At 42.5% G+C, this 288,358-nt stretch overlaps 3 protein-coding genes and 2 long non-coding RNA genes across 9 annotated transcripts; 4 read left to right on the top strand and 1 right to left on the bottom strand.

Annotated features, from left to right (window-relative positions):
- The first annotated feature begins 26,009 nt into the window (after positions 1–26,009).
- Positions 26,010–30,896, top strand: LOC116961740. The gene is made up of 4 exons (XR_004407121.2): positions 26,010–26,126; positions 26,213–26,355; positions 28,002–28,138; positions 29,881–30,896. It is a non-coding gene; the product is annotated as an uncharacterized LOC116961740 (long non-coding RNA).
- An 18,299-nt stretch (positions 30,897–49,195) lies between these two features.
- Positions 49,196–64,306, top strand: SALL4 (spalt like transcription factor 4). 2 transcript variants are annotated; one of them, XM_042801256.1, is made up of 4 exons: positions 49,196–49,376; positions 57,576–60,110; positions 60,744–61,051; positions 62,153–64,306. In XM_042801256.1, the coding sequence occupies exons 1-4, from the start codon at positions 49,307–49,309 to the stop codon at positions 62,573–62,575; spliced, it is 3,336 nt and encodes a 1,111-aa protein (XP_042657190.1). In that variant the 5' UTR covers positions 49,196–49,306; the 3' UTR covers positions 62,576–64,306. The 2 variants fall into 2 exon arrangements, with proteins under 2 accessions (XP_042657190.1, XP_042657191.1); XM_042801257.1 differs by lacking the exon at positions 49,196–49,376 and adding an exon at positions 52,340–52,413.
- Positions 64,307–76,086: 11,780 nt separating this feature from the next.
- On the top strand, positions 76,087–140,983 carry ATP9A (ATPase phospholipid transporting 9A (putative)). 2 transcript variants are annotated; one of them, XM_042800995.1, is made up of 28 exons: positions 76,087–76,248; positions 87,180–87,324; positions 87,655–87,768; positions 91,284–91,392; positions 98,163–98,221; positions 99,087–99,138; positions 99,713–99,807; positions 101,010–101,090; positions 102,494–102,569; positions 105,716–105,792; positions 106,387–106,547; positions 107,306–107,448; positions 108,232–108,344; positions 111,115–111,327; positions 116,708–116,869; positions 123,153–123,245; positions 124,079–124,162; positions 125,066–125,236; positions 127,177–127,275; positions 127,573–127,662; positions 127,799–127,943; positions 128,444–128,508; positions 129,261–129,416; positions 130,805–130,869; positions 131,694–131,802; positions 133,099–133,156; positions 135,077–135,280; positions 136,300–140,983. In XM_042800995.1, exons 1-28 carry the CDS (start codon positions 76,181–76,183, stop codon positions 136,434–136,436), a joined length of 3,144 nt encoding a protein of 1,047 aa, XP_042656929.1. In that variant the 5' UTR covers positions 76,087–76,180; the 3' UTR covers positions 136,437–140,983. The 2 variants fall into 2 exon arrangements, with proteins under 2 accessions (XP_042656929.1, XP_042656930.1); XM_042800996.1 differs by lacking the exon at positions 76,087–76,248 and adding an exon at positions 85,094–85,320.
- Positions 140,984–153,510: 12,527 nt separating this feature from the next.
- Positions 153,511–155,488, bottom strand: LOC122154176. The gene is made up of 2 exons (XR_006166101.1): positions 155,395–155,488; positions 153,511–153,694 (listed from the first exon to the last, which is right to left on the bottom strand). It is a non-coding gene; the product is annotated as an uncharacterized LOC122154176 (long non-coding RNA).
- A 303-nt stretch (positions 155,489–155,791) lies between these two features.
- Positions 155,792–250,525, top strand: NFATC2 (nuclear factor of activated T cells 2). Of its 3 annotated transcripts, XM_042801178.1 has the most exons (11): positions 162,613–162,837; positions 171,138–172,164; positions 173,527–173,695; positions 190,699–190,901; positions 193,052–193,224; positions 203,692–203,832; positions 218,506–218,561; positions 219,493–219,619; positions 221,184–221,879; positions 246,023–246,110; positions 250,454–250,524. In XM_042801178.1, exons 1-10 carry the CDS (start codon positions 162,693–162,695, stop codon positions 246,064–246,066), a joined length of 2,781 nt encoding a protein of 926 aa, XP_042657112.1. In that variant the 5' UTR covers positions 162,613–162,692; the 3' UTR covers positions 246,067–246,110; positions 250,454–250,524. The 3 variants fall into 3 exon arrangements, with proteins under 3 accessions (XP_042657113.1, XP_042657112.1, XP_042657111.1); XM_042801179.1 differs by lacking the exons at positions 162,613–162,837; positions 246,023–246,110 and adding an exon at positions 155,792–155,854 and having other exon boundaries at positions 171,655–172,164; positions 250,454–250,525; XM_042801177.1 differs by lacking the exon at positions 246,023–246,110 and having other exon boundaries at positions 250,454–250,525.
- Positions 250,526–288,358: the final 37,833 nt, after the last annotated feature.

The raw sequence follows: 288,358 nt of genomic DNA, 5'->3' as shown, positions 1-288,358 counted from the left end.
TGTGAGTCCCATGATGTCAGAGATTACGTGTTCTTCCCAAATTAGAACATAATCATGCCTCCAATGTAAATTATTAATTTAAAAGTTGCTTTCCCTAAACATTATCTTTTATATCAACAGCAGCTCTTCATGTAAGATTTAACCCAGCAAGTAAATCTCTTACAAGGGGTAAAAACACAAGGACATGGAGACAACTAAGTAAAATTACTGTGATTTTTTTTTTTTCTGAATTTGAAACAAACACTGAAGTTTGTTCCCAGCCCTCCATCTGCCAAAGACACACAAGGCCTTTCATCTCCCACCACACAAAACCAAAAAGAAACAAGTTTCTGAAGCATCCTGGCAATCTTTATTTTAGCCATTAGCATTTTATGTTGATTTTGAGTTAAAACCCTGCCGAAGGCAAGTTGCACTCTCTGAGAGAGCATATCCACCTCCCTGGCAGGGTACAGGTAACTTCTTTTTTAGAAACCCAGTGTAACTCTGCTATAGGACTACCAAGGCAAAATTCCTGCTTTAATATTATGGGTACCCTCCAAAATGTTCTGTGCTCAGTCAGGGCTGAAGAAGTGCTCTTGTGTTTTAGTTTTATCAGGTTTGTTCCCTCTGTTTCAGCCAAGCATTTACATAGGGGTGTGCTCATATCTCAGGGTGGGAGGTGAGAGGGGTCTGAGAGATGTTACCCTTCCAGATGAAGAGAGAAGGAAGACAGCCTCAGCCAGGTACCCCGATTTGCTTTCCCTTCCCCTTGCAGCAGAGATGCTGGAGCTAAGCAGTTGTTGTCATTAAGCTGTAAAAGCAGGAGTCTGTGTGGGAAGGAAATGGGCACATAAAGCCATCCCCTACAAAAGGCGACATCCCTGAGATTATTCTGGTTTTAAGAGGCTTTTTAATTTGTAGATTGGTGGAAGGAAATGTGGCTTTTGTGCAAAGGTTCTGATAAATCTTTTCATGACAAGCGGCACTGAACATGTGGCGGGGGCAGGTTCGCTGCAGGTGTGAAAGCTGTCTGCCACGGGCTGAGCCGCACTGAGCTGTGTCACCTGGGAATATGATCTCTGCTGGAGAGAAGAGCAAAGCGTAGCTTAGCCTGCAAATAGCTTTGGCAAAACAGGATTTTTTTTAATATCATGGCCTATCTGAGAAATAGGCTTCTCTTTTCGTGACCCGTTAATAATGTTGGAGCAAGGTGGAATCAGGAGGTGAAGGTGAAAAATAACGAGTAGGTGTTATCCCAAGAAGCCTGTGTCAGTGTCTGTACAATTTCCACTTACGATGAGTTTGCTCCAACACTTACAGCCGTAATTCATTGCCACTGGTACGACACGGGCTGGTGGTGCGTCATCTCCAGTGGGAACCGTAGGAGACAGCACACCCTTCGGGAGCTGTAATATTTCCTAAAAACTTGGGGGACCATTACGCCCTACTAGTCTTTGAGAGTGGAGTTAAAGCATGCTGCTTTGTGGGGGGAGGGAATCCAACGGGCCAGTACAGTTTGTGTATAACCACCCTGGCATTCCTACGCATTGCCAAGCACCAGCGAGCCTTGAATTTACAAGGTCAGTCTGAGTTGCAAATTGTTCTAGACCTGCTTATGCACCTTTTGAATCTCCTGGCTTCACAGTTTTAGCCCTTAGGCTTCACTGCATGGAATTATTTCTTTTCAGGACAGTACGAAACTCTTGCTTGCATTTAGTGCATCAGCAAGAAGCAGCTTGACTTCATGTTCTGGGCAGTTTATAAAGGAAGTCTCACTGAAATTGCTGTTTATAGTAATAACCAAAAGGCACTTCCTTTCATGCTTCATTTTAAATGCAGCTCTGATGCTTGCTAATCGTAAAATGCAAACTGGTCCCTGCAGTTGAAAAAGTAATAAAGCACATAAACGATTCTGGGATTTTCTTGTTTCCATTAAAAATGCCCAATGTCCTGTATTTGCATGGTTGCTAACATGATTTAGGTCTGGCCTGCTAAGCTCTTTTCAGTATACTGTAGGTCTAATTGTACGATTTTTCCAAAGAGGAACACCAGCTTTTCCCCTTTCTATGGCACAGAAATGCTCCTGCTGTGAACCTGCAGCCAGGCTCAGCGTCCCAGCGGGGCTCGGGGGGGGCACTTCCAGCCCCACTTCCTTCGCCAGGCGGGGAGTGGGGGTCCCCAGGGCTTCCCCGGCTCACCTCAGGGCACTGCCTCTTCGTCATTTGCCAGCTTGCAGCCACACCTGCTCAAGGCCACTAAACTCTTTTATGAGAAAAATGCCTTAATACCTTCCAGTAAAAATCATTGCCGAGGTTCTCACCCCCTGTGCCTCCCTTTTCATTCCCCTCTGCATCTCCACTCCAAACCCAATTCCCCGCTAGCATGAATAATCCCATCTCTGGTTTTTATACATTTGGTATAAACATTTCCTGGAGCTCATAAACACCTTTGTCATTTATCAGTGCAGTGAAAGATGTTTATTGCCTAAATGCAAAAACTACGATGGGATTAGTGCTTTGGGAGGCTTGCTGCCTAATCCCATGTAGTGACGTTCCCCAAAAGAGGGCCAAATTTGGGGCCAGGTTTTCATTTTGAATACAGAGGCCCCCGCTTTTTAATTATGCATAGTGATGATTGCAACTTCCAGCATTAAACTGTGAGCACTGTCTGACCAAAGCTCATTTTACAGCAGTTCTGATATGTACCAAATTGAAGGAGGTAAAAGAAAAGGTTCGGGCTGGTGGGGGAGGAAGAGGAGATCTATAACTGGCATGTTAATAAAACTCCAGTTTGTCACTTCAGCAGCACACCCTGAGTGTAATAACTAAGCTTCCTTTCTATACCCCCTATGAGTTCCTTTGTATTGACAGATGCCATTTGTTCATTTACGATGTGATAATAAAAACCTTCAGTTTTACTGAATGTTGTTCTTTTCCTCCCCTGACACTGGGGCACCAAATGGTTTGTACTGCACTCAGCAGGCACTTTTCATTAAAGATTATGGCATGAAAATGAACTGTATTTGAAAACCATTTAGTAGCAAAAGTTCTGGTATTGAATAGGCTGCACAGAAACCTTCCCTATCTAGGAAGCGGCTTCCCCGGGTGCCTCCGCACACCCTAGCACACATTTGCACATGCTGAAATACGGGGTGTCTTTATGTTCAGACAGCGCTGCTGCAGTTGGGAGTCCAAGTGCTCAGATTCCTGTAGCAATGATTGCATGTTGGTATCAGTTTCCTGTGATTATTTATTTATTTATTTTTAATCACTCTCTGATTTCAAATGGCTCAAAAATCTTTCTTTTGGCTTACCTATACTTCTTTAAACTTCTGATTTCAACTGTTTCCAGAAGTTTTCACATGCACATACAAATTAAGCCAAAACAGTAAATTTGGATAGCTGAAAACTAGCATTTGAATTGATAATTAAGCTTTTATTCAGGAATGCTTGTAAAGATCAGCTCACACTATATTTTTAAGTACAAGTCAAAATTCATGCTAACAGCACCTGAAAATGTGACTTAATTTGCAAAGATATCGAATGCTTAGAATTCCCGTTGACCTGATAAAAATATAAATGCATAGCTTTGGGTTAGACTCACTTTTGAAAATTATGCCCATAAATTTGCAATGCTTTGTGCAAAATATAACACTATAAAATGAGTAAAAAAATACAACAGATAAGCAAATGAATTAACATCATTTTTTCAACACATTTTATTTTTTTATTTTTATCCTGGGGGATAAATAGTATTTCTCTCTCACTCTATAGAGGAGTCAGTTGTAGCTAGCTATTTGGTAGCTAGCTGTATGTTTTGCTGTGCGTAATAAATTTAAGTTTAGGATAACTAGTATTACATAGCAATAATATGTATAATATGTATTAATTATTCATAAGTAAGCCAAAAAATTATTATTAAAGCAAAATAACTTGGCCAAACTGTAACACAGCCACATACTGTATTCTTTAAATACTAACAGAGCGCTCTCAGCATTCTTCCCAAGGCAAAACTCTAGCAACACATCACAAACTCCTGCAGTATGACCATGCTAGTCTCTTTTTAAGTCATTATTATTTTAATCCTTCATATTTCATTGTATTTGGCAAAATATCTGTAAAAGAAGTGTTTACTAACCACAAAAAAAAAGGTAATAACTGTTATCATTCTTCCCTGATCATCCAGGATAGACTTTTATCACTAACATTATCACTTGTTGCCAAACAAGTACAGAGATGTTAGCCCGGAGGATGAAATAGTTTAATCATGGGGAAACAATTTGCAGTGCACAGATCTCAGCTGGTTCCCCTTTCATCTGCTCTCAGTTACTAAGCGACTTCTGAAAATCTGTTTTGTAGCTGTAATAAAATTCATTCTATGGTCTCGCACACACACACCAAATGGTTTGCCTAATTCAGAAGTGTTACAATCATCTGGAACAAAGAGAGAATTCATAAGTTTTGAGGAGGGGTATTTTGTTTTTTTAAATCACATAAACATTATATTTGTTGTCTAAAAAAAAAAAAAAAAATAGAAGAAAAGGGGGATTCTTGCTTCTGATTCCTTCTGAAAAAAATAACATAAAATTGTGGTTAAATTAGACAAATTGTTGCAAAGATAAATCAACTTCAAATTTAAAGTAGCATTAAAATCTCAATATTCAAAGTTCATAAACTGTCATAGTAACACAACATTTTTAAGTCTGTATCTACGCATGTCCCCAGTGTAATCTCCATATTAAATAAAAACAATTTTTAATCTACAGAAATTTTGAATAGCGACATTCCTAGAACTCCAGGAAGAGGAGGAATTTCTGGTAAAAGCCTCTGTGAAATTTGCACCCAATCTGAAGTCTGTGGGATTCTTCACAATTATTTTGACTCCGTATTTTTATCCTTGTGCTCTTGCAGCAAATGTAGTGCAAAGACATCTTCTGACTCAGAGAGGCAATATATTCTGTTATAACATTTGGACTTCAGATTAAAGTCCTTTGTTTGAAGCATGTAAGTAACTTCCTTACTTAAGTGCCTTGCTGAATTGGTAATAACCCAAGAACATCATGATAACTTCAGATGACCAGAAACTGCTTCTGTTGCATTAGAAATGAAGCTTCCTTTGGACTTCATGTGTTTGCAGCCCTGAAGTTAGCATAGTTATATCCATTTAACATGCAGTGTTGAACTCTATTTCTCTGTCTTCTCATGTGAAATTGAGAGAAAAATGCCACAAACTATTTTTATTTATTTTCTCTTTTATGTTATGCATCATTCAGATCTCAGCTTGTAACTCAACAGCCTGTGAATGAACTTCAGGCTTGGGGCATGGCTTACAACCCATAGAGTTTTGCTAAGTACATTGGAAATTTAGATAATGCAGATAAAATGAAGAAACAAAAAATGTGCTCATGGGTTGTGTATCAGCAGGTAGATTTGGTTTTGGTTTCATTGTTTCTTAATAGTTTTTACTGAAAGCCACCTACCCTGATTAGCTGTATTGAAACAGCTGTTTGGCAGGCTCTGTTACCTTTACTCACATTGAATACTACTTCATGTCAGAAGCAACCCTGTTGAATTAAAAGCCTTGTTTGTTTGTTTGTTTACTGAGAGAGTAAGTTGGGACTATTTATCTTTATATTTTTTATGAAAGTTTATGAAACCTATGCTTAACTGGCTGGTTACAATTAGCTTCCAAACTCAATTCAGGATATTATAGATGTAGGGTCCAGATTTATCTAGATTTACAAAAGCCACATGACCATATAACCCATATTATGTGTGTTCTCACTCTCTCTATAGTTATGTTTTTGATATTAGAAGGCAACAGGTATATTTATTCAACAGTCCCTCTTTCTTAGTATGCCCACAAACAATTACTTATCAGCATGTTTTTGCTAGAATATAAATAATTTCAACAAAGTTGGAAGTAACTATCAGCTTCTGATTTGCTGTCTAAGCATGCCTGTTTCTTAGACTTTGATTGGACTAGTAATATATAAAAATGTCTTTTGTAATACATCTTAAGAAAGTGATCTATAAAACTCTTTAAACCCCTGTACATTTGATTATAAGAAATGGAAATAAATGTCTAATGTTTTTCATATTATCTTATCTCTTCCCCTTGCACAAAAATGACTTTTGCTGAGCAACAGATAACATCTCTCTCTAAGCACAAAGCGGTGGGTTTAATTCAAAGTGTTCCTCACTCTTCTCAGGCTCAACTGCTTGTCAGTGTAACGTAGGCCGTTATTGTGGTCATGCAATAACCAAGAAGGGAAACTGCTTGGTTCACCCTGAAAAAGGAACTGGTAGAAACCTATCTACAACAAATCACAGATACAGCAATGCAGGTAGGGCTGGTGTACAAAGGGAAGCAAAGGGAACCTGCTAATTCTTGTGAGCAAAAGCAAGGAAGTTCAGTTAAGTCAGGCTGTCTCTCCACCGTCAGCATGTCAGATTGATGTAACTCACAGACGCAGCCCCTGAGAGAGATTTATTTTTTACTTCTTTACAAATGAGACATGTAATATTCAAATGCTCAAATTCCAGCCGGTGAGCAACGGTGTAGAAGTTAGCCCCAATGTATGGGGTGAGTTAAGTGAGGACGGAAGGTAGGAGGTTAGACTGGTGATGGTCAATGGCTGGTTGGTTTCTAAGAGTGTTCTTTTCTATGAGCTAAAGCAGTATGGCTGCCTTTACCCCCATCCCTCCTGTGGCTTTACTCTCTCTACTTACACTTTTGAAATCTCACACTGTGAACCTCCCAGTGTGATAATTTGGACAGTTTACAGCATGATATAGGGCAACTCCAGTCCTGAATTCACTCTTGCAGCTATAGTAAACAGGAACAGCCAAGTATTAACAGATAAGCAAGAAGGTATAATCTAGTTACCAGTCTACATGAGCTGCCATTAAAATCCATGATTTGTTCTCTGTCTATGAGTTGCTTATCGTGGCATAAGTCAGCACAGGTTCTGTAAGGGGCATGATAGGAGTGTGTATGGCAAGATGGGGGCCTCTTCTAGACTTCTGACAACAATTTGTCCATCAGATATAACATCGTAATGTAGTTTACACAGCTCACTAAGCACCACCATTAATGAAAATCTCACAAATACTAATTTAGACAGGAAAAGCTGTGCAGAGGGTAGTGTGTTGGCTGAGGACCCTAACAGCCCATGTTCAGGTCCTCCCTCAACTGCAAACCTCCTGGGCAATCTTGAGCAATTTAGCTGCTCTCTATTTGCCTCAGTTTCACCCTTTATACAGAGAAATGCACAGATTAAAATGTTTCCCAATGTCAGCATAATGTTGTGACATATCATATTCAGATACTCTGTAATGGGGACCATATAAATTCCATAGCTACTTTATCTGATCCAGCAGTCATGAGTCTGCCTGTCTGAAAGTTGCTGCTCTTGATAAGAAAACATTCCTGCTCTTGAAATTCCTTTTTCAGAAAAAAGTAAGGAAGGTCTCAGTCATGTTCTGGTGAGCAGGTGCTTGTGCTGGAGCAGATTAATAGTCACATGCCATGTCCTGGCCCAGTGCTGGCACTTTGTTGGGTGAATCTCTCTGTAAATGTGCATCATGGACCCTGGAGAAGGGGGCAGTCATTTGGCAGGCACCTTCTACCTCCTTTCCCCAATGCTAAGGTAGCCCTGGAGCCCAAAACTTTGTGTCATCTCTTTTTGACAAACTATGCAGGAATTTTAAGTTACTGTTCTCATGAGATTGGTTTGTTGCATTTTTTAAACAACAAAATATTGGAAATTAATTATTATCATCCCATTCAAAAATTAAACTTTTCATTTATTCGTAATATGCATAAAAGTTCTTAATTTTATCCATTTATGAATGAAGCCAGTTTGATTAAATTTTATCTATCCATAGCCATTTTGCACCAAGTTTTAGCCTGTTGCCATACCCTCTTAATATCTTTGTTCATTACGGGGTGACCGCTGACTCTTAACTCTAATATGGTGCTGTATTTATCTTCTGGTGTCAAACTAGCCAAAAGAGCTCCAGAACACACACATATATTACTCCATGTGCAAACAAAAAGAGGTTTCCAGGTTACAAATACCAATGGCAACACTGGAAGCATCTAAGCTAGGCAGACATCATGACAGTGTCCATGCAAATCCTTGGAGAAATGCCATTAATGCTACTTCTGTGAGCTCAGAGACTCAGCAGCTCTAATACTGTCTGTACACGTGAGCTTCTGATCCCATGGCAGCAGAGAGACTTGTAATTTTTGTGTGTTTGTTACCAAAGTCTCACCTTTCCTCTCTACCTTTTAATTTGATTTCATCTTCCTACAGTCAGTCTTACAGGGTTAATTTAAATAACGTGTTTATTACTTCAGCAGTTCACAAGAAACCCGATTTATCTAGTTCTGTTTATAGAGCATGTAATCATTAGAAGAAAATAACAACAAAGATCAAAACAGTTAATTCACCATCTGTATTTAAAACTGACCCCGAGTCTTTACTGTAACAGAAATACCACTGTGAACACTTCTGAAGCTTTTGGGACCTAAACTACAGTATTTTCCATTTTTAACAATATCCATAATTATCTTTTGTTATGGTGGTTTTTGCTGTGTACATATATTTATATTTTGTTGCTATGGTAGTTGCTTCTGGTTTTGAAAGGAAGGGATGTATTATCAGTCAACTGAAATCAGATTAATTGAGCTCCTTCTGATATAAAGATCTCAAATCAATACAGTGTTCACCTTGTAAAATGCACATTTTTATGTTTTTTTTTCATGCCTCCTGAGATCAGATGCATTAAAATCCATGTGGAACTAACTTTTCTTTTTCTTCTCACCCCCACACTTCCCCATATGTGGTTCTGATTTTCCCCTCAGGGTACCTATGGGAGGTCTGGAAAACTCTTGGGAGCTTTCAAAGAATGTTAATATGTATAACACTGCATTTTTAGTTTTAAATTAAACATGTAAAGATTTTTCTTTTTGAGGATAAACAAGTAAAGCTGCTAGTTAAAAACTATTTGTAAGAAAAAGTTCTCTCTTACTATAAAAAAGCTTAATAACATTTAATTGTATTTCATAGCATTTGGCACCTATAGTATTAAGCATTTACAGTTCCTTGTAAAATGTCTGGGCAACACTGACTTTTAATTCTTCTGAGTTTGTTTTTTTTTTTCCCCTCTTGATAACAAATTTCTACCTAATGGTCCAGTACAGCATTTGCTATTCAGTCCTTAAACATTTTGTTTGCCTAAGAGCAGAATCCGGTCCCTGGTATCTGTGCTGATCTTTACAAACCTCATCTCTTTGCTGTGATACTTACTGTGAGTACTGTGATTGCAATCACAACTGGGAGCAGAGCTTTCTGCTATAAGTAATTCTACAGATAACAAGCATAAGCATTTATAAGATCAAACTCTCCAGTTCAAGCACACATACCAGCACAAAGACACAAGCACCTTTGGATAGATGGCAATTCTGTGGTGGTGATCAACATGCATTAAGTTATTGGTTATAGCTGCACTCCCTCATTTTACCCTCACTTGAAAAGTTAGCTAGTCAGTGCTTCAGATAAAGACTGTGAAATTTGATCACTGGAACTAAAATGGATGGCTTAGCTGACTAATCTCCCCCATCCCGTTATCATCAGCTCCCAATCCCCTCCCCACACCAACTTCAAAATTGGGAAATAGCCCCAGACTTATGGGAATATGCTGCTGAGTTAAAGTAAACAATTCTCCAAGACTATATGGCCTCAACCACAGGCCACAGGTGGATGTGATGATGAGACCCAAAACAGGGAAAATTAACTTTTGCAGAGATTATAGCACATTTGTCTGTCGGATCAGCTTGTTAAAGTTGATAACTGATTGTGTTGTTAGTAATAGTATCTGAAAATACCTGATAATATAAAACTAACTTGTATAATCTGTCTTTATTCCAGCAAATTACCTCTGAAGACTAAATCCTCACAGACAAGGTATGCCATTTACAGTAAGATGTTTAGCATGTGCCAGGAGATTTAGATGTCTCTCATCAATGCAAGGCATCCGTCAGTGCAGCATATAGGCAGGGTATGAAGACATGTTTAAAGCAGCCCTTTGAATGAACTCCTGCAATGGAAATCAGGGGGGTTGTTTTGGTTTGCTTTTCCCCAAAAGAGTCTATTTCTCCATAAGAGCACATGAAGTTCATTTTCCTGCACGATGTTGCAGGATCAGTTATTGCTCCCCTCCCTATGGATACTCAGAGAAGCCAGACTTGAGGTGAGGAAGCAATCCCAGCCATATTTCTTTTGTGCTGGGTTTCTGAGCTTCACTGAAAGGGTTTGTGTGCTGGCTCCCATAATCTGGTACACTCATGTTTGTTCCAAAGCAAACTCTTCCCAGTTTTGCTAAATGCACCCAGGCTTGCTATCTTGTCAGTGCACATGTTTCATTAATGGAAGTTCCTTTACCGGGATCACTGAACAAGAAGAAATAGTAAGATTGTTACTGACATCACATGTCCCTGTTACATCCATAGACCTTACCATGCTTCATAAAAGGGGGAAACAGTTAATTGGTATTTTCTTTACAGCAGTTGTAAAGTACAACTAAACTCCTAGCTTAGTATGAGGTGTTTATTCCATATCGCCGGAGCACATAGGCACTCTCATTCCAGATTTCAACTGTACTTGGTGCTGGAAATAATTCTAGCAAAAAAGGTTCTTCCTTCTCCAGATTGTTACAATCTCGATGTGAGAAAAGAAAACAAAGTGGGACAGAAAGCAAATGGATTGGGTTAATAGTCTGAACTTCTGGAAGTTTCAGCAATATATGTTTATTATTAAGTCTTAACTGGACACCTTACTGGGCATGTTGAAAAAGTATCCCTCTCTACATTCTGTATTAATGCATTTCCAAAAGATATGAGCTGCTGCTAATTAAGCCAGTGTGACTACCTGAAGTGTTATACAGGAATGCTGTTTCTGCCAATTTGCCACTGGTCTGTCCGATCTGGGCTCCTGCTTCTGGCTGGGAGCAATGTCTGTGCTCTGGGCAATAGTGAAAATCTCCCACATAAAGGGGTAATGTTGTACATGGGACTAAGGACTGGGTTTTCATCTTCACAATGTGGCATAAGGACTGCTGTGAGAGTAAGTAAATTATGGTCTGTTTTCATCTATTGTTATTATTGTTGTTGTTATACATTATATATTTTTTTATATTTAATTTCAAATCAAATGTCCTCTATCCAAAAAGAGAGGTATTTCTGATCCTGCACTCCCCATCCCCCTTACACAACCAAGGACATATTTAAAACTTAAGGGCAAATGTTCCATAAAACACCGCCCAACCCTTTGCAAATTCCCTGCATAACTCTCACATGCATCCTCTAACTTTAGTCCATCCCTACTCCAAAGTTGTAATTTGCCCTCCAGTCCTTTTTTTTCTCTCTCTTTTTTTTTACAATCTTTGAGATGGCAATTAGCTCAAGAGATGCACTTAAAGTTTTGCTTCAATTACAGATCTCTCAGTTTCAAACTATATGCTCTGCTGTTTTATGCTAATTTAAATGTCCTTTTGCATGAAACATCAGTCTGAATTCTCTAATTGTTCCCTCCTTATCTGAGATTTGTCTCATGCTTTCCACCCATGGGTGTGGTGATCTACATCCCACATAGTCCCCACAGCTGACTCTTTTGCCTGGGCTGAGGTTTTGTTAAAGAAAATCCCTTGAGGCAGTATCACTAAAGCTAAAGAAAAAATTGCAGTATTCCTACTGACCATTAATACAGTCCTTTTCTCTCTGTAGATCTCACAAAGCTTAACAAAGAGGAATGAACGTTGTCATCTGCATTTTACAGGTACATAAACTGAGGCGAAGAGCAGAAAGTTACCTGTGATAGATCTGGACAAAACCAGATTTGATATGGAACAGTAAAGATTTGGAGTATTTGATGAGTTTTATGCTCCATTTTTCCTTAAATTATGTAAAAGGGTGATATAGCTGAGCTACATGGGTTATCATGATCTTCCTTTCTCCTACACATCCTTCAGTTTGTGTGGATTTTGCCTTAAATACATGCAGGTGATAACTTGAAGTAAATGTTACTCCTGCTGTCAACCTTGACACTAATGTCTTCAGTTTAACTCTATCAATGCTTCCCATCCCAGCCACCAAAGATATCCCTTCTTTCTTTCCATGAAAACACTTTGGTGCAGAACAGATTTAACTAGTGTGTTGGGGGATAAATACTAGGTTAAGGAGCCAGATATTGGGGTACCAAATGCTCTGAAGCAGTCACTGCATGAGATGCCCTTGAGGATTTCAAGGAAGCAGAGAGTGCCTGTCTTCATGCCAGCAATCCTGGCTGAAAAAAAAGATGTTGGATTTAATAGCTGCAAAGACAAAAAATTGTGTATGACACTTTCATTATTGGTCTTACTTCTCAACCCCCAAATTTCTGCTGCTGTATATTAAGCGTCCCCTTGTGAAGTTAAAGTAGCTCATAAAAGTGTTAAGTAAAAAGTCAAAACTTACATGGGAACTGTTACATTTTCTCTGTGTGGCCATAATGAGGTTATTTATGGTACATGTAGGAAAGATTAAAGGTTTTCATAATAAAGGAAAGCAAGAGCTCAAGAATTGGGTGCCTCCTAACAGCACTGACTCTCAAGACGGGATAAATCACCCAAGCAACCATTAAAACTTCAAGAAGATTGCTTGTAAACCTCCAAGCAATGCCAATAAAGCATATTCCTTGCCATATAGCAGTCCATATGGTGGAGCTCAGCAGTTTTTCAAAACTGAGGGCTATTCACAATTTAACCCTATTGTCTTTTTCCTTAGAGGGCATAGTGCCAATGAACCACTATCAAATCAATGCAATCTTTAAATGTGGGAGGGCAGGGAACATGGAGAGCAGACTCAGGAGACGTTAACTTACCAGGCAGTGAACTTCTCAAGAGCATGGAGATGGGTTGGATTCCTGTGCTTAAGAACTCAGTGCCATTTTTCATTACGCTGCTTCTTGGGGGTCTCCCATCATAACATAACGTTAGAGACACATTTTTATGGGCTCTCATGAAGTTAGGAAAATATTCCAAGACCCCTCAAGGTTCTGGTTCATTTGCATCTTAAAAAGTCAGGTCTGCCTGTCCCTTCCACTCTGAAAGGCCAAGGTAGTGAAAACTGCAATAAATCACAATGTAAGTTTGCGTGTGGCATAACATCAGCAACTGTATGGGACACAGCCAGAAATCCCTCCTCAAGTTTTACACCAGAGAAAAGTCCCAAACCAAGGATATTGTTTCTTTTCTTTTTTTTTTTTTTTTTTTTTTTTTTTAGCTTTTATTTTCTTTTTTTTCTTCCCTATTTCTTTCTTCAGGAAAACCTAACCTAGATTTAGAGATGTGACCCTACCTGCTAAGGCTGCACAAAGGTAAGTGCTGAGGAAAGTGATGTAGGAGTTAATATGGACCAGCACTGGCCTAAGAATAATTCAAAGAGATGGATAATATCTGGGCCAAATTCTGCAAGCCTTACCCAGTGGATTTCTCTTTTGTTTCATTTATTTTTCAGCCTTACACAAGAGAAGTTATTGAGTCCGATCTTCATGTTACTTCTTAAACTTGATTTAAGAGAGGAGAGCAAATTCATGAAGAGTCCTATTTCTGCAGATTTCAGGCTCCCCATGGCGACATTCAGTGAGCTTCTGGGGGAAATTCTGGTAATGGACTAATTTCCCACAACAACAGCTTGATTGTCACTGGGGGATTTCTAGTCTTATTATGTAGTAAATAACAATTATAATAAAGATAAGGAAAACCTGCCAGTATTCAAATAATTCAGATTTAAGCAAATGTTCAGATTTTGGGAAATATTTTTTTCTAGCCAATATTATAAGAAAATTTTTCTGGAAGAGAAAGGAAGTAAATCTAAATATCTTATAAATACATTAACATTAGTCACTTGTGTAAATCAATTGGACTAGTACATCTGCTGGTATAAGGTGTCATTCTATTAATTTTCATAGAGTTATTCTAAAGCTATGCTGGAGTAATTGTCTTATGCAGTTGAAGTCAGCGGACATCTTTGTCCAACAACTCTGGTGCATATGTGGACTGGAATTTAACAATAGAGGGAGATGGATCCAAAGTGCATGTCTGTACAGACTAGACTACTGCAGTAGTAGTAATGCAATCTCCAGATTTCAACTACCTGCAGACCTAACTTTAAAAAGTAATGAGCATTCAAGTCCCTGGGTAAAATTAAGGAAATCTTTAGGTGTTTAACACCTCTGAAAATTAAATTATAACATCATAGGCTGACCAACCCAAAATCCTGCATCTTCCTGGGGAGGAAAAGAAAGAAATATCAGTGCCAAACCTCTCGGGCCTCAGCATATATTTCTTGCAAAGTTAACCTGGGTACCAGGACCCACACTCAGACACGAGTGCTGGACTGTACCTGACCCAGCGATGCTAAAGGCTGTGGAGGATTGGCTGGGAATGAGCCTCCCAAGCAATCCGAGCCAAACTGGAACACGGAGGCAGGAGGGAGCCATAGCCATGAAACTCCAGCACATGCTCAGACATGGTGCTCCTGCCATGGTTTGCACTAATCTAGGAAATTCTAGTCCAACAGTTAGCATATAAATGGGGAGAGAGTTTCCTGTTTGGTGACACCAAATTGCGTTTCATGCCTAGCCAAAGTGTATCTTCTTTGACTGTGGGAATGTCAAAAGCACTGAAGAGTCAGACGTACAGTCAGACTAAAGCAAGGGAAGTGAATTGGGAACTAATATTTTAAAATTTTGTCAGATATGATGCAAGTCCACTAAGCACTCATTCTTATTTATTTCTGCTCCTTTACTCCTCAGAAATGTATATGTTGCCAGCACAGTGTCTGTATCGGAATTGTTTGGGTTTTTTTTAAGTGCCCTTCTGAATTAACCATCATATTTGCAGAGCAGAATCATTCAGCAATCCACTCAGAAATGCCCATGAGATTTGAAGTTAGCCTGGAAATCTTTCAAAGGACACCAAAGATAACTGCACTGGGTCTTCTATTGCATTTCCATTTTATGGCATCTTTTTATATTCTGTAGTAGGCTTTTCTGAATAAAAATGAGACAGCCTCTTAAGAGGCCTTTTTATTATTTGCATTTGGCAAAAGCAGCCTTAATGAGCTGTTAAGAGTCATTCCCCACTCCTATTGTTGGCAATGCATGGGAGCCTGTAAAGTGTTGAAAAGCCAAAAGACAATTTATGATCCCTGATGCTATCCCTTCCTGAGACAATTCTTCAGAAAGGAAGATATCTGGGGAGGAGGAAGTCCCATTATTTAAATGCCTGAGTAACTTTTACTGGAGTCATAACTGTGGAATTTGCTATTTTCATTTCAGAACCGTTTACGCTTTCTGTGTTCGCCTTAAAAACAGCAGTGTCATGCCTGCCCTGCATGCTCATTCCAATCTGCAACACTAGAGAATAGGAAGATGACTCAAGGAAAATTCCCCATTCATTCTCGGGATTTAATAAATAGCACCAAATTCCAAGCCGACACTAATCAACTTGTGAAACTCTTTTTTTTTTTTTTTTTGGTTTTCCCAAGTAACATGCATGCTTAGTATCTGGAGGCAGTGGTCCTTTTGTCAGCACTAGTCACATTAGCCTAGTCCACATAGATCTGGAAAATGTAAAGAAATTAAAATTTACTGACATATGGGATAAGAGAGTTATTCAGCATAGTGGGATAAAAAATGAAACAAAGAGTTTCACAAGTTTCTGCAGCAGAGGGATGTGTGCTTCTTGGCATTGTTTTCTCTTTGAAAATGGGCAGCAGCCAGTAAATGTCAGAGGTGTTTGTTAGTGACTGAGGGTGCTGAACACACAATCAAATATTTGTGACAAAGGCAAAGACCTTGGATGTTATCGTTGACACCCAGTCGTCTCAAGAAAAGAGCAAATATTGCATTCAAGGTATTGTCTCTTACTGTAAATGACAAAATGACATCTTCTACCAGGATCATGTGTATTGATCTGATTCAGCCCTTACCAACTGAAATACTGTAAATGGATGAGGGAGAGGTTTGTCTGTTTGACAGTAATTAAGTGATACTCTCACTGTCTGAACAAAGAGGTGACCCAATGAGGACTTTCACCAGTGCTCCTTACGCTAGTGTTCCCATTTTGAGAGAGCTGTAATCACTTCTACTATGAATAAAAACAAGGAAGGCAGTAAAACACTGAAAGATTAAGAACTCCCTTTAAGAAGTCAGTTTTTATACAGGAGATATTCTCTTTTAATAAAACCAAGCAGTGTTCTTCGTTGTGATATTTCCATTGCATGCCTGGCCATATAATCTCAGCACAACTCAGGTGTACAATGAGCATCCTGTATGGACACCCTGCACCCAGAATTGAAACCTATTTAAGAGGAGAGAAAAGTAATTCAAATGATTATTTAAAGTACCTGGTGAAGCTTGATACAGTGACTGTCCCCCCCCCCCCAAAAAAACACAATCCAACCAACAAATGTCTCCAAATGCTGTTGTGCCTTTGATAAGAAACTACCTGCTATGTTTCCTCATTCCAGGATACCTGCCTGTCACCCTGCAGAGTGAGTGGCAGTTAAAGAGAGAGCAGAAGAAACCCAAAGTGCTACAAAAGAGGATTTGTAGACACCACATGCTTTATTTGGATTTAGATGTATAGTTTAAAAGCTATTTTTTACTAAATAATCAAACGTGTAACTTAATTGCCTTCCTTTTTTTTTGATGTGTGCAAGAGTCGCTTATGTTCTAGTGTAACAGAATAATGTCCAAAAAAAAGCAATTTGGTCTTACTAAAAATGCCAGTGCAGGTACTACTTTTTAGCCCTATCTCCTAGGAAACATGATAAAGTATTAGATCCTGCAGTGATTTTTCCAGACAAATTTTCATTGATTCTAGCTTGCACCTGATCTCTAATTTATTCAGGCACAATCATATTTTTCTGTTTGACTCTGATTTTTGAAACCCCCTGAAACATCAGGATCTGACTCTGACCTCACATCCTGAAATGAGTAGAGCGACTTTAAGACTTATTCCTTCTTCCATTAATAGCAATATAAACACTGTATAATTTTGTCTTCCGTCGGGAAATATTGCCTTGCTGTTTTGTCCAAGCCCGAGTCCTTTGTCTGAAATGTAATCATCAGCAATTACCCATGTGCAGAGCATTTTGTCACAGTTACTTACTGCTCACAAGCCAGCCATACATAGTAAACAGATGTGGGGCCAGCCTCTGGCTGGTGTAAGCGGCTGTGAGAAGTGTGACAATAAAGCGATGCAAATCCACAACAGCTGGATTCTTGGCTCCTCACTTGGATTCTGATTATTTAAAAATGTTCTTTCCTTCTGTAATTTTATTTGCATAAAAACACAACACAATAATTTGATGACTGCTCACCCTCACGCTGTGCATAGAAGCAAAACAGCTTAATACTGAACTAAGCAATCAATTATTTCTTTTATTTTTTTCTGAAATCACACATCTTTCACTTTCTTTCCTATGCTGTGACTTACAAAAGTGACTTACAGTGCAGCTGGGTTATGCGGTAAAATGAGTAATTCATAGTTGTTAGAAGAAAAGGATTATTCTTCTGTCAACTCATGGAACAAAGCTTCCCAATAAATGTCGTATTCTGCAATGCACTGAGTGCTTTTGTCCAGTTGATAGCACAAATCATACTGTTCCCCAGTGCTCATCCACAGCAGTGTTCTTTAATGCTTAACTCAGTGACCTCACAAAAATAATTGGTGTGAAGCAAATTTACTTAGCCCTCTGCCTTTATTTGCAGACTGAATAGCTCAGAGAATTGTGCATATTGTTTATGGAAATGAAGAGGGAGAAAAGAAAACAGAATGTTACTCTCCAGATAAAGATGGGCCTATGCACAGAAGAAACACAGGAGCTTAGCATGATGTCCCTGCCTGCATTATAGACACCTAATGAGAGATGCTGATCGACTAATACAACTGCAAATCAGTTCAGGGACTGTGAAAACCCATTCCAGCCGCTGTGATTTCAAACAGTTAACATTTCTGACATTAATCTTAAATTAAAATTTCAGGTTTGACTAATAATTATCCCCCAGATAAAAATAGCAATGATTAATGAGCAGATTTCTGTTGCTTTACAAGTGAAAGAATAAGCCCAATTCTCATTTCTCTGTATAAATCTGTATAAAAAGCCCTATTTGAAATTTTGGGGATTTTCAGCATAAACTGGGTGCCAAACCAGTTCAGTCGGTGGTGCTGGCGCTGATGCAGTCAACAGCCCCAGACCTGGCAGCACCTTTCACACCGAGAGGAAAGCAGAGCAGGGGCTGAGGGACACATCTGACCACTGGTTATTTGTTTGCCTATATATTTATATGTATGTATATGTAAATCATGCCTGTAGGAAAAAAAAAAAAAAAACCAACAAAAAAACAAACAGAACAAACCAATACACAAGCCCTTAGTTTAAACCAGGGTGATAGACATAACAGAATAGTTTTGCTTGATGTGCATGTGATATAACCATACCACAAAAGCAGCTTACCAAACAGCTTGCAGAGATTAGCTAACAAGAACTAAGCTATTCTTTTCAGAAGGTGTTATTAGCATATTTTTCATCAATACTATACTTAACAGCTACTACATAGCAGGAAGTGGTATTTAACCTCTTGTTACAATGTAACGAGATTACTTTGTATGGTTATGTTACATTCCATTCATAAAGGCCCTCCTGTGTCCAGTTAATTAGATTCACTGTTTGGCAGCATTAACTGGAAGAAAATGCAACAAAATATATTTGGAATATTGAAATTTTAAGCTTCGTCTGGTTTGGTTTGTCTTTCTTAAAGGCTATACTGAGAGCTATATAAAACTTGATGTTGAGAGATAAATGGCATTAATTCAAATATTTAACCAGGTTCTGATGAATATGGGAGTTTAACCTCTTAAATCCCCAAAATTAAAAGGAAAGCTAATTCTCAAATTTATAGTTATCTGAAATAGATGAACATCACCTGTTTTTTTGATGCAAAACCAGGTGAAACAATTTTTCCTTGATTTGGCTATAAAACTGGCCTAGATGGGCTTCTTGCCATAAGACTTTTGCTTTTCAGTGAATTCAGGCTTGTTTTGGAAAATTACGGAAGTGTTATGGATCAGTTGATCTGGGTTTAGGGTCTGGAATAAAACTATAAAGCAGGTGAGTCTTGTGGGATGTTGTATTTCCATTTGGAACAACTTCTGTGGTCCTAATAATTTTCCCTTTTTTTTTTTTCTTTTTCTCTTTTTTTTTTTTTTTTATCTCCAAAGATTTCCTAGGTTGCAAGATGGGTGCTAGTAGTGCTATATGTTATTTGAAAGAGCCAACGTTAATTAACAAAAAATAATATGAGAGGAAATGTAAACTTGTAACAGCTATATCTAGTTTGGTAGAGGGTTACAGCAGCATCTCCCTTGCGTAGAAACTGTTCTGTGCTTCTACCAAAAATCTTGAAAAATAGTTAAAACAATCCTGCTTTTCCATCTTCTGTAAAAACATGGGTTTACCTTTGTGTAAAATAAAAAGGGTGTGAGAGGGAAGGAACTAATGAAATTCAGTAATCTAGTTTAACAATGCTACTATTTTGCTCTTTGGCTGTACAAATGAGCATGCCTGGCTGTAGTATTACAGCAGCAGCTTCTGTGCAGCAACACAAAAGACACATCAGATGTCTTTCTTTTTTTTTTTTTTTTTTTTCCTTCTACCCACCTTCCTAAGACGCATCAGCACAGCCCTTACCCTCTGCATTTTTTTAACCAAAGAAAAATCTACACGTGAACAGGGAAAATGTGTTTTCATGCCAAAGATTACAAAAAAAAAAAAAATAGGAAAAATTTGTGCTGGGATTATTTTTTTTTTTCTGCATGAGAAGATGAAAAGTGTATTTAAATTATATTGAACTGCCTTTTAAAAATATTCTGAAAGGGCTGACCTGCCATCCTGTGTTTTACAGGGTGCCTGGCTGGGTGGGAGAGTTACATGAACTAAAATCCCGAGGACAGCCAGAGAACAAAGTGCGATTAATGTTTTAGGAGCAAGCCGCCGTGGATTAAATCCACAAGCAACCTCACACCCCCCGCAAGGGTGAGCGGCGATCTGGCTGCACCCCTGAGTCCCGCCTTGCTTTCCCGGGAGGTGGGCTGGCATTTGCCGTGGGGGTGGCGGAGGCTGAGCGCCCCTCCCCGGCAGCCCCCCCCCCCGAGGGGACAGGCTCCCCACCCTTCCCGGGGGGAAGGCAAATCATCTCCCACCCCCGGCAGCTGCTCAGGGACCGCGGGGCGGCCGAGCCGCAGCATCCCCCTCCCCAGCCCGCGCCCCGGAGGGGCCCCCCCCGCCGCCAGCCCAGCGCAAGGAGCCTCCCGGCTGTGCTCCGCGGGCTGCTCCTGCGGGCAAAGGTCTTAAACCAGCCTTCACCCCAGCTGCCCGGCCCGGCCTCTTCGGTCCTCCTCGCCCGGGGGCGTGGGGGGGGGGGGGCGTGGGGGGGTGTAGAGGGAGCACCCAGGCAGGCCGCCTCCCCCCCCGGGTGCACCCAGCCCTCCAGGATTTCACCCTCCAGCCCTTGCAGTGCAGCAAATCTCGGCTTTGCCGCTGCTGCTGCTTCAGATAAATTCTTGAAAACGTTTTGTGTGTGTGTGTGTGTTTCCAGGCTGCAAAGTTAATTTAAAGGGACACTGTCAAGGTTAGCGAGCCCAGAATTTGATTTGACTGGCTCTGCGTGTTTCCTAATAACTGTTTGAAAACTCTGCATAGTTCTATATTTGCTTTTCTTTTTTCTGAAGACAAAAATACTTCTCCAGGGAAAATATAACAAAGCTGCAGGTGTGACTTCATGGGCAATCCTGCTAAAACTGCCTAGTGTTCATATGTAATAGAGGAAAAGCAAATCAGAATGAAAGCAAGCTTCTTTTTCAAGCTTTCCAATGGAATTATTAAAAAAAAAAAAAAAAAAAAAAACAAAACAAAACCTACAACAACAAAAAAAACTAAAAATAAAAAACACGAACCCAAAACCAAACCTAAAGCAAGAGAATGATTTGATAAATGCTGTACAACTCTTTAACTATTTGAAAGTTAAAAACTAAACATAAATAGCAAGTATTGGCAAGTATTTATCAGTGGATTATGGGGCACTTATTGACTCCTACAGTGGTTCCCACACTTCCCAGAGTCACACTTAAATAGTTTCCCCTCACATCTGCTCCTGCCCCTTCAGATATAACTGACAAATCCTCACATCCAAACTTCTCCACTGTAATTACAGTGAGCAGGATTTATCAATTATTCAGTCAATAACCTGTAAGATGCATATCATCTTATATCTGCAGAATCTTCCTTGTCCCCCCATTACTGTAACGTTGCTCAATGAAACAGAACATGGCAAAACTTTTGGGTTCTTTGTTTCTGGCTTTTGGGGGAGAATAAAATTAGGACACCTACCCATGTTTCAAGGGCAGCTAAGCCTCTTATATAAATTCTTGCATTGTAGAGACAAATTATCTAAATATGAACCCTGAAACTTGTTCCTAATTTCAAGAGGACTGTGCTTATTTTTTGCAAATATTCCCAGGAAAGCAAAGGAAGCTGTAATACAGGCACTTAAAGAAATATTTGCAATACTAGGGTCACCATCTACAGATGAATGAATAATTGAGGCATTTGGACTCCTCAGCATCTGAATATCAAACTTATATAGTCCCTCTCAAGTGCACTGAAACTGGTCACCTTATCATTACCACTGACTGAGAGATCAATGATTTAAGATACTGTGGAGTATGGATATCACTACCAAATTAAATGCCTTGCAGTACTTGACATAAAAAGCATAGTGCTCAAGAAATAACTTCCCAAGTTTCAGTGTATTCTTCATGTCTTTGTATACAGCCAGTGACTTAAAAATACCACTTGCATTGTTCCTGCTGGTAAGGATGGCAAGTATGACTTATACACTGTTTATCAAGATCAGACCCATAGTCTTTTCTTTTGCACTGAGATAAAATATTTTACCTCCATGGATGCAGAAGAGTACTGCAGAACTGTGGGGGGAAAAAAAACCCAAACAAACAAACAAAAAAACTGTGAATGAAAACTGTGAAACACAGTAAGATTAGTTGAAAAGATCAATTTCAACTGATTTATTATTTTTTTACTTTTGAGGATACTCAAACTAGATTTAACTATAGTTTTTTTCCCCCTCTTTTCAGTACACTTTTGTTTTTTTCCTCATTCCCCTTTCCACCGCCTACAGTAGATGAGAGAAAGCACTTTAAAGAAAAAAAAAAAAAAAAGTGTGTTTTTTTTTATAAAGGATAGTTGTTCAATTAACTTCTGAAAAGCTGCTTCAAATTGAATTTCTTTATTTTGCTTTTGACCTGTCACATATTTAGTCATTGATTTAGAATTACAGCCAAATCCCTTGGAATTATTTCTGCAAACCAAAGAAAGCAGAGCTCCCTAGCTGAATTTTTCTACATGTTTCTTACAGCTGCTACTAGACGTTTAGCTGCAGCTCTGCTGCGTGAAGATCTGAGCTCACTCCAGCAGAATTTACCACGCTGTTTCTCCTCATCTGCGGGTGAGCTCTGTGCCCCGGTCCCATCCCGGCCCCATCCCGGCGGTCCCATCCCGGCGGTCCCATCCCGGTCCCATCCCGGCGGTCCCATCCCGGCCCCATCCCGGTCCCATCCCGGCTCCATCCCGGCCCCATCCCGGCCCCATCCCGGCTCCATCCCGACGGTCCCATCCCGGCAGTCCCATCCCGGTCCCATCCCGGCCCTATCCCGGTCCCATCCCGGCTGTCCCATCCCGGCGGCCCCATCCCGGTCCCATCCCGGCGGCCCCATCCCGGCCCCATCCCGGCCCCATCCCGGTCCCATCCCGGCGGTCCCATCCCGGCCCCATCCCGGCTCCATCCCGACGGTCCCATCCCGGCAGTCCCATCCCGGTCCCATCCCGGCCCTATCCCGGTCCCATCCCGGCTGTCCCATCCCGGCGGTCCCATCCCGGCAGTCCCATCCCGGCGGTCCCATCCCGGCCCCATCCCGGTCCCATCCCGGCGGCCCCATCCCGGCCCCATCCCGGCGGTCCCATCCCGGCCCCATCCCGGCCCCATCCCGGTCCCATCCCGGCGGTCCCATCCCGGTCCCATCCCGGCTGTCCCATCCCGGCGGCCCCATCCCGGTCCCATCCCGGCCCCATCCCGGCCCCATCCCGGCGGTCCCACGGCGGCCCGGCGGCGGGAGCTGTCCAGCAAGGGCCGGGGCAGCGGCCGCCGGGCCCCGCGGCACCTCCCGGCCCGGAGCGGCTCCTCCACCCCCAAGAAGCGCCGCGGATGCCCCGGGCACCCGCAAACCGCTGCGCCCCTCTTTTACACCAGGCGAAAATCGGGGACCGTTTGTTTCCATCCCCTGTAAATTTTTATAGAGTTGCATCAACCTCCCAAAGCAAGGAGCCGTATGAGGGAGATGACGTGTGCTGAGTCACTCTCTGCTTTATGATCATAAACACACACGCAGGCACGTACGTTTACAGCCTCGGTGTTTGTGCTGAACAAACGTACTGCAGCCCATGATGCCCTTGGTTTGGCTGCGGAGTGAATGCCTCTCGCACCTTAAATTGCTCATGAAAAGGAGGGGCTCACCTGCACAAGCCACCACAGGAAATCGGTTCTCTCTACCTTTCTGTAAAACTGTGTAGTTATATTACAGTTTTTAAAGGCTTCATCATATCACGTATGTGAAATGAGTATGTGAAGAACCTATCTGATTGAGCATCTTTTTTCCCCCAAAGCTGTCCTAGGCTTCAGGATGCCTTCCATCTTACCTCCCACTGGTAAGCCGTTAAGCTTAAGACCAAAACACAACACATCTGCTCCACTTATTGTGTGAAAAGATAAGGGTTACCTACATATGAAGGATCAATTATTTGGCTATAATTCAGCAAAGTATGGAGGCACGCACCAAAATGTAAATGCACAAGTTCTCCTGGGATTACTTATATGCTTCAAGTTGGGCACATGCGTAAGCAGTTTGTTGAATCGGGGCCTAAAATGGCATGCTATTGCTCAATATAAATTATACTTTAAAGCTCATTCTAGAGCATCATGGTAAAATAAATCTTTATCTTAGCTACTTAGTACTAATGAAAAACAATATTATCAGTACTATTCCTATAGCAATTCACTTAAAGAGAAATGTTGTACAATTACAGAGAATGGCTAACCATGCTTCTTGATCAACCTGATAATTAATAGGAATAGAGAAAAAGCCCTGTATTTCTGAGTGCTGATCAGGCAGCAAAGGCACTCCAAACATCTGAAGAAAAAACAGTTTGTTAATTGCTGTCTAGACAGTTTATTGCTGCAATAAGATCAAAACACAGAATACTGAGGTTTGTGGTATGAATCATGCAGACTAAACAATTGTTTTATTGCATTTACAGAGCACTTGATTTATAATACAGTCAGCTTGGTAATAAAATTCCTCCATTGTATATCCTGAATAATTTCACCTCTTTTCACATCTCTCTGTTTTAATTCTATATCAAGATGTTTTTAAAATGTCCAGATGGAGAGGGATTACCATCATGTGTATATATAAAGTCACTTATCTCAAGTCTCTGCTATATCATCACTGAGCATACAGTGTTCAGCTGAGCCTTGATCAGCTGGTGGTATTGTGGATTCACTGAAGAACGGATTTATTGGGCTGCAGTCTGCAGTGAGTGCACTAGAGGGAAAGTAAGACTGTCCCATTGCAAAAGGTTTCATTCCACTTCACATTCAGCCAAAAGGGATCAATCATCAGGCAAGTAACTTTTTTAAAAAACTTTATTACTCTACAAAACTTTTTTTTTTTACTGAGAAGAAACATTCATCTGTCTGCTCTGTGGGTATCGCTGAGGTTGAAGGTTGAAGGGGGGGTTTTCTGAGAACCAAGAAACTTTTGGCATGATGGAAACTCCTCATCTTTATTAAGTGCTGAGCTGGGCTAAGGGAATAGTTGTATGAAATCTGAGTCTGTAAAGTGCCAGCTTTCCCTGGGAGCATAAAATGATGTTGCCTGTTTCTTTGTATAAGACAACTTTTTATTTTTTTCATTGCCTAATTTTGACAAATTATGATTATCCTAATATCCATAAAGAGTGAAGAGACAGTAGATCAGATTGTAGCTCTAGAGCAAAATCAAACCAGAGACCTAAATCTTGAGAATGCTAATTTCACAGATTACAGACTGCAATTCTGGTCCTGTTGAGTGCAGTGGAAGTGTTGCCGTTGTCTTCACTGGGTCACCACTGCACCTACAAATTTGGTGAACTCTTTCTTGATAAATCCGACAGTGCTGGGGTAAAGCAGGGTGATATTTCTCACTTTATAAACACCTGTTTACATAAGATTTTGAAGTCAAAGCTGTTTGGGTAAATTTAGATAAGTATCTCTGACTCGATATTGGGGGAAAAAATCCTTCTGCAGGTTAATCCCCTGATTAAGAAGATCTGTGCTGTCTCATTGTAATATCTTAACTTGAATGCCATCACTGTAGTCGTATTTCAAGTTAAGCTCTTTAAAAGGGCAGGCCTACCAGGCCTGACTGGTGAAATATGTCTGCAGTGGAGGTATCTTTGCATATATCCACACTTGGCTTCACCAGTAAAAGTTGATATTCCTGATGGTCAAATGAAATGGCCTCTAAAATAGCACTAGGTCTGTATCAAGATGGTTTAATGTACAAAGTTTCTGTATGGACTTTTCATTACCTTCTGGTACTAACTGCACTCCAGAGAAATGACAGAAAATACTCTGGTGCAAATTTTTACTCCTACTGTCCACCTTCATAGTGTGTGGAAATCAGTTCTGGCTTTCTGTCATTTCCCAGTATTACATTGCTTGTCTGCCTTGTAATTCCTCGTGCAGCTCTGCAGGCAGACCAGAGTGGCTTCATTTCAAGCTGCAACTGGGCCTCCAGCTTCCACCTAGGGCAGAACTAATCTTCCTGAATTTCCTTAGCAGAGAAAGAGCCAAATTTGCAGGGGAGAGATGTTCCCTGAGAAGTGCAGAGGCAGGAGTGTGTTGCAGAGGAAGAGCCAATGTGAGTAAAGGTGGGACTCTGGGTACCAACCCAGACAGTGTCTGTCTTGTGACTGATCCTACAAGCTTTGTGTTTCTGGAAGGCAGGAATCTCTGGAGCAAACTCCATGATGAGGAGCCTGTTGAAGGCTGGAGGGTCAGCTGATGTGCTTTCAAAAGAGACCCACAGGTTCCTGGAGACCCAGACAAACTCAGACACACAACCCGGTGAAGAAGGGAAAGACATTCAGGTACATACTATGTTCTCCAGAATACCACCTCCACAGACCTCTTATTCTTTCTTCTCTAAATGACAAAGAAACAAATTGAAACAGAGAACGATAAAGTACTTTTTTAAATAGCTGGTTTATTAAAAAACAAACAAACAAAAAAGTAGTGATAGTCTTAGACAAAAGCAAACACTAAAAGCCACCATGACAAGGCAGGACAAGACAGGCAGATGGGCTTCTAGCAGCATATACCAATGCTTTGTGAACAGAGCTGCTGAAAAGAACAAACAAGATGTAAACAGAATCCTGCCCACGGTGCTCTAGAGTCCATGCTCTACAGCAGAGGACCTACCTGGCCGCTCTTACCTGCCCCAATACAAATGGCCAAAATGCACTGAGTCAAGGTATTCTTATGAAGAACTTTAAGAGAAAATTGTGGGATTTTTTTTTTGACCATTTTTCAGCCTGGTTTTGGCTTACGGATCCCTGATGGCCTTGAGTGTGTTATTCTAGAGAACAACTTCCCCCACCTGCTCAGAGTGTGAACCCAGGCAGGAGGGTGGCACAGATGATGTGTCCTCTGGTCCAAAACTGCCCTCAGGACAAAAGAGCAGAGGAATTTACGGTGGGGAAAGGCAGAGCGAGACAAGGATTATGTCTAGGGAAAGGCACCAAAATGTTGGAGATACTGTGAGCAACAAATGTAGGTGCTGAAAGATGTTATGGACCAAAGACCCAGGGAGTTACAGCATGACAGCCTGTGTGTGACAGCCAGTGCTCGTCTGGCAAATCACCTTCTCTCCCATCACTGCAACACAAGCTGTTACAAGCACACATACTCGGGGGCAATCAGCCCTTCGTGCTTTCTTTTACATGGCTTTAAATGCTGTTAGAAGTATTTCTGTCGTTTATTGCTACTCAATAAAGTTTTATCTTGTGAAAGTCATGATTTATTTACTCCATCTTGCAGAACAGACATGTGCGCTCTCCCACATCAGCACCCCTTTACCAGATTCATAAAATGTGTTAACAATTCATTTAAAATTCATATACAAGCCAAGTACAGTTCCTTCACAAAGCTGCACCGAGTAATATAAAGCAGCACGCGTCCTGACATATGGCACACTGTCAACGTATGCTCTTAGGGTCTCCCTCGGCTGTAAGTACTTCAGCGTGCTTTTGTAATTGCTCTTGTGTCCAGCCAGTCAAACAGCATCTTCCCATTTTCCAATTATCACAGAGCTCTTGATAATTTTTCTCTCAGCTAGCAGGAAAATATAAATTGTGAGAATAGTTGGTTTAGAGACTGGTCAAGTGTTTACCTCTGGCCTTTCAGTTATCAACTGCCTGTTTAACATGGGGCTTTCACCTGCTCAGACAAGATGCAGCTTTTTGCCAGTCTATGTGTGAGTTACGCAAGCAGAAATGTAAGGTGAGAATCAAAATAAGGGTTTCTATCCCAGTGTGACCCTCTGGGAAACTCATCTTTGTCTGTGGCTCTTCCAACAATCTTTCTGAAAGGTGCAATCATTGTGTGGCTTCAGTGACCTTTTACTGATGACTGTGAAATATCTCTGGTTATTCGCTTTCCCTGATATATTCGGTTTTACTTCAGTGTATCTCCTCGCATCATACTTGCTCACAGCACTGATGTTTTCATCTTCCAGCACCAAAGGACCTCAGCTCTGGACCTGACCCAGGAACACCTCACCTGAAGGCTCTGCACAGCAAGATAGCCCACTTTCGACCTTGTCCAGGCAAAGAAGGCTTATGGGAACTCAATGACAGACCCTGTTATCCTCTGGTAACTCACAATATTTTCATAATCCCCAACCCAACAAGATATGAGGGATCTGTGATATCTCTGCAGCATGTTTTTTCCCTTCTATTCCTATTTTAGCAGGGCCATGCACCGGGAAAGACAGCCTGATGTTTGTGAGTTCCAGAGGGAAAACTACTGGCAATTTTGTGCTGACCTAAACAGTAATGATAAAATCTGGGGGTGTGGATGGGACCCCAGCATGTGCTTCAGGCCCTAACTGTCCTCCAGAAGAGCACCCAGCTGGGCGGCCCTGCTCTGTGTGAAGTTAGGAAGAGTCCTTGCTGCATTCCTCACAACATTGCTACACACATTTCTGCAATATTTAGCTTATTTGTGCAACATAATTAATGAAACATGTCTCATTGGCACCAGCATCCCTAGGGACCCTAAAGCAAATGGGAGCCTTTGAAGCCTTAAAGGGTCTTAAAAGCAGAAAATATTTACCACAAGTTTATTAAACCAAGCTTTACTTGTAATAAATTAGCAGCCTGTAGACATGCCCTTTTCTTGAGGAGCTGACATTAATCTTTTAGAAAAATATAGTAACAATTTACAATGTTCATAGCACCTTTCAATCTTTCCATTCTCAAGCTGCCGATGCACTTTGCTACCAAAACCTCTAAGTTTGAGAAGGTGTGCCTTCCCAAGTCAAGTCCTCTGCAGAAAACAGCAATGAGTCAAGGGACTCCTATCCATATGCAATTCTCAGAAATTCCATGAAAGCCTTACATAGCACTTGCAGGCGAATGTGAGCAAAACCCCACACATAACACCATCACGTTATTCCTTTTCCCAAAGCCACTGATCCATGACACTGGAGGTATTTTAAAGACATCGACCCAGAGTCTCAGTAATTGAGCTGGGGGTGGCTGATATGTCTGTTCTCTCCCTACATCTGCAGTTTAGGTTATGTGATCTTACTGTGCTGTTTCAAAACCACAAAACACTGACGGGGGGTTGTTTACGGATTTGCACATCCCTTACACTGCACCATTGTATGGTAAATTATATTGGAGTCTCTCCTGAGCTCATTAACAAAAGCCCATTGTTTGAGGGTGTTATATATCCCACGTGCTCTGCCCAGGAGTTATACTTGTATCATGAGAGTGTTGGCGAGTTCACATGAGAACTGTTTTCTAGTATTTCTGTTTGGATTTTTAATGACACTTGTGCAGGTGCACGGTTTAAAAAAAGGACTCTTTTCTCAGTCTACAGAGTTGTTCCAAAATTCAGCTGGAGCAGCAGCCATTCCCATCAATGCTTGATTTTTAACAGTGATCTTAAAATCTTATGTTGCATAACCTAATATTACTCAGGTTTATTTATTAAGGGTGTATTTGAGTATCTTTACATTAAATAGGGTATATGTGTGGGGGCAAACTTGTACAATGAGAGCTAAATAAAGTCCAAGGCAATTGCACTTGAGAATGTGTTCAGATATTAGTAAGTTCATCTTCTCAGTGTAAATGCTGTCTTAAGTTAATAAACAATTAAGTTTTATTGCATGATCAAGCCTTATGTGCCAGGCAGTATATTCCTCACTATGTTTGACACAACCTGATAACTACTGAGAAAGTCCAAAACCCGCAGACTGAGCTGTGGCATCTGTGACCATGGCTTCATGGCCGAAAGGGCTTAGAGTGTTCTTGCCCTGTTGCATCTTTCCCAGTTCCCATCCCGAGCTGACTTTCCATCCTTTGTTTTTGTGTATGTGTGTTTTTAAGCTGAATCAGTTCCCTGAACTGAATCACAGACTGATTTCACAACTAGATGGGACAGCACAGGAAGGACTGTGGTGCATGGAAGAAACAGCGTGGAGGGAGTCCTGGATTATTGGAAACCACAATTGCCTCAAAAGTCACCGTAACATGACTCCGCAGATAAGGTTAGTCATAGCCTGCAATGTGCAGCTGATGACTGACCCCATGGGAGAATCGCTTCCCAGCAGCATTGTGCAAGGGGCTGATACTCTGTCTTCCTAAATCCTGGAGGGCTGAAGCTTATTTGTACAACAAACAAGGCCCGGTTGGAGTTTACCATGCAGAATTGTCTCCCTCTAATATAATTCAGCTGTGTATGTATTTCATTGCAAAGAAAATATAGCTATGACTTCCACTAGGTTCCTTCATCAGTAGCCATTACATTGGTGCTAAATGTTCGTTTGACTTATACATGTTAAAAGAAGTGCATTGGGCAGGATTCTGAATAAATGCAAATCAGAGGTGAATCATCTAAAATATTTGGAGTCACAGGCAGAAGTGGGATCTGAGTCAAGCCACTTGTCCTAGTTTCTGTCACACAAACACTAACTCTTTATAAATCATTAATTTCCAGACTGTTTATTATCCAGGGGAAGTAACAAAACAGTAGTATCACATAACACATCCTAAGAATGCCTTGTTCATTTTAAGAGCAAATAAAACTAAATAGCACCAAGTTGTTAGTGATGCAGCCTACGAGACCAAGCAGAAACACAAAAAAGGGACCTTAATCAGGCTGAGGCCACAAAATAAACAGGGGAATGGGTAAAAAAAGAAAAAAAAAAAAAAAGGTTGGACAGAGTGTCTTCACATGGACTATCTTCACATAGGTATTCTTTGTTTACTGTCACATGGAAATTGCCTCTGCTCATTACATGGTGGGGCTTTCAGCAGGGACACCGCAGCAGTGCTATTAGAGCTTGAATGGTTTCCACAGCTGCTGCTGCCCTTCTCACAGGAATAATTTAACACCTATCCACAGGCAGAGAACAGAGCAGAGCCACCGTTTCAAAAAATAATCATCAAAATTAATTACTCCGCCAAGAAAGCAAACTTTTTGTTGTTTTTTTAGCACGGCCCCTCCTCTAATGTGTTTGTCATATGTCACCTAGGAGCTGCTTGTGATGAGGTAACAACATTAATTCCCATTTGAAGATGAGGCAGGGAAAGAGGCAGAGAAAGAGGCATAGGGATGTTTATCTTTGCTATAACTTCACTGGAGTTCATCTTTCCACACAGAACCAGCTTCAGGGACTCAGAGCAGATCTTGCCGTTGGGAGGGGAGGCCACATCCCACAGATGCTGCCAAGGCACAGAGATTCAATCATGCACCTTGTTCCAAAATATCATGACAGAGTTGCAAGCAGGAAGATGAAAGTTAGATAAAATAGTTGGAAATATTCTAATTTATTTTGTAGCCTTTCAGTGGGTAGTGCTGACAGCTGAGAAATGCAGTCAGTTATTCCTCACAGGTTTGCTAATATAGCAATGCCAGAAACCTGACTGCTTTGGTACTGTCAAGCCTCACCGGCACAAAAAGTATTGGCTTTTTGTCAATTTAGCTTACATGACTGCCCACTTTCACCAGTAAAAAGTCCTTTTCTGGCCAATATTTCAGAGTTTATATTGAGCTGGCTTTTTTGCTGGCCTTATTTGTCAGTGAAGTATTATACCTCTAAAAGTGACGTTAGCAAAACTGTAATCCAGGCCTCACACATTATTTTGGTCCATATGTTATTTATTTTAATCTCTTAAGGTTCCAAAATACTATATATTTACAGTTGCCCTTTAAAGTTATTGTTAGTTACAAAATATTAGAAACATAATTTCATCTATAAAATGCATAATTAAATTAATCTTTACCATACTTTTTTTACATCACACAGGAAATATTTTAGTCTGATGAATACCATGGACATATAATTAGTACTTTATACCATAAACTAGATTATAACTTATACTGTCCACCCTGGCTCCAAAAATCCTTGTAGATTTTAATTCAATTGCTGCACTTTATCTGGATGAAAGCATTTGAATTCAATTATTATTATTATTCAGTGTGGATTTCTGTTTTTATATAGGTTAGATGTGATAGTAGTTTTAAACAGAAGTTTAGTGGAAGTCTCAAATTAGGCATTTGCATCTATATTTAGACATCTACCAGATTTTAAATGCTGAACATCTGATTTTTCTAGCTGAGGTTTGCCTAAATTAGGGTTTAATGGGAATCAAGACTGGATGATAAATATAAAGGGAAACTCATTTTGAGGTATTTCTGAATTTGAGTGGGAATTGGTCCCCTGACCTGCTCAGACTCTTTTGAAAGTCCTCTTACATGTGCATCTGTACCTCTCAGTGCCTAAATACCTTTCAAAATCTGGCAGGACACTTTGGATAAATGCTTAATGTTAAACCCAATAAAATCTCCTTGTTCTCTTTAATTTGTTCTTTCCACTGCCTGAGAAACTTTTAGATATTTTTGGCACCGAGACGTTCCTCGAGGTAGGTCTGCCCTTTTTAATTTTAGCTGAAGATAGGTTAGATGTGGTTGCAATTTAAAGACATTTTAAAAATGGGATCCTGAAATTAGCCACGCACGTCTATATTTAGGCGTTTCGCAGATTTAAGCCCCGAACGCCCAGGCGGGGGGATTGATCTCCTGGGGTTCCTCGCTCCAGCCGAGGGCTCTGCCGGGCGCGCAGCCTCCGCAGGGGCTGCTGCAGGAAGCAGAGGCAGGCCATTTATTCTCCTATTACAGAGCCATTCCTGTGTTTATACCATCTTGTTTAGCTTACTCCTAATGCACATCCTAAGACGTACCTCTAATACACATCCGAAGACATGTTTATGAAAATTCTTTATAAGCAAAATATTTTACTTCCAATGAGTAAGTTCAGATACAGAACAGTCTCAGCGCTACAGGCTGGTTCAACTGCACCCTTGCTCTTTCCCTGTGCATCTTTTATTTAAAAATTCAGCCTTCAGCCCACCCACATTACCACAGCAAGACCCAGTAATTGTAACATATGGATTCTCAGCCAATCTTGTGCTGTTCTTGGTAACGTGTTTGCAAGAAGTAATTATTTTTCAGAAGATTAAATACTACTTAGAGCTGCAGAAGGTAAGTTGTTAGCTGGAGAATGAGCAACTGGGGTTTGGACTAATTTTTGAGTTTAATTCTTTAAATGTTTCTTCAGAGCAGATATCGTATCCCTTTATGAAGCACACACTCTCAAGGTGTGATCCTGCAGTGTCTGATAATTGGGAAATCCGTTACATCAAATGGGCTCGAATCAATGGCATCATTGACCTGGCTAAGCATCAGAACCATGCCTTGATCTTAAAAAGATCTTGAACATTTACAGAGCCCACTGACTCCATTTGTGGGTGCTCAGCACGTCTGAAAATCAGGCAAGAAGCTTTTAAAGATTAAACAATAGCCTGACTCTTGCAGGAAGTAAAATAATTTAAAATTTGCAGAGACACATAAAAAGGGGACATGACATTCAAGAGATATTTTATTATATTAGACAGCAAATTCATAGGAAATGCTTTTTCAGTGAAGTGATTTATTACACTGTGGGACTCATAGCCACCAAGACAAGGATTTTAAAAGTTTCATGCACAGACTGGATGACAGAACTATCTTTGTTTAACTGCTATTGCTAATGGCATTTCTGCAAGGGTGGTTTAACCTCAGGCTTCAGGGTCTAATCTATACTCTGATTTTCAGGTCAAGATGAAACCCAATGTGGTGGCTGATTATCTTGCATGGTCTTTTACATTATCGTCCCTGAGCATCAAATGATGTCCACTATCAAAAATGGTTATTTAATAAGATAGGCACCTTCCCCTCCCCCTTGTTTAGTCCCACATAGTCATTTCTGTTGTCCTAAAATCAAGTTTTGGCATTCAGACACCGCAGAAAAGGTACTGTGCAAATGCCCTGCAGAGAGATTCTGTCTCTAGAAGACAGACATAACGAGCTCTACAGGCACAGCAATAACCAGCTACTTAGATAAAAGTTTTCTTCCCTGAATGTTATGATTTGTCCCCAGTCTCACTCCACATGGACCTGATCCCCCATGCCCTAGTCTCAGATTCATCAGGATTCAGGTGGGTGCCACTTGCCATATTGCTGAACTCAGTCTTCTCCTGTATTATTTATGTTTATTCTTTCCCGAATTAAAAAAAAAAAAAAAAAAAAGTAAAAATATTTTGCATGCTTTTTAAACTCATAATGAATCAAAGGCAGTTTGGCAGGTCTGTTTTATGGCTAGAGGCCCACTGTGGATCTGCTCACTTAGTTAAACTCAATCTTGCTGAGGCACCTTTCTGTCTCCAAAGAATCTGTCACTTGGAGACAATCGATCACCGTGATGTCCCGTCCTTCCCCAGCACTAGAATGCATGTTTCATTTCATTTGCCCATTCCTTCACTTCCTGCCATCTATTTCCCTCTAGATTTCTTTTCCTTATTTTTAATACCTTTTCCAAGTTGTATCTCCACAATCTATTTACCCACTGTGATCATCAGACTAAAACCAGACAGGGACTGAAGCTCATGTTCCCAGCAAGCAGAAATCTGATTTCCTGTGCCTGTTTTATTCACATATCAATGATAATATATGGAAAACTGAACATGCACTGGGTGTGGATAAATAAATTTCACATGAAAGTGAGATAAATACAGCATTACGCCTCATAGGTATTCAGAGGGGGAAAAAAAACAAACCAAAACAAAACAAAAACTAACCAACACAAAAAACCTTGTTATTATCTTCAATTACCCCAAAAACTCCAAAATTACCTTAAAGTTATCTGAGATTTTAATATATATGTAAAATTATATATATATACACACACACACACAGAGGATATATATAAATACTGGAGATATATATATGCTGGAAATATATACATACATATATATGTATACACTGGAGATATATATATACTGGAAATGTTCTGTTTACTTTCTGGGGGTTTGTGACCTTAGGATGAACCCCACAGAGACCCCACATTTTCAAGCTTTTCTTTATTATCACATATTTTAAGATTACTTTACAGATCCACAGAAGAAAGGCTTCTCTTACAACCATTTGTTTCTCTAGGAACTTCAGTTCTAAATGAAACATCAAGTATCGTGGGAGTTAGTAACCTGAAACCGAACAGTTTGAATCAAGAAACTGCTTGATATGAACACTGAGTGCTCTGAATAGTAGTCATTCATTTTCAGAAGTGCCATCAACTGGTCATATAAGAGTAGGTTCCCAAAATTATGGAAGCTTGTATAAATATCACCTCAAACATTCACTAGTGAATTGAAACTTTTTTCCTGTTTTGTTCTGCACATGCATGGATGAAACTTCCCTCATATTTCACAGACAGCACATAATTACATGTAAGTCTTGATTAAATAAAATCAGTTTTTCTTGAATAAATGTTGAAAGTAAGGGGTAAGGTAGAAGAGAAGCTGGTGGGCCGCCAGCATTCTGGGGCCAGAGCCTCAGCTGTTGCCCATTCCACTGCTGCCCTTGGAGCCCATTTACACCCACCCCATCACACCCCCCAGCTCCTGGCTGCACCTGAGGAACCAGCCAAAGGTTTGGAGGCTGCATGTGGGACAAGGTGCTGTCCTCTGGCTATGGAATAATAGCACGAAGGAATAGCTGGACATCCTACTCCTTAGGATTTGTGAAGACTAAAGAGGTGAATTTATGGATTATTTTGTCCTTCCCCTCCTGTATTACAGTAGCATGCTTCGGCTAGACTGGGTGCTAGTGAGCTAGTAAATCAGCACGGTCAGGATTTTTCACTGGTGCAAATTCATTGCAGAGTCATAGCAGAAATTGGAGGGTGGGGACGCAACACTCCCCTGGGACAAGCAAACCTGGTGTTTGTGCTGTTACATGATCAAGCCCTTCCTTGTTTCATGAAATTTCAAGTCCTTCTTAAATCTGTATCTACATGAAGTCTTATTTTGGAGTCACTGCTTCCAATTAGCTGTCTGTAGATACCTAAATATTTGAAAAGCTGCTTAACCTTGGAGAATACCCACAGTGATTCCCTGCAAAGGGGACAAGGGGAGCAGGGCATTTTTAAAAGAAAAAAGTTATGCCTGTACTGTGCAACTCCATGATTTAAGGTAAATCCACTCTAGTCCAGGAAACTGTGTCCTGAGTTACTCATTCAGAGTATTTCTTCCGAGAGGCTGTTTGTTTGTGCATGGCTGCCCCAGGCTACTGCAGCAAAATTCCTCGTGCTGAAGCAACTCCATTCATGCAGGCAGGGCCTGAAATAACGCCCAGACAGGCAGCGTGCAGTGCAGCTCATCCGTGTTAGCCAGTAGCTGCAGATGTAAACCCTAAGTCATCTGAATTCAGTTCTCTTTATACACCACCCTAGTGATACAATTAACAATACAGAGAAATAAGCTGGAGGGAGAAATTCCCATCGTTTATACTTACACCAGGCAGCCAACAGACCTCCCCCTTTTCTGAAAGACTTACAGAACGCATTAATTGAGCTTCAGGGTGGCTGATAATTACGTAATTGCACACTAATTTCCCCTTTCCTAGAGGTGAAGTTACACTGGTGGCAAAAAAACCTGCACAGCCTTCTCAAAGGTAGAAATCACTCCTGAACAGGAGACCTGATCCTGTCCTGTCTGGGGCTGTTTTAGTTGGAACCTAATAAAAGGGAGAGATCTGGGTGGCACGGGTATTGTGGATGGCAGGAGGATGCAGCCCCACACACCTCCCCTCCTCAGTGGATGGACCCACAAGCATTTTTTGTGGCTGTGGTCTGAGGAAATGACCCAGCTGAGCTAGCAACTTTTTTTTTTTTTTTTTTTTAACTCGGTTATTTTTCAGCCAGTGCAGCATAAAAAGAACAAAAGAGAGGTGGGAGCAGAGGCTGGTTTAGCCATGATGCTGTTTAGTGCTGCTACTCAAATGTCATCGAACTAAACTGGGAGGCTTTGGCTCTGTGAACGTGAAAACCCTGTCTAAAGACTTGCTGCCACCATCCTTCCTCTTCCCATCTCTGGCTGGAAACAGGGATGACAGCAAGTGGGTATTTTGACTCATCCCAAACTGTAACTTCACTCTGAGAGAACACACCAGATCTCCTGATTGCAAGCGCTTGGGCTTTGTCATCTTCTGTGTTTAAACAGCCCTGAGTACACTGACTGCCCAAAATAAATAGCTGGGGGGGGGGGGAATGAGGGTGATAGACTGCTCCCTGATTATTGCAAGTGGTGATACCATTTGTGAGAGCAGCCTTAGAATTCAAAATTCAAGCTATTCTGCCTTTATTTCACCACTCCTCATACCGAGTTCAGACAACCACTCTTACAAAGCCTGTCTGGGAGAACCAGCATTTGCTGGTTTGTGTACGATGGGTGAGGATGTGCCACCTCGGCACCGAGTTCTTCCTCCATTATGTCATATGGAGGTAAAACCTTGCACCTTGATGACGCATGATCAAATCTTTCAACCCTCAGGCAATAACTTTATACCTTCTTTGACATGGCTATAGGGACGATAAATATACATGCATTTCTTAAGATTACTTCAGGTGGTCTCTGAAGGCCTGAGTTCTTCCTAATCTTTTGCTTTTCCCAAAATAATAAAAAAGATTTCTCAACCATCTTAAAACCTATCAGGAGGCCTATAGCTTCAGACTCATATTGAAAATGTTTGTAGGAAACAAGTCTGCAAATGTATTTAGTGTATGAAAAATGATTTTCTAAAAAGCATACATGATGTTCTATTTCACCTAATTCTCTGTATTGATTTCTGTGGCATCATCTTCTTCCTTCTCTTTTTCTTCTTTTAATGCATTCTATTTCTTCTGGACACACAAAACCCTGTTTCTTTTACAAAACAGAACAAAGAAGTTTTCTTTCCCAATCAGTAACTTCGTTTTCTTTTGTAATTGTAAAAAGAAACTCCTGAAAAATCAATATATTGTTGCCAAGTCATACACAATCAGGACTGGAGCAAGCTTAGTAAATAAAGGAAATTGCACTTTTTCCTCTCTTTGGTCACCCTTTAGTACATGCAAGGTGACTGCCAATCACTTCAGTGCTTTCCCCCCACCCTGTCTATTCTCCCCTCCTCCCCAAAAATTTAGAAGTTAATCTTGGAGATGAAAAGTTTGAAAAGAATTGTTCTTGGAGTCAAAATTCCTGATGTCCCAAATTACAGCAACCCCCACCCCGAAGTGATTGGCTCCTTAAAGTAATCTGACCCCTCTCAATTAACTAGCACAGAGATAAAGATTGCTCATGCTAAAGTTGTCACATAACACCAGGCTTAGAAATTGGAAAATCTCAAATAAAAGAAAGATACCTGTTCGGCTGTATCAATAGTTTCAACATATATCAATATTTGGATACAATTTACTCACTTGATGTGTAAAATTGAGTGAATTTATGCACCTAAACCTAACAAGAGCTTCTTGTCAAATAACCACTTTAATTAAAATGTGTAAGAGACCATTTACTAGGTGAAGCTTTGTGAGAGGTAGGATCTGTGTTGCTTTTATCAAGGCACAGCTGTCATCTGCAAAATATACACATGGAGTTTTGAAGCTCAGAAGTGAGCTGCCTACAAATTCAAGGGGGGCAGAAAAAGACGTTTTACCGACTTGATTTGCACCTGCAATTAAACAGACACACAGGCTAGGCTAATTTACACTGAAACTTAATTGCAAGCATAAATCTTGTGTATACAAATGACTTATAAATAAAACCTCTCCTAGATATCCATGATCTGTTACACAAAGGAGCCAAGACTCCCATATCTCCTTTTTTGTCATGGTTATAGGTCTCACTTTGGGACATGGAATTACTTTAATGCATTTGTCTTCTTCCCTGAAAATACCTAACTGTGGGATGTCAAAAAAATAAATCAGGATCCAATTTGTCCTGGAGTACCTTGAAACAGAGATGCTGTTAACAATTAATCAGCAAAAAGAATGTGGGGAAACACGGGCATGTGGGTTACAATTTATTAACTGTAATTCCAGCTTGTTTGAGCATCCTGTAAAGGTGCTTTGCTGCTCTTGAGTTGGGTGGAACGAGCCAGGATTGAAAGTTGTGAGGAATGGCTCAAGGGATTATAGATTTGCTGAGGCCATTTTCATCTTCTAAACAATATTTCACGTGTGGAAGGTACTTTGAGACTCCAGGGGTGAGCAGTGTACAACTGGACCAATGTTCTTATATGAGTGGCAAGTTTTTGAGGAAGCCCAAAGGAGAAGGTAATAAAAGGGAACATCCAAAAGAGAACAAAAAGCAACCCAAGTTGGGTGTTTTCCCTGAAAATACTTCTCACATAACAACTTATTTCCATATAAACTTGAATGTTTGGAGGATTTTGAGAAGTCTGGATAAGGATATCAAATGAGTCTGAGATGTAGAAGGCTCAAGAGACCTAAAGCCATTTCATGCCTGGACCAAAATGGAGCACCCTCTCAATAATGTTGATACTTACACTGAGGCTTATATTGAAATAGGACCAGATATTTTGAGGGTTGAATTTTAATTTCATTTTGTCACATGATTGGTCAGTTAAAAGGCTGCTAGATTTTTGTTTCTCTTCCACATAATATATTTTCTAGGTTTTTCCTACTCAAGTTATGAGCCTGCTGTTATTCTGATAAGCCTGTTTATGGTGTGACCTACTTAACCAGAGCTCTGGTGGCTGGAGGCTCACAGTAGTTCAGAGACTAAAGGCCACAAACAGGAAAAGATATCATATGAAAAAAAAAAAAGTTTTCAGGCTTTTGTCCTTTACATGCTGCAAGGTGTCAAGCACTGAACCAGTGCTGACACTATTGTTCAACCAACTGCTCTTTTCAAATGGAAATGTCTGCAAAAGCCATGTCAGCAAAAGGAATTCTTTGCTTAAACTGTGGCTCCTAGCTTATATCCTACAATAAAACCTGAGGCCCATTAGTCCATACTTAGGACTTGTTACTAGGTTTTAAAGCTCCTTTCAGGCACAGTTTTAGCCTAATCTGGCTGTATCACCAGCAGGGCGAGATTATGAAGCTGCAAGGTTATGTTGCCTTTGACTTGTGAATGTATGTCAAAAGTCTGGTTTATAGTTTCCGCCAGTGCAATTGTCTTTTTAACAATATCTTTCTGCAAAAAGCGCTGGAGTGACCCAGAACTAGCTTCATCCACACAGGAAACAGTATCAAGGATTTCCAAAGGTCTGTTGATTTTTCAGCTTTCATGCTCTGAAGATATATTTCCTTTGAAGTGTCTCAAATAGGGTAGTATCCAATTATATTTGTAATCCCAATCTAATTCAATCAGGGACTCCAATTATAGCTGATCTGTCTCTTAATCTAGTTAAAATCTGTAGAGTAGACTGCACCTTAGCTAACATAACTAAATTAAAATTCAAGCTGTTGAACACTTGTAACCAGAGATAGCCAAGTCACAGCCAGAACTAGCTGAAAGCTGGGAGGTTTGCAAGGGAAATGGGCTGATATTCATTTAATGTCCAAACCCTACATCAGTTCTCCTTGCAGCTAACTCTCTGCCAATCTTCTAATTAAAAAAGGCCTTAAAAAGTACGTTTGGGCTGAGCCAAATACAACTATTTTAGCTTTATCTAGTTGTTTTCTTCCTCTTGAACGCTTCATCCCAGCTCCCCCAGCAGTGGGCTCAGAAGCAGGAGTGCAGGGCCAATGCACAAGTGCATCACCTTGCAACTCCTTGGAGCAAGTGGCCTAGCAGCTGCTCCTCAGCATCTCACCTGCTCCCTGTGTGGCCACGGCACATCTGGAGCCCCCGGGCAGGTGCCCAGGTCTTGCACACATCCACCCTCACCTGCGCACCTCTACGAAAAAGCCTTACCCGAAGAGCTTCCGCGCAGTGCACGTTGAGGGACAGCAGGTAGGTGACTTGGCATACGTCGGTGAGGCACCATGGTTATTGTGCATCGTTTACACTGATACAGTGAACAATCAGACAGCAGTAAGGGTCTTGTAGGTATAAAACCAGACACATTGTAAAACTGCCGACAGGGGTCTTGCTGCATCAGTGTGACTTTAGAAAACACGTTACTCTAGTTAACTAACCGATGTTGAAACCAGCAGGTCTGAAAGCAGTTTGATCAGCCAGTGTGGATGGGGTTACAGTGAAACAACGGAGCTTCATAGGCAGGAATAGTTTAAGGTTGTGGGGTTTTGTTTTGGTTGTTTGGATTTTTTTTAATTTAGACCACAACTGGCTGGCTGAAGTGACCTTGGTCAACAAAACAGCAAAGATGTCCTGTTGTGTTTAATCATACTTGGGGACAGCTATTATATGTAATTAGTTCTGTCCCAACTGCCAGTTGCTCAGTTTCAATATATTTACCCACCAATTCCAGGCTCCCTCTTTCAATTTTAAGGGCTGTACTTAAGATGCCTTGATGAAGACTAAAGTCTGTTTCAATCATTTTGGGAGACAGTGTATGAACTAACACTCAACAATCATTTCCTTTGTTTGAAGAGAAAACTGAGTATCAGTAATGCCTCTTGCTGAAAGTAGTGTCTGACAGCAGGGACACCTTGAAGAAAATGTCAGTTTACCCCAGTTTGGCCTGAATTTTCTGATATGACATAAGACTTGATTAGAAAGCCACATGCATGCTCTTAAATACAGCAAAATAGCCATATGGCTATACACCATCCAGACTGAGTAAACACTCTGGGATTTATAGCATTATACATGTAGTTTGAATTTTTGGTGATGAATCTTCTTGGGTATAGAAATTCAAATGGAATTTTTTAGCTATCCAATCTAAGGAGAGACACTGAATAATATCAAAAGTGTAGTCTTAACTTCACTGGGCTCATTCTGCTGTGGCACTTCATCTCAGTGAAAAGCCAGACAAAATCCCTTTAATCCTTCTTTTAAAAGAATGGTATTGGAAATTTCATCCAAACTGGAGATACGAATTTAATTTAGAGTTTCTTGAAATAATTTTACTTGTGGCAAACAGAACATACTACTGTCTTTGAGTCTTGGTCAAGAATTGATCTGTAGGAAAGTTGGAACGAGAAGGAAGGGATGACTTTCTTCCAACCTTTACTCTCAGTACAAGATCTATAAATTGTGAAAACATGATACCACTCACAGTAAATTGTGCAGATGTTCAAGAGTGATCATGCTGTTATATCCCTTCCATTTACCCGCTCATTCCTGGCATAAAGAGTAGAGTACTAAGCCTGATCATTTTAAATATTTAAATAATCACTCTGAAACTAAACTAACACTTGACCCAAAAAAAAAAAAAAAGAGAGAAAAAAAAAAAAGTGCAATTCATAGTTTTTTGTTCTTTTTCTTTTGGGCTGACATTTGGATAATTTTGTGTTGACTTCATTTTATTCATGCTTTTAAGTGTTAATGTGTGGCTTGTTTTTTTTTTTTTTTTCCTATTGCCTTTCAACCATAACAGTTGAAGACAGGGGGCTTGGGGATTTTTCAGTTGATCATAATTTTTGCTATTTTTTAAACTAAAACCTGAGCTATCAAAGACCAGATGGGACCTCCAAAACCTGTTAGTGCTCTGAATCTCCACTAACAATTGGTTGTCAGTCCCTCATTAAGTATGGCATGAACCAAATTCACCCACATGGAAACTAGTCAAATTTAGGACTGGGATATAACTGATAAAAGTAATTGGAAAAACTGCTGTAGCAAAAGAAATGGAATCTGGTCTACAATGTGGAAAAAAAAAATCTTATTAATTACACTCGTAAAAGCAGAAAATGAGAGCTAATTTTACTAAGTAAAAGTCCCCTGCTAAGTGGTATTTTGACATCTGAAAATAATTCAGTTTCGATCTTGGTGCTTCACTGACATGAGCAAGGAAATTCATAATTCTCCCTCCTAGCTGTTGTTTCAAGCTGTCTCCACACAAGCGGTCACAGACTGCTCAAGCCCAGCTGGAAGATTTTCTTTGCGACTACCAGAAACGCAGACATGGAAAGAGACTTCTGGAACCAAGCTCAGTCCTTTGCTAGGACAGGTAACGTGTTCCATGTGCCTTTCATGAGCTGCTTTTTAAGCTAACATAATGGCACAATGTATCAATAAATTGATTATGAAGCAATACTACATGCAATTCAATCATTGTTATCTGAGATGGTAAGGATATAGGGGGAGGTTGTCCTAGTTTGTTACCTACTAAATTGTATTTAGCTTTGCCATCTGATTAAATATTTCACCATCACATTCAGATACAGTTTGGTATTCACTGAAGAAAATATATCTCATAATCAAAACCCATTAGCCTTGTTCTTAATTATGAAGGGGATTTGCCCCAGGCAAATGGCAGCACTGATGCACGGGAGGCAGGGGCTGCCAGCTCACAGCAGTTATTCTGAGACCCTTACACCACTGCTGGCCCTACATCCCCCCTGTAAAAAGGGATAATAATAAGTCATCTCCAAAGGCTCCATTACAATTTACTGATTAAAATAAAAGGTTTGTGTACCTTGTCTGGAAGGAAACGATCTCACAAGATTCCTGTTACTATCTGTGATGTATCATTAGGTCATGAAATTCAGTGAAGACAGCACCACAAAGACAAGCTACACTTACCTCTGATCTTATGTTTATTCAGAAGTACGTACGTGTTTGAAAATGAACAAATATTGCAGAGTAGAGGGAATGCAATTCACTTAACACGTAGTTAATTCATTCCTTAAAATACTTGGCTTGTATTCTTGGGCAAAGCTGGATCTTGTTCTCTAGGTTGCATCTGTCATCTAATACAAGATATTACAGGAGGACACTTCTCATGCTGTGAGAAATAGAGCTGATAATGTTTACTTTTGTGTAGATGAAACGCTTGGGCATTTTAACAAACATCCAGAGATTTGTTTGTTTACCTGCCCAGCCCACATGCCTCTCATTCCTCCTGGCCGGGAGCCAGTTGGTGGTTCTTTCAAAAAGTTACAATTCCTATGTTATTCCTTCCCTAGCTTGGTTTGAAAGTAAATTGCTTCCTGCATCTTCAGTCAGATGCATCTTTGGTAAAATGCATTTTAGATATAACAGCCCAGGACCCACGGGAATCAGCAATCCATTAGTTGTGTTAGGAATACCATTATGAAGGTAGTATTTCTATAGTGTTTATAAAATCTTAGAATTGGCAGCATTGTCAGCCTGAGTGCAAGAGACTGAGTTTACAAGAGGGACAGTAACTACAATTTTTCACTTGTTACACCACCACACTGTCTCTTTCTCCTTCGCCCTTCCATACTGTAATGGAGGTGTGAACTCCTCCTCCCCTCTTCAGTTTCACCATCAATGTCTCAATATTATTCCTATAACATAGTAATGCAAAATAATATCATCTCTTCACAGTAATCCCACCTGATGGTGCTGGAGTGAACAGTGGGCATGGGGCAATCAGATGACTATGCAGAGCCACAACCACTAAGGCAAGAGAGCTTGCTGCTATCAGAAAGTTTCAAACAAATATAAACAGATGCTCACTATTAACAGCTAGTTATTGATTAATAACAGTTTGGTTCTGCTGTTACACATGGACACTGTGTTTGTTTAGTGATGGGAGGAAAATATGAAGCTCTGTTAATACCTTTGTTGCAACTCTTTATTACTGCTTTACTTAATATTTTGGTTCTTAAATATTTAGGTCTGACTGTGCAAGGGAATTCATTGCCTATATCCCTTTAGGATATTCAAAAGAATTGGAATCAAAGATTGTAGCACAGTGATAAAAAACTGGAAGCAAGTTCAGGAGAGTTTCTAAATGTAACCTGAAGTTTATTCTTGATCGGGTGTGACCTTTAATTATATTGGCCTGCAAATACATATAAAGTAGGACCAATTCTCTAGAGAGGGTAGCTATATTTGTATTAACAATTCCCCCATGGAAGGTACTTAAGCTATATTGTGGCTATATTAACTGCAGCTGTCCTAAAAGCATCATTAGGTCAAGCAGCAAGTTGTTCCCTGAGTAGTGGGCTAATGAAGCCTGTTTCTAAAGGTTAGTGCTCCATCATTCCCCCACTCCTCAGCGTTTTCCCTGCTCAGCCCAGTATCTACAACCCATTTGGGTGGCTGTTGCCAGTGCATATGTGTGCAGATCTAGAGCAACAGTTTGGCTGATGGGCCAGCAGTGCGAGCTTGCTGGCTGCCGTGCGGGTAAGGTTGGAATCATAATTCTTTCTTTCAATAAGGACATTAATTAGGATCCTTCTTCCCTAACCAGATGCTGATCGTCACACAATTTGCATGAACTCATGTCTTTGAAATTTCTCCCCTACTATCAGGTTTGACTGAAGTGGTCGGCAGGTTCAAAAAAGGAAGCTGGCTGGCTGACTGGATGGATGGATTGACAGACAAGATAAAATGTAACCCTTATTTTCTTATAAAGTAGGAAAAAATAAGTCTCTTAATTACCATAGTTACAATGGTATGAAAACTGTTTAAAGAGAGTGTCTCCTGATTTTTGATTCAGAAGTCTAGTCCGGAGGAGTCATAAGTACTCACTTACATGCAATTTAACATACTTATTAACCACTTCTGAATTTGAATGTCTGGGTCTCTGCATTCAATCTTGATTAACTGGCCCAACAATGAACAGTAATTATCCCGATTTACATTGCCTACAGTGTTATGGTCAACTTCATATCAGCAAACTTGAGGCTTCCTAAACATGTTCCAACAGGGTAACGTTCAAGTCATCTTCCGTGTAGTGGAGATAAGAGAGCCTACACTGGGAGATTTATCTTGCAATGAGCTGCAGTAAGGAACAGGGGGAAGAATACAGGAGGAGAGTGAACTAATGTGCCTCAGAGTATAAGACTTTTCCCCTGCCCCCTTCAAGCTATAAAGATGTAGGTAGTATGTAGTGCAACTTAGGAAAAGACATTTTTATTTACATTTAGATTCTGAATATAGAAAAAAAGAAAACAAACCAAAACCAACCAACCAAAGTTTTAAATTTGTGTGTTCTTCCCAGCAATAAACTGAGCTCTCAGAGTAGAACAGCACAGGATTTAAGACAATGTCCTTTACCTTGGTGGGAGTTAGTAAGTGTGCATACAGAGATATACACATACACACGCATGTATATGTATATATAATATATATACATCTCACCACAAACGTCAGATTTTCCATAGTCATAATAATTTTGCAGTGTCATTCCTGAAGATGAGAATTTCCCAGGCTGGGCAGAGCTGTGGTTCCTGTCACTGGCAACAGTTTCTTGTGGCAATGAGTTCCACGTGCTCATAATGCACCGTGTTAAAAAAGCTTCCTTTTATCAGCTTCGAGCGTGGGGCAGAGCTGCAGTTGGAAGTATGCCTATCAAGAATGATGCTTCAGCTCTGTTGGTGGTAGAAGATTGTTCCTCTGGACTTTTCTTAAAAAAATAAATAAATGTCAAGCCAGAAAAGGAAGCCTGTTATTTTTCAAATCCAGAAGCTGTAATCATGCTAATCCATATGATCGTGCTAAAGCCAAGCAATATGCCTTTTGCATATGATGTAATCATTCAGCATAACCTATTTATAACCACCACTGGCTGGGAACACCTTCTCAGAAAAATATAATCAGGAGAGCTTTTCTTTGGTCACATTCTTCCCCTTCCTCCCTATATTTTTTCAGTCAGCTGTGCTCTTTCTCCTACTTTTGTTGTCTTCCCAGCTTTAAATACAGCAATGTTCCTTGCTTTTTTATTTTTCATTTTAAACTAACACTTTCCACATCTTCTATTATTTTACTGTGTTAGAGCCATACTGAGTGAAATCCCAGTCCTCTGAAATCAATACCAAAACTTCCATTGATTTCATATAATATATTCTTTTAAATTCAGTACAAATGCTCCACATGAGTCATCTATTTTAAATATGGATCTACTGTACAAGGCTGTCTGTCTCTCAGCTTGATACATAAAACAGCGTGTTTAATAAATTCTCTGGTGTGGGTTGGTAGCATTATGTGTAATAAATGAAAATCTGTTGGTTATACTGAGCATATCAAGTGTAAAAGGAGAAAATTCATCAATGTAAATATCTATCTGCAGATCAATTGGTATCAATCTTGTTTAACAGTCTATTTCCTCAGGACACACTTTGGAAACAAAGAGCATTTCAAACTGCTGGTTAAACAAACAAATATATAAAAGCTCTTTGGGCAACATGGGGGTGGAGTAATCACCAGAAAAAAATGGTCAGTCATTTTAAATACCTGTTAATATCTTCTATTTTATATTAGAAAATACAGAGTTTATCTTGAGGTAACATGTCCATTAAAGTGCATGAGGAACGGGGGTTTGTAAAACCATTATTTGTTGGCAGAGGAAAGGGCAAGGAAAGTGGCCTGAAAAACAAAATTTGTCCCCTGACCTCCATGTTCAGTAATTGTCCAAGAAGGAGGGTGATACCTTCTGCTTTGCAAGATTTTTTCTAAGGTTTGTATTATCCTTAGCTAAATAAACCCCCTTATGAGACACTATAAAAACAAAACAAAACCCCAAGAGGATATATAACTAATTAGATCATGATGCGCTGTTTACCTTGGTCTACAATGTTAAGAACTTTTCATCCTTTTCCATGCAAACTACAGCTCTTCCCTTCTCAGGCATCACAGGAAAAAAAAAAAATACTGACCAGTACCACGGATGGTTGGCATGACTGTACGCACAGGCACAAACTCTAGAATAGAATAAATGTACTACAAACCCCAGGGGGTTTGCAAGGTAAAAACGCTGGTAAAGCAACTTGTAAAAGGAGACCTGGGATGTTGTGCAATGTTCTGTGGCAATTGCGTGGCCTTATTAGGTACCATTGCTTCCTCCCTCCACCTTCCTGCTGTCTAGTAAGATTTGGGGTTTCCATTCTGCATTGCTCTTCTGACACCCCCACCCCCCATAATCTCGGATGGATGTTCATCTTCACAGCAGCCTTGCGGCTCGGGAAACGTCATCCTCAGTTCACAAGTGGGAAACTGAGGCACAGACCCTGGTGAATTGTTTGGTGATGAATACAATGGCAAGTGCATACTGACAGCTGAACCTACATCTTCTGAACCCTTACACAGTGCCCTGCTCCTCCAAATCAAAGAAATCATCTCTTCATCAACTCAATCTCTCTCTCCAATGTATTCTAGCAACCCATTGCATTTTTCATAGATTGATGCGGGAGAGGGGGATGTTCTACATAAAACCAAAAAGCAATCATGTCTCCCACAAAGATTTTGCAATCCACATCTTCCTATATTCAAGGATCCTCATGTTTTTGCGTATGCAAGGTCCGGCTGCCTTCAGCCGGGATCGGAGGGGTGGAGGTGACTCTGCTCTGGGACACCCGGGGGCTTTGCAGCACAGTGAATCCGAGCCTTGGCTGAGCCGGGTCCCGCAGTCACCCCCAGCCGCGGGGGCTCTGCCTCCAGCGCTGCCAAACGCAGGGGCCACCCAGCCGGGGCTTGGGGAGGAGGATTTCAACGGGGTGCATTTTCACCCAACAGCAGAAGAGGGGATTAAAAATTAAAATGATTCCACTAGGTACTTACACAGCCAATTTAGTACAGGAAAACACTTTCAAAGCATTGTTTTTTCACTTGCTTCAGGTCTTTCACATGAACCTTTTACATGTCAAACGTTTTTATTTGCTGTTAAAAATACTATTGGCTCAATTTTGTCGGCTTCCCAGAAAGTGAGACTTAAAAGAAGTCTTTAAACAAATGAACCAACGCCAAGCATAATTACGCGCCGTCTGGATCCGCTTTTAAAGCCCCTTAACTTGCGCACAACACCAGGAGACCCCGGGCTCGTCCATTCGGACAATCAGTGCTCTTTCCTTTTCTACTTTATCTAACGACAAAGGGAAGAATTAGCATTGTTCCGGGCTTCTGCTTGCTTTAGTCGGGGGGGGAGGAAAAAAAAAAAAAAAAAAAAAGGTTTAAACAAAAAAAAAAAAAAAGTGTCTTTAAAGCACAATATAAAAAGCGCAGGTGAGATAACAAAGGTATTGTCCCTTGCCAGCCTGGAAAGTCGTGCTGCTGGCTTGTTTGTTTACTCTCAAAGCTGGCTCCTGCCCCCCCCCCGCTGCCGGGGGGGCTCCGCCGCCTTTGTCGCCCGCTCGGGCGGGCCGGGCCGGGACTACATGGCCCAGCGTGCCCCGCTGCGCCCGGATCAATGGACCTTATTTGAATAATCTGTGAGCCCTTGGACTCAGGCCAATCAGCTGTCAGGGACCCATGATAAATCGCAATGCATTATTGATAATCATAATTACTCTGACATGCGCATTCCGCCCAATGGGGGTAATTTCCCAACTCTAGGAATTTGTTGTGAAGAGGAAAATAATTGCTACTATTTTGCTCCCGATGCTGGTGCACCATGTCGCGACGGAAGCAGGCGAAGCCCCAGCACATCAACTCCGAGGAGCAGCCCCCAGATGCTGCAAGTGGTGAGCGGGGGGGGGGGGGTGGGGGGGGGGAACGGGAACGCCGCGGGTCCCAACTTTCCTGATGCGCGGAGGCGGCGAGGGGCGCTTGCCGGAGGCGGGGGGGGGGGGGGGGGGGGCGGCTTTTTCCACCCTCGTGTTTCACCCCCCCCGCGGGTTCTACCAGGAACCCGACCCCCCCAGCTCCCCGTAGGCTTTTGGTGGGCATCTAAACCCCCGCGAAGCCCCGGCGCGGTGTTGTTCCGCGGGGCTGAGGGGAGCACCGGCCCGTTGTTATTTCCCCGGAGTGGGGGGGCTCGGTTTTGGGCCGCTCTGGGGCGCGGTGCTGCTCGAGGAGTCCCTCGTCCTGCCCAGCTGGCGGCCCCCCCAATGCCCCCCACCCACCCCCTGAGTCCCGCGGAGGCTGCGTCGTCCCCCGCGTGGGGGGCGCGGGGCTGCGGCCGGCCCCGCTGCCGCGGCGCCGGGGGTGCAGCCTCGTGGGAGGTGAACCCCAAAGCCGCCCTAAGGCGGAGGGGATTGAGGGGGGGGGGACGGGGCAGAGGAAGGAATTGCGAGCAGTCCTCGCAGGGGTAGGAAATAGCTCGAATTTAGTTTCCCCGATTTATTTAACACTTTCTCAGTAGTTAGATGAGGATTTTTTTTTTTTGGGGGGGGGGGTTAAAAACAACCAAACAAAAAATACCCCCCAAAAAATCGGACTATTTTTGTTGGAGATCACAATCGCCCTGGACCTTTTGTAGCTTGACCTCCAGCCATCTTTGATTTCCGACTTCCTAAAATAACTCCGGTGAGCTAATGTGGGGTGTGCGTGAGCGCTTTGTATTTGGGCGGGGGGGGCGGTGGGGGGGCGGATTTTGCTACCGCAAATCGCTGTCCCACCTTTTAGGGGAGCTCGCAGCCCTGTGCTTGGCTTAGGGAGAAGTAGAAATTTGTGGTCAAATGAGCCCAGCGCTCCCGGGAGGTTTGGTGGTGGTGGTGTGGGGTGTGCAGGGGAAGGCGTGGAGGGGGGGGGGGGGTCACTCGCTTGCCGGTGGCCCCCCCGGGAGCGGGGAAGGGCCGGGGCTGCTGGAGCATGCCCGGCTTTCCTCGACGGAGCAGCATCTTGCTGCGGGGGGGCTGGCGGCTCCGGTGCGGGCTCCCCCCCCCCCGCTATTAACGCCCCTGGGGCCGCGGAGCGGAGGACGCTCCCGCGCTGCCTGTCCTCCTCCGAAACGGGAGCGTAGCCGGGAGGACACGTCCCGCGTGGGAAAGGGGAGAGACTGGTAGTGGGCTGACCTGGGCTGCGTTTGTTAGGAGTTGTTGAGGTCGTTGTGCGCAAAACCGTTCTGTGTGTCCTCCAAGAACTTTCTGTGGGTTCTCTGCCTTCCTAAGGGGGACTGGTTTTGCGTGGGGTTTTTCCATCCCTATAACTGATCAGTACCAACGCACGTTGCAGGAGCTGCCGATTCCCAGCCCGCAGGCGGTTCGGGCTCTTAATTTTTTTCCTCCTCCCCCCTCTCTTCTTTGAGTCGAAATGTGCAATTGTTGGGTCCGGTTAATGGTGACTTAAGAAACAGCAAGCTGGCCAGAAGGCAATAAATCCCATGTTTAATGCATGACTGTTTTCCTTTGTGCATATGGTTAGGTTGGGGGATGGAGGTGATGTTTCCACATGTAAATCTCTGCCCACTGCTGGAAAGCCACCTCCGGCTCTGCGCTGAAACAAAAGGGTTAATAACTCCTGATGTGGCCCGCTCGGGGCGGGGGAGGTGTGCGGGGAGGGGAGGATCGCTACACACCGTGCTCTCCCGGGCAATGGCCAGCTGCTTTTTTTGTTGTTGTTGGGGCTTTTTTGTTGTTGTTGTTGTTGTTTCCCCCCCCCCCCGTCTCTTTTAACAACAAAACCCTGGATGGAAATCCCTCCGGGAGGCGGGGCACCCATCTCACAGCTCGGGGGGGACCTTGCGAAGCTCTCGCCCTGCTTGGGGTGGGGGGGTTCCCCTCAGATGGGGCCGTGTTTGGTGGGTCGTGGAGCGGGGGGGCCACGGCGGGTCCGGCCGGTGCAGGTCCCCGCAGGGAAGCCCCGTCCTGCGCCATCTCCCGTTTCTGCTTGCAGAAATAAAAATCGTGGCTGCGGCTCCGATGGCTCTTGTCGGCCGCACATCTCCAAAGTGGTCAAACTCCCCTCTCCAGGTGTGCCCGTACATAACAAGTGATGAGGGTGCATAACAAAATCGAAATACCGCAGGGATTGTCTGGGACGTTTATCGAGTATATACGTAATCGTAATAATAAAATCAAGCCCTTATCTCCTCTTTTGCAAGTGTTTTTTTTTGGTTTTTTTTTTTTGCAAAGCGATTTGGGACCCACTTCTGTGAACAATGCAGCGTGTTAAGAAACGGTTCTGCTAACCTGGTGATCAATTAACAGGTCAAAAAATCAGCAGGTGGTCACTGCAGAATAATACGACATACTGAAAATTAGCATTTTCACAAAGGGGTTGAAAATGCCCATTGTGCTAGATTGCTGCCATTAAAAATCTGATTCATTCTTAAAAATACAGTATCAAACTGCAACTTTTTCTCAGGGTAAGATTAGGTATTTCCTTTATTTAAATCCTCGCTTTGTGCTTTGAGATCTGCAGAAGTGAGGGGGGGGTGATGGTGTGTGCTTGACGAGCAAAGCCAAGTTTTGGGGTTGGTTTTCTTGATTTTTATTTTTATTTTAGGTTGCCCGAAGCTCCCGCCGGTGGGGAAGGCTGGCCTGGCCGGCCGGGAGCCGCGGGGTGGGGTGGGTGGGTGGGTGGGTGTAGTGTCCCCCGGCCTTGCCGTGGGCTGCGCAGCCGGGGTGTCGCGGAGGGTGAGAGGGTGCCTGGGAGCCGGGGAGGGGGGGGCTGGGGTAGGGTGGGGGGGGGGGGCGACGCCCGGCTTGTTTTTCCTTTTACGTAAGTGAAACATTATAGTGGTTGTAGTGATGAAGCCCTTTCGCTGGGCTCGGCGGCATGTGACGTTTTGACAGAGCTGCTGCTCTAACCTTTGCCTCCTCCTGCTTGCTGTGGGTGGTAAGTTGATGTCAGGCTTACAATTAGGACTCTCATGCAATTGACCTTGGCAGCGGGGTTTGTGCCGTTTAGCTCGGTCTTAAACACTGTACCAGTGTTAAGTGTGGTCCGGGGCCGCCGCCTTCCCAGCTGCGGGCCGCGCCGGCGGGAGCACCGGCCGCCGCCGCGCAGGTAGGGCCGAGGGCGGGTGGCCTCTGCCGCTTCTGGGGGGAAACCTCCGCTTTTGGGTGTTGCTGTTGCTTTATCCCGAAGCAGGCTCGAGAAGCACCCCTCGCTCCAAAGGAGCCATTCTACTGGGTGATGCCTGGGCTGCCGTTTAGCTCAGGTGGATGCTGGGCGGGGGGGGGGGGGGGGGGGGGGGAAGGCCCCGCCTGGCAGGGGCGGCTGGTTCCGCGGCCGGTTCCGCGGCGGCGGCGGGCAGAGCGGCGGGGCCGGGGCGGCAGCGCGGGCCGTGAGTGCCCTCCACCGACCGGCCGGGACGGGGAACCGGCCGCGGAACCGGCAGCGCGGGAAGGGGCGCAGGCAGCGCGCAGGCAGCGCGGAGCTCCCTCGGCCCACGCAGGCGGCTGCGCGGGGGGTGGGGGGGAGTGGGGGCCGACTCCCACGGCTGCAGCCGCCTTGCCCTCTGCCTGGAGCTTTTCTTGCGTGTTTTAACACTTTTTTTTTAATTATTTTTATTTTCTCTCTCCTCAGAAGCGTTTATTCACAATAGCTTATTCGGTCCTTGGCCGAATATTTCTCTCGAATAGGTGGATAATCGAAAGGGTGAATCAGTAGGTAGATAATAAAGAAACGAAAAACCTTGAGAGAGAACCCGAGCCCACGTGAAATCCTAATTGATAGGTGTAACACGCTTCTGGCTTGTTCTTAGGTAGAAAAACGCTGCTGATAAATTCAGTGTAGAAAACATCAAGGCCTTTGGAACATTTCTGTAAGTAATCAGTCATGTATTTTGCTTACTCAAGGAAGTGAATTTTATAGTAGTTACATTTAAAGGAAATGCCTTAGATGGTGTTTTATAGTTGGAGAAGAAGGGAAATTTTGGACAGTTTAAAGTTCTTGGAAGTCCTAGCTTCTCAGCTGGGAACAAGATAAAAAAAAATAATCTGGGAAGCACAATGCCCAAGAGCGAGAGCAACAGGGAGCTGGTGGCACAAGTTTTCACGTCTAGGACTGGGGTGGATACTTGTTAATCCTTCATGAGTTAATTTTAACTGGGGAAGTGCATGATTATGTTAATGTTAAAGTAAAAATAGTTGATGAAATGTAGTCTGTGGAAAAAGTAAATTCACCAAAGGTATTAAACTCTTGGGGGGGGGGGGGGGGAAGATTGAGCTCTGACTATTTCCTCCCAATTCAAGTGAAATATAATTCTATCACAGTTGGAGGGGGGAAAAAAAAAAGTAATTGCTCAGATGAGGGGTAGACCAGCAGCACCTTTTCTGAAATCACATCAGACAAGATGTATTTCACTCTTATACTGGTTCCCTTAAAAAAAAAAAAAATAATTCGAGCTGTGTGGATTTTATCAGCCTTCCTTGTCGATGACCGCCTTGTCCTACACAATAGTGGATTTTTTCCATCCATTTGCTAGTGATTCAATCTGACCCCCCTGCTGGGTTTACTGCATTCTTCTAACTTATTGGATAACTAGATGCTGAGAGATAACATTCCTGAAATTCGGGGGTGGGGAGATAAAAAAAACAGTAGAAGTCCTATCCCTGGGAAGCCTTTGGAGAGGGTTAAGTGAAGTGCACAAGCAATTGTTGTGGCAGGGCTCTGCTCCTCGGTAGATCCTCGTACAGTACGTGCAGGGAGGTTTCTTTGCAGAGAAACCCCACGATTTCAGACCGTTAAGTTCATGTCGGGGGTAACAGCTCCGGGGTGGAGGGCAGGGCAGCGTGGGGTGCGGGTAAATGGGGTGCTCTGATTGCAGGCGCTTGGTGCTTCTGCGAGGCTGGGGAGAGGATGTAGCTAGAAATCAAGATGAAGAGTTTCACAGAAGCTGTTGGGTGTTTTAAAGAAACAGTAAATTGCTCCTTTGTTATTCCAGCAGCTAAGCAACCAAGCGTCCTGCTTCTGCTGCTTGGATCTCACACCCTTTTTGAGATAGGGGAAGCTCTTATATTCACTTTTTCTAAGGCAGAAATGAAAATAAGGCATAACTCTTCCCTGTTTGTCTTTCAGCAAGTTGGCACAAGCTGGGAATTGAATTTATTTGGAGTCCTGAGCTAGTGCCTTACTGTCAGACAGGGGAACTCGAAACTAAACTATGTGACAGTGGCAGCGAGAGCTGGCAGGGCTGCGGCAAGGCTGCTGACCTGCCTGATGCTGCCAAACACGGGTACCTTCAGTTTACTGGAGTTTCTTTCTCTGAGGTGGCAGCTGGTGCTTAGGACCAGAAAAGTTACCTCTGGAGCTCCTCAGAATTATGAACATTTGGAGCATGGGCTGTGCTGGAGATTGGGAAAGGGGGCTTTGAATTTAGCGTCATCTTATCAGTGGAAGAAAAATTGAAGGAACTATCAATGGAAGGGAGATAAATGATCATATGCTTTGAAGCAGTTAAAGTTTGAGGACTTGTCTAGACATAGTTATCCTGGAATATCTCCTTGGGGGTGGCCAGCAGTCTTTCATGCAGACATTTCTACCCTGCTTGAAACGTTTTGCATGGCCGCTGCAGAGGTGCAGACTGCAGTGTGAAGTGCATGTGCTCACAGAGTAGAGACTGTGGAAGAAAGAGCTTTGGGCTTTCTGAAGTAAAACCTAAGGTTATTTAGCAACACAGGGAAACAGTATAGTTGGGCCTGGGAAATTAGGCTGTTAAAGCCCTAAATGCTAAAGGATTTGGAGAAGAGGTTTTGATGTTTTAGTCTATTTATTATGTGAAATATCTGTTGGATGGATGGAAATAGTTATGAAAGTAGTCACGTAAAGACCTCTTGAGTCAGAGTACAGAGTAGTTATGTAAGCTTCTTGTCTTTTTCAGCACCAGTGCTTTCTTTCCTATTATATCTACTCAGACTTGCAAAGATGAGTTTAAAAACATCCATTCTTGACCTCAGTTGACCCTATTTATTGACCAGGTTCTGAATCATATACTATTTGTACTTGTCTGCAGACTAGATTTCTTCATATATTTTTTTCGTAGAGTTAAATCAACTTTAGAGGCATCAAGTTAATGATATTTGGGGCGGGAAATGTATGCTAAAACTATGTTTATACTGTTGTTTCCTTCACTTGTGGAAGTTGTTTGGGCTGAAGGAGAAGAGTGGGGAAAAAAAAGGCACTCTCCTTGTTTAGGCATGAGGGATCCAAACAGTTTTGACCATAGCCGTGCCTGAAAACATCATGCCTCCCTGTTCAAGGACTTGTAACCGTGAAGTGTACGTGGTTAACAGAATTGCATACATCTAGATTGGGATTTTTTGCTCTGCAGACTACAGCATAACAGGCCTCCGATACTTGCGTTTTTTAATTGGTCTAGTTGTTTGTTTTTTCTTAAAAAACTTTAATGGGCATTATCACTTGAAATTAAACAGTTGAAGTTTGATTTGTTGAAGATACATGTAATACTCTTGTTAACCTAACAAATATCAGTGTTTGTAATATCCTCCCTTACAGAGCTTTTACACTACCCTGAAACAGTAAGTCAATGTACTTGAGTTGCTGCTTGGACATGCTTCCCCTCCACCCTGCCATGTACAGGATATACACATGTATCAGATGTGTGGTTCAGTTACACCTTTAAAATGAAAGCCGCAAATAGCTCCTGTGCTTGCAGAGTCTTCGGTTCCCCTTGTAAAATGGTGTGGGCTAGTAATGTGGAACCGGAGCCGAGCCCCACGATGAATTACTGGCAATGCAAGACCTGAATAGGAGAGATCTCCTAATACGCGTCCCCAGTTGTGGTCAAGGTCTGCAGTGTGCCCCGATGGGTGTGTGGGACGTGAAGTACTTGGTTACTGCACCCTTGGCGTGCATCAAAATTGGACCAATTAATGTGAGTTGCAGGACATTTCACCTGATGGGGGCTGGAATACATCTGCAGTCTTTCCTGCTTTCCCCTCAACTGGATGAGCCTTGAGTTTTGCCTCCTCAACACTCCTGCCTCCCATGCCCCGAATGCTTGCCCGCCTCGAGCTGGGTGCGAGTTTGTTTTTGAAGGATGGGTAGACTGAGCAAAAACATCCTGTTTTGGTTTAGAATTTCTCTTAACCTCTCTTCTTGTTCTGATATTTCCCTGAATTATACTTTTTTTTTTTTGGGTCCGCATGCACATTATGTTCAGTCTAATCTCTGGGGCGCTGGTGGAGGAAGGGCAGGAGTGGACTTGCAGACCAGCTTTGCTTTCCCTCCCCCTCCCTAAAAAGCGGGTGAGTTGCAGATGCAGCTAAACAGGGTGTTCTGAGCAGGTCTGAAAGAACTTTGCGTGTTTTGCAAGCAGGACTTGTTGCGTCGCTGTCTAATAATCATCAGTATCAATGTAGGCTCGTACATACGTGTGGGGTTCTGTAAGTTAATTGTCTTTTCTTTACAACTGTGAGTTTTTAGAGTTTTTTTTTTATGTGAGCATGCTTTTGAAGTATTTAACAGCTAATATTGGACTTTTGCTTTTGTCAGCCCTCTTCGGTAGTAATTAAATGGCGGACTGAATGTCATGTAATAGATCAGTGTACAATTAAGAACTGCTCTGAAGTTCCTGTGTTAACAACCTTATAAATTTCTGTGAGATGGTTAACTAAGGATTACAAACTGAAGTACAAACACAAAATAAGTTTGTGAAGTTTTGCTCAATGTTACAATGCCTTCTCTGTCTTCCTTGGGTCGTATTCCTTTTAAGTTACTTTGCAGGTGCTAGCTGCCTTGTTGCACTGTTTCTCTACCTGTAGAAAGGGATTTGCGATAAACTTCTTTCCCCCGAGCCTTGTGAGATTCCTCCAATATTATTGTTTTTATTGAAAACAGAACTAAGATGCAGATTTCTGCGGGGCTGCAAATGAATTAGCAGCAAAACAAAGAACAGCAGTTTAGATCAATCTGCAAACTTGGTTCTAGTGTCATGTCTTTTAACTTGCAATTCAGGTGAAATCAGTGATCTTAAGAAGGAAATACTTAGTTTAAATTAAGCTATTAATAATCTGACTTTCTCTTATTTTAAGGGAGTCCACAAGACGTCCCAGGTGACAGAGATGGTGAAATGAGTTCCAAAAGATGCCGCACGGAGGAAACTAAAATCTGTGAGAAATGCTGTGCAGAATTCTTCGATCTCTCTGAATTCCTTGAGCATAAGAAAAATTGCACTAAAAATCCACCTGTTCTAATCATGAATGACAGTGAGGGAACAGTACCCCCTGAAAGCTTCTCTGAATCTTCTCTAGGGAGCTTTCCAAGTGATCGAATGGATAGCAGGACACGCAAGGACATTCAGGCAAAGGGCTGCACTGGTTCTATGGAAAAGAGAGAAGGAAAAATGGATGCTGAGTCGGTAGGAGGAATGTACCTTAAAATAGAACCCCCCATCACGCCTGCGGCTCCTGGGCTAAGCTATCTACCAAAATCCAAAGTACCAAACACTAATGTGACTTTGCAGACGATACGCGGCACTAAAGTAGCTGTGAACCAGCGGACCTCTGATGCCATCTCTTCTTCAGCAGCCAGTTTTAATGCTATCCCCATGATCCTGGAGCAGCTCGTGTGTTTGCAGCAGCAGCAACTCCAGCAAATTCAGCTGACGGAGCAAATTCGCATTCAGATTGCCATGATGGCTCCCCATGCCCTGCATCCTTCTATAGCAGCTGCTACTGATCCACTAAAAGCTCTGGGCGCTCACATGTCTCAGCAGCTCTCGGCTGCTGTTGCTTTAATCGGACAAAAAGCTGGAAGCCAGAGCCTATCACTGGAATCCTTGAAGCAAGGAAAACTACCTCATTCTAACACTGGCGTTGCGGCTGCCACCTCGCTGGCTGCTGGGCTTTCCTCTTCCTTCCCCTTGAAGCCAGAGGCAAGCAGAAGTCTCCCCGGCTCCATTTCTCGGTTCCCAAATCCTTTGCTACCTCAGTCCTCCAACTCTGTCATCTTCCAAAATCCGCTTTCGGCCGTTTCTTCTGTAATAGATTCCTCAAAGAAGGGGAAGGGAAAACCTCCCAACATTAGTGTGTCTGAAAGCAAACCGAATGCAGAAGAGCCGTTCTTCAAACACAAGTGTAAATTCTGTGGCAAGGTCTTTGGCAATGACAGTGCCCTGCAGATTCATCTCCGCTCCCACACCGGTGAAAGACCCTACAAGTGTAACATTTGTGGTAACCGCTTTACAACCAAAGGAAACCTTAAAGTGCATTTTCAGCGTCACAAAGACAAATACCCCCACATAAAGATGAATCCTTACCCAGTTCCTGAGCACCTGGACAATGTTCCCACTAGCACTGGAATCCCATATGGGATGTCTGTGCCACTGGATGAGTCTAACCTAATTGTGGATAGCAAACCTCTCCTAACAACTCTGCCTACCTCTGCGGCCACCAGTGCACCTCAGACCGTCTCCAACTTAGCAGGCATTAAGGAGTCTCTGCCTGGTACGTTCTCGAGTGACCTGCAGTCGAGGCCTTCTCCAGAAAGTGAGGGTGGCTCTTCCTCCTCAGGGGTGGTCGGTCATGAATCGGGAACAGAGCAGAGCTTGAGTTCACCACAGCCTACCTGTAGTGTGAGCATCTTCCATGTAAGTGGGTCAAACGAGCAAGGCTCAGAAACATCGAAGCTTCAGCAACTGGTTGAAAATATAGACAAATCCACTGCTGACCCCAACGAGTGCCTGATCTGTCACAGAGTACTGAGCTGCCAGAGTTCGCTGAAAATGCATTATCGTACTCACACTGGAGAGAGGCCATTCAAGTGTAAAATCTGTGGCCGTGCCTTCTCCACTAAAGGGAACCTTAAAACTCATTATGGTGTCCACCGGGCCAATACTCCTTTAAAGATGCAACATTCATGTCCTATTTGCCAGAAGAAGTTTACAAATGCAGTTGTGTTGCAGCAGCATATTCGCATGCATATGGGGGGACAAATACCCAACACACCAATGCCAGAAAACACCTGTGACAATACTGATGTGGATCCTACTGCAGCTGAGAAGAACGGAGACACCAGTCGCCCAGATGAGACCGTGGAAAGCATAGAGATGGAAGAGGACCTGGACTCTCAGGATGGCCCTAGGAGTTCGTCAAAACCTCCTACTCCGTACGATGCACAATCAGAATCGCCAGCCACGGCAGCCACCTTCTCTGGTGTTGCAGCACTGGAGAATCAAATGAAGATTGTCAACTCTGCTTTGAACTTGCAGCGGCAAAGCAGCTTGAAGTCTAGTGACAATGGCTCAGCAGAAAGTGATGGTATGACAAATGATTCGTCTTCTGTGGCAGGAGATCCAGATTATCAGAACGGCAGGAGTCCTGCTGCCTCCGAGTCTGCATCGCTTCAGGCTCTGTCCCCAGCAAACAGCCAAGCTGAGAGCATAAGGTCAAAGTCGCCTAGCTTCAACAATCAAGAAGATACAGGCACAGGAAATAAATCGGAGGGTCCTGAGAACACTTCTGCAGAAATGGAAGGGGTCGTTGGTGCTTTGGATTTAACTTACGGCAATATTGGTCGAAAGGTTATTAAAGAAGAACCTGGGTTACACTTTACAAATGGAGAATATGGTGAGTAATGTGAAATGCTGGCAATAACTCAGCGTGGGGTAGTAGAACTGGAGAAAATCCATCTCCAAAAGGACCAATAGGAGTGAAAACCTCGTCTTTCCCCTCTTTGAGGATAGGGTCATATGCCCTGTAAAAGTTTTCCTGACTCAGGCTCAAAGGTCAACAAAATTCAAAGACTTAAGTGCTCTCACCTGCAAGGGGTAGCATAGAGGTCCTTAAAATAAATAGAAGCTGTGCACTTACTATCTTTCATGGCCTCACCTGGTACCTCCCTATAGCTCTCTAAAAGATATATGTTTGTGTTTCATGCAGAACTGCTTAACGCAAGAATGTGGCATTAAAACTCTGGATTATTTTGTGAGGTTTTTGAGCTCTTTAGCCCCGAGACTAATGTTGGTCTAAATTTGATCAGAAAGTGAGACTTTCTAACTTCGAAGCTCACCAATGAAAACAGGGATGAATTGATTCATTTTAGAACATCCTAGCAAGTTTAACAGCAGGCTTTGGAGGACTTTGCAGGCATGCTCTTCGGGCATATGCAGCTCCAAAGGCAGGGCCTCCGGTACCTTAGCCAGATTTAAGTTTCGAAGCAGAAAAAAATTGGGATAAACATTATCTTTGCTTTCTTTACAGGTCGAAGTAGTATTCCAGCTGCTTTTGTTAGAGCCCCATCAGCCCTCATAAAAATGGAGATGCCCAGTGAGCGTCCCATTAGCACTAGCCATTTCATTGGCCCACCAGCTCTCTCTTCTGGTGTTGCCCCTCTCCTTGTGCCACGACCGAAATTCTGCCGTCCTGCCAAACAGCACATCTGCACTACGTGTGGGAAGAACTTCTCCTCTGCCAGCGCCCTTCAGATTCATGAACGGACCCATACTGGTGAGAAGCCATTTGCCTGCACCATCTGTGGGAGAGCCTTTACAACAAAAGGAAACCTGAAGGTAAGTCATCTCTTATGTTATGATCTCCTTTGTCAAGGAAAGTCATACATGAGGGGAATATTATTGCTGATATTTGTCCTGCCTTTGGGGACAACTTTGATTTTCTTTTAGTTCCTCAGATGGTTATCTTTGAGTTTTGTCTCTCCTTCCTGGGTTTCTTCATACAACTTGCTAAACAGTGTACTGAGATGACTCACAGAAGTCTCTGCTACTGTCCTTGACTTTCCTTTTTGGATAGTAGGGAAAGTTTAGCCTTTACTAAGCAGATAGCTTTATTTTCATTTGGATTTGGATGTGTCAAGACATAAGCATTTCATAGACTGAATGCTACAAAGTGATGCCTACGGAATACATGCATTATACTGCACTGCTTGAATCACCATGCAGGACAAGGAGGGATAAAACTGAGAGAGGATAATCCTGAGATGGAGCAAAATACTAGGTGATCATGTCTAAGCGCTTGCTGAAGAAGTGCTGGAAGTCTGTCCTTATTGTTAGATTAATCCATTTGCCCTGTAAGGGACTTGCAGCTCCCTAACTCTGGCAGAGGCTTCTCACTTCCCATGAGAACCTCTTCAGGCTTTTCAGTCCTCTTGCATAAATGCTGATGGGGAGGTAAAATACTCCACAGTTTGTGAACAGTTGCTTGCTGGAATCGCTAGCAGTATGTTTGTGGTATGGCAGATTTTAGCTTATTTGTAACCTCTCTTCTAAATTCCTTGGTGAGGGTTTTTTTTTTTTTTGCATTATCTAGTATTTTTTTCAAGGTAGTCTTCACAGCAAATAACGTGGCTTTTATTTTTTTGTGGGGAAGATGGGCATTTTTGCCAACACCACTTGTAAGTGTAGAAACATAGTCCTGCAAGCACGTCATCAGTAAACTCTAGAGAGCCACAGTGATGTCAGGCAGTAGAATGACTGTATCTTACGCATGCCAGGAACAGAACAAAGACAAGAACTAGGCAGCTTAAATACTTACCTGAATGCAGATGGAGCATATGTGACTACCTTGCTTATAGCCAAGTTGCCCCAAAGATCTTGGGTATACCATAGAAGAGCTGCAGTATTAACAATTCTCTTTACTTTTTTCCCCTATGGAAGGTCCATGTAGGAACTCATATGTGGAATAACTCTGCCAGGCGGGGAAGGCGGCTTTCGATTGATAACCCCATGGCTCTGCTGGGGAACGATCCCAAGAAGGTATCTGAAATGTTTCCAAAGGATATTATGCCTCCTTCAGTGAATATTGACCCCACAGTATGGAATCAGTATGCAGCGGTACTGAGCAATGGCATAGCAATGAAGACTAATGAGATCTCGGTGATCCAGAGCGGTGGCTTACCTACCCTTCCAGTCACCATTGGGGGTGGTTCAGCAATAAATACTGCTACAGTCTCCAAAATAGATGGGACCCAGTCTGGGACTGGTTCTGATACGGAGAAGGCCAGTGGTGCTGCTGCAGACAACGTGCCAAAACACCAGTTCCCTCACTTCATGGAGGAGAACAAAATTGCTGTTAGTTAAAAACTCTAGTGAAGTTGACGTACAGAAAGAACAAATATATATATACACAAACATATATTTTTAAGAGATTCCACTTCAGCCTCCTATTTTCCTATTGACGTGCAAATGATTTTATGGTTGTCTTTGTAAGAGTTGCCCAGAGTACAATCATGATATTGCTTTGCAAATAGTAAATAATAAAGAATAGGATTTCCTTCTATTTGGAAAGATGCGGGTCTTGCAAAGTAGTTCTTACGTGTGACTTTAATGTGTACAGCCTTACAGAAGTTTCTACAACTTGAAATTCCAAAGGTTAGAATATTTACCTCTTTGTTTAGAGTGAAATACTTGGGGGTTTTGAATAGAGTGGAAACAACCTACTGTTGATGGAAAAGCTTCTATTTACTGATGAGAAATGAAAACTATTAATGCGGGTAAATATCCTAGAATGTCTGCCACCCTCTTAGAAATAGTTTTTCTGTTTGGATTTTTTTGGCTCTGTGTGGTTTCTGAATGTACTTTTTACTATAATGGCTATAAAAACGACAAAATTTTTTTTTTGATTACTTTTTTGCCTCAGAAGTTCTATGAAAAAAAAGTTGCTGTTTTTCTTTAATTACTGCTCCTAAGGAATTAATTCTCTGTATTGTTGACTGCTGCTTATTTAATACTACTATTAGGACAGTCCTTCAAGTATAGTGCCAAAACTCCTACTTCCAAAGATGTGCAGTTTTTCTTAGATGTTTTATTTCAATACCGAGAGCCCCAAACAAACATGGGTGGGTATGTATATACTTTTTTTTTTTTCCTCTCTTGAAAGGGAAGACTTGCCTTGAAGTCAGGTCTAAAAGCTCTGCAAGGAATCTCAGGTGACTGTTGCAATTAGGCATGGGAACTGGTTTCCTTAGCAAGAGGCTTTTTTATTTTTATTTTTTTCATTTGGGTAATTTAGAAGATCAGTCTGTGTAAACCTGTATTTAAATATGAAGTATTCATGCTTAGGTTAAATGTTTTGTGGGTTTTTGGATGGCATTCCTACTCTGGTCATTAAGTTTCTTGGTGGTCTGTGTACTTGCATTCTACCAAAATGGTAATTAATGATCCATGTGTATTGTATGAAGGTTGCTGGGATAGTCATCTGGATTCTAAGTTATCTACCTCATTTTTTCCTTTTGTAGTTGTAGTGTCTATTTTTCTATTAATGACCACTGTAATGAACTGAGATTCAAGCAGATGCTTCCATGCACTATCTGAAACCAAAACCTGATGTATTAGTGGAAGCACCCGAAGACTTACTGGACTGACCTTTCACTATTCCTCTAATGTCTGCTGGAACTGTGTGTGTAATGGGATCTAAACCAGACTGGAAGGTGAGCAATTGGTATGGAAGGACTGAACGGTGGAAAGACGTCTAGTTGTTGACTGCAGGAAATCTTCAAGTCCAGTCTCTGTTGTGGAAGGCCCCAAAAATGCAGATTACCAAAAGTTTGTGTAATGTTGTTGCACCTGATTCTTGCTTATGATCTCTGTATGCCGAGTTGTGCCTTTCCTGCTGGACTTGTAAGTAAGAACATACCAGTACCTGTTTACACTGTAAAATGGATATTGTTACATAGACCATGCAAAAGGCATCCCAATTGTCAAGTTTCTGCGTTGTGAATGTATGACTTCTAAGAACTCTGTAGTTTTGAGTATCTACTGATGCGTTTCTGTTGACATTTTGAGAATAAATTTTGGGATGGCTTTTTCACATTTAGTGCTTACATTTTTCTGGAAAAGCATTTGTCTCCTGAAGAGCAAGTTCAATGCTGTCTCACTCCAGTGACTTTTTAAATCCATGATCTGGGGTTGTGCTTTAGTTCATTACTTAAAACAACAGAACTAGGTAGCAGTGGAGGAGTCTACATCAGTTTCTTGGGAACAGCTGAGGTTTGATACACAGATTGGTACTTGCCAGGGATGTTGATTCTCACCCTAAAATAGAATTGGCAGTATTATGTGCAATAATTCTTGTACTGTGATCACCCCAGAAAGGGAAGGGAATACTAAGTTATCAAATTGTCAGTGCCTGAAGATGGTGGCTGCATAAAAAAAAAGGTAAATAACTTTCCCTAAAGAGCAAAGGAAAACAAGAGTTGTGAAAACAGCCTGATACAGTGGAAAACTGTTGAGATTCTGATACTCACAACCTGAACTAGCAAATGTATTTTGCACTTTGGAGATAACAGTGAAGGAACATGGTGCAGAACCAGTGTACTCTTAAGATGCACCCTTCCAATGTTGATGCTGCCCCATCATGGTGCCCCTTGCACAAGGCACATACTTGGGAGTGGAAAAAAAGGCAGAAAGGAAACACTTGCTCTCTAGGCTTTACCACAAACTCTGGAGGAATGAAAGAAGAAGGGGGGGGGGGGAGGGGGAAGCGCAGGATCAGGTGTGATGTGGCCCAGGGAGATGGGCAAAATAAACATAGGAGCAGAATGAAAACTAACAACATGTGGAGGATGTGTGGGAAGGTAGAAAGCATAGAACACTTAACTATTCTACAGAGAGCATGCAGGTCTTTAAGAGCAGCACTATAGTTCCAGAAGGCAAAATACTTAGTGCAAGAGAAAACATGACCCTTCTCTGCTCAGGGAAACCAAGGGATTATAATCTGAACCAGAATGGATGAGGAGTATAGCAGGAGATTCCTTGGTGGTGATAAGTAGAAACAAACTCTGCACTTATGCTACTGTGGATACTGTTCTCAACCACCGAGTTTATAACCTGCTTTGAGAGCAATGTTGCTCTGGGTGCCTGGATGGACTTGCTGCCAGAGCTGCTGCTTTGCCCCTTCAAACTTTGGGATAGATGTCTGGCTGGTTCCTTAACTGGTGGTGCTGGGCACCCCATGCAGGACATGCTGCCTGTGCAGGACTAACTGCAGCAGCACTATAAGCAATGTGGTGTGAAAGAAGTGTTGGGTTTACAGGAGAGGCGGATCACATCTAAAGACCTGCCCTAACTGGGAAATCTACTCTCCAGCATGGGCCAACTGTGATAAAGGGGTCTGGCTTCAAAAGAATCTGTAATAACAAGCCTGCTTTCCACTGATTGCTTGATACAAAGTGGTATCATGATGCCATGAAAATACATCATCAGCAGGAGGAAAAGGTTTTGCTAGCACAAAGCCAACAAAACGTGCTGTCCTGGGGCTTTGCACCTTGGTAGTATCTGTTGACGTCTCCTCATCCACACAGCTCCTGAGGTTTGGGGTCTCTCTCTCTCTCTTAAATGTAGACTCTGAGACTGTCCCACAAGGACTGAGCTCACATTACAGCTTTACCTTGAAAGGTGCCTTTTCATGACGATCTAGAAGAATGTAATTATGTATTTAGACCTCTGACTTTAACTGTATTGGTCAACAGGTTGGAAATTAAGGGGAGACGAGGAGGGAGGAGTTGTTTATTAAAGCATGAGCTCTGATCTGCAACTAAGATGTCAGGAAACTGCTAAGAAACCAGGACAGTATGAGGTTTTGGCAAATTGTTACAATATTTTGCAGCATAAGGTTGGTCAGGGGAGTCAGGTGGATACAGCTAGGGCCTTACTTGGCTGGGCAGACAGCAGTGAAAATGAAACGATGGGACTTGGCACAGAGTCTCTGCAAGGCTTTACTCTCCAGGCCATGGTGTCAAGCTCTGGCCGTGCCCAAAGCTGTATCTCACAGCTCAGTGACAAGGCAGCTCCAGGCTGGAGCGTAGCAGGATCCCTGGCTAAGCCACTGTGGGTAAGTCATGGATCTTACAAAACTTGGAGAACGAGTAGGACCTATATGACCACTGTCCGTCCCCATGGCAGAAAGCAGGCTGTGCCATAGGCATATTTATGCTGGAGGTAGCTGGGAGGGGAGACTGTTTCTGCAGAAAGCAGGACTGGGAATTAGCTGCTCTCCCATGTACAAGAGCTGAATCAACACCTGAAACTCAGTGGGGTAGAACTCACCACACTATCAGGTGTGTACAATTTACAGTAATGTTGCATCTTAACAATTAAAAAAGGCAGCTGATTCTCTTCTCTTCTCTATTCTGATGTAAATTAGGAACGAGTTTACCGAAGCTGAGAGCAGAACCGAGCATGGTATGTGTGCTGTCTCTGCTCGTTATCCTCTCTTCTTGCCTAAAGGACTCTCCTGTTCTTACTTGTTATTGCTTGCTTTGCTCATCGCATAGAAGATTTGCCCAGGCTGTTGTTTTTGTGTAAGTAGCACATTTACTTGCATGAGCTAAGGTAAAGGCTGGTTTACCTAAAATGTTACATTTGAACTAAGAAGTTGTATTTCTTTAACAAAAAAACAAACGAACAAGTACATTAGGTTTACCTTAATGTATTAGCTCTATTACCCTAAAGAAACATTTCTCTTGACCTACCCTTTCTGCTCAAAACCTTCTAAAAAGTCGATGGGAACACTGAGGAGTGAGTTTGTCTGAAAATCATGTAAATAATCAGCTTTCTGGGTTGAGTTCTGTGAGGCTGATTGCCTTTCCAACAGCTGGCAGCGGGGAGGTGGGAGCCTTCCTGGGGCTGCTGATAAATATAACATGGAGCAAAGTGTAAATGACCACTGAGCTTGGATCTGCCGAGGGGAAAGAACCTGGCTGAGGTGCTTGAGCTGATGCAATGGCAGAGAGAGGCTGAAACAAAGGAAAAAGGGATGGGTGTTGTGTTAATTTTTTATTTTTCCTGTTGAAAGCCATTGAGCTTACTGCAGGGTTTGCAGTACATTTGTAATCAGGAAAGATGTTGGCTTCTGTTTGAAAAATAACAGTTTAGGCAGAAAATCTTCTCAGTGTCTGTGTGACCCCATGAGGTTACTGCTACGGTGCTGAGGCTTTCTCAGTCTCTTTTTGTGTTGTGTGTTCAGATGAGAGGGCTCTTCTCTGCATGCTCTTCCCACAGCCTCCCCACTCACGCTCACCTGTGAATGCTCTACATTAGTGTTGTGTGGGTGAGCACTGGACTCGCGTATGTTTGACTTCAGCTCACATTCATCACTGACCTAGAAAAGTGCCTGTCATTGCAAAGCCACAGCAGGACAGGAAACATAACTCAGAAGCAGAGAAAAGAACTGGCAGTTGCACTCTCCTGCCTATTATAATTTTATCTATTTCATTATCATATCTTCCATTTTTTGCCCTTTGAGTTAATTGCTTATAAAGGGCAGTGGGTTTTGCAACAATTTGATTGCTGTTAATACAACTGATATTCAAAGCTCTCTGATTTATTGGAAAGCATGCTTTTTAATGCCCATTATAACTGAATCGTGCTGGACATCCCAGTCAATCCAAAGCAGCATCCCCTTCCTTTCAAACTTCTTTAATTAGCCTCTCTGATTGGCACATCTTGCAGTCCAGAGATTAACTTCTCCGGTTCAATTACTTCATGCAGAAAATGTCTTGATTCAGAATGAGAATAAGTGATTTCATTGTGTGCCTTATTTTCCAATTCTTGGTTTAGGCAAAATCCAGATGTTACTAAAGGTTTGTGTGAACGTATCTGTCTAAAGAAAACTTAAAAAAAAAAAAAAAAAAGTAAAATTCACAGTACCTAGTGTTATTTTTTTATATATATATATATATTTTTTTTTTTTTTTCGGTCAAACAGAATCTAACTATAAGGAGGAGAAGCAGAGGTACTGTCCATTAATGTCAACACAATACCTAGAACTGCTAGACCAAAAGGGAAGAAAAGGTTGAAATATAAAGACCACAACCTCAAGCAGCAATGGGCATCGGTGCAGGGTCAGGAATCCAAATCTGCTCTCGCAGTTTCTGAATGTCTTTAACAGGGGAGTGAGATGACAGCTTCTGTAGGCTTGGAAGCTACCTCTGCTGAAAATATGCTGTCAAACCGATGGTCGCTAAGGGAGTGCTGGAGCAGGAGGGAGAGCTGAAGAAGCTGAAGGCTGTGTTCCCCAGAGAGGCTGGCTTTGGTGGGCAGATACCGCACCTGAGCACTCGTGGTGGGTCAAGATGCCTCTGTGTTCCTTCTCACTCTGCTTAAGCAGGACATACTGAACAGCACAAACAAAGCCTTTTTCGAAACAGTTTGATAATTGTTGTGTAGAGATATTCCTATGGTTTTGCTTACATAAGATTAGCGGCAAATATGATTCATAAATAAGCATAGATAAGATACCATTTTTATTAATAATGATCTTGTCTATACTTCAGTCAGCTCATTTAAGCTTTCAAATAACAAAAAAATCCATCAAAAACCCAAGCAAAAAGAAAAACAAAACAAACTGTGAGCTGACCAAAAGTCAAAGTACCCAGTTTATGAAACCATGAGAATGTGAAGGCCAGGCACACAAAACATGGTGTGCTGTGAACAGAAAAGTGATGCAGGAGGAATATACAGGGTAAATAACTACTTGACAAATAACCTGATTTCTTAGAGTAGTAACACAGAGTCTGTCCTGAAACCTTTTATGAATATTATCTTCCTAGATCCTCAATACCTTTGCAGTCCTATGTACATGATGACAGAGGATGCTTTTAAATGAAGTTAACTGAACTGGCTTAACAGCCCTTTAGAGTCCTGTAGATCCACTTTATGAAGTTTGTTTTAGAAAAGATTTGTGCAGTCTAGATATTCAGAATAACAAACTTCTTTCTTATTTTTTCTTTTTTCTTTTTTTTTTTTTTTTTTTTTTGACACACTGGTTGTTTCCATGAAACCAGTTTGATTGCTTAAGTCCTTAAAGTTCAGCACACGTTCAGGTGATTTGCTGCTTTGGGATACCTAAATCTCTGTATGTATTAAAAGCACTCCAACGCTCTCAACTCATGATATCCAGATCTGGAAAAAAATCAGATTTCCTCATTACCTATTCTTCTGTTCCCCCATCAATTTTTTCAGACTCAACTGAAAAAATAATCACTTTAGATAGGGGTGGGTTTTTTGATAAAATTTGCAAATATAAAATGTGAAACAAATACCAATTCTCAGTTTATAGCTTTACATTTTTTATCACACCCCCAGGATGTGTAACACTAAAATCGGTATGGTGAGAATTCACAAAACAGCCACAGCTAATAACACAATAATTTCAAGAGCTAACAACAAAAAAATGTGAGTTTATTTATCTAGAAAGCTGCACCTTTTTCTTTCTTCATGTCTCATATTTGACATCTGTCCTAGATAAACAGTTTAACTATTATTGTTTTAAAAATTAGGTTCTGAAGTGTTGTTTTCTTCTTGATCTGCAACATGTAATTGTGCAAGGAAGAAAAAGATCATGTACAAATACTGCACTTCCTCAGATCAGCATGAGAAGTATCTGCTCTGAAACTTCATTATGAGAATGCCAAATGTTCTCTTGATAACAGAGCCTATGGCAGTATGAGCTTTATTGTAGTTTCCCCTAGCAAGTGTTGATGGATTTATGGAGGGCTTCATTAAATATAGGCTTAAAGGATATCCGCTATCGCCCACTTGTCAAAAGAAAAAATAATATCAAAGCCATCCGTGCAGATCAGAGATGCAGGTGTTAACAGTACATTATAATCTGGTAGTGTTTAACTTGCCAATTAATTGCAGTAGTCTTGTCTGAGTTCAGACATTTAAAAGATAAATTTTAAAGATAAATGCATCTTGTGTAAGCTTAGGGCACATGTACAATCATACCATATTGCTAATGATTCTTGCTTTGGCATCCCAATTCATGTTTGCAATTATTTTACTAAAATGTTCCTTCCTAGCAATGACTCTGCATGCATGTGGCTGCTAAACTGCTGGAATGGGCAGCTTTTCCATGTTTGCTCTTATTTTGAGGGATTGAATGTCATAGTTCGAGCCTGTTTCAATACTGCCTTGAGAACCAGCGATGTTCCACCGCACCAAACCCACCTCTCGTCAATTGTGGGAGTGAGTCAGTAGCATGGGGAAACAAGGAGGCTGCCTGCTGCACAGTTACTGCATGCCTGCAAGTTTTCAAGACCTTAGCAACCAAACTCGTACTCCTGTCTTCCCTACAAATAGTGCAGCTGCAAACACAGCTCTGAAACAAAGCTCAAAATACCATGTTCAACGGGCTACGTTTTCAGACAAAGAAGGTGTGCCCTGGTATTTGTAAAACATGCATTTATGAAATCTGATAATAACAGGTACAAAGAATAATGTCACAACTTGAGTTGCTTGTGGAATCATAAACATTTTGTGCAACCAGTTACACACCTACAATCTGAGCCACCTCCTTAGATGTCAGAATTATCTATAATTTGATACTCATATTTAGGGGAAAATAAATAAAGTAAGCAAAACCAAATGTAGTTCCAAAATTGAATTAATCTTCCTGCATATAAAAAGTCAAACAGAATATTATTATTCTGACTTTCTACAGTGTTCATCAGGCAAAACCACTAGAGTCCATAAAAACCTCAATTATTAATTTAGTAGCACAACTAAAACAGAAGAAAATTTATAGCATATTGTGCTAAATAGGTAATGAGTACAATTTGAAAGTGCATTGTCAAAACCACCATCCATTGTTTGAGTGGGAAACTGGCACTAGGACTTGCTCCTTGGAGGAATATAGGCACACCCCCAAAGTACAGTTCATTTATATGTTCTTTAATCAGTGGAGCTTAGAGACCTGGATGCACTGGAGGATCAGTGAAATGCATTGGAAGGCATCACCTGTGGGTGAGAAGCTGGTGTCACAGGCAGAGAGGAGGAGGCAAAGCTGTGGGGACAAGGAGGTGGTGGTGCTCCGGGACACCGAGGTGCAACAGAGAAGTGGGGGAGAAAGGCAAAAAAAGATAAGGCAGGAAGTCTTATTTCCAAAACACTGGGAACCACTGTGGTAAAGGCTCATTGACATAGAAATTTCTTGTTTGATTTAGGCACACCCTGCCAGCCAGTCATGTCCATAGGCTGTGCTTTGCCAGATGGATCTTCACGTGTCTTTGCAAACTTGACTGGCAGACCACAAGATACTCATGACTATTCAGTGCATAAAACATAATCCTACTTGCAAAACAAGCATGCTTCTGCTGCCTGCTCTGGGAAAAGATATTAAATCATTCCAATCAACAACCTGGTAGTTTTGTACAACCCTTTGCATTAAAAATGGGGGCTCAACCTTGGACTTGCCAATAAACAATTTCTGATTTTGAAATGGGATCTATAATGTGCAGCACTGAAAACACTGACAGCATTTGATAAACTCTCCCTACAGGACAGCCTCAGAGGAGGCCAAATGGTCCAGAATTGGTTCTATGACAAATCATTTGGTGGTAGGGAGTGGCGAAGGGAATAAAACTCTGCTTGCTGTGGTGTTAATCATCTGGGGAAAAAAAGTCCTGGGAGATAAAAAACATAGATAATGATTTAAAACGATGGAAAATAAATCAGCTCCTTTTAATTAGCAGTTGTGCAGTATGAATTCTGCAGCTCACAGGGGTCCTTTGTGAGCCTCAATTTCTGTGCTTACAAAAATCAAGCATCAGAAGAACAAGCTAGTGGCATCAGAAAAACCAAAATAGGTTTTATTTCACTTGATTTAACAAATCTAACTTAGTCTGAGGCTGGAGGGTTTCCCTTGGGCATTCCTTCTCAACAAGCAAATGAAAATCAAAGGCTTGGAAATCAGGAGAGCACGTACCCACTGTGAATGGTGAGATCACATATCAAATCTTTATAGCAAAGCTAATGCTGTGCAAGAAATACGTTAAGGAGTGGGTTTAGCCCATTGGGCTACAGCCTAGTCTAGATCTTTCACAGTCATTTTCTAACTAAAAATCAAAAGTGTTACAATACAAGGCAGAAAATTAGAGTGCCCATAAGGGAGGCTTTGAAAGTTTGTGTGAATCCTCAGATGCTGCGGGAGTAAGTCTGCAGGCTGCAACTTCACTGTCACTTGTTCTATCACCATTTGCCAAATTCATTATCCCTGATTATGCAGATACAAGTAAACCTGGCTGTGCATCCCTTTGCTCTTCTTTTAGGATTACTGGAACTGAGAGTTACCATATGACAGTCAGTTGTTTCTCCTCCCGTGTTTTTGTATGGTGGAGTTGGGCAATGTGCAGAAATTATGTGAAGGAAGTTTAGCTGCTCCATATAAAGGAGGGATGTCATTCATTTTTGTCTGAAACACAAATATATCAAGGGCCAAAATGTGGTGCTTAAAAGAATGTTGGCTGTTTTAAAAATCCAGTGCCACTTCCACCTCAAAGCAAATAACAATGACATTTGATAAGTTTTATTTTAATTACAGATTGACCCTCAAGGCTGGAGGCTAGGATTATCATTTCTGCCAGTTATAGCACTAGGCCGGTATTTTTGTGGCAATGGTGTTACCACTTGTGACAGTTTTGGTTGAGTACTATATTTTGTTTAGGTTCTTTAGTTGCTCCTTTTATTAAATTATCATTTGAATTTAGTTTTATCATATAATTTCTCTCATTTTTTAAAAAAATAAAATTCTGCAGTGGAATATAAGAAAAAATGGAGCAAATATGTTTCATCAGCTGAAATGTCTGTAGGAGGAGAAGGGATTTTTATATCTATTTCAGTTGTCCCCATGAGTGGATAAGAACAATAGAATGAGAAGTAAGAAATTAAAACACGGTATTACTAAACTGAAATACAGTCTAAAAGTCAGTTCTACAGTTTTTTTGTACTAAGAAGACTGCCCTAGTTAGAATGGCATTGAAAATATCTGCCGAAACATTCTCAGTCCTGGTGCCCGAAACTCGTGTAACTATTAATTATGTTGCTGAAATCTTCTCATTACAAAATGCCAGGATGACTCTGCTTCAACGGTAAAGAAAAAAAATTAAATGACAATTGCAGTTTTTGTGCTGGTGTAATCCATAGAGTAACCTGAGCCAGAATGCAGTGAGGGCAGGAAAGAAGAGAGAGCTACCCAGAAACTCTGATGTGACTTGCTCTTCTTTGTTTATCTTTTATTTTTTTACATATATTTTTTGGTTTTTTTTTTTTGATAGTCATTGTTTTTCACTGAGAAAGTATTAACTATTATTTAAGATTACCTTGACCTCATTTTAAGATATATGCAAACATCCCTCATCTGAAAAAAATAAGTCAGTTTGGTATATCCTACTTTTTAGTATGTTAAAACAAATAGTGATTTTAAACTTACACTTGTGCTTACCCACTCATTTTCTGTTCTTGGTCACTGTGATTGTGGTATTTTAGTTCTGCAGTTTAAACTGTGCAGGCAGGCGAGGTCTGGCAGCCCAGGATTGCAGGCGGACGTAGGGAGTAGCTACAACCAAATGAGACACCTGTTGTAAGTGGTCTAAATACAGCTGCATGTGCTGGTAGGCACAGTGAGTCTTTGCTTAGTGAATGTTTCCAAGTAGGTTATTTCTTGAATGAAGGATTTTGCAGACTGTTTGCAAAGGGATGAGAAATAAGCTGGCCGTGCACTAGAAAAAGGTTTGTATTTTGTGGTGACCAGGACTGCAGTGCTAGATGCTGAGATGGATGTGTAGATGTATTTCATACGATCTTTATCTGCGCTGGGCATTTCCTCCATCTGTATAGGTGCACCGGTGTAAATTTTGGTGGTTTCAAACAGGAAGAAGCTCCTCTGGCACAAATAACAGTCTACAGTGGGTTTGCTGCCCTCACTGGGGTGGCTATGCAGGTGGTGGGAGCAAATTTAGGCAATGCCCATGGTGGCAGGAGCACTCGTACAAAAGAGTAACCTTGTCCACACCCACGGGCACCTGCCCCAACAGCCACGGGTGCAGCTACTGCTCAGTGCAGGCAAGGCTTTGGTTACAGAAAATGTCCAACACCCCCGTTATGATGCTCCTCGAGGCAAATCCAGCTGAAGCAGCCCTGGGTCCAAGCCCATGCCCTACCAAGACTGCAGCATCCTCACTGGTGCTGCTTGGCTGTTCACAGGCTGCGCTTGGCATGCAGCTCCTAATGGGATTGGATTGAAATAAATAAATAAAGGAACTCTCCCAGACAGATGTTTTTTGTAAAAGAAGTCCTTTTGCAGAGCTGATTTAGAGCACAGCCGCAGAGAGGAAAGTGTTAGAGGGGAACAGCGAAGCGGGAAGAAGTGATTTGAAAGGAATGGGGGGGGTGGATCCCCATCGACCAGCTGTGACACTGTGATGCAGGGCCATTGCCTAACTAGTTACACAATCTGAAGCGATTTTGTTACTATTACTGACCGTTTTTCAATCACTTGGTGGTTTTTCTCCACTGACTTTAACCAAGCTTCTACAAGGCTATCAGCACAATTTCTGGTGGCTGATCAGATACCATTAACCCTGTTAGACTTCCCTATTTGTGGTTTTCTAGATGTAATTTAACATTCCACATTTTAAGAAGTAGGTGTTCTATGAATATTTGTCTTGACCAATGTTTTTCATGATAGTGTCACTAGGAAAGTGTATTTCATTTGGGTAGGACCACTGCAGTACCACTTTCTAATCCTCCTTATGAAATACATCTTTGCCACTAAGAATTTTGGTTTTCATGTTTGGGTACAAAATAAGGTCAACAGCATGAAAGGTACATGGGCTGCAGGTGAGCAGGGTGTGTGGTTCTTAAAGGATTTATTTGCTTTCCTGTTTATGGCAAAGAAGAACATGAAGGTACGGAGATAGCAGGAGGAGAATAAAGTGGAGGTAGAAGAGTTGGAGTGAACTGAGATGAGTGGATGGAGAAGATAGAACAGGTGTCAGAAACACATTGGGCAGAGTTTAGCTGGGACAGGAATATGAAGCAATTGGTGGAAAGACTGGTGGCATCTGGGAACCCTGACTACTAAAAAATGAAGTTTATCAGGCCAAGCACGTATCTCAGCTTCTGTAGCCCAGTGCTTTTTTTGAATTTGATTTGTATACTTAGTTTTAATGAAGATTTAGTCATTGTAAAGAATTTAGTGATTGTAAAGAAAAGCTTGAAGTCATAAACAGAACAGAAATACTGGTACAATTTGTGCCTAAACTTGCAGAGGAAGTCTGAATTAAGATCCAGAAACGAGCATTGCCAGGAGTGGGCGAAGGCCACTGAGCAAGAAGGGTGCAAGCAGCAGCGCTGTGAAGCACAGGCCTGTGATGTGGGTGCTGGGATGGTATAAAAAAGGGAAGATCGCACATCCACGCTGGCTGCAAAAGGCTGAGGATGCTCGGGATGTGGCGTGGGCCTTTCACCTGAGGTGAAACACGGGAGACCACGGGTGCGGAGGCGGTGGGCGTGGAAGGGACACGGTGCTGGTATGGCGGTGCTGAGCCGCCAGGAGTGACCCGAGTGGGAAATGAAGATGGGGTGCGTGGGGCAGGGGACGCCAAAGGCAGAGCAGGTGCCGGGGAGCAGAGAGCTGGGCTGGGCTGGGCTGCGCGGAGCGGGACCGAAGCGGGCCGGGAGCTCCGGGGCAGGCAGGCGGAGCACCGGGGCGCGGAGCGGGGCTGGAAGCGAGAAGCGAACCGGGCTGGGAGGGCGGAGCGCACCGGGGCGGGCGGAGCGGCCGCGGCACCTGCGTGCTGGGACCCGGCGGCGCCGAGCCCGGCCCCCTCGGCGGCGCCGGGCCGAGCCGCTGCGCTGCTTGGGAAGCGCATCCCGCCCCGCTCCGCCCCGGCAGCCGCGGCCATGACCGACAACATCCCGCTGCAGCCGGTCCGGCAGAAGAAGCGGATGGACAGCAAGCACCGCAGCGGGTGAGCCCCGCGCCTCGTCTAGCCGCCGGCTCTGGTGGGAGAGGGGGGCGGGCGGCGCGGCCCCCCCCCCCCCCCCCGGCCCCCTCGCCTCGGGGCGGGCGGCGGGACCCCCACCCGCGGGCCTTTGGGCGATGCCCCGGGCGGGCGGGGCGCGGAAACGCAGCGGAGGGCAGGCGGGAGCCGCGTCTCTCTGTGCTGCGCGGCCGCGGTCCGAGCCCGCAGGGAGGCGGAGGAGGAGGAGGGGGAGGCAGGCAGGCAGGCGCTGACAGGTTGTTCCTGACGCCATTGCCGTGGCACGCCCGGGCGGAGGGGCAGGATCCTGCCGGGCGGTGCTGCGCCGGGGCTGGGGCGAGCGGGGCCAGCCTTCAGCTCGCCGGCTGGCAGCCCCTTGCGTGGGCAGAAAAACGATCCCGGCCGGCCCTTCTCCTCATCGCCTTCTCCATTAGAGCCCTCCAGACAATGCGGTGCCTGGGCAGCAGCGAGCGCGGCTGGTGGCCGCAGCCGGGCCCGGCCCGAAGAGGGACAGCGAATGCCCGCGGGCGCGGCTGGAGCGGCCGGGCTGGCCGGGGCGGGGGCGGTTGTGTCGCCGGCTTCCCGGCCCCCCGGCTTCCCGGCCCCCCGGCTTCCCGGCCCCCCGGCTTCCCGGCCCGACCCCCCGGCCCGACCCCCGGGCCTGCCGGGCATCCCCGCTGTTGCGCGGGGCGGGGGAAATCACAGGCCGGAGGTGTGAGCGAGCGCTCGGCCTTTGCTGAGGAATAGCGTTGGGCCAGGCGTGGTGTTGGTAGAGCTGTAACAAAGGTCTCTGCCCAAACGCAGAGGGCTCTGTTTATCGGTTAAAGCAATACAATAGCCTTGGTGTGGGACGTTGCAATATTCTCGGAGTGGGATGTGTTCCTAAAGGAGATGCGTATATATATGTATTTATACTAGTATTCCCATGCAGGAAGTTAAACAAGAAAAAATGATCCTTCATTAGGAAATTGCACCTCTCTCCAGACAGGTTGGTTTGTAGGCATTGGGGTGTACAAGGTATCCAAGTTACCTGGCTGTCAGTTATTGCAGTGCTACATTTGTCCCTGGATAATTTGTTTTTTAAAATGGGGTGAGTGTTATTAGCAAAATAAACCAAAATAGCAAAGGAAACTGACTGTTTAAACAAGAGAAAATTGATACTTTTTCCTTTGTTATGTTTTTGGTTGATAGTTTTGATTGAGAGTCCTCTAACTTAAATTGTTCTACACAGTTTATTCATTATTAGAATTGTTCCTTATTATCAACATTGTTTCTAGTAATTGATGTAGCAATATTCATGCCAGTTGATACTGAGCTGAGATGTGTGTGATGCAGGACCCTGGGCAAGTTCCGCAAGGTGCAGCCGCCGTGGCATTAAATTTGGTGATGTAATTGAAAGGGATCAGGGAGAGGTGGAGGTCTAATAAATTTTTCTCAAAGCTTCTTAGATGATTTATTTTCCTGAAGTTCTCTAGTCTCCACCAAGACCCTCTTGGGTATTACACTGTGCTTAGTAGTGTCTAACAGAAATTGCCCTCATCTAACCTAAGCTATGGTTTGTTGGTTCTGGACTCCACCTGATTAGCAGAGATGATGTTTCCAGCGTTAGCAAGAAATTTGGGGACCATGAAGTTGTGAAGGAAGATTGCTTAGAATTTTACTCAGTAGCACTCTTAGTGACTGGTATTTCTGTTTGCTGTGGTAACTGTGTTTGGGGATGGGACTTATACTATATTAGGAGCTCGTTTTACTGGTAAGTAGCCTGCGATATATCAGTAATTTGATTGAATGATAGCGTGATAGCAAAACACTGAAGTTGAGCAAATCCAAATCAGTATTATAAACCAAAGAAGAAATGAGCCAGCAAGTCAGAGAAGGCTCCTGGTGTCACATCCAGGACAGAGTCTGGAGAATCCTAAGCCATAATCAAGACCTTTCTTCTGTTCCCTCTGAGAAAAACCCAAACAAAACCGTTCCGAGTTACATTTATTGATATATATCCAGGGATAAGCAGGTCTTGAAAGGCTTCACCTTAGCATAGCCCTGACTGCAATTTCTACTGTGGGGGTTTCCCCCCCCACCGGTGAGGGCAAGGTCTCAGACAGAGATTTTTTTTGTCAGTGTTGTGTGCTGGAGTGGGGAACAGATCATGTACGAAATGACTTCATAGAGATCTTCAGATATATTAACAAAAAAGTAGGAACTGCCTAATTCTTATGTAGGGCAGGTGCCGTCCAAGCAAGGCTCTCATTACAGCCTCAGCCTCTAGCATCCTTTGAAGAGAGGCCAGGGAGGAACTCGCACAGTAGCCTTGCAGAGACAGGTGATGGTACAGACAGCTGAGATCTGTGTCAAAGAGAAATCATGTACCTAATAAACCAGTGGGAGAAGTGGTTATCTGTTCCTGAACATAACTTTAATGTGGATCTTCCTTGCTGCAATCAAAGGATAAGCTCTTAAATTCTGCAGCTGTGTGCCTTGAGTTCAGCCATGTTCTTCCAAATGCTTTGCATCAGTCTGAAAGCCGCTGTGAGATATGTGCCAATTAGGAGGGAAGGATAGCAGGAACTGCAGCGGGACAGCTGGTGGGATGGCAAGTGAGCCTGAGCTTCCCAGGGGCTGAGCTCTGCCGGGAAGGGAGCGGCAAGTTCCTGAAGCACCCCAGATGCTCTCTTCAGAGCATGACACAAGTTTTTCCCTAAATAGCTTATGGTCTCAGTCCACAATCCTGCAAGGCATTTTTTGAAGCCAGCGAACTGCTGTGCTCATGCTCCCTCTGCAATGTAAAAAGGCCTTGATCCAGAAATAAGGGGGGAAGATTGAGAAATGAGATAGGGAAGGAGGAGCTTTGCAGTAGCATTTCACGCAGCCATTCCCTTGTACATGTGTGTGTACTCTGGCTGTATTTAAAATGGCAAATTCTGTTTCAAAGTCAACAGAGAGAGATTGGAGCTCCTGCCTTCCGTCTGCCTGCGTGCGGGTGTGCCAGGACGGGCGCGGAGCTGGGCTGGGTTCCCACCCAGGAGCCTGTTTGTGTGTCGGCACTTGGTGGGAGGGCAGGGGTGGGCTGCAGGGGTGGCAGTGCTCCTGGCCCCTGGAGCCACCCCGGCTGCGCTGGCTCACGGGGAATGCTTGAATCATGTGGAGGTGCGTGGAAAGGCTAGGTGGTTGTGCAGGCTCTGGGGTTTTTATCACTGGAAAATTCTTCGTATACTTCTAAAATAGTGAAATGTGGATGGTTGGTTTGTATATTAAAGGTGCCAAGGACTAAACAGCACAGCCTGTGAGAAACAGAAGCATCATATGAGAAATGTGCTTGTAGAAGTGGCTAAATATGTTGATGAACTTCAGCACTAATTTGACAAATACTACCCCAGTATTAGACAAATGTGACACTTTTCCGTTAGGTTTGTTTCACATGAAAAATGCTTGTGAAATAATTTTTTGTTTGCTCTTTCAGATACTTCTGCATCAAACATGCTGTGTTTATAAATAAAGCCTGCTTTCTGGTAATGGCTGTTAATCTGGCATCTGACAGTCAGTCAGTCTGTCATATTGCTGCTTCTTTTATCATCAGTAAGAATGGGGTTTTGTAAACAAATATAATCCCAAGTGAAGCACCCAATAGACCTGTTGGTCAACACCTTCCATTCATTTAGATCCCTGTGCAGGTTAAGGGCCACATCACTTATAAGATTCAAAATTTTGGATACAGTTCGCATTGAAAGAGATGCTTTGGAGTGGTCGTGATTCTGTTTGGGGATTTGTGAGTCTGTTTTTTATTATTATTTTTGCCAAGTTATAATTTAAAACGTGAACAACACAGTGCTGTATAAGTTTACCCATATAAGCTGTCTACATATATTTTTCATGTTCTTGTTGTAAGATAATTTTAAAAAGTTTATGGTATATAGTGACGTGCTGGTTTACTATACTTCAGGGGCTATTGCAATACTGTTCTTCAATGCTTCAGTTGCAAAACAAGGAGAAAGGTTTAGGAATGTGTATTCCTAAGCTTTTATAGAAAACTGCTCACATTTCTGTAACTTTGGGATTCCCATTTCTAGAAAGTGCATGCTAATTTTATTAGCATCTCTAAGCAGCAATGTAAGCTTTCCACTGTTTTTCTATACAGTCTTTTTTTCCGTTTTAAGGATGTAGTCTTCTGATTTCCTGATGGAAAGTATTTTATTATTCCTAATAATACCAATAGTTCTCTCCTGCCAGAAGCAGCCAAATTCCAGTGTCAGTGACCTTGCCCTGAGCAGAAAACTTCGGAGTAACGTGATGGCTTGAGAAGCCCCTTCCCTCATCATCCAGGTCTTTAAGCTTGACACCCAAAAATAGGGATGGTATCCAAAGAAACAGTAGATCACAGAACTATGCCATGCCTGTAAAATTATTTTGGGAAAGAACAAATAAGTTAGCTGGAAAAAGCTGACAGCCCCAGTCAAAGGCGCTTTTTATTTAATGAGCACCAGGATAATCTGCAAACATGTTTGTGTACTTGTTCAGATGTGTTCAGAGTACTTTGTTGCTGGTACCCAACTGAATGGATTTGATAGAATTTTTTTTTCAAGGTTAAGATTATTCAGTTTTCAGAGGAGAAAAGGAAAAGGAGACTGCCTAAAATGTTCCTTGTTAGGTTCACCACCCATCTTTCTGCATCGTTTTTCCCTTCTGCTCTCAGTATGAGTTGTGTTTTGTCACCCCAGTGTGTGGGCATCTGAAGTCAGGTATTTAGTGGCCTGGCCTAGGACTTTGCACTTAAGTGTGGCTGCCTCTCCCTGCAGTACAAGTCCTTGGCAGCTTTGGGAGCTTTTGCTTCGGCTCCTGCGAGTGTGCAGCAGCTGTGCAGTACGGGCGAGCGCTGGGCTTTCACCGGTGTCTCACCGTGTGTTGCGCCAACACACACTGGTGCAGTGATAAAAGCGGCTGTGGGGACTGGTGTTTACTCACATTGCAACATGGGCACATGTAAGACAGAAAGGGTTCAGGTAGTGAAACTGTCCTGTCTGTGCATGACCCCGGGTAGGTTAATGAAACTTGCCATTAGTGTAGTAAAACCTGATCTGCCATTGCAGCCACTCCTGTTTGTGTAAAGTGCTTTGTAAGGTTCACAGATGTCATATAGAGAATTTTAAAGTAGAACTAATGAGTTTAGTAATGTATTCTTCCTTAATGAAGTTTAAGACATCATTGAAAAGTTTTAAAAAAAAATAAAAATTATGGCAGTTGAGTATCTGGGGAGGGAGTGTGTGTGTGTGTGATAAACACATGCCTGTAAGAATAAGCATGTGGTTTTGTGCTTGAGAAGTGTCTGTATTCTTACCAAAAGCTCATTTTCTAACTTATTTCAACAAGTCATGGGATAGCACTTGGGCAATTACTGTGTGCAGAGCTAACATTCCGACTGGCCCAGGGTTTGGATTATGGGCATCTGCTCAGTGCCCACCTGGCAGCATGCTGGGCAGTTTGTGGGACAAGAAGAAAAAACACAGAGCAGGTAAGAGTTAAATGCCAGCACTGGGTTTGACTTTTTCATAAGAAAAATACTCTTTGGGGATCTTTGGATGTATATGGGACAAAAATCATTTGCTGATTGTCAGGGTTTTCAGCCGCTGGTTCAGGAGCCCCTTTCTGAGCGCTGATAAGCCTCCCCAGTTAAAGTATTGCAATGTGCAGCTCTGTTATTGCTGGTTGTAGTATTGTGTTTATTGGTTGGGCTTTTTTTTTTAATTAATTCCTTTATGTTACATAGAAACCTTGTGCTAAAAGGCTATGTAGGAGACTTAGTAGGAATGCTGGATATTCTTTACTTGAGCACTGATACTACTGATAATCGCCTTCAAAAACTTGCTAAGCAGGAAGCTTTTCTTTTGTTTGTCTAATTAGGTTTTTGGTTTGCTTTCCATGTAATTCAGGAGGTTACAAAAACTGTGATTTTAGCCAGGCAGGAATTTCACAAAACTGTTATTTTTACACAGCAGATTCTCCTATGCCCTTTCTTGCTTATACTTGGACCTGCATTATTTTTAGATTGATTCTCAAAACTTATAGTAACACAGCATTTGTAAATTAAAATTCTTACAGCAACATGTATCTTTGTGGTGGGAATGTTACAAGAGGTCATGGCTTTGATTGCAGAATGTGTGCTAAATTTGGGGTAATTTAACTTCTGTGCAATTAGTTTTGTGCTTGCCTTCTACTTTGCTGCCTTTGTAGGTGCTGTCAGTATTGGGGGTTGCTGTCTTATTTAGAGCCATGCCAGTGTAACCAATTTTGCAGTGCTAGGTGTTAGCATTCACAGACTAATGAATTCATGGTATTATTTGGGAAAGAAAAGACTAAAAGCAATGTAATTGTATGTAAACAGTTGGGCAGAGTGCACTCTTCTTAAGGTAAAACGTTCTGATTGGTTTGTGGGGTTCATTTGCCATTTTCTTATACATTCATGAAATAAAAATGCTAATAAGTCATTAAACTTACTAAAATGTCTGGAAATCTGCTTTGGAGATTTAGGTATTGGTTTGAAGATCTGCCCAGATATTTGGAGTTTTTTGGAGTGTATTGGTGAATTTTACTTTGTTAAAAAAAAAATTCCCAGTACAAGTGAAAAATATGTTATAGTACTACCCTCTTTGAGCCTTATCCTATTGTAAATATTATGATATATGTGTGTATGTATTTTTGCTGTTGAGTACAATCCCTATAAGAGGCCCAACCTAAAAAATAAACAAAGGTAACTGGTTTCAGATGTCTGATTGCAAGGACTGACCAACTCTGTAACTGGGAAGCGTGTTGTGATGAAATGAGGTGTGTGGACACCAGGTTTGCTCCCTTAGGCAAAGCCTCTTACTTGGGAGTTTTATCATAGAGGTCATTCAGAATTCACAGTCATTAAAACACAAAATCAAGGCTAATCTTGTGTGATTTTTCTCTATCATGAAAGAAGAAAAAACACTTTTTCCTCCCCCTTTGTAGAGCATATCTATTGTGATCCAAATGCCACCATTTTCACTATTTTCCTTTAAAATATGTTTGGGATATGAGTGACTGTTTGTCTTGGGTCTTCATCTGCAAACACAAAAGAAAACTGATAATAAAATGTACTTCTGCAGTGGAGTTTAGGAATTTGAGTGTTTAACACCAGTTTGCTGTTTGTCTCATGTTGGTAACTGCCTTTCAGATGTAGGTATTATACACAACCATGTGGGGAAGAAAGGTCTAGTTAATTCTTAACAAAGAAAAAAAAAGTTTGTAGATTTGACAAAAATTGATAGTTTCAGGGGCAAGTGTAACTTTTTGAAATGGGTTACATTTAAGGTACTTATGTTAATTATGGCTTTATGGTACTATCTAGGGAATAGTCAAAGGTGGAAGTCCACTGTCTTAGAAGTGTTACAGATGCAGAATAACAAGCAATGTCCCTGTGTAAAGGTAAGTAGAGATGGCAGTAGTGGTGCTGCAAGCCTGTAGGAAGTCAGATGTCTCCTGTATGTACTGGAACAGTAAAGCACCTCCAATTATTTTATTCCAGTAATTTGATCTAGGGGTTCATTACTATCAGGGTTTTGAACTGTTCTCATTACCTCCTGTGTTTATTTCTGTCAGATTTCCCTGCATTCTCCTAATTTTCTCTTCTTCAGCAAAGGAACAGTTTTCAGGTCAGAGCTGACAACTGCAAAGGCTTTACGTAAAGCTATGTGGCCAGTGATAAATGTGTGCAGTAGGATAGTTAATGAGTGGGGGACCTTACAAGTACTCTGGTTTTGTAATGAAGGGTCTGACTTACCTGGAGCTGGTAAGAGACTATTAGGTGCCATCCAAAACTTGTGATTTCATGTTCCTTCAGTACCAGTCTTGGGTGCTATGTAGTGCTCTGCTATCTTGTCAGTATTTCTGTCACAGAGCTTCTTTGAGCGAGAAAGCCTTCTTGTTTGGGTGGCATCTGTATGCTTATGTCTTAGGTTGTTCTTGAGTACAGACTAGAGAAAATCCACCTTTTCAGGGCTTATCTGTCACTCTTCATGAAACATAATAATGTCAAAGTCATTTGATTATGTAAAGATTCTCTTATCTAATTTTAAAAGCTTGTGAGAAATTATCTTGCAAGTCATCCTTGTGAAGTTAATGTCTATGCCTGCTCATGGAGCACTGAATCACATGGTGACACCTTTTCTTTCCTTCTGGAAGCAAAGTCAATTTTTACTTCTCTACTGAAAGAACTGACTTAACTGATAACAGTTCTTTCTGTTTATTTGCATCCAGCAGGATATAAAACATTAAAAAATGGTATCTTTGTAGGAAACCATGTTCTGTGTGGTGAGTTGTAAACTCTGTTCATCATGCCTTTATCTTCTGGCAAGACAGTGACTTAAATAGTTTTTTTTGGTCAGGTGTGTATTTAACCGAACTTCTGTGGCAGAATGCTGTGAATCAAGAGCAGATCTTCATGGTTGTTTCTGGAAATACATTTGTAAGAGTTCTGAAGCTTTTGGTTATCAATTTGGCTGATAATGGCTTTCCCAAATGTCAATGAAATTCAGTAGGTCTGGCTTAAAGGAACAAGGGGGATTGGGAAGAGATTGGCTTTCAGTAAGAAGCAGTGACAACAGAAAAATAACCCTTTTGGGGCTTGAGAAGGTACAATGCTGCAATTTTGAACAGAGAGGCGTTTTCTAGGTACAAGAAAGATCACTGGTAAGTCCTTGCATCTCACAATGTAACTGACACTCTCTTTGACTCATTGCCTCAAGTAAGGATTCGTTACATCTAGCAGTGCATGCTTTTATTCACTAAAATTCGTGTGAGAGCTTTTTGCTGGCCACAGCAGCCACGTTAAAGGCCCCGTGAGGTGCCGCAAGCTGGTGGCCGGTGGGTGGGCTCTGGCCTGTGGGAGGAAGGTCTGGTGTTACCATTACTTAACGAACTGCACGTTAATCCTCCACATTCTTCTAGAGAGCAAGTGTTTCCTGTTGCTTCATCCTGGGGTCTTTTGGTTGAGAAAAGCAACATCTAGCCTGAAGTTTGTAGGCCTTGCAACAGTTTCCAAAGCAGGTAATACAGTTTTGTTATGTATGACACCCAACTGTGTGCTGGAGAAGATTTTTAACTTGGGTAATTTCAAATATAGGCACCACATGCCATCGCTGGGATTTGTTTATTGACTCTGGTGAGTCCAGAGCTCCCCGACAGCAGTGGGAAGAGGTCGGGGCACAGCTGGGCCAGGGCTGCTGGAGGGACGCTCGGTGGGGTGGGGTGTACTGGTGGCTTAAACAGGCACTCAGGGCGCTGGCTTAGCTCTCCTCTCATAGCCTGGATATTAAATAGCTCCCCCGGAGAGAACAGAGAATCCTTTAGTAACTGTATTGGTTTTAGTGAAGTTGCTGTGGCTTTCCTGAATTCCCGTGTAACTTTTAGCAAAGGCCAGAAATGATGTTCACTAAATGGCTTTAATATATAAGCCTGAGTTGAAAATGTGAAAAGTCAGCATACCAACATGTTCATATTTTATTTTGAACAATTTTTAGAGAACTGGCATTACAAGATATAAAAAGTAATTGTTGAGCTGGATAATTGAATCATGGCAGTATTTAGTAGGGTAAGAACAGAGATACTGCTGGTAAAGTAGACAAAAATACAGGAAAAAAAAATAGAGCAGGGGTTATATTGGTCTAGTCTGATTCAAAATAGGATGAACTTAAATTCCTGCAGCTGTTTCTCTGACAGCTCAGGTTTGTGGCACTGGGTCCAGGTGTTCGTCTGGACTGCCCAAACTTGCAGCCTGTGCAGCGGTGCTGCCATGGGACAGTCACCTCAGGAGCTGAAAATATGAATTACAGCAGCTAAACTAACAAACTGAGGCTGTGTAGATGGATCTGAGGTGCATGTCCTCAGTTGATGAGAATGTGTTATTCATTAGTAGGTAATGTACCATTTGCCATTGAAGTAAACAGAGCTAATGACTGTAATAATGCATAAAAATAAAATCAGTAATTCTTTAGTATCTATTTTCAGATTCCTCTTAAGGTTTAGTTTTCAGAGGTTTATAGATTATTACTCCTTGGCAAGGCTGCTTTAAAGTGCAAAAATTCAAATATGCAAATATTAAACCCTTCTGTTAAAGGATAAATTTATGTGAAGTAGGGGTTACAGGGAAGATGAGGAGAATGTCTGTCTGTCTCCATCTCTTCTTTAGGACATATAAGATCACTTTACATATATGCATTCCTGTTTAAGTTCAGTTTGTAAATGGGAAAGTCCCCTTTTGTTTGAGGGAGTTTCCACATACCCACGAGGAAACAGAAGAAATAATGGAAAGCAGTTATTTCTGTTTTTTTAATGGGAGCTTCCTGGCATAAGACCTGCAATCCAGGATCAGTGCAAGGGGACCTTTCTTCCTGTACCCCATCCCTCCTTGCTTCCCAAACCCCTTCCATTCACAAGAGGCAGAAGCTGTCCCAGCAGCTGACTCAGTGGGAGGTGAGCTTGGTCCACGCTTCTCTGTGCATCATTTTCTTGAAAGCTAAACAAGGAGCCTCCCCAGCCCTCATTGCTGCAGACACCTTTCTAGCAGTGCTGCAGGCCTGCCCAGCTTTGAACACATGGTTGCGTGGTGTTTTAGTAACAGCTCCAACACTGTACAAGATGTTTGCTCATAGCTCGGCGGACTGTGAGGCAGGTCGGCAGTGGCCCTAGCAGGCAGAGTGTCTGGTAGAAAGTCAGGTTCTGGGTTTTAAGGTGCTTGTAATACAGTGGATAATTGACAGATGAGAGACGGTGAGTGACACATCAAGAAGTGATGCTCAACTGTTCTTCCTGACTGGTGGAGAGCTTCTGAGGGGTGTGTGTATGTGAGTCAGAGAAACATGTTAAAACTTAACTCATTAATTTAAAATAAAATGTTCATTCCATAGGTGTTGTGAATGCTTGAGATGCTGTGGCAGGAGAGACCCAAGGCCTCGTACTGTTTGGCTTGGCCATCCAGAGAAGAGAGACCAGAGGTACCCTCGGAATGTGATCAACAATCAGAAATACAACTTTTTTACATTTCTTCCTGGGGTAGGTGTGAAGAAAGTTGATTTTCATCATCCTGCACCAATGCGTTCCCCAATTTCAGTTGTTTTACAGTAAACAGGTGCAGAGCCTGGAGCCAGAGGAAATAATTACAGTTCAGGTTGCATTTGGTGAGCTTTCTGCAAAGGCAGCCTCAGAGCAGCAACAAACCAGGCATGGATCTATCCTGAGTGTCCAGGACTACTTTAAACTGCTCTGAGTTAGCATTTAGACAATAGAGGAGCATGCAAAAATGTTTCTGGTGGTTAGTTTGATATGTATAACTTCTGAACTCCATTAATCTCCTCCCTCCTATTTTCTTTTTTTCTTTTTCAGGTGTTGTTTAACCAGTTCAAATACTTCTTCAACCTTTATTTCTTGCTTTTGGCCTGCTCTCAGTTTGTTGTTGAAATGAGGCTTGGTGCACTTTACACATACTGGGTTCCTCTGGTAGGTAATTTAAGGTTGGTTTATTCAAGAAAAGTTTCATTTTGATGGAATTTCTTTTGCTGCCTTTTCTCTAGGGCATAAGTTTGCACCTTAAATCATTTTGTTAGCTCACTTCTTCAAGCCAGCTCCATACACATTGTAGCGTAGATGCCTGTTCTAGCCTTAAGCTTTATTTTGTAGAGGTTTGACAAGAGGTTTGATGTGAGAGGACTCTGCCCCCAACTTGTTCATCTGTAGGGTGTTAACAGGCACAGAGCTGTTGCCACTGGCTGCGGTGACTGCAGGGGCAGCGGGGCTTCATGAATAAATAACATCAGAAAATGAATAGAGACTGGAGCGACATGATGGTTGCTCGCAGCTGCACCTGGACATAGGGTGTGCTCATGGATGGTCTGCATGGGGTGTTGCACCCTCCCGGGGTGGTCACGCAGGGGCCAGAACTTGCAGGAACCCAGGCAAGCCTGGCAACTGCAGTGAATGACTGAAGGGCACCTTTCAAAAGTGACCTTAATGAGTGGCCATATGCGCAATGACGGCAAATTATGCTCCCCTGCCAAACAGTTTGACCTGTGGCCTTGGGATAGGTCAACAGGCTGCTTCATAGTTTAACCACATTGTAAAAATCAAATGAAAAAACTGAGAAACACCCCTCTACAAACCTCCCACATAGAAAAATAAATATATAGAGACATATTCACACACACTCATTCACACTTGCTCAAGGTGCAGATAGTCTTTCCTTCCTGTAAATTATTTGCCCTTTTCTTTTGATGGCCATGTGTTTCACCTGTGATCAAAGGAAATCGATAATAATCAGTTTTGAAGCAGAAACTCCAGTGCTGTCAAAGGACAGAAAGGAAGAATAGTTGCATAGAATGGGCTTCTTAAATCTCTAAAAGGCAGTGAATGAGCCAGTTATAACTCTTTAAATGCTTAAATATAGATACCTAGATATTTTTTTCTTTTATCCCAGTAAAACTATTATTTTTCTTTCTATGTGAATAACTTCTCTGCTGCACTTCAGCTCAATAGTATTGTAGAATAATTTTGGTTCAGAGGGACATCTGGTCCAACTGCTGAAAGCAGGGTTGTCTTTAAACTTAAGTTGGTTTAACTCATCTACCTGAATTTTTAAAATCTCCAAGGATGGACATCCTTTTTACTTTAAAGAAATGACACAAAACCAACTGAAAATTTATTTTAAAAGCACAGGGCTCTTCCTAAGACTCGTGCACTGATTTGAGACATGGTGGTGGCAAAAATTTGTGGCTCTATTGAGGGAGCTGAGGAGGGGCAATGGAAATTTTTTCTGCCTTTTAGGCTTTCAGTACAGTGCAGTCCTTGGTAAAAGCCAGAAAGAAGTGAAGGGGGCAGCTTTGGAACATTGCTACTAAAATGCTGTTTGTATTAAATCCTGGATCTCGCTGAACTCTCTCTCAAGTGTGTGCTGTACTGCATTTGCTGTATGAATCTAACACTAGTTTCACAAGGTCCTGTCCTATAAATAAAGTATATATGTGCATAGAGGATCTCTCTCTCTGGGTTTTGTATAGGCAGTTGTGACTTGTCTGTGCCAGGTGAGCAATTAGAATTTGGCATATGAGCTGCCAGAAAGCAGGATAAGAAAGGTCTTTGTTCATTACTGGCTGCTAATACAAGTGTTGGGGATGGAATGACATATGAGATGACACAGTGAGTTGGCACATGTGGGAATATTTTGGGGTGATTATTGGGAGACTCTTCAAACAGCTGAAACATAAGTTGAAAGTAACTGATGCTTTTTATTTTGGAAAGCAGGTAGGAATTTCTAGCTAAATTCACAAATGCCACTTGTAAACAGAAGAGAAATGTTCATTCTTTTCTTGATTTGTTGGTTATGGGAAAGAAATCTTCCATGGTGGTGCAAAACAGACAGTTGTGATCCTGAATGCTATGGGGTGAAATACGTCTCTGAAAATACTGTATTAATGGCTTCTTACTTTCAGTGGTTTTAAGTACAAGATTGAATGCAGGCATTTTTTTAAAAAAAGTAATTGCCCATCCTTGGGTCTCTTCACAGGTCTGTGTTTTTAAATACTGCAGAAACATACTACATTTCATTTCAAGACTGATATTTATTAGTCTAAATCATGCATTTAGACACAGATGTACATACTAGAATTAGGGACTACTTAGTTTTATTATAGGATTGTGAGAGCCAGCAGGTGAAGTGTACCTCAGTATTTTAAGAATTAAAGAAACTGCTCTCCTTCAGTCTTAGTAGATGTTAGGTCATTCTTTATAATTTTTCTTTGTTCAGAAAAAAAAAGTGAGAATTTGAATTGTTACTGTGTTGGGTGGTGTTAGCAATGCTCCACAGCACGACTTCTCCGAGGTGGTTGTGGAGTTCAGGTTCACAAGTTCTTTGTGCCCCCCCGATTAACAACTCATACACACAGTTTTTTGGTTGTGTGTACATAGCTGCTCTTTATAAAAATTAAGTTACTTAAAGTTAGAAATTGCAAGCCACTGACAAAATCTCCTGTTTGAGTAGGTTCGTATTTACAGATATTTTCAAGTGTTTTTCATGTAACCCTCAGTTTCTAAAATTACTCTGCCCCCTTATTAAAATAAAAAAGTTTATTACTGACAGAGATAATTTGTACATGGTTGCAATTTTCAAGAATACCGGTTGTAAAAAGTACATTTTTCTTCTGTAATGGATGAGGAACATTTTAACTGTTTAGTGAGTCTCAGCTGAATAGCACCCAATAAAAATATGACTTTGTGGTCCTAGCCCCATAAAGAATTGTTTTGCATTAATTTAATTATTTTTTTAATATAGTGAAGGATGTGATATGGGCATTTTCCTCATGACAAGAGGAAATTAAGTGGCTGCTCATATCCACAGAAAAGTATGACTGAAACCCTAATCAGACAAATGTGTAATTATATGATGAGTAGTTCACACTATATTTAGAGTGCTTGTTTGTGTAGGCCGAGTGTGTGTATACATACCCATGAATACACATGCATTATATATCTGGATAGATAAAAAAGGGGTTACCTAAATTTCTGTGTAGATTTTTATATAAAGAGTTCTCCCAGGTTAGGTGAGCTAACTTTGATGTCTCTGTGCTGGAAGGAGTGATGAGATTTCAGGGATCCGGTCTTACGCTGGACTTCTGTGTAACCCCTCTCAGCCTGAAGTATACCTGTGAAGTATAGATGAAATGTTATTTACACACTTCAGATAAACTTTACAAAGATTTGCTTGGGGAGGTACTGGCAGAGCATCACAGTAAAGCTGAGAAACAACCGTACTTTTTTAAGCAACAGGTCTGTTGTCAGTTTGCTATTGGGAGTTCTGCCCAGCAGAGCATAATATCACCATAATGATTGAGTGAGAGAAGATAGAATAAGGAAATGCAGATTGTTGTCATTGGTACTGATAAATATTGCTGTTATTAGAGGCAGATGTGATTTTTCCTGACCTTTTCATCCAGTCTGTTTTCTCCCTGCCATGCTCCTTTTAGGGATTTGTGCTTGCTGTTACCGTCATCCGAGAGGCCACGGAGGAGATCAGATGTTACATGCGCGACAAGGAAGTGAACTCGCAGATCTACAGCAAGCTCACAGCGAGAGGTCGGCTCAGTGGCTCCAGCGTGCCTGCAGCATCCCAGAGTGGCTGCGGCAGCGCCGGGGGTTGCAACTCAATCAAATGCTGCTGACAGTCGGAGAAGCAGAGTTCAAGGGATGGGGAGGGGGGTATGGGCTTGCAGGCACGTGGCTTCACGGCCACGCTGCCGCTGCAGAGGCCTCGGGGCTCCGGGTGGCTTCTCGTGGATGGCTTCTCACCAGGCTGCGGTGGATGCTGGGCTTTGCTGAGGGTCTCCTAGGGAGATGCACAGCTAACGCAAGGGGGGGGTGTGTTAATAGCCTTGGATAACTTCAGAGCATCATCTTGGCTGCTCAAGGCATGGGGAGCAGGCAGCCGGTGCGTTTACACACACAGGAGCCTGCCTGGTGGGCTGTGGAAGTTCAATGCAGCCAGTACCAGGCAGGGGTGGACTTCTGAGCAGCTGATGTGATATTTTTAAACTCTGCTTGCTCCTGCAGTGTAGGCCAAAACTTCTTTCCCAATCATTGCCCCTTCTTTGTGGATTGGCGTCACCGAGGGAGAGACAAATACAGCAGACAGCATAGTAGGAAGAAAACAAGAATAGAGCTGTAGTAGATGTGATATGTTGTTTGGGGTTTTCTGTTTGTTTGTTTTCCTTCCAATTTTGGTAATAGTGCACTTGTCTTCTCCCTGCATGTGTTTTTTGCTTGTTCACCCTGTTGCTAAGAGAGACAGATCTAAGAAGGATTCATATGAACTACCAACTCATATTCTTTAATGGAAACAGCAAATATGTGCTTCAAAAAGGGAGGAGGTTCCACATAGGCAGATAATTTGCAAAAGCACTTTACTAGAAGAATTAAATCTAGGTCTGTGAAATTGTTAGATGGTTATGCAGAGGCAGATCCAACTAATGAGAGCGAAGGTAGGCAGTGTTGTAGTGTCTGGGACTGGGAACTGTTTCAGCACAGGTACAGCAAATCATAGTTAAATAAAAGTACTCTGTATACTGAAGGAGCTTGTGAGTGTTAAATTTCAGGTGACTTGCTTGAGATGCTGACATGTTCCATCACTTTTTGAACAAGCAGTACTGGTTGAGTTTCATAGTTTTTTCTGAGTTGTACCAGACAGGGACTTACATCATGCAAGTCCTTTGCTAAAAGAGACTGTGTGATATGTTATCACATCTTTTGTGTATTTCTGTTAGCAGTGACTGATGTAGTTCCTTATATTGGCAATATCTTCTCTTGTTTTTTTTTTTTTTTTTTTTTTTTTTTTTTTTGTATACATCGTCTTTAGCCCCTTCCTCCAACTGTGAGGATCTTGGAGACCTTGTTTGTAAGTGAGCCCAGGCTGCAGCTCAGCTGTGTCTGATCCCTGGCTCTGGCCATTGTTTACAGCTGTGCCGTACTTAACAAAGACATTTAAATTATCGTTTGAAAAATCGAATGCTGCCTCACTATGGAGTTACTCCTAATACCATGACAATGATGGCGAGGCCAAAGTTTTGTTTTTAAAAAGCGAATGAACTGAATTTAAGCAACTTTTTTTTTTCCATTTCCAGTTTCTTTGTTACAAAAGTTTATAACCCTGAATTAAGATGCAGTGAACTAGGTGTAGTAAAAATATACTGCTTTCAACACTTGCACTTTTAAGAATAAGGCTGCTTTTTAAATGTAATTGCTCAAGGCTGTATATATTTCACATGCTGGGAATTATGAGGCAACTCCGAACTAGGGAGTTTGAGTTTCTGAATATTAAATCCCCTTTTAATAACGTGTTCTTACTACAACACTTAAAATGCTTGGCAACCAACAAAAGCCTCATCCAAGAGGGGTGTACTACATCTATTTGAAGATATAAAAGAGTTGCCTTCTGGATTCTATTCAGTGATCTATAAGGGGCCTGACCTCTCCTTTAGTTCTTTTCATATTGCTATTACGTTTCCCATGAATGATTTCCCTCCCCCCAGTCCTTTAACTTTTCTAATTTTGTGAAAGAAACCAAGGAGGATTGACAGCTGGGCACTAGCTGAAAATCTTAAGCCACTTTATTTAGCATGAATTTAGTGCAGAAACAGGAATGAGACTCTCTAGCAGTATAGTCTAGAGTAGGAAAACCACAGAAAATTACATGATTGTTTTGTAGTTTGGGGAGGAAAGTAATTTTCTATCTCTTACTGAATCTCAGTACTCAAGCTTTTCACGAGACCTGAACATCTACTTTTTCACTGATTAAAACCTTAACACCTCTGAAAATCACCTAGGAGCAGGGAAGTATCTTGTGAGGCCACCATGGCTGGAGAATAGAAGACTGTTGGGTTTGTTTTATTGTATCTGTTAGTATGGTTAGAAAACGTAAGTAAGCTTTCAAGGAAGCTCTTCATCAGGTTAGAAGTAGAAGCAGAAAATATCAAAAGAAATTGAGAACAGCTGATCTTAATGATTAATTTTCAGTGTAGCTGACAAAACTCCAGGTAGGACTTGCCTTGGACTGTTTACAGGCTGTTTCAGTTTTTTTGCGTGTGGTTTGTGGTGGTGGTGATGTTGTTTTGTTTTGTTTTTTGTTGAATAGCATGGTTCATGCTTCAGGATATTGGCACAGCCCTGTGCTGAAAAGAGGTGGTACAGAAGGGTACTGATGCACAAAAGCCTTCTGAAATGTTGCTATATAATTATTTTTTAAAACTTAACAATAGCTTCTCCTCTAAAGCCAGTGCTTTGCAGGAGGGGGATTAGGTGAGGCTCGACACTGAGCACTGCTGTCTTGAAGATTGGCTCTAATGGATCTAATGGAGCACTGTAGCTTTCTCCAAGCTATTTTTATTTCTCCCGAGTATTTGCACTAAGCTGCAGTTAAGGTGGCTGGAGAATTGTTTCTCCCGTCTCCAACTTTGGCCTCCCAGTGCAACCCCACGGATGTAAATACATACTGAGGTCTGAATGAAGTCAGTGAGACTTAAGCACGTGCTTATATGTGGTTTTGAATAGGGATAGACGTAAGCACAGATTTAAGTGCTTTCCCGAATGGGGATCCTCTTGTCCTCTTTGTGTGCGGTTCCCTGTGCAGAGCCGCGGCTGCAGCGCGGCCGGGCACAGCTCCTGCAGCCGGCCGGGACCGCTCCAGCTCAGCACAGCCCCCAGCGTGGTCCCCCACCCTGGGGAGGGGGGTGCGTATTTTGGATTTGCAGCTTTCTCCTGTACATGAAGCTTTTTTCATGCGCTGCTCTTGTTAAACTTTTTAAGAATCACTAAGCTGCTTGCTTGGTAGAGAAAAAGGAAAAATCCTCTTTGGTTCATATTTTATTTTGAATATAGTTGCTGAATTCCAGGGCCTAATCTTTTTGGAGGGCAGCATGAGGCAGAGTACGCAGTAGTGTATTTTGTCTGGTCCTTTATTTTACGTAACATCAAAAAAACTCCACCCTGAACCTCTTTTCTCTCTCTACCAGTATGATCCATTTATGTTCCAAAACGATGAAACAGGGAGACTTCTGGAAAGCAGGTTTTTTTTAATAGAAAGCTCTCCATTTAAAGGACAGTTGTTTGGATTGTAATAAAAAATAATCAAATTTCAATCCCCTATTCATAAACCTACAAGCCTCCTTGTGTTCCGAAGTCTGTGTGCTGACTTTCTGCTTGATAGAAAGCTAAAACTGTGCTTGCAAATTCTTGGTTTGTTTTTCTTCTCTCGCAGCCCCCTTCCCTGAGTAACACTGCATAATAGAGAGAAACTCCACAGAAAGCAATGGGAAGAGACCTCCTACTGAGGGGTGCTACTTAAGATACAGATCATTGGCATTTACCAGCCATATAAAAACAATATTTTCCCAAACCCTCTGAGTCTTGCTCCACAGTTTATACAGCATAAGGCTGCAAAAGCCAAAAGTTTGGTTCAGGCACATCCAAACAACCTTCTTTTTCCCAGATGCATTTAACTTGTTTTAATAAACCTCTGGCTTCGTCTTTAATTCCAAATTAAGTGTTTTATTCTGTACCTTAGTGAAGTTCTTTAGATATATTGTGAAGTCTTAAGTGCTCCTATGGTAGAAAAAGGCACCTCTTCTGTCTAATATGTTTAATACTTTAAATAACCTGCTTTGTAGTGTATCCATCATGCTGCAGATTTGGTGATAATTTTGAAGACTGTAGCTTAAGCTGGAACAAACTGCATTTTATTATGTTTACTTTTTTGTCTTTAAAAAAATAAATCAGGATACAGCAAAGAATAAACAAATGCCAATCAAATTTTAATAACAGATTTTTAAAAAATAAGTGATCAAGACTAGTTGCTTTTTAAAATTGTGTTAATCGCTGACTTGTATTCTGAGGAACTTTAGAAAATATAAACTGGAAGCATTTTAAGTGCTAAATAAACCTATGTGTATTTAAAGGAAGCACTTCAATATGCATTTATAAAAGCAGAAATTTATTATTACAAAAATACTTTAAAAGCAGAGCAATACTGGGAAGTGAAGCAGTTGTGTTATTAGCTAGTTTGTTAAACATGCATGAGAAAACATCTAATGTTTAGGAAGTAGTTTCCCCACAGAAAGAAAAAGGAATTACAGAATTCCCAAGATCAAAATAAAACTAATTCAAGTAAGTTGCTTTATAGGAGTCCTGAGTCAAAGGAAACATCTGGTCCTGCGCCTTCTTAGCAGGACATGTGGTACATACTGCAGAGATGTCATCCATGAGAGGCCAGGAGTATGGCTGGAAAAGCAGAATTAGCTTTGCTACCTAAAAAGGGCATCTCATTTATAAAGGAGTTCTAAAATTGTGTGTTGGTTAGAAAGGTCCTCTCCTTATTTTGCCTGAAAACAGCTGAGGTTGGGAGGGTTATTGAACAAGACAAATCTGCTTCAGCTGCTTTGATTTTTCTCAGATTGGAAAAATTTTAAAGCAGATGATACTGTTTTGAGAATAATGATCCAAAAAGCCTTTTATGTGCATAATGATAGGAAATCATCATGTTGTAGCTTTGTCCAGGTGTTAATTTTTCTTTGCCAGCATCAATTTACATCATCAAGAAAAGCACTACAAAAGTAAGTTCCCATTTCTGAGCCCTGCAAGTAGTGCTTTCTATACTGACAGTCACCAAATGAATCCTTTAAAAGCAATACATAAAATATGGTTAAACAAATCCATCTCTTCTTCCAAAAGCTTTTTTGCACCATGGTTTAGGAATTGCTGTGCCTATGTAGGGACAGCACACAGGGGTTTTTTTCCTCCTTTGCACAGGAGTATATTCAAAAGCACTTTTTGTTGTTTTGTGAATAACCGTATTAAAAGGGGAGGAAGAGATGTTATCTGTCAGACCCTTTTAGTGTCATAGTACCTAACTTTGTATAGCCCATACAGAGGACTGCCAGGGATGCTTTTTTGGATCCTCTTGGAGTGCGGCTTTTCTTTTCAAGCCGCTGCGTAATGGACTCTTAATCCCCGGTATGCTTCCTGCCCCGGCAGAGATGTCTTTAGCCCAGCGTTCATTCTGTTTACCCTTTTTTTAAAAACCCAAAATCTCACATGGCAAAACCCAGAATCCATGAAAGACCTATGAGATATTTGTGAAATGGGCCATGACTGCTTATAATTTGTAGGAATAATTACAGCATGTAAGGAAGTCTGCATTTATTAGCAGCAGTGATGAAGCATGTTGTTAAGCACACAGTGTGTCACCAAAGCAGCAGGCTGCCGGGAGCCCAGAATGGCTTTCATTGTTAATTTGGAGCAGAAACACTGAAGCATATCCTGAGAAGGATGCTAATGAAGGGACTGCCAGTAGTAAAATCCTAGTGACCTTTGTGCTTTGTGCTAATTTCTATTCCCCCACCCTTCCCCCTTCTCTTTTCCCCCTGAGCTGCTATCTGGCCAGTTAGCCCGTGAATTTCGAGGTACAGTAGGAGTGTTGTCCATGCCGGGGTGAGTTCCACGTGCCTCCCCCACTTCCACTCAAATCACAGCAGATTAAAGAGGCTTTTGTTGAAATATAACAGACAGACACATAGAGCCAGGGTTCAAATTAACTGCTTATAAATCACTAGTTAGTGCGAGAAGCCAAATCTAGAGCTAGCTAATGATTTGAAATTACTAGCCAATTGTTAAATTAATCCCCTGTTTTAAAGCAACTGGGAAATATTTGACAGCTGCAGAGAAATAAATATTTATGCGTTTTCTGTAGGACCCATTCTCTGCAGGGCTTGTTCGGGCTGTGCCCATTGAGAGTCAAAGGAGAGGTGGTAGAGCTGAGCCAGATACAAGAGCTGCGGCATGGAAGGAAATGAGCCTGGTTTTTAAGATGGGCCCATTGTACACACAGCTTCCAGGTCTTGGCATGAGAGTTCAGCTTTAAATTTTCAACCACCTAAGGAGGAGGAGTCTGGAGTTAATGGTTCCTTGCTGTAATTGTCCTATTTTGGCTCTGTTGCCTGCCTGATGCTGCCAGTAATTTTGAATTCCTGGGTGAAGCAGTACAAAAAAAGTTTAAGGACTTCTTTCAGAGTTGTCACTAGAGAGTGACCAGGGCGTTTCTGCATCCAGGGCTGAGGTCTGGAGCTGTTAGACGAGAGGCTTTCAGCCCTTTGCACAGATTGAAACCCATTGCTTTACCCGGTGGGAGGAGTGGACTTGGTTAGTCTTTACAGGGCAGCATTGCCTAATTCTTGTGATGAAAATGATACCCGTTTTCTCCAGAACAGTGAAGTGAAAGGAAGGGAGGTAAGGATCATTGCACAGCACCCACAAACCCTGTCCTGCCATTGCTCTAATGCACTGATATCTTTCCTTTGCAGGGACTGTGAAGGTGAAGAGCTCTAATATACAAGTAGGCGACCTCATCATTGTTGAAAAGGTTAGCCTTTATGTGTAACTTTACACAGAAGAGTAGTTTTTTTGTGAGACCATAGAAAATGAGATATTTTTAAAGCATATTTTTTCACAATAGGCTTAGAATGTCAAGTGTTGAACACTAGTTACAATATTTCATCACTTTCCAGGGTTCCTTCACCCTGCTGAAATAGCATCATCATCTTTACAAATGAGAGCAAATATGTGGATACGCACCTATAACCTAATTTCTCCACTTATAGTAAGCTAAAAAGCCTCCCTGATCCTATCTCTGACTGTTGGACTCAGGTTAAATACCTGATACAAATGCAACATCCAAATATTGCTTTGGGTGTCAACAACACAAGTATTGGGAGACACAGTGATCCATTTGTAGGCAGTGGTGTGTACAGGTATATTTTCCCCTTTATACAAATTTATGTGTAATTTTTTTATCCACTTATTTTTTTTTTTCACATACTCCGTGCAAGCAGCTATGACCTCTAAAACCATCAGCATGAAAATACAGAAGAGAAAAATGGTAGCTGTAGATTCCAGATACATGCTTTTTTCTAGCATAGGACTTCTTGAAAGGAAACCAGTATTACTTTAAAATTTCTTCGTTCTTCTAGAATTGCTCACTAGCCCTTTTGTAAACCCACCTGTTGGGTCTGGCCAGTGGGAGCTGGCACCAGTTATTATTCTGCATTTGGAATTCTGTAGGGAAGTGAGTTTAGGATTCAAAGCAAAAAGAATACCAAACTTCAGTTTGACAAAGAAATCATCTTTCTGCTCCATATCCCCTTTGCTTGTCACGGTGGAACTGTGGAAGGTGGCTGCACACGCGTGCAGGGGTGTATGCACAATAATAGCCTTTCTTCTCCTAACAGAACCAGCGGGTCCCTGCTGACATGATCTTCCTGAGGACGTCGGAGAAGAATGGTAAACATCTGGAACCAATTGTCAAAATAGCCATTAACCTTTCACTGGTTGTTTAGAGAAAATTATCTTTTGGAAATGTGAAAGAAATAGATAATAGTAAAATTTTAGAGAGACAGAGAATTCAGATGCTTTTATGGACTGCCACTTCTCGGGATGTTATACTCTTTTTGTTTGCAAATCAAAGAATGTAGGTTGTGGAATCCAGCGTAAATGAATCTGGTTGCATAACAGTTCGAGTTTTAGATGTAAATCATTCTACTTGCCGTTCAGGTTTGTTTTGTTAAGTTTGGGATAAGGAAATGTTTGATCAGAAGGATTAGAAAACAAAGACTAATGAGAACATTTCAAATGTCTTAAAGATACAGTGCAGAGTCTCACTGTATTCTGGACTAGGTAGAAGGAAATGAATGCGTGATGCAAGAATATCATTCTTTCTTTATTAACAAATGCTACTTGAAATTGGATACTGTTTCCAAAGAAAGAAGAGTGTCCTAGGTATGAAGCCATTTCATGAGTTACAGATGTACCTGAGACAGATCTGGAAAGAGCACTGACTGGTGTTGAAAATCTACAGGGTCTTGCTTCCTTCGCACTGACCAGCTGGATGGTGAGACAGACTGGAAGCTGCGGCTGCCTGTTACCTGTACTCAGAGGCTGCCAACTGCTTCGGTAAGCTGCTTTCATACAAAATACTGTACTTGGTAAACACGTGTATCTGTTTTACACATGTATCTGTTTTACCTGAAAAAATACTCAGCTACTTCAGTTAATGGGCTATTTTGAGAAGCAGGTTAATGCAGCGTTGTTCTGCACAGGGCTCGGTGCATGCTACAGATTATCTCTGGCAACAAAGAATATGAGGGTAGAGCAGCTCTTCGCAAGTCCCAAACAAGATTTCAGGTCAGGTGAATCCAGGTGTCTGTCATGGCAAAGCTGTGCCAGGAGGCACCGGGGTTGGCAGCTAGAGTTTGACCTTGCAGCAGCAGGTGGCTAATAGTAGGATGCTCCTATTTTCTTTTTCCTCTCCAGAGACCATTGCAATAACTTACTGCAGGATAGGTACCCTTGTTGGTGGTACTTCTCAGATGCTCCCTTTCATTCCTTGCACTACAATTCATACATTTTTGTGAAATGGCTTCAGAGGCCATTAAGTTTTCATTGCTTGCCTTTATGTAAGGATGAGTGTCACCATGGAAGTGCTACTGTATGATCTGAAATAAGCATATAATGTCCATCAGACGTGCTGTTTCCCAAAATGTCTAGCTCAAGTAGTTTGTGCATTGTGTTGGTTTGTTTTTTAAAAGAAAAAAAAAAGGGGGGGGGGGAATCAGAGTACCTGCTTTATTTATGTTCTATCTGTAAAATGTGCAAAAAGTTTATTTTATACAAAGGCTTTGAAGCAAGGCATTCTCTTCATGGAGTTCATGCATGTGTAGGGGTCAGCAGTGAAAACACTGCAGAATTGGCATATCTTGTTACCACAGAACTGTTCCTAGTGACACTGGCATCTTGAACTAAATACTGAGTGATAGTGTGTTCCTTGGTTGTCTTGGAAGACTTGTCCAAACCTTCTTTGCTATGAAGTAAGAAGTGTCTCAGGCTGTCTTATTATTCAGACTGAAATTTATTTTATGGGGCACCATCATCTAAGTAACTCCCAGGAGTCTCTCAGGTATCAGTTCAAGAGCTACTCTTCAGTGAAACTGGTACACCCGTTGTATTTTGTCTTAGGCAGTTGGGCTCCAGTAAGTAACACGATTTAGTAATTATCTTAACTTGATAAGTAACTCTTGCTCAAAATATTTTGGTAGAAACATTTGTACATTATTAAAATGTGGTTGTCTAACTGCCAGAACATGTCTGTTTTATAGGACCTACTGCAAATCCGATCCTATGTGTATGCAGAAGAACCCAATATTGATATACATAACTTTGTGGGGACCTTCACAAGGGTGAGTCTTGCTGACATATGCTTGAAATATATGGAGCATTTGCTATGCAAACCTGCTGAATGCTACCAGAATGACAGAGTTTTTCAGGAGAATTAGTGAAGTCTGTCTTGCCATTCTTTGTCTCTTCTTTCTTCTTTTTTTTCTTCCTTTTTTCTTTTTTTTTTTTTTTTTTTTTTTGTCTTCATAAAATCCATGAAATAAACCTGAAGCAAAAATACAGTTATTTAAGCCTTGACTTGGAGACAATGTCACAGGCTGTTTGGGATTAAGGACTTTACTCTGAAGGTATTAGATCTGAAAATTCAGACAGAGATTGGTAGTTACATATTCATGGTGCCTGTTCAGATGGAAATCTGGACAACTATGGACTCTGTAAGTTAAAAACCTTTAATTGTGAAAAGACAGAGGATCTTAGCTAGATCAGGCAAAAGCAGTCATAAATCTGAGCCAGTTGGTTTTTTGCCTTCAGTTGCATGCAGCCTATGTGAACTCAGTTGTATCTGCTCCCTGTTTCATAGGGCAGCAGCTCAGAACTACTATGAAATATCACCATGGAAAAAAAATATATATTTTGACTTGTTGGGAAGATGCATTGCCTACTTGGGACAAAAGGTTGTGTTTTTTTCCCCTCAGTGGGATTATGAACATTTTGAGAGATTCATCTGAGGACCCTTGGAGAGCTTTCAGAGGACAAATGGTTTTGTAACAAATAAGAGACAGTTACAGCTTTTTAGAAGTTGTCTGCTACTATTTTAGCTCAAAATTGTAGGTTTTGCCCTTTTATCTTTGTGTCATGGTTTAATCTGGTTTAATAGTGCAGGCCTGGAAGAAGAGTTTCAGTGGCTCAGGGAGACAGTTTTTGTATAAAACCTGGACTGATGTTAATTTACTTTCTCATGCAAAGGTACAGTTGTGTACCATTAATCTTTTGGTGCCTAAGAGGAATCATGCTTTTTTGTAACTGGTCTCTGGTGCATATCAGACAACTTTCCAGGTATCACTGAGCAGTCCAAACAGGTTCTCGGCGAGATCTTAGAGTAGCAGGAGAAATGCTATTAATCTGCGTGAGCCAAGTGAGGGAACATTTTCCTGTAGTCCCTGGAGAGCTGCTGAAAAAAATCCCTTTCTCATTTATGATTCCTGGAGGACTACTAGGCAGAGTTATCTTAACAGATTTCCCCTACCACCCCCCCCCCCCCCGCCCCCAAACCTTCTGCTCCACTGAAACAAAGTGCTCATGTTCTTAACCCAACCAGAGATTTACCCAGGTTTGTGAAAATGCTCTGTCTTATCAAGAAGTCCTCTACCAACGATTCCAGTGTCCCTCTCCAGACACCTCTGTGTAACTCTTTCACCCACTGGCCTTTCACACTACTGACAATTTGGTTTTTATCCTGTTGTAGGAGGACAGTGACCCTCCAGTGAATGAAAGTTTAAGCATAGAAAACACCCTATGGGCCAGCACAGTGATTGCATCAGGTAAGATGGAGGCATGTGTAATTTTTTTTTTTTTTTTTAAGGGAATATGTTAACAATTTTTAAAGGTCTTTTTGTAATGGAATAATAATCTATGTCAGTTGGAGAAATTAGCAGTTGGAATGAGGTTTCCCACTTGTCCTAACACCTCTGGGGAGCTGAGCTGACATCTAATTGCCTCTTGGACATTCCTAGATGAGAAAGAATTGGAGTGGCCTTTGGGCACTCCTTTAGCATCTAGGACCAGAATAGCACTTAATTGCTCTCCACATTGACATCCTAATGTGTAACAGAAATGGTGTCAAATAGATTCTGGTAACAGAAGCTAACATGAAAGATTTCCAGGTAAGTGCTTCCATTGACTTAGTCTTACACACTTTCAAAAAGGAAAAAAATAAATTCTTTGACAGATTTTGGTTTTATATATACAATAAGCTCCCAAGGTCTGAGATTAATCAATGCTCTCTTGTAGAGGCTTGTCAAAGTAAAAGCCTTGTTCCTCTCCTGTCCAATGCACTTGCAAGGTTTGTAGGGCAGTAGCTGGAGGAGAGTGAAATTCTGTTCTGGAATTGAAGTTGTTGAATGGAGAGACTTCACAGTGCAGTACTGTGAATTAATAATGGAATTAATAATAATGGAAAGAAACATGAACTTCTAAAGATTTTTTTTTGCTGAAGCATTTAAAAAATTTTCGTTTGCTCTTTTAAAGCAGAAAACAGTGAATAAATTTTATTCCTGTATGTTTCCATCTAGTCTTGCTCTGACTCATCTTTGAAATGTATTACAGTGTTGTCACAGTGCTGTAACCACGAGATCTTAATAAACTAGTTGCTCAAATACAATTTAATCAAGTAAATTATGTTTCTATACTAGTAATTGCATGCAGTAGGTAACCTACCATCCTCTCCTCTGACTGTAGACACCTGTAGTCAGCCTGACACCTTCAGATACCCATCAGGCTGCTTAATGCACGAGTCTCAGCTCATCACGCTTGGAACAAAACAGACAGGGAAATGGAAAGCCATTTTTCATGTGATTCTGTCCTGTATGGCTACTGTCCCCACAGCCCTCTTTGCTGGGGGCACTTTCTTGCCTCATGTATTGAAGCTTTAATTTGTACCAACTCTTGACCAGTGCAGATCTCACACTGCCATGGCTGAGCCTAACATGGGGTGGGGGGGTGGGTTACAGTGAATACTCCTACTGAAATCAGAGGGAAGTGCTGTCCTGCCCTCAGCACGCTCACAGTCAGTTCTTGCTGAGGGTAGAAGCTCTACCTCTGCTGTATGCTCAGCTGTGTGTAGTATACACGTGGGTGCGGACAATTTTCCCTGAAGGAGAGCACAGCACACACTCTGCTCCACCTGGTCACTACTCCAGTGCTGTTCAGAAGTCTTGGGTGGTCTTGGTGTCTGTATCAGGGTATGCAGCAGCCTCCTCTCTGCGCAAGTGAACTTACTTTTTGAAGCAAATCCTTATTTCTAAGGTATTTGTAGGTAGACATCTCTGAGTTCAGTCAATAGGAATAACATTTGCAAATATTTTCATCGTTTCAAATGGTTTATGCAGTGGAGTCTGTTTTGAATGGCCATAAAACAACTACAACTAGAAACACTATTAATACATATCAGTCTGCTTTCAAGCTGTTTTCTGGCCCTGGTGGGTTTTCCTTCTCATTTTGACTGACTTGATCAATATAATACGCAGTTTTGTTTCTCCTATGACAATAATAAATAGCATGCTGTAGGCTATTTCTGTTAGGAGAAAATGGGGATATTATTTTTCTTCCTCTAAGTGAAAGCTGTCAAATTGTGGTGATGCCATCTCACTAGGGCAGCCTTTGCTTGTAAGATGAAGCAGAGCTATGTGGGTTTCTCCATCTGCTGTAGTAAGAATGGGTCTGACTGACTGTTTGCAGTTGATTTGGAGTAGCTGTGCCATCTGCTGATTTAAATTGTGATGATCTTACCACCACCTGCCATCTGGCTCCAGTGATTTGTTGTTGTTCTTTGGCTTTTTTTTTTTTTTTTAAAGGAATGTTTCTCAGCATATTTTTAGAAACCACCTCTTTTGAATCAGTCTTATTTAAAAATAATTCACTTGCAGCTTGTTAAAACTTCGATTGTTAATGGGAGCAGGGGAATAGCAGAGTATAAAATGGCAATGTATTTGCAGCAGTGATTTTTTTTTTTTCTTTTCAGTGTTGTTTTTCTCCATTTTTACAGTCCCCTAAAATTTTCTAGTAAAAAATTAGACTTTGGCAATAACAGCTTTTAAACTCTTGATGGTAGATGGCTTTCTCTTTATGGCTTTTTGCAAAGTGTTTAAGAGAAATCTGTAGAAAACTGGTAATTTATGTTGCTAAACTGTATTATGTTTCTGTGAGAAGAAAAGGGAGAACTTTGTTGCTTTCAGCTCTTTAGCAACTGCAGGACATAGCATTAAAATACACTGATGGGCTCCCAGCAGCTCCATCTGTTACAGTAAGGTAGGAGTTGATATGATTTTGCCTTTTGGTGGGAACAGCAATTAGACAAATACTTAAAGTAAATTGTAGATTTTAGAATAAGGTAATTCTGTCTTTGAAAGCTGTTGGAAGTCATTGGTTTTACTCTGATTGTGGCAACCTTCACCAATAAAGAACTGTAGCCTGGAGCACAGATTTAATTTTGACACAATGAAGGACCACTATCTGGGGTAAGGCAAACTTACCCACACCTAAGTGGGATTCAAAGTGGAGGGAGGAAAACCAAGAAATCCTCCATCCTTAGCAACTTTTATTTAGAGTGGGGAGAGACAACTGACATCAAAAGGGGGTCAGGGAAAGTCAAGAGAGCAAAGCAGTTGAATTCTCTTTCCAGGCACCTTAGTTGATGCAGGCTGTGATGCTGCATCAAGTCCAACCTTATCGGCAGTGTGGTTGAAGACTTACTAACATTTTGTGGGATGTCTTCCGTTCAAAGTCTATGTTTTCATAGGTTTTATATTTCAGCTACTGGCTTTTAAAATTTCTGGTTGCTATTGCTTCTGAAATTAACCTGCTAAAAATTCTTTCCAACTGTCAAGCCTTTGGATCCAACAAGTGTTTTTATAGAGAAAACAAATGGAGGTTGTTTTGCTTCAGGTGATGTGTGCTCTGTCTTGTTTAGGTACTGTTGTGGGAGTCGTCCTCTACACCGGAAGGGAACTGCGCAGTGTGATGAATACTTCAAACCCAAGAAGTAAGGTATGGTGAGGAAAAAGCCTTACAATAAATAAAAAAGGGCAGAAATGTATTGTTTTTAAAAGAAAATCCTTCCAAATATGATATGTACACACTATAGGGATAACCTCATAGGAATAATAATTCATATCTTCGAGCCTACAGTTTAAGTTAGTTACCATAGAACCTATTCCTCTGGTTTTAGGGGTATCCTATTATACATGTATCTTCTCACTTTTTAAAGATTGATAAAACCATTGGTTTTTATGGTTATAGTGAGATAGTCCCGGTTAGAATAGGAAAGCTTATTTTGCTGCATTCTTCTATTACAGCAGAGCTAAGACATAGTGCAGGGATGTTTATACAGTCTGCAGCTTTTGGCAGCATGAATCCTCTCACACCTCTTCATGCATTGCTTAGCTTCCACATGATGGAAGTCTTATAAGATGGGAAGAGTATTGCTTATAAATTTATATATGTTTGTAGTGTTTTAAAAGAGAAGTAGTTGACTAGTGGGGAACGGCTTTTTGGATATGGCAGTTCATTAACTTTGTGAATATTACATTAAGCTAACATATTCATTTATGTGATTGAAAGGTCTGTCTTCTGTTTATTTAGATTGGTCTTTTTGATTTGGAAGTGAACTGTCTTACCAAGATCCTATTCGGGGCTCTCGTGGTGGTCTCACTTGTCATGGTGGCCCTTCAGCACTTTGCTGGCCGTTGGTATCTTCAGATCATAAGATTTCTTCTTCTGTTCTCAAACATCATTCCCATTAGGTAAGGTGATCGCTAAGTCTTTCCAGCATAGTACTGCTTGCGTTGTGTCCTCCTCCATGCTTCTAGTGTGAACAAGCACATAAACTATTACCTGTTCCTCATTTGACAATTAAGCAAATCCAGAAATAGAAAGCAAATTACTGTTCAAACATCAGAATTGCTTTGTTTTTTCTGCTGAATTTGTTCAACGTATTCACCTGCTCAGACTCCAACTCAGGCTGTTGGTTATTCATTTAAGGCCCCTTCTCTCAGTGTTTGGGCTATCTGGTTACTTTGCTAAGAGCAGAGCAAAAAATGGAAAAGGAGGGCTATTTATACAGCATACAGTGTAATAAGACCTGACTGCTTTTTAGAGGGGACTGAAACTTTAATTGTACTATATTAATAAGTAGATTGTTACTTTTGGTGTAGGTCTGGGATTCATTTCAGTTCCATTTTTAACCTGCTGTCTGCATATCAGTCACAGTGACCGTACTTATCTGTGTCTATTTTCCCCTCAAATGATGTCTGTTCTTCTCAACATAATTTTATCATCTATCTCTGAATTACAGTACCACTGCAGCAAGGCACAGTCCTTCTTCCCATTTGCCACCCAACCACTGACTCTGAATATATTTCTCCCAAAACACCCTCTGGCAGCTCAAATTCAGTGTGGAAGATGTGTCCTTTCATTGCACTGTGGCAGTTCACAATGATTTTCTTCCAAAGTTGAAGTGGTGATCTATTTTCTTTCTCTTTTTCCCCTTCCACCTGCATAGTTTACGTGTGAATCTGGACATGGGGAAAATTGTCTACAGCTGGGTGATCCGCAGAGATTCCAAAATCCCTGGGACTGTGGTCCGGTCCAGCACTATTCCTGAGCAGCTGGGGAGGATATCCTATTTGCTTACAGACAAAACAGGTATCTATGTAGAAAATAAAATTTTGAGTATGTTGTTTGGATTTTGTTACATTTTGACCATTTTGTTACATTTTGGCCAGCTTTAGAGTATAATGTAAGATTTCTTCGGACTAGAAATACGCATTTCCTGTCACTTTGACAATATGATTTAATCAGTTTTTGAAGAAAGATTCTGCATTTTTTTGTTCTGAAAGCACTATAAGTAAGATAGCACAGGAATATTATGCTACTTTGAAGAACACTTAAAGTGTGTTATTAAACCAAAAGCTGAGGGTAAAGGTAAAGTTAAAAGCAACTTTTTAGAGTTAATTTTCAAAGCCAGAGGAATATAGCTTACATGTGTAGGCAGAAATGTACCATCAGTCTGTCTGCTGCTGTCCTTACACTTTTAAAGTTGAGCTTGAATTCAGAAGACCTAAGCTGTAGTGAAAAGCTTGGTCTGACGTAAAATCCTGGTCCCGTTGAAACTGGTTCCAGTTTTCTTTGCTTCCAACAGGACCAGAATTATGCTTGCAGCTCTTGCTGGCATTGACTTTGAGGTGAATCTTATTCTTATTTACTAGCACAGTGATGTGCACCACTACTTCCTGGGTTGATCAGCCCTCAGGTTTGTTCATATTGTCTTTTTTGCTGGACTCAGCCTGTGCTGAGAGCCTGGTACAGTGACTGATTTAGCTTCTGGCCCAGTTTTTCTTGAATTTAGAGTACAGCAGGGATGAGAATATGTGCTGGGGAATAGGTGTGTTGGTTCCCACTCCATGTCTGGTGCTGCTTCTCTTACAGGAACTCTTACGCAGAACGAGATGGTCTTCAAACGACTTCACCTGGGAACGGTAGCTTATGGCCTGGACTCCATGGATGAAGTGCAGAGCCACATATTCAGTATATACACGCAGGTAGAATTAAATTGCATTACTTAACTCTTTGTTCACAAAACAGTTCTTCAGGTCACTGGGCTAATGGTGAATTAATATGGCAGTGATCTGCTTATTAACTATTACTTCTTGAAAAAGTCTGAAGATCATTGGAAGCTTAATACATTACTGTTATCATGATTGCTTATTACATTTGTAGATTGTTTCACATTCACCAGTCTTTTAACTGCCACAGCACATGCATGCATCTGCAAATATGAGTACATGTGCCTTTGAATTACTGAGGTCTAACTGGAAAATAGCAGAGTTTTCTTTAGATACTCACCATGTACAACTACCAGAGTATTTGCTTTGCTAAAAAATTGGCACTGGATAATGTTTAGTGGCTTAAGTTGCTGTTTGAAATGCTGTGTACTGGGACAATAATAAAGGAAGAGGAATCATCAATATTCAGTATGCAGTAAAAGAGAACGGTGTGTACCAGTATTGCTGCTTTAGACCTGATGGTTAGAAAAGAAAATGGTGAAAGTGGGATTCTTTCACTAATGCACCAGTGATCTTACACAGTGCGTGACTGACATCTGCTTAGAGAACTATCTACACTTAAGACAGCAAAGTCAACATGTATAGAACAGGAAAATCCTGTTTTGGGAAGTCTCTCCTTGCATTCCTCTTTCAGTATCACCGGATGAGCCAGAATCTAAAAAGACTTCATCTATATCCTCAGACTTTTATTTCAGTTTTGTATGATAACCGGGTAATGCCATGTAACTTCTCTGGGTTGGCAACTGTATTCCTTAGCATGTTACGATGGACAAGATGCTTATGAATTGAAACTTCATATAGGTACGTGCACTTTTTTCATAAAACAAGGGATGAGGTTTTACTTAAGAGTATTACTACCTTTAGGAAAAGTCAACTGTCAGTGGCTGATGTTTCAACCACCGCTCTGAGTGGTACTTACAAAAGATGTAAGAATCAGCACTAATTTTGTTATCATGGAAGCATTATTTTTAATTTTCTGTTAATAACCATTCTCTCAGCTGCAGCTAGAAATAACTTTTTTGTGACTTACTGACAATTAGATTTTTTTTCTTTTGTAAGATGTGATTCCAGAGATGCAATCTGCGGACATTAGTGATGGGTTACTACTCCCACGTTGTGCGTCAAGCATTTTAATTTCTCGATAGTTGTGGAATTGCTTCATTCATACAGAAACTGCAGAAGTTGTTTTCAAAGTGCCCTCTGCTTTTCCATAAGCATGCACACCCAATATAGTGAACAGGTTTTCCACATCACATTGGTTTTGCTTTGCTCTAGAGATTTTTAGATGAACTACATGTTCTGTACCCCCCCCAGTGTGAAACGTGAAGCCAGCATTCTTGCCTCGAAAAAGGCACCATGTACTGTAAATGGGATTTTTATTTTTGGATTTTGTTCATGGTTGTAAAGACACACAGCAGGTTTCTTTGACCTCAGTGATCTGTTTGTTGTCATAGCTCTTCCCTGGGCAGATTGTCAGGCTACAATGTGCTTTTAACTAAGCGTATGATAGTTAATAAATACTTGGTATTTTGAGTAATTGTCTTTTTCTCTGTGACGTGACTCAGGTAACTTGTAACTTCTCTAGCCATCTCTCTGTCTTTCCCTCCTCTGCTTTCACAACCACCTTAGCATCTGGTTCTTCTCTTGGTGTTGAGACCCTTAAATGACTGATCCGTACATAAAAAAAACAAAACAAAACAACCAAAATGAAACAACCCTAAAAAGCAAACCCAAAACCCAGACTTCAAATTTACTTGCCCTCATTTTGTACTCAGTCTCCAGAGAAAACTTGACTACTGATTAATTATTTGCCAAAGTATTCAATATTTGTCAGGAATGTTTGGGTGACTGACTAGTCTAGTATGTGGCTAGTGCTTTATGTCAATCTAAATGCTCTTCAGCTGAAGGTTTGCTGTTGTTTGATTTGATTAAAGCCAGTTTCAACATTGCTGATGAGCAGTAATACTAAATTTTAAGATCTTACGTGTCCTAGAGTGTGGAAAATAGCATGTGGAATTGCACTGGTAAAGGATATGTCTCATAAAATGTTTATAATTACCAAGTGAGATTCCTTATAATGAGAAGCATTTGCTGGCAATGATTCATTTTGAACTGTAGTTCTTATTCTTTACTCTTATTTTTACCATGTTGTGGCCTTTGACCTGGAAGTGAAACTTTTGTCCTCTTGACACTAAAGGTTAACAGAGCAGGAAACTAGTTCACTGTGTGTCCCTTCTTCAACCAGGATAATTTAGTAATTGTGCAATTATCTGAAGACTCCCATTCTGATACTAAAAATAGTATTAAAAATTAAATGAATATAATTAAGATTTTCTAGGTCCATACAAGTCATCTGTTTTCAGTTTTTGGCAATTATATTCTCTTGCACATGAAACCCAATTGACTCTAAATTTTCATGAGCCATTGGGCTTTGGTCTTTAACTAGTCAGTGTTCAGTGGATCTGCAGCAAAGGGTCTTTTTCTCAGCATACTGTTCCACAGACTTAGGTAAATCTTCTGGGGCACTTTACCAGTAACAATGATAAAGAAGTTGCATTATGCTGGGGTGTGTGCTTCCAATGATGGTCTGAGTTAAGGTGTGTGAAGGGTGCATCTCATTGCTGGGGACATAAAGAGTCCGCACAGCTGCTATGTATATGGTGTTCACTGGAGTAAAAACTTAAAGTTTAATCTTTTTTTTTTTTTTCCTGCAATAAGACTTTATTCTGCTTTCTTTTTTTATAAGCAATCTCAGGACCCACCTGCTGTGAAGGGCCTTACCTTAGCCACCAAGGTGCGTAAAACCATGAGCAGCCGAGTGCACGAGGCGGTGAAGGCAATCGCGCTGTGCCACAACGTGACACCAGTGTACGAGTCCAACGGGGTGACGGACCAGGCTGAAGCTGAGAGACATTATGAGGACTCTTGCAGGGTGTACCAGGCCTCCAGTCCTGATGAGGTCAGTATCCATTTGGGTGTATAAAAATATAAATATGACCTTGCTTGTTTCTGAAAAAAAAACATTATTCGGTAGAACTACTCCAGTTTAGTGAAGGGAATACTATTTCAATGCATTTATTGTACTGATAACCCATGAATAGACCATAAGTACTTTCTCAGATGATATACTTCAGCCAAATCTGCTTCTCTGCCTGAAGCTGCAGAGCTACATGGTGACTAGTATCTGGCTGCTGTATCAGCCTCTGCAATTCAAAGTTTTGCTCGTGTTTCTGCACCTTCTGCCCAGGCTATATTTTGTAATTCAATGCCATGAGTCCCTTTGGCTACATTTGGTAAATTCTAGGCAATCTTGTCTTGTTTGGGGGTGGACAATTTGTGGGAAGGGGCTAGAACACTCCCACAAGTCAGCTTGTCCCTGATCTGCCAGGTGCCCAAACTTCCAGACCAAGTGTGAAGTTGTAAATCATGCTGGGTAGCGCTGCTAACCCAGGACACATCCCTTCCCATGCGGCTGGGACAGACCCAGAGCCTGAGTTCGTTCTGCAGAGTGAGTGAAGTGCGCAGGAGTTTGTCTCGGAGCAAAGCTGTGCCCTGCCAGTTCTGCCAGGGCTACGCAGGGTGGTACAGTAGAGAGAAACTTTACAGCACTCCAGAGACTCACTGGAGACTTTTACTGAACACTTGAGAGATCAGGTTAAATACAGGACTTACAATTAAAGTGCTCTTTGCCACTCTGTGAAATTTGGAAAATCTAATTAGAGTGTTGTTTCCTTCTGTGACAAAGACAGGAGGAATAAAATGTGGTTTCATGTATTCGTTATGCTTCTTGAATACATCTTCTTTAGTGCATACAAAAGTAAACCAATTTGTTTTCTGTTAATTTGTACAATTACACTTGCTCTGTGCCACTGAAAGAGACTGAAGTTTGAAACTTCCCGTAAGAATTCTACTGACGGCATGAGATCATATCACCCATTTGATGACATTAGAAGGGTTCTTCCATTTACTGCCCCAAATAAAACAGATTTGCCTCTGATAATAAACTTTCCACCTTTGACATCAGAAAAGTAGCTGGTTTTCCTCATTGTTAGAGGTGAGAAATTGTTTGCATAGAAATAAATTTATTCGTTCGAAGCCCAGCTATATGAGGACTTCATTGCCTGTATTACTGAAAGACTGGCACACAGAGTTAGTTTCCGCATTTCATGTGCATTCAAAATATTCCCTATAGTGCTTTTCTTCCAAAGTACGCAATTACTTATTTTCATATAATGTGTTCTTGTCTGTACTATACAAAAGCTGCATCTTTGCTTTCCCCCCCACCCGCTTCTCCATTGATGTGCCTACAGTGACAACAAGCACTTGCTGCTCACTGGCTTTGGAGCTGGTGAGCAGAGTGCATGTGTATCCTCTCCTGCCACATAATCTAGGTTGGTGTTTTGCTTACCTGCTTTTCTCCTCTAAAGTGTTGCTCTTGCCTGTACAGACAGCTTACAGAAAGCAACTGCCTTTGGATTGAAATGCATTCTGAATGATTTCCAGATGGTAATTTTTGTGATCTGCATTTAAGTTGGGTTTTTGTTTTTCTTTTTTTTTTTTTTTTTTGTCCTAAAGTACTCACTGGCTATTTTTACACAGATCCACTGTTTATTGACATATATACTGTGGTATATAGTGAAGTCAGTGATTTTTCTTTTCCTTTTTTGCTTTATACTGTTCTGTCTTTAAAATATTTATGCAGCAATTTGTCTCAAATACCCAAGAGATTATTGTTTGTTTGTTTTACTATAGCATGATAACTAATCCTTCCAAGATTATTGTTTAAATTCTTTTTCCTTTCTTGTGGTATCTTAAGTAGAGAATTACAGCGGGTTCAGAAATCAGATATGCTTTACTGCACTGAGGAAATCTTGTCTGTAGGTCTTAGATACACAAATATTGTTTAGACATGCTCTGTGTATGTCATACTAGATGGTACAAAATGCAGGATCAGCACAAGTCAAGTCCTTGAGAAGAGAGCGATGCTGTTAAATAACATTCCCTGTAGGGGAATAGCTTTGGACTCCTGTTAAAGCCAGCCTTTGAAATCCTATATCAATAAAATATTGCCATGGCAGGGAAGGTCAGTTTATGAAATGAGTACAAAAACTTGTATTCTCTTTACTTTAACAGCAAGGGTAATTTCTACCAGTTGGCATAGGATTCATTTCCTGTAACAGAAAGCAGGATTTCCTAAATTTGTTTCCTGTGCATGCTGCCATTTAGAACTCTTGAAGTATCTTTATTCAGATATCGGTTACAGCCTTGGGGCTCTGCAAGCGTGTCAGTTGTAGCCATACAGTAACTAACAGGGGAAATGAAATAGATATAATCTGATCAGAGATAAGAGTGCCTGGGATTCCTGGGCAAACAGTCTTTAACCCTGACAACCCACTGCAGCTGCCAGGACATGAAAGGGTGCACCGATCAATTGGTTTCTGCCTGTTGTCTGTCTGCCTAGGCAACCCTAAATGGGACATTTGTAGAGCAACTCATGGCACAGAAGGATCAATTTGTCTCTTTAGAATGAAATTTATTAGTCGATATCCACTTCAGTGGTGGCTTGGGTAATTTAATTGTCGGAAAGAGCAAAGTCTGGGGGATAGCGTGCCGAGCTGCTGTAGCTGCTCTGCTTTGTAATGCTTCAGATCTGTAGCTGACTTGGCCTGGATGGAGCTGCAAACTCCTGGAGTGTGGTCAGGGACTTTATTGATTTCCCCTCATCAGTGAGCACGGGCTCTCTTGAAGGAGTTTGAGGGATTTCAAGCCTGCTCTTAAATCTTCTCGGTTTAAGCTGTAAATATATTTTTGTATCTTGAATGTTTCTCATCTTTTCGCCGTGACTGAGAGCGCCTCTAGTTATCTGTTTGCACTGCACAGAGTAAACTGCTTCTGTCTTGCACCAGGCTGGGAACGTGCTCCCCATCCCGGGGTGCCCAGAAGAGCCATCCCTCGGTGGCGTCTGCTGGCGCCGCAGCACTTCCCGGAGGCCGGGCCCATTGTGTTGTCTGTTGAATGGGGACGGTAATTTCAATGCTTTTAGTGCATCTGATAGAAACACTTCAAAATGATATCACTTTCTCTCTCAGTAATTATTCATTAAGTACTATAGAGACTGGGAAGTGGCATGTTCAAAGGGGTCAGCCCCACTTCCCCTCTGGTGCTGAATGCGGGGTACCTGGAGGGCCATTAAGGGCTGACAGAACCCATGCCTGCTCAGGAGCAGTGTGGAAAAGGGGAATTTCTTTCATTAATCTTCCCCTTCCACTGACATACCTTTTTGTGATCTCTGGGCCATCCGAAACGGCGGGTGTTGTGCAGTGCAATGCAGTTAGTTTGAAGCGTGCCATGTGTGTGACGCAGCACCTCTGACGTGCTGCTCATCCATTTGTTGCCCTGCGCAAGGCTTTCCTTTCGGAAGGTTTGAATGCTTCCTGACATAGAATTTAAATGAGACGCTGGCAGGGAAGGCGGGAGGAGGTGTCTGTGAAAGAAAGTAGTGAAGGAGATGCTTTAACAGGCTGAGCTGGGAGCAGAGATTTGTCTGTCCCTAGACATTTGCAGCTTACCAACATGGGCAAATCAACAGCCAGTGCTGCACATGCTGAATATCATGTAACATCATGCTGTGAAAAATTCTCTAATTATTTATTAACCAGAGTATTGGAAACACAGGCTCCATCTCTGCTTTGGGAGACTGTTAGGAGGATTATCTAGCTGCACACTTTAATGCACCAAGGATGGCTCGAAGAAACTTTTGAAAAAGATAAGCTTGAAAGAGCCTTTGATTTTTTGTAATCTTTGTGAATAAGCCTGAAGAAACTTGCTAATATTAAAACAAATATTGATTCAAATTGGTTTAAAGGTCTTTAAAGGCAAAGCCAACTCAACAATTTTTTTTTTTTTTTTTATCTGGCAATTTAAGACTACTTTATGAAAGGAAAAGTTTATTTTGGGTTGTCTTTTTATCCAAATTGTGGATGAAAGGGAGCTGAGTTCACAAAAGATCCTCCAGTTAGACTCAACTATATCAATTCATCTGGTAAAATCTTGACTCAATACAAGTATTTATAGGTTCCATTTTTATCTGTATCTTGTGTATGTGATTTCCCAAAATAAATTCCATTTTTGTCTAAGGTATTTGTGGTCACTTAAGGCAGTAAAGACAGAACCTGAAAGGCACAAGGGATAATTAACTTTCAAGTCAGCAGCAGCTATGTGCCCAGCAGACTCATGCCTTTGAAAATGTCACTGTAAAATACTTTCAGTATTTCATGTCTGGAGAAAGTATCCCTTGATCCTTTCTGGAGGCCAGTGATATATGGGCTCATGTCAGCTGCTGCTCCCATCCGTTACTGCCAAGACAGCTTCTAGAGTTAAATCCCCGTATCTCAGCAGGCTCAATCTTAAATGGATGTGTCAGCTGAGGTGGGGAATCTTGGGGGGACTGTCTGAGAAGCAAAATGAAGGTGTTGGTCTTCTGTCATGACTCTGGTTGTAATCTAGTGAAAGCTTGTAAAGAATTCAGTGTTGTAGGTCCTTAAACACTAGAAGCTGCAATCAAAATGATACCCATATAAGTTCAATTAAATGATTTCTGGTCTGTGCCTTGAAAAATATTGGGTTTTTGGGGTTTTTTTGTGTTGTTTTTTAAATGTTAGCAGAGAATCCTTTCTTCCCAAAGAAGTACCTGTGAGCCAGCCTTCAGCTGTCTTGCTGATCAGTACAGAGGTTGAAAGTTGTTGACGAATTGTTACTAGCAAATAAACAAAGCAGAGCTCACTTTGTTTATTTGTTTTTTGAATATGAATTTTTAATGTGCTCTGCATTAGTGTTCCTGGCTTTAATATTGTAAATCCAGAGTGAACGCTTCATTTTGAATTCTTGATTTCATAAATGAGAAGCTGGGAAATAGCACATTCAGAAAGTGTTTGTGAAGAGATTTACCGGCTGTGCCCAAGGGGAGGTTTGGGCAGCCCAGGCCCGGGCCGGGGGTACCTGTGCCTGCCCTTGCTGAAGGGTTGTCCTTCAGGATGTGGCAGCCGAAGGCTGGGAGCCGACCCCTCCTGCGGAGAGTCTGGGACAGCGTGGCAGCTGAATCAGACAGGAGCCAGGCTGCTCAAACCCCAGAAATACTTGGTAAGCTTCTAACTTCAGGAAAATCCCGCTAGAAAGAGCCATACAGGAGCACCTGCATATACGAACGGATCCATTCTAAAGCAACATTAATGACTAATGAAATTCTTTGCAGCCCCCACGCGCTATCCCTTCCCTTCTGGTGCTCCTCGGGGGAGGTATGGCACGATCTGGCCGCCCTCACCGTGGCCTTCTCCTCTCAGGTGGCCCTCGTGCAGTGGACTGAGAGCGTGGGCTTAACGCTGGTTGGCAGAGACCAGTCCTCCGTGCAGCTGAGGACACCGGGCGGCCACATCCTGAACTTCACCATCCTCCAGATCTTTCCCTTCACTTACGAGAGCAAGCGCATGGGGATAATCGTTCGGGTAAGTGGTTTAGGGTAAGCTGTCATGTCTTTGTGAATTTCCTGCTAACACAAGGTGAAACACACAAAACATTTGCTCTCAGCTGTGCTGCTCTTCCTGGCTGAGTTTTGCAGCCTCTTCTACCTCAGGCTGTAAGCTGGTTCTCTGTTTTGAGCTAATAGCATCTCACTGCTGGGTTTGTTTAGTGATACATCCTTTCCTTTGGTCATATTTGACAGGAAGTCCTGTAGTGCCCTGGGACATCTTCAGTTTATCGATCTTTGGTCCCTTGCTCAAAGCAATGAAGGAGCCCAAGCTGCAGGCACTCGGGGTGTGTGTCCTCCGCAGCTCCAGCTTCTTCCAGCTGCTCCTTCCCGCTCTCGTTTTTAATTTGATATGTCCTCTGGGGTGGGTTTCTGTGTAGTTTTGTGCACACAGAGTCAGGGGCAGTGTCAGGCCAGGCCGTTAGCCGGCACTGCCACCAGCTGTGGAGGTGACGAGGTGACTCCCCAGCAGTGCAGCCGGGCCTCAAGGATGGTGCTGGGAAGGAAGAGGCAGCTCGAGCATTTCCCAGCGACTGTGAGACCAGGGGCCCTGGGGATGTTGCGAAACATTGGGAGAGGATTTTTGCTACAAGTGTTCAAGGTGGAAGGAGGCAGGAGGGACTAGTGGAACATGAGAGCTAAAATCCGAGTGTTTTGGCTGTTTTGATAATCAGCAGAGGTGACATGCTATCTCTTAGGTAATGCTGTTGTTTCAGAAAATCTTGAAGCCAGCACTGCCAGCAAAAGAAAATGTCACAGTTACCCTGTCCCCTGGGACCCAAATTCTGTGTCATCTCCCACAGTGGCTGACACAGTGAGGAAGAAGAAGAGCTCAGTAGGGGCAGGACTGCTCTCTCCAGAGGAGCAGGCACTAGCATTCTCAGAGAAGCTTGAGCTGACTTTGAAGCCTCACTCTGTGTCCCTGGGGTTGTCTTTTCATCTGTCCAAAAGCTCCTGCCCTTCCTGTCCTGTCATGCTGGCAGAGCTGGAGGGGCCTATGTGATGGACTGGGGCTGTGAGTCGACCCAGGTCATGAGTGCTTTCCCTCCTCGGGGTCAGCCAGGAGCAAGAACCTGAGCAGGTTCACGGGTCCAGCTTACACTGCATCTCCAAAGCAGCTGTGGTGGTACAACGGAGTATGACAGCAAGTGAGAAGGAAGGAGGCGATCCTGGAATTATGCCACAAGAAATAATTTCAGGGTATTGTTAGTGGTTTTGTGGAAGCGGTCCCCAGATCTCTGCCAGGCATTGGAAGTCCTCTTGGACCTTGTGGAAGTACAGCACCACAGGAGGAAGTACTTGTAGCTGCAGGGAACTGTGGAGATTTGGGGTTTTTTGAGCTGTTTAACAGAGCCCACAGCCATGCTGAGAACACAGTGTCATAAGCAGAGTTTGGAAATAGCTGAGTTAAGGCAAAAGGGTGCATTTGTGCAAGTACCTTTATCAGCAGCAGCAGGCTACGTGCCCAGCTGAAATCATACGCATAACTTGCGGTTTTGTATAAAAATATAAGATCGGACTCTCAGAAAAAAAAATACTTTAAAAAGAAAGAAGAAAGTATGGGTGTTAAATACAGTTGAGATCAGTTGTCATCATTATCATAATTAGTTTTCAAGACAGTGCTAGAAAATAAGTGTTAGTAAGATAAACAAACCCAGCTATGGTAAGACGCTTCCATTTGCCTGTGAAGCAAATAAGGTGAAGCAGTCTGAGTATTTCTTTTGGAGATAATTAAAACATCGTTGTCATTTTTTACTGAGAGTACAGACAGGTAATTGGTGCCAGGAGTCTAAAACATGAATATGAAACCTGTAATCCAGGGCAAGATATGATTTGTTGTGTCATTTAATGGGATCTGCAGCTTTGTTACGTGGGGTGGGGAGAATAGGTAAGTTTGGTGGGTTCTTCTGGTTTCTTTGTTTACTTTGCGGTAAAATTGGGTTGCTGCATTCTTATTTTGGGGTATCTGAAAATAGGGTGTAAAAATATTTTCTGCCTTATGTATTTTAAGTTACAACAATAGGAGAAGTAGCCTTTGTTTTTGGCTAGAAGCAGTTGGGATCAGTATTGCACATACAGCCTCATTGATAGCAGATTAATTTGGTCTGCTTTATTGGCTGATGTTTGGTAGCTTCACAAATCTCAACTTCTCTGGACCCCTGGAAGAGCACTGCCCCTGTCAGAAACAGCACCGTGAAGTGATGATGTAAAATGGAGCAATGCAGTGGTTGTAGTCAACAACAACAGATATTACAGAGAACTTCAGTATTCCTGTTACCCAGAGATTTGGTGATAAAGATGGAACTGTAATATGTGCATATAATTATTTTCTCAAACCCAAGACAAGCTGTGTTTGATGCAGATTGAAAATCATTAAAGCTTATGCAAATGGCTGTATTTGTGTTATCTCTTACCTGAGTATCATAGAATGGTTTGAGTTGGAAGGGACCTTAAAGATCATCTAGTTCCACCTCCCCACCACAGGCAGGGACCCCTTCCCCCAGACCAGCTTGCCCCAAGCCCTGTCCAACCTGGCCTTGAACCCTTCCAGGGAGGGGGCAGCCACAGCTGCTCTGGGCACCCTGTGCCAGTGCCTCACCACCCTCACAGGAAAGAATTTCTTCCTCATATCTAATCTAAATCTGCCCTCTTTCAGTTTAAAGCCATTACCCCTTGTCCTATCACTACATGCCCTTCTAAAAAGTCCCTCTCCAGCTTTCTTGTAGGCTCCCTTTAGGTACTGGAAGGCTGCTGTAGGATTTGGACCTGGATCTCCTGTTGCTCAAGGAGCTGCTTTTAAGTTCTGGATCACACACCACAGTACGGTGTAGGGGGGACAAATTTGTATTACAAATTGTTCCAGGCTTTGCAATATTAAAAGATGCCCAGGGGCAGGAAAGTGAGTTGAAGTGGGCCGGTAGGCTGAGCTTGTACAAAGTAATCAGTGATAAATCCATGCATGTTGAGATCCAGCTGAATGCCAGTTGAATGTATGCAGTCATCAGTGTTCCCATGAATGTCTAGTGCTGCATTGGGATAGTTGCAAGTATAGCACATATCCTTTTAACTACAGCAAGTGTAAATTCTTCAGATTAATTATTTTTATAGTGAAAATTATGTGGAGACTTCAGGCATCCTTTTCAAGACCTAGAATAAAAATATTAGCAATAAAAGAGGGAGGACTAAACAGCCTTCCTCCCCATTGCTTACCGTAAGTGCAAACTTTTGATGAGATCCTCTTTTATCAGAGGTATAGAAAGTGAGCTAACCATTGCAGCCAGGGTATGCTTCACTAAATTGTGTTTATGTATGCTCAGCAGTGAAGAGGATGCCCTAAAATTTTCTCATCTAAGTGAGAGTCCTCTTTTTTTCATTTTTCCTCTTTAATTTGAAGCTTATTCCTGTTAAATTATCTGTTGTCTGCATTCTCCCCCATTAGGAAGAAAAGGATTTCTGTTTTGCATTTCTGTATTTAGCATATTACTGCTGCCAAAACCAGCACAACTCCCACTTGTGGTCAGTGGAAGCAACATCAGGCCCAGATCCTGACTATAAATACTGTTAATAGAAGCATTGGCCCCTCGCCGTTCTGTTTGTTAATTGAGTGTCTCTATTTTGCATCCACTGAGCTGCTGCTGAGCCACTAAAATCAGCTCCCTGTATACCGTAGGTGGAAGTAGGGTTTGAGAAGCAGATGCTGGCTGACTGGGTATTACTTTGCCATGTTCCTGTATACTCCAAAATAATATCTTCAAGCAGGGTTTTCATTTTAATTAAAAAAAACAAAAAAACAAAAAAACAAAAAAACCTCTTATTTTTTTCCTTATTTTTAAATAGGTAGTTGTCAAGTAAAATTTTCTCTTATTAAGCATACAAGTATGCTTGTGTAGGCACTCCATTTTGTTTTGATCCACGACTTGCAAGGTGTTTACCTCTTCAGTGTATCTTCTAAAACTGTGCTGCTTGTTTGAAACAATAAAAAAACAAAACAAAACAAACAGAAATAAAGGGTAAGTAGCATGTAGTACCCAGAAGACAATAGACAACGGTGAGCAGCTGGGGAGGGAGAAACTGCAGAAGGAACTCTACTTGGGATTGTAGTGAGTAGAACTCAAATGGTAATATTTTCTGCTCAACTATACGGACATTGCCCATTCTTATAAACTGCATTTTTTTTGGCTAGCGGGTGCCATTTCGATCGTCTTGCCAGGCTTCCTGTACAATGTGGGTATAGAGTTCCAGCAAGTGATTCATGCGTCCAGCCCAGTAATGCTGTTACTGAAGTCCTTGGCAGACGCCTGTGTCCCCTGCTGGTCCTGTCCACTCTGGCTCCAGTAAAAAGATCTCCTTCAACACGTAACTTTTAGTAAATAAAGTAGTAGTTAATACTGAGAACAAGTAGCAGATGTTGCCTTGTTTGGGATAATTTTGCAATATCTGCTTGTTTACTTGTGATCAACTGTCATTTCTGTAGCTGATTATTTCAGTTCTGAGAAGTCTTGTTATACCAAGGCATCCACTCTTTACCATGCTGTTTACTGTCTTATCTTTGTCTTGAAAGAAGGCCTGTTTTTTTGACCACAATATTTTCCATTCTTCTTTTTCTTTGCATTTTTTTCCCCTTACCCATGTGGAATGATCTTTGTTGTAAAGCAAAGATAGTGCTATTGTCATATCTGGAATTGAAAGAAGCCTTTGAACTGTGGCCAGAGTCAGACTACGGTGGAAAAAGATGCCTCTCCAAAACAATATAACTGGCAAAACTCTGTGTAGATTTATAGTGTGATCTTACCATAATATGAGAACGCACTAACCTCCTATTGAACTCGGTGAGAGGAAATGACTAATGCAAGGAGATAGCTGATACAGTATTTATATTGGACAAAAAATCTAAACTATCTTAAGCCAGTTCTGCAGCACGGGAAGTGAAGTCTTTATTCAGTTTCCTACAGAGATGTTGTTAGACACTTTTTAATCAAATAATTTAATAGATAAACCTGTACCTTTGGCTACTGCCAAAAGCCTTGTGTTTTATTTAAGCAGATTCTGGTTGTTTTGGTAGTGACACGCATTTTGCTTTGGGGATACGAGATGTGTGGGTGTCGGTACATGAAGGCTGGACATGTCAAGACACTGAAGACTGTGCTTAAGATTAATTATAAGAATCTTCCTTGTGAATATCTCTGTGAGCGTGGCAAAAATGTTCAGCAAAGGAACTTAGTTATCCTTGGCTACTTCTTAATTCCCCTAGCAAAGACACTTCTCTGTGTTTTTAGTATCCACATCAGGTGGTTTTTTTTTGTTTTTTTTTTTTTTTTTCCTATGAACGTGAACTCTGTGTCACAGGACATTAGGGTTTTTACCTACTGATTGCAACTCTACATGTGTGAGAACCTTCACCACTAGTTTCTGTAATGGTGGAACAGACTGACATATATATTAAATAATTTGAGAATGAAAAAGTGTCCACTGTGCTTTTCTTTAATTTTTTTCCTAGAGTACTTTTCCCTCTTCCTTCACAGCTGTCTATTTCCAGACCTTCATGGGCTTTTTGTTTTTGCGTGTTAAGTTTATTTTCTTCCTATCCCTGATGGCTGTCTTGGTTTACAGAGCAGTTTGTTCCTTACTCATTGTTTTGTCTCCTTTGAGGAAATTGCCAGAGTTTCCATTAGCTTGTAATACTAATAGCTGTGACCTCCTTAGGTATCTGCCTGGTTAGAAGGGATTTTTTAATTTGTGGTAATGTAAATATGCTTTGCTTACAGCCTACAAATTACTTGTATCAGATAAGGCAGGCAGCAACCTAACCTTTCTGTGGCAAGCATAAACCTTAATTATGCTTATGCCATATAATCTAACAGAGGAGGGTAAATTAAACTGACTTTTACTCTGTTAAGCTTTGTGCATCTGTTTTATTGTTTCAGGTAAGTATGAAGTAAATTTTCAAGGTGAGGGCGAGTTATTCTGAAGGCACACTCAGTTGGGATTGAGAGGTATCTGCATGGAGATGCCATGTAGCTGATTAGAAAGCCAATCGTTCTTGTCTAAAGCATTAATTCCTGCTGTGAGTAACTGAGTTGCAATTGAATAAGCATCTCCTTTTGGCCCTGACACAAAATGCTGAGCCAGATGGACCTTCAGCCTGACCCAGTGCAGACATTTTTGTGACTGTTGTGCAGAAAACTCATCACTTAGCTTGCTGAGGCCACTCCAAATATGCTAATATTGGCCCAACTTAGACTTCTGTTTCTTACCTGCAGGATGAATCAACAGGAGAGATCACCTTCTACATGAAGGGGGCTGATGTGGTGATGGCTGGAATCGTGCAATACAACGACTGGCTGGAAGAGGAGGTACAGGGCTGTTTCTCCTACATAGGGAGGGTTTTTCATGCGAGTGCTTTTCTCCTTCCAGGGCAACACATGATAAAGTTTGTCAGCATGGCAGAGTGGACATAACTGCTAAAACATCTGCAAGCCAGAATGTCACTGATCTTGGCAATTCATTGAATTAGTCTTCAGCCAAATATATATGCAGTAAGAAGGAAGTCAGGTGGCAAGTTCAACATACTTAGTGCAGAATAAGTCCTGTAAATAAAATGGATTTTGCCTAAAATTGGTTGCCACTCAAGACCACCAAATTTGTCCTGGTCTTGATCCTATGTTTGGATTTATTTTAGACTGAAGGGTCTAATTTCAAAACTACATTTGGCAGCTTTGTACTGTTAGTTGGGTTAGTAGCAATGTTAATTAAGAGTTCATAGCAGTAGCTTCAGTTACTGAATCTGTCCACCCCCAAGCCCTGGTGTTCAAAGAAATAATAATACCTTCGTCTTATTTTAAAGACTGGATGGCCAAAGATGTGAAGTCTACAAATCAAAGGCTTGTGCTCTTTTACTTAGAGACAGAGAAAACGAAGTCAGTGAGGTTGTTTTTGCCACACTGGTATAACAGAGAGGACATTTTTGTTTCTGATCACCGGGATAGATTACAAACCATTGCAGATCTCCCTTTTCCTCTTGGGTTTATCATGCACTTTATCAGAGGTTATAGACTCGCTGGGGTTGCTTAAATGGGACGGTTATTTTCTTAACCTGCTATCTTACGTTTCCATCTCTGCAATGCTGTGCATAAATCATCTTACTTGAGATACAGTTTATGGTTTACAATGTGATACTTCTTTCCAGTGTGGTAACATGGCTCGGGAAGGCCTGAGGGTTCTTGTTGTAGCCAAGAAGTCTCTGACAGAAGAGCAGTATCAAGACTTTGAAGTAAGTTTTTATTTGTTTTTTTTTTTTTCTTTGTTTTTAAACAAACAATCAGTGAAGTGATTCTCACAGACCTCTTGTGATAATGCTGCCTCTCATCTCTCTGCTCCTTCTACTAGAATTGTCATTCTTCAATGTCTGGCTGTTCTTTTAATCAAAGTTGCTTTTTAAGTGATATGTCTGAAACTGGATCCCAGCCAGGACCCTCCTTCAAAGGAGTTCCTGAATCCTGCCTTATAATCTCTTGTGGTTATAAATTCTGCAAATACTCATCATTTGTTAGACAAGTTGGGTGTTTGTGTGAGGAAATGTGTTGGCTTTTAATTTTCATTATTGCATTCCAACATCAAGGGGAACTACAAACAACCAGACTATACCCCAGCTGGGCTCATGGAAACAGAGGCTTCATGTGTGGTGTTTGTTAGATGGGTCTCTACACACAGCACTAACTTGCTTACCCCCAGGCAGGCAAAATGTGAAGGAGAACTGTTTATTTAAATGCAGAGATGAGATAGTGGAAATGCTTAGGATTCTCCTTTGCCCTCGTCTGTAGATGTATTAGTTGCAGAAACCGTGGTTAGACCTGTGGTGCGAGAGGGTCGCTTCCAGGCTTTCTGCAGGTGTGGCCTCAGCAGCGGCTGTGCTCGTGTCTGCACGAGGACACGCCATGCACACCGCTGCCCGGCTGGAATGGGACTGGGACAAAACAGCAAAACTCCCCAGAAACCTTTTCCACCTTATTCTGTAACGTGCACCTCGTGTCCACCAGCCGTGACATGTTGCATCCCTGAATGCTGGTTAACAGAGGGAGGTTTAACTGGTTAACCCCATTGCTGCTTAACCCTGCACTCCACAAAAGTGTGAGCTGGCTGGCTGAGTGGCTGTGGCTGTCTGCTCTGTCCTCAGGCACGCTATGTCCAGGCAAAGCTGAGTGTCCATGACCGCTCCCTGAAGGTAGCCACAGTCATCGAGAGCCTGGAAATGGAGATGGAGCTGCTGTGTCTCACTGGCGTGGAGGATCAGCTGCAGACGGACGTCAGACCCACTCTGGAGACACTGAGAAATGCTGGCATTAAGGTCTGCCTAACCTAATGTTACTCATAGCAGGAACACCCTGTAGAGTATGTGGCACTGCCCCACAGACAGTAAATTAAGCCAGTTTGGGGGCCCTGTCAAGGTAAATGTTTCACCAGGTGCCCTTTGTGGGTGAGAGCAGTGGGGCTGGCTGATGCATTTTAAACATCACTTTGAGAACAGAACAGGCTGGAAATAGTGAATATTAACTAAACACATGAAAGCGTGTCACTTCTGTGCTTTTCTTCCCCTAACGTGCTCTGGCTCCTCCTGCAGAGAAGCCGAGTGCATAGGCAGGAGGGTAGCTACAGGAGACTTTTGGGCAATTGTTTCCTTCAGACAGTTGCCTGAAACAAGACTGGTTTGGCTGTGTTTGGCACACCAACTGCTGTGGAGGCTGTGAATATACATGTTTTCAGTAGCCACTAGAGGGGGTCTGAGCCAAGAGAATCAGGGCCTGGACACTTTTTTTTTTTTTTTCCCCCCCCCCCCCCCCCGGCTTTCTGGGCTCCAGTGTCTTAAGACTGGGACACCTATGGCCTGAGCCATGCTCAGCGATGAGGGAGCTGGTGTGATGTCTGCTTAGTTTCTCTCTCTGAAAGCATGTAAGTCAGATCATGGACTTGAAAAGGTGTGGGGGGGGGTGTGTGTGGAGAGAAGACGACTAAACATTCAGATTTGAACAAGAAAAGTAGGTAAAAGGTTCTGGTTGTGGTTTCTCTGCTTTAAGTAGCAAAGTGAGCAAAAATCTTGAGTCGTGCTGTGAATCCAAAGCAGGGCCGTGTGTTTGGGATTTAGGTAGGAAGTGGAATTCAAAGCTTGGGACAAGCTTCCAGAAGTGCTTTCTGTTTGGAGCCATCCCTGTAAACAGCAGGAACTTCAGCAGAGAGCGAGATGAGTGGAATGAGACAGAGCTCCTTAGCAGCATTGCGGCTTTCTCCCCCTGCGGTGTAGTCTTGGCCAGTTATTCCAAAGCTGTTTCGTTTTTTCTCTTCACCTTGGCTGGAGTGGGTGTCAGGGTGTGGAGCGTGTCATCACACAGCAAGTGGCGGCACTTCTGAGCACTCCTTGCAATGGTATGTTCGTTAGGGTATTGCATGCAAGAAGTAAATCAAGAGTGAAGGCAGCCTTATAATTCATTACAGGGACCATCTTGTTAAGATCAAATCTCTTTCCAACCTCAGATTATTAAACAAATAAGTGAGTCTTTGTGTGTGTTTTGGTTTTTTGTTTTTTTGGGTTTTTTTAAAAGTTTGTTAAATATTCTTGGGCGGTGTCTTGAAAGAATAAAAACACCAGTGGAAAAAACAAAACAAACTCTGATATATTTACACTATTGAGGGAATTCCCTGCCAGATTATAACAGGGTATTGCTGCTGACATTGCTTTCTAATGCCCCTCCTCACCAGCACAAAATAAAAGGAGCAGTGTATATTTAAAAAAAAAAAAAATCTGAAAAAAAAAAAAAAAACCAAAAAAAAACCAACTAGCTTAGTCTGTTCCAGACGCACACATCAGCAGTGAGCTAACCCCAGTTGCATCATCCACATTTCAGGCAGGGCCATGAGGGATCTTTCTGCAGCAGGGCCGCTTATTTTAGTGTACAAGAAATAGCTGGGGTGGGACACATTAGCACACGCATACACATTCTTTAGCTTGTATTTTGTGGGTTTATCAGCAGAATCTTGAAATATTGCAGGTGGGAAAAATGTTATATATAGTTTGTAACCTCTTTTGCATTTCAGCCTCTTTAAAAGCTTTTCTTCCTTTCATCTATGAGAATATTCTCGTATGTTTTAAAATAGGCATTTTTTAGAAGAGGAATTTGTATATGTATTTTAACAGTCCTTTTATGTGCCTGAACTGGCAGGTGATACTTCTAGATGTCATGCAGACATGGTTGTTAAGTTTTGTATTTAATACATTAAATATTTGGATTTTAGGTGTGGATGCTGACAGGGGATAAGTTAGAGACAGCCACGTGTACAGCCAAGAATGCACATTTGGTGACACGGACACAGGACATCCATATATTCAGACTAGTGAGTAACACCCACGTACTCATCTCTCAAGACTTGTTTGGGACCCCAAATTCTGGCACAGGAGGAGTGCTGAGATCACAACTGTTTTCCAGCAGTTAACGCAGAATATTTTTATTCTTTTGACCCAGCTTTCTGTCCCCTGAATTTTTGTTTACTGCTTTGGTTTATCTGACTGTGATCTCTGAATAACTCAGTGTGCTGCCTGTCCATATTACTTTCACTCCCTCTGAGCCTTGCTTGTTTGTTTTTTCACCCCAGTGAAGCAAACCCTTCCTCAGTTGCCATCTTTTTCCCCAGGTGACTAACCGTGGGGAAGCCCATCTAGAGCTGAATGCCTTCCGCCGGAAACACGACTGTGCTCTTGTTATTTCTGGCGACTCGCTGGAGGTAGGCTTCAGGCACCTCAGGCTGTTCAGGAACAGCCCCAAAACACTGTGGCTGAATTTTGATTTTTTTTTTTTTTTTTTTTAAAGAAACTTTCGTAGCACAAACATCAGTGACGCTTCTGATCTCTGTAAATTAGGTGTGTCTGAAATACTATGAGTATGAGTTCATGGAGCTGGCTTGCCAGTGCCCTGCTGTCGTGTGCTGCAGATGCGCTCCAACACAGAAGGCCCAGATTGTGCGGTTGCTCCAGGAAAGGACTGGCAAACTCACCTGTGCAGTAGGTAAGGGACTAGTTAGAGAGGAGTCACCGTGTAGGATGGTGTCTTTACAATTTCTTCTTTTGAGTGAACAGTCCTGTGTCATTCATAACGCCTGGAAAATGGTGAGTTAGGAGACAGTGGTTTTGTGGGATGATTGAGAAGATGAAATTTTGCATATGGAAACTTCAATGACAAACTATTCATAAATATTTGGGGTGATATCTTTGCAAAACAGAGCTTGAACTTGATTGGGTAAAGTGCCATTGTTAATCTGTGAGCTTTATTTCAGCATTGTAGGTATAACGGTACACCTACAAGTCAGATAAAATGACCTGTGGGTCTATTAAAAACAAAACTTCTTAAGAATTTAAATTCATTATTTCTATTTAAAAACCTGCTTTTGTTGATAGGGTTAAATGTTTCTTCTAATATTGCAGTCTGGTGCAGATGCCTTTGGTGGGTTTGAAAGTTGCCCCTGTTGCTTAACTACCAGTGTTGTTTGTCTGTGCTCTGACCTGCAGGTGATGGAGGGAATGATGTTAGCATGATTCAGGAGGCTGACTGTGGTGTTGGAGTTGAAGGAAAGGTGAGATTACCTCCTGTTTAGTAAGACTTCCTATGGTAATTCAGGAGCTAGTTCGCAAATGACTCTTAAATGAATCCTCAGAAATTTGTGAAAGAAAGTGAGAAGCTTCCACAAGAATAACCATCAGACCAGTACCCTTATAATGAAAAATGATTTGGCTGTAAAGGAAACTACTGTTTAATAGAGTTCAAGTTCATTATTTGGTTCTTGGTGAATTCCCAGAATTTGGACCATCGTGGTTAGTTTTGGGGTTTTTAATCACATGTAGATGCTCAAAATGCTGGTTATAATTACTCTGATAACATATACCCTACATGTACAATTAATAGCTGTTTATATTAGTTTAGAAAGCAAACTCTGGGTTAGTGCTCTGCTTCCTGCATATGGAGCTGCTTGGAGCGACAAGGCTGGATTTGGCGGCAGTGGAAAGGCTCTGCTTGCAGTGAGCCAAAACATTAAAATTGAGTGAACTTTAGAGACTGAAAATTTCTGTTCAAAGCTGACTTGATATGAGTGTCACGTTAACATGCGTGTTGTGAATCATAATCCAGAGGGTTACTTAGAATTGGAGGCCAGGGTTCAAATGGGAATTCTCCTCATATTTTTGCTCTTTGCTTAAAAGCCACGGTGGAAGGCAGAAGTGCTGAGGTAATACTATCCCCCACCTAATGTATTGCAAATTTTCTTGGAAATTCTGTCAGTGATAACTAAATAACAATACAATATTTCTTTTTACTTGCTGTTTTACACAGGAAGGAAAACAGGCATCACTTGCAGCCGATTTCTCTATCACTCAGTTTAAACATCTGGGTCGTTTACTAATGGTGCATGGAAGGAACAGTTACAAACGGTCTGCAGCTCTCAGTCAGTTTGTAATCCACAGGAGCCTGTGCATCAGCACAATGCAGGTAAATGGACTGTCATGAGGGGTTTTCCAATGGAGAGGTGAAAAAGCCAAATGAAAAAGTAAAGGTTCTGTGTTTCATTTTGGCTGCAACTATCTCTTCTGAAAATTTTCATGAGTTGGAACTTGAGGTTGTTACTTTGATATGAAAACACATAAGAAAGTTCCTGGTATTGAACAAACTTCTCCAAAATTGCACAAGCAGTGTTCTACTGTGGAAAACACTGATTTCATGCAGCATGTTGTTGCTGTTGTTTAGTAATGCTAGGAAATACTGAAAATCTGAAGCAGGGCAATACTCTCGAGGCCTGTGCTGAGTAAGTACACATATTTTCAGGTGTTCTTTAACTTCAGTCTTACTATTTGAAGGCCTTACTTAAGCAGCTGAGGAGGACCTGGCTTGGACCCTGATGAGGTTACCAAAAGCTCGGTCTGGCGTGCTGTGGAGTGTTCGCAGGAGCCGTGCCGCAAAGGCTGCTGAAGCACGTATTAACCTTCCCGAGGACTCAGCAGCTTGCTGCAGCAACGTGGAGGCAGTCTGTTCCTCTCCATTTCAAAGGGAACCTTAGAAACAGATTTGGTATTTGCAAAATTTATGTTGCTCGTGTGTGCAGAGCCTCAGTGTAGCAAAAAAGCAATTGCCAGTTGGCAGGGAGAATTGAAAGAGATTTTAAGACCTCATGAGCCAAATTCCGTTCCTAGCTGTGGTGACTTGAGTGAAAGTTACAGTTAAGGACAGAGGTTACTCTTTGGAAGTTGCATTTCCACGCCATAGTGTACTGATATATTCCTTAAAAATACTAAGTACTTTCTGAGTAAAATACCTTATAGTTTTGAGAAGACTGGTTCTCTCTCCCCTTTTTAGAATAAACATGTTGGAGAGGAATGCCTAGAGACAAAAGGTTCAAACTAAGGGGACAGTTGAGCTTACTCAGTGGATAAAAACAAGAACAGAAAACAAACCTGTAACTTCTGATTAAAAAAAAAAAGAAAAATTAATCTTGAACTATTTGGAGTTTGTATTAGTGAGTGTAGTCTTTTGCATTGTGAAGGCATCACCCAGGCATAAGTAAGTATGCACCTGTCCTTCACAACATCTGGATGGCTTTGATCAAACTGGGCTTTAGAGGAAACTCTTCATGTACTTTTCTGTGGAATTACATTACAAAAAGTTTTCCAAGTCCAGCTCTCCAATGTTTGCTATTAAACATAGCTTTCATCCAAGGTTTGCGTAGGAATAAAAAGGGTTGATATTACATTCTTCTGCCTTCATTTCAGGAATTTGGAGAACCCACTGCAAGTACGTTCCAGTTTGAACAGAGTATACTTTTAAGCTGTTACTTGTACTGCAGTATCTTAACGCCTGAAAAGCTTATTTATTTTCTGTTCTAGGCTGTTTTCTCATCAGTATTTTACTTTGCTTCAGTTCCTCTCTACCAAGGCTTTCTCATCATTGGGTAAGAGCTCACTTTTTACTAATAGTGTGGAAAACCTGTGCATAGTGAATAGATTTGGGCTAATTAACCCACAAGGCATGTACATCTCCACTCTGCGTGTTTCGCAACACTGCTTTAGAAGACGGATGTGATCCTTGTCCCCTTTCTTCTCCTCTGCACTAAGCAGAAGCCAGTGAGGCAGTGCAGACACTTCTATAAACCTTTCCAAAAGGACAGTTTGTCACATTAAGAACATGAGAAGCAAGCCATCCTCCAGAACTGTTCCATTGATCCTGTTAAAAAGCAGAGGGACACTCATGCACTGGTGCCTGCACAGCAGTGAGAGCCAGTACCCAGCTCCTGACAGTGTCAGAAGGGGGGAGAGAAGCCAACCTCTTCAACAGGAGGAATCAGTTCCTATCTAAAATATATTGGGCTCACATTTGTAACACCATGACTTTAGACTTTTGAGTGCGTAATTAAAAAACAAACAGCAAATTAATATCCAGTGCCTTCTGATGCAAACAAGCATCAAGCCTAAACTGTAGAGCAAACTTTGAGGTGGGGACAGGTCTGTCCTTGGCTCCACTAATAACCCTGTAGCACCAGTTGCAATACTTGAACGAATCATCTGTTTATGAGTGTTTCAAATCAAAAGCCGTTCAAAAAGCAAATCCTGCAGGTTTTTCCCTACATGCACAACTCCAGTGTGTTCATTTGCAAAGTTTTACAATATGTACATCTTTTGGCACTTCAAGAATTCTTTATTTCCTTTCTGAAGACCAGCATTTCTGTTTGCTCATCTACACCTTTGATAATTTACTAGTCTTCTACCTTCTTCCCAGGTACTCCACAATTTACACGATGTTTCCAGTGTTTTCTCTAGTCCTGGACAAGGATGTTAAGTCTGAAGTTGCAATGTTGTACCCAGAGCTGTACAAAGATCTTCTTAAGGTGTGGGAGACTCTTGTTTGTCTGTTTTGGTTTAAGGCAAGATCCCTGTCGTGATTTGAAACTCTCTAAACGTGTAAAGTCAAATACATTATCAGTAGATACAGAACTTTATCGTGCTTTTTCAAGCAAAATTCTTTTAAAGGCAAATTTGAATTAACAGATACAACCAGATTTCCTGGCAGTTTGTTATTGAATGCTACATGAAATGCAATTTATTAAAAACGGCTGGGGAAATAGAAGTTACATTCTGTGGGAAATTCTAAGGATTTAATATTACTGATTTGTTCCAAAATAAAGGGGAAGGAGAAATTGTTGGGGATTTGGCACTCTTCTGAAGCCAGAAAAGGGGATGGGGGGAAGGGATATGCTCATTTGGTGGAGGGGAGGAGGTTATCACGTAGTTTCTTGAATAGAAATTTGCCTTGAGGATGATGTAAAGGGACATAAAGGTTTGGTTGATGTGCTGTTTTTGTAGCTCTAGCATGAAAGTCGGGTCCTTCTCCTTAGACAAACAAAACTTTATTTGATATTTACCATAGAAATATCAGGAAGGTAAATCTTGTCTTCAGTTCCTTTTTTTTTCTCTCTTTTTTTTTTTTCCCTGGAAAATTTTTTGAATAACTGGGGTATGCAGACTGGGACATCTTTCTTAATTGAAGGAAAGGGTGGACTGAGTCTTCAACAGATCCTTTCCCTCAAGGATTTCTGTTAAACAGATACTCTCAGAAGCAAAGCCTGTTTTTCCGACAGCCTGTATAAGTCTCCATCTGGTTTCACTTGTATGTTGTCTCTTATGTCATAAACCACTAATTCTCCAACCATCCTTAGGCCTGGTCTAAACATAGGGTTTTTTTGTACTGGTATAGCTGTGTTGGCTGGAGATGCTTTTTTAAAAAACTATCTGCCTTCAATATGATGGTGATTTGTGTGTGTGTGTGTGTAGAAATATAATATTAATATATTCATATACATGTGTATACACACATCTTATATTTCACAGCACAATGACTAAACTCATGAGACATCTTTGCATTGAATTAATTGTGTGTGCAGTAAGGACGAGTCTGTACTGTACTGTGCATGCAGTGAGCTTCCACAGTCCCAGGGCTACTTCGTGCATCATGAAAAAAATGAGAATAGAGAGACAGTACCTCAGGGCTGATTGATTTGTTTTATTTTCTCTCCAAATCACCTTCAAATTCTCTTATTAATTTCTGGGTTGATCTGTAAGTGAACATTCATAAAAGAAAACCCCAGTGGAGCTTTGTCTTTTTTGTTTTTCTTTTCCTCTCCTAGGGACGACCATTATCATACAAAACATTTTTGATATGGGTCTTAATAAGCATCTATCAAGGTAAGAAATCAACTTCTGCTTGTGCCTTCAGATGTTTTAATGAGTAAAGAATATATAATTTTTTGTGTTGCAGGAAGCTAAGTAAAGCATGAAGTAAATTCAGCAATGCATCCTTGGGATAATGAATAAATATTATTTTGTCTTGGAAAATGTTGGTAGCATTAGCAAAGGAAGAATTATATAAAACTAAGTACTGGCAGCAACTGGCCAACCCTGTTGTAGGCAGCGATGTAGAAGTTCAGAGTATTATACCTCTACCCGTTGGGACCATCCTTTTTAATTTTGTGCAAGTTCCTTTCAGTGCCTTAATTGCTCCATCTGTAAAGTAGAGCTTATGACTCTTCCCTTCTTTTGAAAAAGGTTTTCAAACCTGTAGGTTATACAGGCTATGAAGTCAACATGCAAAATATGGAATCTGTAGCTTTGTATATTTTATCTAAACTCTGTCTATTAGAAGTGTCAATAGTTCTGGTTACTTTGTAGCCATCTGTAATGAAGGATTAGAGTAGAGCTCTGGTTTTTCATCTTATCCCATGCACTCTAATTAGGCTTCTAAAACAGTTAAGCAAATGCCTTAATTACAATGCATCCATTTTCCAAAAGTGGATGTAGTTACTGGGTTGTATGCCTAAGAAGGTCTTTTCTTTCATTTTGTCTTTTTTTATCAAGTGACCCCAAATTCAAAATCTTTGTATAAGGATTAATCAGGGAACCATTGAAAACATGTAAATAACATGTAGCTTTAAAACTAAAATGGCAATATAATTCTGTGACAAAATTTCATGTTTTTCAAAACTCCTGTATCAACAAGTCAGAATAAATGTGCCAAAATAAGCAGATAATTCTTACTGATTTAATTGACATTATCATCCTCAGTAGGGAATGAATCCAAGAATATAAAAACTCTGTTAGCATTATCTTCTGAAATCTAATACAGTAGAACCCCACAACAGGGATAATGGTCTTCTGGTGCTGTATAAATATGATGGCAAAGCCAAGGCATTTATAGAAAATTCACAAGTGGTGGAAAGCTAAAGCCAGAGGGTGATGCATTGAGGGAAAGATTTCTTCTTGAGCTAAGACCTCTCTCTGGTTACAATATTTGGTTAAAGTGACTTCACTTCTAATGTGCTAAATAACTAGAAAACAGGAGGCCAAACAGTTGGGCTAGTTGCTAGCAGAGATGAGCCTGACCAAAAACTTGAGCAGTCTGAAATTTTGGAAAGTTCACAGCTGGATTTGAACTTTGTGGCTCAAGCTCTAGTCACTTGCCGGTTTTCCCTTCCGAAGCTAACCTAGTGTGATGGATGTTGGTGCGGATTACTCATGCTGCTAACATGAGTTATTTGTGCAGGTGGCCATGCGGGGTGTTGTGAGCATTCCCTGGCTAGCCAGAATAAGAGCACGAAACAATGCATCATTAACAGTGCTTTAATATGCACTCCTTTTAGGGGGAGAAATCTTGGCCGAAGTAGTGCAAACAGAAGCTAACTTGTATCCACTGAGCTTTTCAACACCTTGCTTCCATCCGGGCACTGAGGCAACTCAGTAGGTTTTAGAAGTGTTTGATATCTTTTAGCTTCTGAGTAGTGACCAACTGTTTTTCTGGGAGGACAGAGTTTCATGATGTTAGAAATCTCCAGTTGCCAAAATAGCGTGTATTAATTTCCAATCTCCACGTGTCTATGAATATGATAGACTGTTATAAAAGTCTGGGCACCTCTGCTGTAACTTTTCCCTGTCTTCTCATCAGTTCTGTCTCCTAAATAGTAACTGATTTGTTGTCAATACATTTATCAGGTTTCATGAAAAACAGTCTCAAGACATGACTATGTGTCACCCTTTCCAAGGCCTAGCAGTAGGTTTTAGAGCTTAGACTGATGTTTGAATAAAATACTCAAATACTCCATTCTCTTGCAGGTAGCATCATCATGTATGGAGCACTCCTCCTCTTTGAATCCGAATTTGTCCATATAGTTGCCATTTCCTTCACGTCCTTGATTCTCACGGAGTTACTGATGGTGGCTTTGACGATCCAAACATGGCACTGGCTCATGATAGTGGCTGAGCTGCTTAGTCTCTCCTGCTACATAGCTTCTCTGGTCTTCTTACATGAGTTTATTGGTAAGGTTAAGTGCCTTTTTTCCAATCAATTCATTTATAACCTCAGTAGTAACAGGGCTGTAAATAGCTGAGTTGAGCTTGAAGGCTGACGATGAAGCCAACAATAATTACAGTGGCAGTGGTTCTGACCAGAATAAGCTCAGATTGGTTTGAAGTCACTTGAGAGGTATTTTATGGTTCCTTCTCGTAGCAAAACGCTAGAAGAGGTAAAGGTGGTCAGTAGACTGTGTGCTGCCCAGTGAATCTCATCTGTACTTTCAGAGCTCCACCACGTATCAGCTGTCATATGTAACAGAGGTCTTCATTTCTCTATGGGAACTGAACTTGAGACAGCAGATTAAAACCTCTGTTGTTGGTTTGAAATATTTCATCTTTTAACTGGGTGAAGGAACTGCCTCCTAAAACTTACTGTATCTGCTTCATTGGAGCCCTTCTCTTGTGGGTTTGGTTGTTGGGTTTTTTTAGTTGCCTGAAACAGAGCTAATCCTTTTCCCTGGCTAAACAAAAAAGGGTGAGGAATTCCAGATTCCCCCAGTAGCTGTTTAGTTGCAAATATCAGATCCGTAGGGTTTGTTCCAGTGTTCATTCAGGAGCCACAAGATGTCACTGCTTCTTCCATAAAGCTCTTTGCTAACTCTGAAGACAGTGAGGATAACTTCCCAGTGGACTAGATCTGTATCTCTTGCATATGGATATACCAGCTCCATTTTGAACGATGCTTTGACTATTTTTGCATATATTGTGAGGTGGTATAACTGAGTCAAGAGATGCGTTTGCTGGACTACCAGCATCAGAGTGCAGCTCCCAGAGTCAGAGGACAAGTAGTCCATTTAAAGGAAGCTTAGTGTTGCCAGGAGACGGATAGCCCTATTTCAGATGGGGTATGTATGAGCTTTGAACTTGAATGTGGAGAAGGTGGGGCAGTTTAAGAAGCATTGGTAGATTGAATTGCTTTTCTGCAACTCTTTCCAGAACTTACTTCCCATCTTCTTTGATTTTGTGCTCTTTTCTTTATACAGATGTTTACTTCATTGCAACTTTGTCGTTCTTGTGGAAAGTCACCGTTATCACTCTGGTGAGCTGCCTTCCCCTCTATGTCCTGAAGTACCTGCGACGAAGGTTTTCTCCCCCAAGCTATTCAAAGCTCACATCCTAGGGCTGCTGTCCTTGCACACCAGAGACAATTATTGCACATGGCTGAGAGACAAAATCATGTAGTTGTTACTATAATGAATACGTCTGATATTTGCATAAGGATCATGTGGTAATCTCTTACATGCTGCTTTATTGAAAAAGACTTCACAACTGCCATGAGCAGAAGCCTAACGATAAAAGGGAGGTTTTTGAAGGTGGAGGTACTTGTTAGTTCATCCGGTTCTTGCCACTCTTGTTCAACTTAACTGGGGTCAAATGCACATAACTGTGACGATGATGGAGTTTTTCATGCATGGTTAAAAGTATCTGAAAGCTGCTAACTGACCTTGAAGTTCATATTTGACAAATTTAAGTTACTTTTTTAAGTATCTGAGCTGTTTCTTGCATTGCCTTATGTTGTTTTACATTATTTATCTTTTTGATTCAAGGAGTTACATTCTTTTTACATCTTGGAAATCTCTTAATGTAGGTGATGCACTATGCTGCTGACAGCTGATTCCTGATTTATGGCATGCTGTTTCCATAGTGGGGCTCCAGCGTGTCGGATCTACACACACTTGCAAATCTGAGCAAGTTTGAGATTTTCCTTCAGTTGAAATGTGGTCACACTAGTGATTTTGGAGGTATCCAGCCATTGATAAATACAGAGAAATGGTAGTCCAAAATGAACAAACTCAGTTTTGTTTAGCTTTTGTGCTTCCTGTTAAAAGGAGCTGGTGACATAATAGCTTTGCTCTGTATTTATTTGTATAGGAGAAAATTATCTAAACTAAAGCAAATCCTCTTTGGAAAACAAATTTGCAGTTGATCAGACTTGAAATGTGTCGACAACGTGAGAGGAGGCTCGTACTGTTCTGCAGACAATGTGGCAGACGTGTCTTGAATCCTTGGAGACTGAAAGGAGAGGTCACAGAGCTGCTACTCTGTACAGTTACACGAAATCTGTTTCCTGTTAGGGTGAAACTGTGAAGATGAGCTGCAAATAAGCTGAGGCACTCCTAGGTGGATGTTGTTCATGACATGCTCCCTGCGGAGAGGCAGTTTTTGAGAACCTTGCACATGCTTTGCTCTGAAAACCAAACTTGAATCACAGGAGGTGTTAGGCATTAGGCTCGTGCAGAGCAAATTTATGTATTTAGTTTTAATTTACAAAAATTAAACTCAGTGAGTTCTGTTTTTATAATAAGCAATGGCCCACGTTAAAATACCATGAGGAGAGCAGCACGTACTTGGGCTGCTCAGGAGGAGGACAGAGAATTACAGGAACCTTTTACAGATGGGTCCATGCCTCAAACATGGATGAGCTTTTAGTGGCAGCCATCCTCGTCTAATGGCTGTGTAGTCTGTGCTAAATTAGTTGCTTGCTGTCTCATTCCCACATCATAAAAACCACCGTCGGAGCTGGCACGGCTTGGCGCCGTTGCTGGTTGACTGCGTGGAGGGACCGGGAACGGCAGAGCCCGGAGCCTGAGCTCCCTCCTGCCCTCTCGGGGCAGCCCTGCCAGGTCAGGCCGGCCGCGCGGGTGTGAGGAGCAGAAGCTCCCTGGTCGTCTCTGTGCTGTACTGAACCTCTTTAGTGGACTGCCAGCTTCTGTGGCCATTGCTACAGGCGTCCCACTGTCGCAAGCAGCACAGCGCTGCATTAAAAGGTCTGCTGTGAAAATCAGTGGAAACTGGGAGTGTTGTTTTAAAAGAGCTGGAGTCTGTGTTCACCCATAGTGGTACGTCTTGAATTTTCAGATGTAAGAGCTGTGGCTCATGTGGCCAACGTGTGGTAATTGCTCTGGGGAATGTTTTGCACAACCTGACCTGCCTTCCTTGCTCTCAGCTCCTGTGAGTAAATATCAAAGAGAAGGGGAAGCAAGTTCCAGAAGATTTAGAGAAAAATTGGATGTGCTTCATAATGCATGTAGCTCAGAGTGAGAGGGAGGTGCAAGTCTGTGTGACCTTGATGTTATTTCATGGGGGGAAAGCCCACTTAAGTTTGAAAATTATGGTTCAAAATCCTTCAGGAATAACAACAGCAAACACTCTTTAATCTAACTCACTGGGGTTTATTTTGTGCCAGTCTTCTCATTAGGCTCTTGTCTGAAGTCCAGATATGTAGCAACTGCCTTCAGAAACAACCTAATGGCTAAGAAAAGTTAATTCTTAGTATTCACCTTTTCATGATATTTTGAAAAGTTGCCTTTTTCCTTGTGTGTTTTTTACTAAAAATAATAATAATACACATGTCTACTTATTTGAAATGCATGTTCATTTTGGGAAATGCCCTAGAAACCCAGAATTCTCAGTGATTTGTTTTGCGGAGGAAAAGCAGTGCCTGAACAGCCCATTTGTGGGGGAGTTGGGCTAACAGCCTTTTATGAATTATGAAACTTTGCCAAAAAGATACTTAATGTTGTCTTTATTGTGACTTGCTACAGCTCCTGGATAGTGTTGGCGGTGCAGGTGTTCTGGAGTCCCCAGTCAGCATTTGATTTAAGTAGATTCAAATACCAGAATCAAGAATTTCTTTTGGCCACTTCTTGTGACTGAGAAGTCAAGTCCCTTTTGTCCGTTGGCAAACACATCGCAGTACACATCCTTACAAAGCCCTGTCCCTATCTAGCGTGTATTAGTAGTTAAATGTCCTGCAAGAATAACAGTGCCATGCTACTGTATGTAAATATTTGAGACGTATATATGGTAGAATTCACTGTTTCCTGAAGTCAATCCAGTTTACACTGAGTGGACCATATTTGCAAAATATTAGCTTATACCAAGAAAGGGAGTGAACTGTGATTTTGGTTACATTTATTGAGTCATAACTTTAATAAGGAACACATATTTAGTGGAATTGATAGCAATCTATAGCTGTGTTTTGGGGTGCGAATTATGTTCCTTTGCAGCTAGCTTTTTTGCACAAGGTTGTAAATCCAGGAAGTAATTTCTGTCTGGGTATACACTACGGTTTTTTTTTAAAGCAATCAGAAAATTAAAACTGCCGTCTAACAAACAGCAGGAAAGAGAAACGATTGTTGTATTTTTCAAGTTTAGCACTTTATGTCTGCAATCTATTTCTCTTAAGTTATTTAAAAAATGTTTTTAAAAGCAAAGTTTAATACATATGTTCATACTTACTGTGCATTTGAATAAATGGATTCTCTGCTGGAAATTTAATTTAATCTTTTTCCTCTAGTATGCTCATAATTTGTGCATATTGGAAGTGAAGCATTGTTCTATGTAGAATCTTGTTTGTAGACTTACTTAGTGTTCTTCCTATTCTCTTTTTGTTCTGGTTTATGTACTGTAGCAGTTCATGTAACTTGTGTGCTTTGGGACTGCTCCAAGTGATGCCGTAGGGTAGCGATGTCTGTCTCACACTGTGCTCTCGCTTCCCGTGGCTGCTTTAGGGAAGCCAACGCTCCGTGCTGTGCTGCTGCGGTGGTTAGTTAACGTGGAGGTTTTGTGACATGCACTGTTCTCTTCTTGCACCTCTGCAGTAATTCCAGGTGTGTTGCAACCCTCTTCATTTTTTTTTTTTTAACTGTTTCCTTCATAGAGCTTGTCCTATTTATCTTTGCAAACATTTGTTTTGCTCAGCTCATAGTGCAGTTGAAATGCAACACTCTTTAGTCAACAGCAGCAGCTTAAATCTGTGCAGGGTCTCACCAGAGCTGGGCTGAGGAGTGATGAGTGACAGCCCTGGTGTTCCCTCTGTGTTGAGAACTACTTGCTGAGAGCTACAGCTGTGGCTGGACCAAACTGAGCAGCACCAAAGGTGTTTTTTTGTGGTCTAATAAATTATCACAATTAAACACTGTGAAAACCTCTCTCATCCTCTGCAGCTGCTGAGGAAAGTTTTGCGATAGTTGAGCTGAGTTTGTCAGGGAGCACCAGAGAGCTAGATTTGTGAATCCCTAAAGCTGGTCTTTTGACTTTATCTTTTGAAGAAAGCTGCTGCACCATCTGATGCACCATAAATCCTTGGTTTGTACAAGCAGTGCTCTAAACCAGCTATGTGAAGTACTATTGCATGCAGCTCACCATCATCAGGTCTTTGCACACAACTGTTTGGATGGCGTTTGACTCATCTCCACAGTTGCTGGGGCCAGTTCAGTGCCCACTGAAGTCTTCAGCATGAGCTGAATGGGCTCTTTTTAAATTTATTTATTACTACTAATTTCATAATTAATAAACTTTTTTATTTGCATGAAATCCTGGGTTCTACAGCTTTGCCAATATGGTCCATTACTACTGCCTACTACAACTTGTGTACTTATATGCCTTTGAGAACATTTTTAATTGTTAAAATTGTTAAAAAATAAATGTTAAGTTAATTTAATTTTTAATTGGGGAAATGGATTCTGGTGTCAAAATGATATTTACTGTGATGCCGATGTTTTGTACCTGTCATCTAGTTAAACAACGTGTAAATAATCTTGATTCAAGAGAAATATGAATGCAAATTATTTATTGTTTTGTGGAGTTACATGTTGCAGATGTGTAAGAACTTAAAAGGGAATGTTGTAAAACAAGGTGGAAAAATAAATTTTATGCAACTTCTTTACTTCATCCATATACACCATGTATGCTGCACCTGCGTTAGGCCTGGTGTGATGAGTTCAAGATGTGTTTTCACAGAATTGTAGGCATATAGGTTAAGCTGCACTGTGGCCCTTTAAGTTGTCTGTGTGGGAAATGGATATCCAAGAAATGGTCAGTACTTTATGCTGATCGGTGTAGACCTGCTTCATTAATTTCTTCGTTATAAACATTTTTCTAAGAATCTTAACAGGAAGGGGTTTGGGAGGGGGTGGGGTTGATTGTTGCTTGCTTTTTTTTTTAAAGTATTGGTGTAAGCTTTGGCTGCCCTTCACTTTATTAGTAACTTCCTGCAAGATTGCTTTCTGCAAGTCACCACTGCAGTCAGATGGTGTGGATCAGCTCCACAGGGCACGGGCAGGCTGCCGGCCCCGCCACCGTCCTGCCCCGCTCGGGCTGGCCCCGGCCGCTGGAACTTCGGCCCAGGCGGCTGCTTTGCTGCTGCCTCTCTGCAACCGGTTAGTCCCAGAGTGCCCAACTGTCCTGAGGATTTTTAAACAAGCCCTGTAATTTGTAAATTCGGTTTCAAGAGGCTTGGCTCATGCAGGAAGATTCTGGTCAAAGCGTCCTTGCAATTCTTGGTGCAACCCCAGTTAGGGAGAAGCTGGTGGTTCCTGCTGGTGCCCACTGCTGTAAATAGGAGAAAGTCTTTTCATTTGAAACATATATATGCTGCTCTTGGAAAAGCAATGATGCAATAGCATTCAGAACAGCTATTTTTGGAATGTTCTCATCACTTGAACATTAGATTAAGTAACTGGCTCAGCACAACAGCATTCCCGGGGCTGGGGCTGGCTGCCCCACTTCTGGGTCAGAAATGGGAGGGAGAGGCAGGAGCTTAACACTGAGTTTTCTCTGCAGGGGAAGCTTCAATAACATTGATTAAGAACACAGTATGACAGTTTTCTATGAAAAATGTAATAGAGCCATAACAACTCTCAAAAAAAAATTAAAAAATGGGCTTGGATAAAGTAGATCTATGACTTGGGAGACTATTTAAATAAAGCAGTGATAAACTATTCCTCAGATCATTAAACATATATTGAAGTTTTTCTTTTAGATTCTATCGGATGTAGATGCCAGCATCTTAAACCTTTTCCATTATTAACTTTTTTTGTATAAAATAGTTAATGCAAATATTAAATAAACAGTTTTTGTGATGTTTGCACACATCAAATGAATGCTGTAGACTCCAGAAATTACAGTAACAGACTTCACTCCCAAGTGTTACCAATTTCCCACTCTAAATGGGTTACATAAGCCCTAGTTAGTGGTTCTTTTAATTTATGGATGGTTTCTTTTTAATGGTGAAATGTGTAATTAAAAAAAGCTAGAAATAGTTTTTTCTAAACTCACTCTGGAAAGGGAAGGAGAATTTCTGCATTTTTTTTTTCACCCAAACATTGCATAATAGTAGAAATGTCAAAGATTTCCATGGGGTTTAATTTCATTCTTCATGTGGCTGTGGTCATACAAGAAGTTTGAACACTGCAGGGGTTGGCAGATTTTTGGAAGATCATGCATCCCAGGGTAAGTTTTCAGCCCAGGCTTTACCAAAGAATGCCAGTGGCCTTATTTTTCAAATTGTGGTTGTATTTTTTCTTTTTTTTTCTCCTGAAAAAAAGAATAGGTGCTGGCCGGTCATTGCATGTCTCACTACGGCCCTGAGCCTTACATTTTGCATGAAGACATACAGAAACTTCCCTTTACCTTAAATCATTGGAGAGAAGAAAACCTTGTTGATATGCCTTCTGTCTTTGCCTTCTGATGGCTCAGGTCGTGGTAGCTGTCCACCTACTCTGTCTCTTCTCCATTGCATTACCATGGCATTAAATACTGTCATGATAAATCTTCAGCAGGGGAAGGTAACTGCTCCTGCTCCAATTTTACAGGTAGGAGACGGGGGCAGAGAGAACCTGTGGTTTCCAGGCTGTACCCAAAGTCCATGACAGAACATGGAGTGCAGAACAATATTCTTAGTTCTACTATTAGACTTTCTCCCCACCTTAAACATTGGAGTGAATCCTCTAGGAAAGTTACTTATTACACAGAGTAATCAGATGTCTGGTTTTAAATTAGGAATGTGGTTTCGGGCTTCAAAAAAACCCTGTCCTTATTACATGGAGTATTGATAAACCCCAATCCAAAATTTTGTCAGGTTCTTCCATCTTAAACCTGGAACTGCAGATCCAAATTACATCTGTGCTAAATGTTTTGCAACTGCGTGTGAAAACAGTGAGTTGCAGGGAGTGTGAGCAGAAGCTGGCTGCAGAAGTCACTTTGCTGCACATGCAAAAAGGTAATGCAAGGAAAAACGTTGCTGAGTGTGACGGCAGTTACCAGCAGTACTTAATCCTGGTCCAGCATCTATTTAAGGTCAGTATCAAAACCGATGCTGTGGTTTCGTTGTGCCACGAGCGGACGTTTCCTGGCCTTAACACTCTCTGGGTGGTGTGGAGCTCTTTAGGTTACGTGGTGAATCTCTGAATTTTTGCTGCTTGTAATTACAGTTACAGATGATCAGCACCTTGCAGGATCTGGCCTTCAGAAGAATGTCCTTCCCTTTGCTGCTCTTCCTCCCTTTGTGGCCTAAGACCTAACTGTTACTGAGTGAGTGGGTTACAAAAAAGGGCTTTTAAATCATTGCATTCCCACTTTAAAGCCTCCCTCTCTTGGCTTGCTGTAATGGTGCACGTAAGAAGGAATACTGTGTGCTGTTCAGATTCTCTCACAGAAAGAAGTAGTAACAAGAACAATCTGTGCAAAAGAATTTAGCGCATTAAAGATGGGGGTAATAGTCATTCTCATTTGTCCTTTTATGTGAAACAGATTTTATTTTAAATGTACACTCCGAGTAGCTTAACCACATCCAGAAACTTGTTTACCAGAAAAAAGTAGAATTACCAACGATATAAATTAAGAGCATGAGTAGAGGTGAATTGATTGTATGGTGAGATTCCGCTTAGTCAGCTCAGAAGGACTCCTGGAGCACACACCTTGGTGGGCACGTGGGAAGCGTGTATCTCCTGTGCTTGAGATTTCATCACGCAGTGGATTCACTCATGTGTTACACATCTGCTGGGTTGTAGCTCTGCTGTAGGCGTTACATTTCTCTGCTGTTAGACATGGTTCTGTCTTGCACTGGCTCTTGTGTTTTTTAAGACATGTCACTTTGGATTCGTTTTCTACAGTGGCAGATTTCACTATCGTGCTACTTGTCAAAAAGTGATGCAAACTGGTATTGATCAGGATTCCTATTTAAAATGAGAACAAACCATTCATCAGTGGGACCATTATACGAAATGCCATGTAATGGTCCCAATGAAGCATGTTACCTGCTCCAGCAGCAATGGTGTCACTGCCACGGAAAGAAACGCTGCTCAGCGCTGAGCCTACGAGAAAGGCAAGGGATGCTGCCCGCAGAGACAGAACTCCTCTGCACCCGTTGTAAATTAGAGATTAAGGCTTTGAATAAAAGGCATGTTTATAACAACCAGGATTCCCTCTGTCAGACAGCATCTCCAATCCAACCAAGTGGTTTCCAGTGAATCACTGCATCCTACATCTGCCGTTGCTGTGATGGCCACCTTGGACCAGCACAGGCAGAGCCATCGCGGTTGCTCTGGACAGGAGGGTCCTGGCAAGCAGGGCACTGGTTTGGAACTGGGAGCTCGAATGGGTTGTGCTTACCGTGTTCTATTACCTTTGATCTTGTTCCAAGAGTCAAAGGATAGGACCTTTGAGGAGAGACCTCTGGACCGCAGCAGACAGTGAAGCAGCTCATCATCTCACTGCGAGGGCAGGGGCACTGCCAGGGGCCGCCCAGCCCCGGCAGCGTAGGAGCTTTGCCCTGGAGATGTTGCTGGAAATGTTTATTGCTCTCCAGCTGCACCTCTATTAGGTTCCATCCTGTTCTCCTTATGTTTGACAACCAACACACCACGAGCTGTAAAATTTCAGAGCCAGAGCCCTAGTGAAGAGCTGCCAGCATTTTAACCACTCCCTTGCCAAGGCATCCTTGGCATGAGCCTGCAATGTGAGCGAGGAGAGCTCTTGCTGTTGTTGCCCTGCTGGTGGTTAATGAGCCTGGGGAAACCCAAGCACCATCCTGCCTGGCCGGGGTTCACCTCCCGAGTGCCCCTGGGCAGCATCGTGGGTGTCAGCCCTTGCAGTGCTCCTGCCTGATTTCCATGTGTGTACATGCGTTGTCTTTGCATGTAGATGTAGTTACAGATCACTTGATTTACACATAAGATCCTTTTCTTAATTTAAATTTTAAACATAACTGGAGCAGTTACATCCTGCTGTTTATTAATGTAGTTTTAATTATTTAGTATGTCATCTTGGCTTCATTCCAGCCTGGAACAATTACTTTAAGCCAGATGACAAACAGAAAAGTGATTTTAACATTGAAGGTGAATAAAACTAAACAAGAGCAAGGAAATTTCTTGCCTGAAGTGTGAGCTGGAAATTAACACTGATTCTTCTCCTTACCTCTATTTGTGTCCAAGGTAAGTAAAATACCTGGAGAAGTGGAAGACCAGATTTAGACAGGATTTACTGTATTGTTGTCTGCTTTGAGCTACTCCAGAGAAGCATTTATCAATTATTATTTGAAGTGTGGCACAGGGACTTGGACATTCTTCACCCTGCCAGCTGGACTGTAAAACGAAAAAGAAATTTCTAAAAGACCAAGGTTAGATGTTATCAACCCCTCATCTACCTTGCTTTCTCCAGGCATGCCTCTTTCTAATCTTTGGTATCCTTTTATTTATTTGTCAGGGTGCATTGCTGCCTTTTAGCTGGATCCAGATAAATTAGCTAAAGTGACAGTTTACCTTTTAGGCTGAAACTAGTGCCAGAATTTCTCAGGCAACTGTCTATAGACTAAGGTTTGATTCAAAGCTGCCCCGTTTTGCTTCTAGGAAGTCTCAAGCCTCCTGCTGATCAGATTTTGATATCTGATCTTTCCTCTATACAAGGAGAAATGAGCCAGAGAACAAATTTTCCAAGTGAGATTGCTATTTGCAACACCAACCCATAAGGATAAAATCTTTCCCAAATCAGATGGAAAAAAAAATGCATTGTGCTGGATATAAATGAACAGGACACGCTCATCCACACCCTCACACAATCCTTGGGTTTTGTTCAAGTCCAAGCTGAATTCTTGTGAGTCCTTGTTACTGAAGCGTGGAACTAATTTTTACAGGTGCAGTGTTCACCATAAATAGTCTTCAACAGAAAGAAACGTCTTGTATTTCACATCTGAACGACAGCTATTTCCTTCAACAGCCTAGGTGTCTTTTGCGATCTTTCACCGTCAGGATACCATGCAGGGTGGTGATTTATATGGGTTCCCACTCTTCTTTCTTTCAGCTCCTGTTGCCATTCTAGCTCCAAAGAACATAATGCCACAAAGCCTTCAGTAAAAACAGAGCCTGGAGGAAATATCAGGTGTTAACATCCAATAAAAATCTAACACGCTTGAATGAACTGGGATTGCAAGGTACCTCTTGTATGGCCCAAGCAAGGACTGACCTAATGCAGCGGTTTTATGATGGTGGCAGGTAAGGACTAATTATAGACCCTGGACTCCATCATGAATTGACTTGTCAAGTTAGCTTACTGACCGAAGTACCTACAATTACATTGTGGGGGATTTCTACTCCTTTGTATAACTGAATGCAGTTGCTCCTGAAGAAACATAGTGAATAAATCTGAGGTGCTGAAAGAAATACGGCACTAGAAATTACGCTGTAGGGAACTTTTTATATGCTTTGGGGTAAATTAATGACCAGGTTTGGGTTCTTTAGAAAAAAAAAAAAAAAGAAAAGAAAAAAAAAACACAAACCAAACCCCAAACTTTGTGCACAAATACATACTTTCAAATATATTCTCTTTCAAACACCAACTATTTTAACAACAGTGTAAATCAGATTTTACAGACCACATATTTCAAGTATGAAGTTCATTAAATGTGTGAAATTCTAGATTAGCTGCCGGGTGTGGCCAGAGCCCCAGTAATGAATCGTAAATTGTGTTCAGGATATAATATCAGATTCCCTTGCCCTTGCGGTGATATTAAAGGGATAAAACCACCTTTTCAAAACAGTCATAGCCTTTCTTTATTATCTTTATTTAGTTTAACCATCATATGTATATAGAAAATGACTGCATCAGTGTTTCCATCCTGAACCTAATGTACAGGTGTCTAATTGGATTAGTTCATTGTTGTTGTTATTAATAATAAATGTCCTAATGTAATTAAAACTAATGCTATCTATTTATACATGCATTTTTGCCAGTGCTCTGATAGTGGGTGGTAGTCTGTCTTTAGGTAAAAGAATATCACTCTAAACTCCAATTCACTCTGAACTTGCATGTAAAAAATCACTTTATATAGTGAGAAAGCAGTGTGACTTTCATTTGGTGTGTTTTGGAGTTACCCACCAGCAGAGCTGTATTCTCCAGCTGAGCCAGGAGTTGATAGCTGTGGGTACTTGAGTCCAGGCAGTCTGTGACTATGGTGGGTTTCATGGTCATCTTCTTGATCCACGTTTGCTAAGTCCTTCCTGGACTAGCTTTCAACCAGGAATGCCTCTCCCTTTCCAAAAGCTTGGCAAACACCCACCCAGCCCCTCTGGAGAGGCACTTGCTGATGTGTGGTACTGGGAGAAATGGCCATGCTGAGAATTATGAAGCCACTGTTGCGTGGACATGTGTACCTAGGGGATGCTGAACCCAGCCACCTGAAAAGAACACCTGGGGAAAAGTGCTCCTAATTACCTGCAATCAGATGGATCTCTTCAAATTCCTGCATCGGTTCTCTACAGTAACTCCTTGGAAGGGGAAGGTGAATTGAATAGCTGAGAATAACGATTAATTCATGATACTGTACTCATTCCACAAACTATTCTGTGAGCTGGGAGCAATGCGCAAAAGTGACCAGCTATTTCCTTGTACTGTTGTGACAACTATAATTTCAGGGACAGGATCTCTGTTGTACCCTGTGTCGCTGCCCAGGGCAGGCAGGACGGGGTTCCCAGTGCTCTCCTGCCCCGGGGGGGCCCTGGGGGGAGCAGCCCAAGGGCTGAGCCTGCAGGCGCCTGTGAATCCGCGCTGCCCGGTCCTGGCCAGCACATGTAGTCTCTTCCTCTCTCTTTTCTCCTGTCCTATGCAATGGGAAAAAAGGTTCACAAGCCATTTCTAATCCTGATATAATCAATAATGGGAATTTCCCAGCTAGCAGCTTTTGATGGGGTTAAAAATCTAGGGTTAAAAAGTAGAAGAATTGGCATTTCTCATGTATGGCTGTTTGTTGGAGATTTGTTCCCAAAGCGTGGCCTGGTGGCTGCAGTTACAGTGATTTACTCTACAAGAAACAGGTAAATGGTGGCATGTTGTTTACTTGCCTTGCCCACATAGAGAAGTGCCTGTCCAACTCCCAGTGTGACTAATGTTCTTCCTAATTATTCCAGGGAGTAATTGTTCTACTTGTCTGTCTTTTTTTTTTTTTTTTTTTTTCATGAACCTTAGCTTAAAATCTTGGAAAACGAAACAAAAAAAACCCACCTATGGTTTTATAATCTTAAAGAGAAAATATCTTTGGCAAGAAACTAATGTATTTACAGACTCATCCAGAGTTCTTATTTGATTAATTAGTCTTTTAGTAAAAGGTTATAGTTCAATTTTATTCTCCATTCTTGTTTGCAAAAAGCCTCAGAGCTGTTAACACAGTCACTGGTGGTAGTATTTTGTAAGGCAGTGCCAATCTGGAGGGCTTAAGTGTTCCCTGAAAACAACGGCTGATGCTTGGGTAAAAGCATAGATCATGGTGTATAAACATCCCTCTTTGCACAAGTTTGCCAAATCAGAGTGCACTAAGCAAATTTCAAGTTTGGAGTAGATCTAGTGCCATTTACAATCTACTAAACAAATGTATTGCTTTTATTATGGAGCTGTCACATCTGAATCCTCCTTGCCAAGGTGACAATCCACCTGCACCTTCCCTGACCCCGGCTGTTCCTGGCTTCCCCCCATCCCACCGGGAGCAGACCCATACAGACATAAGGAACTAGATGTAAACTCTTGGATTTTCAGCTGAATGATCAGGTTTGACTTCTGAAAAAAGCCTCCTGGGAAGGCTGATGCCTTCTGTCATACCTAAGGGGTCACCTTGCCTCAGTTGCTCTCTCTCACGCAAATGAATTTCTGTGCCTCTAAAACTCCCCATTCGAGAATCAATGCGGGCTCTTGGCAAATTGGAGGGGCAGGGGTAGAGCTGAGCAGTGATTTCTGTCCCAGAGGTGAGATGGGACTTGTGGTGGCATACAGGGCTGTTTTGGGGGACTGGGCAGCCCCCAGCTGTGCAGCAGGCTGAGCCATTTAGCTTTTCCCTGACTGAAAAAAAAAAAAAAAAAAAAAGCAACCAAGCAGGTCGGGTTTTTCAGGATGCTGAGGCTCAGAATAGGTTTTCCTACAGCTGCAGGTGCAGATCTGGTAATTGTTTCACATGTAACCTGACATGAGGGTGTCGGACACTCCTATATACAAGCAGCTATGAACTTGTGCGACTGCTTTGCAAATGTACTTCACTGTCTGTCTGCAGTCCTACAGATTTCTAGGAGACAGACATGATAATAAGTAAAATGGGAAATTGCAGCCTCGGATGGTATCACATCAGGCCAGCTGAATTAATTACATCCTCCTGGTACCATAAGAGTACACTAATTCAAGAGCTGCCTGACTAAAGACAGTGAGAGTGGGGCTCTATTGTTCTATGAGTGAGTTGAAAGACATTTTTTTTTCCTTTACAGGAAATTTTCGGGGGGGGGGGCGGGGAAGGTGAGGGAAGAGAAAGAATGTTCTCTACCCTTTCTTCAACTTCTTTTTTATTTGTGGTTTTGTTTTATGAGGTTGCCTTTGTTGAGAAAAAAAGTAAAATAATGAAAAAAGAAAATCACTCTTATAAAAATAATTTTTAATGTTCACAAATGCAATCTGTTTACTAAAAGCCAGTTCTTAGGGAAAAAAACAAAAAACAAACAAAAAAACCCCCAAACCAAACAAAATCCCCCCTAACAAAACAAAAAAATACTTTAGCTCAAAAAATAGCCTTTCCGTTTATTGAGTTTTATTGCAAATACAGAAAATTGCAACCAATTTTCATTTTAGGTGAAAAACTCTTTCTCATTTGGAAAAAATGTTTTGATGGGAAAAATTCAAGCAGTCCTAGTTCCAATCTCGGAGAGTTGTAAGTGGGAGGATTCCCTGAGCCACGTGGAGCTCAATGACAAGATCAGACGCTCTGTTTGTAACTTCACTGAGTGAGCGAATATGTTACTCGGGCAAGTGCATTGTCAGAAAGAAGCTTGCTTGGGTAACATAGTCCTGATTCTCTGGGACTGTTATGAAAACAGAGGGAGGTGCCAGATTGTGTTACTTAAGCAGGCTGAGCTGCAGATGTTGAATTGTTCAGTCCTCGGTGGGCTCCCTTTGGGGGTCCTGGTTAGGTGCAGTGCAGACACAGCCGGAGTGTGTAAATCTGGTGTTTAGGGGCAGCTCTGCTTAATGTCTTAAACATGCCGAGGTTGTGCTGGGGAGTGCATTGTGTGTGATGGCAGATTTGGGGAGAACAGTATTTACTTTGGAAGGGCGAGGAGCTTTTGTCAAAAATACTTATTGTTGCTGTGAGCCTGAAATACCTTTTGCAAGTGGAAAACAGAGATGTCTCCGTGAAGTCTAATATGATAAACTCCAGGCAGCGGCCCCAATGGCCTGAGAGCACATCCTCAGGGAGCCTTGATGTCTTATCTCCTGGGGAGCATGAGAAATTTAGAGAAAGAAAAAAACAAAACAAAACAAACAAAAAAAAAAACAACAAAACAACCAAACAAACAAAACAACAAAACAACCACCTATTCCGTTTTTATTGCCAATTACTAGCACAGAGCCGGGGAGCACTCATTCTCCCATGGAAGAAGCAGCAGCCCTGCACGGTGGTGGAGCGATGCTGCAGGCAGCTGCGGGGGAAGCCAGGGACCCCCCCGGCTCTCCCCCGCCGCCCGTAGCTCTCCTCTCCAGGGCCGGGAGCTCCTTGCTCAGCCTCCTCGGCGGGGAGCCCGGCACTGGGCTGCTCAGGGAGAGAACGGTGGTTTCCAAACCTCCCCCCTGAGCCAGGGAGCAGGCCGGGGCCAGGAGGTGTCCTCTGTCCCCAAAAGCTGGGCATCCTCTTGGTAAATCCCAGAGGGTGCCACGGGCATGGGGGGGAGGTGGGTCGTTGGGGGGTAGGGATGCGATCCAGAATGTGCCCCTGAAAGGAAGAGGAAGTATTGTCCTAAAGAGGGAATAAATAGCTAAAAATATTAGCTATTAATAGCTCCTTACCTCCAAAAATAAAATCCCTTAGTGATACCAAAATAAGAAAGCAAAGGAAAGTCGGAGGTATTTGGCCTTCCTTTGAAAAAGGAAGCTAAAAATAACTATATATATATAAAAATCTCTCGTTTCTAGGGAAAGTCTCTGCCCCCGCATCCAGCTTGCACAGTTATATAAGACTTGAACTACATCCCCCTTCCCTCCGCGGCCGCTCACGACGCGCGGGGAGCCAGAGCCAGATGCAGGAAGGTTCCGTCAGGAAAGTTTAACTCAGCAGGGAAGCTGCAGCCAGCGGAGGACACGATTCTCTCGCTGAACTCTCTAAAAGCCTTGGAAATCTTACAGTTGTGTCATATGCTGGTTTGGGGAATGCTAGCAGTCCGGAGGCAGCCGCCAGCGCTCTTTCACTTCTTTATTTATTTTTTTTTATTTTTATTTTTTTTTTTCGCTTTGCACTGAGTTTAATTTGGGTAGCAGGATTCAGCATTTTTAAGTTGGAAAAAACTTGGTGGAAGAAGATATTTTAGGAAAACCCTGTCATGTGAACTAGCGGGAGCCGATCAAACCGAGCTATTAAAAGAAAGACATTGTATTTTTAAACGGTCCAGACTAGGGAAGCCAACCTGTGTGCCATAACCGCTGAGCTGTGCCTGCTCCCCCGATTATAGCTCAGCGTGGGAGGAGGCGAAGCTTTCCGTCGGGGTCGCCCATTCTCCGCTCGCTCCAGGATACCCTTTGGCAGGGCCGGGTGCCCTCGGCCCCCCCCGGGGGGGGGGGGTGTCCCCCAAACCCGGCTGCTCCCCCTCAGCCCCCCCTCCAGCTCACCCCTCCCCAGTGCTGTTTTGCTGCTCCCCCTCGTCTAAAGCCCCTTCCCCAGTTCCTCTCCTCTGCATTTCCCAGTGCGATTATAACGAGCGATGCTGGGGTGACCGGTCAGTGCCACAGCGAGGAGTTTGGAGGGTGAAACTCAGGAGAAATTAGTAATTTCGCTAATAATTAACAGTTGTCTTGCTCTCCACGCGAAGCGGCAGCCCCGGTTTCCTTTTAATTGTTTCGAAATCAAGTGGTTCCGACTGTTCTTCACCTGACGCGAATAGCGGGTCCAACCACGCACGCCGGTGGGCTGCGGCGTGACACGGCCGCGAAGGTGCCGCGGGGCCGGCCCCGTCCCGCGTGGGACAGCAGCGCCGGGGCTTCGGCAGGATCTCGCCCGTAAACAGCGTGGCTTCGAGGTGGCCCGCTGAGAGGGGCTGCTACAGGGCAAAGCAGCCGGGTCGAGTCTAAGTGTCAGGCGCGGCTTTTTCGGCGTTTCTCTGCCCGCCCGCGGCCGTGCGCGCCCGGGGCTCGGGTGGGGAAATCCCTGCGAGAGAGCGGCCGGAGAGCGATGCTGGGGGAGAGCGAAGGGGTCCCGGCGCTCAGGCTCTGCGGGGACGAGGAGAAAAAAAGGCTTCCCTGAAAGCCGGCGGGGGTGTGAGGGGGGTACTCACTGCGGGGGCTCCGGGGGAGGCTGGCGCGGCGCCGCGGGGGGAGCCGTGGGGCGCGGGGTTACCGGGACGGGGCTCCCCCGCACCTCGGGGGTCGGTGGAAGCCGGTTGCAAAACGGGCCAGCGGAGCTGGGGAAGGTATTTCCGCCTCGGCACGTCCAAAAATGACAAAGGCTAGGAAAGTGAGGTGCGCTGAGTTTCCCTGGCCTGCCTGCAGTTGCTAGCCTGCAGGACAACAAACTCGAGAAGCAGAAAGTTTGATTGTGATACCTCCTTCGAGTCGATTTTGGGAGTCAGGGAGTGAAAAATGGAAATGTCGTGCGGGTGCCAGCCAGCCCTCCGTGCAGCCCCGGGCCAAGTCCCTGTGCAGTGAGTCACGGGCGCTGCTGCCCGGGCTCCGGCTGACCCCGGCTCCCAACGCACTGCGCGACGCTCCGCGGGGCTGTGCACAAACACCGAGGGACTGCAGAGCTGCCACCGTCCCCGAGGAAGCGTTTTGTATAGGTGACCGCTGGAAATTATCGATGTAAGTTCAGTTGCGTGGAGGTACTGAGCCCAGCACGGTATCGGGAAGCAGATGCTCGTTAACGCACTACTAAGAGCTATATGTTGTGAGACAGCACACAGTTCATGACATCTTTGACTTTATTTTCCTGTTTTCTTTTGCTTTATTTTCCTGTTTATACATAGTATGTGTAAACACACACGGGTTGTCTTGGTTTCGGAGGCTTCCTTGGCTATTTCATTCTTGCTAAGCTCCACGTGTATCAATGGAAATCCATGGGGTTGCTCCTCTCTCTTCTAAATGGATCTAAAAATAGAAACAGAGAGAGGTCTGTGAAATGCCACTAAACAAAATAACGGATTTCTTTTTTTTTTCTTTTCGTTTTCTGTATGAAGAATTGAGCCAGTGGTAATTAGAAGCCAAAACCTGTGCCAGTATCAAGATGGGTATTAATAGGGTGCTGGCAAATTTAAAAGACATAAATATAATCTGGGGACTTCGGTTTTCTGGATGATTTATTCAAAGGTAAAAGCAGCAGCAGTCCGAGCTGGTGTCTGCTGGGAAGAAGGAAAACTTCTGCACAGAAGCCCTGTTGCTTTGAAAGGCTTTGCAGTTCCTGCAAGTTTTGTTTAAAAAGCACACACTGGGATTTTTAACATCATCCATATTTCTTTCTTTCTTGCTCTCTAACTTTCTGCTCAACAATTAAGTGCTTGTGCTGCAGACTGAGAAAGCCGCAGAGCTGCCTTGGCCCGGAGCTGGGAGACGTCATGGATTCCTGAGTGTGAAGTTTGCAGGAAAGCCCTCAGTTTGGGAGATGGAGGCGATCCAGGGGTTTCCATGGCACTGGGATAAACAGGAGGAAACAGTGAGGGAATCCCGTTATTTTACAGCATTCAAAGACTATAAACACTCGGAGCAGGGAAGGAAGTGGCCTTTCCCTCTCTAGTAACCCTCATCTCAGAGCAGAGAACTGACTTCACTTCAGGAACAAGCTCAGCCCAGTTCGGATCCCTCTTTGCACCTCCAAACTCTTACGGAGGAGGCGAGCAAGAGGGGTTCCCTCTGTCCGGGCGGCACCGGTTGAACATGGTTTAAAGAAGATTTTTGTAATTCCATTTTTTTTTCTTTTTTTTTTTTTTTTCCTGCTTTTTTTTTTTTTTTTTTTTTTTTTTTTAATTCCCGATGCAGAGAGAAACTGCCTGCAGGCTGGTACATTACCACCACATCATGAGGTCTATGGATCAAGGTAGGGTCCTACTCCCGCGCTGTGTGTCTGAGTGCCGTGTGTGTGCCCTCCCCTCACCCGGGGCTCTCCGTGGGTCACTCACTCCTGGGCCGGGTGGTTTATCCCGCCGGGTGTAGCTGGCTGGCAGCACAGGCTGGGGCGGCAGGAGGGGATTCACGGCGAGAAGGTCCCTCGGGGAAGGGACTGGACTGGCTTTAGATTTGGTTTTGAAGCGCTCCGCGAAGGCGATACAAATCTGTCTGGAGAAACCTCCTTTAAACTTCAGCCAGAGGGACTCTCCTCTTCCAAGCCATCACCCCAGGAGTCCCGCTGAGTAACCTCCCGGCCGCTTAACCCTTCCGCCGCCTGCCCAGGTCCGGGCTTCGGGGAGTCGCAGGCGGCTTCCCCGGGCCCAGCGGAGCCCGCGGCCGCGCTGGGCTGGGGCCGGAGGCTCCGCGGCCGCGCTGCCCTCGGGGGTGCCCGCGGTCACCCGTCGGGGTGGGCACCCCCGAGGGGCGGGCGGGCTGGGGCGAGCCGTGCGGCGGGCCTGGGGAGGCTCGGGGGGCTCGGGGTGGGGGCCGCGCTCCCCTCCGCCGCGGCCGCGGTGTGCCGGTGGAGGCAAGAGTTAAGCGCGGCGAGAGGAGGAGTCTGCCCCGCTGTCAGCGCCCAGTGCGCGCCCCCTGCGCGGCCGCTCCGCGCCGAGGGTCCGCTCCGACCCGACCCGTGTCGTGTGTGTCCCCCCCCCCCCCCCCTCCGCAGCGGAGATCTCCCCGCTTACCGCCCCGGCCCCACCGAGGTGCGGGGCGGCCGTCTAGGAAGGGCCGCCGCATCCTCCGTCGTCCCCCGCCGCGGCGAGCGAGGCTGTGGGCCCCGGGGAGGGCGCGGCCCTGCGTGGGGACGCTGAGGGGGCTGCAGGCACGGCAGCGGCTGTGCGATGCCGGCGTGGAGCCAGGGGAAGGGGCATCTCTCCGGCCGAAGTTAGCGGCCAGGGCGGGGGGGCTGCGGGCACAGCCGTGCCTGGAGCTCTCGGGGTCGGCGTGGCCACCAGCGGCGGATCCAGGCGGAGGATGCTCCGCGCGAGGAAACCCCTCGCCGCCCGCAGCCCGGCTCTTGTAAAGCACCCGTGGACCAGCGAGCCCGGCTGCTCCCCCCGGGCCCCGCAGCCCCCTGCCCAGGCGGCCTGCCCGCTCCCCCGGGGTGCTGGGCGCTGCACCCCGCGGGCCAGGCGGGATGCGCAGGTGAGTTGCAATTTTCACAGGGCTACCGCTCCGGGGAGCAGCGTGGAGGGGAGGGAGTGTGTGCGGGGGAGGCAGGAGGTGAAGGGAAGGGCTTTTCCCTCGACTCGCTCCATTTTAGCTTCCCCTCCCCGCCCCGGCGCTCGGCCGCTGAGTCAGAGCCGCCCCGGGCGCTGGCGGGGCCGGCGGAGGGGAGGGGAGGGGGTCTGCGGGCGACGGGGGGATGAGGCGGGTACCGCGGGGCTTCCTTTGAAGGGCCCACAGTAGCGGCTATTTGTTGTCTCCTGCCGTAGCAAGCTGCCCTGGCACCTGCCAAAACACACTCGTTAACACGCACACCCAAAGGGAATCATCCGAGAGCTCCAATTCTCGGACAAGCCAATGGAAAGACTCGGAGTGGCTTTACACCGCCTTAGGATCAGGCCATTGCCCCGCCGCGTGTATCCTTGGCTTTCTCCAGACAAAACTCCCTCTCTGCTGAGGGTTTCAGCTGCTCTTAGTCACTCTCCGGAGAAGTTATTTTTACTGCAGAGAGGAGCAGGAAAGGGAGAGATAGGAGACTTCTTGCTCTTCTCAGGTGAGGTCCTGTTCTCACCTGCTGTAGGATAGCAGTGGCTCAAAACACAAGGCAGCACTCAGGTGGCAGCTACCACATCCCCTTCCATTGCTGTGCAGCCCTGCTTCCCCCAAAGCAGATGCTCCCCAGAGCCTTGCAGTCACAGGCCAAAATGAAAGGCACTGATTTTTTTTTTTTTTGTTTTTGTTTTTTTTTAAAATTTTCCTCCCAATCAAATATTTGAGACCCCTGCAGCCAGATGAGCACTACAGTCAGCTGCATGATAGAGCCCAGAGATGCGGCAGAAAGAATATGCTCCTGGGCCCCAGCATGTATTTCTCCCTTATGCAAAAAGCTTCCTCCTGCCAGTGGCATTGGGGCAATGGGAGCAGACCCTGGCAACGACCCGCCTTTGTGTCATAAGTCTGCTCCCAAGCTTTCCACTGAAAGAGCTGCATGATACTGCTAGGGGTTAATAGCACATGGCACTTTTGAGATCAGTCTCTGGCTTTAGGAGGATTTCTGCAACCACAACAAAGTGCAAGAGTCTCATTAATGCAGGGTGTGTAAATGATGTGCTAGTAATTTTAGGCCCTAGTCCCCTTTTATGATTAGACTAGGCTTAGAATGAGGAATGAAGACTTTGCATAGCCTAACACCCTGCTAGCAAAAAGATGCTCCGGTAGCCTTGCTCCCTGAGCTGTGCTTCTGCAAGTATCAGCAAGACACTAGCCACGGCAGAGATTTTCATCAGGTGACCATGAGTCCCTGTGTCATCTTGTTGTCCCACATCTGTTACTGCTCCGTCACTCGAGGTAGCCCATTTCAATCTGTAAGCCTGCCCTAGGACACAGTTACGCCAGCTAACAGTCAGCAAATGATTTCAGAGTCTTTTGTACAGGGCAGGAATCGCATTCACAGATGGGACACTGATATAATTGGAGCACTGTTTTATAACATTCCAATAGATATTCTAACTGAAATGTTTCATCATTCATTTTTATGAAAATAGCCAAGGATAATAATATCCTAGAACTTCTTTTCCACTACTGGCTTAATCTATTTTTTTAAACTATGATATGTACATTCCTTTGGTTTGCACAGCAGACTTCAGAACTTAATGGGAACATGGAGATATGAGCAATTTTTCCATTGTCTTTTCTTGCCAAACCACTTTAAACCTAAAATTTGGGGGTAATATCTCTGACTCAACCTGACCCCAAAATTGAATGGTAGCGTGTGTGCATGTGTGACTCTCAAAGGAAGTACCAGAATATTTCTCCCCTCTCTCTCCTTTTTTTTTCTAATAGCACTCCCCACACTCCAGACCAAGCAACTAGTCACTCACAGTCTGAGCTCATTTTAAAGAGCTTGGATTAAGTCCATGTGCAAGTTTTAGTTGCCTGTTAAATTTCTAATGCCTGCCACATACACCATTAGAACACTTAGATTTTTAAGACAGCATTGACTCATATTTTCTTTAGGTTTTAGCTGCTAAAGAGACATGCAGCATTTTTAATCCACTTTTCTCTACCTCTTTTTTGCTTTAAAAACTTTAATATGAGGGTATTACATATTACAGATCCAGTGTAAATTACATGTCATGTGGACCACACAATAATTAGCACAGTTACTGTATTTCTGAGAAGATCATCTAAAACTTTCGTTAGCTTGGAGCATCATCCGATCACTTGCATTAGTGGTGTTATTGGTACAGAGAATACAATGGGATGGTATAAGTAGAAACTAAAAATAGTAAATGATAAATTACATTTGCAGTAAATTTAAACACCAAGAAATACGTGAAGTACTTTTTAAATCATAGTTTGTATTACACTAGAAACGACTCTTTTAAGCTTTGTTTTTGGATTCCCCATCTCCTAGTACCTAGGTAGTCCACTATTCACATACTTTTAAAGTTTATTAAAGCAAAGCCTTGCCAAAGGCAAGCACTGATCCAACTATGTGGAAAAGGACTTCTTCCATCCTCCAGTTCCCTGAAATGGCAGCACAATGCATTTCCAGTTCTGCTCTCTGTAGATCCTGCTGCAAGTATACGTGGCTGCAATTTTTGTTAATGCTGCCAAGGACAGACTTTGCTCAAGTTCTTGAAACACCTTTTTGGCTCATGAAAACAGCTTTACAGGAAAAAAAAAAAAAAAAAAAAAGAGTTAATGCGATCTCTAATGTGGGTGCTGTGAGCACAAGCGGCGTTATGATCAGCGGCCAGCGGTTGTGGCCTTTTGACAGTGGTAACAGGAGAAATAAATGGAGGATCCTTGTAGAAAGGAAGTGTTTCTGATATAAAAAAGATTGAGATTTAGGGAAACCAACTAACATTTCCGGTCTTTGGACGCTGTATTCCAGCCTTTCACTCCAGCCCTAATGGAAAACAAGCACTGGGAAGTGTTTGTCACGTTATTTGGGTTTTTCCTTTGATTTGGAGTGGCTGGATGTTTTTTTGGAGTGTATGTGTTGAGCTGAAGAGTCCACAGTCTATTTAAGTCTAGTAGTTTCCCTGACTTTTCTTCATCGCTAATTATTAATGACAGACTGTGGGCAGCATTTGTCAGTTATGTAGTTATAACAGCTAAAACTTAAACCATTTATAATGTTTTATTCTCATTGTTGGCTTGAGAGTGTGTTTTGGGTCTGAACTAAACTATGGTGAGCCCTTGGAGGGCTCCAAAAGCTACAGCTGTCACTTATGCTGAATTCTGCAGCTGCTTGCACCTAGTAATGGTTTCATGCGTCTCTAATATTTAGGCCACATCTACATTTTGTGAATTTGCACTATTTCTGCTCAAAATAACACACTGGTAGGTTCTAACAGAGCCCACAGAGTACAGCATTGTAACTGACACCTCTGTGCACTCAAAGCCTATGGAAACTGTTTTTCCTATACGCTCTGCCATAGCGGTCATATGGGACCAATGTCCTTATGTGCCCTGTGAGCTGCAGAAGGGAGCAGAGGGAATCCAGCCCATTGTATGCCTGGTGGCTATTGCTTCTTGACATCTGTCAAGTTGTCTGCTGGGCAAAAGAGTTGAATTCTATAAGCTGAGCTAATTCCTACATTTCTCCAACACTTTCCTCACTGCTGTCTTGTCATCCTAATTCCTCACCAGTGTCAGAATTTATGATTACATGTATTAGCAGTGAAACTATTTCGGATGACATGGTCATCTTGGAAAGCAAAAGGTACATTTTCCATTTGTGGAGTATTACTAATTCTAGGAGTAGCTGAGGATAAGTTTGAAACTTTGCATGCTTAATGGATTGCAGGCGAGCTAGGAAATAAAGGGTAAAAGACCGGATAAAGATTTAGCAGAAGTTGGGGTTGTTTCCCCATGCCCTTCTGCCAGTCACCCATATCTTACTTAAAAAGGCCAATGTTACTGTTCATGTCTTTTCTTTTTGTGGCTAATACAAATGATGCTATCCAATCATGCTCCATGTGTTGTTAGCTGCAAGGATGACAGCTCTCTTTAGTGCTAAGCCAAGAACAGCAAGTATATTTGGTTTTTCTAATGAATTTTAAATAGAAGGGCCAATGATAAAAGGCTAGTGCTCCAGCAAACGGTAAGCATCAGTTTAGAACCAATACATAAATAGGCTGATTTAATATATGTTTTCTTGACATTTATACAACTCAGAACGAAGCAAGCCCTCAGACAGCACAGCACATGTTCCCCAAGGGGCCAGCAGCTTCCATTCCCCACTCATGTTCCTGAGGGTAAGAGCTCAACCTCATCTGCATCTTTCTGGGGTGGCCTCATTTCTGAATGCTGGTAGCCAAGACCGCTAATCACTGGCTGCACAGGCTTCCCTGTCTGTGCCCGGCGGCAGCAGAGCCCTGTCTCTTGCCGAAGCAGACACTGCGAAACTAGAGAGAGCAAGCGTCGCGTGTAGTATTAGGAATTGCTGCAGCAGATGAGGTAGACTTTAACTGTGGTCTCCAGCTCAACCACAGAGCCAGCACTGGATCCTTTTCCAAACAGGCTTCGGCATTCCCTGCGCCGAGCAAGGAGCCACAGCGGGTCAGGAAGCAGCATCGTGTTGCCCAAGAGGAGACAGGCACGGCCTGTGACCTTTTCACACCACTTACACACGTGTGTGCTGTGTGCTGACCGTGTGGACACCCAGCAAAGCACCATTCCTGGTTGTTTTGGCAGCATGTGCAGGAGAAAGTTCAAATAGTTTGGTCCAAGGAAGCTATTGTGTTACTTTGTATATTAGGCATTAATGATCAAAAATAATGTCCTTTTAGTCTCTGCCAAGTTAAAGTATGGCATTGATTGAAGTGAAATCATTCATTAATCTAGTGGCCATGAATATGGAATAATGGCTTTTCCCTCACCATTTAAGTTGCACTTCAGGAGGAAACGTATAGAATGAATATACCAGCAGGGCTCCCGCTATTTCCAGCACACCATCTTCTTCTGTAAATACCTCAGCAAAAATCCTGCACATCCCCTCTGCAGAATCACCTCCCCTTTCTGAAAGTCAGGTTTCCCTATCCCTTGGCACTTCCCAGTAACAAATTAATGCCACAAAGGCCTCATTCCAGTCTGATTGTTTCCCACCCACCCCCATGCAGCCACAGCAGCAGGTTTTGTCGTTCCCTTTATTGCCCTTTCTCGCCCGAAAGCGCTCTGCAGTGTTTCTGTTCACCAATAGGTGCCTCTAACATCTCCCAGTAGCTGCTGTGGGGTGACTGGCCGGACAGAGCTTGCTGCTGGGGTTGTTCAGAAGCTCAGTGTAGGAACTGTTTTCAAAGCACATGAAAAGTCTGTGTTCGTGCACTATGGAGTGGCAAAGGATGGAGCAAAAGGGTGTGATGAGAAGGCGATTTGTCATTACTTGTCTGGCCACATTAATGACAAAGGTGACAGGGTAGAAGCCTAAATGTGGAGATTCTGGTTCATTTGTGCTGCAAAACAGACTTTCTGTGACCTTAGACAAGTAACTTAGGGTCAGATTTGTAATGCAGTTAATGCCGTTGTGCTAACAGGCTTAGCAAATAAAAACAAGTTGAAGTAAACAGCAAAATACTTTTTTAATGATCTTGGTCCCCCTGCCTTTGCCTCCCTTCCCTGTCTACAGACTAAGAGCATTTTTCAAACTCACAGACCCAGCAACAGCCATCCATACACTAATAAAGGGGACCATACAAACAGGTAAGCAAGGGAACAGAGTCTTCTGACCACAGATGCTCTAAACACACAAATTTAGTGTCTCCAATTACCCACGAGTGAAGTCATTGCTGGTTGTAGCAGCCATTGGAGGGGTAGAAGGCTGCTGGGAGTCAGCGACCGGCACCCTGTGAAGGGTCTGGGGATGGTGTTGATGAATAGAACCAATGTGGCAAAGGTGGCCGAGGGTACCTGGGGAAGCTGGCAGCACTGGCAGTGTGGTCAGCAGGGAATGCGGCAAGAGCCCATGCTGTGAAACACTGTTTGTGAGCAAGGTAGGAGGAGAACAGAGGCCTTGTGCCAGATGGACTTGATGTTTCTGAAGGTGCTCCAGTCAAGAGAGGTTGGCCTGTGATTGCGGAACGAGACACAGCCAGAAACCTGCCCGCTGCTGCCTTAGCAGCAGCCTGCGACGGGCGGCAGGAGCACATGGTGTGGGACACATGGAGCCTGGAGAAGGCAAGGGTAGCACCTGGGCTGCCGGGAGCTGCTGGAAACCTCAAGAGAAAGGGGTCCAACTTCTGGGGCAGAGGAGGCTGCCTACAAGACAACAAGTCACGCTCAACCTAGGGTAACAATACCCTAGACAGCTCACCGAATGGGGTTTCTGGAGCTCCCACCCTTGTGCAAGGCCATTACTCCCCTGCCAGCCCTTGTCCGTTTTGCTTTCTCCCCTCCGCTCTCCCACCACGGCCGCTGCAGGCAGCCCCGGCGGCCCCCCCGCCACCCCGGGGCCGGTGCGGTGCGGCCGGGCCGGGCTCCTCCTCCCCGGGGGCGGCCCCGGCGGCAGGTGGCTGCTCGGGAGCAGGAAGCTGCCACCGCTCGGCGCCCAAACCCCCTCGTGTGCCGCCGTCGGGGGCAGCCGCGCCCGCCTGAGCGACCCCCGGGAGATCTTTTAGCTTGTTTCCCCCCACCCTTTTTTCCATTTCACCCCCCCCCCCTTTTTTTTTTTTTTTTTTTTTTTCCCCCCCACCCCTCTCCTTCAACTCTTCTCCACTTGCACTTGGAAGGATACCTGCAGGTTTCGCGGCGGTTATCGCGCTTCGGGCTTTTTTCGGCAGCCGGGCGAGCCGCCCCGCCGCTGCCCGCGATGAGCGCCGCCGCCCCGGCCCCGGAGCCCGACCCGCAGGAGGGGGGCCCGGGGCACGGCCCCGGCCCGGCCCGGGACAGCAGCCTGCAGGAGGAGTTTGACTTCTCCATCCTCTTCGACTACGACTACCTGAAGCCGATCGAAGGTTGGTGAGGAGCCGCTGCAGGAAGAGCCGGGGGGCCGCGCCCCGACGGGGCGGCCCGGCCGAGCGGCTCCGGGGGGGCCGGGGCGGGCGCTGCCTGCGCCCCCCGCCAGCCCCTCGGAGGGCGAGTGGGGACCCGGCCGGGGCTCCCGCCAGGGTCAGCAGCCCTGGCGTGGCGGGGGCTGCCGGGCGCTGGTGCCGCTTGGCGAGCTGGGCTCAGCGCTGGGCTCCTCGGGTGCTGCGGCCGCGCTTCAGCCTGCGGGCGCTTGCGAGGGGTCACTGGCGGCCGGTGGCTTGGTCCCCCATCTGGTGATGGAGTATCTGAAAGCGGCCGTGGGACCTTCTGATTATTTACCAAGTTGTGCACCCGGGTATGAGAAGAGAGCGCCGCTGTGCAAGATGAAGCAGAAGAGCTCAGCTCGGTTGGTCTCCTGGTGACCATCATCATGGTAGAGGGGGTTCTGGAAACTTAAACAGGCAGCTTGAGCACTGGGTGTAGGAGTCTCAAGGAGTTTTTTATATGATAAGAGTGACCATCCTGCTTGGATGGCAAGGAGCTGGGGGGATCCAGTTTCCAGTTTGGGTCCGAACATTATAAGCTTAAGTCAAAAAAAAAAAAAAAAAAAAAAAAAAAAAAGAGAAATTAAAAAGTGACAGTCTGTTCCCCTACTTGTCTGAATTTACTCGAGTCTGTGATGCTGAAAGCACTGGGACAGGTGTTCCCTGACTTTCTAAATGATGATTCAGTCAGTTGTTGATACTAAAAATTGATACTTCCTATCCCATAAAATATGAATTTGTGTAAACCAGGCAAAGCCAAAAGAGCCAGGACCCATTGGAAAGAATTGCTGGGATATTGTTTCTAAGATACAAGTGTTTTGATTCTGCACAGCTGAGAGGTGGCATTTCTTTAGAGCACTTGAAAAAAGAGATGTTGTGTTCCTAGGGGACAGTGCAGGAGGAGGAGACCTATTAGGCCTGAATCACGGTATCATTAGTGAAATGGAGAGTTGTTACTGAGTTTTATTCTTTGTTTACTGGTTTAAATATACAGATGTGCACCAGCATCAAAGCTGAGTGAGGGTGGTTAATGTCCTCAAATGTACAAAGCCAAATTTTCTTTCAAGGTTTAATGTAGATCAAACCATGCTAAAATAAATCCACGATGGGGAGAAGTCAGTGATTTTAATGAAAATACTTTAAATCTCAGTGAAAGCTTCAGATGCTGGGATTTTTTTCATGTCTTTATAGTAGAGAGTACTGCTGTGAAGCCTTAAGTGGGAAGTTCCACAGAATATAATAGTATGTAGGTGGGGGGTAGAAAGTTTAATCTTCAAACCACATAAATGCAGAGCAGTGTATGCTTGTAGTAGAAGTAACTTCCTTCTTCAGCCTGCTTTCTCCACATTTGAATGACTGGAAACCATAATTAGTAGTAATTTTGTTTGTTCCAAAGATGGAAATCATTAGCATAAAAAAAAAAATCACAACCATATATACTAGCATTGTAATCTGGAGAACATTCTCCCTCGTTTTGAAAAGGCACCAGCTAGAGTCTGTAAGCAATCCAGTATACATCCGTGACCTTTAATGTACAGAAGATTAAAGCATGTTTACACGAGAACAGAAAATGTTCAAATTTTGAGAAAGGGCTTTATCCACACGCTGGTGGTAAATGATGCTCCTTGTTCATATGCAATACTGGCCTCATCTGAACTGCAGTCGGGAAAACAAGTCCTTTTCAGTGGAGGATTCAAAATGGAACCAAAACCATAGGAGTGTCAGTGGATCCCAGCATTTCAGTCTGGTTCCTACATTCAAAGCCCGTTTGAAAGAGGCTCTGGTTTCCCCAGAGTCTGGCCTGCTCCACCCACTGCTCACGACAAGTCCTATAATAACAAATCTCTGTAAACACGCTAGAAGTGATTTTGAAATTTAAAAAAAAAAATGTAGGGAAAAAAATGTAAATGTGGAGCTCTAGGAATGGATTGGGATGAAAGTTTATTTCTGATAAACAGTTTTTTAGAAAGTTGGGATTTGATAGTGTCCACTTAAGCTTGTATGTTAAAAGTAGGATCTATATCACAACTTGTTGCTATGGTAATGCCAGAAATATCCTTACTGAAAGTGGTTGGCATTCAGTAGTGCTTATGTGTGCCTGAGACAACAGGAACATGGACTGCTATAAAAGCAGTGGGGGAAAAAACGGGTAAATAAAACCCCTACAGTCAATATTATTAATATCATATACTCCTCTCTAAGCCAAATATTTCTAAAAGCAGAAGTGCTGTAGAAAGTGCCATTTGCCATGTGCCTTTTGCCCTTTCTTGCCAGACTTTAATTAGCTATCCTCTCAGCATTTGCAAACAAGAAACATCTGCCTTCAGCAGGCTGAACTCAGAGGTGTGCCCAGGTGAACAGGCTTTGGGAAATTTGGGCAAAGCACACACCCTGTGCTGTTAGGTTGAAAATGTGGTTTCTCTTGGACATTGAAGTTGCTTTCTGTCTCCTTTTAAAAAAAATATGTTAGATGCATTCCCTTGAGAAATACATGTGGAGGTATTGCTAGTGGTGTCTCGGGTTTTGGCTTATTTCAAACTTGAAAGGTGCTGAATATCCTTGTTTCTCAGTGAGAAGACTAACAGAAAGTCAGTGAGCATTTGAACTAGCTCCTACAAATAGGACTCCCAGATGAGTAAGTTCTGATAACTGCTTTGTGTATTATTCCATAATACCTGTTACTGGCCACTATGAGAGACAAAATACTGAAAAGCCAGACAACTGCTTTGCTTCAGCAGCTTACTTTGTGTGGTTTTATTCTGTGTTCACTGTGTGATGATACACTGACAAGTAAAGCTGCCACGTAATATTTAATAGTTGAGATTAACCCTTCTGAGAATGGATCCTGTGCAGGGTGTTTTAAAATCCAGACAAAACACATATTTAAAGAAGATTCCAGACAAATTCCTGCCCTGAGACAATGGGTAAGAATGAAAATGGGAGAGAGCTTTTTCTCTTAGGCTCAAGCCTTTGCTCTAGCTCACTGGACTCTTACATTGCATCTGGTGATATGAATCTACAAGGTCTGTGTATGTGTAATATAGAGAGGGGAAGCAGGGATCATCTATAAATATTAATATTCCTCTAAACACTTGTTTGTTTGTAGACAGGCTCCCAGGGACATTGCCACATCTTGTAGGTGTCAAGCCTTGTATAATTTGCCTTGTTCCTTCTTTTTCTCCCCAGTACAAAGCTATTAAAAGGAAAAAAAAAAATGCTTGCCGCTCAGTTCTAGTGACTGGCTCAGTAACACAGGAGGCAGTGTTCAGCAGCAGCCTTGCAGTAAAGAAACAAATATGCACATGTAACAGAGAATACCAGATTTCACTCAGGAAACCAACTTTCACTTTGAGCTTCCAAGAAACTAGTGTAAATAACAGATAACTTGGCTTTTGAAAAATGCAAAAAAGCTCTGGACTGGCCCCTTCAAATGACAATAAGCAAATTAGGTTAAAAAATTTGGACTTTTACTTGTGCAAATGAGGAACTCAATTTAAATTCCAGGACCTGCACTGCAGCAAACAGATGCGAGGTCAAAACTGAACTTCTCCCCTTGCCCTCCCTTGTCCCACACGCAGCTATCTTCAGCTTTTCCTTGATGATGTTTTGTATAAACCCATCATGCAATGCAGTTGCTGGGGTGATCTGTTATTCCCTAATTTCATACTAATTGGCAAGGTCACATTTGGCTGCCTGAATGGCTTTGAAGTTACTGCCTTGTTTAAAAAGCAGCGGAGGGTGGGCCCTTGCAGAGCCACGTGTGCACACACTGGTGTGCGTCTGTCCTGCTTGGGGAACCTCTGGAGCCCAGCAGGACCTGGTGTGGGTTTTCTTTCCTGCCTTTCAGAGCGGTGTGAAAAGGAATTTTTGAAATCGAGGGTTAAGTCCTTTAAAACTTAAATCCCTTGAGCTTTTTCGCCTGTGTTTTAACTCTTCTCGCTACTCAGTGCTAAGGGCAGTCAGTCCTGAGGGGACCCTCGAGGGGAGGCTGCCCAGCCACCAGCTGGGTGGTGGAGCTGCCTGCAGTGTCCCCGAGCCTGTCCGTGGGAGCTGGTCTGCTCTTTACAGTACGATAGGACACAGAGCCCGGCTTCCTTTCCCTGTTGTGGGAAGGGGAGAGATGGTTTTGTGAACTAGTAACTGGTAACTGGGTAAAATCTATAGAAAAAAGGGGGAGAATAAGAGCTGGTAGCTTGGAGGCAGTTTGGGTGGCATCCTAAGGTTCTGGGTGGTAGGACTTCCCTAGCCATGAGGCTTGGGTGGCACAAGGGAGTAGGCTGTTTGCTGACAGTAAAGCTGACTGAGAACCTAGGAGGTGCCAGTGTTGTCTGGATGTGAAGCTTGCTTTCTTTTAACCCCCTTTCAAACAAGAAGGATCTTTTGGTACTGAATCACAGGGTGATTCAGCAGTGAAACCTCAGGCTGGGAAGTGCCTGGGTGAAGAGAGGTGGGGAAGCACTGTGAGTGCACGTGCAGAGGGGTGTCAGAGGAGCTGTGCTGAAGCTTCTGTGCTGCTCACCAAGATGTCCATCAGAAAAACAGTGGAGAGGATGGTCATTTGCAGGGGTATTTGTGGTCTGTGTTCTGGGCCGCTATGCTGATCATAATTATTCTCTTGCAAGGGGGGTGCAATGGCTTCTCACCCCCTTGGGGAGCCCAGCTGGTGGGCGGCAGGGCTGCTTCTTGCCATCTCCAGCATGGCAGAGGGCCAGCAGTGTGAGGTTTGCTGTCCTTGGCTCCTGCTGCCCTAACTAAGCTCACCTTGGCAGCTCAGAGAGAAGCAAGGGTATTGCGGGAGGCATCTGCCTGGAGCCATTCCCGTGCCCTGGGCTGCTCCACGTTCCCACTGGTCTCGTCTCTGCAAATGTAGTGAGAAAGCAGCTGGGCTGCCAGGCAGCAACCTCTCCCCATCCCCTGCTGCCCCTCTCAAGCAGGAGCTTGACATTGTTTACAAAACCGAAGTCCCTCGGTGCTCGCCTGGGGAAGCTGGGATGTTGGCTCGGGTCTGCCCCTTCCTCGAGCGGATTCCAAACCCCAGCCTGCCTTAGCCAAGTTGGCTGGGAGCCGAGTAGCCAGTCCCCTCCTACTGAAGCAAATAGCAGAATTTCTCCTGATTTCGATGGGAAAAGCCGTTTACTTCTGGAGAGCAGCCCTTGCTTCTTCACCCAACCACCCCTTTTCCCTCCCCCGGTGAGGTCAGAGCCTTGCGTTGTAGCATCATCGGCATTTCCATGGCGACAGACCGTGACGTCACCGGCGTGGGCAATAGCACGCAGAACAGTGATTTCATTGTACCTCTGAAGTTATGCAGGGCTGAGACTCGGTCAGCTCTCCCCAAACCCCCCAAGCTCTGGGTCCTGACGAAGCTGCGCCGATGAGTCAGGGCCGGCAGCCTCTCCCCTGCCCGAGACGCAGCCTCAGCCTCTGGGCATCCCTGCCCGGCGCGGTTCCCCAGGCACTCTTCAAAAGAGCCGAGGTTTTCTTGTCTGCAGTCTTGCCCACATTCCAGCGCTGCTGCCTGCTTTATTGATAATTGGCCATGTGAGGGGGAAACTAAATATTTTTGCTCTGCAGAAGGCTGTGGGTGTTGTCTGCTTGGCAAAGGGCGCCTGCCTCGCTCGCTGCCTGCGAGCGCTGGGTGAGCAATCCCGGTTTGCTCGGCCCACCAAGCGCTGCAGAGGAGTGCTCTGTGAGAGTGCTATGTGAAGGCAAGGGCATGTTGTAGCTTGTTGTTGTGCGTAAACATTGTTTGGAACATATTTGGAACATGGATCCTCTTGGAGAGTGAATGCCAAGGATGAAAGTGCTTGCTTAAACACAGTATTTCAGGGAAAAGCAAAGAAAATTTAGGTTATCTAAAGCCCAATTTTTAATAGGTAGAAAGTGTGGGTGGTGGTGTTTGCTATTCATAAGACTTTAAAAATTACATGTGCACCTACAAATATGTTTGCTTTTCCCATACCCCTCAACGCAAATCTACACATGCTAGCTTTGCTGCTCAACGTGTGTTGTGAGGAGTTTTAAATCTTCACCTGTTGTCTGTAGAGATAACACAATTTAAAGTGTATGGTGGGGGCAGCTTTAGGTGTGTTGAATGGGGAACTGAAATGGTCGCCTGTTCCTTGATGTGAAGCTGTTCAGCCTGGAAAGCTTTTCTGCAATTGCTGGTCACTGCACGAATCCTGCCTCGAGTCCTGGCATCAAGCCTCGCTCTGCTTGGTGCTGATTTTGCTCCCTTGCATCAGCTTAAATTGGAGTGATTCTTCTGAAAGTGGTGGGAGGGATGTTTTGTGTGACTGCGGAGGGGTGTGTTGTTCTATCGAGTCTGAAGGCGTGATGAGTTTTATTCAAAGTGAATTGTAGCATCGATATCTAGGCTTGATGTGTCAGAGTTTGAATGATGTGAATGCCAAAGCTCTGATATGTGAGATGAACGATGCTAAAAATGTGTTCGGTTCAAAATTCAGTTACTCATTGCTGTTTTCCCCATCCCCAAAACAGCTGTGTGCTGGGATTAAAAGCCAGAGGGAACCTTAAGAAATCTGCAAGCTGGACTCTCCCAGTTGTCTCCCATCCTGTCACATAGACATTCCGTGTGTTGGTTTGTTTGGTTGGCTGTCGGGATTTTCCGCTAAACACAAAGGCTCAGCAGTTCCTGATATGTTTTTTCTTTTTATGGAGTTTTCTCCAGGTTGTGCAAAACATAGAGCACATAAAGTAGTAGTCAAAAATCAGTGGAGGATTTTGCTTTCACACTAAGAAGCGTTTAAAACTGAAAACGAACAGAACCCCCCTGAAATTAAATCACAATCTTTCTGTGTGTAAAAGTTTCACTACAAACTTTTGCTACTTTTGCAGAAAGCACAGTCAGCTCCAGCCTGGCTTTATGTACGATATTATTTGCTCATGGGAAATTCTGCCTCATCTAATGTAGGAGTTAGAGAAAATGCTGGAACAGTTATTTAAATATGTAAATGAAACCCGCTTTGCCTATGACACGTACTGATCTGTGCCTGGGGTTGAGCAGGTAGTGTGAATTAATCTCAAACTGTGGAGCTGTTGGGGGTATTTCCTTCTGGATACATTGAAATCTTTAAAAACATATAAAAATCCTGATAGTATTTTGCATGCTTTTGTGTAGTGACAAATACTGTTCAGCCCTCAGGCTGGGGAAGCTACAGGAGCTGATGAACATGAGGGGTCTGTCCCAGGGATACCTGGCATGACTGTGCCCTCTCAAATGCCGCTGGCATAAGCACCTGATGGTGCGCTGAGATGAGATCAGAGCTGGGCTCAGCGATGCTGGTGAGAATTCTGTGTTGCCTAGAAGCATCCCTGTACTTTGGAACCTGGGGGTAGTTTGCAAGACTGAGAATCTCTGAAAATTGAGCATTTTTTGCACCAGGAGAGAGGGTTACAATGAACACTTACCTGTTATTCTGTATTTTATAATCCCTCCTTGGCCAAAACGTTCCTTGAGCTGAATTTGGAAAATGACTGCCTGTAGCCATGGGGCTGGATCGTTTCTGTCTCTTTCTCTTTTCTAACAAATATTTGTGAATGTGTTTTCTGATCATCTGGTGCCTTCTCATGTGAAACCTGTCACCAAAACTTGTTGACGTGATATGGAGCCAAACAAATCATCACACAGAACTGACTTTTTAATTTAAGAACTTGAGCTCAGCTTTGCTTTCATGAAGCCTTTTCTGGATGGACTTTGCTGTGTAAGAAAGGTTTTTCCTCCCTTCACCAAAAGCTGTTCCTCAACCTTTTGGTTTTACATAGACCTGTTTGGAAGTGGTTTTGTGACATGATGGTCTCAGTCCAGCTCCTAGTTGACAAAAGTTGACCAAAGTCATAATACCCCCATTGGCACTAAGGGGGTATATTTGGCAGAAAGAGTAAGAAGGCCAGCACTGAAATGGGCAGAGAGGCCAATGTGTCACCGACCCTTCCAGGTGATCCCTCTAGCTCAGGGCTTAGGTAGAGGGATCCCGGCCGGGCGGTGTGGAGGTGTTGGCAGTGCTCCTGTCCATGCTGCATCTGCTCTGAGCACTTGAGCTTCCCTGGCTGTTAATCCAGTACTTTTCAAAAACATTAATTGCAGTTAAAAAGAATTAAACAAATATTTACCTAATATCAGTTCACAACCAGTTTATAAATATGCATTTTTTTTTTTAATCCATGATTGCTCAGCTTCTGTAACAATATTTATAGTCTTAAAGAGACCCTTCTTTTTCCAGAAGAACCGACTCCACATAAAACCAACAGCCCACCCTCTGGAGTTACATACGCTCATGATGTCTTGGACTGTGGCCTCAAGCCATGCCCCCTGCCTTTTTCTAGCCTTTCTGCAGATCCCATGGGCAGATATGGACAGCCAGATAGCATAGGGACAACACCTACACACCCTGCCAACGCTGCAGGGGCCTCTGCTCCAAGCCCTAGGATTGAAATTACTCCATATCATGAACTGATTCATTCAGGGGGTCCCTTCCGCAGCAGAGACACAGATGTTCTTTTGGTAGAACATCAGTCAAACTCAGCTACCACTAGCCCAAGGGTTACCCTGCCTGTCCCTGGCTTTGAGGGCTACAGAGAACCACTGTGTTTGAGCCCAGCTAGTAGCGGCTCCTCTGCAAGTTTCATTTCAGAGACAAATGTATCTCCTTGCACGTCACCATGTGTTTCACCAAATAATGGTCCTAGTGATGACCTTTGTCCACAGTTTCAAAACATCCATACTCATTATTCTCCTAGAACCTCTCCAATAATGTCACCACGAACAAGCATCACGGAGGAAACCTGCTTGGGACGACATTCACCATCACCCTGTCCCAACTCAAGGTCTTCATCACCAGGTGCAAAACGGAGGTACTCTTGCACTGAGCTCTACAGTACTCAGCTGCCTTCCACTTCTCCACGACAGTCAAGGACCCCCTCTCCACAATCCTCTCCTCGCATCCCCTTGAGAGAAGACAACTCTTCAGTTACTTACACACAGTTGCCCAGCGCTTCTCTTTCCATGGATGCTATGAACAGCCTTCCTACGGATCCTTCCTGTGGAGTTCCCACGAAAATTTGGAAAACCAGCCCTGATCCTTCATCAATGCCTTCCCACAAAAACAGCATTCCATGTCACGTCTTTCAGACTGTTGACTTCCATGCGCCTTGTGAGCAGGAGGACAGGAGAAACTCAGCTCCAGAATCAATTTTGTTGGTACCTCCATCCTGGACAAAGCAACTGGTACCTGCAATACCTATCTGCAGGTATGTAATGCTTCTTGTGGTTGTGTGTTTTCTCATGGTGTGATGTTCTCTGTCATGCATGATGATCCCTAGAGAGTGTTTGCCTGGGCAGATCCTGCAGCACACCAGAGCTAAGTGCTCAGGGACAGCATTGGTTAATGGGAGCCAAATCCATTATGATTCTGAGAGATGAAAAAAATCTGTGTTTGGAAGGAACATCATTAAAGTGGTTCATCGATAGAACAACATATGACAAATTCAATTTTCCAAATTATTTGTGTAAAAAGCAGATTGCAAACAGCCTTTAACAAAGGTTAAACACTCTCATTCCATCCTGCAGCTTTTAAAGAAAATTGTTTGATTGCCTTTCTAAATTCAGAGAATGTCTCCCTTCCAAATTTCCATCAAGGATGAAAATGCTTTAAATATTTCCTGATTCAAAATCGAGCAAGCTGCTCCAAGTCAGACTTAGCATTCGGTCAACCCAAAGTGGGTTGTTGTTGGTTGTTAATTTGTTAATTGACATTTAACCCAAATTTCGGTCATTGGCTCTACCCTCATCAAATCCCTCCATTGCCTGGTACTGGTGGCAGGCAGGTCTGGCCCCTGAACGGTGCACATCTGCCAGGACGGAGGTTGCCGTCACCACTGGCACCCTGACAGCCCTGCCATCCCATTTGGCAGCAAGGTTGTCCCCATGCTGACGTTATCCCGTACTGCTCCTGACCTGCTAAACATAAATTGTGAGTGAAAGAATGTGGGCCGCGACTTTCCTTGGCTTGTTAGATTGATCAATCAGCCATGTTAGTTTGTACTAACAAAATAAGAGTTGTTTAAAATCCAATGCAAGCTCGAGTTGTACGTTTCAGTGTATTAATTTCATGTTACAAACACTTGTATATTTTGGTAACAGGAAAACTAGTATCAGGTAAGAATATTTAGCATTTTATTTGTGTGCATTTTAATATTTATGTAAATCATAAAGATTATTAGTTTATGCAACTGGTAAGTAATGGTGAATGGAGTTAATATTTCACAATATATGTTCTGTGATCAAAGATGCACAGCAAAAGCTAGATAAAAGAAGGGGGCTTTGAAAAAATATGACTGCTACTGATATTTCTATTTAAGAAATAGAAATATTCTAGTCTATTCTCTTCTGCAAGGAGGCTGGCCTACAGAAATTATTGTATTCATCCTGAATTTCAGCAGAGTTTGTAATCAAATGTGAGCAGGACAGCACATTCTCATTGAAATTAATAGCAGACTCCTAAACATTTCAGTGAGAGCAGCCCCAGTGGGACACTTGGAGGAAGGAGGGATCAGGGCTTTGAGAAATCAAGTGCTAAAGAGTTTCAGCTGGTGTGGTCTCTCTCTGCCCAGTTTGCCCGTCCAGTCACTCCCGCCCCTCGAGTGGCCACTCTCCAGCCAGTCTGGCTCCTACGAGCTGCGGATCGAGGTGCAGCCGAAGCCCCACCACCGGGCACACTACGAGACGGAGGGAAGCCGAGGGGCCGTCAAGGCACCGACCGGAGGCCACCCCGTCGTCCAGGTAAGGGATTGGAGAACAACTCCCTAGAGGGAAGGTGGGGGGTGAGTTAATTTCTGAAAGTCCTGCTGGGGGCCAACCCCGAAAGAATAGGACCATGTGAACCCGGGTGTGACTGTAGATATGCATAAACTGTCTGAAGTTTAACTGTGGTGAAGTCCTAGACGTTTGGAAAATTGGTTTGGATTAACTTGTGAAAGCTCAGAAACTTAAGCAAAATATTTGCCACCTTTTCTTGGCTGTATGTTGAATTTCCTGTGACCCAAGCCTGTTGTAAGATGCCCAGCTGTTCTGAATTCCAGCTGAGCCCATTTTATCTCGACAACAGACTCTTCTGTGTAAACTAGGGCTTTTTGTGAGGTTCAGAATGTATAAACATCAAGCCTGGCTTTCAAACTTAGTGTAGTTCAGTGACCTGTCAAACTCAAATTTAAAATAACTAGCAGATCGTGTTAGATCTGCAGGACCACATCCTTCCACTGGTGGTGAATGAGTGTTTTGGAGCTGTGCTTCCCCAGTTTCCCCGCAGAACAGGTCCATACAGCAGAATTGCTCCCTGTGTTTCTGGTTGTATCTAACTCCTGCTTCTCTCTGGTCCATACAGCCAAACCATACGAGACTCATACCCATTCTCTTGAAGTTTAAAGAAAGGCAAAGCAACCTTCATGAGCCTTGATGGGAGTTTGATTAGGAAGGTATGGCTGTTAATCTGGAGTTGCCCAGAGTTAACAGCTGCCTTTTGCTAGAAATGTCTTTCATGTATTTGCTTTTTCCTTAGGAATTCTGCTCTTTTTTTTTTTCTGTCCTCTGGTTACGTGGTAGGACTTTTAATTTTAAGCCCATTTAAATTTAGGTCAGAGAATTTCACCCATGTATAATTCAAGCACTCAGTACATCCATTTCAATCTAGTGCCTGGTTTATATGTAACTTGCTGACGCCACATCCCACCTTGCTTGCAGTTCTGCTTGTCATCTGTGGTAACACTGCCTTCTTTGTGCCCTGAATGTACACCACCAAGGGGAAACCTCTACTAGCTGTAGTAGCCATGTGGTAAGGAGAGAGCAGGGCACGATAATTGCATAGCAGTGGGGATGATTTCAAGAAAAAGTTTGGACTCTATAAAGCTGTAAATATAGAGAGGACATGTTTATTTGCTCTGTAATGCTATAGAGAAAGGTTGAATGAGTTTAGGCAGGAGCTCCCTGGTGATTTGGGCTGAATGGCACTACAGAAACAAAATTTTGTATCTCTTTTGAGGTATCATTTTATATTGCCCTAAAGAGTCCAGTTCTAGTCCTAGCCATGCTTGTGAGAAGGGAATTCACCCTGTTGAAACCAGTGAATGAAATCCAAGTTGACAGTGGAGGTAACAAAATTTGGCCCTTTTCCGATCTGAGGGGTGGATGAGCTGAACCCTTACTTTGCTGTGGAGAGTGAAGGGCTTTTCCTTCACTTTTGAAAAGGTATTGTAAAATAATGGCTGAGTAGCTGCACTGTAGCCACCTGGGGCCACATAAGTCTTTTCACTCATTTCCTCCTCATTTCATCCAGTGCCATACAGGAAGGAAAGCCAGGCTTTTGGCTGGGGTTGCCAGGTGTCAGTGCAATATTGCTGATAATGATGTATGGCAATCATACAAATCAGCTGCAGCTACAACTTTCACTAAGAAAAGTTGGGCTGCATCCTACAGATGTTCCTGTCACACTCAGGACTTGCTATGGCAAACCTGAACCAGGAAGATGTTGAACTTCATGCTTATTTTTAGGCATGTGATCAATACCACTAATTTCACTGGGTTGATTTGTGCTTAACTTCAACCATATGTTAGATATTCCCCTGCAGGCTCACCCCTTTTTAAAATCAAGCCATAAAATGTTAAATCAATGAATTTGTTTACTTCAGCTGAGCTGGACTTACATGTATGGGCTCGATATTTGAGTAAAGAGTGCAGGGTAATAATAAAGAGCAATCACATTTGACATACCTTAATATATGCAATCTTTTTAGTTTATGAATCTGACAAACTCAGAGCCTGCTGTGGTGTGTTTGAAGCTACATGGGTGTATGGACTATATGGCCAATCAGCACTTGCTCTTTTCTCAGTTTGCTTACAAATATAGTATCATTTACCTTCCCAAGATATTCCTATCAACCGGATGTTTATTGCAATAAAGGAGTTTCTCATGACATGGGGAAATATAAGTGCTGTGTTTCCTTCCTGTAATCAATATCAATCAAAGAGGGATTTATATTTTCTGTTGGAGACAGGAACTGATATTCCTAGTTTTATCATAATTTGCTATCAAGCTAAAGGATCATAAACTATAAATTCAAAGATCCACATTAGTTTCCCAGGCAGATTTGGCTCTGAACAGCTGTGCCTGCATATGGGGAAAATATAGATAGTTTCTTTATGAAGGTTTATTATAAACCTGGAAGTATTTGAATTTGTGTTCATTTTAACATAACAAGGTTCATATGGATGCTGAGCAATGAGATAGTTGCACCTGTATGGTTTATGACATCTGAAACTCAGGAAGGCTAGTAAAATCCGAAGCTTTCATGTCATAAGTTATTTGGCTTTGAGGTTTCATTTTTTTTTCTTCTTTCCCCTCAGTGAATTTAAATTATTGTGTTGTCAGATGCAAACAGTAGAGAAACGGAGAAAATGAAACAGGATAAATTTTTAAAAGGTAGGCATTGTGTTGAGGAAAGTTTGCATGAGTTAAAGGCCACTGGTTGCAAGGAAATGAAATTAAATGGTTTTCAGCAGGTTCTCTCTGTGCTCAGCCCCAGAGCAGGAATGGCAGTGTTGACCCAGGAGTGACAGGGCTGGGGTTCTCCTGCCAGCTGCAGACCTGGCACTGGGGACCCATGGCACTTCTTAAATGACAGATGTGAACACACCTTTCCCTTGGGATTTTTTCTGGAGCACTAGGACCTCTCCACAGCAATCTTCTTTAATCCAGTGCTGTCTCTTAGACTTTTGGACTTAAATATTGAGAAGCCAAGCTTGCCCTGAGTGGGCAGGCCCGCAGAAGTGGTGGGATTTATACTAAGGCTGAATGTCCTTATTCATGTCCCATACATTTTACAACCACTTTTGATATACTGCTTTTCCACTATTTTGATTACCTTTTCTAAGATACAATATCTTTTTTAAAAAACCTGATTTTTTAAAAAAAAATTCTCATTAAAATAACCTCCCACATGACTAACTATCCAGCTGAATCTTCTGGAGGGAGAGATGTTGGCTAGGTTTTGCAACATGCTGTTGATCTGCAATAATTATTTTTTGAAGACTGCATTTTGCATGCAAGTTTGTTCTTTAGGGTGCTCTGAATCTATAGACCAGCAGACATCATATCCTCTAGGCCTTATCTTGTGGTTTATCTTTCTGATGTTGCTTCCTCTTCTTCACGTGTCTAGCCCTGAGAGTTTGTGCGCAAGACTGCAGTAGTTGTGCACTCCAAGTATGGCAGTCTGGTTAATCAAAACCTCTGGCTAGATGGACCACATGGAAGAGGACATTTACTTTATTTTCCTGGGGGAGGAAGAGAGAAGCCATGCATGCCATGTAATGTTCACAACCTTTAACTTCAGAGCCCATCTAGAGTCACAAGGGGAAGTGTAAGCTTCTGGTTTAGGTGTTCCGAGTCACTTTTGGGAGGAAAAGAGGCTTGCTATTTAGTAAAGAGAAATTTGGGCTTCTATTTTAGAGATGTAAGATGAATGTTAGTGTGAGTATCCCTAGATGTTAAGTTGTTGAGAACAGCAAGGAAATCCTGTGTGGCAAGGACAAAGGTGAAGTTTGCATGCACCTACCATCTTGCAGGTCCACCTGGTTACTGACACTGCAGAGGAGGGGTAAGCATGATTGGTATACAACTCTTTTTCACCAAAGTTGAGGGACAGCTGCTTATTTGTATCTGACTGCTTCAGTCAAGGCTGCAGAACAGACTGTCCGTTAGGAAAGGCGGTGACTGCTCCTATGTAAAGTGTTTATGGCTGTGATTGGGATAGAGGTGGCAACCCAAACACAAACGTAGCTCTGTCCAACTTTACCCTGGGGCTGCACACCCTGCACAAAGGGGTAAAAATCTCCATCTCTTTTGCATGCTTTTAGGCAAACATCTGCTAGGAAGGACATGGATATACTTGAATTATGCTTGGGACAGAACTAGATGATTCCTTGAGATCTCTCCCAGCATTATTTTCAGTAATCCTTCTAGGAGTTCCCACCTCTTAGAGGAAAGTAAAATTTTTGAGTTGTTGGCGTTGCTCATTATCCTGTGGTCCAGGGGAAACAGGGCATGTGGTAACACTTGAGTAGCACTGTATGCTGGCGTTGGTGTCTTCCACCTACTGCCCACAGGAAAATGTGGTGATAAGAATCTCTGTGCTTCAGAGACAGACAAATTTTCAGTTCTTCAGCAAAGGTTCTCCTGGTTTTGAACTGCTAAAGGCAGTGATGAGAAGGAAAGACCTTTTCAGTTGCAAAGGTTGGGACTGGATGAGCTTCACCCCATGGTCAAGCAGAGTCTATGGTCCCTTAAAAGCCATAAAAATATTATTTTGAAAATATCAATTAAACTTAGTGGTTCCAGTTTTGTCCTACTGCTCTGCATGAAGCCAGATTTTTTTTCAAGATGGAAGTGATATTTCACACAACTGTGTGATATTTCAGGGAGTTCTAAGCAGAACTTTTGTCCTTCCCTCGACGGAAGTGGAAGAGAAAGGAAGATCTTTTAGAGACAACGTGCAGTTGATTTATGCAAATGATTGTCCAGCTCTGGATAGCTGATCTGTACTCATTTCATTAGAAGTGATTGCCTTTACATGTGTTGCAGCCCATGAGTATAAATGAGACAAATCCATTTCACATCATAATCTTCGCACATTCTGAAGTCCTCTGAGGTCCTTAGAGATGATCAGTGTGAGATAAATGTGTGTGATTTGCTGCTGCATTCACCTCATATAATTGAGAGTGGTGACACAGGGCATCGATTTCAGATGTGTGTCCGCCATGGAATGTAGAGAGGCTGAGGTATATTATTTTGTTAAAGACCTGTTTATGTGAACACAGATAAGTTTGGGGGTCAAAGAGTAAATATAAGCATTTTTACTTCTTTCTGGGTTTCTTACGATTTCCAGTTTTTTCCCCAAGCACCTGTGTGTTTTGGACTTACCTTGCTGTAAACAGTCCTTGAGGAAGCTGGTGTTTTACATAGCTCTTCAGCACATTAATTTGTAGTCATATTCTCAAAGAAGTGTGCCTAACTCTGGCATTTGGGGGTTTTTTATTGCCGTCTTAGCACATCCTTCCCCTGATGTATTGCTTCTCTAACTTACCTTTACAAAAGGCTCAAATACTTCTGAAGGAAAACCAGCACATAAGTAATCAATAACTCATCTGCATCTCTCACTTTGTTTCTCTCGCTTCCACCACATTATTAACTCAGTTCTTCATCAGCAAACCTGCTTTTTTTCCGATTGCCAGTGTCAGATAATTGAATCTGTTCAGCACAACCCAAGGCTGCTGTGTTTGAAAGCAGATGAGTGTGTTGGCCACTCGGGCCCTGGTTTTCCAAGGCAGCACCTTGCCCAGAGCACATCCTGCATCCGTGGGCCCTGACTCGGGCTGGGGAAAAACTCACTCCTCAGCAAGAAAGCTTGCGCCTTCCTGCAGCTGGAAGTTTCAGATGCTCGGGCAGCCCGACACCGAGCCAGCTGAGCCTGTGCCTGGGATGAGCACTGGTCGGGACCCTTGCAGAGAGCAGTCTCGGGGGCTGGAGTGGCTGGTGGGGCCGGGGCCTCCCGCCCTTCGGTAACAGCTCGGGTGGTTTGGGCACTTCTCCAGGAAGTGGGAGCCCCACGCTCGGGCCCTCCTCTGCCGGCGGAGCTCAGCCCACGGCTCCCACAGGCTCCCCAGCCATCACGCGCTGGTGGGCGGCAGCTTTCTCTGCCCCTAACCCCAAACCGCGGCCCCCTGCAGACAGGAAGGCAACATCCCTGTGACCTGCCTTGGCTGCTGCTGGGTTCTAGGATCTTTGTTTAGCTGAACACGGTGGGTTAAACTCAGTAACAGAGCTGGGAGCGAGGGAGGAATATTTCTTTCAAGTCAGAGCATCAAGGGGAGATATCACAAGTGGACTGAGACTTCGGTCCCTGCCTGCTGTCACTATCCTAAAATCACCTGGGAGTCGTATTTATTTAACAAAAGCCCTGCTGATGCAGATGTCTTGGACATCAGTGAGGTCTCCAGTCTCTTCTGTTCTCGGTACACATGACATAAAAAGCTGCTGACAGTTCCTGTAAAAGAGGTTCAGGAGCAGTAACTTGCGGCGTGGCAGGAATGGGCAAACTGGGCACAAGTTGACCTTCTGCTGGCAGCAGTGAACATGGAAAAGGATGTCTCCCCATGGGCTTAATTTCAGAAGCAATGGGGCAGAGGTAATTCTGCTATGAACTATCATCCTACTGCCATAATTACATCTCCTTTACTGGCTTGATTGTAATGGTAAAAATTAAATACATTACCCAACTGTTTAACTTGGTACAGCATCCAAACATAGACCAGGTCTACAAAAGCCCAGTGCTCAAGTGGTGGGCAGCGGGTACCCCTGACCCATCATGTGCCTGTGTGTGCTTGTCTCCTCCTCACTTCTCCTATTCAAAGCAGGAAAGCTGTATGGAGTGGGGCTCCTGCTCAGCACAGCTGACTCAACTTTCCCCTGGGTTTTAACATTTAAAATTGTGGTGACTTTCACTGCCTTTTTTTTTTAATTCAAAAGAAAACGGAATGGTATAGTTGTTAATTGGAGCACACAGGAGCTGCTTTACAATGACAAACGTATGTTCCACTTTCCTCTTATATTTGAGTTTTGCTGTATGTGTTTTCTTGTGGTTTCTAAGTCAAAGGAGACATTGTTTTCTAGCCTAGGCTTTCCATGGGGCCCTGACTTTTAACTGTATGTGACTTCCAACATTCAACTAATTCCTTTGCGTATTAGCGAAACCAGAACCTTTGATGGAAACTCAAAACCAAATCACAGCTTGATACCGTGATTCACACTCTCACAAGTAGCACTGGGCTCGAGATGTGCTCCTGACGAAACCCAAACCAGCCTGCCCAGGAAGATTTACTGTTGAGGGCACATTGGAGGAGTTGGGTTTGTCCTTTTCTGCCCATCTTCCCAACTCCCCCTGTGCAGCACAGGGGAAGTCCGAGGTCTGGGACGAAGCCCTGTGTGTTTGCACTTCCGTGGGCAGGCTGTGCTGGACTCGTGCAGCGGAGCTGGCTCATGCTGTGCGATATCTTTGTACCATTCTCGCGGCCTTCACTTCCCTTTTCTAGCAAGCGGCAGCCTCGTGCAGGCTCTTGGCAGCTTTTGGCTCTTGCAGGGATTTCTACCCCCAAGTCAAGAACAACATATGACAAACTAACTGCACGTTTCATGCCTAATTTACCTGCAGGACTACTGGGCTTGTTTGCACAACTGTGATGGTTGTAGGTGCCTCTTGAGCTTTGAGCTGTTGGGTTGTGGCTATATTTACTGTTCTTATATGTGCTAATGCAGGGATAGATGTGCACTGCCAAAAATGCAGATTTTTAGGTAGATCTGGGAAGTTATTTTCAAAACGAATATCCCATCAAATGTAAGGGTAGGTCAGTACTCCTCATGCTGTACTGCTGGCGTACTGCTAGTATGGCTATACCTTGAGATCTATCTATCTGAAAGTCTGGGTGAAGCCACTGAGGAAATGAAATTGCTAGATAAATCAAAAGTAGTGTAGGAAAACATGGGTGAATCTGAAATTTGCTCTTGTTTAGATGTGAGACTGGACTGAGAAGCAGGGAATATCAAATATGATATCTAATAAACCAAGAGGAAAAGCTGACCTGTATGTTTCTTCTAATGCAAGAGAACTGCTGGATAACAGTGAGGAGAATTTAACCAAAGATAAGTTGTACCCTCTGTTGCTTAAAGTCTTTAAACTGGGTCTACATCCCCCTGTGTGAAAGGGACGCTGTCACCTAGATGTTATGGCTGAGTGAATGCAGCTTGCCCCTGAGAGAAGGATGGACAGGATTGCTCTGTGGTGCAGTTGAGATGCAGAGGTGCAGGGCAGCCTTGAAAGAGCAGTAGGATTTTCTGATGTGCCAACCTGCTTTGAGCTAGAGGTCAATGAAAAGCTTGCACTGAAACTTTTGAGCCTAATTCAGAATACACTGCTTTTGATGGAAAGTAATTTTGGCAGAGGTGAGGGGAAGGAGAGTATGCCAGCTGGTTTGAGGGTGAATCCTGTGCTATGCAGAAGGCTTGGGTTATTCCTTGCATTAGAAGTATGCCTGGATGAGGCAGATGCAAGATTTAACCTACTCTTTCATGTATGCTCTCACTGTACATGGGGGAGTGAGTGTGCAGTAAACCAAAGTTCGAATTTATGGCTGTTTGCCATGAATGTGGACACTTCCAGTGCAGCAGTAACACCAACATAACTCATCCCATTCAGGGCGCACTCGAGTATCCACAGAAGTTCATGAAGGGTGGATCGTGTCCTGTAAACTCACATCTGAGCTCTCTGTTCACAGGCTTAACTGTCCACCTAAGCCTCCAGTTCCTCCCTTTCTCTCTTAAGACCAATGTCTATTGAATTGGAAGAGCCTCATGCCAAGTGAGGACTTGCACCTGGGTCTCCTGAGTCCAGGGGGAACATCGTGCTCGCCTGGCTAATGGCTGTTCAGGGGGAAAGGGACTGGACTCCTGCCTGCTGCTGCTCCGTGAAAATTTTCTAGGGTCTCTATTTCATTCTGAAACAACTGTTGAAACCCTGATGCTTCCAGCAGACTGGAGTTATTATCTCTGAGCATGCCTCGTGTTGTGGGTCTCAGCATGAGAGAGAAACTGGGGAGGAGAGAGGCTCCTGGGGCTTGCTTTTTTTTTTTTTTTTTTTTTTTTTTTTTTTCTTTTTTTTTTTCTTTTTTTTTTTCCCCCTATTTTATTTTTCCCAGAAATGCTGTTTGGCCAAAATCTTTTCCAGAATCTGGCAGACATTCAGTCAAATAGCCAGTGCCTGGGTAAAAGCCATAGTATGGTTCCTGGACCCCAACCCTGCCTCGCAGGAGGCCTGCACTAAGCCCTGGCAGAGGGCTCAGCTCTGGGGATTTGGTTCAATCCAGTCAAATCAATCATCTCGGGCTGAACCGAGTAACTCCAAGATGCTCTTGCTGCTACCACTGTCCCATCTTTCCCCCAGGTCAGCATGGTTGCTCTCAACTTTGTGTCACATCTGGGTTGCACGGCGTGATGCTCCCAGGGCTGCACCCAAAGCATCGACGCCTCGCCTGCCTGCCGGGCAGGATGAGCTGGCTGTGGCAGAGGAAGCGGCAAGGTTAGGTGATAAGAAAGCAGCTCAGCTTGCCACCCTCCCTTCTGCTCCAGCTGGGCTGAGGCTGGCTCCCACAGTGCCTCCGGTAGCCGGCAAGGGAATGACTTTGCTAACTGGTGACAGAGCCCCGTGCTGAGAAACTCCCCCAGTGCGATTCTGTCAAAATCAGCAGATTTGAACCCTCTGATTTACTTGTGGCAAAGAGAGTTTTGTTGTGCTGGGGAAAGTATAACTCTTTCGTCATGAATGTGCATGAAAGCTCTTTAATTACACAGCTGGTTTTCTTAGTAGGAAAAAATTCATATTTTCACCCAGCTATGAAAATTTGATCTCCAAATCCCCATATCTGTACACATGCAGTAGTCAGGTGCATAGTGCCTCTTGTTTTAAGCTTTCAGTCAAGATAGTCAAAGCATCTTGAAAACAGGATCAGCAGTTCATAGGGGTAGGGAAACTGAGGCACAGAGAGGAAACAACTTGCTTACATTGCACTGTAAGGTCAGTATCAGGACAGTCAGGAACAAAACCCACCAACTTCCTCCTGAGAGCTACCATCTCTGCCCTGGACCTGTATTTTAACCCCATGTGGAAGCAGAAATCCCAGTTAGACACTGGGAGTCTGGTTGTCATTTACTGTAAGGAGCAGCAGAGCAAATCAGATTCAGTCCTTGGAATTTTGACAAAATTGTCACCAAAATAATAAACAAATTCATCATTTAGCAGAATCAGATGTTCAAAGGATTATCTTTGGAGGCTGTTTTAGACTGCTTTGATAAGGAGCAAAAAGAACCAAGACAGAGATTTCCTTCTGGTTTGCGTTCATTTGCTATGTCTCAAGTGCATTAAATTGAACAAACCACGTGACAAGATGCAGCTTTATTGCTCAATGTCAGCTCTAACTGAAGCAGGCAGGCAAGCCGCTACATGATGCGGTGCCTGGATGAGGTCTTTGACTTAATTACTGACAGCTACTGATATGCCACTCTCCCTGAGACAATACAGTGAAATTTTCTGTCTTGGCAGGAGCATTGCTGAGTAAAGACCCCCCAAAAAATTACTGAAATTGTTGCAAAGGGTATTAATGATTGAATCCAAGATGCAAAGTTGCTTCTACCAGGAAGGGAGCTGAATAGGCATGACAGAAACACTGGGCCAAGCTGGGGCTATTCCAACAAGCACATCTTCCTCTCACCTGCTGCAGAGTGTCTGAAAATGCTTGTTGGCACAGAAAACAGCCTCAGAGCTGATGGAGAGCCTACGCAGGGGAATAGTTTGTGGTGTCAAAAGCTCTTGCTGTTTCTAGAGGAAGGTGGGCGTTGGGCGAGCTGGGACTCCTTCCTAGGGCAGCCGGTGCTGCAACCGCGTGCCGTTCCTGGCGAGTTTTTCAGTGCTTTCTTATCTTCTTGTGTACAGCAGGAAAAGGGAAGCAGTAGGAGGAAGCGATTTCTCACGCAGCTTTGTATTTGCTTCTAATTAAATGTTGCTAGTTGAGCTCTGTTTTCCCACTTTTCACTACCGGCCGGGGATGGTCTATCTGAATCACCCCGGCGCTGCTCTCAAAGCTGACCACACACATGCATGCCGCGTTCGGGGGAAGCTGGAGTGACTTCCACGGGGAGATAGCAAGTAATATGCAGCAGTTAATGGACTAATCCTCGTGTTACAGTGAGCTGACACAAGCAAGAGAGCTGATTACTTTCAAGCAAATAAAATCATCAAGACTAGTGAATTCATTCCCCAATTTTATACTTTCCTTCTGGCAGTAGCTTGCGTTGTCTAGACAGGAAGATGTGTGCCATCAGTTTTAAAGATGCAGCTTTATACTTCCCAGGGGAGAAAGACCTAAATTCCTGCTGAGCAAAGCTCTGTTGGGATGAATGGGAAACAAATTACTCCCTTCTACTCTCTAAGGCAGTTGGCATCTGTATCTCACAGGGCAATGTTCTAGCTGGGGCTCTTCAAACGTGCCTGTAAGATTTGCAGATGCTCCTGCTTTTGTCTTGCAAAGCCCATCACTGTTTGCATGCAGACTTTCAGATGTGCAACGCCCAAACTAGAAATCCCCAAGAAAATTTGACCCTGAAACCCACCAATTAAGAAGGCAAAGGCAGAAGCTTGAAGTACTAGTGGAAGCAGAGGTGCTGTGGCCGGTGAGCCGTGTTACTGCACATTTGTGCCACTTGCAGAATGAGGTTGGCAACCCCCACAGTGAGGCAGAGCACAGGGGGACGGGGACCTCGGGGTTCTCACTGTGCGTTGGCTGCTCGTCCCCTGCGGGACCTGGCAAATCACTGCACCTCTCTGCCCTGGCTTCCCCATTTACTTACTTATCTCCTGTGAATCCTCCTTCCTCTTGCTAATAATGTTATTCTATATAAAATATAGAATATTTAAACTCAAGTAAACATGTCAAAGATTCAGAGATCAAGGTTACAAAGGTTTCACTAACTTCCCCCTGTATATGCATATGTTGTATCTACAGGTGATAGATTCTACAGAATCTTCAAGGAATTCACCTTTCTTCCTGATTCTGCTGTCAATTTATCACTTGGTTACCAGACAGCATAACTGAGCAGTGTTGCAAGCTTCACTCATGCAAAGAGATTTGCAATTCATGCAGCACAGCAAAGGTGAACCTGTGTTTTTAAAGCACCACAGCCAGAGGAATGCCAACTGTGCAGATGCAGGGTTTGGTTCATCTGAACAGTGGAGTAGGGACTCATTTAGGTTTGAATTTTAAACTCCAGCAGGAAGGCCTGAGTTTTGCAATAGTGCGGAAGAAAAGATGTGTTGTTTCATATGCCTAATGTGTGGTCTCAATGGCTGCAGATTCTGGTACCGTAACACAAATTGTGTTCAGGAGGGTAACTGGACTGCCGATACACAGCAGCTAAAGGCACATCTGCTCATTTTTTGCATGCAGAATTACATGTGCTTTCCTGAAAATGGCATTTAAATACCCCCTTCTCCAAAATTTGACTGGTATTGATCCACAGATGGAGTGCAGAATGAATGAATCTTATTTATGCAAAGGTGAGCTGATGATTTTAATCATGCCACACATGTCCATTTTGTTTAAAAACCCAATCATAGCAGCAAACCAAACAAGAAAAGTCTCCTTGTTTTCTGAATGATGTTATTTGTTTATCTGCCAAAGTGCTTTGCATTTCCTCAGGTCACAGACCAGCCCATGTCTGGCTATGTTAATATTATAAGAGTTATGCAAAAGCAAAGTTTAAGAAAAATCTTTCAACTGAAAGAAATAGGATCTTAAAATCCCAAAATAGAGTATGGAAAGGTACACATCATGTCTGGCTTCTCTTTCCCCTTGTGGCAAATGTGACTCAAAGGAGTTGGGTTTTTTCCAGCTCGATCTGTATACAGTTTGGGGGAGTTTTATTGTGAATAGCTCACCTTATAATGCACAGAAATATTTCCTCCCAGAGTTGTGCATTCATAAATCTCTCTCGATTCTCACTCTCTTGAAACTAAAATCCAGATGATTTTGTTTTCTTCACGGAAAGACGAGTGAAAAAGAGTAAAGGAGCACCTTGGCGTGGGGCTGGTCCTCTGTTCCCGTCGCTGGTGCAACTCCCTTTGCGGGGCTTTGTGCCCTCCCCGCGGGCAGCTGCAGGGAGAGCTGCCATCTCCTTCCCGTGAGATGAGCAGAAGAGTGGGACAGGAAAACAGAGACTTTTGAGCAGCTTGCTTGTTGCTAAGGGAGGAAAAAATGAATTTCAGAGTTATGACTTAAAAAATGTTTTAAGTCTTCACTTCTGTGTAGGGTTCTTTAAGGGTCACTTTTGCTGCTTCTTTGCTCTGCCAAAGAAAAGAACAGCGTTATGGTTGAATACTAAAGCAGCTGCCTAGCATAGAGGAGATGAGTGTTTACTGAGTTTCTCATAGTTCAGTTTTGAGGAGAGACATATATCTGAAACATAGCTTTAATGTGTTCTTTCATTCTAGCTCACAATGAATTTTTCTATATAAAAATTCAGCACAAAATATTAACTCGTTTCTGTCCCTGCAAAGTAGGGTTAGCATCACTGTTCCTCTGTTATAGGTAAACAAAGAGGTTATATGATATGACCAAAGCTATAGAGTAGATTGGTGGCAGAGCTGGGTGTAAAACTCTGATTTTAAAGTTCCTGGAGCATTTCTGTGGGCTGTTCATTTTATGTTCCTAAGTCATCCTGATGTGTTCTTAACAAGTGAAAGGTAGATGGAAATGCTTATGGTAAAATGATCCCCTATATTATCCTTTAAAACGTAATCAATTAACTCAAGGACACACCCTTTTAAATGGGGATACTTGACTCTTTTATATAATTTTTTCTCTTTGTATTTGCATTTTGTAATGCTATTTTGATTTTAAAGTGATGTCATCCCAAAGCATTGCCATAATGTCATAAATTACCCAATAATTATGTTACTTTCTTCCACTGATCAAACAATTGATTTAAAATCTGGTCCTGTGAAGGACCAGAATGCCTTTTACTATGTGTTTTATACCCGTGTGTCCAGCAGATGATACAAACATTGCCATATGAACAGGCAATCAATTGTCCTTTTCTTTAAGTATGTATACATTTATACAGACACACACCCAGACATACATATTATTAGAAGACCATGAATAGTTTTACCTTGTGAGCTCATTCCACACATGTGCAAAAACACCACTTAAAATTACTTTTAAAGGTGGCCAGTATTAAAAACTGTGTACGTAGCCAGTTCTGTTACAGCTGCTACTGACTGTGCTCACTGGGGGCAAATTATCTTTTGTAATTTATTATCTGCTTTCCTCCGTTTCAGTATCCCACCTATAACTCTGGGATTTTGTTCTGCCTGGACAGAGGGCAGAGTGAAAGCTGTTTTGCTGTCACTGTAATAACCGTTCCAGTCCAAAGGATCCTCTCATCATCGTAGCTGGATCCACAAAGAATTACTCTGTCAGGCATGACAATAAACATGCTCAGTACTTAAAAACTACTTTTCTCCCTCTCCCCTCATAAAGACAAGATGACTTTTGGTCATACAATGACTTTTCATTGAAGGCCAGGAAATCTTGGATTTTGAAAGTACCATACTTAGGATGAGTTTCAGTATGGCTCCCAGAGGACCTGGGCTAAATGGGCCTCCATGGCTAAACAGGGGCTGATTCCTACATTCATGCCTGTTCCCAGCAGATCTATCATTTTGACCTCTGTCGCCTTTAATCTTCTATACACTCTATACATTTCTAAATCTCCCCATGGCTGCCATCGTATTTATCACATTCTTGGCAACACTGCTTCTCCAGTACCAGCCCTTGTGCTTGGAGTCCAGCTCTGCTCCTCCTCCACCTCATTCCCAGAGCCAACTGGCATGTTTGCACAAAGCCTCATACCCTATTTTCCATCCTCACAATCTTCTGAAGCGCTTGTGCAAGTGAGCTATCGTAGGTGTCTGAGCTGCGCCTGGGCTGGATTCTGTAATTCTGTCTTGCACAAGCCCTACTTGAGGCCCATTGACTTCAACGGAGCTATTCATGTAACTAGAGGCTGCAAATTCGGGCCCTTAGGTTGTAAGGTCTCTGGGGCATAGACCCTGTCTTTGTATGCCTTGCAAATATGTGCTAGATGAGTAATGATAGCTCAGAAGAGTGAGTGTCGCTTTACATTTGCCATACTAGAGGAAGGTTGCCAGGATTGCATTGATGCTGCATGTGGTCCCTTTCCAGGGGGGAATTAATCCTTCTATGCAAAGATACCTCCTGCTGAGTGGTGAAAAGAAATAAGAAAAAAAAAAAGGTTTGGCCATGAATACCATTAGCTTAATCTTCCTTTTCTCTGATCTTCCAGTATTATTTGCTTTGTATGGCTTCATCAAGGTTTTGTATGTGGACGGAATAATTGAAAACAAATTTAGTATGTCTCAGACCATAAAGTTCCCTTTCAGCTAGATCGCTGGCTATGCGGTAGATAAATGTCTGGTTTTCATTTTTTGATTATGTGAGAAATTTAGAATGGTTTGATTTGTAATTTTGAATGTTAATAAAGAAGGAGAAATTTCCTTCTCTCCTGGCCTATGGAGGCATTCTGGCTTTCTTGCTTCTCTTGCAGCAAATGCTGTTTATAAAAATATTATTTAGTGCTGAAGAGTCTGTTTATGTCCTTGAACCCCAGAGGCCTCAGTCTCTAAGGTCAGCTAAGATGTCTTCGTGCCAGGTGCTGTACAGTCACAGACCAAAAATGCCATCTCTACCCGTACAGACAGTATTTTAATGCAATGCAAGAGTCTGAAAAGGCTGAAGGTGAACGAACAACTGCAGGAAGGATGAGTTTCAAAGAACAGTGAATCAGTGCATGTCCACAGAAGTGATTTCAAGAGAATAAGAGCATATTTCCTTTTAAGACTATTTAAGACTTCTGCAGACAGAGACATTTGTAGGCTAGAGATGTAGCTATTAAGAGGGAACATCCTCCCTGGAGGAAGAGGCTGATGGGCAGAAAACACAATGTTTTGAGTGTTTAAGAAGGTGATGCTGGTGTCTGGGTCTCGATTTGAGAAGTTTGGGAATAGATGTTGATAACTCAGTAGACAGTGAGAGCTGAGAGGGCAAAGAGAAGAGAAGAGCTTTGAAGATGAAGGCAGGCTGCTTATGTCAGGTGTGAGGAACACAGCAGAAGTTGGAGAGATGTGAAGCTTGGAGTGACGAGCAAAGTAAGGGGTTGGAAAGACAGTCCTTCCAGCTTGGTTTGAAATGGATGTGAGCTGGGCAAGACTGCACGTGCCATGGCCAGAGAAAGGGATGTGGCAGGGATCATTAATTTCTGAAATTTTTAACATTTCAGTTCTCAAAAACTGCAGACACATTCACTAGATACTTCCTGTTTAGCGGGGGAAACCCCTTATTTTTAAACTGCAGTTGAAGTAGGAATCACAAGCTAAGCTGAGGCCAAGTCATTTTACTGAATGTTAGGCTGGACAGAAACTTGCTTTTGCAAGTTGGACTTGAATCACATAGGGCCTGATTCAAAGCCCCGTATGCCAATGGGCATTTTCCATTAGCTTTTATAAGGTCTGGAGAAGGTGCATAAGGGAATGTATCTGCAGGAACACAAGTGGGAGACTTTCTTCTGTCCTTGCTGTTTCCTGCTGATGGTAAGCAGGAATTGCAGCCCAAGGCTGCAGGTGCAGGGAGTCAGTGCAGCTTTATCCACCCCACAGAGAAAAAGCTTTTGAACCTCATTTAGAAATCAGTCACTGCAAATTAAATAGGTATACTCAAAAATGTATCTTTTAAGGGGATTTATCAATCTGTTTTTGGAGACAACCAACAAATTTCTGGCAATGTAGAGCTTGTCTGGATTTTTTATTTCGTGATATATTTAGTATTATAACCATTAATTACATGTTTTCCATTAGCTCCATTCCCTGTGTATCATGGACTTCAGCAAATAGTCTTAAGAGGATGTCAGTCTCCAAGAGTAGGAAAAAGTCTGTACTACACATATTTTTAAGACTATATATATCACTATATCTGTATGTCTGTCGATCTGTTTGGTTTCCTGACATGAAGACATTGCAAGCCCTGTATGTGATAATAGATTTTCAATGTCTTGCCAGCTTCACGGTTACATGGAGAACAAACCCTTGGGTCTTCAGATCTTCATTGGGACAGCAGATGAACGGATACTTAAACCTCACGCTTTCTATCAAGTCCATCGCATTACGGGAAAAACTGTCACCACCACCAGCTATGAAAAAATCATTGGCAACACCAAAGTTTTAGAGATCCCATTGGAACCCAAAAACAACATGAAAGCAACGTAAGCATATTTCTTTTTATTAGCAAAGTTGTGGGGGATTAAATTGTCATGTGAAGTTCCTTCTCTTTGGAAGAGTCACTTAAATGAATAATGATGCCTGCTCTGGAGGGACTCCCTTTTCCAAAGCACTGGGATGATATATGAGTGTGAGACCCTTTTTACAAAATCATGAGCAGCAGTTATAAGCACCTGAGTTAAAGCTGCTTAAAGAGTTACCATTCATCAGCTGACTGCACAAGCATTTTTGCTCTATAGCCCAATTGCTGCAGTGATGATATTGTAATCATCTGTCATCTTCAAAGTCAGAATGGTTTTGTAGGGCACTACAACAAGACTCAAATCCCAAGTCCTTAAACTGCAGGGACAAAATGAGAAGCAAGGAGCAGTAGACAGTGGAGGAAAGGTGTATGATTCATTTTACAACATTTAATGGAACAGAAAACATCTCTTCTGAACTCAGCCAAGTGCTCTGGCCATGAAATCGCACTCTATTCCTGTAATAGGTTAACAGAAAAGCAAGCACAGGCACATCTTTTCTGTATTACTCCTTCCAGTTTTATGGAGGCAGAGGGATGGAGTGGGCACCAGTCTGAAACTTCAGGCTTGAATATGTGCCAGGCAGCACGAGAGTGATTGCTCTGCAGAGGGAAGAGCTGTATCTCCATCCTTCAGAGGATACTGACAAAATTGGCAGAGCAGCTATGTTTTTAAGCCCCCCTACTTCATCACAAAATCCACATTCTTTCTTTATATATCTTTTTTTCAGAAAATATACCTCATTCCTCTCTTTCCTTCAAGCCTCTCCTTCCCTCTGCACCTAAGCAAATAAATAAAAGTCCACATCTCAAACTTAAACAGCCGAGTGCTGAATGGAACATGATTGTCTGTTCCTAACAAGTAACCCCTGAGTAATAAACCCTTGCACACATGCAACGGCAGGGAACAGTGTGGGTGTAGGAAACAGCTTGGGGTTTATACCTCCCAAAAGGTGATTTAAAATACATATCAAAAGAAGAAAAATGGGTCTTTAAAACTGATACCAAAATGGATTGGCAGTGGCTGTTTAATAACAGTGCTCACTGAATCCTCTGAGGACTGCTGCTGAGCTGAAGATCTCATATTCTGTAAATGTTAATTGGCACAATCTCTTAAGGTAGACAGGCATGTTTGCTAGGTTACACTGGACTATTAAGAAATTAAACTGCGTTTAACACCAGTATTTAATTGCAGTGTCGATTTAAGCAACCCTAATCCTTTGCTGCTCAGCCCCACCCTGTTCCCTACATCCTCCTTTTGTGCAGGGGCACGGTGAATGGGAGCAGGGAGCCATTCTCTGCTCTGCCAAGCTATTGCCTTGTCTGGGTACAACATCCCCAGGCTGTAGAGGATGACATGGTGACCTGGGCCAGGGCTGGAGAGCCCGTTCTAGCAGTAGCACCTATCTTGTCCAAAAGGAGAGAGCAGTTTTGTTCCTAGTTTGGAGTTGAATGCAATGCTTGCAGTACAAACTGTGGGCAACACGTGCCTGGATGGTGCATGCAATTAGCTGGTTCAACTGCTGTGATTCCCCGCGGAGCTGAACTAATTTGCCCATGTGCAGGCAATAGCTGCTGTGCAGTCTCCGGGCCCTGAGCTGTTTGGAGAGCTGGCGGTGGGGCCTTTAATGCTCTCTAGCTCACAGAGGGCCACAAGGTTTAGGCTCAGCTTCTTGCCTGCCCCAGTGTGCACTTGTTCTGGTTCACCCTCCCTGCCCCGCTGTGCTGGGGTGGGCTTTGCCACGTGCACGCTTGTGCTTAGCACAGGTGGGAGATAAGACTCGTGGTTATAATGTTCAGAGAGTGGCTTCTGCTCTCACCAGAGTAAAGGCCACCCCTAGCCCTCACCTGGGAGACATGCTTGGGACACGCTGAGCCACCAGGCCCAGGCTCTTTGAGGAGGGGTCCAGCAGCATCCCTCACTTGCTGCGTGTCTGGGATTTCTTCCTCTGTAACTGTTGAAATGGCAGTATTTAGATCTTAAACAGGACAAGTACTTGGAGCTGCTCTTAACCTGGAGATCGAAGCAAAACAGCTTAATCCTCTTGACTGTCACCTATTTCCAAGCTGTTTGAGAGCACTAATGTTAAGGTAAACGGCGTGTGTGTTTGGCAGCATTGACTGCGCGGGGATTTTGAAGCTGAGGAACGCAGACATCGAGCTGCGCAAGGGAGAGACGGACATCGGCAGGAAGAACACCCGCGTCCGGCTCGTCTTCCGTGTGCACATCCCTGAGTCCAACGGCAGGATCATTTCTCTACAAGCAGCATCAAACCCCATCGAATGCTGTAAGTATCCTCTGAGATTTGCTCCTTCTCCATCTCTTGCAATGGTGATCATCTTGTCCCTCTGCTCCAGGCTAGCACTGAGAGGAAAACCCCCCCACATGCTCAGATAGGGAAATGCAAGATGCTCTGTTCTTCCTGCGCTGGCTGGGTCTGTGCTGCTGTTTGAGTGCCCTGTGGCTCTTGCCTGTATGCACTCCCTTTCCTGAAACAAGCTTTGGTGGCAGATGGCTCTTCTTGGTGCTCAGAGCTTGTGAGGACAGCAAGGGACTTCGGGGCTTTCGCAGAGCTTATTTATTAGTGTGTTGCTGCTGGATCCCTCTGGCTAGCAGGTCTTTTCTGGGAACAGGGAGCCAGCGTGGGTGTGCATATAGGGGCATATATATATATATTCTCCTTGTTTGTGCATGAGCATGCAAGCTGCCTGACTTCCTGGGAGTGGTTTTGAGTGGAGGCACAACCAGAACTTGTTATCCACATGCTGGCAGGTGGTTGGAGGTTTTAAATTCAAACCTGGGCTGGATCCTAGCACTGTGGCCAGTCCTGCCTGCCAAAGGAGTGGCCTCAGTCCCCTGATGTGAGCTGTGGCAGGAACACAACTGAAATGGAGAAGCAGGTTTGATTTTGAGGCTCAGGGACATTCTGGTTATTGTTTTTTCTGGACTTTGGTGCTAAGAGGTGCACAGTTCAGGAGGCTGTAACTCAAGCAGGGAAAGCCCATGTTTTTCTGGTATTCCCCCGAGGGACAGAGAAAACTTGCAGTTTTGATGTCTGAGGGACAAATCCTATAAGCGTGTAAGCTGAGAAACCCACACCTCCCACTCACTTTAACGTACTGGATCCTGAGAAAGAGAGGCCTCTGATGAGTTGCCCCCTTTCGCAGTCATTTCTGGAAGGGCTCCACCCACTTTGCTGGTTCATGTGCATCCTGTGATGCTTTTTGTTGGTAAATGGTGCCTTTTCAGCCGTTTGGGGATTTCACAAATACATAATGAACAGTTTTCCTCTCCCTTTTCTGAATGACTCACGCCTTTAGCAGAACCTGTCTTGCCATGTCATGTGAAGAAAGTCATTGAAGAGTTACTCATGTGTGAGTTTTATTTATTGAGATGCAGGCTTTACTTAACTGCTTAGAATAAGAGAGAAGCAAATTTTGGATGGAAAATCAAGAGAAATTGTGACTAGTGAATTATTGATAGCTTTTTAAAAAACAGTAGAAATTAATAAGGCAAGGCTAAGGAGAGGATAATGGGTACATATGATTTCTTGGCAATGTTTATGAGAAGATACCAACTATCAGAACATTTTAGCAGCTGTGTGAAATCTCCAGCACCATGATAGGGAAGGGAGAACAGTGGGAGTAGCCACCACCTTTCTTCATAGGAAATGGTTACAGTCCTTTATGTAGGGACCAGATGGCTGAAAGAATAGTGGCCTCCACCCCAAACGTGTCCCTGCTGAAATGAAGGCTCATTTGCTAAAGGAAGCATTCAGCAAACTGCAGCTTCTGTGCATAGGAAAGGAGTTGCTGCAGAGGATCACCTGGCTTCAACTTCTTTTCTGTGTGGAAACAGTCCATTCCTGTCTGCAATGAGGAGCTACTTGGGTGGGGAAACTCCAGGCGTAACTGGTACATCAACTGTACAGAAAAACAGCAGGAGACCAGAGCAGAGGGTGGACAGTCCCTGGGTCATGCAGGGAGCCCCACAGATCACACTCCCCTTACTCAAATTCTCCTATGAGAAAAGCAAATATGAATTAGCCAGGTTTATCTACGACCCTTCCACAGTTGTACCTTGTATTTGCACCCGTGATCAAAGAGCATTCAAGCAGAAATCTGATCACAATTTAGAGAATAAGACGACATTTTTCTGAATTGTATGCACACACCTAATTTGCCTGTGCAATGACTGCTGTTTGCAATGGCTTGTTTAAGATGTCTAGGCATTTATACTGAGATGGGTTTGCTTTGATGAGTCTTAGGGGTATAAAAAAGTCAAGAGAGAAGATACCAGCTAAGTGGCCTGTTTTTATTATAATTCAAATATGAAAATTTTAGCTGCATAGCAGACAGCAAAAGGTATTTGTTCCTCATTAAAAAAAAAAATGGAATACTGGATATACTGTCAATTTGGAGAAACAGGCTAAGGACTGTGCTTTTCTGAACTCATGGAAGCAGAGTATAAAGTGATCAGGACTAATAAGTCTCTTCCATTTGGTACGTATATTGCATATTTAGCAATGCTTTTTTCATTTCAGTAGCACTTCCTGATCTCAGTCCAGTTCTGGGAAGATGGTTAAAAACATTAGTTGGTTCAGCCAGCATTAGTAATGCAGGCTAAATCACACTAGAGATGATAATTTCAGTTTCTCCCAGACAATCTGCACATGTTGCAGAGTTTTCAGCCTCAGGGAAGCTCAGGTGCCCTGCGGAGAAGGGGCATGCTGGGGCTCCGTGACATTTTCTCCTTGTGTCCCACCACCCACCTTTGTGTGCTGCTGGGATTCTCTTTTTTTTTTTTTCTTTGCATTTTTTTTTTTTGACATGGCCATCTGGGAACCCTTGTCCCCAGCGTCTCTCCTTTAAGATCTCTCTTGTCTGGTAGCTGTTAATAATATCCCACTGGGAAAGCCTTAGTAAGTAGCAGCTTTAAGATAACTGGCCATTTCCCTACCAGTGGGGTTCCCCAGAGAGCACTGTTGCTACCAACAGAATAGCTGAGTGCTCTTCTCAGCAGAAGCTGATCCCCGGTAAAAACTCCCACTGGTGTCAGCAGATCATTAGCTGCAGTGAAGCAAGAACTGTGAAGTATCTGCTTTTCATGGGGCGATTTGGTTCCACCTCATCTGTGTCACATTCAGCACTTGACAGGTTTTAGGAGGGAATTTCACGGGTTCAAAGCATCATCCGGAACAAGTTCCTCCCCAGGCAGCTGTGTGGGAGGACCAAGGAGGTGATATGTTGTTAAATGATCAGTTATGGCTCAAAATGGACCTCATATCCAGACAAGCCTGCACATTCAGCAGCTTGCAGCTTTTTTCTCCTGTTGCCTGTTGATTAGTTCTGAAACCACCAAGGAGGCAAAGACATCTGAAAACCCTTCGATAATTGTAGCAACAGGCCATCACTTACTTAGGGATAAAAAGGCACTGTCTTGTAGGTGTGGTGCTGTTAAGGTAAAAAAAAAAATCCCTCTCCTGGGTGTTGCTCTGAGGCCCTGAAATGACAGCAAGCCCCACAGGCAGCTCTGCACACCTCGGTGCCATTAGTCATGCTGCAGTTGTGCACACCCGAACATCCATCCCTGCTTGTGCAGGTCTGTTTTAGGCACAGACATAAGCCAGGTCACATAGGTGAGCTCTTGCTGAGCTGAGCAAGGCTATCACAGAAGGTGGTGAAATCACAGATGTGAAGGGTTACTGAGTTAGCTTGTCCCTTCAAATACAGCCCTAGTAATAAGCCACTCGGCGAATCATTCATGGAGGGCTTTGGTATTTGCAGACCTGATAATTATTTTCAGAAGGTTAAGACAATTTCTGTAACATTTGTTCTATTGATTTGCTTTAATTTACCTTTCACTGTGAGCTGAAACTCATTTCTTGGTGAGTGATTGATCTCTGGAGTTGTGTTTCTACTCCTCGGCTGAAGCATCTATGGAGCAGAGCAGTGGTATTGAACAGAGTTCAGAGTAGCCACATAAGCCACCTGCAAGGCAGCTCGTTTTACTCCATGCTGACAGCAACCAAAAACTGCTGTATGCAAGTGTCTGCAAGATGTGAGTGTAAGGCTTAGGAGTATCATGCTCACAGTGTCCCAGTTTTTATTCTAATGGATCCTGGTTAAACCTTTCCAAAGTGTGTTACAGTTCTTGTTTTGTATAATCCGTGTTTGCTGATACTAAACTGTGCTCATGAATCCCTTTAAAATGCAAATGATTGCACTTGGCATGAGAGAAGGAGTCTAAAATCTTGTTCTTATAATAGATATTCCGAGGTGGTAAAAAAACAAACAAAACTTATTGCTAAAGAACTGTGTGTCCATCTGAGGAATTTAAATAGTTTCTATTATTGACCGTATTTTTTTCCACTAAATTGGGTCAAATATCTTATTTCCCTTTAATCAATTTCCCTGGAAGTTTCCTTTATTTTTCTCTCCTTCTAGTAGATTTTCCCATAATATTAGACAATCTGGGCCTATGATATGTGACACATTAATAACTACAGAGGAAAGAGCTAGTCATGTAAAAGAATGTTGTCTTGGCAAACCAGTGAGTGCTTTTCCTCAGCCGGGAGTTGTGCTGGTTGCAATACAACAGCAGGCAAGAAGGAGCCCTGTTTTATTGAGATAAAAAAGCAGAAATGAATGCTTTCTTTGCACTTGGGATATACCCACTTGCAAGTTTAACCATAACCATGATTATTATGAGAGTGGCATGGTTTCCAGTTGAATTAAAGGAATTTTCCCCCCCTTTCATTTCAACTTCAAGACAGTCACATAGTTTGCGGTAAATACAGCTGACACAAAAACTGGTGCTTATTTTAAAGTGAAAATTTTCTCTCTCTCAAAGCATAGAATTTAAAATCTAATTCCAACAACATTTGCCACTTTTAATGAGCAACCAGAATATTTCAGTCTGGAAAGTCTGAGTCAGACAGAAGAAAAATGCCCGCCCTTTTGCAGGCTGTAAGCCTTGCTATGAGGATAAACTCCTGTTTATTTTTTGTCTTTGCAATACTGCTGTTGGTAAAAGCAAGCACCCCAGTGTATTATGCAGAGCATGGATTTCTGAGCATAATTTAAACTCAGCAGATCTTCACAAGGGATTAAAGGGAAATGCTGTGCATACCCACAGAGATGATTGACAGAGAAGTGAACCGAGGCCATGGGTTTCCTGTCATTAATCACACGCTGGTTTGGTGAGCTGACTGCAGTTCATAGAAAGTATCATACTTATCTGACACTGCTGCCATCAGTGCTTGTCATTCCTCCTTCGGAAGGACATTATAAAATAAATTATGTGCAGAGAAGGAGGTGGAGAAAAGCCCTCTATTTTTGGTGCTTTTTTCTTGGATGGCTCTGCATAAACTGCTGATTAAGTCTTGCTGGCAACAAATTGGAAACTGTTGTCATTCATACCAGGTTCTTCTTTTCTGAGCATTTAGATCGCATTTTCAGTTTCCCATCTAATTATGAGGGTTGGAAATTTGCTTTATTTACATGACTCTCATTTAAGCCTTCCACTGGCCCATACTCCTACACGGAGGTAATTCATTCCATCCCTCCAATGAGAAGAATCCCTCCAATTAGAAGCCACTCTCTAGGGTGCCTTACTGATGTCCACCTGACTACTAGACAGGTCTCCTGCCCTTGGTCCTCCCCTGACTCTCATACTGCAGCTCCCCAGCCTTTGCCTCTCCTCCCACCAGAGAGCTCAGGTGCTTCAGCATGTGATGGATGGGATCAAAGTCTCTCAGGACATTAATGCGTTGGATGAGCACTGGGCACAGGAGCTCTGCTCCTATCAATCCTACCTCAGGCAGGCAGCTCGTGATAAATAAACACAGTGTGACAGGAGGAATGAGATATTTACTTTGGCTCATTATGGGTTGCACGGAGGTGGAAGAATTAATCCCACGATAAATTACACCTCTGCTATTGCTTCTAGGGTTTAGGATTTTTTTTTTTTAACATCAGATACTCAGCTCTATCTGCTCCTCTCAAATCCAACAGAAATCAGTGGCTGGAGCCAAGGGCTTTTGGGGAGTTTGGAAAGACATGTCAGGAGTGGTGAATCATGGCTTGAAGGGTTCCAGCAAACTGGGGTGAGCTGGGGCTGCCCTGGGCAGGGTAAGACAGAGGAGGTCCAAATAGGGAACTGGACATTTGGCCTGGGGAGACTGCTGCACTGAGGGTGTAAGTTGTGACCCCACCTCTTTTAAGTAACCACATTTTTGGTTTACTTGGCTTGTGATGGCAGTTAGAGGTAATGCTAGCTTTGTCCTCACTGAGCTGCAGGTAAGCCTCAATCCTGCTCCTTGCGATTGCCCAGGATAAGATCTCTCCCGAACTCTGGTCAGCTATGGGGACAGCTGGTAAGCCTGAGCTCTGGATCCAGTGTTGCAGGTGTCAGAAAGACGGCGTGGAGCAGATTTCACTCTATCAGCTATTCTTGGGCCTCTGTTTATACAGAGGTTGGCATGGAGGCCTCTGCAGAAGGTGACACTGAGGTAGCGTGCTGATACACGGAGGCTGCAGAGTATCTCTGCTCTGGAAGCGTCGGTCAGACCCGCACTGCTCTGCACAGAGTTCACAAGCCTGTTGCTCCCGAGAGGCAGATCATATTAGTGTTTTCGCTTTGCCTACATTACCTGATCCAGCCCTTGGTCTTATTGCACATGCAGGGAGAGAGATTGCCTAGACGATTCCTCTCCGGAGGCTGTTAAGAGACATTTAGCTTCAGTTAAGACTCCTCATAAAACGAGTCAGTTTTTGGGCAAGACAAGGCAGCACTTGGAAGCCTTCCAAGGCGGTGGAAGGAAACACGGTGCTCAGGCAGGGCTAGAATTGCTTGTCCCAGATGTGTTCAAGAGGAGAGCTGATGGGGAGAGCTTGTCAGCATAGAGGGAAAGGGGTTCTCAGGTGGAGCTGAGATTACCTTGGGAGCACATTAGGGAATGCAGCTGATGTTGTCACTTGGAAGCTGCTGGCAGCAATGGGCAACACTCTGCTGGGGGAGATCTGGAGCCACAACAGATTTATCCAGGTAATCAGTTGTCTCAAAATATCCCTTTTTTCCAATAAACCAAATAGCCTCTCTCCTGAAAAAGGAACCGTTATGGTTGCTGTGGGCAGGTGGGGAAGCAAGAAACACCTTTGCCCTGCCTTGTCACACTTCCTTACAGTCAGCCTCTGGGCTTGTGCACCCCCTGTGAAGTATTCAGCCTGCTGTCCCAGAGGTTTAGGCTGTCTAAACCTTTCCTCCACCTGCTAGCATAGGGAAGGGGGTAAAGGCTCAAGCCCCGAGAAGCGTCCTGTGACCCTGCAGCGGGTGCACGTGAGCCTGGGTGGGCTGTGGGCAGCCGTGGGCCGGCCGGGCGCTGCGGGCAGGGGAGGCAGCGCAGGGGCTGCTTCCCTCCCAGGCTGGGGCTCGCTGGAGGTGGTGCAGCACTCTGAGACAGCAGCTCCCTTTCTCTCTTGTGTCACTATGTGCATTGTATTTCTTGGCACCATGTATCCGTGACATCTTGATTTGCAGACAGTCAAATAAAATAGAAAAATAATGTCCCCTGTTAATAGGTTGACACACTGCTTCAGGCCAAGCGTGAGTATTTCTATAGCATTTGCTTTGCTGCCTTATGTCAGTAACTGTTGCTATTGAAAGTAAACACCCCAACTGGTTAAATCAACAGCGTTTTGTTTATTCAAAGCTCATAAACTCCGGTAGCTGTAGGTCACTTTATGAAGTGCCAACCCCTGGGGGAAGAGAAGGACTAGTGTGAAGTTATTGCCTGCAGTCCACCCATCATGAGCCTTAAAGGAAGGGGATTTATTGGCAATTAATATTTCTTGCTGAGAAAAAAAAAGTAATCCTATTGAGGCAGCTCCACACTGAACCTTGAGCATTCTTACTGGTTGAAATGGGGAATGGGGTGAAATCTTCTAATTAGGACTGAGTGGAAAGAAAAAAAAAAAAAAGAAGATATTGGAAAATGAAAAGTGTGGTTTTTTTGTTTTTTTTTTTTTTAAAAAAAAAGGGTTTGCAAACCACCTAGTGGGAGGAGAAGAGTGCAGACAAAATGGGGCAGAGGAAACCCAGTGCTCAGTAGGTACCTGTATTCCTCCACCTTTCCCATTAGCACGATACCTGCATTGGGAAACTCAGCGGAAACACTTCCAAATGGTATTATTCTGCAGCACACGCAAAGCACACATGAGTTTTGTACACCTACAAGCATGACAAGATTTGGGTCAGGGCAGAAGCAGTTTTGGAGAGGCCTGTAGCCTGCTCGTGCTGTAGCCATGCCTGAACATCGCCCTGCCGCGGCCTGGGTGCTGCTGGCCGTGAGGCTGTGGCAGCATGGAGCTGCATCGGGGTACCCGCAAAACCCCTCTGCCCATCGCAGGCTTCCAGGCAGTGCTGCTGAGGCCACCCCAGATGGCAGAGGGGTTTTTGGCATTTCCTGAGAGCTGGGATGCTCATTCCCAGTGAACCGGCTGTCCTCCCCAGCTCCCTGGTAGGTCGCAGCGTACACAAACACTGTGCTCTATGGAAGTTGGACAGAGGCTTGGTCTTCAGCAGCGATTTCCAACTTGCTGAGATCCAAATGTAATTAAGATGAGTCAGACGGTTATTTCCAGGCTAAAATTTGTCCTTCCTTGTCCTGAAAAACTGTTGAGAACCACTGGTCTGTGGGATGTCAGGTACAAAGCTCTCTACTAACACATTGAAGTCTGAAGGAGACATAGGTTGATCTGGAATTTTGATTATTTGGGATGCGTTGGAAGTGACATTTGGGGATTAAATAGGAATAAACAGTGTCCAGGGCAAAGCTTAAATACGTTTTCTCTTCACTATTGTAGGCATGTTTTTGACGATTACTATTTAGTCTTAAGCCTTTGAGGTTACAAATCTGTCTTTGTGATAAATCCAATTATGAACTCATCAAAAATTTGAGTATTTAGGGAAGGGAATTAATCATACAGCCATGTGAAAGAAATTAGCAGCTCCTGTGAAAATAATCTGACTATATATTCTTAATTGGCAGTATTTTAGCCCAGCTGTTGTTATATATTTGAAAGGAACAATGAGTCATAAGGCTGTTTTAAATAGACTTTAAAAAATGCCTCTCAAATGTCACAAGAAAGTTATAAATATTGAATTATCTATATTTTTAACAAGAGCAAAAACTCTGTCATGACTGGCAGAAAGAGTTCAACTGAGCTTGTCCTTGCTAGAAAAGTTGCTCCCCTCTTCTACAGATACCTGTTTGAAAGGTTTAATGCTTGTGTTTTCCCACTCTAGGATTTTCTTCAGGTGGTGAGAGAATCTGTACAGCTCTCGCCATAGCCAAGAACGGTTGGGTTTTTGGCTTTCTGAAGGTTGTACAACAGTAAAAGGGTGCTGGGACCAGGTCACAGAAAGCACAGCCTTGTCTGTGTGCAAGTGGAGGGCCAGTGCTGAACATATAGGATAATATTTCCTTATTTTTGGCTCAGCAGCGAACGGTGTTCAGTGAAGGGAAGACACAAGTGCTCAGGGTCTCTTGGGAGCAGGCTCTTTGTCAGAGAAAGTTAAAATCCAGCCAAGGCAGCTGTTAAATAGATGAGCGGCATCCTCTAGAGGCCTTTCCAGTTGGGGTGGATGAATCTGGAGGAGTTTGAGTGCAGGTCATGAACTTGCAGTTCAGACCCAAACTGCTGCCCACCTGGTCTGGCCACAGGGAAGCTCATGATATTTTCCAGCTGTCTGAATTGTAGGGAGCAATTCTCGTATCTTCACTTTCTTCGGCTCCTGCTGCTTGTTAGCAAACAGTTGAAATGGGCTTCCAGGGATGGTGACCAGGATTCTCCAAAGCTTTTCTGACCATGCAAATGGCTGTTTTAATGGTATGAGAAGAAAGCAGGTGGAGAGATAGCACTATCCTGGTTTTCTGGCTGGGGAAAGAGAGAATAATTTGCCAAAGTCATACTCCAGGTTCATAGCCAAGAACAGTAAAGACCATAGAAATCCTTGATCACGTACATGTCCATCTGGATTCCACCCTACCTTTTCTTTCCTTGCCTTTTATAATCAAATTCAGTCTGCAGCACAGGGCCCTGCTCCTCAGACATTCGGTCCTCTGAGAAACATGCTTGTAAAAAGCCCAGGCTGCAGCAGTCCTGGTGTGATCCCTCCTGCTCGCAAATGCATCTTCGCGATTGCCCCTTTTTGTTGTGTGCATAGGGCTCAGTGCCTGCACATGGAGATGGTGCTTTTGTTGGCAAATGTACTGTTCCAGGCCCAGCATAGTCCCTGTTCTGTAGGAGGAAGTGGGCTTTTGTAGAAAAGTTTTATTTTTATTTTTTTCTTTTTCTGAAGGAATTCAGTGTTATTCAGTGGAATCCTCTCTGCAGGTGGAATTTCTGGGCTCCAGGGCTGTAGTGTGCCTGCACTTGAAAATTTGGCTATTTATTTGGAAACAGACATGGGCAAGTTCCAGCTCATTCATCCAAGCTGTCCTTTCTCAAGGACAAGGAGTAAAGCCAGCACAGCTGAAACGCTGCAGCCAGCTCCTGAATGTTTCCAAATAAAATGCCTTGAGTAAGTTTATTTTTCCCTCTCAAACCTAAATTTAGCACCCTGGAGAAGCTGCTTTGGCAGTTAACGGATGGTAACGATGACAAGATCAATCTGTGGATAGTTCTGGGAAGATTTGGAAAGTCCTGGTAAAACAGAGTTGGTTTCATTCATGTCTGCAATTTGTCCACAGCCCAAAGGTCTGCTCATGAACTTCCAATGGTTGAAAGACAAGATATTGATAGCTGCCTTGTTTACGGAGGACAACAGATGATCCTGACCGGACAAAATTTCACAGCAGAGTCCAAGGTGGTGTTCACGGAAAAAACATCAGGTAAGGCAGTTTTTTCCTAAATTTTCCTAATGGGATAAGGCAAATCTGTCATATTGTTGTGTCTCATGGTCTCATCCTAAAATTTGTGCTCGTGAGTAACTCTACTTGAGTGAGTAATCCCATTCGAGTTCATGTAAGTAAAACCAAATCACTTGACTTAACCATGTGAGTAAAGTTAGACTTGGGAGCAAATATTTGTGTTATTGGTGCACAAGAATACAGACACTGGGAATCAGCAGGAACAGGATATGTTATCAAAGAAATGGGATGATCACTACATGTTCCTCTATACTTGTTTAGTCTCATGTTTAGTGAACGCTACTGTAACTGAAATGAACGTTTTTTACTCATGTGAAACACAGGCAAAGATTGCATTTTCTTCCCTTTAGAAATCTGTGGGGGGAAAATGTACATAATGTGTATTTTTATATCAAAGTAAAATAATTTTTATACACATACTGAGATACAAGAATGCATCACTTCATCTTCCATGTTTTTTCGGATACTTTTCTATAGACTCGGGCTGTAGCAAAACAAATTCAAAGAGAAAAGCCCCCTGTTACAGCTACTTTCTTTCCAGTAGGTCTCCTTCTTTGAAAACATGTTTTGCCAAAGTTTTCAGGTAATCTTGCTAGCTCTTGAGAAACCATGAAGGGGGAATGTGTGGCAGACTGTAGATTCTTTTCATCTTGTTTACTTATTTGCTTTAACTTGTACAGAGCCAGTGCAAGATGATCCCAAGCCCTGACTGTTGTTGGATGAATATAAATAAATAATAGGAATAAAGAGTGGTTACTGGGAGTTATTTAGTTGTCTAGCATCACCTTTATTGCTTTTCCTGAGCTCTCTGTATTGTTTTCATAATGACATGCTATAATAAATATAATTTGTTTTTTTACTGAGAGAATACCTGACCCCCAAAAATATGCTTAGCGTGATCTAATGGTTAAGGTGGGCAGCAGAAATCCAGGTTTTCTAGTTTACAGGAGGAAATGCAAACAAATGCATTCTGCTGTAGTTAAGTTACCTGTTTTTTCAGAGTGGACTTGTTTCTTTTCTAGTATCATATGCAGGCATTTCATCTCACCTCACTAAACAGTATGTGTATTTTATTGGATTTTCTAAGAGTTTTGCAAAGGGACATTTGTTTCTTTGTTAGTAGTCTGGACTTGTTTAACTTATCCTTCATTAGGCTTGATTTTTGTATTCTAAATACTGTGCTCTGCAAGGATAATAACTATGTCTAGGGATCAAAAAGCACTTTGCAAATATGAAGGGCCAGACTCTGTCATCCTTTGCTCCTGTTGATTTCAGTGATACAAAGGACTCTGCAGTATGCACAAGTGTCAGCCTGTGTTGTGTAAACTTTGTGTTCCCTTTGCGCTGTTAAGAAAACATGTTGCTCCTAAATTTTCTGTCGGTAAACTACGGTAGAGGCAGCTTAAGCAATATATCCAGTGACTTGCAAGGGATTTAAGAAATTGCATCACCCAAGTGAACAGCATGTACATGATTTATGGGGTAATGCCTTTGGCAAAAAGTAAGAATCGAGCCAGTAATTAATGTGTGTGGGCATCAGCTGGTGATGTGGGGAAAAAAAGGCATTCTGTGGGTCCCAGTTTCTTCACACACCACCAGCAAGCCATGCTATTTTACAGCAAGAATGAAAGGCTCTGGGCCTCTGAACTGCGAAGGTTCAGATGAGCCTGTGCAGTCAGAGCAATTTTCTTGGCACCCTGTATTTCCTTTTAAGCCCATGTATTAATTCCTTCCCACTGTGCTGCCACTGTTCCATCGATGTCAGCGAATCGTGAAGGTGCATGGGAACATGCTTGGCAGCCCACGATGGTACCTGTCCCAAGAATGTTTTGCAGTAACTAAAGGAGATGATACAGTAAAAGGAGGTAGCTCTTAATGCCATTTCGAGGAAACATCCAAAATGCCCTGCCCCTATTTCCATATGAGAGCAGAGAAGGATCTGGCTGGAATACATGTTAGAAAGTAAAAAGAACAACAACATTTTCCACACTAAATCTAAAGCTTTTCTTCACTGCTGGGGAAGCTGCATTTTTTAAAATTCTTTTTTTGACTCCTGGTAGCGGAGAGGCATGACTTATCCCAGCAGCAGTGCCCAGTCTGGAGCAAGGATTTGCATGCTGGTGTTCCATATCCTGCCTCCTCCACTGTCCTTCAGCCTCTGCAGGCAGTCTCAGTCTGCTGGACTTTGAATAAATGATTGTCAGAGGGGAAATTTAGAGGATGGGAGGCCCAGAGTCAAATCTTTAGTCTGAATCAGAAGTTTGTGAGTTTGTGTGGTTTGTAGTGGGTTATCTGGCGGAATCTGCTCTGTGCTGAAGGCGAGCTTGTTCTATGTGTATCCATGCACAGTTTTATAATGCAGCAATGCTTCTTACAGAAAGGCCCCAAAGTGCTTTTAAGTGAAGATCGCTTTCTTTCATAGGTCTCTGTTAAGGTGAGGAAGGTTAAGGAGCTGAGCTGGATATGCAAGTCATGCTGGAGCTGACCTGACACAGGCTGACTGCAGCAGACTGAGAATTAAGCCTCTGTGATTGGGTTTTCAGAGGTTAATGAGTGTCCCAGCCTGCCTGAAAATTAGGATCATATGCACCTGTGACTTTCAGCTTTCCTCTGTATAGACTGTACACAATTTTAATTGTCATTATTGTGTCCCTGCTTAGTTGTCATTGCATTAGGCTGCATGAACAGAGAACAAAAAGGGCCAGTTCTGCAGCCTGATTTATCAATTAGAAATGTCACTGGGTGGAAGGAGGAGGTGGATCCTGCACTCACCTCGGGGAGCTTGCTCGGTGCAGATCCGATCTGCACAGCACCTTGCAAAAAGCACTGATAAGCTGCTCAGAAACAAAGTAAGCCACAATAAACATCCCTGTGGGTGGAGAGTGCATCACTGGCGTGACCCTGTCATTGTTGTGCCTCTTCCAGAGCGCGACGCTGCCCTGGGGACCTTGCAAAAGAATCACACCTTTGTGAAGGCAGGAAGATGCACCAAGCTTGCAGGGGGAAACATGGTTTTATTTGAGTTTCATTTTAACAGCTCACAGGCCTTGTCTGTGCTAGCAAGTCGTATTTCATTTCCCACTTTTGCCACTAGTTTTGGCTCTATTAGTAACAACAAGAGTGAGAGCAGTAATGCAGATAACCATCTAATAGCTCTCAGCATGCTGTACTCCATAGAGCTCCTTGACTTGCCTTGTTTGTCCAGCTTTGGAGCGTTGCAAGACTCTTTTTTCCCCAGACACCTTTGTGCTGGTATCTTTTTGCAGTGAGTATTCTCCTGTTAATTATTTCATAGACTCCAAAATCTGGGTGCACCTTGAACCTGGGGTGTCTGGATCGGTGTCTGCAATGAAGCGGGTGCTGAGAAGATGGCAGTCAGCGTGCCTTACAAAACCGAGGAAACTGCTGTTGGGGTTCACAATTGTAAATTAGGTTTTATCTCTCAGGCAGACACTTAAAACCTGTTTCAGTTTCCTCTGGATCTTGTAGGCAATTCTTCATTCACTACTAGCAATGCAGAGAAATGTAGAACTGTTCATGTTTGTGACTGAAATACAACATGCTTCTAAGAACAATAATGAACAGTTTTTATTTCTGTTACACAGCACTACAGATACGTATATTTTTCCCTAGAAAATAAAGAATATTCCCCAAATTATGCTGGGATGTCATTATGAAAATAACTACCTTGTATTACACGAACTACAAACTCTTGCAATGAGCTCACCAATGAGAAGTCTTTAAAAGTCTCTCATTTTAGACTTGCAACAGGAAATGGCAGCAGGAAGCGAACTGAAGGGGTTGGAGCTTAGTGCTCTGTGTGTGAGCGAGGGGATAAAGTACTGGCATTTGAAATGCTGATGCATAAATAGCAATCATTTTCTTAATGATAAGGTTTACCAACATGCAAGCATTATAGTTTTGAGTTCTTTTTAAGGTTATCTCTTCCTGATGAAAGATTGTAATCTGCATCTGCTCTAAACCAGCGGAACTCATGAATTCGGTATAGTCAGTCCAGCACATAAAAGCAGAGTTTGGCTGAAGGAGTTTTAATATCTGAACTCAGATGCATAACTGAGCCCAGCTAAATAAAAATAGCTCAGGGAAAGCAACTAGATTGGATTGTACAGATAGAAATTTTTGATGTGCATGTATTCGTTTACTTTTGATCTGGAAGAGAGAGTTTGAAAAGCAGTCTTACTGCTATCAAGGATTTGGAATATGCTAAAGGTCAAGGGTCTTAGTGTTTGGTTGGGGCCCAGATTGTACAATGCAGTTAAAAAAATAAAAGGTTTGGAATTCCCCTTTTATTTGTTTTAATTGTCCTATAATAATTTGCAAGTCAGATGTTGGTTGCACTGTGTTTACTCCCATTTGTGTACTGGTTACTGCTGCTCTGCTGTGAGTGATAGAGGAGTTTCATGTTTCTCTGGGAGAAAAGTGCAAATGGACTGTGCTTTCCCCTGCCAAACTCTTATGGTGGCCACATGGACATCATGAATCATCGCTAGGACAATGTGGGTGGTGGAGGAACAACCCAAACAGAAAGCCTACATCTTTGGAGTAGATCCACCATAAATCTTTCAATTCAGCCATGCAGTGTAAAGAGAGGAGGCAGTGCTTTCTGTGCCCTTTGAACTGATGCAGCTGTCAAGGCCTCTGAAGCATGGACACTCAAAGTCCATTTAACAAAAATAAATCTTTCCAACTCTAGATTCAAGCAATGGAGTTTTAGTTTCTTTTTCCCTTGAGTTTCTGCATGTCTGTCACCTCAGTGGTCTTTTTGTGACAGTGGTTTCTTAGGATGCTAATAGCTAGAGTAGGTGAGCTTGAACGTACTTGAATGTCTGCTGGTCTCAGGACAGCTCACCACAAGGCAGGATCAGGACCATTGTGTTCAGTGTGTCAGTGGCAAGTTGAGGCTTTCATCTGCACAGTGCCCAAAATGCTGTATCTGAATGGAGGCACTTGCCTCCATACCCTAGAAACGAACCACAGAGCCTGTGCTAGTGCCCAGGATACCAAGAGCCATGAGACTTTCTTCTTCCCTCCCTTGCGTTCCATCTTGTACCTCCTCTGGCTCCATCCTGTACCTACTTTGTCCTACCTGGCAGCGTTACTAAAATATCCAAAATATGATTCACAGAGTTTGTTGCTTCAGGTACGGCAGTAGCATTCATGTCTTCATGCACAGCAGGAGCTTGAGGTGTGCATCAGGCAGCCAACCTGTGCCAGTCCTCTTTGAGGTTGGGAACTCTCTGCTTCTCGGGTATATATTTATGTGTTGCTGTCTGTCAGGGATCGCTGTAGGAGATGGGCTCTCATTGCACGTCCAACTATGCTAACTGCAGTGGCTTGTGTGCTTAGAAGCACCCATGACAACATGGACCTGTTTTATCCCAACATACTCATTTACATGCCTTGCAATGGCTTGCCTATCACTGGAATAAAAATGTTAACTATTCTGACAATAGATTTACTACTTCGCACTCTCTCTCTGATTTCTGGCACTTCTGTACATCTCTCATTGCTTTATTTTAACTCTGGGAAAATAATTTTATTTCTTTGAAATGTGTTACTTTTAGAAGCAAACAAGCAGGCTCTATAGTGATTTTGCTCTCAATTTTGCACTTTTCAGTATTCCTGCTGCATCACAAGCTAGCAAATAAGCACAGAAGCGCTTTCTGGTTTTGGAATTTCCATTTTCTAGAAGAAGTCTTGTTTATAAAGCACAATAAGTTGGGCCCAATGATGCTGTCAATCTTTCTGTACCTCTCCCTGCAAAAGTTAAAAGGAAATCACAGCTCCCTAGAAAGATTTTATATTCACAACCAATGGCTTGCAATATTGATGATTTGTTAAATATATATTTAGATATAGTTAAAACACACAATAGATTTAAAAAATACAGAAAATCAAGAGTTTATAGTTTCTTACGTCATTCCCTTCTGGCCTGTAGCTGTAGCAGGAGCTCAGTAATTCTGGGTGTTTGGGCATGGGACTTGCCTGTGAAAAGCAGCCAGAAAGTTCAATGAAATGGGATAAATACTTTGTTAATAGTGTGTGAGAGTCCTCAGCAATCAGTTCTGGATCAATGAACAGCCAGGTGACAGTGGGAGGAGTGGGGCAGCCTTGACAAGCATGGCGTTAAAAGAGGTGATGTTTTACTCTGAGCTGAAGCTCCTGGGGAGGTTGAGTCCACAGTAGGTGTTGCCCCAGACCCATGAATCCTAAGGCACATAGTGGCTGACATGTTATCCTAAGTAAAGCCACTATTGTAAGTGCTCTTCTATGCAGTAAATGCCTTTTACAGTCCATATGTGTTGTAATTGTGTAAGTTGATATATATTTGCTCAAAATCAGCCAAATGTCTTGAAACATGAAACAGTCTTCTGGCCAGGACAATTCACTGCAGAACACTGCAATGGGATGGTGTTATGACATGTATAATGTGAATAGAAGGTGTCTTGCATATTAGTTTTGATGACAGTGAGGAGCTAGGGCTGAGGATCATGGTCCTTTGTGGGAGATATGAAAGGAAATTATAAGGCTGTCCACAGCAATGTCCCCCTTTTCTATCAAGTCTGAAATTTCTCACCATGCCCTAAATAGGGAACTAAATGCCTGTTAGTAGTCTGACAGTTTCATGAATGATCAAAAAATTCCCCAGGAATGCAAAAAATAGCAAACTTTTCTCAACAATTATCCCTTTGAACTTAATGATGCAAAATTAATGGTGCAAATTAAAGATAAAAAAGATACCAAAAAGTTCTTTAAAAACTTTTAATTTTTTCCCAGAGCCATCCAAAAGAGATGTTTGATATTTGACCCCAGTAAACAACTTTAAATATTTAATGCAAGCTTCAAGCTCCACTTCTCTCACTGAATTTCTAAATTAATAAACTGAAATTGAAGGTTTAAGTTATGGAGAATTGAGAGGAACAGGATATATCTTAGAACTAGGATCATAATTCAGTCACAGACACTATCCCCTGCAGAACATGCATTTCAGTGTAGATTTGTAAGGCATCTTAACCCGAGACAAAAACCCAGCATCTGGAGAGAAGAACCCAAAGTATTGTTGGGGTTTTTTAATGGGAAAGGCTAATGGAAAAAGTACAAATATCTGGGAATAGTTATAGAGTTAGCAGAACTAAGAGTCGTACTGTGATCTTAAATGATTTGTTTGAAACACATGAGGTTCTAGAGAGTATATGAAATAAATTTGCTATCTTGCTATTTTCTTGATAGTTTAGAACGAGCACTTTCTCTGCTCCATGCAGTCTGTGGCTGGAGTTCAGCATTTAAAGCTGAATGTATATCTTCTGCACTCTAAACCTGCAGAGTGATGGGATGAACCAGGGGAATAAATTACAGATGTCTCTGTTGGGAGGCCTACCTGATTTTTGGATTAGCTAGAGGTGATCACTTTCCAGGTTAATCTCCCCTCCTCATGCCTCACAGTGCACTGAAGTAAGGTAGCAGCAAATTGGAGCATGGGGCCTGCTTGGTAGTTCTCTCTGCGAAAAGATGTCAGGGGTTTTGTTCTCTTTGAGTTTTCTGCTTTGTCAGTTCTTTCTAAGCAAAAGCGGAAGGTGTCTAAGCAAATCCCACCGTTTGTGAACATTGAAGAGTAACAAGTATGAATCAGGAGGATTAGATTTTGCCCTTTTTTGCTGTGCAAATTATAAAGTTTCAGGGTAGTTGGGACATCTTCTGCTTCTCCTTGCTATTGTAGCTGCTGAAAACCCAGCAAACCCGAAGGTTTACCCCCTGGCTGAAATGTGCTGCCTGCCCCAGGTGTTCTTGTAATCCCATGGGGCAATTGTCAGACATTAAACAGGATTTCAGAGAAACACTGCAAAACAGGAAAAAATCTAAGGATCACACACACAAAAATGCAAAAGAGTGTGGCTGCAGAAACGGAGTTGCCATAGCTGTTAGAGACTCAGCGAGACAGGGTGGAATCCAGTGTTTTGGAAGGTTTCCCCGTATGACACAAGATTTTGGAATTTTACAGCTGGTAAATCCTTATTAACACAGGCAGCCACTACTGGCCTGGATTCCCTGGCTCACTGTTTACTATGGGGGCGCCTAGTGGAAGTATGCCTGGTCCTGATTATTCAGCTTTGAATCTTATTTGTTTAAAGAGAATATTAAAAAATAATAATAATTCTTGGAATAAACAAAAGGCAGAGAGACAAGCTCCCATCACCTGTTGACAGAAAATTGATCATGTAGAAAGCTGGCACGGGGAGTGGAATTCCCTATTCTCCCACTTAGTCATCGCATCCTGGTGTGACTCATTTTATTACATGGAGGTTCCCAGTGGTTTTATTTTGAGAGGAGCTTTTGTTTAATAATTTATACACACACACACAAACACACGTATAATCTTAAAAAAACAACAAATTATTTTGATGAATTGTCACAAAGAATCATTTGGAAGAGCTCTGGAATGACAGACTGCCCCTGCTGCTTCACTACTCAACTACTGTATTTATGTTTTATTTTAGAATGAATTGAATTCCTCAACAATAGATGGGGAGAAATCTTCTCTAGACTTGTTCTCACTGTGCAAAATGTCAGATTTGGGGCTGGGCTGAATGGCGGATGACTAATCCATTGGCCTTTTACCTCCCAGACCTTGACTTGTATCTTTGGCCTTGGTGACTCAAACTTATGTCCTCAGTGAAATGAAGGCACTGGCCTCAGCATATCATAAACAGAGCTTCATTAACTGCAGTGGGCAGTCTTCAAAAAGAAAAAGAAATCCATGGAAATCAAGCTCAGTGAAAAATTCAATAACTTTTGTGAGTTGTAAATTCATTCATGCTGTGTTTGCTCTAAAGTTTGAAAACTATTCTGAAGTAAAAACTTAGAAGGAGACAACTGCTTAGGACCAGATGCTGAGCAACCTTGCACTGACATGAAGCAGAGTAACTTCCCAGCTGAAATCAGAATTCATCCCCAAAAAGAGCAGCAGAAACTTTGTGTGAGTGTTGCCATGCCCATAAGGTTTCTGCATCGCAGAAGTTGTGCCTGTTCTGCTGGAAAGCATTCATTGCTGTTTACTTTGTTCTTGGGGTGGCTCTAAAAAAACTTGACTGTTTTCCAGAGACGCCTGCCATCTATTGATCAAAGCTGACAGAGATAATCGTCGTGTGTTTTTGGAAGACCTTCCAAGAAACACTGTGAATAGGGACAATTCATTGAAAGCCCAAAGGGAACTCTGCAGAATTGTGTGGTCAGAGCAGCTGTCCCACTAGCTACCAGGCTTAGTTTCTTTGGGGAACTAGCATGGTTTGCTGCCTGGGAAAAAGGTAACAGGTTGTTCATTAAGTAATCTGTGTAATGCTTGACTGAAAAGCAATGTACATTTTCAAGCATAAAATCACATGCAGGCACAGAATCACATACAGAATCAGCACAATAGTATACTTAGTCTTCAACTGGAGAGAACTGCAAAGAAAATTTCCTGAACCTCTCAGTCCATCAGTCATGCTTGTTCAAATAAAGCAGTAAGTTTGTTTCTCTGCTAGTTACTGACCCCAAAGTCATGAGTAAGGGATCGTGAATAATGTGTAAAGGCTGTAACTGGTTCAGAAAACCTTTAATTGGCTAATTAAAAAAAGCCCTATAAGGGACTGCAGAGAATCACCCAAAATGTTCCTAATGCAGACTGACATTTTGATTTGCCCCAAAGTTTGAAGCAAGACTTTTGGTATGATCGCAGTTTGAGTTAGAGAGGGTAGAATTACTTTCTTCCAACAACTCATTCATTCCTCCAAAGAGTGCTGACACAATCAGATCTCTCATCAGGGTTTAATGCTAAGTCTTATAGCCCTGAAGCAGCACAAAAATCTCTATTTCCTGAACATTTCACTGACCTGTGGTGTTAAAGACTTGCCAACTAAGACAAACCATTAAATGAGCAGGGAACCACAACAGTAAAAATACTGCATGAGGCAGCCATGGCTGGTAAGACCTCAGGGTCTAAATCCAAAAATATTTTATCATCTTTAGTGGAACTACTGCTCATTTCAAAGGCGCAGATTGAATTCCCCATAGTGGAGGTAGAATTTGAGACACACCACACATGTGGACCTGGCACCAAGTTCCCGTGTGATCTACACACGTACCGGGACATCCCTGCAGCGCTCTGGCTGGTGCGTATCACTGTCAGGACCTGAATGCGACCTGCAAAGTGCACGTTCTCTGCATCTGTGTGCTCACACTCTTACAGCACTTCGGCAAAAATGGTGCTGTTGCTCTTTTGCAGTTTTCTTACTTTTACTGTTGAAGCAGGTTTAATTACATGCAATAAACAGCTATGTGAACTTGTAGAGTTAAGATTAAGTTATTAGTCAAGCTGGGGCTTAATCTTCTTGGTTTGCATTTAGGGAGGGGACCGGTCATTTGTCCTGTTTGTGGCATAACAGAATTACTGGGTAATTAAGTCCAGAAGGGACCTTTGGAGGTTACTGAGCGCAACCTCCTGCTCAAAGCAAAATGCATCTGTAGTGTTTAGGCACCACCCGGGTTGCAACAGTGACAGTGGAGAAAAGGGCCTACTTCAGTGTTCCCAGGTTGTGACACGTTTTGTACTGGGGCTGTGCTCTACCATCATATCAGCATTATGGTGTTTAGCGCATCCTTACAATAAAAATGCCGTTTTTGCTGATGACTTTCTTCAAACACCCACTCTAATTTCCTCCTAAAAAAATTCTGATTTATCCACGTTCTAAAGATGATGTGTGTGTCGACAGTTTGCTGCAAGTATTCTCTGTTCAAAATTTCCTCAAATTGTCATACAGATGGGCCTTAGACTTCTCAGTTTATTCCTCCTGCTCTCCATTAACTCTCTGACAGTGCATAATCAAAAGATTTCTTTATTACCAGCAAAAAGGATAGGTTAAAGTAGAGAGAGACTTCTGAATGCAGTTGTATTTTTCATTTTATTCACAGCCTCCTTCATCCTTCTGCCAAAAGCTCACCGTAATATGCATATCCAGAGGGGTTAAAGGAAAAGCAAATATTGTCTTGAGCTAAAGTCTGTACATTCACATCTATAAAAGTGAAGCAGTGAGACAGATGGAGCCACATCATGATATTTAAGCATAAAGGTCAGGGAGTGAGCTGCAGAGTGGTTGTATTCAACAAGGCTTCAGGGCTTAAAGAACAGGGATTGCTGCTGCTGATAGATTTGTTAGAAACCTGTTTAGCTGCCATGAGCACGAATATATCCAAACAGAAGCATTTATCATAGTTAGAATGATAACCCCAAATACATTTATTTCTTATTTGGTTGGGTTTATTCTTGTTCTTACTCTTAATCCTCACAGACTTTGGACTCAGCCTAAACATCATTTGATGGTTGGTTTTATGGTTGGCTTCATTAGCTTTTAGTGCAATTTCAGTGGCTCGGTTACTAAATCAAATCCGCTGTGATTGTGGTTGCATATGCTTCACAGGCCTCTTGAATATAGCAGATGACTTGGAGGCCCGTTTCTCCTTTATTTTATGCATTTTGGACCAACAAACCCTTTTGATTTCTACCTTCTTTGTGAAGTTAGTGCTGTTGTATCTGCACAGACTGTTTGAATTTAGCAATACAGAAACAAAGATGAAAACATTCTGCCTGGAGGAAAACCAATGTCAAATATTCCCACTTGGCTGTCCTTGTCAAGACATCTTCATATTGCATTGCTTAGACAGTTCCCGATGTGTATCTCTATCAGAGCTCTTATTTTATGACATATTTTGTTGTTTCCTTTTCACTCCTCTTTTCCTCAGAGAACTATAAAAATTTATCTTTCTTTTTTTTTTTTTTTTTTTTTTTTTTAATTTTGTTTTGTTTTGGTTTTGGTTTTTGGGGGGGGTGGGGGGGTTGGGAAGGTTCCTTAACACATACTATGATGGCTTCTTTTCACAAAGATCACCTAGAAGATGAATCCCCCCATTAAGTATTTACTGCCTTGTCATCAGACAATGCATTTTGTATTTGCTGGATTAAACCCCCAGTAATTGCTGGCTTCCCCCTTGCTGGAGATGTTTACAATTTCACCAATGGGGAAGGGTTAGCTGTGTTAATAGAGTATAGATTTAACCTGCAACAGTCTAGAGCAGTGGCCAAAGTGAATGCTTATTGTTAAATAATGAAGTATTTTCCCTTCTTTTGCACAGCGGTCCTTTGGGATGTGAGGGCTAAACAGCAAATCGGGCAAGAGCCTTGCTGACTCTACACAGCCTGCTCAGGCTGTCTCTGCTCCAGCAGTCCGCCACTGATCCACGTGTTAGTGTAGAAAAGACAACTGACTCACTGTGGGGGAACTTGAAACGTTTTTTTTTTAAAAAAAAAAAAAAAGAAAAAAGTCAGAATTATTTAGTGTTTCTCCTTGTGCCAGAAAGCTGTGGCAGTAGTGGTGTGAGGTGGTGGAGGCGTGGGCTCTCCTACCCTGTCCTGCTGTGAGGCTCTTCCTCACCGGTAACTGTAGGATGGAGCCAAACTTCCAGCTGTTCCTCGGTTGTCTTCCCTTCTCCAGCGAGAAGGATTGGGGATGAGGAGGCCCAGCCGGTGCTGTGTGTCCACTCCTGCCCCGCCACAAGCCAGGCACCCTGCCCAAACACCCCGGGGAGCCAGCTCCTCCTAGGGAGGAAGGGGCCAACTGTTGGCGGCGGCCTCAGGGAAAACCCCTCTCTCCCTTGTGTGTGTTTAGGGCCCAAGACGCGGTGGAGTTGTCTCAGGTGTGGTGCAGGGTGCTGGGGGAGGCGAGGTCCCACCTGCTGCGGTGGGACCGACCCCCAGGCTGCAGGGACGCAGAGCTGGGGCAGGCAGGGCCCTCCCTGGGGCTGCGCCTGGCCCGGCCATGGAGCAGCAGCTCGAGTCCCTCTCGGGGAGAGGGTGCCCGGAGAGCCAAACACATCTGTCAGCTCATTGTCTGCGCAGAGTGGAGAACAAAGAGGAAAACAACAGCAAAAATGCAAAATGCATTTAAAAATACTCTTTCATTTCCCTTTTCGCCAGAAGCAGAAGTACTTAAGTAACAGAGGACAAAAGCAGCTCTTGCAGTATTTCCAAGAATTGGGAAAAATAAAAAGTCCAGTGAGAAGGTCTGTTTTTAGGAGACTTCCACCCCTGTCCTGCCAAACCTGGGTGTTGCAGGCTGGGGATCCCCCACAGAAACACGCCTGGGAGCTCCCTTCCCCTCTCTAAAGTAAACACCAGCCTTCTGGCTGCAGTATTTCAAGTCACATCGGTTTGTTTGGATACATGTCCCCTCTTCATTTTAAAATAAAACTTTCAGAAAGGTATAAGGCAATTTTTTTTTCCAATCAGTATTTTTCTTCTGCAAATTGCTTAGCTAAAAGGCTCAGCAGAATATAAAAATCAAAGAGGTAGAGGTTAAAATCTAAAAAAAAAAAAAAAAAAAAGGCACTAAGAAAGGCATTGCTAGAAGATGTTTCTGGGAAGTGTGGGCGACAGTAGATTTAAGAAATATTTGTAGCAAGATGAAGCATCCAGTCTGTGTACAAATGTCCTGTCACTACTGATGTACTCTTATAGCATGGGGGTTACTTTGATGGTATTCCATACAAGGGGATCAAATTTTATTTTCCTCTATAAATACAATTTTGTGTAACTCAGAATGGAGACAAGCTGTGTGGATGTAATTAAGAGCAGAACGACTTCCAGGGGTTCAGAAGTAGAGGCTGTCACACATGCAATGAGGTGCTTTTACACTGAGTAGAGTGAATATTTGGTGCTTTATAGTGAGTTTAGGATTGCCGGTGGCACTCTGTCACAGCCCGTAGTGGTGGCAGTGCTGAGGCACAGATCCACTGTCAGAGATGTTGGGGTTGTTCCTCAATCAGAGGAGATGTATTGCTGAGATCATGGCTGAGTTTTTATCTTGTATGTAAAAGAAACAAGTATAAATAGTAAGAGGGCACGCATAATAGATATAGATATCAAGCACTCTATATATCTGGTTTCCCAATTACCATAAGAATCTGTCCCTGTTGAACTACTTCTAGAAAAACCTATGCTCCTGTGAGAATTCAGAACGTCTGCCAGTTTCACAGTGCAGCACCTCTAAAAATCAGCCCTGAAGTGGCTCAGTTTGCTTGCTTCCATCTCCATGTACCCTCTATGAGATCTGGATTTTTAGCTAGTTCTTCCTCCACCTCATTGCCCATTCCACCACTTACTACACTAGTGGGGAGCCATGTTGTCTTAGCTTAAAATAGTGAAAAGTTTGCTGAGCTGCTGACCCAATGTGACTGTTAACAAGTTATCTGACCTTCTGATGCCCTCCATCAGTCAAGCTGGCTGAAATCAGGTCTGGTAAAAAGCAGATGTTGCACCTGGGCTAAATATTTCATTCCTCAGTTCAGCTAATTTCTACATAAACATTTAATTTTCATATGCATGTAAGCTTTTTCCTGGCGAGAGAAGTGTTCAATTATGCGTTTAAATTAAATGCTGTTGCTTTTGGGTAGGACTAGAAAGGTGCTTGAAATTAAGTCCAGTTCAGTACCTTTGCTAACTCGATGCCCCTAATTTGTCTCCTTAAGTCAAGCTTTATGATTTAAAAAAAATACAGTGAGGTTAATATTGTGATACTCTTCTAGATGGGCAGCAGATCTGGGAAATGGAAGCAACCGTGGACAAAGATAAGAGCCAGCCTGTAAGTATGCAAAACATTGGATGTCCTCTCCTTGAGCTTCTCAGACAGCAAGTTGTATTCAAGGATTAGTTTCCAAAGAGCGTCTCAAAAGCAGAAAGAGCAGCTATCTTACTGCTGTGATGAACAAATGTCAAATGCTTCAGCAGTAAATGTGTTGCAAAAAGAAACTATTCATTTAGCAGTAACCCACAGCAAATTGAATAACTGCTAGATTTTGTGTTCTTGCAGAAGACTCTATTGTATCAGCCCAGTCCTCTGCAGGATGCTGGCTGTCCTGACTTCCTTTCGCCTGTATGGAGGTCTTGGGTGCTCTGTACTTTGCAGGGCAGGATTTGTACTATAGTATTTAAAATGAACATTGATCTTTCAAAGGAATGAGCCTCTTTGTTCACTTTTCTTAATGGGACCTTACTGTAGTCATTCAGTGCATTTAGGAGCTAGCACTTACATTGCCATGGGCCATGAAGGCCCTTGGAAGAGAACGGGAGACTTACTGTTAATTTCCATGGGTGCAGGATCTGGCTGTGTATAAGTAAAAGGCCTATAGAATAATCAAGTTTATTTTAACAAAAAGAGGGAATTCTGCAATATATACTTGTTTATCAAGCACAGTGTGATTAACAGTGCTGGTTCATTATCACCATTCTATGTGTTTTATCTGTAGCTGAGACTTCTCTCTCCAAGTTCAGGACAACATCAAGTACAAGAGAGGATACAGTACATAGAAACCAGATTCTTCCTAGTATCAAAAAACTTCCAGTTTTTCGCCATCTGCCCTTTTTTTCCTTTCTTCTTTTCATACCCTTCCTTATAGGGATGAATAGGAAGATTTCTCTTCCTTATACCTGGATGTGTAACAGGTGACATGTGCACAAAAATCTTCAGTCACCCTCAGTTACTAATTCTGTATTGTCACCTTTCGTTGTTTCAGAGCATGCTTTTTGTAGAAATACCAGAGTACCGTAACAAGCACATTCGCACATCTGTGAAGGTGAATTTCTATGTCATCAATGGGAAAAGAAAAAGAAGCCAACCCCAGCATTTTACCTATCACCCAGGTAATTCTCAAGGACAGAGCAAGTTGTTGCCTGGTTCTCATGAGCAAGATTTTATTTTCTGCTGTGTTGTTTTCTTGCCATTATTTGAGGATCTAAATTTTACTAATTTAATTCAGCTGAGTGCAGCTAAGTACTCAACAACTGTTTGTTTTAAAGGATGCATGTGATTTATGATCAGAAATTTCCATATATTTAAGAGGACAGTTATCTTGGCAATGGGCTAATGCTGCCCCATTCACTTGATGGAAGTTTGCCAACAGCCTCAGTGGGAGCAGACTCAGTCTGTGACATGATGTGACCCTGTGAAAACCATGAGCATTGCCTTCCCCAGCTGACGTGTACAATAGTAAGATAACATCAGATTTGGGAAAGTAACAACGGCTTGGTATGGAGGAAGACGAGCGATATATATTCTGCAGAATGAGACTGGTTGAGAAAAATATGAATGCTTTCCTGATATTCTTTCTCTTGGGAATTGGTGAGCCATGTCACAATAAATGCAATAGGATTACTAATGAGATTCCCAGAATTCCTCCGTTTTGGTTGGGAGAAAAATATTGTGAGAAAATCAGAGTATGGTGTTTGTGGAAAACAGTATAAAATAACAGTACCAGGCTTCAAATGATGTCTTAATTTGACTAGTTTTTAAGGACAGGCAAACATTCATTCTGATTCTTTTTCTGGTCTCCTCCAGCCTGAAAATCTCTAGTCCTCTCCCTGAGTTTATGCCCTATATAGGGTATCCCCAATGTGAAGGTTTTTTACAGTTGCTAAATTGTTCTGCTATGGAATGGTTTTTAGAAGTACAATACTATCTCAACACAATCCCTAAAATAGACCACTTCAGAGAAGGAATCATTATGCTTCCAAAAAATAACCCTGATTCATGACCATTATATGGTTTTCATTGTATGGTATTTCTGTACTGAGTTTTGGTAAAGATTTGACAAAAAAATCATTAGAAATGTGAGAATTTGTCTGTAGAGGACCATCATTTATCCATACCAAGAGTCACACAACTCTTATTAAATCATGGTCTTTTAAATGATGGTGTCAGAAGGGTCTTCAGCTGTCAGTACTGAGGAAGTTACATGCAGCAAAGGAACTAAAAGGGAAGCTCTAAGTTAGTTCCGCTGTGCCTTTTGTCACTAGTTAAATGTTTGACAGAAGAATGAGTTGTTGTATATGTCACAGGATTTCTACTTATTCAGTCTTCCTTTGAGGTGGAAGTACTAAACACCTATCTATGGCTTATTTTGCTTATGTTCCAGAATGGTCCTTAAATTAATTAAAATATGAGCTAAAGTACTGAATTTTTCAATTTTTAGAAATTTGTGGTTAAGTAGTTGGTTAAGGATTTTCAAGACTCTCTTAGTACAGAGTATTTTCAAGAGACACTCTGCCATGGTTGTATATACGTGATTTCTTAAACTCAATGCCTGCGAGATAGGAGCTCACATGTGCAAATCTAGTAAATGGCTTAAATCTCTTATTACTTCAAGGAAGACCTCTCAGTTTCTCATCAGCTTGTTACGAATAATGTCCTTTGCATGCTTTATTCTAGTACCATCAATCAAAACAGAGCCCATTGATGACTATGATCCAGCCTTAATCTGCAATACAGTACACAGTGGTCTGGGAACAGTAACACAGCCTTACTATTCACAGCATACAATGGTCACCGAATCTCCTTCCTGTCTTGTGGCCACTATGGCTCCTTGCCAGCAGTTGCGCTCAGGCCTTTCTTCTCCTGATTCTCGATATCATCAGCAGAATCCAGCCGCTGTAATATACCAAAGAAGCAAGAGCCTTAGCCCAAGCCAGCTGGGCTACCAGCAATCCAATCTGATGGCTACACCAGTTGCTATTTCAGATGCCCATAGGTCAGTGCTGGTGCACACGGGTTCTCCAGGCCAAACTTCAGCAGTGCTCCACCACTCTCCAGGCAACCAGCAGTCTTCTCCAGTGATTCACTATTCTCCAACCAACCAGCAGCTGAGGTGTGGAAGTCATCAAGAATTTCAGCACATCATGTGCTGTGAAAATTTTACGTCTAATGTCGCAAGATCCAGCCAGCCCCAGGTCAGTCAAGCACAAAGGTTAAGTCCAAGTTCATATCCTACCGTGATTCAGCAGCAGACAGCTTCAAGCCAGCGAGCAGCAAAAAATGGACCACCAGTTAGTGACCAAAAAGAAGTGTTACCAGCTGGAGTCACTATTAAACAGGAACAGAATCTGGACCAAGCATATCTGGATGACGGTAAGCACCACTCTTCTCTTGCATGGGTTGGTTTGTTGAAGGGAGGGGGGAAGTTTAGGACTTTTAAATCCCACTTGTTCCTCGGCACAAAACCAACGTGGCCTCCATTTGATGGGTGTGGATATTTGCTGTTTGCTCATGCTGCATTTTGGTCTTTTATCAACCGCATTTTTGGTAGATGGCAATGCACTTTGGCAACCAAGCAAAAAACATAGTGTTCTGCAGAAGTCCTCTATCTTGCTTTGTGCCATGGAGTGAGCTGTCAGGTTTGAAGCTGTTGCCATTTTGTTTCCATTTGCCAAAAGTTAGTTTGGAAAATGGAGAATCTGAAACAAAATGCACTTTTAAATTATTTTTTTTATTATTCATATCAGGGCAAAGTCCACTTTGTAAAATGCTTTTGTACATTTTGTACCAAAAAAAAAAAGCGCCCATTGAACAGTCTATCAAGGCCTGTAATGAATGGGGTAGTGCTGCAGGCAAAACTATTGCAGATGTTCTAGATGAACAGTAGGACATTGATAAGTAAAACAATGCTGTTTCTTTGTTGTGAGCCAGCAGATTTAGCCTTTAGGAATGAATATAAGTTAGAGTAAAGCTTTCTTTGAACATATCCTGCTTATTCTTAGGTAGGCAGCTATTGGCAATCTGGTTGATTGGTTCTTTTATTAAAGTATGTTCCTTGCAAGAGGAAATCAATGCAAGGTTAATAGTGCAGCTGGACACTGCAATCATAAAGGCCAGCAGCAAACCCGACATTGATTTTAGTGGGAGCCGAGTGAGGTTGCTGGATATATTGCTGCAAATATAGGGTGTTGTTATGCATGAAGTACAGACCTGATTTTCCTGAATATTCACTGATGCTGTCCTCTCAGTCTGGGCAGTTGTATGCATGGTTTGACCTTGTGAATGTGCACCGTTATGTGCTGTGTAAGCACCCAGTAGTTTGGGATTTTTACTGCAGTTACTCACCCAGAGTTTTGAAATTGTACCAATGAAAGTTTAACTTTCTTCAACGTAGGCACTGAGTGCTCTGTGGCTGTATCATGTACAGTCTTCATTGCTGCTTTTGTGGGCAGAATAGTTTGGATTAGTCCGTGTCTGTGTTTGAAATGTGGTTAATATAGCTTTGGTACCATCACAATAAAATCTGGAGAGTTTTTACTGGTCTTCTTGCCTGAAGTGGAGTGTTGAATTGGGTTTTAACAGTGAATTTCATTTAGGAGATTTGCTGGATCTCCAAGAAAATAGCTAAGTAAAATCCACTTGCAATTCAGGGAATGGGGCATGATAACAAAGCAAGATAATCTTTCTAATAGTAAAATTGAACACTGTGTTTTAAGGTACTTTTAATATGAGAAGCTGAGAGATTCTTCCACATTTCTAAAAATACTTGGTACAAACCTTGTAAAAGAAATAAAAAAGAAAGAATCTTGACGTTAAAGCTAGCAAACTTCAGTCTGCTTAAATGAACTCCCAAAATGCACTACAAAATTAATTTTACTGGGTTCTGAATCAACCCAGTAACATGTAGCTATATCATACCTCACAAGGGATGCACTCAACCTCTGTGCTTAGAGGAGCCATTAGACAGAATAACAGGTTAATAATGAAATTCCAGGCTTCTGCTTGGCTGACTGAATCATCCTGATTGGTTTCAACTACAGATTAATTCATCAATTTTGCCACCCAAGTCAGGCCAGAGGAGTTCAGTCACATGCAGTCTCTTTACTGACCTCACTGAGTGTACATTGGTTAGAAGTGTGACTTAGAGAATTGTAATTTACTTTAGGACTTTGCAAAACATTTCATTCTGAAGTGTTCAGGACTTGAATTGAAAAGCCACTTTGTTTGCTGCTGGGGAAAAGTGACTCAGAACATAACAAAAGCCATATTTTTCCTGACTAGAAAGTTTATTTTTGTGCTTTATAGTATTGAAAGAAAGAAAACCCAAAGGATTATGGAGGCTTTACCCTCAAATCCTTTTTATCCAGAAAGCTCTTCTGAGATCAAGTGAGCTGTTAGGTCTTGCTGTGATTTTTCACAGATAGATACTGGCATGATCGGTCCCCAGCCAGGCTTGGCATGAGTATACTGCACTGCCACTGATGCACAGACTCTTAGGCAATCAGTGCTTCAGTGTCTCTCACTTCCCTTCTCTCTTCTTCCCTTCCCCCATCTTCCTCCTCTCTTTTCTTTGTTCTTCTTTCTCCATATTTCTGCTGACAGTCCAGCTTTCGTCTCTTTCTATGGTTGTGACCTCCTCTCATCAACTCTTGTCCTCTGCCTTCGTGGTTAACACGCAGGCTTGGTGTTCTGGACTTTGCTTCTATTCTGAGCTTTGCCATGAACTTCTTGAGTGACCTGGGACAAGCCCCACTCTGTTGATTCCTCATTCCTCAAGCTGTTGCCTCTCAGAGTGGGTGTGCTGTCCTAGTCTTTGAGCTCTTCTGGAAGTGACCAGAGAAGAACATTTCATAGCTAACGTAATTGTTATTTCACTTTACCTCTCCCAGCTTCCTGCTGCCACTGCTGGCAGGATCCTTCATTATTTTTTTATCTTCCCTGCTGTTAAAAAAAAGTGTTTATCCTTCTTCCTGAGACCATAGTTTGTTCTTTGCTCAGAGCTTTCACTGCTCCACAGGGCACATAATACTGGAGACTTAGCACACTTAACCTGTCTACCTCCTGCCTTGTAAAGATAAGATCTGGTTCTACCTCCACAGGAGGATTACAGTCAAATGGGTGATCTTAGCTCACAAAAGCTGTAAGCTCTCAAGGTTGAATAGCACCAGCTGTGTAGCCAAAACAGCAGGGACCTTATGGCAGGTGTTGGCAAGTATTTACTTACCTTCTAAGGTGGGTTTTGCCACGTGCGAGGACCTCTTTGTGCAGTACTGCACAACTGGTACCATCCATACTGGCTACCTTAATGGTAACTTTAGCATATCTGTAGCCCATTTCTGACTGTACTGCAGATTTAGAGACCTGCCATGGGCTCTCTTGGAAGGAGAGATTTGCTCTCCTTGGAAGGAGAGAACCCTATTCTCCTCTCGCTGGTGCTACCTCAGAGCAGGAGGTGCCTAGCCCAGCCTATGCAGCCTCTCAACTTTCACCTTGCAACTTCTCAACTTTCACCTCCCAGACAGAATTACAAAACGTGTGGTTACTGCAAGGAAGGCTCTAGCTATCAGGTCATAAAGGTTGGATTTGGAAATGCAGCCATTAGGGAGGCTGATGCGGGTTAGACATTGCCACACACATGTATACCTTCATATACATATTCCTTTATATACCTTCACATTTCTCTGTCAAAATATATATATATCTTTAACTTTTTGGTATAAAATAGTGTAAAGATTAATCCCCAGAGGAAGAGACTATTCATGAAAAATTGTCAGAAAAACCTTTGTTACACACCTCTGCCTCAGAGATTCATTACTGTTGGCAATACTTTGGGAGTGAAGATAAGACATGGTCAGGAGATCCTTCAGGATGCATCAGGTGTCCAGGCTAATGCTGTCAAGGAGTGATTAACTTCAAATGCAAGTGAAAGCCATAGGATGAGAGTACTCAGCACATTTCAACCAAGGCCTCATCTTAATATTATTCATAACCAAAACCACCCACAATGGTAAAAGTTACACAACCAGCCACAGAAATATGTTGAGAAATAGAATTTAGTTCTTCCAGGACCTTCAGACCAATCAGATTAGCTCTTTAAAGCACAAATCCAGTTAAAAATTTAGTTATTTGCAGCACTGTCCAAAATCCATTATTGGGGCAGGATTGAGAGAGAGTGGGGGCCAGGGTTTGGGGTCCCTGGTCATGCCCTGGGCTGCCCATGCTCATGCTGCAGAGCCAGAGGTTTCCTGTGTAGCCCTGGGGAAGCCTCTCAGCTGCCATGTGCCACAGTTCCCCATCTGTAACACAGAGATATGAGGATCGTGTGACAAGAGCAATAGGAGGATAAATGCATCACAGACTCTAAAGCACTCAGATGAGGCATGATCTAGAAGTGCGTTGTAGAGATTGAGTGTCAAGTATGGTGTTAGGCTCTTTTCGTATACAAATAATGGACGTGTAGCTGTTGTCTTGAATGTTATCAACTTGCCTGCCTTAGATTTAGCTCTTCTTTTCAGTTCAGCTGTCATGTTGTGTGCTTTTTATTTTATGAAGAAAAATGATTGTCATTATTCAAATAGTAACTATCTAACCACATCTGACACTGAGAACTGTCTGCTTGATACAGCAGCTCTAAATGATTTTTGGTGCACCAGTAATCTTTAATGGGGAGGAGAAAAGCAAGGCAGATGCTTGTGTAGTGGTTTATCAAACTGCCGATCAGCGGAGATGTTTTATAGTGAACTGATATTTCACAGAAAATTTCAGACACAGCAGATATTTCTTTAGAAAATGGATCTGCAGGCTGTGCATTGTGGTGCTTGTAAATCAACCAGCACTTTCGATCACCTTCACTATATGCAATACGTTAATTTGTGCAGTTTTGCACCCCACCACAGTAACCATTTCCCTAACCATGGGTCTCATCCAAAACCATTCAGAGCGTGTTAGGTCCCTACATTTTCTCTTTGTGTTCTTTTGTTCAACAAGAAAATCTACAGTCTGTCCCCACAGTGGCATGAAATGAAATTCAATTCCCTTCTTTCCTCCACATTCAGGAAGAATCTTTCTTTTCTGACCAGCCTTTTTCTCTGCAGGCCGGTAGCTGTTAGGCACAAGCCTGAGCAGGGTGTACCTCCAGGAAACCCCAGGTCTCCTGGGGACCCGAGAAGCAGAGCTACTGTACCAGCCCTGAGTAAGCGGCAGTCAGGGGCCGAGCTCTTTCCTGCCGGTTTCGGTCTCTCGTCACCCTTCCCGCAGTGCACAGACCACTCTGCATCTGTGCTGGTTCCATGTGCTCCTCGGGGAGACCAGCGTGCGTGTGTGGGTGAAAGGCAGGGATCAGGAGAGCCAGGAGGGAAGGCAGGACACAGGGCCCCCCCCCCGCAGCCAATGCAGCCCGTAGGGCTTTGGCTCGGGTGCTAGCACGTTGTGAGCATCCTGCTCACCCTCCCCAGCCCCTGCACGGCGGATGGAGGAGGGGGTGGCACGAAGCCAGCTCTGTCAGCTTGTTGCCAGGTGGGGATTTCCCTGTGCTGGGGGAACCTCAGCTGTATGGTGAAGGCAGTTTTAATCCCTCTCTGCATTAGAGCTGTGGAGCTGCACAAGTGGGGGCCAGGGGTCCGGCCACCTGCCTGGCTGTAGAGAAGATGCTTTTCTACCCTAACACTGTATTGATTTCATTCCCAGAAAGCACAGAATATGATGGCTTTAGGAGCATGTTTTATTTTGGTTTGTAGCTGTTTTCATCATGTGTCCATGCACAGAGTAGAATAGCAATGCAGGGCAGAGGGGGAAATGTTCCTGTTTCCTGGCATTTTAGACAGGAGTGAATCTGAATGTTGCAAATGGGCTGTGGTTCAGTTAGAGCAACAATTTGCATCAAAAAAAGCCATGCTCTGTTTTTAATTATAACTACTTTTCATAGAAGGTGTGGTCATTTTCTGCTCAGGCAGAGTTTGACTAAGAGTAAAGCATGTATGTTCTCCAAAACATTTAGCTCAAACACTCTAGCAAATCTATGTATTCATCAGACTCATTCTTGAAGCTCTGACTCACATTATTCCAGATTTTATGTTCTCTGTTGGGATCTTACAGCACTCCGTGGGTACGCTACATGCTTTAATTTTGGAGCACTGCTATTGTGAGTTTGTATCGTGTTAGGATCTAAGTGCCAAAGTCTTGCTTTTCTAGAGGCAATGTGAAAAGAGAACGAAAAGATGATTCTGCTCCCAAAAACCTGTAGTCTGTTGGCAGGAAGCAGAAAGGTCAGTATATCAGGAGGAAGGTCTCCTGGGTTGTGTCAGAGCCTGGCCTTGCATCGAAGTATTTCACTTCCCTGTACCTCAGTTTACCATTATTAAAAAGTATCTTGTTATCCTTCCCTCTAGTACAGTTAAGCATTTAATTCATTCATGTTACTAAAACTCACATGGATTCTCAGGAAAAAAAGCTGCATACCTGGATAAGAACTAAGTATTTGTATTGTTATGGCAGGCTGGCAACTGATGTTCTTCACCTCTAGAAACAGTTCACTATTTGCAAATTCAGACAAATCCATCCCCTTTTCAAGACTGCTTTTTCCCCAGCAGTCTGTCTGAGCGGCTGTCCTGCTGCCTAAAAACATGCAAAACAAAACAAAGCGAGAGAAAGAAAAACCCATACATCCAAAATCAGCAGTGGAGGAAGGAAGAAAATTAATCAAGTGATTAAAACCATAGTTCCACTGGCACCTCTTTGTTCTCGAGCTCAGGAATCTTTAATTGGTGCAGTAAGTGCCCACAGGCAAGTTGTGCTACAAAGCATTTCCTGTTCAAAAGAACATGCAGACTCCATTAGGAGACCACGGGCACTGCCGCCAAGAACTGACACTGCAGGATGGGTACGTGAACGCTCTCTCAGTGCCTCGATGGGCAGGGTCCCACCACAAACTGATGCACCAAGACAATAAACCCCAATTCTAGTGATTTGTTGGTGGAAGGCATGCCACCGTTTGAAGGCTAAACCAGTGGACTGTTATCAGCAGAATGCGCTCAGTTTTCAGAAGGCATCAAGCAATTTTCAATGATAGTTTTGAAACACTGGCAAAGAGTTATTTGAAAAAAAGAACTTGTTCATGCAGTTGGGAATTGAAAGCTTCTAAACCACAATAAAGTCCTTTCCCAGACTTGCTGTCCATTTACTCCACGCTCATGGCATTCCTTAGACGGTCTGAATCACAGACAGCAGACAGCTCTTATAAAGAAGACCATAGACACCCATCTGTTGGAAGACATCTGCCAAAATAGACCATACATTTACTTTTATTCCTTCAATCCACTTTCAATTTAAAGGGATAACAACAATAACATTTTTCAGTCCAGTGACACTATTCATCGAGTGCAGAGAAACAGTAATGAATTAAAGCAATTCTACTGCAGAAAGAAGCAGACAAGCTTTTCCCTAGCCCTTACAGATCAGTGAAGTGGGGCACAGAGGTTTTAAGTGACTTGCCCCAGCTGATGCAGAAAGTCCATGTTAAAACTGTAACTTGCCTAGGGCACCCCAGGCTGCCAGGTGCCCCCAGCTGCATCCCTTGCGCGGATGCGGGGGTACCAAACACACACGAAGCTGTTGTGTGAGTGTGCAGGAACTGGGGCTGTGCTGGCCATGCCTTTGGTTGTTAAAACACATGTTGCGCTAAAGGGAGAGATTGGCAGAGCTACTCCTTTTTCTGTCTGTCCACTCACTCCTTTCATACTGTATGTATCAAAGAATATTACCTGCTTTCCAGAAGTGAATAATCAATTGCTGGCAAGTAAGATGCTTCCTGTGACCGAGAACAGGTGTGTCTGTTAGAAACACCCTAATTTTTTTAGAGCAGAGTCTGGAGACAGAGCAAAGCTGTTGTACGAGCAAGTACAGGATGTAAGGAAGATGAATCAGTGGTCTTTATGCCAACTAGGGGTGGCACTGGATGTTTTATGCAGAGATTCTTTCAGTTTCGTCAAAATCGTAACTGTTTTGACAACTTTTTTTAAAAATGGGGACTTTGGAGATGAGAAGAAAGAAATGTGTGGATAGGAAATGGCTTATAACAAAACTGTTCCTAGCAGGAAAGAGGGTTATCTCCTTCTAGAGGTAAATTCACCATTTTGCATTGAACCAGAGAAGCGCTCTTTGGAAACCTTTAACAAGGCTTGTTTTACACTTAGGCAGCTTACCACATAACTATGCTGGTTAAGGTGGTTGATTTTTTTGTATTATTTTGCTAACACAGCTATTATGGTAAAACCCCTTGTATAGACACAGCTCTGTTGGTGTAAAAACACTGGAATCAGCACAGCTTATGCCAAGTCAGGGAACCACCACCAGCTGTTTAACTGAAAGGCTTTTGTACTGGGTTGACTATGTCTGCATTGGAAGAAGGGTTTCCACCAGCAATACCAGTGCTGCTAAGCTGCCTAAACTTGTAGGGGTAGCTACAGCCAGTGTAATATAAGGGATTTTCACACGGGCAGTAGTTGCACAAGCTCAGCCTGCTTGCTTTGTATGTTGACCACCTCAAAATGAATCCTAGTGTTAGTAACTTCCAGCAAAGATGATGCAATGGGCTGGATTTATTTATTAGAAAGATGCTTTCCTGAGGGAAGTTGTACCCTCCCTGACATCTATATAAGGAACCTGCAGCTATGTTTTTGTCCTTAGAGTTTATGCTCTTATCTCCCCTTTAAAATTTGCACAGTAATCGTATAACCAGTGAACTGGCTTACATCCATGTGGCAGCTTGAAGCTTTTGCTAATTTTTTGCAATTTCATTGTGAGCCTTGGAATATCTATAGCGATTTAAAAGTCCCTGTGCAGGTGACTGCAGCAAAATACGAGTTATTTTTTGCTTAGTGATCTCTCAAATACAATCCAAGAAAACCCAAAACATTAAAAATACGAACCTTGGTGTTTTGGTCTTTCAAAATCCAGGCAGACAAAAATGACACAACTTTGGGGGAGGGAGGTTGATTGCATGATTTTAAAACCAGCCTCATGATTATTAGAGGCCTGACTCATGAACCCTGAACGCCTGGGTTTGGCATTGCTGCTCTTCACAGTTCCATTTGTTACAAATTATGTTAATGTTAAGAATGTGCAAAGGTGGGAAAAGGGTAAGGGTCTTTTCTACCCTTAAAGTACAATATGCTTTGACATGGGAAGATTCAGCTCTTCTGCTATGGCTAGCAAAAAGGCAGCTTGAGCCATTTTTGAACTGCACTTCTGAAATCTTGCATGCAGCTGCAAAGAGCCCTGCTGCTTTGAAAAGTTTGGACAACATCTGCACATTTCTTTAACTATTGTGAAATAAAATGCCTGGCAAGAATAACCATCTTAAAGATACACAGTCAGTTTATGATGCAAACTGAAAGCCAGTTATGAAGTCTTCTACTATAGAAAAATGTCTGGATTCTCAGCATTATTCACACAGGCAGAACTTTTCCAGTTAGTTACCTCCTGCCAGGCAGCATGGATAGTTGATGGGGGACGTTTTGTCTGTATAGATCTTTTCTCTCACAAGAATGAAGACTTATAGGTGATTAATTTAAGATCATTTTTTCTTCCACCTACTTTTCATACTTTGTTTCATATGAAATATAACAATAATAATAATAATACAATCCCTGGCCATTTTAAAATAAAAAATTGAAGATGAATCATCTGAATTTCCCATAAAAGTTAGTTTTCTTATGAGAACTCTAAGTAGTGAGAGCTACTTTTCTGCCCAGCAGAAGCTGGTATGGCCTTATACTCCCCAGTTATTTTATAGTGCTGCTTACTCACCAGTTCTAAGAGACTTCTGTGCTCTAATTTGGATGCATTATGTTTTTAGAGGAATTTTAAAAACAGACTGGACAAATGTACAAGAATACAATCCTGCACTGGCTACAAGAGGTACTAGATGACCTAATAGGTCATTCTTACTTCTCTGATTTGAAAAACAAGCAGCACGTCTGTAGTCATGCCAGCAGGAGAGTCAGAGATAGGGGAAGAAGAGCAATTCCTTGAAGACCATAAAACTCCCTTCTCAGCGTATTAGGTTCTAATTCGAATTTTCAACCAGCTGCTGGCTTTCACCCTCTTTCTCATTCTGCAGTACAACTTTCTCTGTGTTTACCATGAAGAAACCAGAGGAAGGTAAAAGCCAACTTAAAATGTATAAATAATGCAGTTGTGTCCGAATCATCACTCCAAGTCCCCGTGCTTCAATTTTGCCAGCACATTAGTCTGGGCATTCATCCAGCTGTGAAATTCACAGATGGATCCTCTCTCTAAAAGGGGTCTGCATAAAACCCCTAAATCAAAGTACTCCCAACTTTGCAAATGTTCATATTCTCCAGTTTAGGTGTGCTTCTACTAGAAATACTACAGTCTGTTTGGCAAATAAATCTCTGATCTCTCTGTATTCAAATGACTAATGGTCTGATAACAGTGACTTTGAAAAACTTTGAGTTGGATTTAACCAGTGTTAGATATAAAAGAGTTAAATTTTCAGCTACTGTTAACTAGAGTAAAACCACTGAGGATCAAAGGGCTTCAACAGTGATGCCCATGTGACTCAGCAGAGCAACACTAGTTCACTCAGTGAGAAACTGGTCTAATACTCTCCATCTTCCTTCAGGTTCTCCTAATCCACACAGTTCCCATTTTAATCAAGCCATGTCCTTTTGTGGTTTTTTAATTTGGAAACACTGTACTCCAAAACATAGGCTAAACTCTGCCCTCAGCTGAACAAACACTATTCCTTAGAGTGAAATTGTAATTGAACTAGATTTAGTGAGAAAAGTATTACTGACTTCTGCCTGGGGATGTTGAAGTGAGTGATAGGTTTGCATCTGAGGGAGAATTTTTCCACATGGATAATTGTTAGGTGTGGAAGTAAAGGTCAAAGCAGACTGTCCCATGCTTCTACCCAGCTGTGTGCATTTGGGCATGCTTTGACTTGTGGGTGGAAGGAGGGTGCTGGCAGTGTGGTGGTCGTGTGCCAGACCTTGTTTGTGCACCAAAACAGTGTGCACTGCATGACGAGAAAACCTTGAGGCCTTGCAGAAATAGTCAGATGACATCACAGCAATGTGACAGCATAGTTTAGTCCTTTATCAATGCGTATGTGTTGACTTGCTCTTCCTTTTTGCAAGGACTCTGAACCTTTGGTTTTAACATGAAATGAATAATTTTGGCCAGGGTGAAATTAGCAGTAAATTAGAGGAGTGTGAGTTTGCAATTATCCCCTCTGATCATCTCTGCCAGGGGAGTCTACTCAAAGATTCCCAAATTGCGGTGTGGTTTGGTTTGGTTTCTTAATGATGAATGACTTCATCATCTGTGAATGAATCAAGTCAAATGTAGGACAAATAGTGAGACATATGAATGACTCTTATGACATTTGCAGTGTCTCAATGGGTGCTGGTTTATTTAGGTGGTTTCTAAGTTTCTTTGGAAAGACTGAGAATGACTAAATGAAGGGGGAGCTACTTCAGAAGTATGGGAGTCAATGGTGAAAGTATTGTGACAGTTAAACCTCCCTGGGTTAAATATCTGTCATTATGAGCAACGCAGCGTCGGTTATTTTGTAAGAGCTTGGTTCCAGGAGACTCTGTAGCCACAAGGCCAGAGGAAGCTGGATGATGTACCAGACATTGCATTCCCCTGGTGCTGGGTCTTCATCAGCCACTTCTGGGTTTCCAATTATTACCAGGATGCAGCAGGGCTGTTTGCAGAAAGTGTCTGTGAAGGCCCCAACTTTGAAAGGCACCTGCCCTCAGACACTTTGTGTGGTTATGGTGCATCCAGCTTGCCCCCAGGTAGTACCTTTGGCCACTGATGCCAGGGGAAGGGGCACTGCCGTACCTGTGCCTTAATCCCATATTTCACAGGTTTGCCAAAGCCACTTAAAAATAAGGCCCAGCATTTCTATGGGCAAACGGTCACTAACCTAGGAAGCTGTCCTTAGGACTTGAGGAAGTCCCCCACTTCAAGTCACTGATTATGAAGAAATTATAATTTTGTACAAATTGATGTTTGCAAAGGCTGGAAATAGTCTGCAAGCATGGGCCACTCTAGGTACTGGGCGGGTCCAGTGAGCAAACTGGCTTGGTTTAAACCAGAACTGAGGCAAATTGGAGGAGAACTCTTAGCAGCTGCATTTTTTAATTACATTGTGTTTTGTGAGTCTTTTTTCCTTAAAATTACATTTAATTTTTTCTTTTCTGTTTTTTTCTTCATTTGTGTTCATTTGCTTTGAGTGAGATGCTGTCTTTTTTCTTGGAAAGCATCCCAAGATACTGATTTCCAGCAAGCAAACCCTAGCATGAGATTTTCAGCTAGGTAGGCTGGGTTACATGAGAGCTCTTCTCCCTGAGGCCATCCTGCAGCTTCATGTCTTCAAATAACTTCTACTATGTTTTGAGATATATTTCCTTTTTTAAAAAATGCCATTGATTTTAACACAAATTTGTCTCCAGTATAAATTTTATAGGCTGTTATTAAAATAAAAAGCACACAAAACTATTATTATGTCTGTTTTAGGAATTATTATCTGTGGACCTTTGTTTTATACTTGATTACATTTCATAGCTCTTCCCATCTTCAGAACTAGTGCAAATTTTAGATCAAGATGAAGACTTTCCAAAAATTCAAGCTGTTATGATAATGGTCATAGTTTAGATGTAACATTAAATAAATGCTCCTCCAACTTTTTTTGTCATGCAGAACTCTGCTTTTCAAAATCACTACTGAGCGTGTTTCTGTGGAAAGGCTGGAGGAAACCTCTCCTGTGTGTTACATTCCAGTGCAGCTCTTGCTCTTGGGGAGTATACCCTGGCCGTGCAAATAATCTAGCCCTTAATCACAGTTAGACTAATATTGACTAGCATTTCAACAGATTGTGGTCAATATAACAAGACGTTCATTTCCTCCCATGTATGCAATGAGATGCACACAGTTGATGGCTGGTTTATTACAGGAAGCTTGTGTTGCCACACACAGGCACACTGCGCCGAGGCTAGCTTAGCTTGGGAGGATCAGAGACCAAGGAACGAGTGTGATTAGCTGAGGGCAGCCTCTGCCCCAGCCTCTGCAGCAAAGGTAACTCTCCTCATGCCACATGGACCAAAACCTCTTGAGGATTTTTCTTTTCAAGATGTATGCTGCATTCAGATTACAGGCAGATGCACTAGTTATCTGGGGAGTCCCTGTCTGTGGCACCTAGACAAAAATGCTTTGGCAGACAAATTAGTGAGGAAATTAATTTTCTTGTCTTTAGAAAACAGTGTGCACCATCATGCCTGGATAGATCGAATTTGTTATGATAGCAAAACAAGTTCTATGGAAACCATTGTGAACCCTGGAGTGAGGCTGCCCAGGAGAGTTGGGGAAAGCCGCTTTTGTTTGTTGTGCTTGGCATCGTTTTGCTCTGGATGAAGATGCTTTAATTTTGTGGGGAGACCCAAGAGAGCATTCCTCTTTTTCCATACCAGAAAGCCTTCCAAGCTGGCATAAATGTCCCCTCTTTCCAGCTGCTCCTTTCCAAACACACTGTGCCTCCTAAAGATAGTCTTTACAGTGGCTGGGGCTGGTGGAAAACATGAAGCCTGCATGGATTAGCACAGGAATTCATTTGGGCTGACGAATTGGGTTTCCCTCTATAAACAGCACTAGTGTTTTCATCTTCTGGACAGCGCAGCAAACTTCACGTCCTCTTGCTCCTCGCCCCGCCTCAGCCGCGCTGTGAAATGCCTGCATCCAGGCCAGCCATGGTAAAAGACACTACAGCTTGCTTATGGGGGATGGAAAACAGCACGTGTTCAGTGAGGCATTTTTAACTATCTCCCTTCTCGAATAGGGTTTTTCCAACCCTTAAAAGAGGTGGTGGGGTTATTTTTTTTTTTTTTTTTTCAGTTTATTTTTCTTTCCAGGTAAAAGGGAAATTGAAGAGAGTCCCTCTCCACTTGTTTAGTGATCCTACAAGCAGCCCACACTACATATTTTCTTTTCTTCTTTGTTTGACTTCGGCTACAATGTGTCATCTGCCGGAGTTAGGGATTCTCTAAAGCAGATTTTGTCTACCCCTTTCCCCCCAGGGCTTTGGGCACACAGAGGCTGGGTCGCAGGAGCATGGCCCTGAACTGCATCACTGCCTCCCAGGACTGTCCCACCCCTGCTAGGGAAGCACCCCCAGCATACCACCGAACACCTCTGCTGCAGCAAATACACTTTCATATCACTTATACTTTCTTTTATATCTTACTTGGTAAATATAATCATCGGGGTTATTAATCACCCAACATTGTTTCTATTATTGCTCAGGAGAGGAGAGACATGTAAAGGCCAATTACATGATCAGACTACATTTAGTGGTGGTTTGTACTTACCTGACTATTCAGTAATGGATGGTTTTGTCCATGTCACTGAGTAACTGAGCATGGAATTAGAGTTGTGTGGATAAAAATGGGGGACTTGGGATTCAGCTGTCAAATGGAAAAATTAAGTAAGTAATAAAGCCCTGTCTCAACTTTACTTAATCACCATGTTTTCACATGTATAACCCACACCCCATTAAAAGTTTGTTCCTTGGAAGTAAAGTCTCAGCAAGCCCCAACCTCCTTATAACACGCTTTCATCCCTCCAGGCCTTTCAAGGCACTCTGAATCCAGCTGTTCTCCACCTCTAGCAGGGGTATCTGCTCTGGGATAGGGGGAAAGAAGAGGGGATTATTGTGGCCTTGAGAGAGAGCAGGCAACTGAAATGGGCATGGGGGAATCATGGAAGGAAAAGGTGTAAAGGCATTACCTTTATTCATGTATAACCTGAAATGTTGCCGAATCACAGTCTTTATATAGATAACATAGATTATATTCATGACAATATGGGATTTTAAAACTCAAACTTCAGAAAAAATCAGAAAACCTGAAAGTGGATAGGAATACCATAGCATTTTGGAAGTTTATTGATTTACAGTATATTTGTTACACTGCAGTTTGCAGTGTAAGCATTGCAATGCGTTCAGAAGTCGGGGTCAGGACGCTGTTGGATGCAACTAAAACATTTTCTATGCCACATCAGTTGATGTAGATACCTATTTGTGCAGTTCCTGATCATCACGCTCTGATCTAGTGTGGTTGTGATGGTGTTAAGCACCACTCCCATTAGAGTGTTATGAAGGCTGCTCAAGGGGAGCCCCAGGGTGCTCTCAGGAGAGGAGGTGCTGGCCAGGACACAGGCTTTCATGTATAGTTACTATAAGCAGGATCACTTGGCTGCTGAGGGTTTTGCAGCTGGAGCATCAGCCGCACTGAACCACACGAGGAAAACAAAACCCATCAGATTTCCAAAATACTGCCAGCTGGATGCAGATGACATTTCTGAATCATGAAAAAAAAAAAAGAAGCCCAAACCAAACCAGCTGCTCTCGTGTTGCTCTCTGGCCCACTCCTGATGCTGTCCCCATGCAGTGGCAGGGCCAGGCTGAGTGCCTCACACAGGCAGGTGAAGGAGAAATGCAACTGGGGGATGTTTCTGGGGCACCTAGTACAGGTGATGAGAAGGGAGAGAGTGTCCACTGGAGATGATCACCCTCTTGAGCCATAGAAAACACCTCTGTCTTTGTGGATGAAAGGCTGCAGCCCTCTCTATCCTGATCATCTTTTAGATCTCAGCCAGGGTCAGCCGTGACCAAACCCTCTCTGGAGACTCTGCTGGCTGTCACTATTAACTGTGGTGATTTCCAGTCCAAATATAAAGTGCGCCATTATTTTTAGTGTTGATTACAGTCATGTCAAAGGGACCCCCTGGGAAGAAATCCCCATTGTGTGACCTGTGGCACATCCTGGGCAGAGTGTGCTCCCACCCCAACCTCCATGCAGACAAGCCCTGCCGGGTTGCTGGCTGCTGGCTTGGCCATGGGATGTAACTGATCTCTGCTTGACAGAGCTCAACCAAGGTCAGTGTTTGCTGTCAGCACAAAATGGGGGAGTTTTCAGTTCTACGTTGCTCCTTCTTCCTTCTCCCAGCACCCACTGTAGCATGAGCCTGCTCTGAAGTCACCATGGCTTAATCGTCCACTTAAACTTGAGCGCATTTTAATGTCTTGGCTGAAAAGGGAGAAGACCCAAGCTCTTGGATAGTTTATATTTTCTCACCAGTAAATTACTTTCATTTTTAGGTCTCTAGATCTGGCGTTTTTGTAGTACCTAGAATAGTCCCTCATCTTTACCAGGCACCTGCCTGTTTTGCTGCTGCTGGGCTCATCAGTGCTGTGGCCAGCAGGTAATTCCAGTGTGAAGTGTTGCACCCGTGCTCACTGCCAGGCAGTCCTGCAGTGCCGAGGAACACTGCGGGAACTGGAGCTGGTTGGGACAGTCTCTGCAGGACATGCTACAGCTCACAGCCAAGTCTCCGAGCCTCACAAGTTACAGGGGAGCGCAGGTTAGGCTGGACAGCTGTCCTATTGCTTCAGCTGGGTTTCCCCACACCGTGGCTGCTCCGCTGTCCTTCCCCTCCATTTTGATCCTGGACCAAAGCACAGCAGCTGGTGGTAGTCAGCCATCAGAGCTGTTCCCATGTCCTAGAGAAGAGATTATGGCAGCACTGTGCAGTGTCGCTCCACGATGGTGATGATGGTGAAGTCACATCATGGCACTGCCCAGACATGCTGTGAGCCTTCCTCATGCTGATGCTGCAAGGAGCATGCAAGGAGTCAGCATTATCTCCCCATCCATGAGTCAACCCTTACAAGTGCAGAAACCTTCCCATCTCTACTCATCATCCCAAAGGACAACCCCCCAGTTCCTATCGTAGGATGTTATCAATTGGTGTTCCCCAACACTTACTCTATCTTGTCTGTCAGGGAAACACTGGGTGCAGTCTAGGCCAGATGCTTGTCTCTGTGTATTTGATCTTTTAAAATGTGGCTAGATGTCTAATCCACAGTGATTTAGTTGAGAGTTAGCTACCAAAATACCTTTAAAAATCTGTCCTTGTGAAAGATATCCAGTGGCTTCATATAGTTTCATTACCCTGTGTGTTAGCTGGGGCATTTCATTCCTGTTGGCAGCCACTCTCCTTCCAAGACCTCTCAGAAAGAGTAATGGTGATCTTGGCCTTCAACTTTGCTACTGCTGTGCCTTCCAGCTGTCTGTGGCTAGTTCCCCAACTGCAGGACAAACAGTATTCCTATTCAATCCGCGTTCCTAGCCGAGGGGACAGCCTGCCAATTGCTTCCGAATGTGTTCTGTAGTCAGATGAGATCATATCAAACGTAAGCAAGTTTTATCTTTATTTTAGGCAAGAGGGTGTTTTATTATGATGTGGTTCCAAAGCCTTCATTGTTTGGTTGGAAATCACCCAGGAAGTGTAGCAATGGATCGTTAAATGCAAACTAATAGGTTCAGTATGAGCTACAAATGCAGAGCTCATGAGCTGGCTATGCAAAGTCTTATATAAAGGAGGACGTTGTTGTACAGCTGATGAGAGCTTGGGAGTGATTAGGATGGTCTTGCTAGGTACTTGCAGCATCTTGTAGCATGCCTCTGAGACAGTGCAATGAGCATAGTATTTTGCCTCCTGCCTGGGTTGCATGGGGATACACACAGCTCTCAGACCTCACAGTTGGAAAATTTGTGATGGCTCATCATTAAATCCTGGGAAGGATTCCCTGGGGCAGTCTCTTTGGGTGGTTGTTCCTACATCTTGATCTGAAATTGGGATGGGAGATCTGCAAATAATTGAGGGCTAATTTCTGAACAAATGTAGGTTATTGCTATTGTGGTGAGGTTGGGAATTGCCCAACCTCAATGGTGCTGGCTGCACTTCAGCTAAAGATAGTCACCTCAACAGCTATTGAACACTGAGGAACTCAGTTCTATTTCTGGTAATTTATCTCATTTTCTTATTTTTCTTGTTCTCTTTCTTTTTCTCTTTTCCTTTTTCTTATTCTTTTTCTTCTTTCTCTTCCCCTTCTCCTTCTTCTCACAAGCTTTCTCATTTGTGTCATTGACTCAAATTGAAAGTTTGAAGTCTTTGGATGATGCATATACCTTTTTCTTATTCTCTCAAGCTATTTACTGTCAGATGTTCCTGGCCTTGAGGTGAGTTGCAAAGTCAGTTACAGTATCTGCTCCCCATAGCCTTTTGCACTCCCTTTTCTGGTCAGGGGTTTCTCTTATAATTAGCTCATTCTCTTGGTTCATAACGCTCTCTGATTTATACATCTACTCCACAGTATTATGTAGTATGGTCTCTGATTTATACGTATACTTCGTAGTATTATGTAGTATTTTTATTATTACATTATATTATGTTAGAAACCCCCGCACAGATGAGAACTCCATTGTGGCAGATGCTGTGTTGACTGCAAAGGAATAAAAGCAGTTCCTGCCTCAAAGGACTTACAGTCAAAGTGCAAAATAAAAGCAAACAGATGGATGTGGGCAGACACTCAGTATCTTGTATGTGGCACCTCCTCGACATTGTTATATGTGAATTGTAACACACTGTCAATAACCACTTAAATATTTAATAGTCTGGATTCTTTCCAGCTAATTTGGGATTTGTAACTGTAGCCCCAAAGTTAAGCACTCAGCTGTCCTGGGCTCCCATTGGCAAGACCTCTTTAGTGGTGCCTATCACTTTCCGATGCCTGAAGAGGCAGTTCCTGATAGCAGAGCGCCTCAAACAGCGCTTGCCTTGCAGTGCCTAATGCAAAGGGAGGAAGAATCTGGCCCCAAATATTCATTTGCTGAAGGATGTGGAGTCATGATAGAAAAATAATCTGTGCACAAAAGTGATTTCATGTGTTCCCCTGCTCAGTGTTCTTCACTATGAACAGTGTGCCTACTGCCTGTAGTCCTCTTTAAAATAAAGCACATAGGAAACATATGCCTTCTTTGCACTCGTTGTTCCAAAGTTGTTTGTGAAAGCAGAGTAATTGCAAGCAGAAGGTTATTTGCATGCCTGTTCCAGAGGAGAGCTTGGTTTGTCTGGCAAAATTGTTCATAGTCCACTTGTGCATCTTCCTTGTTACCTTGGGACAGTGATTTTCTGCTGGCTGTTTTCTCCTGAGAACCAGGCTCAAAATTCAGTTCAGACATGTTTGGAGGTAAACCTGGTTTGCTGGAGAGGCTCGAGTTCTGCAAGAATCCACAAGCCCTTCATCGGGGATGCTTGCAAAGTTAAGACACAGCAGAAGATAAGATGCCAGAGAATTAGAGCCAGTAAATAGTTTTGTGGTTTAATAGACATAAGCGCTAGTGCTCAAGGGAGGAAAACAGATTACATTATTGACTGTTCATCCCCTGCAAAACTGCCTAAAGAGAAGGGTAATATGGTTTGCTTCCCTATAATTAAATATTTGTTAAATGGTTTGTTTCACTTCAATTAAATATTTGTTCTGGTAGTTCCTTTGTGACAGAAATTTAAAAAGCAGCAGCATTGCCTATTCTTGTTACTTTCAGCTAATCCTGAACATGCTGTAACTGTTCTTCGGTTCCTACCCCCCAATCATTTCCTGTAAAAAATAGCTTTCTCCCATCCATTCTCTTTTCTCTTTCTGTTTTTGAAACACTTCACTGAATGACTCATATCACCTCTTAGTAAATAGGTTAAGTCTGGGAGAATGATGAAACTGCAAAGTGACATGTGAATAAATAGTGCTATCGCTTGTGTGCTTTTCCTGCCGGCAGTTACTATTTTAGAGGCATTGTGGTATCTATTACCAATTTCATTAGCTTTTAAACCATGAGGTGCAAGCTACTGTAGGAAAAATTCATCACCAACCTCCTTTGGTTTTGCTGTTTTTAATCTAAAAGAAATACGTCTTAATACCAAATGGCACTGCTTATCTCAGCAGTTATGTAGCAAATTCATAAGGTCCAAACCACGCACACAAAAATAGATGCGAGCACAGTTCACCCTTGTGCTTTGCAGCAGCAGCTGCTGCAGAGTTAGATCAAGAGTTAGGAGTGACAAAATGAAGACTCTTGCCTTGTCTTTCTTAAGCTTCAGTCCATCATCCTAATACTTTTGTATTGGTTTAGCCAACTAATGTGGTTTAAGAAAATTAACTCCATCCCATCTGGTATAAGTTTTTCTCTATTTATTTATTATGTGCATATTCTACTTGGAATATTTTACTTGGTCTCATTGCATGTTAAATAAAACTAAATACAAACTTCATCTTTTCTCTGTAACTTGCTAACTATCAACTAGAGAGAGCCAACTGCATGACTCAAACACGTGTCCCTTCCCTTACAATTTCAGCCAAAACTATCTGGCATCAGAGTACTGCAGAATGAAAGTCATATCTAAATATATGTGAGCAGAAAGAAAGTCAGTTAAAAAAAGACTTTGTTATGGAAAGCTACTACAAACCAAATCCACGGTGGCCTGGAGTTCCTCATCACACCCAGGCTGATCTAGTTTTCCACTTTCAAGGTACCCTTCCTAAAGTGGCTGCTGACACTCGTAGAACTGCACAAAGCTATCACATCTTGTTGCAGTCCCTTTATGACTTATGTGTAGTGACTAAACAGACTTAAAGGTTTTATCTAATAAACAAACAGGATATTTATCATCATCTTAGCATATTTAATAATACAAGAGTTTTTGATTCATATTCATATAGTTCCAGGCAGTGTCAGCATTAATATTCAGAGCCAGTCCCTTCTCAGGTAACCCATGAATGGGATTTCTGGCTCCTGGCACTGGGTGCCACCCTGAACGCTGCCATCCCTCGGGTTTGGTTTCAGTATGTTCAGTGCTGTGAACTGGGCAGGAAAGGGGTTCTGAGAATGAGGTTTAAAGAAACACCCTGGTTTGATGGGCTGCCTCTTCCCATTGTACTCATGCAGTGACTAAGATGCAACTCCTATAAATTATGGGTTTTTTTACATCAGGGGGACTGAGCCTGCAGATGAGCTCCAAGGGCTTCCCCCGGTGATATGCTGAAGCCTAACGGGGCAGGAGGGGAAGGGTGTGAAATTGTGCCTGAAGGTGCACTTTCCGGATTGCCAGCTGATGCAGATTCTTCCTCCAGTCGATGTGTAGGCAGGGTTTATAATAAAAAATTGATAACTAAATACTGAAATCCATCAAGCAAACAGGAAATCACACTCTGGAGCAAAAATTGCTCATTCTTTTGCTGTTCCAGTCAACAACCCAGGATGAGAAATCTCATGTGTGTTTGTATGGGTCTCCTTCAAATATCACATAGTCCCTGTTTCCTAGTTCATGGAGCAGGTGTCTAGAAAACTCAACTCATTGGTTCCCAATAGATTCAAACAGGGATCAAACAGATTAAATAACTGAAAGTACCACCAATGGCACCTGCTCAGCCTTAGAATTCACCCATTCATCTCACTTTAGGGAAACATTTGGCACCTGTTTCTCCAGGAGAGTGTGTAATTAGTAAGCAATGTCATTCTTCCATATATTGTTTGCACTTCAGATTTCAGTCCTCTTGCTACAGGGTCTCAATAAACTGGTCTTCCAGGGAATTAAACAACGAGTTAACACCCAGTTCTTTTCTTAACTGATTAACTGTGTGCAAGACCTCTGGCCATGGAAGTGTAATGAATTTTTACTAATCACTTACAGGTTGAGGTGCAATTTATTACTGATTTACAAGATTGTAACCATTTGTGTAACAAGCTGAAGTGAAGCATGGCAAAATAGGACAGACACCCAACAGCTCCAGGCAGGACAGGTGGTACAGGGAGAGCAGGACAGATTTCACATTATCTCCACTGCTGCAAACTGCTCTGTTTTCCTTCCCATGTAACTGGTCGCATTGCTTTGTATCACTGAGGAGAACTTTGCTGGAGGAACTGCAGAGTAACTTCTGTCTGAGGATAGTACATGAATAAACAAAAGCAAAGGGTTGTTTGTCTAAAAGAAATTATTCAAGCTACCAATGGTCTAGGGATACCAGTCACAGACTTCTTGCGCAGTCAGTGGAGAGCATCTGTGCAGCCTCTCAAAAGTGGTACCCATGCCTCCCAGAAGGCATCCCCAGGGCTGAGGGATGCTCCTTAGTCTCCTGACTTTAGATGCTATACAGCAAAGTCAAAGCAGGTCTCTCTCTTCAAAGTGCTCTCCATTACCTATGCTGACTCCGTTTCCTAATAGAAATACTTAGGACCTAATTTTTAGAGGTATTGAGCGTTCCAATATTGACTGAGATTTATAGGTTTAAAGGTTTTAGGTTAGTAACTTAAATTGTTGCCTGTTGGGATTTTTAGAGTGCGTAAGCGAGCTCAGCACCTCATGCCTTTGGTAGTTGGAGATCTAAACTACCTAAGGAGTTTAAAACTTCCCTGTAGGGACTTTTCAAAATGATTGTTCTCTACTACATCCACATTCTTAGTTTAGGCTCTTTCTACGCAGGTCATCATCATTTCAGACTTTTTTCTGTTAGTTAGGCAGGTGTGATTTCAGTTCCATGAGTGTGACCTTCACAGTCTTTCTGCATTTTTTCAGACTAAAGGAAACCTGTAATAAATCTGGTCCTTCAGGGATACTTTTTACTTGGCCAGGGCCATATGGCAAGATGATGATATAACAGAGGTCTAGGCTCTGGATTTCCACTATCCAGTCTTCTGCTTTAACCACTAGGTCATGCTTTTTCCTGACAGTTTTGATGCAGTTGTTTTGTAGTGGGAGGCTGTTGATCTTTTCTGGAAGCCTACTGACAATAACGAAAGTACTTAGAAAATCCATAAAATTTCTGGGAAAGTGTCACAGACAGATTTATGTTTTGAGTATTTGCTTCTTGATTGGCTTGACATATAGTGCATTTAGAACACTTGACTTTTTTTTAGCAGGAATGCTATCTGCATTTTATGCTCTTTTCTTACAGGCACACCCTGCTTCCTGTTAAAGATTTTGGGTAGGATAGTACCACAGATACCGATTGTTTTATTTTTGCACCTCACTCTGGAATTACATTGAAATATAAGGGAAGGAATTTTAAATGTCATAAGTGAAATCCAGATTCTGTGAATCTCAAGGAGTTTAGATACTGATTTCAATTGGGACACGCTTTAGCCAAAAATATGCATTTTATTTAGATTCTGTTTTCCATCAGATATCTATATTATGATGTTAAATTATGGAAGGATGCTGATGAGTTTTGAGCCTATTGAAACTATTAGCAAAAATACATCATGAGACTTGAATTGCCACTTACTTTGAAATTAGTAACTTCTGAGAGTTTGCTTAAGTAATGGAGATGATCTTGTTGCTGTTGGGCTGGATGGCATTGAAGAGTTTACACAGACTACATAGATTATAAACAGGACAGGGAAGACAAGTTGTGAGGTTCATCTATTGGCATATTTCAACTGGGAGTAATACCTTTTTTTGACAAGTAATTAAAGTTTTTCAGCTAATAACCTCTTAGTAGTTCTACGTCCCCATTTTCAGAAAAAAGCCTTTCATTGCTGTTGATTTATAAAACACCCCTCCCCCCATGGTATTTTTCCCCATCACAGTTTGTTGGGTTTGGGTTCCTTGTGCTTCATACACCTAAGTTTGTATTTGCTAGTCAATTACTTGCTCTGCTTGCATGTGCAAAAGCTGATTTTCCAGGATGCAGAATATAAAATAGGCTGTGTACTGAGTGGTAGGTTCCAGTGTATGATACGTGGCTGCACGATCTTAGGGAGCCAAGTAAAATATTTCTTTTCTATATATAGTCACCTGAATTCCAGCACCAAAGACACTTCTGAATCTTGCACTCAAAACTAGCTTAGTTTTTAAGAAACACTTTTTCCTCCTTAACATTGCAACTGTTTTTTTTTTTTAATTTTCACATGGTTTTGCAGAAGTGCCAAATGCTTTCATAATGAAAAAGAAATCTAAACATATCAGACAGAAAAAAAAAATCAACTGAATTTTAAATATTGCCATTTTATGAGAAAAAAAATTCACCTTATTTGTGTTTGAAGCAAAGATTGTAACTTTCTTAATTTCTTTGCATATATCTTCCCTGTTCCTTACAATTAAGGCAAGACTAATTTACACAGCCACTGTGGTTAGATCTCTTATTTAAAAAGGACTGACTTTTGATCTGGCATAAATGTGTCATATTTTATTTGGGCCACTAAGATGATAATATAATTGAATTTTGCAAAAGGCAGTGACTAGTCTTTGACCTGACTTACAAGACGCATGGACCTCCTGTGCCTCTGAAGTCTCAGATCAAATTATCAGCATTTAGCATGTTTTGTGATTAATTTAGGAGTGTAATTTTTTGCATACTTATTTTTAAATAATAACAGTTGAGAAAAGAGGGAAAAAAGTAAAATCTAGTGCTGGATCTGAGCAAACAGAAAGGTCAGTGGTTAAGTTCTGCCTTATGTATTGTATATGCTGAAATGTCCTTTTAATAAATTAAACCACAAAATGAAAGAGTAGATGAAAACTGTAACATTTGGCCTTGCAACATAGGTCAGAGGTTACCTTTTTTTCTCAAAAATGGTTTTGCAAATCTTTTTCAGAGCTGATAGATACACACCTTAGCTGGATACAAAACATTATATGAAAAAGAATGACTGTGATCTTTGATCCAAGCAATCAAAAAGAAAGGTAATTGGTATTTTTCTGCCTTTTCTCCAGCTGTGTGTTTCTCTTAACCTTTTTTTTTTTTTTTTTGTCAATTAAAAAGTCATGCCCCTTTTTATTTGGCTTAAAGGGTTTAAAATCTTACTTATTTTTTCATTCTTTTTCTTCCCCACTTGTGTAACACAGAGCTGTCCTGAAGTAGCTGGGGCTTGGTGGGCAGGGAAGGAGAGATGGGGTTGTGCATGCTGGGCTAAGGCATCCTGTTGTTCCCAGGCATCAGATGGAGCCATGTTAGGACCATGGTTTGCCTGGTCATGTTTTGAGGGCACAGGAAAAATTCAGGGTTCAACTTTCCTCCCCAGTCCCTGTTACACCATTAGTTCCTCCCTGCATGTCTTCTGTTTGCTTTGCATGTAAAAAGGCCTGTTGGCCATGTCAGCGGAGCAAACATGGAATATTGCAGGATACCTGCCCGCTGCAGGGAGGAGCCCACTGGAGCTGAGATTTGCCTCCTCTGATGAGACCCTCACTCTTGCTGGATCCTCAAAAGGCACAAAACCCCAGTCACTGCCACGGGTATAGTGCTGTGACAACATCAACTTCATCGGTGTTATTCCAGACATACTAATGGAATAATGCTAGTAAAGCTGTAATTCCAATGCGTGTGTGAATGTGTGCACACGCATACATATGAGTGTGTGTGCGTGTATATAATCAATTACAAGGAGCCTGACTCATTGCCAGCTAAAATTGGAGACTGTTTTCTGTCTCTGGACTACTAGTTGAAGCTCGGTATTTAATACAACCCACTATCATCCCGCAAGTCAATACACTCCAGATTTCTATCTGAGAGGATGTGAATTAGAGTCTTAAACATCTTTGAGGACTGGAGCCTGAGAGACTGACTGTAACCCATCAAAGCTGAGTGACTAGAAGAACACAGACATTCTCCCATGATTTCAGCCAGCCTCTTGCATTCAGCTAACTTGGAGATCTCCAAGCACTGGGGCTGTTGTAATACTCATACAACAGCAGTATCTAACAGTGGATATGCTAAAGGGATTCAGGCCTAACTAGGCATTTCCTTGGTCTGGGTGGCTGATGTCAGCTGTAATTTCAATATCTTTTCTTATGATTTAATCTTCCATTATCTTTGCATATGTCCTCATGGCCCCCTTTAATCAGTTCTCTCTCATTAAATGGATCAATAGCAGTGTGCTCCAGAGCTGCCACATGCCAGGCACCTTAAATAACAATATTTTATTTATTAATCATATAATCTCCATTTCCTCTCTGCTAGAAATGAGCAAATAATGAGAACCGATACTTGAGATACATTTTAACCATGCTACCAAAAAAAAAATAGATCAGAATAGCAAGTTCAGCACATGATCTCAGCTTCCTCTGAAGTTTAGATTCAGTTTGCCGATTTTGTTCAACCTAATATTGAAACCCAAGTCACTGAGTTTATACCTGGATCTGGATTCATGTGCTTCCAAATCTGGAGCAGATCACCAAAGATGTGTGATTTCACTAGGCTTGGTCTGGAGGTGACTCCAGGCTGGGAGAGAGGTACTTGCCTTGGAATCCATTCCTGTTACGTTTATATATTCATTAGATTTAGGGACTCTGTAGATTAGGGTCTCCAGTTGTCTGTGCTGTGACAATAAGTGATTTACACATCTTTTCCTTAGAGCTCCCAGACGAGTGTCGCCCAGCTTGAACTACACCTAACTCTCCTCACCCCTTGGATTTAGGTGAAATTCAGGTGACTCCAAGATGTTTAGGCCAACTGATAACAGGAAGCTCTCTTGTCATTCAGATGCTTACAAGAAAAATCCGATTTGCCACCTGTAAGAGCTGGTACAGAGGGAGCCCAGCTGCACCCCAGCATGATTCTGCAGCTCACCATTCCCCTGCAACTTTTTAGCTCTTTTCAGATTGTAATCCCCCATAACCTCAGCCCACAAAACCCACTGCTGACCTCCCATGCAGCACACAGGAGGGAAAGTGAAGTTTGCAGGCTGAGGAAGCCCTTGACCACACTGTCCAACCTCCTGCAGCCAGCAAGCAGAGGTCCCCAGCCTGGCCAGGCTCCAGGCTCCCAGTCTGCTCGTGCTGCACAATGGATTTCACTTTGCCTAAACCTCAGTCTGGGACACAGAACCAAAACTGGACCCCTTGAAAGGCTGCAGGTTTAGTAAACTCCATTTAATTATCTGCTCACTTTTCACTTAATATTTAACCCTTCCTAGACGAAGATGACTGTTGGCTCCAGTATTTCCACAAGTGGTGGCCGTATTAAATGAAACTCATACAAAGTATTTTTGGTACACTAGCTGCTCAAACAAACGTGTCGATAAATAAATCGGCCCGCAGTCTCAGCCCACTTGTTTTTAGAAAGGAAATGACCCTGTAAGAGTGGGTGCCCACTTCTTTTACCTCACTGCTATTTTTAGCTGAGGCTGTGAAAAATTTCCATTGAAGACCTGCTCCTGTCATTTCCTGGGTAGAGCAAACAGGAAGCTCTTCTAACTGAGCTGGAGGAGGTTTCTTGCCTGAAAGTGAACCAACCTCACCTCCCACTGGTTGCTTGCTTGCACTGCAGAGCAGCAACACACCAGATACCCTACATATGTGCTTTATTTGCAAGAATTCACCCAAAAGGCTCATAGAAGCCAAAAGATGATGGTGGCAGGTAGAAAGTTGAGCAGCAGGAAAGGACAGGAGTTCTGCTGCCAGCAATGCGTTTCTGCCCATGTCCTCTTCAAGAGGAACCAATCCGGTTAGAATCAGACATTTTTTGACTGGAATTAGAAAGAGATAAACTCAGGGCTGTTAATGGTGGGATTTTTGAGCACCGAGTGATGAAAACTGCCTTGTGTGGCACAGGCTGAGGTCCCTTCAGGAGAATTTACTGTACCTGGCTATGCAGAGAGCTGGCTCCCTGCACCTCCTGTCAAGCACCTGTGCCATGCTCTGTGCGAATACTGAGTCCTTGAGGAGTGTAGCCCACCACAGCAGACAGCCATACAGCTGGAGCTTTACGTAAAACACAGATTTTACTTTCTCACAGATAAATTCCATTGCATGTAGAGTAGAGGGAGATTTCAAACTACTAGTCATAACTATTAAAAACTAATACATGTGTTCCCATTCCCAGAGACAATAAGAGATTGGGCACCATTTTTTTACATTGTGGGAAGTGGTGAAATACAATGTTAATTAATTTTTTTCATATACATTTGTTAGAAATTTACCTAAATATGGAGGAGTCTTACAGCTGCACACCTGAGGATTTTTCAGTCTTGGGTGAGGGTCTTCTTTGGTTTGAGTTAGTACTTGTCTTAGCCCTGAAATATCACTTAGATCTGGGATCTGAAACCTTGGAAAATTTGGTTTTTTGTTTTTAAGGCAAATTTGTCAAATTAGATGAAAAGTTTCCAAACTGTGAACCCCCTAGTTGAATACAGTGCCAAGGAACTGCATGTGAAATGGAGCCCCAAAACAGGCAGTTTGGGAGTTTTGTACCAAAATGCTCATGTTTTAGGTCTGTCCTAATCAAAGTGCAGCCTAGAAAGACAATTGTTGTTCCAGGAGGTACCAAAGGGTGCTTTAGACAAGTAAGTGTGAAAGATACACAGAAGAGAATGGCTGTTGTATGTAACGTAATATTGTTCTGATTTTTTTAAGCAGAGAACAAAGTTCTTCAGTGTCTTCTGTTGAGCTTTATTAACAAGCCTGTCCCACCCTCCTAGAGTATCACAGTGGTGCATGAAAGTTTGCTTATGCTACAGTTTACAAACAAACTATAATAAAAATGTAGAGCAAATAGGGTCTACAGCGAGATTTAAAAAAACCCCAACCAACCTAGCACAAAAAAGCTAACACTCTTTCACCTGAATTGCAATCTCTGTGTTTTCAGCACTGTCTGCTATATTTCCTCCAAACCTGTCCTTTCTCTTTTCAAAATGTTCTTATTTCAGCCTAATGAACATGTTAAAATGCTTAGATACTTATAGATTTTGCTTTTTTACTGTGGGTATTGTTTGTGAAAGACGGAAAGTGTTGTCTATATAAGGCATATAGCATGTACTAGATGCATGGTACAGCTTCTCAGTTGTATTTTTATGGTACTTGAACCATGCTGAACACAGTGTAAACCCCCTCTCTCTGCTCCTTCTCCTTGCCTTTCAAAAATATGTAGTTTGGGTAAATAGCAGTAAAAGTTTTAGGTTTTAATAAAATTATGTTATGAATACATAGGGGATGTTCTCAGCTTAACAGCAAACTGCCCAAGGATTGCTTTTGCTTCTCGTGATTTTGAATGTACTCTAACATTTCTTCCTCTTTCTTTTATTTCACAGTTAACGAAATTATCAGGAAGGAATTTTCTGGACTCCCTGCCAGAAATCAGACATAGAAGAAGAGATTTGTGAGACAACTTTTACCGAATCCTTCCGTAACTGACCTCTTAGATACTTCCAATGCCCCTGCAACCTCCTGCTTCCTTAACTGTTCATCTCAAGGCACCAATTCAATGCAAGGAACAATGTATTGGCATCAAGCTGACAGCCTTGACTAAGCAACTCGCCACCTCTCTCTGTAAACATTGAGAAGGACACCCTTCCTTTCGTCCAAAGATCGTATTGTTCTTGTATAACAGCATCTGTCTGAGGAAACTCTTCAAGCCTGCTGCAAAATATCTATCTATGTATTGATCTATCTTAGTAATAAGGAAGAAGTGATATGTCACTCCTGAACACCGCACAAAGCAAGGGAGGTTATATATTAGTGCTTATTTGGGTGGGGTGGGAAACAGGGGAAGAAAGAGTAATATATTCCATAAAAGAATAATGACATTTTGCGGTTCACTAACAATGACTTGCCCTCCAGGTCTCAAAGCCCTTTTGAAAAGTTTTATTGTTGTAGGAAACTGAGGCAACGCAAACTTGCTCAGCCTTTATCTGACCTGGGATCAAAAGCCATTTTTTTCTGACTTTGAGCACTGTGATCAGTATTTAAGACAATAGATATCAGCTGAATCCAGGAGTTTTCTTCATTTTTCTTGTCAGACTGAATAGGAATTTGAAGGAGAGGGATGCTCACAGAGAACCAGTGAAGAGAGCAATTCAGCAGTAGTAACACCTGTCCCAAGATAAAATAAACCCAGATAAAACAGAGATTAATATATAGGAGTCAGTAAATCCAAAGATTTTATGATTGATCCTAATTAATATTTAGGCAGTGTATGAACACATCTTAGATATTTTCTCTCTAATAAATTGTTGCTGTTTCTTCTCATATAGAACCTGCTATTGGCTTGTAACTTGTCTCATTTAGCAGCTGTAACATTTAACCACACAAGCTACAGTGAAAAATAATTGCATCTTACAGAAGCCAGATGTTCCAGAAAAAGTATACACTCACTTATACTCACCTTGTCTCTTTAGCTTTGCAAGGCTACCAGCAGTTTCTGGAAAGGTTAAATTTCCATGTGTTAGTATGTTTGTTATGTTTTGCTTCATGTGTTAGAATATACTGTACTGACACATGCTTATCATGATAAAAGGCAACCGCTGCCATCTGCAGTTGTACAGCTAGCAAGTTTATAACATTTTGGTGTGTCATTTCTACCACAGTGTGATAAAAAGGCATTATGAGTGGATAATCAATGTACAGTAAAAGCCATAATATTGTAGAAAATACATAGTAATCTTTCATGGTTTTGTAAATGAGGAATGCTGATATTTTTAAATGTGCAGAGCCTGAGATCTATTCTACAAAACACAGTGAAACTATGCTGGTTTTGGTTGTTTCACAGTAAACTTCACTGAACACCAATGTGTCCACATGCTCACAGCAGGAATTAGGTTATATGAATACAACAGTCCAGCAGAGCAGCTGCATAATTGGTTCCCCAATATTGCAAGAAAGATTGCGCACAAACCCTGCAGAATATGTGCTTGGTTCAAAAGAAATCTTTTCAGGAGTATTGAGAAGAATATATTTTCTGCTACTAAAAGCTGGTGCTTAAACTTGGCAAGGTCTTCAGTTTTAGAGTGGGAGACTCAAGCATTAAACTTTCCAGAACACCTGACCTAGGTCTCAGCTATAATCTTGGATCTTAAATTGAAATCTGAATTTCACAAAAACAGCTCTAGTCTCTGGATTCAACCAAGCCTAGATCCAGAAGCAGAGCAGAGCCCTTCCTGACTGCATATCCCAAACTGGCATTAATAACACAGCTTTGCTTCTTTTTCCCCTTGAAGTACTGCTAACACCCACCAGCAAGGCTAGTGTGGCGACAGGCTTTAGTCAACTTTGTGAGACTCGAAACTTTTGTCACAAAATGAGTCCCCATTTCAGCAACACCAAAAAATTACTGGATGCCTCCTTCTGGTGAAGCTCCACATGTTGCATCAGTACAGATGTTGAGATAGCCAAGCCTCAGTCTGTTACCTGCAGAGGTGAAAATGGCTTTTTTTATTGCTGACTTTTACAGATACAAAACTGAGGCTTGGACTAGCTGAAGTGTCTTGTACACAGGGGAGTTACTGATTGTCAAACAGCACTTGTGTAGTACTTTGACTGGCTTACATGTCTCATGTAAGCTATTTTGGACTGTTTTAAAACTGCCAGTTTGCCAGAATCTGACATAGATTATGGATTTTTAATGCAGTATGATGTTTTGGACGATTTTGAAAAATTCCTCAGGCCAGAAATTGCCTGTCAGAAGTTCTTTGCTGTAGCTGAGTACAAGAACAGACCAAATGTGTCTCCTGCTTTCACAGAATTCAGGCTTGGAAGTATCAAAAATGATCATCTAGTTTTCCCTGATCCAACCCGTAAAGTCTAGAAGAATTTTTTTAAAAAAAAAAACAAAAACAAAAACAAAATCAAACCAAAAAGCCATTCACAGGAAACCAAAAATCCCCAAATAACTGACAGAAACTTTTCTCTTGCTGGATTTTAAATAGATATCAAAGAAGAATATGAATGTCTCTTCAAATCCATAGACTCACTGATGTAGTCTAAAAATATTGCTGCTTACTTGATGATTGTCCAGAGCAACTGCTTGTGAATAGTCCTCTGTATACAGTTGAATGGCTGATCTTGAAGTCAGATAACCACACACCAAATCCACTAGCAACCTTCCTCCTGCAATGTGCGACTGCTGTAGGCATGTTCATGATGTGGACTGATTTTTATTTTTATTTTGTGCCACTATCCCTCCAATGATCATTTAAGCATCTTTCTCCCCTTTTTACTATAAGGCATAAATACATATAGCAGACAACAAAAATGTGGACTCATAGCAAAGGCTTTTCAGCATTCAAAGGGACTCAGGCAGACAAACCCCTGAGCCCCTGCAACGCTCCAGCAAAGCTCCTTTGCAGGCTGCACCCATGAAACACGCACTCTTTAACCAAAAGACAAGATTTCCACTGCTCTTATGCATTCCTTTGGGCACTTTGCTGTAGAGAAGGGAAGAGGAATTTTTTCCTTTTTTTAAAGTGCTTCAAGTTCTTTACTTGTGCTTGCATTAGCTGCATTTCTTCCTCATTTTTTAATGCATAGATATTAATCCGTATGTGTGTTTGTGTAGGTGTATATACATGTATATTTATATAATATAACCATATAACTCTGTATGGATATATTATATACATATGTTTATAGATGAACACACACACCCCTCATTACAAACTTGGGTCACGATGCTGTAATTGGCTCCAGTCAGCCAGACCTATGCAGGCACATAAAGCCAGCTACTGGATTGAGGGTTCATAAGATGTATATAATATAGACTAAATTTTAGTGGTTTTATTTACATGAGGTCAGGCTGTGCTACTCTATCCGCTTTTACGTGCGACACAGTTAAATAATACAGCTTCAAACCAACTTTATATTTATTTCCGGAGAAAGGGAGCATCCTCAGACATAGCGTTGCGCATTGTTGTCTCTTTTTGAAAAGAAAACTGGTATGTTAAAATTATATAGCTAGGCTGAAGAGCTTAAAAATATACAGTACTAAATTATTTCCTGTTCTTGCTGAGCAGTGTTTTTCCAGTATTAATATTTTGTTACTTAATACAACTTGCTTTCTTTCTGTAGAAGCATTAGCTTAACCTTGGAAGAGTTAATACCATTTGGTGAGTAATTTGTTCTCACTTTATCTGGAAGATAGCCATACTTGCACATGAGGAAATTCTGTCTTTCCTCAGTTATCTGAATGTTTCACCACAGTGCCTTCCTGCCATTGTACCAAAGGCCTTCAATGATATTGTCTACAGGGTGAACAACTCTAATACATTTTCCATCAAAGTTGTACCATGTGAAGTACATGGGGCTCATTGGAACTCAAAAGTTCACCGCTTTTTTTTTGTGTGTGTGTGCACATTTTTTACTTCCATTTTTCCATCCAAGCTTTGGCTGCAAATACAGGATGAGCTTCTATAAACTTCTGCATCAAATATATGAATACGTAGAATAAAATCATCATTCATGATATGTAAACAGTCTGAGAGTGGAATGGGAGTGGACAGATATCAGGAAGATTTTTTTTGTCAGTTATGAGTGTTGGAAGTACAGTTTGCCAGGAGAGCAATTGCTCATGAAGATACTTGCAATGAAATATGAAGTCCCGTTTTTGTTTTTCTCCATGAGAATAAGCAAAATATAAGATCTGAACAACAGCAATAGAATGAAAGTGTCTAATGTATGTGTTTTTATTGGTAGAAAGAATGTAGAAGAGCCATGGTTTTTGCACTTGCTTTATTTGTATCCATGTAAATATGTATCACTTCCATTCTTCTTGTAGGAATACAGCATTTTCTGAATGTAGAATATTTCCAAAACCAGCACTATGTTATTCTCTATTGTATAAAATGCTGCTGCTTAATAACATATCTAAAACAGTTCTCAAATTAGCTAGCATGTTTTTTAAAGTATATTTTGTAATCCATAACTTTACAAAAAAGTGTCTATGCTTTTTGTCTGATCAAATATGCAACAACTTTTGGATTAAGGATAGTATTTATAAAGGATCAATTTTCATTTTCTGAGTGTATTAATTTTCTATGCAACTGTTGTTGAGTTGTTGTTGTCCTAAAAAGATGTATTTGATAAATTTTCCAAAGACTTCAAGAACAGCTTTAAACACTTCAGAAATATGTTTCTAAATATTTCAATCTGACTTTTTCCCGTGCATTTCTTTCCAAATTGCTATTTAGTAGGGAACAATTATTTGCCAGATGGGATTCAAGAAAATTACTGTCTTAATTTAAAATCTTAAATTGATTCAGATCTTCATAAATTATGCACCACTTAAAATCATCTGATATTCCAGTTTATCTGCAATTCTGAGTGTTTGCTATTTATATTATGTATTCCTGTGCAATAGGAAGAGACACCAATGTTGGGTTTAGACTGGGTGAATTGCAAATTCTCCAGAAATCAACTGTTGTCCTCATTGTTTACATTGCAATGATTTTTTACCTAAGGCATCCATCTGCCATCACATGTAGAAAGTTATAATTCTTCGTTCATCTCAGTTCAAAATGAATAATCCACCTCTTTGGAAGTTTGACATAAGATTGACATCTGTCTTTTTTAATGTCTGCTACTTTATTACTGCAGTGGGTGACAGCTGATAGCAATTTGTTTAACTACCAGACAGTATCTATTCTGCTGTGGTCTGTTTATGATTTGTTTAGCCATTTTCATTGTTCCTGGGGTACAAAAAATATAAATTGGTACCTGACCCACATTGCAATAAATTTCAAATGAAGGTGCTAGTACTGTAAAAGATCATATAGGCTCCAAATGAGTGGTTTTGTGGGGAAAACTTAGTATTTTGATTTTCTTTTCAGTAACTCACATAATAAAATTGGGTGGAAAGTTCTAGAATGACTGTCACAAAAATTAGTGATGAATTATGTGTTTGTAATAGCCCAGCAATCCACAGATGTGTTGTTGGAATAATAAATTATTCCAGGATTAAACTGCCATCGTTTTACTGATGCTGATCAGTACTTTACTACAAAAGTAGTGTAGTGAGACCTGGGAATAGAGAATCAAGGTACAGTTCAGTCTTAATAATGCTGGTCTAATTGGGATTTATGTATCTGTGTGTGTGTGTCCGTGTGTGTGTAATTATGAAGTGATTCCCACCTCACTGAAGTCCAAGTGTCCTTGCTGAAGCCCTACCCTGTATGTTCAGGTAAAACTATATGTTAATAGATACATGAGTGAACAGTTGTCACTCAAATCTTCCTAACAGATGTCATTTTAATCAAACTGTTTGTTCAAAAGCCTAACTTTAAGAATTGAAAAAGGGTTTATATCATTCACATTCCTACAACAACATTGTTAACCTCCAATGTAATGATTTTTTGCTATCTGTAAAATATTTTTATATATTGCCTGTACTATGGTAGTTTAGCAATAAATGAAAGGATATAATCTGCTGCATGAGTGTTTGGATTATACTTAAATAGCTTTATTGCCTTTGATGATAAACTAATACCATGTGAGTCACCCACTCGATAGTCTTGTCCTCATCACCCTCCTAAATACTCACAAATGGAATGTGCATAAGGATTTCAGACTATGGAGTCCTTCTTTGTTAATGAGATGCCCAGTACCCTTTTCCATCAAGATCCCATTTGCTTTCTGTAGATGAGATAGATTCATACAGTCACTATTTTATGAACAACTTCATTTTCTCTTCTTGTCTATTTTCCCTCATTTAAGTTTCTATTCCCACCATCAGCGTCCCAATAAAAAGCACTAAACAATCCACATCAACAGGTACTCCAGAGTTTTGACCTTAATATAGCATTAATTTCCATCAGTGTAAATGTCCTTCTGCTGCAGTATATGCTTTTTACAGACTAAAAAGGGGATGTACTTCATTTTTGTTCATCTAAAGCTGAATTCTGCATTTCTCTACTGGAGACACTAAAAGATACATTTTCATACTGCTGTGCTGGAAGAATGCCCAGAGCCCATTATGTCTCAGTAAGAGTCAAGTTTATACAGCGTACAATTAAAGACATTTACCTTAACAAAATCAATATTATCCTTTGCATTTAAAAACAGAGAATTCAAACCATATTTGATGCATTTATTGGACATAGAGCAAGCTCTTTGCTTTGCTTATTCACAAAAGCCTCAGAGCAAGCGCCATGTGGAAGTTCTTAACTCCCAGTACACTGTACAAAGGCTGGGAAGCTCATAAACCAGACAGGCTTCGCCAACAAAGAAGCTGTTACTGGCTAGGAGAGAACATTTTATGATGAGCAAATATATGGCACACAGGATTTTAGCTTTATTCAGCAACAGGAAAATTTAAGTAACTTAACCTGGAAATTCCACAGCTAAGGGCCGAGAACTCGAGCACCTGACCTGATACTCTGGCTTTAATTTATATCTTGGGTCCAAATTAAAAGACTACAACAGTACCCCAGATTTTTAGTCTTAACGGGAAATTTCCTGAATTTTGTAGACTTAACTCACTCCTTTATACCCTGTCAACATAGCTGACTTTTCTTCCCAGTTTTACTTTTCATGGTGGCAGCAAGGAAGAAAAATTCATGTTTCTAATGAACATCTGGGTTTTGTATGAGAACTCGCTTGCTCGCGTGCTCCATTGTGTAAATATGTGATTTACAAGTTCTTTTTTTTTTTTTTTTAAATACAAATGTAATTTACTCAATTTAAGAAGCTGCTTTTCAGCTTCATACCAGATTCTTTTCTAAATACATCATCACTGGCTTGCTCAGGTGGCCACACTCAACTGAGCTGCTGCTAAGGGAGCTTTGCAGAGAAGATGAACTCCCACCTAACACTGTCCTTGTCCTGCCTATCCCTGCTCACCCATTGTGCCTTAGTTGGACTGTTTGCTCCTGTGAGCAGCTATCGTCTCAGTGAATTCATGTTGTAAAGGTGCTTGAAATATTTTTATTTAGGGATGGGAAGGCCACAGCACAGGATTTGAGCTCCTACTAAACCAAAGAGCAAGACTGCTAGCACAGCAAAATTGCTGAGGTTCTGAGAAACCACTTAACCTAAAATCCTGAGGGAAGTGGGAAGGTGGGAGGGTTGGGCAGGAGCTGCACTGCACACGAATTGGCCAAATCCAGGCACTAGAAGTGACTGCAGCACAAAGGCACATCTTTATTCAGCAGACAGCAGGACCAAAATTATATCTGAAATCAATCAGGAGAGCAAGAAGGCAGACCAGAGCAAGGAAGGCAGGCACATAAAATAAAAACATTCTCTATCTGCTGCTCAGATCTAGAGAAATATAAATAGTGAAAAGATTGATTTTTTTGAGCATTGCAGTCTACTACCTGTCTAAGTACCTGTGAAAGCTCAGCTCTTAGGGATTTTGGATGAAACGGATTTTCAGGCTGGGGGCGGGGTATGGGGAACAAGCAGCCAGTGTTCACCACACCAGACTTGTTTTCCTCAAAAACCAAGTCAAAAGCATAACAAACCTTCCTGGGCCAGCTGCAGCATTTGTGCATGACTATGGGAGTGTACGCAATTGAAGAAGTTATTTCTGGGTGATATTAACTGCTCCAAGGGCTAGGCTGCACCTTGGGCTTCAGATAGTAAGAAACCATCAGTAAGAAACTGCAGCTTAACTCCTTGGACCTCTGGGCTTGACTCTGGACATACGCTGGCTCTCTGCCTCCCATGGAGGCGAGACACAGCCAGGCCAGTGCCGGCCCCGTGCCGGGAGCCCCGCTGCTGCCCCGAGCCCTCTCCTCCAGCAGCACTGTGAGAAAAGAGCAGAGGAAATATGACTCAAAAGTCCCCCCGGGAGCAATCCAGTCCATCCACCACCTCTAGCTGAGAGCAGCAACCGAGAATGCCTATTCTAAAATACTGCTGAAGGTTCAGAGTGGATTAGGACATCAGCTTTTGGAGACCTCCCTCCAGCAAAGCCACAGTGACTGCCGGCACCAATGTGCCCTCCCAGCCCTTGGTGGGAGCCATCACAGCAAGCAGCACAGCTGAGGGGAAAATAGTACAGCCTCTGTCCCTGCACAGCAGAACAGAGATGAATACTGTGATTTTGTGGCAGGCCTTTAATGATAGCCTGGAAGTAATCACAGAAGGAGCCAAGTTCAATTCGTATTAGTTTTGACAGATAATCTCAATTACTTTTTTTGCCAGCTACATGTTCCCTCCCTCCCCCTTAATTTACGTTTTTTTTCAATGTCAGAAGTTGTCACAAACCCCTATGTTTTAACTTTTCATCCCAGGTGAAATCAAGGCATCAAAAGCCACGAAGGATCCAGAAGTATATGTGTGTGTGTGTGTCTCATCCAACTTTATAACAACAGACCGCCTCAGATCTTATTGCCCCATTCCTTGCAAAGTTCGCCTTAATCTATACTACAGCATCTGAAGCCACTTGCTCTAACACTGCGCTTTATATACCAAAACACCTATCGTCTCCTAGCTGAAAAAAATATTACAAACTAGCTGGGAAAGGATGAGAGTCAGTGGTGACGACTGCACGTGTGCTGCATGGCAATTGAAGGAGCTGCACTGAGTTTTCATCTGTTCTCTGGAAGCGTGTGCAAGAAGGATGACTGTGCATTGCAGGCTTACTGCAACTACCAGCAAACTTTCCCCATCCCAAATTAAAATTAAAGGGTTTCCAGCATAAGAAAAACATCCATGGGAAATGGGGCCTTGTTAGTGTCATTTACTTATCGTGAGAGCCCTGGAGTGACTCTTAATTCCCAAAGCTTCCCAGGCTTATTTGCAAAGTGGCTTCACAGCACAGGCATTTCTAACGTCTCCAGCCATCAGCACAGCAATCTGCTCAGGTGTTGTACAGGGGCCTCCACAGCAGCCCAGCTGCTGGACCCCACGAAGTGTGACAGATTGGCCACACTAGCGCTGCGCCGTGCTAGGTAAGAGTACACGAACATGACAGTGATGGCAATTTATGTGTTTTTCTATGCCACTGGCTATGATTCAGTCAAAGTGAAGGTTCATTGACTGGCAGGTTTTTTTTCCTTAGATTGATACTAAGATCTCAGCTTTGACCTGCTCCTGTAGACAGTCTCACTATATCAAATACTTGGCAAGGCTTGGTCACTGGTGAGATGAATAGTCCTGAAGGTTGAAGCTGGACTTAGTAAATTCTCCATGGACCCTTTATATAACCTTATTGAAAGAGAGTGTTATTATGAAAGCCATCGCAGACACCCAGTTATATCAGCATGAGCAAGCCACTGAAATCTAAGCCCAACAGATGTTTAATTTCTAGGCTTTTTCATGTTAGACCTCACTAAAGGAAAAGGCGGGGAGACACCTTTCTTTTTTTGAGTTGAAGTCTCCAGTGACTAGCTCATACTACCATTAGCGCTGGACTGCCTTTCCTTATGCTTTTTCTTTTTCCCAGTTCTAAACTCAAACAGTTCTATAAATCAGGATTTGTGCTGGCTACGTATACCGGGTTTTTGCAAGAAATGTTTTGGCTTCGCTTACCTTTAAAAAGGCCATATAACGTAAGAAATAAATGGAAGGAATAAATGTAATTGTACCATGCCCACATATCTTAACATTTTCTAGGGTTTTATATGAGAATGGGCTATGTAATACTTTGCCTCACAACGGCATTGCTCCCTCTAGGCTGCAGGCTGCGGCCAAAGCAAAGTTTATATAAAATTTGCTCTTTAGGCTGCACAGAAGTTTGGTTTTTTGTTGGTGGTTTGTTTTTTTTTTTTTTTTTCCTTCGCAAGAAAAAAAGGTATGGGGAAATACAGCGCAGGGTTTGCTGCAGCACAGAATATCACTGCCATCTGCAGGGGAGGTGCGCCCTGCACTGCTGCACCGATCCTGCAACGCTTCCCACAGCCCCCCTGGGACCCTCGCGCCGGCGGGGCAGAGCTGCTGCCCCAGAGGGAGATCAAATATCCTGGCCACGGAAAGCTCGTCCCAGGTGGGTTCAGCACTCAGGGGAGCGGGAGGCATGCCCCACTGGCAGCAGACCAGGTGCAGCATCACACGCCGCACCCGCGCACATCACACCCTCGCACGTCGCACTGTTGGCCTGCGACCGGGCTGTGTTTGCTGGCAGGGGAGTTTGCTGCCTCCCCTAATCCTCCCCACTCTACAGCAAGGAGCGCTGCCAGGCAAAGCAGTTACCCCCCCCTCAACGAAGAGACAGACAGACAGATGCACACACACTTTTCCAAGCACAGGGGCATTTGGCCCGCCTTTCTGAGACAGAGACACAGGCAGGCAGACACCCCCACCCTCCCCTCCGGGGCTTCCCAGCCATCTCTCCCCAGCTCTGGCAAGGCTATGCCAAGACTAGGAGGTGCTTCACGATTGCGAAAACTGTTTTGTCTGGAAAACTTTGTTTTTCCAGTCCTCCATGCAGCTTGGTTCACCTTGTGCTGCTTAGTTCTCTCATCAGAAAGCAGGGAGTTTTGCTGCGCTGATCTCTGTCACCGTGTTTCATGCACCATACAGCAGATGATTATCATAGATGACACCTTTTATAATATTCACAGCAGGTCTGTATTAAACCAGTGTTTGCACAGCTGCTGTGATGGCTACGCAACTTCCTGGCCCTTTTCTTTATTCTCTGACACTGCACACTCCCATTTTAGTCTCCAAGAGCCAATCACCCCATTTCACAGCTGGGAAAACCGCACCAAGCCTACCAGGCAAACAGCAAGCAGACGGCCAACTGGCTGGGGTCTGGCCACAGCCTCCAGAGGTGGTACGGAAACCAGAGCAAGGATGAAGCCGTTGTACTCTACATGAATTGGTACTCAGTCAATTTCTCTGGTTCACACAACACTGAATGGGTTTGGCCATTCAGTTGCTTTAATTATCCTTCCATTCTGTAGAAACAGGTTAAGCTAAACATGTATTTTTTTATAACTAAAGAGTTGCATCTAAACAAGATCCATTTTGAGTACAGAAATAATCCATTTTTGTAAAGTTGTATCAGACAAACCCAGATCTTGCTGGACAACCTGAGGCCACCTGAAATAAGAATAATGATAAAGGCTTAGCTATTTTTTTTTCTTACCCATAGTGAGATCTCCAACAGGAGAACATAAGGCAATAAGAGGGATTGGGTGAATGAAGAGAAAGTCTGAGGATAAGGGTGTTTACGGCTGGTTGCATTTCAGGTTGGGTTTGGTTTGTTTTTGTTTTTGTTTTTTTTTTTTTTCTTTCCAGAAATGATGCCTGATAAGCATCATGACTCAGTAGGAAAAAAATGCAGTGACAGAATGTGACTTTTTTAGATGCTGACACTTCAAGGCACATCATCCAGAATCTTTGCCTGGTTGAAACCTTTGAGCCTACCCCTAACACAGATGCGGACCCATTTGTGGACTTAGAGCCCATCACTTGTATTATGAGATCTCTTCTATGTCTGGGTTTTTTTTTAGTTTCTGAAATAAGCATATTTGAAATGAGCCAGAACTTCTTAGAAAAGGTGTTAAGAGTCTTTTGAGACTCACACACCTTGAGTCTGCAAAAAGCAGCACCCAATGGTGGCTGACTGGCTCCGTCTCGCAGGAGGAGGTAGGGGTTGAAGAGCAGAACTGATGAAGGGGCCAATTCACTTCTGCATGAGATTCATCTGTCAGGTGTGTTATAAGCAATCAGAGCTGGAGGCTGCCCTGGCAGGAGCTGGAAATTAGACTTACTCATTCAGCCTGGCCATCACTTTACCCAGAGCATTTTTCAGTGGTGAAGGAATCCAAGAGCAACAGAAATAGAGTACTGAAATAGTATTTGTAGACACACCAGTGAGAGAATGGCTGCAGGTTAAGATGTCTCCTTTGAAGATCCTTGTGACTATTTAGTAGGACAGTCCATCTGATTACGCTTTTGAAGACATGATGTTTTTCTAGCCTATAAACTCCTACACATATCAGTGTATCCAGTTTGCCACATGGGAACCTAAGCCAAAAGACCCCCTGCATCTGCTGTCAATCACAGAGAAATCAAAACATTCAAAAACTTAAACATTTTAAAATTATGGAATTCATTGGTTTTATCCAGTGTTTTTTCACCCACACAGCACAAATTTCTCAAGGAAATATTATAACCTTGTTTGTACAGATGGTGAAACTGAGGCACAGGGAAGGGACTCATCCAAAGTCTCAGCTCCAGCAACCGAGATGATAACTGGGAACAAAACCCAGTTATCAGAAGTCTGAGCCCAGATCAATATCCATGCTCCCACTCCCCCAAATTAATGAAGTCTGAGGTGGCTGCCAGCTTGTCTTACTGAGGAATGACCCCCGAGGAAGACTGGGTGCTGGCAAATGAGGTCTGGCTCACTGGAAAATAAGCAACCACCACACTCAAGTCCCATAGAATCGTCTGGCATGGAAACCGCAGATCATGTTGACATTGTTGCTGTTGGCACAAGCTATCTGGTGCTCTAGAAGTTGAAACACCACCCTGTTATTCTGCTGTCCTTTGTTTCTGATTTATGGATCCCTCTAAAGCACAAGTGAAAGGTATTCGCTTCATTTATGGTATGTGGTAGAAAGTGGGATTTCAAGAATGGCCACAATACCTTCTACATTTGCTGCAAAGGCAGCAAATTCCACTTTTATTTTCTCTTCAATGGGTACAAAATTGTCATTGTAATAAAGAAGTCAACGAGTAGTTGTTATGCATAGAAATTCAAGGTATATTTTCCACCTTGTAATAACATAGCTTTATTAATCAATGTTCAAACCCAGTACTCACTATTTTAGAGGCTGAGATTGCATCCATGTATATTGACATTATACCTGGTCAATTGAACTGCTTCCCTCACTGCTGCCCACTGGCTCGGAGATTACTTAATTTTTCTAAACTCTCTTCTGCAGGATGACAGCGAGCCAAATGGATGCATGCACTCAGTGTGGGAGAAGCTTTTGCAAGGCTCTGATTTGGGTTCCGTAACATAAAGAAAATTTTGAAGGGAGAAGTGGGTACCCTATCACATTGGCACACTGGAAAGCATACAGTAACAGGCAACATACTTTAGGGAGTAAATCTGTATCGGTGAGCTGATATGAGCAAGACATGTCCTTACCTGGACTTGCTGATTCTGATCGAGTCCATTTTCTCTAACTTGCATTAGAATTTATCTGTCTTAATAATGCTCCATAAGTTGGCACTTTGCACTTCTCCCTCTGCAGTATTGTAGCTGACCAAGGTGCAGAATCTATAGATTTGGATGCTTGAGTTAAAACTCTCATGAATTACAGGGGCTTATTTATTAGTTTAATTGGATTCTGTCTCTTCACATGCTTAATGCCACCCCTTAGTGAGAGCACAGAGGCTGCTTCAGCCACAAATTTTATCCATCCTGTTGCCATGAACTCGTTCATACGGTTTCCATCTGATTTAATTTTATTTCAGGTTTAACCATAGGAATATTTTTATTTTCTGTCAAACTATATTGCAGGCATTAGTCCAGTCCTTAATGAAGAAACATCAATGTCACCAATGAATCAGTAATCCCAGATGGTAGCAATTGCAGGAGCCTTGGCAGCAGGAAGAAGTGACACCCAAAAGTGGGGAGTCCCAGCACAGTGAGGCTGCATGACCCTCTCACCTTGTTGCAGATCCAGCTTAAAACCTGTCAGCACTGTAGACAAATTGGATTTTGTCTCACTTAGGATAAGGGGCTGGGTCCAGCTGTGTTCCCACTGTGGGAAGGAGAGGAGAAGGCTGAGGGTAAAACAGACACGACAGGGAGAACAGGAGCAGAGCTGGCTGTGCCACCAGGGCTCTGGCACTGGCCATCGGGCAACCTGCCATGCTTGGCTTTGCCCATGCCTATGTCCAGTCCTGCCCCAAACCATCCATCCATAAGAGAGCCACTGGCACGGAGCCATCCACATGCCAGACAAGCTTCTCTCTCTGGCTGTCAAGCTGAGACCCCTTATCTGCACTGTGCTTACCTGGAGCATTGTTTAAAGCAGAGTTTATTAACCTGTCCCATTCTTTCCTGTTCATCTTTGTGCAATTTTAAATTTCCCTCTCTAGAGCACTGAGAGGTACAAATCCCATCTGAAAGTCAATACTGTCTCCTCAGTTGTGGTGTTGCACATCAGCAAGCACAGAATAAGCCTGTTGATAGCATCAGGCCAGTGTTTTCACAAACCTTTTATTTTCCCCTTAGCTGTTAAAAGAGAAAAGGGGGGGAGAGTGAGAGGAGTTCATCCCACGAAGCATATTTCTTGGTTGCTGAGAGACTTCAAATCTCCCTAATGAATAAACACAGTGCACTTAATTTTGTTTATGAAAACAGACTTATTGTGATGGCAAAAGCATGAGTCAGTGCCCTGAGTGAAGGGGAGTGCAGCAGCTGGAGACACTCACCGAAAAGCAACGCCTCGGAAACCAGAACAACTCTCATCTCAGCTAGCGCCAAGAGATGCAATTTCTCCTTAAACAAAAACCACCAGGATACAGGGAGTGGGAGAAGGCTGCCTCGTGGCCTGGCAATTGGCTGTTGAGCAAGTATTGCCATTGCTATGAAGAAGCTGCGAATTTGTGAATGAGCAGCAGGTGCCAGCTGGCACTGCACACCCTGCACCCAGCCCAGCAGCATCCTAAGGATGCTCCTACGTTGGCCTGAGCCTGGCTTACAGGTTTGGGCTCCTGGATAATAACTTCAGAGCTGCTGCTGGTCCCTCACTGAAATACATCATAGAGACACAAGGGAAGGCATACATTTGAGCCCCTCCAAGAGGATGAATTGGTGACTCCAAGAAGCACATTCTCCATTCATCTCTGCATCCCCTCTGATATTTGCTGGCATTTATTTTGCTTGGACAAAAGTTGAAAAATGGGAGCTGAAATTATCACTGTGGCTTCCTGGCCTATTGAAGGTCCCGAGGCTTCTGAATGGAAGAGTCTGGCGTGCAAAATGCACACTACAGTGTGCCTTTAAGGAGTGCCATGTTGCCAAACACATTGTCTTCCTCACCGCAGCGTTCAGTGGTGTCACCCCACCACCAGCACCCTTGCAGAGCAAGACTGATTAGATCTTCATCTAGTCCTCAGCACATTACTGGCACTTCATAAATAACACCAGCCCTCCCTTCGGATCATGGACCTTTTGTTTTTCTTCCTCAGTTTCACTGATGTAAATCTGCCATGTATGCACGAGGCCGTGCCATGGTGATGAATGATCCTGAATAAGGACCCACTTAGCCAATTTTCACTGTACAGAGTTTCATTGTGCGGAGGAGGGTTAACACACAGGGCTCTGTTCAAACAAAATGAGGTAAACAGAAGTTCAACGCTTTTCCTTCCTTCCTTTAAAAAAAAAAAAAAAATCCATTTTCTGAAGGCCAAGCATGGAGGAAGGAAAGAAATTTCAATTAAAAACCTAAAATTGCTCATCTTACATTGGTGCCTAGGTCAGATATGCAGGCAAATATACTGGAAATAAGTGCAAACCACATCAAGAGGAAGGCTTTTGGTGCCTTCAGGGAAGGCAGCAATAGGTGGCACTATGTACACTGCAGAAGGCAGATCAAGCTATCCAAGCTCCCTAAAAATGTCCCCCCAAAACTGAAACAAGTAGAGATTTAAAACTAGGTGTCCTACTTTCCCTGTAAGGCAGAGCTGGTCACACCGTAGGACAGTGCCAGCCCCAGGGCCCCACACACAGCCCCAGCAGCACCAGCTGGTGCATCCAGCTCCCCGCAGTATTTAATACCCTGGACAAATCAGGCTGCCAAACTTCATCAGTTGGCTAGCTAAACAACAACACTGCAACCACATATTCAATCTCCAACTATTGTTACATATTTGAAAACATCCAGTTCACTGGGACTGACCCAGAAAATTGAAGGTAGGTGAGAAATTAGCAAATTTTCCATTCAGAGACTGTAGTTAATACCTTTGCTGGCTAAAAGACAACTAACCAAAAAAGAATGGTACATTTTAGCTCTTGTCTGTCCATTACTATGGGACCTTTCAGCTTTTACTATTCAGCAGAAGAATGCATGGACTACTGAAGGTTGTACTTTGTCCCACAACCACACAGTCATTCAGTATTTTCAGCTGTTTAAACCAGTTCTCTAACAAGCCAGAACTAGTGCAGCAAGCACACCATGCCTGCTAGCAGAGGAAGGCAGAGGAGGGATGGGACTTGTGGATTTTCATCACTAAAGCCTATACCTTTAGGCGAAAAATCACTAGCTATATAAAAAAATGCACAAAACAATTAAAAAAACCCCAAAGTATAACTTCTGCAGGATGAAAGGTCAAACTCATACTATAGAAAAGAGGTTGTTGTGGGGAGCAGGCCCATATGGATGCCTGTGCAGCGCAGGGGGCAGCAGGAGCGTCAGAGGCCAGGGGGCTGCGGGGGGTCCCCTCCACTGGGGCACAGGGAAACAGCCCCCAGATCCCTCCACAGCCTCATTCCTGATACCCTGTCCTGTCACAGTGTTTGCACAGAGGTCTTGGCAATGTATTTTCTGGGACCCTGCAAAGTGCCCTCAGCTTTAAGTGTCATGCTGGTGTGGCCGCACGGGGTATAATACACAAGCAGGCTGACTGAGGTAGATTTTTACACTGATTTTGCACTAGCACACATTAAAATACAGGTAACAAAGCACTGAGATGTGAGTGTTAGTGGTTCACAGCACTACTGTTGTGTTATATTTGTTGCTTTTACCTTTCATGTTTTTTCTTTTTCAGTATGATTAATTTTCTCTCTTCCTCATCCAGCCAGTGCCCCCAGCCAATGTTCCCCATGCTAAGAGGGAACTGTAGTTTCAGAGGGTTATTAGTTCAGCACCTTTCAAGAGTAACTGTATGTTCAGCTAAAAATTTCTGTTAAAAGTGTGTTATGTATCAAATTCAGCCTTGGATAAGTAAATGACAGCAAGCAATACTAGAAGTCCTTCTGTAGACTGTTAGTCACAGGTCAGTGCTTTCTGTTACTGTAATTCACAGAAAAATTGCCATAAAAAAGTGAAAATTCTGTGATCCAAGACCGCATCCTCTTTTTGGTACCAGATTTGTTCCCCAAAGCTTCAGATGGTTGAATCACAGATGGATGCTTTTCCAGTTCCTTTGAAGTTTCTGATTAAACAGTGACTTTTCACGTATCTTCAACACAAAACCAATTCTTCATCTGCTACAACAGCAGCAAATGGAAGACGATGTGACACCAACACAAACAAAATCCCGGAAGTTTCATGCAAAACCTGTGGAAATTCCTGCTCTTGTTCTCACAAAAGTCAAACTTTTATGACTCCCTGGCTTGAGACCACAAAGCTGGAGACACCCATCTCCCCAGCAGCGTCCCTGACACCACGGGGGCCCGGGTATGTGATTTGCCATCTTGTTGTGAGCTGTAATGCACCTGGCACAGAAAGGGCTTGGCCCTTCATAATGGTCATACACAAGATATTAATACAAAGAAATAATGGTGAATAATAATTTTCCCATAAGATTCATTTGAAATAGTCTATCCAAAAGTACTTATAATTCAGAGGGAAAAAAATCTATTAAAAACTAGTTCTGTGGTACTAAACTTGGCTCAAACCAGCCCCTTAAAAACAAACAAAAAAACCCCTAAGCACTGTAGATTACTTGGCTTTTTACCAACCAACTCTTGATTGAAAATCAAATGCAGATGTGAACAGAAAAAAGCAGCAATTTCAGCTCTCACAGCAGCCGCTTGTTGTTGGCATGCTCCAGAGAAATATCATTGCAAACTGGTACCGTCTGGACCATGCTGTAGCCTTCGTGGCAATTATACAGCCAGAGTGTTCTTGCTGTCCCTATTAAGATAAACAGTGCTTTCTGCAACAAAGAGAAAGGAGGGATTAAGGCAAGCAAAAAGAAAAAAGGACTCAGATGGGAAAGCTTAGTTTTCTTACAGTTAAGGGGTATGTGTGCAACTCAGTTCTAGGCGTGAAGGCATGAGCCAAGAAATTAATCCTCTGGCTTGTCCTTGAGAATGCCTGGGTGGGAAGAGTCCTCCTGCACAGGGCAAATGGGGGCTCCATCACCCCAGATTGTAACCACCAGCCAGAGAACAGCAACAGGCTGGAAAAGGGAAAGACAAGAACACTGAACAGTTTTAAACTCTTTTTAAAAAAGAAATTAAGAAGAAAGAGAGATCACGATGATAAAAGATGTTTTGTGCTGTACTGGCAGAAGAGCAGAATTGATGATGTGATGAGTCAGTTCCCTCTCCAGCATTAACAGTCCTCAACATGCATCTTCCGAAAGCAGCCTCTGTTTGGGGTCCCTGACTCTATCAGCAATACTTTCCTTGGGACAAGGATCTGTCTTCTCTCAAACTTAACTCTTCTTTCGGGGGAAAACTACCATCACACCATTACAAATTATTTTAGGGGTGGAGGGGCTCTTGAGTAGCTGGTTGTCGTCAAGACAAGAGAGAATATTTTGTGTGAATGATCCTATTTACTGTGCAAATTTCAGCCTATTCTAGCTTGCCATACCCAGAAATACTAAGAGAATTAAACCTGAAAAATTGAAAACCATATCCACTTCCACATGCAGAATCGAACTTTGCAGGATTTTTTTTTTTTTTTTTTTTTTTTTTTTTTAAGTTCATGCCACTGGATATGCTCCCCCAAACACTCACTCCCTTGTGCAGGATGCTTGCAGTGCCTATCACACAAATGACACATTGTCTCTTGGCAAAAAGATGAGCAAAATGAGACAAGACTCAGAGACCCACTCACCAACAGCAACAAAAATTCCCCTCAAAGTTTCCTACAGAAGACAAGCCAGAAGGTAACTCTCTCTTGATTAATTCTCTCTGGAGAGTGAGAACTTGGAATATTCTGCAATACTGTGTAGCAGTGTGTTTTTTTAAAAGAAAATAATTAAGTCTGTAATAATAGCCCCAGAAGTGTTAGGTTTATTCATTTTGTCCCATTTATCTACAACAAAATAATCTGAGAACAGAAACACCATTAAAGTAGAGAGAGTGGAAATAAGATCCTTGCATTAGAAAACCATTCACCAACATGGCCACGGATAAAATATCAGCTCTGCTTCATGACTCATCTCTGAATCTGTAACTATTTAAATACCAAAGTACTTTGAGTTTTATGTGGTCATGATAAATGGCAACAGGCAATTGAATTCACATCCTCAATGTGTAATGCTTTCTTAAGGAAAGCTCTCCACCTAGCCATCTGCTTTCTCCTCCCCCTTTTTCTTATTTCTGCATCATCTCAGATTCCTACCTCCTTTTTCTCCCAAGAGAACATCGAACCCTGAAAAACACTCACAATATTGCACAGCCTTCTTGAAAGAAATGTGGAAATATTATATGAACTTCTACAGAAGCAGCTTTCATACTCTCTACACAGTAAAATGCTGAGTATTTCTTATTATAAAGAAATTCTTTGAAGCTGTCTCCATATTGTTCAGCCATCACTGTTATCAGCCCCAGCAAAAGAATAACAAAGATAGCACTAATTAATTGTTCTGTCACTCTGAAAATGCAGATTTTGTCTGCCTTTGATTGGTATCTCCTGGAGTATCTTCACACCGTACAAGCACAGCTCCCCATGAGCTAGCTCGTGCTGGTGCCTACTGCAGCTACCAAAGCAACTCTGATCCCTCTGCACACTCAATTCCCACCTTGAAACTTCCTTGCCACCTACAAGAGGTAAATAATAATTAAATTGTGCTATCCAAAATATTGAGTACAGTGGCTGTACCCTTAATACTGCACTTAGAGCCACCAGGCACCTTGCAAGTAATTTGTTTAGAAACTGTCCAACTTGAGATTGGCTCATCCCCAGATCTCCTACCAAAGAGCAATTTGCTCCCTGTGCCCCAAGTGTGGGGCTGCCCGAGGTTGGTTTGGTCCCGGCATTGAGGTGCTAGGATGTCCATGACTTCTGGCTGCTGTCGATGGCACAAGGGCACACCTTTCCCCGCACAGTACGTGGGAATGAGAAGGTGAAAGTGGACATGGGGATAGCTGAGATGTAACTGCCCAGTGTGGAAGAGCTACTGAGGTGGGGACAGGCCAGGGACAGCGTGAGGAGGGTGGTGGGAGCAGTGCTGCCAAGGTCACCAGACATCCTTCTCTGCACCCTTCAACTCAATTCTGCCTGCAGACTTCAGGCACTGCAGGCAGTAACTCAGCACAATATAGCCCACACTGGTCCTTCCACCAGCAAGGAAACATGCTGGCTTCACTCTTTTAATAAAAATAACTATTTTAACATTGCACAATAAGCATAGTCCTGCTGCAGAGAACAGTTGCTAAACCAGCTTCAGACCTTTACAAGCCTGCAATCTTCAAAAGAAAAAGAGAGGGAGTTCAATTTGCAGCTAGGGATCTATGAATACCCAGTTTCATTTCTGCTGGGGAGACCTGCAGGACATGGTCCCGTGGAGAAAAGCTCCGTGAGTGCAGTGAGGAGGTACTACTGGATCGGGGTGGAGGTGGTTCACACTGGCTGCAGTTCAAAGCAAAATGTGTCAGAATGAAAACAGAGTGAACGGGACTTTTTTTTTTCTTTCTCACCTATTAACTCTTCAGTGTTGAACTCCTGCTTCAGTTTGCATTTACAAACTTATACATCTCCCAAGTTACTGTAAGATTTAAGTCAAAATCACTGACACCCCAAAACAGAGGCACTATGGCAATATTCATCTGTGGGCCAGGAAGTCCTTACATTAATATTTTTTCACCTGCACTAACACACCTTAGATGTTTGACCTCACCAAGATAGGATAGTGCCATCCATTTTGAAGAGCAAACAGGCATAACAGTAGGTAAGCCACTAACAAGGCTTGTTAGCACAAACTAATTAAAGACAGGAATCTTGGTTAATAGTCCTTCTTCTCCCAACTGCAATCTCTGCCTAATCACTCTCTTTCCTCCATCCTGACACAGGAGTATTAGAGCTCTTTACTAGCCCTGTAAGTAACCATTACTGCATGAAAACTGGATTTCCGAGTTTATTATTTCCATTCTATTCACTTTGTTTGTGTGTGGGGTGTATTCATACCATTGCAGATGAAATACTCCAAAAGCTCCCTTTCCTGCCCCACTGCAAGCAGTGGGGGCCTTTCTCTGACCCATCTCCGAAGCCTGAGCTCAGACAATGTGCCAGGGTCTCACAGGTAGCCCCTCAGACACCCAAGGGTTTAAACTGTTATTAGAAAGGACAGTCTGGATATCCAGTCCTGTGAATTATGAGAAAAATCTCCTCCCTTTAAAGATGACTCAAAAGGACTTAATCTCAGAGCCTGCCTGTGTGTGATGAGCGCAGACACATGGGGACAAGCTCTGTGACACACAAGTTTCTGTCCATTTGGATAGCTATTGCCCTGGTGGTAATGTGGGTCTGGTATACATACAAAGTGTTTCAATCCAAGTTTGGGACTCATGCTGGACAACTGAACTGCTGTATGCACAGCCCTGCTTTTGTCCAATCCACCCAGCCTGCACTGATGAGAGCCTGGGTCTGTACAAAGACACCCATTTTGCTCAAACTCTTCCCTCAAGACTGAACTAGAGCTTGGCTTGAGCCTGTGCCAGACCTCGCATGAAAGAAAGCTGCTCATGGTCAAGTCTGGACTTGGAAATGGACTTGAACATATGGTACATTAACAGCGTAAGCATATCCCAAAAGCTGGGTGATCTGGCTCTTTGGAGCTTGATGGCTGCTGACCCTGATGGCTAAAGATTGACCATGATTTCAATAGCAATAACTTTAGCAGAGTCTTCCAGCTATGCTGGACCTGGATTTTCAGCCTTTCTCCTGTTGCCAGAAAGGACTTTAGTGTATGTGCTAAACCCAAAGCCTTTCAGTTCCTTTGCTGTGGAGCTCTGTCCTGCACTGGGACAGCCTAAGCCAGAAACTGCTTGCCAGCTCCTCTAGCATGTCTGGGGCCTCCACCCAGAGAAATTTAGGAACTTTTTTGCAACATCTACCAGTTCTTACCTGTTTTCTTTTAGACTCAGCGTATCTATCAATTTCTCCAACTCTGCCATTTATCTCCTATGTGTCGAAGTGTACATCCAGATTGAAGCACCTGCAGTATTCTTGATACCAAGGACACTGTGAGAGAACATGTGTGGGAATTTGGATCAGACAAGAGCTGTTACAGCATTAGGCCTTATCAGTCATAACCACCCGGGTTACATCCCCACCTCCTAGAGAGGTATGCGATGTGTATGTTGCTCCCTTCATCATTCTCTAAGGGAATTCACAACATCTGCAATACATTACAGTCTTTTCAAAGAAATGTTGTCTACATTAAGTAGAAGTATTTAATTAGCACTTCATTTAGAGCATGTGGTACAGCTCACAGTTCCATTTTGGGCCAGAGATTATTTTCAAGGGTGGGTGGAAAACAGCCGAAAATGCCAGGAGGCCAGTGTAGTTTGCAACAGCCACTCACCGCTTATTTCTGTTTTCACATTATTGCAGACTTTGCAGGGAAGCTGCTGCAGTTTGTAGCCCCGGTGAACTGAAACAGACCCTAAAAGCAAATACACAAAAAAAGTCATAGGAACAACTTTTATGCATACCATGTGTCACCTCACTCCTGTTTCTCAGCTGTGGCTGCTCTATAGGTGTGAGGTCCTTCAGGAGGGAGATTGCTCCTGGGGCTGCAGGTCTGTGGAGCGAGAAGTTCCTTCCCCATCCATCCCCCCTGCCTCGACCTGCGGCAGGGCAGTGTGCCCGAGTCCTGCCTCGCCCAGGGGAAGCCCGGATGATTCAGACACCCCTCTGAGTCATCATCCCTCCCCAGCCTCCCCAGGGAGAGGCTAATGTGTTGCTGGCCAAAGCTAACAACAGTTTGTAAACCCTGGGCTTGGACAGCGTGTGTAGAGGTGGTGTCACCCCATCTCCAACCCAGCAGGTAGCTCACTCACCCAGGCACACGGGTTCCTTACGCCCCCCCAGGATACCCAGCCCAAGTCTCATGTGCACAACCTAGTTCTAAATAGTGTAAAAATAAATCTCTCCTGTGTCATTTAATGGAACTTGTCCGTCATTTTATCAGTTCCTATGAGGACTGGGAGATTCAAGTGTCTGTATTGGCCTAAAATATTCCTCATCGGAAGGAGAGCCAAAGCCTCAAATGTGAGCTTCTTGCCAAGATCAAGAGCAAGCTGAAAGACATCTTACAGACAGACAAGAGCAAACTCACTGCACTAGAATTGCTGGAGTGATCCAGCTATATATTTCACACTTCTCAAACTGAAGTCTTGATCTGGCCAGCCTCAGATTTTTGCATCTGCTCCAACCTCAAAACCCAGCTACCTATTACCTTCCTGATACCTACAAAAAACCCCAACCAAACAAAAAATCCCTTGCTACATGTAGCAAATATACTGTAATATTATCAGAATAAATCTGTACCAAACTTGTTAAATGTTATAACAAAAGGACAAGATCAAGCATCTGTGGTTTTGTGTGGTTTTATACACAAATGTACACACATCTATCTATTCATATAGATGGAGATATATAAATGTATCTATTTTTTTATATATAAGATAAATACTCTTCCTTGGCTGTGTACATACAACTTCTATTAAAGTCAACTTGACTCTGTTGAATACATACATACAACCATGGATCATCCCTTACCTATTTTATGTGCAGCGTTTCAAAAATTTTCTATACTGTAGCAAGATACTATGCCATCTCTTTGCAAAAGTTTTCACTGCCTCAAGTGACACTAGTAATCTATTTTTCACATTTAATATTGTTAGCATATTTTCTTCAAGTATCAAAATCTACAAGAATATGGTTATTATCATCCAGTTATCTCTGGGGATAGTAAACGACACAATACATGGACAAACAAGACTGCTGTCATTTTGATGATGAGAGATTCACACAGAAAATTTAAATGTTAATACTATCTGGAAGGCAACACACATCTCTGGAACAGATTTCTGATTTCCAAAATATAGCTAACAGAATACTAAGGCTGCCGCAAAATCTACAGTTCGGGCTATAAAACAACCTTCTGAGACTCATATTTTATACCCTGGCCCTCACTGCCAAACATCTTATAACTGTCTTCATCCTGCCTGTGTATAGCATGCACTTCTGAAACCCTAGAGTTGCATTTGTAACAGAGACACTCTACAGCCTTCCTTTTTGTGTGCGCTGATGCTTGTCTATATGTAGCTAGACAGACTTTCTCTGGCAGAAAGCTCTGAACACACTATTATTATGGGCACAAACTTGGATTTCCTTTGAAAATGGAGTCTATAATGTTTCATGAGGTAGAACTTCTAATATTGTATCTAACACTGGGAAGCTTTGTTCTCTGCAGTGGTATTCGAGCTCATGCCTCTTTGAAGGCTGTTGTATTAAGGAGCTGTTCTGTGTCTTGTGGGGTTGTATATCTCATAGCAGCATGTAATTTAGTGACTGATCCAGCAAATCATAAAGCCCATGTCAGACTCTGGTCAGACCTGGTGCAGTGAACAATATGTGCCACCACAGCAGCTCTCCTGAGGTCTCTTAGCAAATTAAAAGGTTGGTCCCAGTTTGACAAAACATAAATGCAAAAGGTGCTTGTCCTGATACTTGCAATTACTATGACTATGTGTCTACCACAGTAAAAGCAGTTGGAAAAGGCTAGATTTGCTTTTTAGAATTACATAATTCAAATTATGTACACACACTCCTGGGAAAAGCATGCTGTTTGACTCCAGCCAGCTCTTGCAGAAGTCAATAACTGAGTATGAATGTTAGCAGATGCAGGATCAGCACTTCAACACTGAGCATCGCTGTAGCTGCTTCCATGCAACTGCAGAACAGGGAGGAGTTGGGTGTTGGGGAGAAGCAGCATATGGAGCCGTCTTCTTGAGGAAGCAAGGATGAGGAAAGTGAATAGAAGGGCAAGGAAGCTCATGGGGAAGAAACTTTGATTTACATTCTCTGAAGAAATAGAGACAGGACATAATGAGGAGAGAGGAAAGATGTCTTAAGCCGTGATTCTGCTGGCTTTCCTCCTCCTCTCCACATATTCCCTGGAAGGTTTCCTGGTGGCACAGAGTACTTCATGTGTATCTTGTTTATTTTTGGCCTGGATAACTTCCTTTGGAGCCAGCCCAGCCCCTGTTGGGAACATAAGATAAATCTGGATTCATTTGAAACTCCCTTTTGGAATAGGCAGGGGTGTCCTTGTCAACATGTCAGATTAGAAATGGTCCATTAGGTTTAATGGAGCTGGCCTTTGGTTTAATACAAAAGGCTCAATAAACTTCCATTGTCATTTATGCTCCAAAACTTGCAGTCTTCAGAATTACAGATTATTCTTTTCCCCAATTTGTTTGAAGGTAGTGGCTTCCTTGTTAAATTTTATTCCTTTGCTGTAAATCAATTCAATCATATACATCAGAGATGCTCCATTTGTTCTGGCATAAGGAAGTGTTTCTATCAATCTGAAAATAATATCATTTTAATGGTCTGAAAAGTTAAAAAATGCATCAAAGAAAGGAGGAAAACTGAGGAATAAAATATTAATGAAGGTTACCTGAAAATCATTGCAGTATGGAGTGAAATCAAAATTTCTTCTTCTAACACAGACTTCTCAGGTGTTATCGGAAAGTCACTTCAGACATGTGCTGTAACATCCACTTCTGAAAAGTTGCTCTAACTGCTGATCTCTTCTTGTAGAAGGCTAAACTCATTCATTCCTAAAGGAGATGAATGGGATAGTAAAAATAGTCTTTTTTAATAGTAAATTGTAGAGTTCTCTGAAGTATCACTTTATGGCAGCCAAAATTTTCTAAATACCGAATCAATAAGAAAGCCTTCTTGGATTTTTGGGAGGGTGGTTAACTATGAATTTAGTGTGCTGAGCTGGCACTCAGGACATCTGGGTTTAAATCCCATCTCTGGCATCTACAGCATTTGGCACCCACACATCTATTGTGTGACTTTCAATGAGTGACTGTCTTCCATTTCCCAGTCCATAGAACAGGGATAATGACCCACCCTTACGCTCCCATTTTGTCTGTCTAATCCAGTTAGGTGAAAAATTAATCAAACTGGAGCCTGTCCTTTCACAGACGCTAACCAGCCAGTGTCGACCAGCTCAGTGGGACCTGGCTGGTCATCTCAGGACTTGGTGTCAACATGATTTGTCCAACATAACATGTTTTTCAGACATTGCCCAACCCTTTTGGAGGAGGCATCTTGCTCCAGTTTGACACCCTGTAAGCCAAGCTTTGCTGTGCAAAGGGCTTGCTACCAGTTGGGTTACACTGGAAAGGCAGTTTCTAATGGGAACGCTGCTGCATCTCTACCAGAGTCTCAGAGCCAAGCTGCCACAGTGTGAGGAAACTACTGTTGTGAGAGAAGGTTGTTCATACGATAAACAAAGATGGTAAAATATAAAATTTTCTTAAATTGATCTAGAGCCTCAGTCCTATGTACACTAAATATAGAAAACAACAGGGTAATAGGAAATTGGTCTTTTTCTGTTTTCAAGTTGCAGAAAGGCAGTTTCCATGACTGTCAATTTTTTAGACAAAGGTATCTGAAATTTATAAATGCTGAGTTCTAGGTGGTCCAACCTAATTTTCATTCATAAATGTTAGGCTCAGGGTTCCTGGGGTACTGACTGTGTACTGCCCAGCCAATGAGCTGCAAGGCAGAAATGTTTGTTTTCCTTCTGTATGTACATAAGTAATTTCTGGAAACCATATCCAATCCAAAGAAACCTGAGTCATTACATGATTTCTGTATCCTGGCTGACCACAGATACACTACTTGGTAATGCAGCATGATAGATAATGTGACCTCAGTGTGAGCTGTGCCCCAAACTCAATACCAATGGAAAAAAAAAAAAAAAAAAGAGTAATCCATACATAACAATAGACTACAGAAGATGTTTCTATCTCTGTTTCTCTGTTTCTTGAGGCTGATACTTACATTGATATCAACAAAAAAAGCACGGAAAAGAAAACCATCAAAAAAACCCCCTAACACAAGCATGCATTTCAAATTAAATTCTCATATGGTGGGCTCTCCAACAGACCAGTGTTCAGCTGATGGAATTAATTCAATCTTGACTGGTCATTTAGATGGTAAAATTATGTTTTGGTCTTATGTAAAGATCACTGCAACACAAGCAAATCAAATACTGTACCCTTGTGCTAGCAAAGCAAAACATAGAAAGTAATTAGAAGGAAATAAAAAAAATAAATTACATACTTTCTTACAATGTCAAGCTCTGCAGGCAACTGAGAATTTGTAAATTAAACACCTTATTAAGGGCAGCAAGACTGCTGATCATCTGCTTTCATTATTGCAGAGGAATCTAGAGCAGAAAGTATAAAATTAAAGGTGAAATGCAAAAGGAGTTATAGGATCCTTCCAGCTCAAATACACAAATTCCAAGTTTACCAGTAAGATAAGAAATAGGGGGGAGGTTATTAGGAAAACATTATCCTTAACTTCGCTGTTAAGAAATCCAGTTTCTAAAAACTATACTAACTATAGTACTATAGTAACTACTATACTAAACACATACTAGAAAATTACTTGGATATTAGCTATAGCAATGAAACAAGTTGTCACAGAGATTCTAACACCCACAATGCCGCAATTTTATCTCCGCAGGCACATGGACTGCGTTTGCAGGGCCCTGCACACAGGTCTGCCTGGCAGGTGCAGCGTCAGGCCAAACACCCTTTTTTCCTAGTTCAGCACTTGAATGATGCTAAGAAAGCTCATCACATTCAAGAAAACGTTCACCCATAATCCTCGGAGCTGGAAGAAATAAAGCTTTCATACATATTTAATATTTCTCAGCTATTTAGAATATGAATATTCATCGTTCTTGCAACTCAGAGCCTAATTAGATTAATAAATTATTATTACTTAAATGTAGAGCAGAAAAGAAACATGTCTTTCCGAAGTTCATTTCAGCCAGAGAAGCCCTAGTTATCTTATGCACAATAATGAGATAGCAAGCACACACGGTTTTTACTCTTTACAAAGCACAAAAAGGCAAACACAAAGCCAAGCTCCACACACCATGACAGCTTCAGGCCTCCCCCTGCTCCTGGGCAGCAGTTTCACTGAAGTCCCAGGCACCTCAGTGTCTGTTCCCCCATCTCCTGCTCAGGCTTTGGTTATCACACAGCTCCTGCTGAAGCCTGACGTGAGCTGGGAGCAGCACCACTGGGTCAAAGTAAGAACACAACAGAGAGGGATAAAGGTTATTATGCAGCTGCCATCACCTCCTTCATCCTTGCATATTAATTGTCTGGAAGATTCTTCAGAATCCAATAACTTATAGAAATGGTACAGACCAAACTTCCAAGCTGGAAGATTTAAATACATCAGTGTACAAAAAAAAAAAAAAAAAAAAAGCTTTTGAAGTGGATGCTCAGCAGCAGGAACGGGTGGGGAGGGATCTGCTCTGCAAGGGTGGTCTGCATATCAACTCTTCCCTGCACAGAGCAAGGAAAGAGCACGGCTCTCATTTTAACCTCTCAAAGTGCCAAAGGCTGCTGTTTTCTATTTTCAGTGGTGATTAGAGAACTCTACAAGCTGCTTCTTAAAAAAAAAAAAAAAAAAAAAAAAAAAAAAAGCAAAGGGTCTGAAAAGCTTTTAATCTGGATGTCAGGGGATTAACACGGGAACTGTGCAGCTCTCTGTGGTGAGCTGCAAACCACACAGGGCCCTCAAGTGTCCTTCACTCCTCCTGGAGTGTTTGCTCAGATCAGGCCGAGTCCAAAGGCAGCAGGCTGAAAGTGCCTTCTCTGGAATATATTTGTTTATCAGAGGGAAAAGTAAATAGTTGGCTACACTGTGGTTATAGCTGCATCTCCTGAGAAGCCCTCAGCATAGCTAAGGACATACATAATGCATGCAGACTAAACATATCATATAAATTTGGGGATATTTCCAGCTCCAAAACCCACAGATTTTTTCTGTTTAGGAAATGAACAGGAATGGTCAGTTCCCTGGTGTCACTGCCCTGGTGAAGGTACCTCAGCTCCAGAAAGACACCAGTGAAAGTCAAAATGATATCGATGGTACAAAATGGTACTGTGCAAAATGTTGGCAAAGACGAGGCGCAAAACCAGAACAACCTGTATTTTCATCATAGGATAACTGGTACTCACACAAGTGCTGTGACTTCTGTTCTTGCTCTAACTCATAGATCAATTCCATTTCCATCCCATTTTCAGGTCTGTTTGAATAGATCTACTCAACACAGGGAAAATGACAGGGTTTAGTGCCACAGACTAATGATTAAAAGTGAACAGTTCTACTATATGTGCCAAAGTATTGGGCCAAATGCATCTATTTTTAAAGATAATTCATTATTATTAAAAATAATAATAGTAATAGAAATGCAGCAAATTTGAAAATCATAACATCTTCCTCAATAGAAAATCTACTTTAGAAATCAAAAAGGAATTGTTTATATTTGGATTTTCATTATATCAAAGGCTTCCTATTTTAGCTTCTTTATAGTGTAAAAATAGTACCAGGGTTAAAACTGAAATCTAAATCTGTTCTATTATATTTGTATTAATAACAATTCTAATTTCAGGCTGCCTTTTTCCTGAGCTACATTTTTCTATATTTCCTTTTGAGAGTTGTCCAAGATCACAGCCTTGAATCTAAAACTTTTACTGTTTTTTTGTAAGTCCAATTCAAATCACAGGATCAAATTATTTCCTGGAATTTAAGCATTGTTATAATAGATGAAATACATATTTAAGAATAAAAAGCAGATTACTTAATGTGTGTGTTTCTTTTAAAAATATTTTTAAAAAATAAAACTGGAATAATAACTCATATTGGGGCATAAATTGAATATCAGCTATTTTAAATTTTATCTAAATTCTTTATATGCTTTCAAATAGCATGTCATTGCTGCTGATATTGTAAAGAAGGTCAAGCAAGTGGCCTGAAGATGCTGAACAGTTAAATGAGTAAATGAGATCTACTTTGGGTAGTGATTGTTTCTTCTGTAGGAACACAGAGAAAAGAAAATTCAGTGTATTTGAGTTTCGATATATCTGTGTTCAATGAGTAGGTCATTCAACATCGAGAAACCAGCTGGGAGTTGAAAAAGCAAGAAAGTTTGGTTTCTTCTTCCAGTTCATACATACAAATGAGGCGTGTGAGGCTAAGCCCTGTTAGCTCCAAAACTGTGGCAGACACGCTGACGAGATAAAAGTGCTTCAGTTTACTGACATTGAGAAAAACTTCCCTTCATTCATAAATGCATTAATTTTAATTATCTAGCATGCCTGTGTAAACTTTCTGCTTTTCTTTCTGATGCAGCCAAAGTATTTAAAAACAGCTTTTAACTAATACTTTTAAGCCTCTGCTTTTATGAATTTTAAATTAAACTTCAGGTTTTACTCAAAATCAGTTTCACACCAACTGTAAATGAAATCAGCCATCCTGTAAATAATATATGCTTTTCATCATTTCTAATGTAATAAAAATAGAAAACCGGATAATCTGAATGAATGGCTACTGAGTTATAGAACAGTTTATACATTTATCTATAAGGTTTTCTCTCTGAGAGCAGAGTTTTTAAGAAAAATAAATCCAGCACATAAAAATCAACATTTACTAAGAAAGTATTTCAAAAGTACAAACACAAAACAGCTTTAAAACCTTTCTTTAAATCTAATGTGTTTGACTGTTGGTATAGATTATGGCTTTTATTTATAAATTAAATAACAAGTCAGTTCCCCAAAAATATTTCCTTTTATCCTGAAGCAAACATGGCAGCTATTGAAGAGACTGCTAAAACACTGCTACAGCACACAAGCGGCAAAGCTCCATGCTGTGGTGTAAGTAGAAGATGACTGGAATTTTATTATTTATTTATGTTTCTCTATAACTAATAAAGTGGAGAACACAGTGCAGAAAATGTAATTTTTCTTTGCAGCCACAAGATGGGAGCCTTTTCCTTCTCTAAGTTAGGGAAAGTCTTAATAAGCTCAGCACATGGAAACTATTGCAAGAGGGAAAGTCAGCTCCTTTGAGCAGAAAGTTTGGCATTGTTTTCAAAGTCAATAAATACATACATACAGCTAATTAAAAAGAAACGAGCCAACTTACAACCACACTAATTATTTATATGTGCATGTTGAAGACTCATTGTTCTAGGGCTTTTACATGAAAAAATTATTTATATAGAAGTCTACAGTGCTTTTCCTCCCTTGTGTGAAAGCATGTGTAAAGCCTATGCTGTTATTCAGCGCATTATGATCACTGGGGGAATCCATGGGCTTCTGCTGAAAGGCCAAATAATTTGAAGTTAAATCTTTCGTGACAAAGGATGGGTTTGCTGTAGACTGGGAGCTCATTAATTGTAGGCTCAAATGTCATGCCTGCTATTAAACCTCAAGCAGTTTACTGTGCATGTTATTCTTCTCTTACATGTCCAAGGTTAATTATTTGGTGAGTGAGACTTGCAGTTACCTGTAGGAATGAGCAGGTGTTTTTCCCCTGTTGAGTGTTAATGAGTTGGGGCTGGATCCACACCCATCCGGGTGAGCTAAATCTCTGTTGATCACAGAGGTCTTAGACCAGGCATCAACTGACTGCCGCTGTGGAGGGGCTCCCGGAGGCTCATCCCCAAAATCACTGGAGGAGGCACCATGGCCTTTGCTGGCAGCATTAGCTGGCAAATTATGTGCCTGTCCTGGACCCCAGGAAGGTGCTGGGATGGCTCTTTGGAGAGAAGATGGGTGGCAAAAGAAGACTGATGTCCAGCTAAAACCAGCACAGGCTCAAACCCAAAATGCATGGTTCAGGTCAGAGGGAGCCCTTCAAGGCTGGGAACCAGAAACACAAATGTTACTCTGCTATCACCTGCAAACTCACCCCTTTTTTTTTTTTTTTTTTTTTTTTAAAAAAAATCTGCTTGTTGTAGGAAGCAGTAATTCCTGCCTAACTTCATCTAGCAGTCAGCGCAGGCTGGCTGTGTGTGCCTTCCAGCTGCAGGGCTAACACCCTCATCTAGAGGGAGGTTAATGAGGATTAAATGGTGACTACCAGCTGCCCAGGAGAATGCGAAACTATGGCCTGAGATGAGAGATGAAAGATGCTCCAAGGTGTGAATATAAAAGATTAAACATTAAAGAAGGAAGGAAAGTGTGAGCTGTATTGTTTTTCTAGTTCAGTGGAACTCAAATACATCTTTATTTTCTGGATACAAGAAAGCCCATCTTGACATTCATATTCCCAGAATCATTCCTGTATCCCTGAACAAGCCTAAGCTCAGTCTCTCAGGATGAAAAGCAGGAAGAGTCTGACCCTGCTCTGGGTAACAGTCACACTGCAAACACATTTCTTCCCAGCTATAAAAGAGCAGTCTATTTTCCTTGAAAATTGAAATAATCAAATCAAGCATCACTTGACCATGCTCCCACGAGTACTGCCCCGCTGCTGGTCCTTGGGAGGCACTTGGAGCTCTGCACCATCCCCAGCAGTTGGGTCAAGGATAGGACAATCTGCCTCCCACTGTTTGTGCCCCCATCCATTCTCCGTGGAGCCAGGCAGAGGTTAAGGTGGCAGAGCGAGGGACCACTGGGTCTCAGGGCTTCAGGCATGAATTTTCTGTATTGGGATTGAATTTGTCCTGTAGTATTTTCAGTCCAGCTATGCCCCTCCATGTCCCTGCAACAGGATATTCTGCTGGCTGTTCAAGAGCTCTACTGAATACCTGAATATTATTATATCCCTTTATTCTACTTAACAATTCAATGTCTTGATTTTAAGGACAGCTTTTCTCTCTCCTCCCACTTCCCCCCTCCCTCCTGAAGCTGCAGAGTCAGAGAGCAGTTATGTTACCATAACATTTGATAAGCTCTGTTAAAAAGTCAGAGAACATGTAGTACCAGAAGGGATACAATGGGATTTTCAACTATCGCTCTGTCTTTGTATGAAACTATTATCTATAGAGCACAGAGCACTGATCTAGCACTACTAGACATTCCTGCAATAGTCTGAATCAAGCTGTGACAGGTTGCAGGTGATACTGCCTCTACCATGACTATCTAATCCAAAGCCCATTATCTTTTAATATTACACTGACGATTGCTAGAAAGAACAAGGTAAGGCACGGCTGGCTGTCAGTGGTGAAATATCTAAGACCTCTGGTTTTCACTGTCTGAAATTTCAAGAGCATAAATTATCTGAAGTAGCTTAAGCAGTCTTTAGAAAGCCAACTCCTGGCAAAAGCCGACTCAGCAGCTGTCTTGACGGCTTTCCAACCTCCCATCGGGAACCCCGTTGTCTTCTTACCGCAACATCATTTTTATATAGCAAATGGGTGTGGGACATTGTTCTGGCTGTGCACTGCACATGTACAACCCTTTGTGCGGTATAAACTGTAAGTCTGTGGATGAAGAAACAAGCCTTGATTGCTGGGTTGTCAGAATTCATGGATTAAAGCTTACCCAAAGCAAGGACTATTTTTTATTACGAATGTACTGTGTTTTCAGAGAAGAAACTGCATATAACAAAAAATTTTCACTTGAAACAGGTCCATAGAAGAGAAAAATAATTTAGATCATGTTCTCTATTTATCACCAGAAAGGGATGAGGTTTTACAGTGGTTTTGTTCTTCTTTACAGCTGCTATCAATTCTGACCTTCCCATATAACTCATCAGCACCCTCTGATTCAGATTTTTATTTCTCCTTCTTTAAATAAAGCGAAATAAATAATGAATTTTAACAAAGACATCTTTATGCCTCAGAGTTTCTCAGAAGTCTGAGTTAAAGTAGCACTAAGAAAAAGCAAAGAGCTTCAAATAGTTTGAAAAATGTTCTCATCCTCACCATGGATCAGCCTTTATTTGCACAGTATTTATTGCTTCATCATTCTATGAGCTCTCCCTCCACTCATCTATGTAGAAAGGACCTGATATTAAAAAACAAACAAACAAACAAAAAAAAACCCCAAACACAGAGAGAAGGAATTTAACAGGTTAAAGTGTTTGAGGCTTCTTTAAACAAGTACCATAAAGGAATGAAATAAAAAAAATAAAAAAACATTCACACACTTTTCACCCATGTAGAGTCCACCTCACCAAGAGAAATATATTTGCTTGGAATGACTGAATCTCTTTGTTCCTTGTTTTATAAATGGCTTTTTTTTCTTTACCATGGTACCCACTATTTCCTACAACCTTACATATGAGGTAACTGAGGAGTGATCCAGCTCCAAACTCAAATGGAAAGAACAGTTTTGAGTACAAACGTGCTGGTCACACACTGGTTTACTTCTGAGAACCAGGTCCCCTTTTAGAGGCATGAGAGCACTTTATTGAGAAGTGTTACTTTATTTAACATAAATTATGGAAACATTGGCATTAAGATTTTGCCCTCCTCGCAATGCTGCAACTGATGATGACCAGATTTCAGTTGCTCTCCTGCAACAGCTCTCTCCCCCTGTAGCAATGCTTCTGAGCATCTCCCTTAATGAGTTACTTGGGTGAAAACAAGTTCAAGCCGTTGCCTAGTGAAAGGAGGTTAATCTGCTGTTAGATATCAATCCTTCTGCATAATTAGTAACTGTCTCTTGATGATATAAATAGTATTATTAATTACACTGATATTAATACTGCCACTAAGATTATAAGGTTTCATTATGGATACAAATTGAGCTTGCTGCGGGATCACAAGTCATTAACAGAAGGAATTTGCAAATCAACCTCCTCTGCTTCCCTAAGCAAGATGCAGACATGGACACAGAAATATACACTACAGTGGGTTTTTTTTTATTATTTTTTAGTCCATCATCCCTTTCTTTCCTTGGACAAAGGGTCTAGGCAGACCAACACTGAGATGTTATGCTCAACCAACACTGGAAGAGGTTGTGTTGACTTGTCTCCATTTTGTCTGCTGAATTCAAATGAGGGAAGGGTATACTCAATTCAAACTATGAGACATTAGGAAAAAGTAGAGTGTCAGATACCCAGTACCTGTTTACACGCATTGCTAACTTGAGATTCTATTTAGTTTGCCCTTAAGACACTTGTTGGTCCTATTTATTTGAGCAGACAAACAGCACAGCAGCTGTGGTGGCAGAATCTCCCTAATTCACCTCCTTCCCTTTGTCCATTTCCATATCTTTAAATTCCTCTAATAATTTCAACAAACACTGGAAAACTGTATGCCTGTCTTTCCTACCCAGGCAAAGCAATCTCATATTTTCTGTTTGCATAAATACCCAAAAGCAAAACTGCCTCTCCTCTTTGGTCACCTCAAGAAAAAAAAACTATTAAGATTACTGGTTTGTCACATTTACTGTCAAGTCAAAAATTCTTGCTTCTAATAATATTTCACTGTATTTACCAGTTTCTGCCTGCAGCTCTAGCTGGAATCAGGCACAAAGTAAACAAACTCTCTGGCACTTGCAGAGATTGGTGGGGTGGGAGAAACTGCCCACCCTCAGAGAGAAACAAAGAAAATCTCATTAATATCTGTGGCTGCAGGGAGGCTGGGATTCTGTTTCTTTGGATTTACTCATTAATCTGTTTTTATTACTTTCATTAATATTGTCATCCATGCTTCTGCTACTTTATACTTTACCAAATTAATTAATGCTAAAGATTAAAATGCAGCTGCCTAAAACATCTTACTAGGATTCAAGGTGAAAAAAACATTCTAGAAATAAAGTTTTATGAAAGAACCAGTTCTGAAAGAACTGGTCGAGCAACATTCTTAGATGTCAGAAGTGAGCTGATCTTCAAAAAGGACTGTGATCTCCAGAATTTGTCATTTGTGAGGCAGATTAGGGAAAACAAAGAAAAAACAGATCTCTTTTTCTGCTTAAAAACTGTTTAAATAATATCAGTACTTGGACAGTATTTTGTCTGGGAACATAAAATCACAAAGGACCCCAGACCAGTACGGTCTGCTTTGCCTTCTGCCTAGGAATAACAGACCCCCAAAGCAAAATCCTGGGGGCCCTGCAGGGCTGAGCCAGCTGGAAATTGCAGATGGAGGTTCCAGCCCCAGGTTGCCCCTGGCTCGCAGCCCGGCTGGGATTAATCAGAGGCTACCACCAACCCTTCGCTGTTCCGTGACTCAGGGCTTGGTGTAAGCACAGACACGTGAATTCATGTGGCTCATAAAATAAAATTGTGCCTCTAATCACCATTTGCAAGCATGCATTTTGTCATAGGCTGTTAGGAAGTTGTAGATCTGAATGCAATGAACATTAAGGCAAGAAATATTTTGATGCTTTCAAAACCTCATAAAAACAAAGGTTTATAATTATACTTAATATCAAAATCTCAACCTTCAGAGATCAAAAATTGTGAGATGGGTGGTTAAATAAAGGTAAACCCATATACTACACCTAAAAAACTGTTGTACCTAGGAAGAACCAAATGAGAATTTGTGAGGCTATTCTACTGGAGGAATTCACTGTGCATTGGAACTATTCATGAAACATTACAACTGTGAGTTGCTCAAGAGGGTGCAGGAAAGAAGAATAAAACTAAAAATCCTAGGGGAAGTGCTAAATACATAAATTGGCATACATGTACCTATTTCCATTCTTTTTATATTTCTGAATTAATTTGGTCTTCATAAAAAAAAAATAATCCCAGCCTCAGAGAGCGCTGCAGATGTACAGAGGACTTCAGGCCATGGCCCAGGGTAGGTGGGTATTGCCTCTGTGGTGTCAGTTTGTGTGAGTGTGGGAGGAAGGGAGCTGGGGGTCTGTCCCGCCAAGGGCTCTGCAGGAACGCCTGCATCCTGCCCTGCCCTCCCGTCCCCTCGCTCCCCTCCCGCAGTGAAACTGCTGCATGCAAAAAACATTACTGTCACCTTGTTCACCCACAGGACCGCGCTGCGCAGCCTGCCATCTGAAACTCTCTGACAAATCGTAAAACCACCATTCACAGAAATTAGGTGTTGCCTTTTCTTGCTGTCTTTCCAAGAGTTCACATGAAGGCAAGCATTCCTCTGATGAAAGGAAGGCCACTTTATTTTAGCTCACTGAGAAAGAAGGGATGCAGCAAAGATATGCACAGCAGGCTGCAGGTGCCCCCATCCTGCAGACATAATGCACAGCAGGGAAACAGGACACTGGCAGCATTAAAGATATCTTCATACTAACAACCTGGTGCAATCTGGTAGGAAAAATGGGAAAAACCTGAAAACTAGGGAAACAGGTGATTGAAAAAAGTATCAGAAACACCTGAATTTGATCAGTTACCTACTCAGGTGAATTAATAATGTAGAATGAT

The sequence above is a fragment of the Tyto alba genome, unplaced genomic scaffold (assembly GCF_018691265.1).
Source record: "Tyto alba isolate M040663 unplaced genomic scaffold, T.alba_DEE_v4.0 Super-Scaffold_33, whole genome shotgun sequence".
Taxonomy (NCBI): Eukaryota; Metazoa; Chordata; class Aves; order Strigiformes; family Tytonidae; genus Tyto; species Tyto alba.
This window is presented reverse-complemented; position numbering and strand designations above follow the sequence as displayed.

Excerpts from the sequence above, each read along its gene's own strand:
- SALL4 (XM_042801256.1), top strand. The coding sequence starts at position 49,307 with ATGTCGCGACGGAAGCAGGCGAAGCCCCAGCACATCAACTCCGAGGAG. Across the intron at positions 60,111-60,743 it reads CTTTACAAATGGAGAATATG|GTCGAAGTAGTATTCCAGCT; the intron begins GTGAGTAATGTG and ends CTTTCTTTACAG. Across the intron at positions 61,052-62,152 it reads CAACAAAAGGAAACCTGAAG|GTCCATGTAGGAACTCATAT; the intron begins GTAAGTCATCTC and ends CCCCTATGGAAG.
- ATP9A (XM_042800995.1), top strand. The coding sequence starts at position 76,181 with ATGACCGACAACATCCCGCTGCAGCCGGTCCGGCAGAAGAAGCGGATG. Across the intron at positions 91,393-98,162 it reads CAGCAAGCTCACAGCGAGAG|GGACTGTGAAGGTGAAGAGC; the intron begins GTCGGCTCAGTG and ends TTTCCTTTGCAG. Across the intron at positions 102,570-105,715 it reads CAGCACAGTGATTGCATCAG|GTACTGTTGTGGGAGTCGTC; the intron begins GTAAGATGGAGG and ends TGTCTTGTTTAG.
- NFATC2 (XM_042801177.1), top strand. The coding sequence starts at position 162,693 with ATGAGCGCCGCCGCCCCGGCCCCGGAGCCCGACCCGCAGGAGGGGGGC. Across the intron at positions 172,165-173,526 it reads CCTGCAATACCTATCTGCAG|TTTGCCCGTCCAGTCACTCC; the intron begins GTATGTAATGCT and ends CTCTCTGCCCAG. Across the intron at positions 218,562-219,492 it reads ACAAAGATAAGAGCCAGCCT|AGCATGCTTTTTGTAGAAAT; the intron begins GTAAGTATGCAA and ends TCGTTGTTTCAG.